Source organism: Aythya ferina (assembly GCF_964211825.1).
Source record: "Aythya ferina genome assembly, chromosome: 3".
Lineage (NCBI taxonomy): Eukaryota > Metazoa > Chordata > Aves > Anseriformes > Anatidae > Aythya > Aythya ferina.
The window spans coordinates 46,663,166-46,951,523 of NC_140298.1; the positions used below are offsets into that span (position 1 = coordinate 46,663,166).

A 288,358-nucleotide genomic window follows, 5' to 3' on the forward strand; every position below is an offset into this window, starting at 1 on the left:
ATGGCAAGGGGTGAACAGGGGGAAGAACCAAAACTCTTGATCCTTGGGAAAGACCTGGATATCAGTATCCCTTGGTTAGATGCATATCAGTATCTGCTAGGCTTGTAGTCTTACATATGGTGTCTTTACCAAGATATTGTGGAGTAATAATGGACCTTCCAGGGCCTCATTGGTGTTGTCTGACTCTACTAAAATGTGAGTTGAGATGCTAAATTTTACTACAAACATGTAAGCAGTGGAATTTGATATACTACAGAATGTTTCATCTGGTTTATCTGGCTACCGAAAGCATTATCTGTTTTTTGCTATATACATCTTTGGTTTTCTACCAAGGGCTTTCTGCATTAGCCAGTTGAGTATTCCATATTGTTTGTCAGAAAATCAAGGTGGGACTCAGCCAGATCTGTGTGGGACGAATATTTGAATTAAGAAGATGAAGAACAAAATCACTGTGGGAATAAAGCTGAAGACAAAAAAAAATGTTCACTGCATTGGATTATATAATGTCTATCCTTCCTGTTTAACATTAGTCTTTCCTGAACTGCTCTCCCCTCCTCCCCCCCCCCCCCCTTACTGAAATCGTATTTCCTTTTATTATTGATACAGTGGTTGGGGTGTATGTTATAGCTTGTCTGGCCTGTGAGGAGGCAGAATAGTCCTGTGTTAAGACTCCTGAACCGTGAATCATAAGAAAGTGTTTCTTTTCCCAGATGTGGTGAAGATGTATGGCATATATAGTTGGCTTGCTCAAAACTGATATAATACTACTAAACAAGAATTCTTTCAAAGTAAATAGCAGCTGTATACTATAGTGCTAATAGGAGGGGGATGACAAGCACAGATTCCTAGTACGGTAGTACTTACAAAATGTTTTCTTAGCTTTTAAGTTATCCTAAACTATTGCACAAGTTTTTCCTGATCGGCATTTATCTTTTTTTTATGTCCTTCATTTATTTATAAGAATTTATTTTATGCTCATCACTGTTAATTAAATAGCAACTATCTGTAGCCAGGAATCAATTTATCCAGTAACAATTTATCCTGACGAAAGCGGGGAAAAAAAAATTAGGGATGGAAGTTGTATTTTTAAGCACCAGATGATTTAGTTTCAGAGGTCTTGATCAAATTAAATGGAGGATCAAATTAAGTGCCAACTGGTGACTAAATTACATTGAAGACACTGTACTTGCAGCAACTAGTTTTCCCAATGCAAATGCTTATGAAGTGAAAATGGGTAGTTATTCACAGCTGTAGCAGCTGTGTCCCATATTTTAACCTCTTTCTTTCATCTTTCTCTCAGTCACTTTAGAGGAAATATTGCTTCTCCAGGAGACGTATTCAAACTGTTTTTCCCAGTGCAACTGTTCAGTCTCCATCGAAGAAATGCCATACAAGTAACGTAGTCTGTGCGATTCCTTACTATGAGGCAGTAACTTAAAGAAAACAAGCACATCAAAACTGCTTGTGATTAGGGGCATAAGCTATACAACTGGCATAACACAAAACATGAATTCATAAATGAGCTCAGCAGAAGGGTTGTATGGTTCTTCCTATGAAATACTGCAAGCATCCCTTGTTCAAGTTCTTAGTACATATGGTTTTAAAGAAATGCAATTTATTTTTTGGTCAAATAGCTCAACATTCTTCATTCCAAAAGTGGAATTGATTTAACTACTGTATGGAGTGCTGTGCTTCTGCAGAGAGAGGGAATAAACAGGAAAAATGCTGTGTGGTTTTGTAATGTGAGAAATACTAAAACTAAAGCTGCAAATAGAGTATAAAACACTTTATTTAGAAACACATTAATGTTCATATTATTATTTTCTGTTCTCATCATATGTGGGGCATCGCAGGCCAAATGCTGGTACACCTCCATTTCATGTAGTCACATGGGGCCAGACATAGCTAGTAATTAACAGTTAGTAGGATGAAGTATGATCAATTAATGCTGACATTCATTTTGAATGAATCACTTCTGTCAACTCTAGTTGATGTTCTGTGAACCCTGTCTATAGAAAATGACCGCGGTCCACTCTGAATTCTCTTCTTTTGGGGGGTTGCAAGTAGTGTCTCTCTGGGGGTCTAATGGTATGTCTTCTATCCATGAGGATACAAGGAGACTTACTCCTTTCTAGTCTCCCATGCCTTCTTACTTGTCTATGCAAACAGCTCTTTCTATTAATCCTCTGCATCAGATTGCTTTTGGAGACAGAAAACATCAGCCATTCTATGCACTTTGATATTGATTACTCAGGGAAGACCACAAGGTTTGTGAAATGGCTTGGTTGTGGAAAGTTCTTTTCAGTGCTGGTGTGCAGCTTCTTTTTACCTGTCTCTTAGAAAGCCAGAGATAATGCATTAGTTTAGAACAGAGCACGTCACTTCTGCACAGAGACTTTGAGTGATCCAGACATGCATGTGACCAGAGCACAACATATGCTAGTCTGAGAGCACCCCTGAAGTTTGCCTACAATATCAGAGTCCAGTGGCAAGTGGATTATCTGGTGACCGTGTGGGAAATGAGATTTGTGTGTGTAATGTGGTCAGAGTCCATGCAAGGAATTCACCCAGTGACCGTGCAATTTTCTATCCTGTTGCCTGCTCTTCCTTGACTGGCCTGACTGGTGTACAGTGCTACTGTAACAAGCAACCAGCACACCAGGTTGTCTGCATTTAATCAGAAGGGTTTTGGATAGGAGCCACTGTGTCCTTATGATACAATCAACGTGCTATTTGGACACTACACGCAGTATTTAACAAGTGCTCTGGAGAAAATGGCTATTAGGGTAAATAGAGAACAAGGCTGTAACAGTGCAGATTTGAAGCTGATGGTGTATTGATTTAAGGAAAAGAATGTTGAATTTATTGCAAGAGATGACAGCATAAACGCGGGATTGAAGATGAATGTTAGCAAAACTAATGGGATGTGTAATGACTTAGGAAAGAAAAAGATGAGAAGAGAGAGGTGATAATCTTTCAGGTACAGGGTAACTTGGTTATGTTCTCCCTCAGCTTACAGTGATAGTTAATCATAGTTTGGGATGTTCTTGGGCTATTTATGACCACTCTTACAGTAAGTGGTCATGAAAATTGTAAAATATAAAAGGGGTGCCATCAAAATACGATAGTATTTCTGCTATTACATCTTCCTGGATTTTAGATTCTTTGCTCCAGGTATTAAGGGAATATGTACTGGACTTATTTAATGGAAAACCTTTTCCTTATTAAGTTGTTCATAAGTATTGTTTTGTCTCCATGGTCTAACCTATAAAGTGTAGTGTATTAACAGAGGCTTAGTTTGTCTGGGGATAGCAACAACAGGTTAACACCTTTCACCTATGCACAGCTGCTGTGTTTTAGCTTTCAGAGGTCTAGGTAATACATGACTGAAAGGTTCTGGTCGTTTTCCTAGAAAGACAGGTCGGATGCTTATGGGTTTTCATCTCCCTCACCCTAGTTGTCTGACTGCAGCCATTAAAGGACAGGGAAAATTTTGCTCTTGTGCTGCACCATTCCTTTGCCAACTGAACAAATGTGGTCACTGTCTCCAGGCACCTGGGATAGCCAGAGGGTTAAATCATAGCAAAGACTCTTTTTCCCTAATTTCTTATATTTTTGGCATTGCTTCTGAATTGCTGGCATTAGATAGCCTATGGTTTTTCAAATTGCCCATTCTCAGCAGACATCCTGATTTAAGATAGCCAGCTGTTCATCATTACTCAGAGCCCTCATTAAAGCTCAAATCTGCTGGACTCATCATTACACTCAAGTTATGGAGTGCTGTGTAAATCACAGTAAAAGAAAAAACTTATACGTTTGCTAAAAACCTTAGATTTTAATCTTTTTTTTTTAATAGTTTAAATAATGTATTATAGGTAGATGTTTTATAATGTGTTACAATTTGTATAAAGTGAATAATTTTGTGGTTTTAGTTAGTGTTAGTATCAACTCTTGGTTTACAGTCAGTGTCTTTGATATAATTATTCAATTACAGTGGCTTGAGAGAGACTAGTAAAATGTCCATGTGTTACATTGCCTAAATTATTGCTGATTATAGGCGACTTCTTTTTTTTTTAACAGTAAACCTTAACTGGATAATATCACCGTGTTTGTGCATACATCAGGGAAGTGCTGCCTATAATGTTGGTCACAATGTCTAGTTTTAGCATCTTTTTTCATGGAGTTACTATGAAGAACAAAACATCTTGCTAAGATTGCAGTAGTGGGACAGATACTTAGCCAAATGTTAGTGTTCCAGTGAGATCAGAGTATTTCAGTAAATGCTGGACTGCACAGAGCAGTGGGTATGAAATAGTATCACTGCTGTAAAACAGCAAAGCAACAAAACAGGATAGTACAAATGGAAAAGGATGCTGTTAGAAGAAATTTGTCCTGTATCTACTGTTTAGGTTTTGCAAAGTGTTACTAAAACTTGTATTGGATAAATTTATTTAAGTAGTATTTTGCATTAAAACAATAATATTTATATTTAATCTTCCCAATCTAAGCTCTACAAGTATAGCATTTTGATGTTCCTAAACGGCATTTTATTAAAGACGCAGGTTAACATTTTTTGTTCCCACTGTGTAAACAGTCAATAGGAAAAGGAATAGCAATAGGAAAAATGTAATATTCTTTTTTTTTCTTTAACTGTGTAATTAAACTAGCAGTTCAGTTATCTTCATTGTTCCCAAATACAACACTTATTTTAGTCTGAATATAACCAGACAAAGCTTCGAGATGCTGTGGATCTCATTATTTCTTTGTCTGCCAAATTGAAATGCCTTCTTTTTATCAAATTTCTATTCTGTGTATATGTTGGTATACACTTGAAACACACTTTAATCTTCTTTCTGACAGCTAAAAAGACTACACTACTTTGATTGTTTATAATAAAGCAAGTTTTCCTGGCCTCTAGTCATTCTTTACACTACTTTTTTAAACCCTCTCCTATTTTTTTCTATTTCTTTTTTGCTAAATTAATACTGGAGCTAGACTCTTCTATTGCACTTATCACACCAGCACATAAGACTTGACTCTTTCCTCTGTTTTTCAGTGTTTGTTGGCTTTACGTGGCTTCTTTCACTACAAGTTTTGTGGGACATTTTCTGGGATACCTAGATCTGTTGAACAGCAGCAAAGGGCACTGGATGACAGATCTGGGAATAGAGGTGATGTGTGGTAATGCCCAATACCTGGCCCAGAAATCTAAATTCTTAGAAAATGCGTAATCTTTGGAGAGAGGAGGAGGAGAGGTGTTTGAAAGCTTTCTGGATGATTCAGGTGGGGCTGAGGGCTGCTGTCCATGCTCTTGTTTTGGGATATACAGTCTGTGAATTTATTGCTGGTATTCTGGGGTACTTCTTTCCTCCCCCGGAACTGTCAGTTATACATCTTTTAGACATAGCTTAGGTCACAGAACACGTCTCCAAAAGCACTGCTGCTCAAGTGGCTCCACTCTTGCTTAAAAAAGCATTTTAATATCCATTGCTTTGGGAAGTGCACGTCTGTATAATGCATGCCATGCTGATTGTGTATAATTATATATATATATATAATTTTAATTAAGGTTAAATCTAATGCTATAAAGAAATCTATTACATTGTAATAGATTTGTAATAGAAGTTTAACATCCTGTCAGCAGAAGTCCATTTGAAAGTAAGGTTTAGTTTTCGTAAGCCCACACTAATTGCCTTTGATTACATTGCATTCCTTTTATGCCAAGCTGTGCCATGAAATAGCCTTTCCATTATTTTGTTGAGATTTGGTTCCAGGTCTACTGATTGCTGATATGAAACCAGTCAGCCCTTTCGCCTTTGAAAGTATTTCCCCATCACTAGTTTATCTTTCTTGTTCTGCTGAACTTTTCCAGGATTCCAGGAGCTACAGAAAATCTATTTTAATGGTTCAGCCAGCTTGCTTTGTGTGATTTCAGCTGTTTTGTTCTTAAGGGGCTTTTTGTTTTTGCTTTCCTCAGGACCTTATTTTTTACATGTTAAATTGGCATTTACAATCTGATAGTAACTCAAGGTGATGTAGAAGTATCATGTTATCTTTAGAGAATGTAAATACATTCCATTTTTCCTTCATGAATTTCAGGAGAGAAATATTTAACACCTCTGCCCCTTTTTTATATTATACGTAATTTGCTAGGAATATGTATGTACTAATACTAGAATCCATTTGTGTTCTTACTGTACTTAGAAACATTTGAGTGCTAGTCAAAATTTACTTCCACGTTTATTGTTTCCTTTATCAAATTTCTGTTCTTTATAGCTTTTGATTCAAATTCACTGTTATAATGCTGTCATCTGTGTGAGTTGGCAGATTTTTTTTCTCTGGAAAAAGAAAAAAAAGACAGAGTCCATAGAACTTTCTTTCTTAACAGATGGATTGTAGCTTCTGGGGATATCTCCTGGTTGTTTTAAATGGTTCTTGACTGTTTTAACTTATCTGTAGTTTGCATATTTCCCTTCTCTAAGATGACTAGACTCTGATGTTTTTCAGCTTTTCAAATGGATACGTTTACAACCATTACATTTAGATAAGCAGTTTGACTTCTATGCTTGTATGCAACAAGATAATGGCATCTGACAGTCTGTATTTAATCCATGGCTATTTTTATTTATTTTTTTTTGTTTGTTTTGGGAGTGCTTCCTCCAACCAAATGATGGCTGGCAACCCTGTGTTGGGTGCAGGATATTTGTGCATCAATTATTTATTTTTTATGCAAAGCAACTAGAAAGTAAAGAATATTTTAGTACTGATGTTCTGAGACCTCCTGTATTCGGGGTTAATCTTAATGATTCAGCTTGCTTTCCTCTTTGCAACAGATAATTAGGCCACAGGAGAAGGTTGTGCTATACTCCAGTGTGCAGTGGTGGTTTTTAGATACCACCTAATATCTTGGACTGTGAATATTAATATGTAGAAATTTAGGAGCTTCTGCTTTACAGGTACAATGGATGTGGAGAGAAGCAGTGTTACCTATTTTCTTCACCCAGTTGACTGGTACTTATTACCTTTGAATAATGACTTCTTAAGTTCAGTGAATTAAAAATTGAATGTTTTTTAATGCTAATTAACTTGGATCTATGTCCAGGAGGAATTCTATTTCCTGCTAATAGGTCCTTCGCTCATAGCTGCTATTTCCTCATTTTCTGGCCATATCATCAGCACAGTATCACACCAGGCAATTTTCATAGCATCTTGTGGCACTTTTCTTCCAAGAAGATCCCTGAAGCATGTACCTGTATTTCTGAAGTGCACGGCAAGAAGCACAGTTTCTTGAAAAGTACAAAGCAACATGGGCTCAGAGAGGAAGCAAACTTAATCCCAAAGGCAAAAGACCCACAGATACAGAGGGGAGAGTGTATTTATCAGCTCTCAGTATACTTTTTATATATGCCTTTGCACATTTCTTCTGCGCAAACGAGAAGAAGAAATCCAGGAGACTTGTATTTGTTCAAGAAAATGCTGACTCAGACAAGGACTTAAGCATGTGCCTCATCCTCAGGATGTAAGTAGGCTCATCTCTATTCAACAAAGCTTTTATGCCGCTACTTAGATAAGCACGTGCTCAAGTGCTTCACAGAAATAGAAACGTAATTATTTTCTCTGTGTTGCCTTAAACACTTTGCTTAGGCTGGCACTTGTGATGCCTTTAGTAATCTGTTCATGGTTCCTAAACATAAACCTCTCTGTCCTTTTCAATAGAGTGTTTAATAGGGAGTTTTACACCACATGTAGTTGTGTTTCTGTGTTTGCAGTGAACTTCCGTGACAGGTGGGGAGCTGGGGTGAAGATACCTACAAGATACTGTTAAAACAAACAAACAAAAACAAACTCAAACCAATAACTTCCCTTGCTTTCCTTCTACCTTCTTAATCAGGTGCATCAGACTGGATGGATCTTTGCTATATAATACCTTGCTACACATATTAAAACATGTTGCATTTGGAATTTTTTTTGATTGTATGATGGGTTTTGTGTTTTTATTTGTGTATTTTTTTATTTTTTACTAATAGCATTTGATTCTGTGTTTGTATGGCTGTTCTCAGTTGCATTATTTTGGGAGGAAGAAGCTGTACTTACAAAGTGAGGAGCCCTTAATTGCTAGGGCTTCTGTGCAACACAGCAAGAAAGAACAGGCTTCTGTTCTTTCCCGTACTGAGGGGAAAAAGTGGTGTTTTCAGAGTCACCTAAGGGATGTGAGTGTGCAAACCTCATTAATCTCTTTTTAGATGGATTTCAAAAACTTTAAGTGTTCTGGGGACATCCAATGTGGGAATTAATGGAAGTGTACTTTTGGAGTGCAAAAAATAGAAATATTTGTAGTTTTTTTTCTGATACACTATTATATGAAGGACAGTGTAATTTAAAAGAAAATGTTCGAACATCACTTGCAGAGTTGGAACAGAGGACAGAAAAAGATAACTTCTTTTGACCAGTGAAGATACACCAGAAGTTCAAATCTCTCAAAGACTAACAGAAACACACAGAAGTAAAACCGCCTTTTCTTGTGGGATGTCTAGCCTCTACCTCAGGTGGTTATTATCTCCATTAATTTGTAATCTCAAATACTGACTGCACTATAACACTTTTTAAATGTCCCAAGCAGTGTGACACAAATCAAGTTAATCAAGAAAATGGCGTCACTCAGTGAAAATGTTTGTCAAGCAGGTATTTGTTCAGGTATTTGATCATATAGAATCATAGAATCATAGAATATCCTGAGTTGGAAGGGACCCTTAAGGATCATCAAGTCCAACTCTTGAAACCGCACAGGTCTACCAAAAACTTCAGACCATGTGACTAAGTGCACAGTCCAATCTCTTCTTAAATTCAGACAGGCTCGGTGCAGTGACCACTTCCCTGGGGAGCCTGTTCCAGTGTGCAACCACCCTCTCTGTGAAGAACCCCCTCCTGATGTCAAGCCTAAATTTCCCCTGCCTCAGCTTAACCCCGTTCCCGCGGGTCCTGTCACTAGTGTTAATGGAGAAAAGGTCTCCTGCCTCTCGACACCCCCTTACGAGGAAGTTGTAGACTGTGATGAGGTCTCCCCTCAGCCTCCTCTTCTCCAGGCTGAACAGGCCCAGTGACCTCAGCCGTTCCTCATACGTCTTCCCCTCCAGGCCTTTCACCATCTTCGTAGCCCTCCTCTGGACACTCTCCAACAGTTTCATGTCCTTTTTATACTGTGGTGCCCAGAACTGCACACAGTACTCGAGGTGAGGCCGCACCAGCGCAGAGTAGAGCGGGACAATCACCTCCCTTGACCTACTAGCGATGCCGTGCTTGATGCACCCCAGGACACGATTGGCCCTCCTGGCTGCCAGGGCACATTGCTGGCTCATATTCAACTTGCTGTCTACCACAATATAAAGTCTGGTCAGGGTAAGTCTGGGACTGGAAGTGGCCAAGCGATTCTATCTGATGAGCAGCTTTTCCCCCCAAAAGGGTGGAATTCATTGGATTCTGGAAACAGCCCTTGTCAGATTTTTGAAGTGTGGGTCTATCAAAAGTCATCCTCTCATCAAAAACTTTCTGGCCTGCATTAGGGCTATTGAGTAGTTGAACAGGTTTGTTGTTTTTTTTTTTTGCATCCAGTAAACAAAGATGGGTAGAGCTGTGATGCTGTTAGAGATGGCAGTGGCATTATTGACCATAGCATAACACTGTTTCCCACACAGAGGTGACTGCAAGAGCTAGGAAGGCCCAACACCTAACCAGGAAAATCAGGCACAGTCCATAAAATATCAATTTGATTAGCAGAAGCAGTAAAATCATACTAATTTTCAAATATTTGGACTGTATTTTGATTTCTACTTCAAGGTGCTTCCTCATCTTTCTGTAAAAGTTCTGTGCCCATTTTTTTCATTGACTCATGTTTTTTGGTGCATGCAAAGGACCGCCCAGGAAGAACCTATTGTCCAGGGACAGAAACCCCTTCCTGCTGTGATGAGAGATGACCAAGTCACTTCTGAAATCCCAATGGCCACTCTTTACCAATGAGAGGAAAAGGGAAGAGAAATACTAGAAGTTCTTCTTTCCCAAAGCTCCCACCACCCCAGGACGCTAAAGATGTTTCCTCACGTAGGGAGCTTGTATTGACCTAATTGTTACCATGGTAGAATGGAGGTCTTAAATTGCTTAAGGGTAGCTGGGAAAATAGAGAAAGTCAGACTGGATTGCAAGCACCTCACTTCATTTTTCTATTCCTGGTCTGCATCTTCTTGGAAATAGGTAGTGATGCTTTATAAGGTGAGGGTGAGAGGGGGTGAAGGAGATGGAGGCAAGTGAGATCTCTAGTTCTTTCAATGGGTAGAAGCTGGGTTGCTGGGAAGACGCATACTTGCTCTTCTGATCATAGTTACTGGGCTGCTTATAGTCTGCATAGGCTCCTTCACCTTTATGCTCACACCTCAGCATCCCACCAACTGCGTCGAACCAGGGTGAATTGAAATACCTATTTACCCATCTCTTTCTAGGCCGTGGTAAGGTAGCTAAAGAAACATGAGAATTAACATCTGAAAGGACATGAGCTTTTTTTGTTGTTGTTGTTGTTTTTGACACAGCTCTAAGAAAAGCTTCCCAGCTTGAATTTGGGTTTCATTGCTTAGGGCCTAAAATACTTTCTTCTTTACACCAGCAGAAGAACACATACAATGTGCAGAGTGCTGAGCCCCTTAGTCAGATGTTCTACTTCGTATAAATAGGTGAGGATTGTACCTCATCATTATAATATTGTATTATTATTATACCTCAGATTATTATTTTTAATGATTATTTTTGGCAGTCAAGCCCTACTTCTGTGTAAGTTAGCAAGAAAAAGAAGATTTTTGTAGGGGAAAAAAATCTTTAGTGTATCTTATCAGGTAATGAGTAACCCACCAATTTTTATACTGAATACAGTTATAGCAAAGTTGTAATTTGTCCATGGACATTAAAAATAATTCCTGGAGCTTAAGCATATAAACAGCATGTTTTACACAGTACCTTCCATTTTACTCCACGTAATAAAATAGCAGTTCTTTCTGTCGTTACAGAACTTCGCTCCTGCGATCTCTGATTTACAGTAAGATTGCAGAGAAGGCACTTGACCGTTTCCTTGTCAAATGTCATCATTGCAGCAGGTTCCAACTCAGATTATTAGACTGGAGAGATAATCAGTATGTGCATCATTATTTCACAGTCATCAGTCTGAGACTTAAGATACTGTGTAGATTATAAATTAGTAGGTAGGGTGTGGGGAGTGTCTACCCCATGCCAAGTCTAGATTGTTTCAGTCCTGTGATAATGCAGCACTTCACAAATTACACTGTGCAGGACACAAGGCTGGATGGACCATAAACTTTAAAAGCCCTTAGTGGGATATGTTTGTTTTAGACTCTTAATTATGGCAAATTTTTTCCTGAAAATACAATGAGTTTAGAAATATAGATAGTTATGTGTGCTTGGTGTTCTGGATGGAAGCACACTATGTAGCTATCTAAAATGAATGCTAATTGGATATTGGAACTGGAAAATAGCAGATACTTGTAGACATCAGAAATGACCCAAATGAGAATTAATGTTTCCCAACAAAGCATAAGCTAACAGGCAGGGTTAGGGCAATAACATCCACAGATATCTGGAGGCCATCCACACCAAGCAGAAACAGAAGTGTGGTTTAGGGTGGTCCAAGAAATATGAAATAAAATTTGGCACAGGAAAATGTAAACTGAATATTGCAGGGAATAAGAGGACAAAGATCCCTGAAACAGCGAAATTCTCTTAGAGAAATTGGCATCAATTTTCACTTTATTTTGATGTATCAGGCTGCTGGGCAATCTAGCTCATGAGAAAGAGTACTTAGGTTTAAATGAAGAAGCCAGAACCTGAGTAAAGCCTCTAAATGTAAGGTAATGTTTTCATTAATGTCACTGAATGTTTCTGAAGAGATATATATTCAGCATGCTGTATTTTCCCCCCTCTCTGGTAGAACCCTTATAGCTGTGGAATATATCCATACCTCCTGTACAAAAGAATGTGGTGTTGAATCTTCTGTTTGTAGAAGTTTTTTAAACTGGGGATTTTGAAACTCTCACTGTCTCTGTTTTTGGTGGGCATGTACTTAATAGATAGGTGCCTAGACACACTCTCTAACAGGTGTCTTTTCTGTATGGGAAGATGTTGCCAGCCCTTTGCTGTTTCTTAAGTGTTCCACACAGTCCAATGTGGCTTAAAGAGTTTTTCTTTATAATATCAAGTCCAGCCTTGCTTCCCTTCTCTGCAGTCCTCAGCCCCTTGCCTGCATCTCCTACAGCAGATCTGAAGTCTGGGCCCAACACCAGTTCCCAGAGAAGATGCTGCTCTATGCTCCCTACATCTTGATAGTCCTGTGTTTCCAAAGGATAGTTGTGTGTAACTGATGTGTAAATATAGTTTTCAAAACTTGGACTGTAGGTTATATGCGTTTCCATGTTCTGCTGAAATCCTGTGGCTCCTCCTTTTTGTCTCTGCTCTTTCAGAATGGGAAAGTCAAAGTTTGAAGAGGTGAAGCTGCTGCTGCTTGTTGTTACTATTCAAGTGAAGAAACTGCTTCTGCCCTCTGTAGTTATGAATGCAGGGATATTTCACTTTTTCTTCTGATGGAATTGGTGCTGGGTTCTCCACTGACAGAAGTCGTGTGCTGCTCTGTGCTGTTCATTTGAGGTCTAGCCTCTTGACAGGCACCAGGTACTGAATGAGGCACTCAAAGAGCTAAGCATGTGAATCTTGGCAGCTGGAGGTCAAGGGTGCCTGGGGCGGGGGGGGGGGGGGGGGGGGAGAGTTACAAAGGATTTTTGTTCTTGCTGTTTGGTTTTCTTCTGTGCATGGAGCAAAACCGAGATATACATGGTAAGCTTTGCTGTATGCCAACTCTTCAGGGAAAAGTAAGGCCATTCTAATGGTTCTTAAAGGTCAAGCATGGTAATGTAGATAAGCATGAAGTATTTAGAATGATGATGGTCTGGGACGAAGTAATGAAGGCACTGAAATGTGGTCCTTTAATGAAGAATTAAATGTTGTAATATGAATTTAGTAAGGTAACATATAGAGTTGACAGTGCATGTGAAGGAAGCTTCTACTGTTTTAGAAGTGGGAGACACAAAGAGGAAGATGGAGAGTTGTTATTGTCAGGCAATGACACACTTATCTAACTTCATAAATTCATTTTGATGGCTTTTGCTAAGGGTGGGAGATACCATAAAGCTTAATATCACATGGGAATTGCATGAGACTGAAGTGCAGCAATAAGTGACTTGTGAACTGGTAAACTGATAGATTTCAAAAATGGGGGTCCATCACTGAGTATGGGCATTGCCAGAGGCTGTGAAAGTGACATTCTCAGTCCAGCTCTACCTGTTTAATGCTTTCCCTGGTGATCTGGAAAGTAAATACAACACTGAAACTCAGTTGGAGAGCTGTCAGAAATGCACACTGGTGGAGAAAGATTAAAGACTATGGTATATCATAATACTGAGTTGTGTTCATTTGCAATGCTGCATATAAAAAGAGATGGGGCGAAATAAGCTCTTAAATGTGCTTACCTAGTAGTGGGGAACACAAAGACAGTACTAATGGTTGAAAATTTCAGACCAGCAAATTTGAAATGGAAAACTGGTGCATGAACAAAAATGTTGATGAGAGACCAAACACAAAAGCAAATTAACATAAGTGAGAGTAGGGATTCTCTGTCTGTTATCATATCAAAACTGTCTGGAGTATTTTAGCCAGTTTATGGGTCTTAGAGATACCTGGGCAGGCTGTGTTGTTAGATATTAAGGTGTCCAGAGTACATGATTTCAAGCTTTCTTCTGGTTTTAACATCCTTTAAACTACAAGCCTGAAGCTGTAAACCACTGTCTGCCTTGGTTTCCTTCTATTCAGTATCATCCTCTGTTACCTTCTTTGTGCTGCTCCACAATAAAGGGAAGCAATTACACTTTAGGGTAAAAACATTATTTAGATAGCTAACACAACAATGTTGTGCAACAAGCAGGAGTAACAAGTAATGCAGAACTTTCTGACCAGTGCTCTGTTTTCTGCTTTAATATATGTAGTTAGAAGATCATTTCATGTTAATGTTTCCCAGTTTCTGGGATCAGAATTTTTGACTCTGAGAACTGCACTGTGTCTTTGGGGGGGCCTGAAGAATAGTTTTTCAGGAAGTTCTTAGCTTTCCAGACTAAAAAGTGGAGCAGTAATGATGTGGCATCATCATGAGAAACTTTTTCTATTCTTTTTACCTTCTGTTATCACTACAGACAAACCAGTCAGCTGTAAGGCAATGTAGCTTTAATCACTATGTAATTATAATAATGCACCAAAAGCTCCTTGAATAGGTCACAGAACGCTTCCTTGGAATGAGGATTAACTGTTCATTTAACAGCAAGGAGGTGCAGTGTCGTTTTCTACAGGAAAGTTTGTCTTTTGCAGAGATGGAGTTGTATAAATAGGATGTATTTGGTCTGAAATAAGACTCCCTTCCTCCATTTGTTCTTCAGGCATGTTTGTATTTGAAAAATAATTCAGTTTACAGCATGGTGTTGCTTGTAAAGTGCAGTAGTTGTTCCTGAATAGCTCTAAGGGAAGACAAACCAGTAAGGCCTCTCTTTACAGAGACGAGACAGTTTTCTGCTTCCACTCTTGTAAAATAGTTCATTTGATGTGCTCAAAATACTTTGCAAAAATGGGATGTCTTTTTATATTCAAAAAACATGAATTCCAGGGTTGATTGGTGATTTCTGGATTTTCCAATTAAAGTGTTCTCACAGCCTTGGGAAAAAAAAAAAATACATAGGAACATATGCACTCACACATCTCTCTTGCTGCCATCATAAAGGCTTTGACAGAATTAAGTGAACCATAGTGAAAGTATACCATGGAAGCATCTGGTCTGTGGTTTCAGCTGAATGCCCTTCATTTCATTGTCTGCTTGCTTGTGTGTGATGAATTTCATGGACTGGCTCAGGTTGTTCGCACTGCCTTGCAGGCAAGGGATGTTACCCACAGCACAGCATTCAATGTCCTTCACAACAGATTGACTTCCCTGCAGAAACAAAAGCGTAATTCAAGCAGAGATGATAAAATGGAAAGCACATTCTCATGGTTTTGTGAATTAAAAGAAATTGCCCCACTTCCAGTACAAATGAATGTTCCAATTAAAAATATGGCATGGAGAGACCCAGAAAACCCAGAGAAGATTATCTTTTGGGATTATGTGCAATTTGTAGGCAAAGGAAAGGAAGCTGGCTGGAAATCTTTGTATAATCCTTGGAAGAATGAAAGTGAAACTAAATGTCTGTTCTCTCTCTAATTAGCACATTATTTTGCATTTGAATGTCAAGAGAACAAAATATAAACATCTTCCTGGAAGGAAGGAAGTAGGGGAGACTGAAGATAAGAGCTGGGACTTGTCCAGTAACTGAACTGTGAATAACAGTAAACTTTCAACCTCTCTCTGTGTGTGGTCAGTTCTTCAATTATAGTGAATGAAAACTTTGTAAAACCCTTGCTGTTTAAACACATTCGTGCTAATCTTCTGTGAAGAAGGGGATCATGAGCAGAACAAACATAAGCCTAAAAGAAATAGAACTACTGGTATGACCCTGTAAGAAATGGACTCAAGGATAGTTCTTTCTGAGGATCTGTCTGGACTTCTATGTCTTTCTATCAATTCATAAGAGGAAATGCATGTGCCTTGGGAATGGAAGTGAGGAGAGAAGGCAAGAGCAGCTAATTGGATACTTGGTGCTTGAGGTGGTTGGAATGTTATGAATTTACATGGATGTTCAAGACAAGTGAAGCCTGTCCTTGACCACAGAAATTCTCTTTGGTAGGGGGGTAGGCTCACAAACATGGCTGTAAAATTGTGCCTACTTCAGATTGGATTTCTCTGTAAGGAGGGGTTGGTTTCAAGAATACATCCCGATACTTCTCTTCAACTTAAAAAATCAAATTCCTTCTTATGGTGTCAAGGTGTGTCTCCCTCATCCATATGAATTCTCCCTTTTGCAAGCTGAGACACATTCTCTGCTTCATATGTGAAATCTTACTCTAAGTTTTGAACTACATTCTTTTTGAAAGATCTTTGAGGCTTAAGTGTTAGGTTATGTTCCCCCAACAAACACAAACACAGATATTATTTCCAGGTGGGGAGAAAGAGACAATGTGAAGCTTCCAAGGCATATTTCCTTTAGCTGGAATTGGGGGGGACTTGGAAGAAAACTGTTCATTTGAGAGTATTGGCCAAGTCTGCATCCTGAGACTTAAATGAGGTTTCAAAATATGTTTATAACAAGAAAGATTCCTAAATTTTCTATTTTTAGTCTTATATTAAAAGTAGTACATGAAAGAAAAAAAGAAAATGCTTGATTTTGTAAAGTATACAAATCAGGAGCTGGTTGTTTAGTAGTCTTCTAAATGAGGTTAGGAGTAGTGAACAACAGATGAAATATCTGTCCTCGGTGTACTTTAAAACTACAGAAAAACAGCACCATATAAACTTTAGTTAGATGTAATCATAAAAACTCATTAACAACAAAGGCGTTCTAAAGTGCAGCTTTACATTCAATGGAATAAAATGCCCATTTTCATAGATTTCATTACTTTTTTCACTATTTGAAGTCTCAGTAAACTTCAATGAAAGTTCTCTGAAATCTTAATTCTGCAGTGAGAAAAAAAGACAACAGTACAAATATTCAGATATTTGCGGTATAAAAGCACATACAGATTTTATTTCTCTACTTTGGAATTAAAGCTATTTCTAATCTACAGACAAGAATATCCGAAAAAAAAAAAAAAAAAACTCCAAAAATAGAGACAGATGAATATTTTTAGTTCAATCTGTAAGATGGTTTAAAAAGAAATTGTTCACATTTAAGTCTGCATTACTGAAAACAGATATTTTTTTCATTGTTATGGATGGAAGGATGCCTTCAGAGTAAGGCTTAGAATGGAACCTGTACTGCAGCCTTTATAACAGAAGAACAGAGATGTTATCAAGCAACTCTACTATAAAGCTGGAAGTATATTTTCATGGTTAAAATGTCTGTTTTCATTATTCTGTTTCAAGTCTTAATATAAGATACTTAACTGTATCTTGAGCAGCACATACCTATTTGAATACACAGAACTTTGTCTTAAACTTTGATTTCAGTGCTTGTAATTAGCTGGACTCTTTCTTTTGGAGTCCTCGTGGCAGATGAAGATGAATACCTACTCCAAGTAAAGGGAATAAGTTAAGGTGGTTCAGGCTTTGGGCACTGTATTGTTTTTCTCCTTTTCCTCCTCCTACTTTTTGGGAGACTCCAATGCTATGTCTCTTTGCTGTCTGAGTGTCAGCCAAGGAACGTTGTACACACTTAAGTGCTAGATGCTGAAGACTTCAATATCTTGTGAGAACAGGCAAAGTGGATTTTGACATTGTAATAAATGGTTAAATCCCAAATAGGATTACAATCAAAGTTTTACAATTTATTAAATGAATAGAGGTAAGCAAACAGCTCTGGGTGCGCCGGGAGTCTCTGCTCCACCAAGATGCACACCAGTTAAATCAGGCAGCTGGTTTTTATGCTCCTAGGCTAATACATGTTCATTATTACTTCTAGAAAAGGCAGGGTTATTATAATTAGTTTCTGGAATCCAAACCCTCCCACTGGAGCATGCGTATCAGTCTCCAGTGGTTCCTCTGGGGGTCTCTCATGCTGAAGGCTTGTAGTGTTCCTCCCAGGCTTTTTTTCTTGTCCTTCTCTTTTGTCTATGTTGGCCGGATGTCAGAGACTTGCTCAGCGTCCCCTGCAAGCTTTGTCTTCTAGTCGTCCTTCAGCTTTCCCCTTCTCCTTTATCTCTTGGCCAGATATCAGAGACTTGCATAGTGTCCCATGCAATAGTCGTCATAGTTAGCAGTTATTCTGAAACCCCGTTGTTCTTATCCCCTATTGACACGAATTGCTGGACCATTCGTTTGCAAGATACAAGAATTATATACATTAACCACTCTGTTTTTCTTAGACTTGTGGTTATACAAGGGTATGCAAGACAGAAGGTCACATTTCATCATACCACGTGGCCCTAGCATTGTTCCATGTTGACATGAATCAGATGAAGACTTTTCACATCATCAAAGTCATTAATCTGCATGCACTTAAGCAGTCACCACTCTTTATAAGTGAAGCTTTACAAATGAAGTTAATTTTTGTATACTGAAATGAACCCAGGTGGCGTGGAAATGACTATCTGTAGCTATAAGATATCAAAATCTATAACGCTTGTATGATCTTAAGTGTGAGTAGCAACTTTGAATACAACCATCTGTAGGGTTGTCTGAAAGTCTTTCTGAATGCCCAGTTCAGAATGTGTACTCATTTGAACAGCCCACATCACAGAATGTTTAATATGTTGATGAGTACTGTATATCTAACCTGTGGCAGTAAAATCTTCTGCCTCTTGATAGGCACAATGCATTTCCTAATGATTGACTTTAAAAAGGGTATAAATACAAGTCCTGCTATTTATCTTTTAAAAGTTTATTGCAAATGGTTGCTATCTTTCATAACTTATACTTTGCATACAGATGTTCTCATTTGAGACAAAGAAATACAAAACTCATTATGGTGCTATCATGGACTAAAACTATAGGTAACCTCAGAAGTAATTGGAAGGTGGAATAATTTTTCTAAACTCAGGGGAAAGAACAAGTAGCAAGCTTCACAGAAGGGAGCAAATGTTTAGCAGAGCCACTTCCTGAAAAAGAAGGTCTGTATATGTTGAGAGTACTTCTTCCAGAAAGGTGTTAGTGGAATCTTGTGATGGCAGAAGATGATATGCCAGCTGATTTTTATCAGCAGCAGCAAATATCAAGGGTTTGGATAGTTGATAAAAATCACTTAGTTATACATGTATATAATATTCACAATTATTTGTTTATGCATACCTGAACATAAACCAATATCAATGATGCTAGTGAAAAGAATACAACTTCTAGCAAAGTCATCTGGAAGCTCTTTTTACCTACTTGTTTCTGTCTAATAATGTTGCCAGGGCACTGAATAAATTTCAAACCACAGCATTTCTAGTGGTTTATATTTCTAGCAATGTTCATATTCCTGTAATTCTTTTACCTTCATCTTTTTGAAAGCTACAAGGGAATAAAAGAAAACATGTAATTGGTGCTGTCTCCATTAGCATATTTACAGAGTTTCAATACGGCATTCCAATATGCTGCCTATACTGTGTTCTGTAAATCAGCACCTCAACTTTAAAATAACTACCCTGGCCTTTTAAACCTTTGGTAAGAGGGAGCTTAATTACTAAAGAACATCTCTGTGATCTTTTCCCTTAGCTGTCTTCAGGAGACAAGTTTAAGCTACTTATATTGCAAGATGAGTGTATTTTTGTTGTAGCAGTCCTCAAATGAAGACTTTGCTGTATCTAATAGCTGTTTAAAATCATCCTTCACCAAATATTCTACTTCACACACACACACACACACACACACACACACACACACACACATAAAAGAGGGGGAGAAAGGCAAGACCTGCCTTGTTCAATCCAGAATTTGTCTTCAAGTCTTGCATTAAACAAAGTTTTCATTTTCTGCCTGTTGCACTGAAAATAGCCTAACACTTTTTTTTTTTTTTTTTTTTTTTTCTTTTCCTATTGCACTGAGAGAGACAAGATTGTAGTCTTGCAACGTTACAAGAAGGGTCTTGTGAAAACTTGCTGATTCATCTGTCCTTGGCAGCTAGTATCCTATGTGCTGGATGGGCAGCACCCAGACTGGGTGGACAGTAAGTGCATGAGCAAACTACAGCCTCAACAGGGCTGTAGTTTGGCATACAGTTTATTTCAGAATTTGTCACAGAATTCTTCCTTGACTTTTATTTTTGATGCAGTAGATGTGCTTTCCAATGCTTGTAGTCCTTTTGCCCCTCCTCTGCAACTCAGTCTGCCTCCACAAATCATAGGCCTTTAATGTGGTAGGGAAGCAGTGAGAGATTTGGCTGCTGTAGTCAGGCTTGTGTTTTTATGTAAGTGTGCATTGCTTTTTCTTCCTTTTTATTTAGGAGTGCAGCAAAGAACACCACTGTATAGATTATTTTAACCTCAAAACTCTTGCAAAATTTAGCTGTGGAGTATCTCTGGAATACTGCCAGAACTCTAGAAGTTGGCCCAGCGGTGTTTTCAGTCATATTTCATGTACACACCGCAGCTAGTGCATTTCATAAGTCCTAAAATGAACATAAAAGAGAATGGTACCTGCTTCAGCTAAACAAATATTTTCCTCAGTAGCATGTGAAGTTCATAGGCCACCATATCTAAATATAGGTGGTGGGAAGAAAAGAAAAAAAAAAAAAAAAAAGATGAAGTATCACTTCAGAGCAGGATTGCTTGGAGAACTCAGAGGAAATAAACTGCTAATTTGAGAAGAGATCAGCTGATCAAAAATAATTTTAATTGCTGAAATTGTCTGTTTTCTCTTAAGTGGGGAGACTTTCAACTGTGCTCTAATACTAGTCATAATCAATGTCTTCATCCTAGCACCAGTCATCTGTGGTACTTTGATAACAGCAGTGTCTGTGATATACAATTCTTATCGGCTCTGTCTTTTCTAACATTAAGCTGTGTTTTCAAAAGTCATTTTTTGCTGTAATGTCATTGCTATCATCATCAGATCTTTATTTGTGAATGGACTGAAATTAGAGCATATCTTATTTTTAGTGGTGTTTTTTTTTTTTTTTTTTTTTTTTTTTTTAACTTGCAGTTCACCTAGCTCATTTTTATTCAGTAAACATGCTCTATTTGGGGAAAACCTCATATCCCAATTCTATTACTCACTTTTTCCAATGCAATCTGGCAACTGAATCTCATGCTGCAGTGGTAGGATATGGTCTTGTAAAAAGTACTGAGCTTCACAGGTTGCAATAGTTACTAGGTGAAGCCAAAAACATATGTCTTCACTGCCCAGGCCTTTAGGATTCTGATAAGCTGTATTTCTAGGACTGATTTCCTACATGGTCTGTCTTGTAAGAAACTCTCTTGCTTGTTGCTTTGTTTTCTGTATAGGTACGATGCACCAGTGTACTTTGTTAACACTTTTTTCAGCAACTAAGCTGCTAGATTAGCATGGTATACTGTGATTTTTTTTTTTTTTTTTTTCCCAAAAATATTCCACCAGTGCTGGTCATTCTTTAAGCGATGCCTCCTAGAAGCACAAGATCAGGCAATTCCTAAATATCGCAAGTCAGGCAGGCGGGGCAGGAGGCCGGCGTGGCTGACCAGGAACATTCTAATGGAGATTAGGCGGAAACAGAGAATGTTTCGCTAGTGGAAGGAGGGCCAGCTGTCATGGAAAGAATACAGGGATGCTGTTCGTGTTTGTAGGGAGAAAATTCGTGTGGCCAAAGCACACCTAGAGTTGAAGCTGGCTGTGTCTGTGAGAGAAAATAAAAAGGGTTTTTTTAGATATGTGAATGGAAAAAGGAGAACTAAAGAATACATAGGGCCACTCCTTGATAGGGAAGGTCTCCTCACAGACAATGACATAGGCAAAGCAGAGACGCTTAATGCCTTCTTTGCCTCTGTCTTCAATGCCGATGATGGGCTTCGGGACCCAGGGTGCCCTGAGCTGGAGGACCGGGACGGTGGGGACGATAAACTCCCAACCGACCCTGAACGTGTGCAGGATTTGCTACTCCACCTGGATCCCTACAAGTCCATGGGTCCAGACGGGATTCATCCCCGGGTGCTGAAAGAGCTGGAGGATGTCATCGCGGAACCTCTCTCAATTATTTTTCAACGATCCTGGGAATTTGGAGAGGTCCCGGTAGACTGGAAGCTGGCAAATGTTGTGCCGATTTTCAAGAAGGGTCAGAAAGAAGACCCTAGCAATTACAGGCCTGTCAGTCTCACGTCAGTGCCTGGTAAAATCATGGAGAAGATGGTTCTCGAACTTATTGAGGCGCACCTGGGGGACAAAGCAGTCATTGGTCCCAGCCAGCATGGGTTTGTGAACGGTAGGTCCTGCCTAACTAACCTGATTTCCTTTTATGATAAGATCACCCGTATGGTGGACCAAGGGAAACCAGCTGATGTGATTTTTTTGGACTTCAGCAAGGCTTTTGACACGGTTTCCCATAGGATCCTACTGGACAAAATGTCCACCATACAGCTAAATAAAAACATCATACGATGGGTGAGCAATTGGCTAACGGGCAGGGCCCAAAGGGTTATGGTAAATGGGGCTGCGTCAGGCTGGCGGGCGGTCACCAGTGGGGTCCCTCAAGGCTCCATTTTAGGGCCGGTACTTTTCAATATTTTTATAAACGATCTGGATGTAGGAATAGAGGGTATTTTGAGCAAGTTTGCTGATGACACCAAACTTGGAGGAGTTGTGGACTCAAATGAGCGTGGAAAGGCCTTGCAGAGGGATCTGGATAGGTTGGAGAGCTGGGCGATCACCAACCGCATGAAGTTCAATAAGAGCAAGTGCCGGGTCCTGCACCTGGGACGGGGAAGCCCTGGCTGCACGTACAGACTGGGCGATGAGACGCTGGAGAGCAGCCTAGAAGAGAGGGATCTGGGGGTTGTGGTAGACAGCAAGTTGAACATGAGCCAGCAGTGTGCCCTGGCAGCCAGGAGGGCCAACCGTGTCCTGGGGTGCATCAAGCACGGCATCGCTAGTAGGTCAAGGGAGGTGATTGTCCCGCTCTACTCTGCGCTGGTGCGGCCTCACCTCGAGTACTGTGTGCAGTTCTGGGCACCACAGTATAAAAAGGACATGAAACTGTTGGAGAGTGTCCAGAGGAGGGCTACGAAGATGGTGAAAGGCCTGGAGGGGAAGACGTACGAAGAACGGCTGAGGTCACTGGGCCTGTTCAGCCTGGAGAAGAGGAGGCTGAGGGGAGACCTCATCACAGTCTACAACTTCCTCGTAAGGGGGTGTCAAGAGGCAGGAGACCTTTTCTCCATTAACACTAGTGACAGGACCCGCGGGAACGGGGTTAAGCTGAGGCAGGGGAAATTTAGGCTGGACATCAGGAGGGGGTTCTTCACAGAGAGGGTGGTTGCACACTGGAACAGGCTCCCCAGGGAAGTGGTCACTGCACCGAGCCTGTCTGAATTTAAGAAGAGATTGGACTGTGCACTTAGTCACATGGTCTGAAGTTTTGGGTAGACCTGTGCGGTTTCAAGAGTTGGACTTGATGATCCTTAAGGGTCCCTTCCAACTCAGGATATTCTATGATTCTATATCATTACCGATTGAGGAAAAAAACATTTCAAGGCAGAGACAGTACAATTGAAACTGGGGGAATCTGGGAGTCCTGGTGAAGAGCAGGCTGACCGTGAGACAGCAATGTGTCCTTGAGGCCAAGAAGGTACCCTGGGGTGCATTTGGAATAGTGTTGCCAGCAGGTCAAGGGAGGTGATCCTCCCCTTCTACTCAGCCCACAGTATGAGAGGGACATAGAACTATGGGAGTGAGTCCGGAGGAGTGTTACAAAGATGACTAGAGGACTGCAGCACCTGCCATACAAGGACAGTCTGAGAGAACTGGGCCTGTTTAGCCTAGAAAAGAGAAGACTGAGGGGAGACCTCAACCATTTGTATAAATATCTGAGGGGAGGGTGTCAAGGGGATGGAGCCAGTCTCTTTTCAGTTGTGCCCAGCAACTGGATGGGAGGCAATGGGTACAACCTGAAGCACAAGAAGGTCCAGCTGAATATGAGAGGGCACTTCTTTACTGTGAGGGTGACAGAGCACTGGGAGAGGTTGCCCTGAGTGGTTGTGGAATCTTCTTCTCTGGAGCTATTCCAAACCCTGTAAAAAACAATATGATAAATACATTATATAACAAACGTAATAAAATCTTAATGTGATATTTTGTGTGGATAATGAGATGAATTTATTACTTGTCATTTCATGAAGTTCCTTATATTTGTGTGTTATTGATACATTTTGTTGTAGTTGCTTGATTCTTTTCCATATTATGGAGCAGGAACTTTTTCGTTTCATGACAGTGTTTGCAGCTACAACCTGAAAGCTTCTAAAATGTTGCTGCTTATCACATCACTTGGCATCACTTCCAGTATGACAGAAGAGTATGGTCCCTGAAGGGCCTTCTCACAGTTCATTAACACACACTAAAAACCTTTAAAAATATTAACGAGAATTGATTTCTTCAATAAGAAGAATGATAAAGATTAAATGTAGACCATCAGATAAATGCCATGAACAACCAGCAGTATCAAGGATGAGTCTGTGCAAAGTATCACCTTTGAACATTAGTGTTAACTAGTAAAGCTTTGAGCTAGCCATGCATTTCATCCCAGATGAAAACCAATGCTTAGTCTGACTCAGTGAAACATGTAGATTAGCAGAGAGCAGGGGTAGCATGTTTCCAGCCTGAAAATCCCCAGCTTTAGGTTCTTTCTGCCTCTTTCCATGTTGTTGTTACTGTTATTATGTGTTAGAATTGAATTGTTCTTTAAAATCTTCAATTTTCTGCAGTAGTATGTAAAGTCTTACACCTAGTTCTTGTGGAGGACAGTCTATTGCCTGGACACTTAGAGGGACTGGGCTCCTGACCTAGTATTTTTGTCTTTTCCATAGTGTATAAGAGAGGAAATGGTTTTAACATAAACTGGACTTGCTGTTACTATTTGAAAATGGTTGTTGGGTAGGATTAAATGTATGTAAGATGACTTTTTTTTTCTTTCTTTTTTTTTTTTTTTTTGCTTTTTTTTTGCTGTTTTTTTTTTGTTTTGCTTTATCTAACTAACCTGAGATAATGCTTCATCAGCAGTAATGGCTCTTGACCCTTAAAAGTCTTCAAGAGAAATGTTCTGTAACTTATTATCATTAAAAGTTTTTCATATTCCAAACTAATGCCTTTTCTTTTACCCCCTTTATGGTGTATCTGGAATATTCCATTATATATATTGTCATTGAGATGCTACTTTCCTGTGAAACTTAAAACAGCTGAGATAAGGCTGATAGCCTTGCTTCTGAGGCACTCTTGTTTTCCTCTATCCTGAATAGCTCCTTGCTTCAGCACTGCTTCCAAATCCACATGTGCTGCTTAAATGACAAAGAAGAAAACACCTAGCAAAGTGCTGGCGCTCCATGATCAATTAATAACCATTACTCTTTTCAGAGTGGCAGAAGACTGTCCACTAGGGATCTGTATTGATGGCAAAGAAATCCTTCAGTGCTACTTAGTGTTTGAAAGCTTGATCTTGTTCATTTGTTAAGCTCCCATCTAGAATGCTTTTTCCTTTGCATTCCTGAGGTTTGTAAGATTGATTCAGAAAAACAAAAGAAAGTGTAGTGTTTATAATGGTATCTGTCCTATGCCTCAGATACCTGTTTACATGTGTAGTGTGCCCAGAGGAGTCTGAGTAATTATTATCTTACTTAAAGAGCTCTATAAGATTAGGAAATGCATGTCTGTGTGACCACAGTGCAAATCATTTCTAATATCTTCCTTTCTTCAATCTTCAACAGCCTTGGCCTAGGCAGTACATGGGCAAGCCCAAGCAAGCTGGGGTCAGCAGCAGGGTCTTTCGCAATGTGGAGTTTGGTCTGGCTCTTGAACAGCTTGCTGCAAACTATTGGTGATGTTGATTTAATACTAGTCTTAGCAAATTAATTGTTGCATCGCATATGTTTCTACACATTCTGTGTCCATGTGTTTGTATTTGGAAAGTGACAACCTTAAAAAGACCTTGAAAAACTGAGTACACGAGTACATGCTTCTGCCCCTGAGGCAGATCAGCTATGCCTGAATATTCTTTCATGATGTTTGTCTGTCAGGCTGCTTTTTTTTTTTTCTCAAAAAAAAAAACAACAAAAAAACCACTCCAGTGGTGGTTCTGCCAGTGTCCCCAAGCAACCTTTTCAAGGTTTTACTCTCCCTACTGCTAGAAAGATTGTCCTGAATTTGGCAGCAAGAGAGACTCAGGTTAATCACAACTACTACTGTTCATTGACAATAGAAATTGGAAAATCATTTATTTTCTTCTTTGCAGCGATCTTTAATTTACCTGAAAGCTATTATCTTCTAGGCCTCTTTTCTTTAGACTAGACAGCTCTAGATCTTGTGGATTTTCCTTAGAGGGCAAGCTGTGCAGCTTGCTTATCCTTTTTTTGCTACTCTCATATGAACTATCTACAGCTGATATATAACCTTGTTGAAATGTGATACCCAAACATAGGAGGGACCATTTTAGTACTGAATGTAGAAAAACTGTGTTGTTTTTTTTGTTTGTTTGTTTTTCAGGTTATATTTCTGATTGCATTCTTTCTTTTCAGCAACAGAATGTGTTGTCCAGTTCAGCTTGTGGCATCCTGTAATCTCCAGATTCTTTTCTACAGAGCTGAAGCAATGAGCCAGTCATTCTCCATTCTATATAATCCTTTTGGCTCATATGTGTTTTGGCTGAATGTTATTCTTTGTTTCCAGATCACTTTATCCACATTGGTTGGATTATCTTGAGCTCTAATGCTGGCTTCTGCAGCTTCTCCTTGCTTGGTGTTATTTGTTGAACTAAGTTCTGGAAGAGATTTAAAGAATATAACATTTTGTTCAGACTGTGCTTCAAAAAAACCAAGGTGATATCATTTCAAATCACTTCAAGTATTTGCAGTAGATCCTAGAAGCCCAAATATAATAATCGAAAATGTTAAGTTTTTAGTGCAGTGCTGAAACAGTAGAACAGTTCACCTCAACACTTCTGAGAGCTCTTATTGATAAATTGAGGGAAGCAATGACGGTCCAATTTCAGCATGACAATTCCTCCATGTACCCTCTGGAAAAATGATGGGATCTTCATGCATGATATGCAAGTTTGCTCCTTCTGACGGGATGTTAAAAGAAAAAAATAAAAGAATCTGTATCCATCCAGAGACTGATTTTCCACTTTCCAGCTTAAACTCTTTCCTGTGCTCAGCAGCACTTCACTTCACTCACTCCCACTTCCATGAGTATAAGCTGAAGAAAGGGATGATGCAATGTTGTCACTGCCCGCCTTAGTCCAGGCGGGCAGTGACAACATTGAAGAGAGAAGCCTGAAGGCTATCAAATGAGACTTTAGGGGGCTGGGTCGGTTAGTGGATGGAGCGGGAGTGCAGGTGGTGTTTTCATCCATCCCTACGGTGGCAGGGAGGGGTACAGAGAGGACACGGAAAGCCCACCTGTTAAACACATGGCTCCGGGGCTGGTGCCAACGCAGAAATCTTGGGTTTTTCGATCATGGGGCACTTTACTCAGCACCTGGCCTGATGGCCGCAGACAGGTCCCTATCTTTTAGGGGAAAAAGGATCCTGGGCCAGGAGCTGGAAGGGCTCATTGAGAGGGCTTTAAACTAGGTAGGAAGGGGGATGGGGCTGAAGCTAGGATTGTTGGGGCTGTGCCAGGGGGAACAATGGCAAGGCCAGGGGATAAGGCAATGGCCCAGCTGAAGTGCATCTACACCAATGCACACAGCATAGGTAACAAACAGGAGGAGCTGGAAGCCATCGTGCAGCAGGCAGGCTACGACTTGGTTGCCATCACGGAGACGAGGTGGGACCAGTCTCATGAATGGAGTGCTGCAATGCCTGGCTATAAGCTCTTCAGAAGGGACAGGCAGCACAGAAGGGGTGGTGGTGTGGCTCTCTATATTAGAGAGTCTTTCGAGGTTGTAGAACTCGAGGCTGGGAACGACAAGGTCGAGTCCCTTTGGGTTAGGATCGGCAGGGACAACAAGGCTAGCGTCCTGGTCGGGGTCTGCTATAGACCGCCGAACCAGGATGAGGAGACGGATGAGGAGTTCTACAGGCAGCTGACAGAAGTTGTGAAATCTTCAGCGCTTGTTCTCGTGGGGGACTTCAACTTCCCTGACATATCCTGGAAGCACAACACAGCCCTGAGAAAGCAGTCTAGGAGGTTTCTGGAGAGCATGGAAGATAGCTTCCTGACGCAGCTGGTTAGTGAACCTACCAGGGGTGGTGCCCCGCTAGACCTTCTCTTCACAAACAGAGAAGGACTGGTGGAGGATGTGATTGTCGGGAGCTGTCTTGGGCAGAGTGACCACGAAATGGTGGAGTTCACTATTCTTGGCGAGGCCAGGAAGGGACCAGTAAAACCGCTGTATTGGACTTTCGGAGGGCTGACTTTGAGCTGCTCAGGACACTAGTTGGTGGAGTCCCTTGGGAGGCGGTTCTGAAGGGCGGAGAGGTCCAGGAAGGCTGGGCACTCGTCAAGAGGGAAATCTTAATGGCGCAGGAATGGTCTGTCCCCACGTGCCCAAAGACGAGCTGGCGGGGAAGAAGACCAGCCTGGCTCAACAGAGAATTGTGGCTTGATCTTAGGAGAAAAAAAGAGGGTTTATAATCTTTGGAAAAGTGGGCAGGCCACTAGGGAGGACTTTAAGGATGTAGCGAGGCTGTGCAGGGACAAAATTAGGAAGGCCAAAGCTCATCTGGAGCTCAATCTGGCTACTGCCGTTAAAGATAACAAAAAACTTTTCTATAAATACATCAACACAAAAAGGAGGACTAAGGAGAATCTCCATCCTTTACTGGATGCGGGGGGAAACTTAGTTACAAGAGATGAGGAAAAGGCAGAGGTGCTCAATGCCTTCTTTGCCTCAGTCTTTAGTGGCAATACCGGTTGTTTTCTGGATACCCAGTACCCTGAGCTGGTGGAAGGGGATGGGGAGCAGGATGTGGCCCTCACTATCCACAAAGAACTGGTTGGTGACCTGCTACGGCACTTGGATGTGCACAAGTCGATGGGGCCAGATGGGATCCACCCAAGGGTACTGAGGGAACTGGCAGAGGAGCTGGCCAAGCCACTGTCCATCATTTATCAGCAGTCCTGGCGATCAGGGGAGGTCCGAGTTGACTGGCGGCTAGCAAATGTGACGCCCATCTACAAGAAGGGCTGGAGGGCAGACCCGGGAAACTACAGGCTTGTCAGTTTGACCTCAGTGCCAGGGAAGCTCATGGAGCAGATCCTCCTAAGAGTCATCACGCAGCACTTGCAGGGCAAGCAGGCGATCAGGCCCAGTCAGCATGGGTTTATGAAAGGCAGGTCCTGCTTGACGAACCTGATCTCCTTCTATGACAAAGTGACGCGCTGGGTGGACGAGGGAAAGGCTGTGGATGTGGTCTACCTTGACTTCAGCAAGGCTTTTGACACCGTCTCCCACAGCATTCTCCTCAAGAAACTGGCTGCTCTTGGCTTGGACTGGCGCACGCTTCGTTGGGTTAGAAACTGGCTGGATAGCCGAGCCCAAAGAGTCGTGGTGAATGGAGTCAAGTCCAGTTGGAGGCCAGTCACTAGTGGTGTTCCCCAGGGCTCGGTGCTGGGGCCGGTCCTCTTTAATATCTTCATCAATGATCTGGATGAGGGCATTGAGTGCATCCTCAGTAAGTTCGCAGATGACACCAAGTTAGGTGCGTGTGTCGATCTGCTTGAAGGTAGGAAGGCTCTGCAGGAGGATCTGGATAGGCTGCACCGATGGGCTGAGGTCAACTGCATGAAGATCAACAAGGCCAAGTGCCAGGTCCTGCACCTGGGGCGCAATAACCCCAAGCAGAGCTACAGGCTGGGAGAGGAATGGTTGGAGAGCTGCCAGGCAGAGAAGGACCTGGGAGTGATGGTGGATAGTCAGCTGAATATGAGCCAGCAGTGTGCTCAGGTGGCCAAGAAGGCCAACGGCATCCTGGCTTGTATCAGAAACATTGTGGCCAGCAGGGCTAGGAAGGTGATCGTCCCCCTGTACTCAGCTCTGGTGAGGCCGCACCTCGAGTACTGTGTTCAGTTTTGGGCCCCTCGCTACCAGAAGGACATCGAGGTGCTTGAGCGGGTGCAGAGAAGGGCGACGAAGCTGGTGAGGGGCCTGGAGAACAAGTCCTACGAGGAGCGGCTGAGGGAGCTGGGCTTGTTCAGCCTGGAGAAGAGGAGGCTCAGGGGCGACCTTATCGCTCTCTATAGGTACCTCAAGGGAGGCTGTAGCGAGGTGGGGGTTGGTCTATTCTCCCACGTGCCTGGTGACAGGATGAGGGGGAATGGGCTAAAGTTGTTCCAGGGGAGTTTTAGGTTAGATGTTTGGAAGAACTTCTTTACTGAAAGGGTTGTGAGGCATTGGAACAGGCTGCCCAGGGAAGTGGTGGAGTCACCATCCCTGGAAGTCTTTAAAAGACGTTTAGATGTAGATCTTAGGGATATGGTTTAGTGGGGACTGTTAGCGTTAGGTCAGAGGTTGGACTCGATGATCTTGAGGTCTCTTCCAACCTAGAAATTCTGTGATTCTGTGAAAGGAAAAAAAAAAAAATCTGCTCCAGTAGTTGGAAGAAGGTATTTCTTTGAAACTAGTAATGCAAAGTGCATATCTAGCGAAATATCAGAAGTGTAAGGATTACCAGTTTAAGAAAAAAAAAAAAAATAGTTTTTTAGTGATCAGAAGAAACACTTCTATACTAATCTTGACTTTTCTGTATTACTTCTTTTCACTGCAGTAAAACAATCAAACAATTCTGGGTTTGTAAACCAGGTGAGACGTCAGAGCCGAGCTGTATACATTTACTATTTGTTTGCTTAATGTCTGTAAAATGTGGCTGACAACTGTTGTTCTAAAGTGCCTATTATGTTGGTAATAATATTGTTCAACAAAAGAATGATAGTATCTGTATGTCAGATGAAGGCTTATTTAGAACAGTATGAACACCCATAGGGAGAATTAGCTTCTGTGAGTCCCCCACCCCATCACAGCCTTTCAGATGCAGCCAAGATGTCATTATTTGGTCAATGTCTCTATTATAAAAAAAAAAAAAAAAAAAAAAAAAAAAAAAAAAAAAAAAAGCTTTTCCAGAGACTAATTCATCTCATCAATCTTAGATGATGATTCTACTTGGGCTAAATGACTTGATATCTAAAGGTACATGGATTTTCCTTTTGGCTGTAATTGACCCTGTGTAATTCACAGGGGAAAAATACTAATGTCAGTGGCTAAAGTGCTACTCAGAATTCCTCAAAAGAATGAGAGAGTAATTACACAATATGTAATGAATTGCATATTATTTTTGTTAACTCTCCAGGTCTTAACTGTCTTAGGGTGGTTTTGTACATCTACTACAGTATTTGGGGCACAAGCCTGATAGGTAATTAGTATTTTATTATTATTTATCTCCTGAAGATTTAGGATGGCAGGGAATGGCAGGTTGAAAGAATGTATTAACAGAGTTCTGTTCCCTGTCTGTGCATCTTAATTTATTTTTTTCTGCTCAGTATTAAAATTATTACTCATTGTGACTTGCTCCTGCCTTTTTACGTGGGCAGCAGATAAGCCAACATAGCCTTGCATAAATCTCTCAAATCATGGTAGGCAAGAGACAAAAGTTCTGGCTTTGAGTAGGCATGTACTTTGACTCATTGTGACTGTCACTGGTGAAAAGAAAAATAGGAGGTATTCCCTTTGCACAGATGACTAAATTTAAGTAATATAAAGGGGTCTGAGAAATAAAGTTTTAAAGCTTTTTCGCTACTCCCCCCCGCCTTTCCTTGCTTCACCACTGTAGTCTGATAAAAGTATCTTCTATTTCTTGGTATTTGAGTTCACCTTAGAGAATTAAAGGAAATAAGGTAAACCTTCATTTTAATAGACCTTTCCTTAATTCTATCACATAATGTAGACTAATAGTACTTTAAAATACTCACTTTGAATGTTAATGAGCTTAATAACCCATTAAATGAAAAAAGTGCTGAACTACTTCCTAAGAAACCTGAATTCTACTGTAGACATAAAAATAAAAAAAAAAAATCATCTGAAGATTTTTGTTTAAGGTCTTGGCTGGGCAGATGCAATTGGAAAAGAAATAATAGTGCATTATGCAGATTTAAAAACAATCCAACCGTCCAATATTAAATAGCCCAGATAGTTCCTTAGAAAGGAAAACAGAGGTCTTGAGAATCTCAAAATGGACAACGTATTCCTTTAACAAACATCCTTCCTTTCAGTGGAGATGCTGTGAAGTCACTCATTGCTGCTATAAACTATCTCCATGCAGTATGCTCTGTCTGTTATGTGAGATATAGCTGGAGCCAAAATTAGCAGGGTTTGACTTAATAGATGAGACTGAATACCAATATGCTTCCTTCTGCTATGGCTGCCCATTGCTGCTGCTTTCTCTCTTCATTCACTTAAGAACTTGGTGGTCCCTATATATATTCTTTAGCTTTGTCTCTTTGAGTCTAGGGGGCTCAAGCTTCTCTTTTGGATCCCATGGAGGTTGCTGGGAGCTTTGCTGCTGGCTTAGTGAGGCTCATGTTTTACCTTGACAGATCTGCTTTGCAGATGGAAGCAGAGTGGTCTGTGTCTGCAGCATTTGATGGGCTGATAACTCACTGAGGCTCTTCCTGGCTTAGGAGTTTAACAGCTGCTGCAGATCAATTGCTGGACTATTTGTTTTAGTAAATTGCCCTTCTGTCTTTCATGTCATCCAATATCACAGAAATGCCACTTTATAATAAGCTGACAGAAGACTGCAAAGCCAAGCATGGAGCTGTGTGTGTATATGTGGTTTCTTTGGTTTTCCACAGTAATTTTAAACTAGTGTGGAGAGAGCACAGAGAGTTTCCAGGCAGAAAGGTAGTAGTGGAGAAAATGGACAATACGTGCTTATGGTATAGCTTTGTTCTGCTGTCTCAGTGCTTAGAGAAAACAACTCTTTTTTGTTGTATTAACAGCATTAGCCATTCCTCAAAGTAAATTTTTATACTTGACATGCCTGGACAATGGGCTAACCAATTTTTATACTTAACCACAAAAAGTGACACACTGCCCAAATAAAAATCCCTCCTGTTATTTTTTTCTTATACTCTTCCTTGAATAAACAGTACTTTTCTAAGATGCCCAAAAAAAAAAAAAGTTTTTCTTTATTCAAAGCAAATGTTAGATTTCAGATTCTTAGTTTTCTGTCCCTTGGTTGTCTGCATTCTTAGCAGTAAAATAGAGAGTAGCGAAGTGGAAAAAAGCTCAAATCCACAAATGCATTTTACAAATTAATTTTTTATATATATAAAACTTTTGAAATCTATAATATTTATCTCTTCCCCCCCCCCCCCCCCTTTTTTTTTTTTTAATTTAATACTTACCTTGGGCAATTAAGCTGTTTTACCCAGCTACACTGGCTGATAGAACAAGGACTAACTTCCTGTATCTGGATAACGTTCCTGCAGTGCTGCCTAAAGATGTTCTTGTTGCCCTGCTCACTTTTGCCTCCATGTCACACCATGCTGATCCACCAGCTATACCGTCAACACTGTTTTGTGGCCTTGTGCTGTAGAAAAAGCAGTGGAGATAGGCTGTAGTTGGATTATCTCTGTGCTCTGCTTCAGGCCAACCCACATGCTGGCAACGTGTTGAAAAGACAAAGCAATGAAGTTGGAAGATAAGATATCACTATCTTTGAAAAAGTGCATGAGGAACAAAAGGTTATGTTAGAGGAGACAGTAGAGGTATAGGGGAGTTACTGTCCCATGTTGCCTAGTTGTGTGAAGAATGCTCAGCTCCTCCCTGTAGCTGTTGTTTGTTGATGAGATTTCTTGCTCACAACACCAGCTGAGTATTCGGAGATAAGGAAGGAATGGCTAGAAACAACTGGCTCTCTCTGTCATTAACTCAGCTCTCCAGTAGTGCTGCTTTGTAAAATTCCTAACCTACTGTAATATTGTCTTGTAATACTTTTTATGGTTTCTTTGCTTTTGAGCTTTTGACTTTCTATGAGCACTTGTCCTATTATAGAGTGACAGAATTGTTTTCTGTGGAGATGGAGCTTCTTCCAGTGTAAAGCTGCATTATTGTTAAAGTTGAACAATTTGCAATTATGTGAAAGAAAGATCAGTGCCTTACTGGATGTGAAGCAGTAGAGTGGGAGAGGGGCAAAAATGCTTTCAAACTCAAGTTTCTCAGGATCATAAACAAATTGATTTACTATACATATATTATTTTCCATATGGCTTTTTAGGTTAAATCTTTGCTTCACTCCAAATACATTTTTCATGGTAAGGGTGGAGAACATGCATTGTTCTTCTAAAGGAAGCCTGGGATTTTCACAAAATTATCAGGTCTAGCACTGAGACTTTAAGTAAAATTCCAGAACTTCAGATGTACTCACTTTTCCCCAAAGGACAAGTAGCGGAAGGGGTGGTACTGGGAGGAAGGTAGCTGTGATAGCTTTAAATGCTGGGAAGGCATTGTGTGAGCTGAGAAGGAGGGAGTCAAAGGACTAATGAAAAAGGTGTTCTGTTTTTTTTTTTTTTTTTTTAAAAAACAAACAAACAAACAAAAAAAAAAAAAAAAAAAAAAAAAAAAAAAAAAAAAAAACAGGAACACCCACACAGTCCATCTCAAGTTAGGTACTGCTTCCCAATCACAGAAGGATTGTAAAGGTGCTAGAAGAAAAGGATGTGAATTTTTGTAAAATGCTTAGAACTGGTGATAGTATCTGATTAGGGACTGCCTCCTAAATCTGTGGATAAAATGTTGGGAGCCCGAGGCGGCATTTGAAAACTGGAAACTGGAGACTTCACTTGAAAACTGGAGACTCTATTACTTGTTTTAGGCTGGACTATTGCTTCAGAAGAAATAATGCTTGAGGATTGGATTGATGAGGGTGGAGAGATACAGGGTAAACTACCACTGGAAATGTGGGTGGTTTGGAGGATTATAATTTTTTTTCTTTTTTTTTGTTGCTTTTTTCCTTTTTACTTGCCCTGTCCCATATGAGTAGGTACATACAGTGTGTACTGTACTATAATTTTGCCTGGCAATCAAGGAAAGTAGAAGTCTGGATGCCCCTCAGTTTAGTTCTGAAAGGAACCTATCAACTTAAATTGCCTTTGGTGGGTTATACAATGCAAAGCAGGTTCAGCTGGAGATGTGTGTGAAAGGAAGCATCGGCCACTATATGATACAGTTGGCGGTTTCCTAATGTTTCTTAATGAACAGGAGAATGAGACTGAGCCTTAAAATAGAATTTGGGGGAGGGAGGAGAGAATAAAGTTCCCTAAAGCATAATTAACTAGAGAGACACTTTTCTATGCTCATTTATATTAATCTTCAAAAGTGAGACTAAAAGTGGAAGAAAAAATATAAAAGGACTAGGGTGAAGTAATTTTCCATACTTCCTTAACACTTACAAATTAAGTCTTGCTTAAAAAATAGGAAAAGAAAAGAAAAGGTTGACTTCAAGTAAGGGCCTTCAGGGCAACAATGTAAAATTATATGGATATTTAACTGTACCTTATCACGGTGCTATAATTAAGACAGAGTACCTTACAATTATTCTACCAACTGGGCTAATACATACAACGTCTTTGCATTCTAAATTAATATATATTAATTTTAAAGAAGATTTTTAAAAGGTTGAAATGCCATATAAGTAGATTAACAATTTAAGTTTGAAAGACGAAGAATATGGAGAACCTGCTGTCTTAAACTAGAAACAGGGTGACTTCTTTGCTTATCTACTTCTGTGAAGGCAGTTAGCAATACTTGTCATCAAGGAGCTTTCAACAAAGCAGCAATATGCTTGCAACACCCCATGATGTCTGTATGTTATGTACAAATTTCTGAAACGAGGGCACTGAGACAAGGAGATATGGTTGTTTACCATTAAATGAGAATTTTATTATAAATAAATATATATTTTATGCACATACACATAAAAACTAAAAGAAACATCAGATTTTGAGGGCTCAGAATTAGGTTTTGTGGTAAACCTTGCACCATCCTCCTGGTGTGATCCTGCGTCAGAGTAGTCACGCTGAATGGTGTGAGCATCTCATTCAGCCAGATGCTTCTTCTGTGGGATCTTTCTGATCCTGTGGATGATTCTGGAGTTCTTTTGAAGGTGGTCTCCCCTCCCCATTACCTGTTCTTTTTGAGGGAGTTTAGGGCCAGAACTTCAGCTACTGTGTGTGCCACTGCTAACAGGGCATGACACCAGTCTGACCACTTCTGACAAAGCTAACTGAGGCCGCTTAGGATGTCACCCTCCCACGAGGTCTTCTGTCCGTTGTTGGATACCTTACAACGGAGTCAACAGAAAGAATGTGTGTGCCTGTTTTGAAATCTTTAGAGCAAAACCTCTTCCCTTAAATCCTTCTCCACTGGTAATAACCTTCTGCACTGGCAAGTTGGCTGTCGTTACTGCCCCACTTCTTTATTGCTTTTGTCACTAACGCATGCCTATGAACCTGGGGGATGCTAGACAAGTTGTGGTGTCGGATTGGTTTATGAATATTTTGGTAAATGATGGTTTAAGAATATTTCAGAGGAGCCCAAGTGGTAGAATTGGTATGACTGCTCTGCTAAATCAAAACTTCAGAACAAATTTCATTAAGTATGGGCTTCATATTTGTAAGTAAGGGATTATGCCCCCATCTTGGCATCTTAAATTTGCAAACTGTCTTTAATAATCTATTGTACACCTAAGTAGACACAAAGTTAAGGGTACAACTGGAGTAACTGTTCTCCCATACCTCAGTACAGCTTGTTACACTGCCAACTGAAAATGCTTAAAATAAAGTTTCTTAATGAATTACTGTGCTAGAATTCTTTCATTTCTGGAGATTCTGCTAATACTATCTTATGTTGAAAATGACAGTTGATGCTCCAACAATACATGGAATGTAGAAAGGAAGATAAGAATACAATGTTTGTTCCGCTGTTGCGTTGGAAAGAAAATAATAATTTGTTTAGGTGTGGACAAGCAGAGAACTTCAGTGAAGTTTGTTGCTACTGTGTTCAGCAAAGAAAGGCAATCAAAAAAAACATGTTCTCTGAACAAACTGAAGGGGATCAGCCCTAACACAACAAGGCTTGTAGAACACAGCTAGAATTATAGCAAATATGGGCTAAATTTTCATTTTGATATGGACAGTTGAGGCCAGCGCTTCATCCATGCAGCTAAAGAAGGTGTGCAAGATGCAAGTGCAACATTTTGCTCTGGTTAGTGACAAAAAATAGGAATTGGGGGTATTCCTTTAGTGAAGTTATCTTGATCTAAGGACTTTTGCTTAAAGAAAACAAATCATCCAAAAACTGTGCCTATGGATATGCTCCATACCTCTATTCTTTTGAAATATCAGTTGCCACAGTTGGTGGAGAATAGAAGCTGCCTTTTCTCTCCCTGTTCTGTAGGTTGCGCTCACAGATGTGAAACTGTTAAATGTTGCCCCAGAGGGAGTGCGATCTTGCTATGTAAATGAATTCAGAAATGTGACATTTTGCTGGCAGGGACAGGTGGTACCTACGAAAACCTGACTGACTGCCATCGGTTTGCCTGATGGATTGACTCCCATCACTGCTGAGCCAAACTTCATTGATTTTGCTCTTTCTCCTCTTCAAGATGACCTTCTCCAGAGGGGGGATGCTGTAAGGTTTTTTTTTTTTTGTTTGTTTGTTTGTTTTTTCCTCTGATCCCTTTTGTTTACTTTCTTAAAAAAAAAAAAAAAAAATCATTTCAATCAGCGTCCTTAATCTCTGCTAATTATAGATTGTAGATAAGGCAGGTAAATTGGTGGGCTGAATAGAAGATCAAAGTGTACAACCAGCAGATCTTCAAAAGAAGTCAGAGGTTACCGCAGATTCTCTTGCTGGGAACCAACATGTTGTCATGCTGCTGTCCCCTTCTTTAAAAAACAAACACACACTTGTTGAGAAGATGGAGGGCAAGACAGAGTAAAGGTAAAAACCTTAAGTCAATTCAAGATCAGGTCAACTCAAACGTGATGTGGTGCTAGATGGCTGTTACTTTCAACAAAAATAATCAAAAATAAAAATATCTAAGGTTGCTTAGTTTAGAAAGAGGGCAGTGCAAGAAAGACAACTTGGAGCCTTTGGCTGTAGAAGGCTTTTTCTCCTCTAGGATTACCAAGGGGGGATGGTACAGGAGGTCTTCACTACTAGATGTTGCAGAGCAACTCGAAGGCAGTTTCAAGTAAAACAGCCAGTTATCTAGAACAGTTTTAGACCGGGGTGCTGAGATAATCTGGCTGGCTTTTACTTAAAGCAAAGTAAGGAGTGCCTCTAAGGGCAAGGAACATCTCATCTGTGGGTGTTGATGTGGCAGCGGGAACTGCAACTCTGTTTTCCTCTGATAATGCATTCACTTCTATGACAGTGTCCACATCTTATCCAGGGACAAACTGGTACTTATAAAAAGGGAATAAAGGGAAACTGGAAGGGGGGGGGGGGGGGGGGGGGGGGGGGGGGAAGAATAAATGTGAACTGGGGATTGAAAAAGAAATTTGGTTTGTATTTTTGATTCTTTTTAAAACCACTCACATTCAGGCAAGTTGTAGCTTAGTTTTGCCACCTGTTTGCAAGTAATTATACTTGCCAAATCAAGGCTTTAGGTCCCATCTTTCATAGAGATCTGAGGGTTAACAATGTACAACTACTATAGGTGTTGTAACTGTTATAAATGAAGTCTCAACTCAATCTGAATTTAGTAATATTCATAGAAGAATACTTATAAAAGGTATAAAAGGCAAGTAAACAGCAGTGGATGTGTGGGGAGTCTAAGCTCCACCAACACGCGCACACGAACATCAACCATTCTAAATATACAGAACGTTTCTTTACATACTAAACACGAGTATGCCTACACATACATACAATCAGTATTATACCCTTCTCCCCACAGCAGTTCTTTTCAAAACTTTTCATTGGTCAAACAACTTTGAATATAACAATATCAAACACCCAGAAACTTCCATGCCTTAATGGCTGGAGAACAAGAAACCAGCTGTTGAACAAGAAACGGGAGACTGCATGGAGTCTCCTGAATCACCCTTCTTTGTTCCCTCTAAACTCTTTCACATTCCTGATGGCATCATCATTAAGAGTCTAATGTTATCTCAACCACGGGGGTTCCTGAACCCCATGGCCACACTCCCAAATCTCCCCCTTCTTTATTAATATCAACCATTTTCTCGACACGAATTACCACTCCATATACTCCATGTGACTATTTTACAAATAATTCTTAACTTTTTGAAGCACCATATAGGAAATGCTGAGTGTAAGTCCCCCTCCTCAACCGGTAAAGTCACTGTTTTGTCACACCAGGATTCTTCTGAGCAACTTCTCAGAGTAGCAGGGGTGAGAAAGGAAGGGATGTGGTCTGGGAAACCCGCAATGTAGGCAGGCTTGGCAGGTAGGTGAAGTACAGCATGAGGCAGAAGGGGGTGGGAGATATAGAAGAGGGGGAAAGGGAATCTCTTTCTCCCTAAATGTCTGACTTCAAGGTCTTGGCTCTGGTTAAAAAGCTTGCATATCCTGTCATTGGGCATGGGGAGCACAGTCTGGCTGTGAAGAGCACTGAAGGAGAGCATTTGTGTTGACATGAGGGAGGAGAGCACAAACCTACCCCTTGCCATGGAGGTGCGATAGAGGATAAGGGGAAAGTGAATGCCTCAGGCAGGAGCCCAAAGGGGAGGGGCAGGGTAGCAGAGAGCATTCCTTCAGTACAGTGACAGAGAAAGGCTTGCAGGTGGGCGTGAGTGGACATGAGGAGTCTTAGGATGTGTGTGACAGAAAGGTTGAGGGGGTGTAACCCCCCAAGGCCCTTCTGTCTGAATTGCTTGAAGGTGGAGGTGCCAAAATCTCCAGGACAAGTCCATCCTTGTGAGGCTGCCAATTTGCTATTGCACAACAAAGAGCTGTAGTATGAGCCATCTGCAGTTAGGAGTGCTTTTCCTCACTGAATGCCTACTGACTGGGCATTTCTTTCACTGCGTGTATACATTCACTTGATTCTTCTCAATCTGAGTACAGAGGATTACCTGGATCCAGGTCTGGGTAAAATGTAGTTCATTTATCTATCCCAAGCACCCTGGTCTGACACTGCTATGGGGTAGGGTTGAGAGACAGCCTGATGTAAGCAACAACCTCATTGCTGCATGCTAAATAAAGAAATAAGGGGCTGAGCCCTTTCATTACGCTCTGTGGAGACAGGATGCTTAGTATGGTACAAAAGCAAATTCTTAATGAGCAGAGTTAGGTTAGCTGCCTCTTTTATCACAGAATCACTAGAATTTCTAGGTTGGAAGAGACCTCAAGATCATCGAGTCCAACCTCTGACCTAACACTAGCAGTCCCCACTAAACCATATCCCTAAGCTCTACATTTAAACGTCTTTTAAAACTTCCAGGGATGGTGATTCCACCACTTCCCTGGGCAGCCTGTTCCAATGTCTAACATTATATCCACAGCCTAGTTCAAGGGGAATCTACTGTACTACTCAGTAAAATGTGTTGGTTGTCTCAGCTTTACTTTCACTGGAAAACTTTAAACACCGTATTGAAAATGGTACCTTCAGTGCAACATGGTCTGAAATGATTGGCAGTACCTGCTTCAGAGAGGCCCAGGACTAAGTTAGCATGAACACTATATTGTCTTGTGCTCAAATAAACTCCACCACGGTATGGTGAAAGTCATCTGAAGGAGCCCGTACTGTGTAGTGGACTTTGCATTGCAGCTGCCTTCATAATGTACTTGCTGTAGGTGAGGGATACAACTTACTCAGTCTTGGGATTTCATCAAATTTCTTGAGCAGCCTGTTTCTTTCCAGCCCAAATATAAAAAGTCATTCTAACAGTAAAGTTGGAAAAAAATAGAGAAAGTGTATTAGTGTTTATTATTTTTTGCATTAGGGATGGTGAAAGACTAGTCAGTTATTTATAATTTATGGTACTTTGGAAAGGGAAAGAGAGAAACCTAACTTTTAATTAGAAACTTTCCAGGGAGAGAAATAGTTGTCTGTTTGCTGAAAGGAAGAAGAAAAATTCTAACATTTTAAAATGGGCAATTGCTAGCAAACTTTTTTCTGGTCTGTGAGGGGAAGCAAAATAAAATCACAACTAACAAGCTCATATGGCATTTCATTATAATGGCATCTGATAGGTGATATGCTTGGGTCATCTGTAACTCATGCTGTTTTCTCCACCTTCTACGAAGACATATGCTTAACAAGTGATTTGTACATGTGTGTGTGTGTGTGGCTGTGGGAAAAGTTCAGAGGAGGCTGCCTTCTTGGGCTCTGGCTTCTGAGGGGGAGGGAAAGGGTGAGAGCCTTGAGTGCCCTGCTTCAGGATAGCTGGGAGGGACACAGGAGCAGTTAGCACCTTCCTCATGGGAGAGGAGAGAAGCCCAGGTGGCCTGTGCTGCCTCAGAGTAGGGATGGGGGAGTGGATGGCTGCATAACCACAGGGGATATTTAAGACAAAGTGTTGTAATATAGATAAAATTGTTTTGTCTTTGAGAAAAATAAAATAAAAAAAGAGGTGAGGGAAATTAAAGTCTCAGACCGAGATAGGTGCCTGCATCCCTGAAAACAGGACCAGAGCAGGAGGAAGTGTGGCTGGTGGAGACCTGCTGTGGAGTACTTGATTTGAAAAGATAATAGTTTAGCAGGTCCAGTGAGTGATTCTGGGCTTTAAAGCAGAGGACCTACCTCATGTTTATCTTGAATGCACAGGTCAGCTGAGAATGAATGACCACAGCAAGCTATCAAGCAGCATGATCAAGCTGGCTGAGTAGCATTTGCTGTATTTCCTAAGCAAGTGGAGTAGAAAGTGTTAGAACTATATGAGAACTGACCTGGAAATACATTAAATCCAGTAGGTGGAGATGAGAAGGAAAACGAGAGAGAAACTTAATACCTCACTGGGGGAAAACAAACAAATATACTCTAATTACCCAAGCTGCTTAAGTGGAAAACATGTTCCTAGAGGAAACAAGAGTGAAGTTTTTCAAACTGTGTACCTGACAATGCTTGGGGGGGGGGGGGGGGGGGGGGAGGGGGAGGGACAGATACAAAACAGCAAAGAAAAACCACCAAACTGCAAACTAAGGGGGATCTTATGAGGGATCTTAAGTCAGGCCTTTGGATGGTCTGGATGAAAGCGGGGGAGGAAATGTTCCAAGTCTGATCCATTGCCTGCTGAACCTACTGAAAGCCTTGATGTTGACAGCCGCATGCTTTGATTCAGTCTTGAAGGCCAATTCTGCTGTTGCAGCATTTCTCCTCCAGTTCACTTTGAGAGATGCATGCAGCACGTGCTTTCAATCAGAACTTGCCCCCTGCTTCCTGTGGTGCTGAGCACTGATTCAGAGAGCTATCAAGTGGCCCTGCTGCCTTTGCTTCTGTGGGAGGGTGGCTAAAATGCCTCTGTTAGGGCACAAGGGAGAGGGAGACCTGTTAGCAGTGCCAGCACAATCCTCATGTGTATGTCTGTGCAAGAAAAGGATGTGGTTATGCCCACACAGAATTTCCCTGGGGTAGAGAAAACTACCATGGAAGCTTCTGTGTAGTTTCTGAAAGCAATGTTTTTCAGCAACCCTGTGAAGACATAATGCCTTCCCTGGTTCTCTGCCGGAAAAATATCTCTAGCCATCGCTACTTGGCTGATGCATCTCCTCCTCCTCTCTTTCCATCACAGAGCACTTTGGCTTTTTAGAGCAGTGATTGCACTTCATGTCAGACTGAAGGAAAGCTGAGCTGTTTATCAGAGGAACTAATTCTCGAGATTTCATTCTGCCCTGTGTGAGTCAGTAAACTTGAGAGTGTAGAAACAAGCTAGGCTTTTGCTTGAGATAGAAAACCATAGATTTAGTTCTGTGTGGTGGTAGGGTGTCTGTATTTTTTCCCCAGTGGTCTTTACTGTGCATAATGAATGCCTTCAAGAAAAATGTGTGGTCTCTGGGTGTGTGGTCTGTTTGTGCTTGGTGCCAGGCTCAAGACAGTCTGTTTAGACCTTTAAGGGTGCTGTGATACTTGGGATTCATTTGAGGTGATCAGAAATGTGTTATTTATCATCTGCACAAATTGTTCTTTGTCCTAGGAAAGTCACCTTGGCAGCCTGCAAGGCCACCGGAGTCAGGATATATCCCAGTTTTTCTCCTTTTTTGCTTTGTTGAAAAATAGGCACTGAGTGACAGATAAATGCTTTTTGAAACTTCAAAGCCTTCACCTGGATAGTTAAACTCACTCTGCTGTTGATTCACAACACAGAAGTAGGTAGGGCAGAAGAACTATATGTTGAGAGTCTGTCCTTTTCAGCTCAAAATGAGACCAGAGTACTCAGAAATTGTAGCTTTCCCCACCCACCTTCTCAGTTCCCCAAATATATGTAGATGCAGTTTCCCTCTCCTTGCCCCCAGCTGTATTTGTCTGGAGATACCAGTTGTAAAGAAGCTATGGGAATCCATTTCCAATTCTGCCAGGCAGCAGGTGGAGAATTAGCATAGTGATTTTCATTACGGGAAGCAGGAGGCACTGAGGATCTGGATCCAAAATCAGACGATTCAGTGAACCTGTACCACAGACGAAAAGCTCCTGAGATTTATTAGTGTTTAGTGATAGATTGCTCTCTCAGTGTTTTTCTCAGCAATTTTAGACTGTAATTCCATCCGATGCAACAAAATAAGAAAGCTGGAGTCAGGTGGATACTTCCAAGCATGGCATTCAGAGATTGGGAAGTGCTGCAGTGGCTGATAGTTTGGCAGCATGTTCTCTGGACCATCCCCAGCCACAGGTGCATGTCCTGGGTTTGTGCTGAGCACAAGAAGACGTAACTGAGATGAGTGAGGTCAGAGAGCACCTCTGCCAGCATGGTGGTGTGGTATGGCAGAGTGAGGGCTGGCTTCGGGAGCCTGTAGAGCTGCAACTCTAAATTTGTCCTTGCTCCTGGATTTTCTCTGTGGTCACAGGCAATTCCCATGGTCTTTGTTCACCTTTCTCCAACTGCAAAGCAAGGAAGGTATTATTTGCTTTTCTTACAAGGTTCAAAGATTAATTCATTAATATTTGTGAAACATCAGATACCATGGCGATGAATGCCACAGAAAAGCCCCCGAGGAAATTAATAATTAGGTATTCAAAGCAGTGTATGGATGTTATGCAGTAAATAAAGTGAGACTACACCTTGAATGATGAGGATAAAAAGAAATATTGAATAGCTAATTCAGTCCCAGAGTACCATCCAGATTGTGCACTGACTGAAGGAAGGGTGGGAACTTCCTATACAACTGTGTTATTAAAGATTGTATTGTGATGTATATACACAAAAGCGATAAATTTGTCATCTGTACAGCATTAAATGGTGATGTTTTCCTAACATTTGATAGTTTACTTTGCATCTAAACTTTATCTTAATCTTTAACCTTAGCTTTTCCGTTTGTAAAATAGTACTTCATTTGTAATACAATTTGGGGTGGAAAAACAGTATGTGAGGGAGAAAAGATGTTGCCTTTTAACAGTGCTGAAAATTGATTCAAATACGTACTGAGGTGAAAATTAATTCATCACATGCCCTTCCAATAGCAGGGGACAAGGCTAATCTGACAAAGCACTGATGTATTTAAATAGATGAAAGGTAAATTACTGGCTGGTAACTGCAACTTTGAACTTAGCACCAGAGAAGTTTAATTATGGTAATATGGGTGTCAAAAGTTGACACTTGTTAGGCAAAGGGCTAGTCATACTAGAACAAAATTACCTTTACCTACATAACAGAATGAAAGAAACAATAGGTTGTATACTGTTTGCTGTGTACAGTAGGTAATTATAGTGCTGCCAGTATCCTGTTCTAATTGCTACTGATAGAATGTATATTAGCTACGCAGAGATAACATGTCCTTGCCACAAATAGCACTCATTACAGTTAACAAATTTAACAACTGCAAAGTCTACTTTTGAAATGGGTGGCATATCTAGAAAACTAGTAGCAGGTTATGTTATTTGACTGATTTCCTCAGTAGTTCTTGGACCATGTTTGCTGGAGTATAATTGGCTGGCAATGGCAGCAAGTAGTATTCGTTGAATAAATTTAACAAATACCAGTGGGATATGTCTAATATTTGATGAATGCGGCTTGGCAGCCTCTTCCTTCTCAGTTGCTTTTAAAAGCCTTTTAATTTTCTTGGCATGACTCCATTTTATTTATTCTTTTTTCCAGTAAGTGCATTTATGGGTTTCCTGATCCGAACGTTGTTTCCCCACCTTTACCATAATTATCTTCTGGACCTGTTCTCTCTTCCTCACACATCCTTGACCCATATCTGTTCTTTTTTCTCTCCTCATGTTGTGTTTGTGCTCTGCCCTCACACATTTTGTATTCTTCCTTTCTGTGCTTCTCTCAAATTCTCCTTTCCTCTGTAAAACCAGTGACTCTTAATGCTCATGTTCGTGTCTTGGAAGAATGCCAGATATTTTCTAGTGTGAACAAATAGGCCATAATGGTGTTGTCACTAGTCAAAGGCTGCAGTTAGAGGAGAAATCACTCCTCTTACTATGAGTTTCTGGGAAGAAGAAGGGCACTGAGGTCCTTCTAACAGTGATGAGCTTCTTGGTGCTACAAATTATGCTCCTGCCTTGTCTGGATGAAATAATTCCCGAACTCCTTATATTGGTTTATATACACAGGGCATTCTCCTGTCTCCATTCTCATCTGTTTCATAGCCATCTGCTGCTGAGAGGAAGGTTGCAAGCAGTTGTCAGCTCATGCCCTGTCAGCAGCTGCTGGTGTGATGGGTCCAGCAGTGGTTTTACCATCTCTCTTGTTTCTTGTGCCCCTGGCTGTTCCTGCATGTGCTCAGTGCTCCTTGCTCCTGCTTAGCCCCTGTGATGGCAGCTTTCTCAAGCAGCAACATGAGTCCTCTTTTAAACCTTGTTGCTTTCCTGCCCTATATCATTCTGGAAGACACAGGTGGCAAGTGGCAAAACCCTGTGTGCTTTCTATTCGGTAGCTTGAAAAACCTCTGGACAGCAGCAGAAATGTAGAGCTGGAGCTTTCCTGCTAGAGATGCCAGAGAACAGGAACACTTTGTTTTCATGCCAGGGTGGTTTTCTTGCCAACGATGAAGGTATAAATATTTTCTGTTGGTGTGTTTGGTTTGTTTTTAATTGGCAAACTTAGACTGCAGAAATCGTGAGCAATTGTCCAGGGAAGATGTGTAATTGTCTAATTTGCTGCGTGGGTCTTCAAGCTGTGTTACTAATAGCTTGCCCTTTCCTTTAAGTCTGCCTTTAAAAGGTAGTTTTCAACTCCTGTGTCTCGTGCTATCTTTCGTAGGTAATTAGCAGTTGCTTTTATTTACCGCAGAGATGAGGAAAGAGGGCAAAGCCGGGGGCATTGAGCTGAGTAAATTCTATCAGTCCATGGCAGAGCTGAAGCCAGGGTGATGGAATTCCCTCTGCTGTGGGATCAGCATTTTGCTATTTTTTTATTATTATTTTATTATTTATTTTATTTTTTCCCTCGGGGATGAGATGTTTCCGCAGGTCAGGTGTGTTTCTAGGATTTGTCCTTGATGCTGGTATCTATGCAGCTCCCTCAGCTGCTGCCAGGGCCAGGTGGCTGTAAGAAGCAAGTGCTTCACTGCTGTCTCCTTCCTGGAAAAAAAACAGCTGTAGAGTTTTGAGAGGGTCCAAAGCCTGTCAGTGCTTCAGCTTAGAAGCTTTGCAAGAGAACGAGGATTTCTTATTTATTTATTTGTGGATTGTTGAAAGCTTCTGGACAGGGAAGACAAATTTATTTTTTGGCTTCCTTAGCTGATCTTGAGCTCAGGACAGTGCTGGGTACATTGGTCATATCAGGGACTTTGTAGTGGACAGGGAATCTTCAGTGGACTTTTCATCACTTGGTTGCTGTAGTGATTCTTCCAAATTGGCTGAACATTAACAAAGAGAATAAGAAGGAAATACTTTCTGTTGTCTCGAGACACATTGCTACCCACTGACTGACTCAAATTTTAACTGCAACCAAAAAAACACCTTACTTTTTCAGTCTGATTTTTGACACAAAAGTCTCTTGTGAGTTTTAGGTACTGATCCTATTGTTATTGCACTGTATCAATAAGGCAAAGGCTTTCCCTCCTCCTCCCCCCCCCCCCCCGATAATTTGATGAATTTCCGCAGAACAGGTGTGAAACTAGAGAAATATTAGTTTGGTTACTTTAATGTTTATTAATGCCCGGATTGATCAAATGCTGATTTTGCACAGTTAGTGATGGACTGATGTAGAAAAGTCACATTATAATAGTGTTTACACAAGGTAAAAAAACTAACACAAAGTTAGAAAATTTCTTTGCATTGATTTAAAACTTAATATCCAGTTGAATCAAGCTACTCATGCATCTGATATCTAATAAGTTATAGGGAGATCAGCAGAAAAAATTATAAGAAATCACCAAAACTATATTTAAGATAAACACTTTTTTTGGCATGTATCTATGGTCTTAAAAAAGGAGGTCATGGTTTTGTTTGTGGGTGAAACTAAAAACTTTATGTAGCTGAACCTGAAAACAATGTGCATGCAGTGGATGGTCTACAAAACCTGCAGTTAGCAAAATTCTGTATACAGTTGTTATAAATGTGTCATCTGTGTGATGAAGGTCCATAACATTTTGCAAAAGTGCTTATTATGCACCTGTTATAGACTTTGTGTTTATTTTGCCAATTCCTCACATACTGCTTAGCTCTTCAATGCTAATAGTGGGCCTATAGCTGGAAACAGTAGTCTGTCTTGAAACATGCCAATAACACCTAATGTGAGTAGCTAGGAACTGTCTTTATACACAAAAGCACTCTCATCATCACTTCTTGGAGCAATGTTGATTTTTTTTTTTTTTTTTTATTAGCATTTTCTTTCAGTTTTGTAATCAATCTGCTGATTAATGGCTATTAATAATTAAGTAGTCCAAATTTTTTCTTGGTTAGGCTTTATCTCTGAAATTTTCATTGCCATATAGCATACAGCACAAAAACTCAGATGATGCACAGAATCAGCTGTTACAGCTCTGAGTGCTGTACCAAAGTTTTTAGGTGTTTGGCAGCTGCACTGGGATCTAGAGCCATAAGAACAGACAGTTACCTTCTGTGTACAACATAAAGCTAGATGCCCCAGAAATAGGGACTGACAAAACCCACTGGTCTCCAGACTGATTTGAGTGTAAGGATCAGCTGCCAAGATGCCACAAACCTGACAGTATGGTTTGGCTAGTGGCTGCCTACTGGAGACAGCATTGTATAACACAGCTCTGGGAAGTGGAATAAAAAGTTGCTATCTCTTGCTTTAAAGGAGCTTCTTTAACCTTTTTGTAATTCACTGTCTACAATTTATCATGACAGTAAGTACCTACACCCTTTAAAAGAAACACGGAAAAATAATAGAAAAGGCACTCCTTTAAAGAAACAAAAACACCAATATTTACCCCCCTCTATGCAGAGACTGAAAGGAAGGTGGGGTCCCTTGCTTCAAGCTTGAAGACAGGATCACTCATCAGTATGGGTATGGGAGGAACGAGTTTAGAGCTGTGCTGTGTCTAGAGAGCTTAAATTTATGTCCTGCTCTCTTTAAGAGTGTCTTAATCCTTAGACAGTAAATTATTCTGGGCCATTGCAATTTGCTGACAATACCGTAAAATTCTGTGGTCCAGAGAAGAGGTCTTCTCTCTCAAGGTGCTCATTCTGTTGAAGAGTTGCAACCTATTCTATGAGAATCACAGCAGGTCACAAAGGTGAGATGCTTCCCAAGACTACAGGTTCCAAAAGCAGCTTCTATATCCCTTGTGACTTGCAGAGCCTCAATAGTGGTCTTTCAAAGGTGCTTTTTATTGGAGATATGGAAATTAGCTCTGGGTACTGGGTTGTAGAAAACTTCCATTATGCTCATTGTCAAGTCTGTTAAGTTTAAGTAGGTGACCAAGCCATGGGATCATCACTGTGGTGGGTGAGTGCTTTTGTAATTGGAAGAAGAAAATGGCAGGTTCCTCTACAAAATCCTGATCTGAAGACCTTCAGCTGTTGATTGAGATAGAAAGGGGGTGCCTCAGTGCTGCGTGCCTCTTTTTCTTCCTCCTTTCTCTAACTTTTTCATTTTGAAGGAAGGTGGCAGTTGGTGCTATAGGTTTGTGAAAATCAACCTGCTTGTACTGCCAAGAGCATGTGCTCTAGACTAAGTCCCTATAAGCATTCCTCCATCTGCCTTCCATGTTGATAGACTCCAACATGGTACAAGCATGAACCAAATGCTGAGTAACTCAGCCTTGTCAATAGTGGAATCCTCCCCTGTATGAACAAATGCAAATCTTAGGTGTCTGGGGAACTCTGAATGAGGAAAAGAGATGTATCCCTGAAGCTAGACAGGTGGTCTGAGGATCTCAATGCTGGACTTTCAAATCTTACTTTAGTCCCACTTCTAAATATAGAATCCTTTTGTGGATTTGGTCTTAAGTGATTTCTAGCAGGAAGGATAGTTAAACACTGAAATGGATTCTATGTAACAAAGTTGTATAATCTCAATTATCAGATGTTACTTAATATGTTAGACAGATGTCTGTCAGGACTGTCAAGGTAGACCACATCCACATCTCTCCCCTCATCTACCCATCATATCATGGGTAGGTATGTCATCTCATCATATTTGCAGTCTGCCTTGACTTCAGCGAGGCTTTTGACACTCTCTCTCCTACATCCTCATAGACAAGCTCAGAAAGCATGGTCTAGATAAGTGGACAGTGAGGTAGATTGATAATTGGCTGGACGGCAGAGCACAGAGTTGTGCTTAGTGGTGTGGTAAAGGCCTGTAGCTAGCTAGCCCAGGGTCCGTGTCTCCCAGGGTCAGTACCGGGTCCAGTGTTCAACTTATTCATCGGCAACCTGGACAGTGGAACAGTGTGCACCCTCAGCAAGTTTGTGGATGATACAAAGCTGGGAGGAGTGGCTGATACCCTAGAGGGCTGTGCTGCCATTCAGAGGGACCTCAACAAGCTGGAGGGTTGGGCCAAGAGGAACCTCATGAAGGTCAACAAGGGTAAGTGCAGGATCCTCCACCTAGTAGGGAGGAACAACCCCCAGACATTTGTACAGGCTGGGGGCTGACCTGCTGGAAAGCAAGTCTGTGGAGACGGATCTGGAGATGGTAGTGGACAGCAGGCTGACCATGAGTCAGCGATGTGTCCTTCTGGCCAAGAAAGCCAATGGTATCTTGGGCTGTATTTGGAAGATTGTTGCCAGCAGGTCAAGGGAGGTGATTCTCCCCCTCTACTCAGCCCTGGTGAGGCCACAGCTGGAGTGTTGTGTCCAGTTCTGGGCTCCCCAGTGCAAGAACGATGTAGAATTACTGGATTGCGTCCAGAGAAGGGTTATGAAGATGATGAGAGGACTGCAGCACCTGTCATGTGAGGACAGTCTGAGAGAACTGGGCCTGTTTAGCCTGGAAAATAGAAGACTGAAGGGAGATCTCATTAATGTGTATAAATATCTGAGGGGAGGGTGTCAGGGGGATGGAGCCAGTCTCTTTTCAGTTGTGCCCAATGACTGGACGAGAGGCAATGGGCACAACCTGAAGCACAAGAAGGTCCAGCTGAATATGAGAGGGCACTTCTTTACTGTGAGGGTGACAGAGCACTGGGAGAGGTTGCCCTGAGAGGTTGTGGAGTCTCCTTCTCTGGAGTTATTCAAACCCCACCTGGATGCCATTCTATGCAACGTGTTCTAGGTGATCCTGCTTGGCAGGGGAGTTGGACTAGGTGATCTTCCAAGGTTCCTGCCAACCTTGGCCATTCTGTGACTGTCTTGGAGCAAGGGGTCGGTTGGACAGTATCTTGAGGTCCCTTCCACTACTTCCTGTGATATACCCTTAGAATAAAGTATTAGTTGTTCTTGGCTGGCCTGCAAGGCAGTGGTGTTTGTTTTGCTTGTGTGGTTTGTAATACAAAATAAAGGTTGAAAATCAAGAAAATCTACTGAGCGTTTTTGTTCACAGTCTCTCAAATTTTAGAGTCAGAAAGCAAACCTGTAAAAGTGTCATAAAATTGATCCAAAGTGTCTTTATCACTGTTTACTGCAGGAGACATGTTCCATCCTGATTTATATACTGCAGAATTGCATTAAGGCATATTCCATGCTCTGGAGCAAAGCCACTGAGACCAATTAAATCCTCTGGATTAATGCTGGTACAACTAAGTGGAATTTGGCTCATTGACTTCTCTGAGGCTGCATGAATATGAATTGGGACAAGATTTGCTCATACAAGTGTGGTTGAATTGGATATTTAAATGCGCATGTAAGTGATTACAAAAATATTGTCAGAGTACTAGATGCAGGTTATTACTGTAGAATGAACTAAAAATTACCCCAACTGTGCCCATTATAGGGAGAAAATTCTCAGTAGGCTTGCTTGCTCTTCTTCCTGCAATATATAGTCTTAACTAAATGTTACTGAGTTCATCTTTGTCATGTCCTGCTCCTTGTGCTCACCTACAATTCTGTGAAAGAAAAACCTATATTTAAAAAAAAAAAAAAAAAAAAAAAAAAAGCCTTGGTCCACAGCTCCTTTAGAGTAACAGTGAAAATGGAAGGGGAGGAGGGGAAGAACAAAACCAAACAAAACACAGAGTAATCCCCAAAGGCAGATTGCTGCTAGTGGTCCAGTCAGAATTAATTAGGTTGGAGCACTGGATATTGTCCTTAAATTGGAATACTGTGGTTTCTGTATTTGTCAACTATCATAAAGGGGAAGGTATTTAGCATGGTCAATGCTGTTTGATACAGAAAGGCACATTTGTGACTTAACGTGTGATGCCCTAAACTAGCAATTCTCCAGCATGGCATTTGGGTCATTAGAGGTCTGCTCTTGGTCTCTAATACAAGAAAAACTTGTTTGTGACCATTGTAGCTGCTAGGAATTCATGCTAGTCTTTCAAGTTTCCTTGTTGTTGAAGATGCTATGTTCAGGGAAGTGATTAAAAATGAACTCATGTACACATGTGAAAATAAGAGCTATGAGACTTTTAGTATGTATGAGTACTAAGTTAAGTGTTTGTGTTGATGCAAGATGTGCTTCTGCTCAGTTCCCTGTCTTCTGTGTCACAAGATCAAGCCTATGAAGAACACTCTAAAACCTTCAGGATCGATTTCTTAGAGATAAATACTTGAGATATGCTGGATATTATTGCCTCCCGTTTTAATTGCCTATAAAAAGTAATGGAATTATGTAAAAGTGGATTCATTTTTCTCCTACAGTGGAATTCAAATAGCTAAAATGCTTCCCATCTCTCTCCATTCAGAATTGCCTTATATCTTTTCACCATATTTTGCTGAGATATTTATTCAGCCTTCTTTTGGTGGTGGTGGTGGTGGTTTTTCTTTTTTTTTTTTTTTTTTTTTTTTTTTCCTGTGTTTGTTTGTTTTAAGCAACCTAATAAATTACAATCTGCCTAAGAGCTTATTTGCTGAATTCCTTCCAGAGTTTGATATAACAAATAGTGATGCTATGATGGCAAATTTATCATGGAGAGAATGGAAATGGGAACTATGCAATCTGCAGTGTTAGCTGATTGCTGCTAGCAGAGATGAAAGAAAGCTGTATTTAGATTTTGAAGCTGCTTTTCTGAAGTTGCAATGAAATTCCTTTGGGTAGTGCAGTCCCTCTTCTCCACGACAATGCAATATTTTGTGAATGGACAAGGTCGTGCTCTAACTAGATGGGTTTCACTTACGGCGTGTCATGCTTGAACAGACACAAGCCAACTGATGAAAATGTAAAATTTTGCATGCCAAACTTAGAGGCATGAGATTGCCTCCTAAATGGTATTTCTGTGATACACAAGTTCATTTTCAGGTAAATCCTTCCTTCCTACTCCCTGCTACTGCCTTAGTTGTTAATATAGCCTAATGCTGATTGCAAATACTGTTGTGCTTCTCTCAGGACAGTTATTGTTCTGCCTTGTACTTTTGGGTAACAGTTGTAATTGGAAGTGAGTGCAATGCTTTCCTTCTCAAGCGAACTGTATCTACTTCCAAAACTGTATTGTCTCTCTTACCTGATTACAAAGATTATGGTGTTGGATAGGAAAGGGGACAGGAGTCTCAGAGGTTGAAGGAGGAGATAGATTTATTTCTTAGATTATCCAGAGAGTCTCATGGCCAATGCAAGGTATTCATTTTCTCATATTGGTCCAACTAATTTTAGCAGCCCCCAAAAGATGGAACATCTGCCATTATTGTTATTATAGCAGGTTAATACATCTCACACTGAAGAAGTTTCTCATGATGTTCAGTGTAAATTATTTCACAGATGAAATATACCTCACTGTCAGGGAGCAGCCTAAATTTTCACTTTCTTAATTTCATCCCATTACTTCTCGTTATATCCCTTGTACCAATCTAAATAATTCATCGCCCTTCTTAATGTTTATACCCTTCAAATATTTATAGGCAGTTATCACATCTCCCTTTAGTCAGAGCTTAGCTGAGCTGTTCATATTTAGACCTTTTAATCTTTCTTCATAAGCAAATCCTTCTGCACAAGATTGAGGGCCTGATCCTCAAAGGTATGTAGGTGCCTGTCATTGACTTCAATGGAATTGTGGCCTAGATATTACTACTTTTAGGCAGTGCTTTCTTTTCTTCTCTCTGAATTACTAATTTACTTAGTATTAGATACTGAGGAGCACAGAACTGAATGCAATATTCCAGGAACATCTTGGCCAATTCTCTCCACTTTACTCTCTTGTGTATCACCTCAGTCTATGCATTCCCCAAATTGTGGTGTATTACTTACTAGCATACAACACGGAAAATTTATTCCTAAGATATCGTTCACTGGTACCCCTACTTTGCCATCTGGACCTCTGTATTCTAGATTTCTTACCAGTGAATATTTGAAACTAGCTTCCAGTTTTTTAAGGTGTACCATCTGCTCCTCAGTCTTTGGATCCTTTTTTAGTATTGCACTGGAGGTTATGAGATCTCTCAGTTCATTACTCCGTCTGTGTGAGAGAGAAAGAGTACCTATATTTCTTGCATGTATATGTGTATATAGGTTTATATATACCTAAATACATATATATAGGTAATTATTGCCCATTCTCTGAACACATGAAAATCAAGGCTCTCTGTTTCACTATATGGTTTTCCAGCTTCATAAAACAACATAAGTCATTACACTTTGTTCACTTTTTTTTTCTCCAATTTATTGTCCATGTAACTCTGCTCATATCTAAGTCAATTTGAATTAAGTTTGTAAGACCAAAGCCCTATATCAAACGCTAGACTAAAATCCAGCTACAGTAAATATACTTCTTTGTTCTGAGTGGTCTGTTAAGCCCTTCAGGTACAAATTTTTGCTTGAATCTTTCATTTTTAGCTTATACAGGTATGTGAAGTATCAATTATGGCTGGTGATTATGGTTTCTAGAGTACTACCACTGGAAAAATTCTCTTGTTGCAGCCAAATGGAAAAAGTCATCCCAAGTTTGGGTTCAGGCTAGACTGAAATTTTGTGAAATGAATTCTGAATTAGTACCTTCTCAAGAAGTTTGGATGCACATGCCCAGGTCAGGAATTGGTCAGATCTGGAAAGATCAGTGGTAATCCCTGTGGGTTTTATGCTACTTAACCTAACAAAATAATTTGTAGCTGTCTAAATAATGAAACAGTTTTGTTTATAAAAGATTATTTAGAGGTTCTATTCTTTCAGTCCCTTTTACCTACAAGAAGGAAATTTTTGAAACAAACATTTTTTGAAATGAAAATCTAATACTGTGTAAATGTGTAGAAGAAATGCTTTTTTTTTTTTTTTTTTTTTTTTTTGAGTGGATATAAAAATAATGACCAAATTTGAATGAATTTTGCAAAGACTACTTGACTACATCAAAGCTCTTTTTGAGTAAATAGCTTTCGCACAGCTCTACTTGTATTTCACACCTGGAAAACATGAAACCAAATCCTGGAACCTGATTTTGCTATTTTAGATGGCACATTCCTGATGCAGAGTGATGCTACATCACAGTCTGTATATCACCCACTAGCCTGCCAAACTAAACTGTCTCTCCTTTGCTTGTTTTTCTTTCTGCGTTTGGGTGCTAGATTGAGATTTTTGCTTGAAAGGTCTTGATGTTTGTCAAGTCTGTAGGAAAACAATACAGACTTAAAATGTCACATGATAGTAGTATCAAATCTGAATCACTTTCCTAAGTGATTAGGAAATGACTTAGCTCATTTGTGTTGTTTTGCCGTGTGACCTTGTTTTATTGTAGGGAGCACATTTCCCTGTCATGTTTTGGCATTCACTATAATGTATTTACCATCTTTCACATTTCATGTTTGCTTATTCAAAATCTCATGATACATACAGATCATATTATCATGATACAGCAAAAGTTTTTCACTGAAGACCCATTTAGGTCTTCTATGCTGCTGAACATTATTTTGAATCTGTTCTGTCATTGCCTTCCAGAGGTGCAGGATTTTAGTTTCAGCCTTGCCAAACTGCATTTGGCAGGGTGGTTTTTTGTTTTAGTGTTGTCTGTTTTATTTATTTTCTGGCATCACATGAATTAATTCTTTGTTCCCTTCATCTACTGCTCAAAAAGCTCTACACCTAAGTGATGCAACTGTGCATATTTATTTATGTTCTACTAAAGATACCCATACTCTGCTTTGTGTTGGCGGACCAGTGCAATGTGAGGAGCTATTTTAAGTCACGTTATCAAAGGAAAGCTTTTGATAGTATAAAATCCAGTCTTCCCTGGCCCATATGGCTCTGCTGGGAAATTCTTTTAAGTGTACACAAACCAATTCTGTGTGACCTTTAGTTGAATCAAGTGATGAACAATAGGGAAGGCAAAACTCAGATGTCTGTAGGAGAGAGTGAACACTTGGCTGGGTTGCATGTTGACTTGAACCAAGCAGGTTCATTCACATCTGGGGAATGAGGATTATTAATAAATAAATAAAAATAAAAGAAAATAAAGAAAATGAACAGAAAAGAAACACCAGCTCCTAAAAATGGTGTACATCTACTTAACATCTTTTTTCTATTGTAATTTTACATCTCTGCAAATGTGCCATGCTGGTGAATCAAGCCCATTCTCTTCCATGACAGACTGTAATGAATTAAAAACAAAACAAAACAAAACAAAACTAGAGAATGCTAGTCCTCACCAACTGAGAAAAAGTGCTCAGGGTTTAGGATATCACACTCCTATAACTGCAAAGAACACTAATATAAATATATTGGGGGAAAAAAGGCTTTTTTCTGTGCTGTAGTTTAAGCTCTTTAAAATGTACCATAACTCTACAATATAACTTTAATCAAACAGTCATTTCTTTTCTATGTAGGAACAGAATGTTTCATCTTTTGATTTCATTGTTGTTCATTTTCTATTGTTTTTTCTTTTGCTGATTTGAGTTTGAAACTTCTAATAAAATAGGAATGTCAGGAAGTTCATATTCTTTCTTTCTCTCTTACTCAAATAATAGTGCTAGTGTCTTTAGTTCTAGAAAATGAATGATGACACCAATTATTGGTCCTGTGACAGGTTAAGAATATCATTATAATAATTCATACTAGTCAGCTTAACCTTTTATTGACTTGACCTTTAGCTTCTCTGAGAAACAAAGTTACTTAAAAAAAAAAAAATTTGTTCTGCTATTGTTGACACTAACATGTTTTGGATCACAGTTTGTATATTATTAAAAAACAGGCTAATGATTTGATAGATTACTGTATTGGTCAAATAGGCAAATAGACGGATCTGAGACAGGCTTTGCTCAATAACCACCAAGATTGTTGCATTTCAGGGAAGGGAATTTTTGTTTCCAGAAAAGAGGACCTGAAAGCAAGAATGAGTAAGCCAGCAAAAAACGTAGGCTGACTTTATGTTGACTGAATTTCAGTTCTGTATTCCACTATGCCTGAACATACGTGTTCTGCTTTCATGTGGAAAAGGCTAGTCTTTCTTTGGAATGGTTGCAGCAAATCCTGCTTAAGGGAAAATTTAATAAAAATATGTTCTAAACAAAGAAATTCGGTCTGTAAATCATAGAGGATTATCTAGTGCAATCTGGAGTATTTTCTCACAAAAGCGTATGTTACCCAGCAGTACTTGGTTTCCCTGCAGGGCTTGAGGTAACACCAAAGTCTTTCTTCATCCTTCTGGTATATAATGAGATGGACATGAGGGGAAAACAGCACAGGGCAAGTGGGGCAAGTAGCACATCTGTCTGTTTAAACAATAAAATGAAGAGGGTTATGCAAACAAGCACCTGTTCTTGTAGTCAATGGTTTCTTGAGATCAGCTGAAGGTGTTTTTTTAGTAAAGGAATACCTGTGAAACTGAAGTATGAAGTTTCTCCAAACAAACCTTTCTAGTGCTTGGGAAAAAAAAATGCTCAAGACTGTTTTCCATGATGTATGTAGAATCTCTACTACAATATTCAGAGCAGTCAGAAAAATAGTGCTAATGTTATTGTTCTCTAAACCAGATCTGTGCTAACAATGACAGACTATTTCTGCTATTGGCCTTTCATCTAAAACAGCAGAGGTTTGTGTGGCTGATATGAAGGTTACTACCCTACTGATGACCAGTCTGATGCCTTGGGATAAATTCTCTTTCTGAGTTTGCCCTCTTAAAAACCATGGCAACCACACATAGACACAACATCAAGCAAATAAGCTATAGCCAAATGAAGAGATAAAGAACAAATGTGTGAGGGGAAGGAAAAAAAAAAAAAAAAACAAAAAACAAACAAACAAAAAAGAAAAACAGTAACAGAATTAATTCCTTTAAATAGAATTTTAAATAAACTTTTTGCATAGTGTACCAGAAAGTTTATCTTCCTGCAGCTGCCTATGGTTTCTTGGGTCATAGCTTTGAATGTCTCCCTGTGAAAGAGGTTTTTCTTCATTCTTGCCATGTGGTATTCTTGCTGGACAAAGGAAGGATTTCAAATCATTCTTTTCACAGCTGGTAAGGAATTTTTCTCCGTTGTTTCCTGTATGCCATTAATGGTGTCTAAGGTTAGAGCTCTTTTAGCTCTAACTGAACCTCTTGGAGCTGTGCTATGAACATGAGAGATGCTATGCTGTACTGGGCACTATGGGGGGAAGAAATCAGTGTCCAATTCTGAAGTGTAAAATCAGAGCAGTGTCAGTCTTAGTATCTTTGTGCTTCTGATGTCCATCTGCAGAACAGAGAAAATGCTTCTGCCCCATTTACAGGCAGTGACTGTTAAGGCACTGTCATGGAAGTGCTACAGAAAAGCCTAGGGGAAAAATAATCGCTCTGTTTCGAGAACAGTTTGAGTCATAAGTCTCAGACTGCATACTGTGAAGATACACCAGAGTAATGAACCACTGCTTAGCCAGTCCCCATGCTGACTAAAATGTGAATCCTGCAGGAATTACAGCCCTCTGTCATTAAGAACTGTATTAGAAAAGTTAAGCAATAAGAAGTTGAATAAGGTTATTTATAAACTTTTTTTTTTTTTTCCCATTTAATGTTTTCATGGTTTTCCTTGCAACCCTTCCACTCCAAATTTTTTTTATAGGTGATGGAGATGTAAACTTGGCAAATATGTTTCATTCATGGCACGTTACCAAAGGAAGAAAGGGCCAGAGATCGGTGATTTTCTAAAGACATGACTTCTCCAGGGCTGCTTATAAGCTCGAAGGGAGGCCAGAATAACTGGAAGTTTTCTGCTTCTGGACAAACAAATGGGATGCAGTGACAGAGTTAGAAAAATGAAGCATTATGGGTTAGCAGAGCCTAGTTTATGGATACTCTGGAGGAATCATTGATGGCCTGTCTCTGTGCTACTTCAGCTAACAGAATAAAAGTTTTTCATGGAAAAGTTCATTTTGGTATTCAGAGATGTTTTGCAGGCTTATCGTGAATAATGGATGGAAATAAAACATTACATTTTTATTTCTCTCTTTTTTTTTTTTTTTTTTTTTTTTTTTTTATTTCTTCTTGCTCACCTGCATAACAACAAATCAATCACTCAAATTATATGACCAACAAATGGCATTTTTGGAGCTGTGTGTGTAGCAGAGTTGAAGACCTCACAGTTTTCCATATGGCTTTGCATGTCTCTGAGCACCCTACAACTTGGTTACGTGAATTTGTCTGAGAGAAAAATTACCATCATCCACCACAGTCAGGAGCATTCAGGATTTAATTAGCTCTTCTCCATGGTGAGAGATTTCAAACAGTCAAATTCCAGCCAGAAACAATTGGAATTCATTTCCTATGCAATGCCATTTTTTCCATACCTGTTCACTATGCTCTAAGATCTTCCAGCTGTGACAGTTTATCAGCAGGAGTATCCAACAACCCCAGCTAATTAAACACTGTATGGGATATTTCAGTTGTGCTCAGCCCTTGGTGTCCTTACTCTCATGGAGCAACCTTTTACTCTGGAAGTGGTGCTACTGAGGTTGGTCAGCACCCTCAGGCTGTGTAAGCTATTTCTGCTTTGGGTCAGCAAAATTGTCAGAGGCTGGCTCTCTCCTGTTAAAGGCAAGAATGCTTACCAATCTTTCCCACTATTTCTATTCTGTGTTTTGTTGGCCTTTGGCATTATTTAAATAACAAAAAGAGGTGAGTAGTGTGTGTTTGCCTCAAACAGTGCTTTGTGATAGGATGTAAACTTGGCAAATGCGTTTCATTCATGGAACCTTACCAAAGGAACAAAGGGCCAGAGATATAATAGCAAACTAATGAGGTTGTGTCTTTTGATGTGGGTTTATCTTCACTGGATATTCAGTGTTCTGGAAAAAGTGGACCTTCGAGAGGTTGGTAATTAGACAAAACAAATAGATTCAGAATTGTGTTTCTCAAATGATTTCAGTTTCTATTAATTGACGTTGGAAAAAGGAAACGGCCAAAGAGGGGGAGTTTATCCAGATCAAGAGCATGATGATGAACTGTCACAGGAGTTCAGGATTTCTTCTGATACCAGTCAGGAGCAGGAGGAATAAGGTCTTGGATATCTTTGAATAGATACCACTGTAGCCAGGGAGTTATGACAGAATTTTCCTGAACTGTTCCTTGCTTTTGGTGTAAGGGGCAAAACAATCTAAAAAGAATGGCAGTCAAGTAATGTAAAACAGGGTCTCCTGTGGAAATATATATGCAAACTTTTCATGTTGGGAAAAAGCAGCGAGTATATACATCGTGAGAGTGATGGAAGACAGATCTAATGCTGAGATTTGGTCAAGACAGCTCAATTTTAACAAAAAGTGGAAGTGCCAAGTGACAAGCAAGAAAACAATGCCATCATATGGGACTATCCTAATTTCTGGAACTTTTTGTATAGGAATTAGGCACAAAAGTAATGGGTTTGATATCTAGTGGGCTAGTGACTTATTTTCTGAAGTAATGAGACCCGTGACTAATCTTTTTGAGCATTCCTGTCTCATGAAACATGATCAGTGATGCTGCTTTGATATGTAAGATTTGAGGGGTTTGATCTCTTTTCTTTCTTCCTCCTTCTTCCTCTCTGCACATCATCAGAAAAGAGTTGCTTTGCTGAACTTAAAGGCATGCTGAACTTTTGATCTGTTATCTAGTGTTGGTCCTCTAATTTCCAAAGAAAGGAATTCAATTTTAACATACTTCTTTTGGTATTTTAGCCAGATAAAGCAATCATCAGCCATGGTGTGAATCTCTTTGGAAGTTTCTCTTGAGTGCATCGGGATATACTTTCACAGGACATGTAAATACATTTCATCCATATGTGTAATATAAATTTAATCTGCAAGCCACTAACTCCCAGGTTTATTTCCTGTGGCTCTCATGGTGGGATGCCTTGTAAACTAATCAGAGATTGCACACGAGCTTCGGTGCTGAAGGACTTTATGTTATTATTTGTGCTATGGTGAATAAGGGAGGATGCTCCTGGACGATAAAATGCACAGAAACAGAAGAAACACTTGGCAAAAGAATAAAGCTTCAGTAATGCTTATACACCCTCTAGTCACATGCCTCTGGTCAACCCACAGCTGAATGGATTTGAGGAGCAACTACCAGGCAAACTTAACATATATATGTATCTGTGACATCTCTAACTGCCTCTGTTGAATTTGCTGGAGTTTTTGAGTGCTCCCAGTACAGCTGTCCACTGGTCCTGAGCCTAAGTACTACAGTACATTGAAAAATGATACCTGTCATGTCTCAGTAATCTAGGTAATAAAATATCAATTGAACCTTTTCCAAAAAAAAAAAAAAAAAAAAAAAAAAAAAAAAAAAAAAACTCCTCAAAACACTAGGTACAGTTACACAGATGTTTGTCATTTGTGTGCCTTTCTCAAAACATATAAGAAAGGATTTAAAAAGTAACTTGTCTCTCGTATGTTGGTTTTTGAAATCTATAATGCCTATTTTTCCACTGGGACCACGTTTTGCCTTTTTCCTTCTTTATATCTTATTGGTATTGCATTTAGTTACATTGCTTTCATTTTGTAAGGTTTGTTTTCCCAGATGCTCCCTAGGCAGTGAAGTCTGGGAAAATACCCATTATTTCAGATAACGGTGCAAGAGGATTAAAGAAAAGGACACTTGTTACTGAGTCTCTCCTCTGCACAGCCACAGAATTCTTTGGTGTGACTTGCCCACTGTCTGTACAAAGATTATTCACAAAACGTGTCTGCCTTTGCAAACTGAGACATAAGCACAGCTACTGCATTTAACATTAGCACTTGACTGCAGTTCCATCTTTCTTATACTCACTGAAAGATTTTCTATTTTGATCAAATCTAAAATCCCTTTGGAAAAGGTGGCAGATAAGCAGCCTGGATAAGAATTTTCTTGTTTAGGTAAGAAATAAAAGTTGTGCAGGAAAAGTCAGAGCCACTCACCACCTGTATAACCTTATAACTTTTATGAAAGAAACACTTAGTGGAAGATGGAAGTTCAGTTCTCAGTTGCTGCTGGACAAAGGGTCTCCAATGTCCAGTGCAAGGAATTGCCTGAAATCCTCTCCTTGTTTGATTGTCAGTAAGTTAAATATAACATTTTGAAGCTGTAAGCATGGGGGACTGGAAACAGACAAGTGACTCAAGTAGAGCAAAAATCATAGAATAGTTCGGGTTGGAAGTGACTTTAAAGAACTTTAAAGACCATATTGTTCCAAGCCCCCTGCCATGGGCAGGGACACATCCCACTAGTTCATGTTGTAGAACATGTTGTTCAAAGCCCCATCCACCGTGGTCTTGAAGGCTTCCAGGGATGGGGCATTCACAGCTTCTCTGAGCAACCTGTTCCAGTGCCTCACCACCATCATAGTGATCAATGTCTTCGTAATAGCTAATCTAAATCTACCCTCTGTAGTTTAAAATCATTGCTGCTTGTCTTATCAAGGATCTGGATCTATTGCCAGATTCCTCAGATATTTGGTCTTCACTCTGTAAATCATTTTATTTGTTTTATCTCTATATCAAGTGGAGTTCTACCCCATTCCACTCCTCCCTGAGATCCACATGGTTGCCATTTTGTATACCTCTGCATTTTGCTGAGGCTTCAATGTCTTTGCAAGCTGGTTGTTAAAAGATTTTTCTTGGAATTCATCAGAGTAATAAAATATCACTTATGAATGGAGGAGGGGAAGTGAGTTCCACAGCACAGAGAGATGTTTTAAAATGCAGAAATTAGAAATAAATTATTCAAAAGCAGTAGTATTTGTATGGCACTATGACCTCTTCTCCTGCTGGGGTTTCTTATAGAAGCCTGAAAATAACAAAAGGTGTGGAATACAAAAATAACAAAGGCCAGATAAAATGTTCACTAATGAGATGAAAAAGTAGGCTTGGAGATTAACTTGCTCTCTGAAACCTCTTTCTTTTTTGTAAAAATAACCAATAGTATGTGCTCAGTGGCCCTCGCTCTTACTGGAACTGAATAAGTTAGAGCACATTGGGGACACATAGCAACATTCCAAGTGTACCCGTGTCAATACAAATTAGCCACTAATTAGTACAAAACACTGCCTTTCTATATCAAAGGATGTGTGGAAGTTTAGTTTACTCGTGCCCCTTGTGTATGTAGTAATGATGTCTCAATTGCTCATGTGTATATGTATCTGAGAGATACATAAACGCTCATTAATGTGCCTATGCACTTGTATTTATGTACAAACAGCATACATTTCTTCCAGTAGTTGTTAGTTGTTCATTTATTAACTGGCCATTTTACCTATTCCAGTGCCAGGATTCAACTAATAGTCCAGCAGGGGCCTACAGGGTGTTGTTCTGTCTTGGTTACAGATGTAAAGTCAATAGCCTGGAGATTTGAAATGCAATAGGACCCTTTGTGGTGCTAAAAGAAACAGGTAAGGACTCTAAGGTAAGGAATGGTACTAACATAGGCTTCATGGCTATTGATTCACCTCTTTTTCTTGAGATTAACAGATGCCTTATATTATTTTCATTAGGAAGGCTTCAAAGCCCAGTGTTAAGGAGAATTTTAAGATCTCCCTCTCTCCTGGCAGGTTCTTTGGGTTGTCCTTGAATGAGGCAGTCACAGAGTACGTCCTCGTCCTATTCACCTACTGTAAAAGCTAGTTACAAGTTAAAAGGTGGCCATCTATTTGATAGGGAAAAGAAGTTATAATGGGAGTCCTCTGCTTCTCTTTCCTGCACTTTCAATTCTGCTCCCAGCACAGGCCTGTGTCCAAAAGCACAGCCACTTTAGTCCAATTCCCACCCCTCTGAAACTGATCTATACCACAGTATGGGTTGGATTGTTTTCCCAGGCCCTATGTCATGTTGTTGCATGTAGTTGAACATCTTCATGTTTCAAGGCTCTAGCTGAAGTGGTTTATAGAGAGGATTTCTTAGTTAAATATAGAATAAGAAGCTGAGCAGACTAGCTGAAAATGGTGAGACTGCTGATGTTGAATATGACCCTATATGCTCTCCTGGGTAAGGTGCTATGGGGTACTGTTTACTTTTTTCACTGAGAACTAAAGACATGTTTTGACTCTTATTGCATATTGAAAGAAAAAAAATGTTGATGTCGTTAATGACAAAGTTACGTAATCTAATATTTTTCTGCAAAGTAAGCATAAAGATGTAGTAGGATGTGGTAGAAGGTCAAAGTCTGTGCTATGCATTAGACAAATACTTTCTAAAATTACTGTGTCTTTCTGGGTTAAGATTTGCTTGGGCTTAATTGCAAAATCTGATGTGGAATCTGGATCACTGAACAGCAACAGTTTTTGAAATTAAAAAAAAAAGTATTGAATGGAAACTAATGGACACATGTCCAATTAGTTTCATTTTCTTCAACTGCTATAGTCCCTGTGAAATTCTTTATTCATATTTCATAATACATATGGGAGCAAAATAATTCTGTGTGCAAAATAATCTTATTGTATTCTCTGAACACACTGTGAGAAATTAATTTTGTTGGTATATTATTATGAAATGTTTGGGTGTAGTAGTAAAATTAAGTATGAGTGGAGGCCTTAGTAAGTGGATAGGGAAGTCTCTGTGTTTTGTTCTTCCTTTACAATGCAGTTTCAAGTGACAATTTGTTACTACTGCAGCGCAAACTAATTTTTGCACCTTAACTTGCTTTGTTACTGTGTAAAGTTTTAAGAAATGATAAAAAGCCTCCATATCCAGGTCCTTTAACATTTTTAAATAGCTTTTAATTAAAAATATATTCAGTTGTTTTCAGATGAATGATTGTACAGTGACAGACAGCTAGGGGGTTCTGCACTTGTTGTACTCCACTAAGACTGTGTGATTTGTAATTAGAAATGAGCTAATGCCAAAGCTGATCTTTTCCAAAGTCTGTGTGTGTTCAGAGAGTAAGACTGTTTTAATTAAGCATAGACTGGCCAGTAGCAAAGTTCAGGTGTTCTACCAAGTGCAGCAGCATACAACTCAGCAAAACATAAAATATAGTTAAGTTGCCCCAGCTTGACCATAATATCTTATATGACCTGTAACAGTTTTTAATTTAGTAGGTCTTAAATTTTAAAAAATTAAAGATTTTGCTGACTTTTGGCATTAGATTTACAACTTTGATTGTACTCATTTACATTTAACATAATTATAAGTGAGGTAACATTGAAACTTTTTACTATTTTTAACCGTCTCTGGAATTCCTAGATGTTTTATTTATCATTATTTAAAAAAAATATATGAATTGCCCAATAGATTTCCAGCAATGAATTTCATGGACTTTGAGCAGTAAATAGGGCATGAATTATCTATCATAAAACTGAATTAGAACTTTTGTGATTTTGAGTGTCTATGTATAGTGAAAATGGAAAGCACCCAAATCATTGTTATATCAAAAATTAGAATGAGAGTAGACACTTTTAATATTGATAAACTTATTATTGTCTCCTGAATGCACACTTATTTCTGTATCTCTTCAGACAAATCCCAATATAATAACCCTTTTTGATTACAATCTCTCTTCCAATCCAGGAAGCATTTGAATGCATTCAGCATACAGTAGAGAAGGACATATTCATCTGTCATTGGAGTCTAGTCACCTCTGAGGTGAGACATAGAAGCAGTTCTTACATTAAAGAACTGCTGATAGTCTGATCACTTTTTTTTTTTTTTTTTTTTTTTTTTTTTTTTTAGCAAGGTGAAGCCTCACCATAAATCAAGAACTACCTTTTCCCTAGAACTACCTTTTCCCTTTTACTTTTCCCTTTCTCTTTCTTCATATGACTTCTTATACTGGAACCAAAGTAGTTCTCTGTCCTTTGTCAGTGCTTGTTTTTGAACGGAGACTTTGAGTTAATGATGAACATGTTGTTCTGAACTTCAGCAAAGGGTCTCAGTCTGCCATTAATTTTGTGCTACCAGGAGACAGAAGGGGAGAGCAAAGATGCCAGACAGTCTAAAGCTTAATATGTTCCTCACGGCTGGAGGTGACATGACAGTCCTCTCGTCATTTGACAACGAATTTAAAAATATTTGTCTGGAGCCAAAAGCCACCACCATAAAGATTGCTCACTTTGCTGTGAGATTTAGGCTACTGAGGCTGTTATTTTATTAAGGTGTCTCTGAAAGAAACACTTTTTTGTAAGCAGTCCTTGTCTTTGGAAAAGACCTTTCCCTACTCCTATATATATATATTTGTGCATTGATGACAGAGCAGGCATTAAATCTGGGCAGAGATAATGCCAGGTAATAAATTCTTTTACTCCTGACCTCATAAATCACTTTGCAGAACAGTATGCTGCTTGCTGTAACAATGTGCCATTTTTAATTTGTTACTACTGCAGCGCAAACTAATTTTTGCACCTTAATGCTTGCTCTCTGCTGCAGTTTGCAAAGCAACTCTAGCTTAAAAACAATACGGTAAGTAGCTATATTTATTGGCCTTATACCAACAACTGACAACAAGAAAATCACAGCTGATACCAGTATTAGCATTGCTGCATCTGGGTACTACTGAAAAACCCAGCTGCATTTTTAGTATGATTTGTATCAATTCATAGAATGTTGTTAATGTCTGGTTTGATTATCAGAAGGTCCTTGCAGATATTTAGGTAAGAGAGGCAGAGAAATCTAGTGTTTCAGTAAATTGCAGTTTGCCCAGGGCAAGGATATCTGTTTATCAGCCAGCATAGTTGTAGATCAGGTTTAGAGGTCTATATGATCAGCAAATCCCCAAATCACTGTCAGACAAGAATATTCAATCAGTTCCCTGGGTCGGGGGAAAACAAACAAACAAACAAGAAAAAACTTACATGCACAAACTTGTGTAAACAGTTATGTAGATACTGTCACCTTTGTAATCGTGCTCTATTACATTACATTAGTGCTCTTACGTTCCTATGGGTTGTGAATGTCTTCCTACAGGTTAATACTAAAATGATTTATCCATGAAGCACATTCAGCTGTGTTAAGAAAATGCTGGAATAATGTCCCAATTCTGGCTTTTGGGATATTTTAGTGATTACAGAAAGAGCAGGTTTTCAATACCACCTGCATGTGTACAGTTTATTATGACTTTCTCAAGGGTTGTATGAAAATAAAAGTAATAATAATAAAGTGGCTTCATTAAGTATCCAAGTATGTAGCATTTGTAGCTGTTGTATAATGAGATCTAATTCTAGGGCAGTTGGTTTAAAGTAAACCTGTGGCTACCCACTAGGGTCACATGTGCAACTCAAGGACTTTTAACAGAAAGGCCACAGCCTCTTCCTTTGATGACTACAGGATGAATCAGTCTTGAGTCCTGCTATTGTTTGCATTTTGTTTTATATCTCTCTCTGTAATATCTATCCATAAAATAGGTTGATATAATATATTTTGTCTATAACATATATATAATTTAATATATCATTACTATAATCTGCATGATCTCTATGGATTATCTATTTATATGGAATATATGTCAAGTGTGATATATATCTATATACCTGGCCATGGTCCTGAGCAACCAGCTCTAGGTGACCCTGCTTGAGCAGCGTTGTTGGACCAGATGACCCTACAGAGTTCTCTTCCAACCTCAACTGTTCTGTGATTGTGGGAGAACTTTGGTTTTTACTTTGTAGTAAAGCAATGCCCTGAAGGAAGAAGCTGAATGTCAGCTAAAGTGAAAAATCACAGGCTTTTAAAATATATATTTTAAGAGACAATTTTCCTCTTGCTTCGGCCCACCCCACTGTTCATTTTTCCCGTTTTGGACATCCCACATCCCTCTGCCAGCTGGCATATTTTTCCGCTCAAGCAATTCTCTTCTCTTCTAACTTCCCAGATGTGGGCTGAAGAAAGAAGAAATAGTAAACTGAGCAGTTAGCTGCAGCATCAGGGTCAGTGGATCTGTTTTATTTCCACGTCCCTTTTTGCAGGCTTCACATAAAGTGTTTTGTTGCACTAGGGCTTGCTTATGAGAATGGACAAACTTCAGTTCAAACATTGGTCGGCAGTATTTCAGGGAAAGTAGAATTGTGATGAGGTCATTGCCGTACTAATCAACTAATTGCTCCATAATCTTCTTTCCCAATTAATCTTTGTTCCTTAGGAACAATAAAGAATGGAGAACCAAGAGCTTGTGTATTCTTCTGCAGATTTTGGAAAAACTATTGCTATGTATTGTTGCTGTTTTAATACAAAGTCAAATATCGGTATTTTGCTAGATTTTGTTCCTGTTAATGTAGGCCAAGTTTTTGTTTTTGACTCAACTGTAAACAGTATCTGATTTGTAAAATAGAGACTTGAGTCTGAAAAGCCACAGCCTGGCTCTGCTAGGTAAGCTCACAAGGCTCTTGAGTATAAGCAGTAGTGGAAATGGCTCTCCAGGAAAGAAAAGATGAGTGAATGGAGATGGAATGAAACAGTGCCATTGTTAGGTGAAGCACATGGTATTTTTTGTGATTTGGTTTAGTTTAGTTGTTTGGTGTTGTGTTTTTTGTTTGTTTGTTTTTGTTTTTTCTTTGCTTGTTTTTGTTTTGTTTTGTTTTGTTTGAAGTAGTTCAGAGGGGGAAATAGAGTGATGAACAAACTGAGGACTTAGCTAGTGGGTCGACTGATGGCAGTGAAGCCACGATAAACTACAAAACTAGACTAGTAAGACTTAAATACTTTTACTACTCTATGGTACAGGTGATGTCAAAGATTCTTTCCAATGGTTATGATCCAATCTAGAAGCTTTCCAAACTTTCCAAATGGTTATGATCCAAACTAGAATCTCATAGACCTCCTTGTTCTTTATCTGTGATGGGTATCTAGTCAGCCTTGATGACTAAGGAAAAGATCTGTCCTTAGCCTCCCTGGCAAGAGGGAACAGGAGTGCCCAGTGACATGAGTGCTAATATTTTATTCCAATACAAACTTGTTTTCATAAGGAATAGAAAAGGCCTTCTGGGATGTTTTAGAGTTTCAATGTGTTGTGTTTTGTCAATTTACTTGTTCATTCTCTGTTATTTTTAGTCTGTAATTTGAACTAAAATTCCAAAAGGTGTTGACACAGGGGAGCAAACAATGATGAGTGATTAATGGTCATTAACATAGGGTGACTGTGATTCTAGTTGTATTCTCAAAGTTATGGCTAAAGTTCAGGAAATGCTTTTGTTTTACACCTTGGACTTCAGATAGGTGGCAACTTGATTGGTTTCCTTGGGAACATTTTCCATCTGACATGGAGAGTTGAATAGGAAATTCAGGAAAGCCAAGATTTGCCTGTGGTCACTTGGCCTGCAGCTGGAACAAGAAAACAGAACCGAGCATGCTGAAGGAAGAATGGGGAAACAAAACCCCAGGAAATGCAGACAAATACAAGAAAGGAAACATCTCATCCAGTACGTTTTGTGCTTTACCTCACAAGTGCTTAAGCTCCAAAAACAAATTTAGGAGATGCTTCCTCAAAATGATACCAATTGTGTTTGTTTGCTAAGGCTGTGGATACAGTCTATTCTACCCCAAAGAGTCTAAGAGCACATGTACAGTTTCCACATGGGGAATTATAGACTATACCAGGACAAAATCACCAGATGATTTTTATGTAGGAATCTCTTTAATGGCAGCAATTTACCATCAGTAGCAAGCAGGAACAAATTTTCAGATACTCTCCTGAAATAGGCTCTTGCAGATGACAGAGCTTCATATGCTAGAGCCATTGCAATTTGTATGAATATCTTCAAAATGTTCCCTAAAGTACCTTAGAATATCAGCATACACTGTAAGGTCTATTGCACACTTTCACAAGGCTCTTATAAAAGCATTTATCCACTCTAGTCTTCTTACTCCTTTGCACAAATGATTCTAACTGTTAGCAGGTGGGTACCTAGGGTTTTATCTCATTATCTCTTAGAGCTGACTTTGGAAAGAAAAAAGAAAAAAAAGAAAAAAGCCTACCCTCATCATTGAGTAGCCATAGGTATGTGCAACATCCTTGTTGCACCTTGTTGGTGCATCAACATTTCTGATTGACAGCTTGTGTTTCTAATGCTAAGTCCCTAAAAGAGGCTAGCGTGGGCCCTGATTCCACTGATTGTATTTCAACAGTGTAATTTAGCTTCAGTTTTTGGTCAAATAACGTGTATGTGTATGGAGTTATATGAGAATAACATGATCTATTTCCTTACTGGAAAGGAATCCCTACTAATCTACTGGGTAGATGACCATTTCTAAAATGGAGTTTAATACTTACTTTTTTATGTATCCTGCTAATAAGTAGTCCTCATCACCAGTTACCTGAAGAACATTTTTTATTGGAAGTTACTCGTTCAAATAATTATTTACTCATTACACTCTCTCAAGCAGAGAAACTTTGGAGCCAAATCTTTAAAAGACCAACAAAACTCCAACAACTTAGAAACCCTTTTTTTGTGCCTGAAAATTCTTTCAGTGCTTTGTTTTTATTTTGATGTGGTGTATATCAATAAATATCCACAGCTTCTTTCTTTTGTAAAATATATAATAAGGCTCTTCTTGCTTTCCAGCCAAAGCTACTGTCACATTTATGGAGTGAGGAGTAGAGCTTCTCCTTACGTTATGAACCAGTTAACTGGGAATCAATTCAGTTTCTGGCTCACTACAAACTCCTCAATAAAGAGTATAGTCCTTCAACTAAGCTGCTTTACTGTTGATTCTTTACCACTGGAGCACATGATTTAAAGAAAAATTACAAGGTAGGAGCTGGGAATCTCTAGAGGTCAGAAGGTGGTTCACAACTTCACTGGTCTTCAAGGGGAATGTGGCCCTAACCACATATTGTTTCAGGTTCTGAAGCTGTGAAGTCCAAAGAAAGCTAACACATACCATCACAATATGCTAGTATGTGGAGCATACTGAGGACACTGGTGGTATAGTGATCAAGAGAATAAAGTAAAGCTGCATCAGTTAGGATTTAAATCCTTTGAAAACATCTTGTTTTCAAGGCCAGGTAACTGATAAATAGTTATATACACAATGAAAGAGAGGTAGCAAATATAATGTGAGAGAGATCAACATTTATTTGGCCTTCTTGTTTTCATCTAGGGTAACTCTAGAAACCATATAGCTAGTCAATGCTAGCTTGAAATCAAAGGACAATGAATAAATAAGCACTGATTAGGCTAACAGTGAGTTCATTTTAATATAGGAAGGGGAAAATTTAAATTTGTTAGAAGTGGGCTGAAAATAGCAAATAGGATAAAATGTTTGTTTCATCTGAGGTCCTGAATCCTGCCAAATCACAGGAAGAATGAACCAGGAAGGAAGTTTATGTCATGTTCCTTTAAAGCAAGAGTAGAAAAGTTTACAAATGGCAGAAATAGAAGCTGCAGCTGTGAACATATTCTAAAGAGTGTTAGATAAGCACTTGAGGGGAAAAACACTACAGGGTACAAATGCTAGACTTAATTGGCTACATGCCTTCCTTCCATCCTGAAATGTCACTATGCAACCAATGTGAGCTTCTCCACTCATCTTCTCTCCAGGGGATAATAAACCCAGCCTTTGTACATGTCAAAATTGTGTTCCTTACCATTACTGTTCAGAATAAATCTGCCCATGCAGTTTCATTTTTCCTTCCCTCTTGTTTTTGTTTGGAAGGCTGGTTACCCCTAAGCCCTTGTGCAGCCATTCTGTTCCAAGGGAAAAAAATAAAATAACCTTAGTGCTGATGTTGCTCTGCTGTGTTTTTAGACAGATCATGTGTAAAATAAGAGTGTGTTTTCAGGTGACATGAACATGCCTTCTGAACTCTGTCACCTGTCTCCTCCTGAAAAACACAAAGCCAAGCTGGAAAACACAAAGGCAAGGGCCTGTAGTTATTTCAAGTCTGTGGCAAACACTTTCTTATTTGTAGTATATGAACACCACAAATCTTTGATGTACCAAAAGAAAACAAAATACAGAAATCAGTGTAGCATGACTAAGCTCTGAGACGAAGCTGTTAACCTATGTGCAGATGAGATTTTTATTTTTAAAATAATATTGGTATCCATAATGGGTATTAATGTTGGAAATAAGCCCATGTTGTCTTAATGTGATTTTTAAATATCTGGAAGTAAGTTGCATGTGCATTCACTATATCATTGGTGATAAATGTTCCAAGGACTGAGGAGCACTAGTTTACAAACCCTCAGTAGTTCTCTTACCAACTTCATATATGATACCACCTGAAACTTGACATATGAGATATATAGTAAACTCTGGTCTTCACTGTTGCAGGAGTGGGAAGAACACAGATGTTTATATAAACTCACACAGCAACAAGTTTCCAGGGAAAATCTTCTTATGTCCATGCAAGGGCTCTTGGAGAGGTTTATTTCTTGACAAGAGTGTGACCACATGGTCAAGAAGTTTGAGTTGATTGCCCAGTGGGCTGGAAGTGCTTTTATCAGCAAGAAATAGCATTCTTGGGGTGACTGTGAGTGCTGCATTTCCTTAGAGAAGCAGCTAAGCTCACGTGTTTTCATGACTGTGAAATCATGTTTAGCACAGTCAGGGTTCACCTGAAAAGAATAATTGTTTTCAATATTACTGCTCCCTTCCTCCTCTCATGGTCTTGCTGGCACTTTGGTCCTCCTGCAAGGAGGGAAAAATGTAGAGTCTGAGAGGCAGGGAGGGAAGGTGGAAAAAGATGAAAAAATGGATCCTGGTGTAAATTTATGATGGTTTCAGAGAGGGGTAGGGAAAAAAAAAAAAAGTGTTTGTTTTTAAGACTGACATTGAGGCACAAGTTTTCTGCTGGTGTATATGGCTGAAAATGAGTGCAGTCACTCACACCTAGACATCTACACACAGCAGTTGGTCCTTAAATTTGGTCTGTAACAGTGTTGCAGGTCTGACCAGTGGATATTTTGTGGGGTTGACTTAATATTGCTCTCATGTGGATACTTTAGATATTTGTGTTAGTCATTTATTGAACATCAAACTCTTATTACCCTCAAATTCTCGTTATCATAAAGATATCACCAACAATATTTCTTAAGTATTTAAGCAGCTGAACATAAGACCTGTGATTGTTGTGGCTACAGCTCCAGGCAGAATTTTAATTCTCCTTGAGGAAAAGGAGAGGATTTGTAAAGGATCCTCTGTACCTGAGCCTTCTCAGATCCAGTTGGCAGACTGGGAACATGGTTATTAACAACCCTACCAGAGATAATAACATCTTTACAAAATCTTGGTTGCCTAATGCCCCAAATGCTAATAATGTGTATTTGAAAAACCCTCATCTATTATCTATTATGCATTGAACTCCATAGTAATGATAAGATGTGACTTCTCATCATCAAAGAGCTGGGTAAATACTGAGGATTTTAAATACTGCCTGTTGCTGGGCCATAGCAGGTATGACTAGGGAGCTGCCCTAAAACCAGGGCTGCTGAGTGGAGAATGGGCATAAAAGCTAGGGTCGCTTCTCCAAATCAGCATGGAGGATTTGGGAGCACAGAGCTTCCTCTGATCCAGTCATCTAATCTAATCTACACTTATGACTTTGAAGACGAATACACAAGCAATGAATTTTCCAAATCGAAGGATGATTGTTGCCCTTATTCTTCTGGAATAAAGGTTCTCTTTAAGACTCTTAGAAATACTGGGTAATTCAAGTCAGATGGAGAACTTGTCATACCATAATAATTCAGAGTTAGGCTAAGCATGCATGCTTGTGATAGTCATAGCAGTATAACTCTGCAGTGATTGCTATGGAGATGGCAATCTAAGATTCTGGCTTCAAGGTTGTATTTTTAATCCTCTTGGACCCTTGTCTACACAGCAGTTATTTAAACATAATTCTCATTACTTATTTGTGTCCTTAATCTATTATTACATTAATTATACAATAATATGGTTTATTTAAAAAAAAAGAGAAAAGTCCTCTGTTAGGCCATCTTAGTACAATACTATTTCATTTACATGCATATTTCTGTATTCACAGCCTTTTGTGGCTCTAACAGATCAAAAACAATAAAAAATTTATAAACTAAAAATACTCCCTTGGCCTTAATTTACACTACTTTTAATTCAATTTTAATTATTAATATTATAGTTGCTCTTTTAGTTTTTGCACTTTAAAGTGTGTGGGGGGCCAGGCTCTTGGCCTTAGTTTTCTATCTTGGATCTAAATGTTTAGTATTTTCAGCCACTGTTTTTTCTGTATTTCACTATTTTTCATTGTGCTTGACTAGGATTGTTGGCATTTCTTACAGATGTTGGTGTATTGTTACTATCTGTGATTGGGAAGTGGTGTTGAGGGCTCAAAAAAAAAAAAAAATGTAATTCAGGAATGAACCAGACAAAATCATAATGCCTGAGGGAGGTATTCTCTGTTGTAAATTCTTAAGGTGCTTTCTGTATTTTTAAGCTGGAATTTCATGTGCAGTACAGGACAGAGACGAGCCAAAGTTTTTTTTTACCGGTCAGTCATTGCCTTACCAGTTCACTTGGATGATGAGCAGGGCATGTGTTTTAGGATGTGATCATCATCTATCACACCTTACTGATGAACGGTCAAGGATCACATATTCATAATGCAAATGCCTCCCAGTGATTACAGAGGGTATTTTCAGTGGCTTAGGTGTCTGGATCTTTATTTGACACCCTCCCATTTTGAAACGAACAGCCTTGCATACAGAAAGAGTAGAAAAAGAGAATAACAGATAACTATGAAAGATACAATACGTGGATTTGTATTTTCTGTAATAGCATGGTTTCTATTTTTGACTCTACTGTCTCCCTATTCATTCATTGCATATCCAAAAAAGTATTGAATTTCATCGAGTACTTCTCTTTGTCACTACATTTAACCCATTCATATGTGTTCTTAGCACATTCTTTTTTCTGCCTCTTGTTTGGGGAGATGTGTATGTACACACAAATGTACTCACTGTGCATTTGCTGAGCCTCCAGTTACACCTTTTATCACATTGCAGGCAGATGCAACAAGATGCCTGAGAAAGAGAAGCAGAAGAAAAAGGAAGGAACGTAGAAGGTTAAAAAAAAAAAAAAAAAAGTAGTGTTTTTTGCTTGGTTGGTTGTTTTGTTTGTTTTTAAGGCTACAAGTTTGTTTCAGCTTCAAAGTGCAAGCCAAATAGTTGCATTCATTTTCATTAGTATTGAGCCAAACAGCTCATGGAGTATGGACCAGAAATGCTAGCCTTCATGCATCTCACCGATTTTCTGTCTATTTCCTGGCAGAAATGGGGTTCTGTAATACCTTTCCCCATAAGTGCTGTCCAGATAGCTTAGGTCTGCATAAGTGGATCCTGCTAAATCTCATGGAGTCTTCTGCTTTTTTTTTTGCCTTCTGTAAGTATTTTTCTGTGTGTAACATGCTTTCCTTCTTTGTTTAGAATCTGGTTATTGCAAAAAGAGCAATCAAAAATAGTGATTTTTACCAAATACATTTGGGTGGGTTCAGGTGGGGAGTTGAGGATCTGACTTGTTTGTTCTGTTCTTGGTCACTGTCTGAAGTGGTACCTCCCATGAAAAGCAGTGTCCTGCAGCAAATATTTAGACAGCTGAGTTTCACTATGGCCCTTTGGTGAGCCAGTGGAATTATACTTTTTTTTTTTTTTTTTTGTATTATGGAATAAGCTCACATGCACATAAATACAAATAAGAAAGAATGCATTATGAAGTACTAATGTACCACAAACGGGAAAAAAAAATTAGACACTAGATGTGTTTCCTACACCATACTCTTGCTGAAATCTATGGCATCCGGGGTTTTTCATGAGAGTTCAATAGCCTGCAGTCTAGCCATTGAAATCTTCTGTGCATTGTAGCCCAACTTTTTCCCTTGGGAAGGGGAGAGGATCCATCCTCTAAATGATTTAAAATGTTATCTTTTGTTATTTTTAAGACCTGCAAATAAACATGAGCAAGTAATAAACACAATAAAAACAACCAGTGATTGCTTTTGGTCCTCTAGTCTCTCCTTGGTTGCTGATGGGCACCATAGTGAGTCCAGAGAATGGAGGAGATGCAAAATATGTGGATACTATTCATTTTTAAGGTATTTTCTATTCATATTGACAACTGCTTCCTATTTGTGTTACCATCTAACTAGAGAAAGCTTCCTTCTGCCATATGTGAAATTTCTCTATTAAAATAATGTCCTACAGAAAGCTGAAATGTTACTATTACTCTAGTTTCTTTTTTATATTAGTAGTAATGAGCATATATGTATCTTCTATAATGAAGCTGTAATTTTCAATTTCACTGTTTTCTTCTGCTGCGTCATTTCTACCCTGACACCTCTCTGTTCTCTGCTTAGAGCAAAAAGATCCTGATTGCTGGCCATCACGTTCCCTTTGTCACCATGAGGATATTCTGCTGAGCCTTCTTGGGGTTCTGTACTTCTCTGAGAACACTAACTACATGAAGCAGCAATTTTTCTAAAGGGAAAGTGATAGGAAAAGAATCACAGAATCACAGAACTGTAGGGGTTGGAAGGGACCTCGAAAGATCATCGGGTCCAACCCCCCTGCCAAAGCAGGTTCCTCAGAGCAGGTTGCCCAGATAGGTGTCCAGACAGGCCTTGAATATCTCCAGAGAAGGAGACTCCACAACCTCCCTAGGCAGCCTGTTCCAATGCTCCGTCACCCTCACCGTGAAGAAGTTCTTTCACAAGAGCTCCTCCGCAAAAGGTCTGTGTTTTTTGTTTTTTCTCATTCTTTTTTTTCCCCAAAAAAAGTTTGATGAATGAGTTAATGAGGGCAAATCCACTCTCTTGGTTGTTACACTATTTGCTGTTCGCTCCCTGATGTGGAAGGGAGGCTTTTTGTTGATTTTAGGTGGTTTGGGTGTGAGCTGATGGCTCCAAGCCCCAGAAGAGTTGCAGGAACCAGAACCTGTTATCAGCACTACTAATGGCAATGTGTCACAAATATCCTTACTTGTGCTTAAATTTTCAGGTCCTTTTCTTTAAAAAAAAAAAAAAAAAAAAAAAAGGTTACAAATGTTACTTGTCCTTGTGTGAGAAATGGTCTAATATACAATTACTAACTCCAACAACCGGTTGTTAAAAAGTTCTTAATTTTTATAGGCTTAAGGTAAATTCACAAATGCAGTTTAAAAAAAAAAAAAATAGAGGGGGAGAGAAATAAAAGCTTTCTGCAATGTTAACAGCCACTAAAAATGTATTAAATATCATGTCCATCTTACCCAAGGCACAGCAGGAGGCATTGACCCATTACCAGTGAGATCATATGTACAGCATTCATGTATCCATGATGGGTAATGTCTTTGTTTCCCTCACCCTGCTTTATTTCCCATTTTCTCCTTAAAAACAACAACCCCCCAAAAACAAACAAAGAAACAAACAAAAACCTTCTTGATTATGTAGCTTTTCTTTCCGTTGTGACTCAATCCTCTGTGGGAAGTAGCTCATTTTATTTATATTACCAGCCCTTTATTTGAATCAGAGCTTGGCGGCACAAGTATCCCAAATGGCAAGTGAGTTGGAGCCACTCTTCCCAGGGCAGGTCAGGAGAGGTTTCTTGCAGGAGGCAGAGCATCACCTGGAGGCTGCAGGCACCGTTGTTTCCCTCTCGCAAACCAGGCTGTTCTGGTGGCTGTTGTGCAGAGATAAGCCTAGTTCCTCCCTGCCTTGTTTGCTGTGTACTGCCAGGGCAATTAGCATTTAACTAATGAAAGTATTTTTAGTCCTCCACTCTGTGGCTCAATCCTGCTGTCATTCAATGCTTGCTGAGGACAGGACTGGATCCCAGCACTTGATTCTGCTAAGTGCAGAGTGTCTTCATTTACTTCCATGAAATGCAGATCCAAAAAAAGAGGCGCCCTGGAGAGCATTCACAGTTTTCTAAGAGGAAGAGTTGTTTATCTGTTGTTTTTACTAGGTCAAAAATGTTAAAATTATATAGCCTCAACACATTTGGGCAAATAATGAAGTTGGGCAGTGCAAGTCCAAGGTGGGAATGGCACCAGACCCTCACTGAAGCTTGTAGAACCAAAAATACTTCTAAGAGTTTTGTGTTCTATGTCCTTCCTTTCTGTCAGCTTAAGACTTCCAAAGGCCACGAATTCACATGTAAAAATGAGAAGGAATAAATAATTAAAAAAAAAAAAAAAAAAAGAAACTTGTTGTTTTGCTGTAATATCTTTGAAGTGATAGCTTAACATATACCCAGTTGTTGTATGTGCCTTGAAGAAAATGTAGTTATTAAGAATCTGAGTTTTGCTGCAATAATTTGCTTTTTATTTAAGCAATGAAGAGTTCAAAATAACTTTGTTGTGGCTGATTTTTTTTTCTGAATTCTTCCATCCTTGTTCCTGCTGTACATAAAATCTTGCTCCTTGAACATTTCTTTCACTTAATTTGAATAGGTCAGTTCATCAAATAAGGTGTGAGGCACTGGCAAAGGGGAGCAGAAACTGGCTGCTGCTTTGAGGGTGCAGATAGACCTCTTCCACCATGCTGCTGTTTCTCCTTTGGCATGGGTCTCCACAGCCCCAGAGTTCTGACTTCAGACCCATTAAATAAAGCAGTGGTTTTCCTTGAGAAGGACATATTGCTAATAACTTGAAAAATTCAGTCAAAATCAAAAGTGGTCTACAAAGTGGCATAAGCAAATCCCTCACACACCACAAATTAGTCAGCCTTTACTCTAGCTATTTCTTGTTGCTTTTATAAGAACTTCTTGAAAATTCAGTCTCATCTGTTTTTTGGTTATGTTTTTTTTGTTGTTTTTTTTTTGTTTGTTTTTGTTTTTTTGCTTGTTTTGGTTTTTGTTTGGTTTGGTTTTGGTTTTATTTTATATATAAAATTGGCTGTCCCTCTGGGGACACATAAAATGCATCTGGGGTATGAATTTTATAATTTTTTTAATTGATTTTCACTTTTTTTAAGTTTTTATCACCAGTGTTTTGTGTGATCACATTATCTCTCTTGGCTGCATTCTCTGGCAGTTTTACAAAATGCTCGCTGCTTGTGTGGCAAGCACCTCCCATGGAAACCGGCCTTTGCATGGCTGGAGCACTGCAGCATGTTCAGTGGCACTTGTAAAGCAGATTGTATTCCTGACTGATTTGTGTGACACCTACAGTGCTTCTTTATCCGTGCTGAGTCAGGGGCAGTGGCATGTCCATTTCCCCCTGGCCACCGATAGCCACTGCTGCTCCTTCCTTTCCACTGCACAGCAGATTTCGCTCTGTGTCTTGAGCTATGTTTGCTGGCACTGATGGTAGCATACTTAACTGCTGTCTGGCTGCATGCACCTGATGAGCCTCGATGGTGGTGAGACAGTGAGGGATGTTTCTAATGCCTGTGTCTGAGCAGTGGGGTGTTGTCTAAGTTCCTTGGGCTCACTAGTGGTATCTGCAGTATGCCTCCTCCTCCTCCTTGTATGCACATTTCAGGACTTGTTGGGGTTTGCCTCATGGTTCCTTACTTAGCTGTGAGACAGATTGCATTGCAATAAAATAAGAAATAGGCCTAAAGAAATGAATTGACCAATTGTTAAGTGGGTAATAAATCAAATGCATATGGAGGCAACTGGCCATCCTTTAGCTGTGGTGAAAGGCTGCCTTTTAATTCCTCAGGTAAGGTACATATCAGAGGCTGGACAGGTGGGGAGGATGAGGGGACAGAAATGACCTTATCTTGAATTCTTTATTTAACACCTGAAGCTTGAATCTCACTTATAAAAGAGTGATGGCTGTAGCAAGATCTTTGCTAAGGTTTGCAATCATAGCATACAAGTGATCTAAGCTACGCACAGAAAACCTCAGCTTCATTGTGGGCTGGACAGAAAATAAAGTAGTAAAGCAGAGTTTTGGAACTACTTGTTGTTGCAGGAATAAAAATAGTTACTGGCCATGTAGTACGTACACTTATGAGAATGGACCTGGCATCATCTCATCTCCAGTCTGTTACCCATTTGGTTAGTCCTTTCACTTCATTACAGATCTAATTTCTTAATTTCCAGTAGACAAATCCAAACCATTTAGTAACTTGGGGACCAAAATGGAGACCTGTAATGAGCTCAAATATAGAACCAAAAATGTGGAGAAGTGATTTTTTTTTTTTCTTGACTCAAAGCAAAGTATTTCTACTCTGTTTGGCTGTAGTCTCCTGGTTTATGCTCAGAAAAAAAAGTCATATGATATATTGGAGGGGTACATAAAAACAGTGACAAATTATAGCCAGATGAGCTAAATGCATGACCAGCTTGTGGCAATATAAACCCTGTTCTTTTGATTTTGGTTCAGAAGTTTTGATTTGCATAAACAATCTCCAAAGGGAAGTTACAAATGTTCATAAGACAGGGATAATCAACCCTGCAATCACCTGATCCCTCATTAAGCATGCTATCCTTTGACTGCTGGCTTCCTGTGGAGACCACTATCATTTAAGGTTGAAAGATGAAGTTGAGCTTTATTGCTAGCTTTCTTTTAACTTTCTCAGAAAATATTCTTTTAAGCATGAAATTTCCCTACCTCTGTTTAAACACACAGAAGACTCATTTATTTATTTATTTATTATTATTTATATTAGTATGTGCTTTGGAAAAGGAAAGTGTTTAGAATTATATATTGTTTGGGGAAGGAAGTATTAAGTGTTTAATTTTCTAATCTAAATGTGAGTTTGGTCTATGTTGCAGTAAGCTGTGTTTGAAGTAGATGTGGATTTAAAGCAAAAGAAAAATTCCTTCTTCACTTTTTCTTTCCTTGAAGCAGGGGAAAGAATCAGTTCTTGAAGTCTGCTCACACAATATCAACAAGCAAAAAGTATTTCTTGGATGAAACTAAGTATATATACTAAGCTTGTGTCTCAGATTTTTTCTGTATTAGCTGATACCTAACACCTTTTTTCTGCTTCAGTTTAGAAAGAGGTTCTCAATTGTTGGCTTTGTTTATCACACTTTTATTCTTCTGTGTGAAGAAGAGAATTTTAAAAGAAGCCTGACCAAATGGCAATGGAAGGTAATACTTTCAAGGATCTCTCACAAGTCTCACAAATGTAATAACAGCTCTGCTACAGAATAGGGTATATGCAAGAAGTTACAGAAAACAGTGCTTAATAAAGTAACCATTGGAAAAAGTAGGTAAAAGCTACTGTCACTGAATGGAAATTGTACATTTCTGTGGCTAGGGAAAACATCTATGGGCTTGCTGTTTAAAAATGTATTTTCACAGCTATTTGCAGAGGAAGCAAGAGTGGCAATGCTACCTTATTTTAAACTTAGGACTCTCTGTTGTATGGGTTAAATACTTTACTAGAGGCATACTCTTGACCATTACTGAGTTGTGATGTGTGATTGCTTTCTTGGTTAGATTTGATCTTTCTTTCATCTCTGTAAGAAACTATTGATACCTTGCTTTTCAATGCCTATTCTCCCAAACCTCTCTGTTTGCTTCTACCCTTATATCTATAAAGGAAGAAATGATAAGAGAAAAAAATAGCTGTAGAAATGTGTCTGAAAAAGAATCTTTTTCCAATGTAGTGAAGATATCTGATGTTTCCTCTTCCTATCCCAGGCACTGCTATAGTAGAACTCATTATTTATCTTCCTGTATGGTCATTGCTGCCATTTCTCTTTTGACATCTTTATTTTTGACATCTCTACTGACATTTCTTCAACTGCAAAGTGGCTGTGATGTCAATAGTTCATTGCATGCAGTTTCTGAACTCTGGAAGTAGAGAATTTTTCTAGAAGATAGGCCACCTGTTGATCCTCATGTTATCCTTTGTTTTTCTTGTTTGTAAACTGTTGTTTACATGATGCGGCCTTACGTATACCTTAATATGACCCAGATTAGAGCTGGGGGGTGGAGGTGAAGAGGAAATGAAGAAAAAAAATAAAGTAAAAGGCATTTTTGACTTATCGGAGATATTTCAGACTCCTGTTTTTAAAAGCTTTCTAGATCTAATTTTCACAGGTGCCTGACATTACTTCTTTCATATGTTCTGCTTGTTTTTTCTTTGTGAGAAACAGTTGCATTTTATTTAATTTGTTTTTGATTATTTGCTCAATCTCTCCCTTATGGTCAACTGTATATTGCACTACTAGAAATAATAATAATTGATGTTACGAGTGTTGGTATTTTTGTCATATAATACTAAATGTCACTGGAATGAAGAACAAGATCTGAAAAATCCTTTTCTTTTCTACTATTGCTAAATCCATGCAGCTTTGAAGGCATTAGTGAAGAGAGGTTTAGAAGATTTTCTTGAAGACTGGTAGATGAGAAGCTAAAGCAGATATCATATCATAAAAACTGCAAAATCTCCTGAATGAATGACTAAAACAATGAAAACATGTCATTCTCTTGAAGTGCACGTTTTTTTCTAAATGATAACACAGGGCATTTTACACCTAGATATGGAATGATCCTGACATTCAATATGTAAAGCAGTAGAGGGAAAAGTGTGAAGTTCAGTGGAAGGAAGGACCACTCAGTTTAAATACTTTTTTGACTTGAAAGCTGGAGCCAAAACCTCCTCTCAGCTCCTTAAGGACTTATCCAATTACAGAAAATGTGACCATGAGAAAAAGCAGTGGAAGAAGGATTTGGCCTACTGTAAAGCATTAAGGCAGACCATGCAGTGAACTGATAGTGTTGCTGTACAGCGTTGCTTGGAAAGCTTTAACACATATTAGATCTTGTTATAGGATAGTTTACATGCATCTTTATGTGGAGGGAAAAAAAGTTTGTTTAGCAGAAGTCACAAAACAGGGAGACCTTTGACTGCAATAACAACAGTACTGGAATAATGCATTTCCTGGTTTTGTTGTGTAAATTTGTGCATTATAGCTGCAGCTGACTTAATTCAGTGTAATTTCCTGAAGTAATTTTGTCTACACCGATTTGCTCTAGTTGACTGTTCATTTGTTTGTGAATCCTTTTCAATCTTTTCCTGTTATTTAGTTACTTGAGCAAAAAGATTTGATGTGAAGGGGCTGGCTGACTTTACCAGGAGACTATCATGTATATAGGTCTGAGAGCATGGAAGCAGAGCTTTGACCTCTTTTTGCCTTGGCCAGGGGAGTGGACTGCTCACCTGGGAGGGCAGAACAGCCTGAATTTCATGCATGGTGTGTTTTATTGCCAACTGGATCTTTTGCAGTCACCTTCCTGCCACAGAATAGCTCCAGGACCAACATTTGAGCATAGACAGTGCTGCGTGGGACTTGAGTAAAAATAGTTCCTTCTTCTAACCCAGGATCAATTCACAGATTTATCTGAAAGTTAGAAGAGGGCACAGCTGTCTTAAGGTCTTGTTTAAGGAAGACATCTGTCGTCCTAAGGTCTCTGCAGTCTGGCACCGTATCATGCAGTTCCCATCAGATGCTGCACGGGTAAATGACCTTGCCAGTTTGGCATGGCTGTCCTCATCTGATGAACCTGGTAAGCTTGTTACTCATTACATCCAGTTTACAGACAAGAAACAGAGTTCGAAACTGCTGTTTTGTGATGAATTAGCATGGGCTAGTGTTGCAGTTGAGTTTGTGGGTAAGAATTTCCTGGGATGAAAAGAGCTAGATATGGATGCCTTTCCTACCTTCTTTTCTAATGCTAGTATAAAGTGTACAATGGAAAATAAATATATTGACTACTTCCTGCTACCTATGCTTTAGTGGCCTGAGTGTTTCCAGGTTGAAGTGAGTGAGCTCCTGACAGAAATGATTGAGCTGTTACGAGAGCCTATCATATTCTTCAAGAAGCAAATCTTTTATTAGATTTTTAAAATATTTTTTTAAGAAACACATCTTTTATAAAGTACAGTGTAGCAGTTGTTTTTGTGGCCAGATGCTTCCTGATAGTCAGTGAAATGGCAGCAAGGAAAAAAGACTTTGTTCAGAGGTCTCAGACTTGGAGCATCCTCTGACTTTGCCTTGGAATGTTTGTAGCCCAAAATTCAGCAACTAAGATGGAAAAACATCTCTGGGGTATTACTGTGAAGTTTTAAGTCAGTAAACAGACCAAGTGTTCAGTTGTAGCATCTGGTTCATAAAGGATATGGTTATTATGGCATAAACAGGAAGGATGCATATACATCTTCAAGGTACTAATTGTCCTGTGTTGGAAGTCCAATCCAAAGACTAAATCTGTAGTATGGTCTGAGCAGTTGAAAGGTACATATTTATGCTGGAAAAAACTGGTTTCCAATGTGCAAGATGAAAGAAAACTAGATAATGACAAGTGTTTCTGTTCTATGGCTGAATGAAGACATGAGGTAGGAAAGTAAACCTTCGCTGTTCCATGAAAAGGACATTGTTTTGATTTGATATCCTTTTAGAGACACAAACCTATGACTGTCTATTTCTTCCTCCACATGCATCTCCTCTAAAATAGAATTTCTTTATGCTCTTTTGTCATTAACTCATGAACAGTATAATTATGGAGTTACATATGCTCAAGCCTGTGGCTTCATTAGAATAAGGCCTTGTTTTAAAAGCAGGAAAAAATCACATTGCATGGTTACCAATAGAAAGCTAAAATGACAAGCCTGCTGAAAAAGTGTACTCAAGCTTATGGAACAAAAATGATGTGCAAGTTAAAAACAGGCATTTTTCTCCTCAAGTTCTGATCTCCTAGTTGAATTTGAAGTATCAATCTAATCTGAAGAGATGTATCATGTTATTTATATCCTTTTGATATACCACCAAAATAACCTTTAAAAATCAGATGGCTTGTGCCTTTAACAGCCTTCTGAGACTTTCCCTAAAAATAGTTTACAAAGCAACAGAGTCAAATTGTTGGGGAATTGCACTCAAATGCATTAGAGAGTCTATTCCTGTGGCACTTAAGCCCGCCAAAGTAATAAATATAAAATGGTAATTTTTCTCCATGAGCTGTGCTTGCTGCTCCCACATGATTTCATTCCCACCCCAGAGTAATATAACACTGCCTGCTCAAACAATCTCCTGGATTCATGGAATAAGGCAGCATGTGGCTGCTACTTTAAGCATGCTCAGAGAAGTTGACAATTACAATTAATCTGTCTTGTGCCTGAGAGCATCGCATCATGATTTCCATACCACAAGTGTAACTGGATTTTTAAATTGTAAGGAAATCTAGATCAAACTGTGGATTAGAAGAATATATTGATATATTAAACAAGTGAAAACATTGGAAAAATAGGATATAGAATCATTTTGGTCCTTACCTGTGTATTTTAGACTGATAGCAAAATAAAGGGGGTTATAATAAACAGTAAATATGGTAGTTAGATATTCAATAGTGCTGAAGTTTATTTCACATCTCTTTTGTCTGCTGAATTAATCAAACACTTCTTCCTAATAATTGTCAGCTCTGGGAATTTCTATTACCTTTCAGATCTGCCACGTACTACTGAAATTCTGTGGACCTCACTCTACTTGCATGAGATAGCCTGCATCGCTCAGGTTTTCCTTTGTCAAAAAGATTTTGGTTTTGACTTGAAGGTTCAGAGGAGAGACAAAAAGATAATTAGAGGGCTGGAGTACCTCTACTATGAAGACAAACTGAGAGAGCTTCTCTTCTAAAGAAGGCTCTAGGGAGACCTTGTAGCAGTTTTTCAGTACATAAAGAGGGCCTACAAACAAGTTGGAGAGGGACTGTTTACTAGGGAGCATAGTGATAGGACAAGAGGTAATGGCTTTAAAATAATGAAAGTCAGATTTACATTAGACATTAGGAAGAAATCCTTTACTAAGGGTAAAGAGAGGGTGTTGAGGCACTGGAACAGGTTGTCCAGAGAAGTTGTGGATGCCCCATCCCTGGAAGTGTTCAAAGCCCATCAAACCTGGCCTTGAGCAATCTGATCTAGTAGGAGGTATCCCTGCCAGTAGCAGGGGGATTGGAGCTGGATGGCCTTTAACGTCCCTTCCAATGCGAACTATTCTATGATTCAATGAAGCTATGGTCCTCCTATCGGGGGTACCAAGTCATCGTTGTGGCAGCTGGTGGATTGTTAGGGCTGTGGGTTTTTTTTGTTTGTTTGTTTTTCTTCCATCTATATCAGAGGGACCTTGAAGTCTTAAAGACTGGAAGGTTGGGCCAAGAAGAACCTCATGAAATTCAACAAGGGCAAGCGCAGGGTCCTGCACCTAGGGAGAAACAACCCCATACACCAGTACAGGCTGGGGGCTGACCTGCTGGAGAGCAGCTCTGTGGAGAGGGACCTGAGGCACTTCTTATATATGAGGGGACACTTCTTTACTGTGAGGGTGACAGAGCGCTGGAACAGGTTACCCAGAGAAATTGTGGAGTCTGGAGCTATTCAAAACCCACCTGAATGTGATCCTGCTCAGCAGGGGGGTTGGACTAGATGATCTTCAGAGGTCCCTTCCAACCCTTCCCATTCTGTGATTTGTTTCTGAGTGCCAGCTTTTATTTTAAGATATAATTCCCAAACTCTTGAGAACAGCTTGTAGCAGTCATCTCACTAGTTAATTATCAGCCTATTTTAAAGTATCTGATGATATTTGCCGGTATATGTAAAGTGCCTATGTTAGCAGGTTAATTTTTCTTTCGGGGTAATCACTCTCCAATCCTTTGAAGTCAGAAAGAACTGGAAATGATTATTATCTTTTTTGTTAAGGGGCTTAACAGAGATCTTCTTGGCAGCTCAGTCATCATGACTCACTCTTTTTGGTTCTTTATTTCTCTCACCCAACCAGACTGTATCTTTTTTGAAGCTCCTTCCATTGCAGTATATCATAGGAGTCTCATACCCGGGACCTCATGTGAAATGTAATCCAGTCGGGAATACAGTAAGCATAAAAAGCAGAAGACGTATATTATTCCATGGAATTAGATTAAGCATACATAGTGCAGTGTTGAAATTGAAGCATTTTTGACCCTAGATGAAAACAAAGGAAGTAACACAGGGAAGTGCTTGGGGACAGTAATTCTGGAATTTGATACCTGTAGTATTTAATCAAATATCTTAGCCTGATGTCTTTTCAGTAAGTGCTTTTTAATTATTGTACTTATTTTGTTTGTTTGGTGTATGCTTTGTCAAAATCTACTTTGCAGGGTTTCTATCTTTGCCCCACTTCTCAAATCGCAGTAGAAAATCCAAAACACAGCGAGCCAGACATTTTTCCTTGCTTATCGTCTCTTTTGTGATTAAGTGCAAGTCTGCCTTGCACAATGGAGTATAGTCCAAAAACCTGTTAATCAGTTGTCTGAATCCTTGAAGTGGTACACCATTTTTGGATTGTGCTGTGGAAAAAATGAGTTGAGTACTTGAATGTTAAGACACCTGCTCTACCCGGTCTCCCTGAGGAGATCCATTCTGTCTCCCTATGTGGACAGATAGTGTTCACACAGTTCCAAGTACAGTTCCAAGACTAGTACAACTGTATTTTTCCTGGTCACCCAAATTAGAGTTATGATTCATGTTTGGTGGTAGCTTTAACCATGACAGATAGTGCAGTTACAGTCAACGGATGGCTGCCCATGCCATGTCTTCAGGAGCAGGAAAGGCTTAACACTATGTATGTTAGCTCATGTGCCACTCTATTTTTCAGCTTGTCATGTGCAGGTAATGGTTGGGAATGGTTTATATTAATACAGCAGGCTGAAAATTTCAGCAGGACTTTTTAACTATCTCTATTCAAGAGTGTTAACCTAAGATTTGGCTAGGCAAAGTCTTACAGAGTATAAACACTTTATCCAAATCATCTACTGATGATATTTATCATCACTTTTTCTTTCACTGCCTGGGCCAAAGATGTATCACTTCCTTCCAAAGACAACTGAGATAATAAGATAAATTGAAATTGTGGTTAGTGGATTTTTTTCTTGGTTTTGGTGTTTGAGGGGAGGTATGTTTGCTTGTTAGTTTGTTTGTCCAACTTCTTTTTTTTCAGTCACTTTGATTCCATTGAAAATTCCAAGGTCTGAATCTTGTAGATCTGTAGTGGGTTTACATGGCAAGGTTTTGGTAGCAGGGGGCTGCAGAGGTGGCTTCTGTGAGAAGAATCCAGAAGCTGCCTCTCGTTAGGTAAGGGCAAGTTTCAGCTGGCTCCAAAGGGACCCATCATTGCCCAGAGCTGAGACAATAAGAGATTTCATTTGAGCCTCTGTGAGAGCATATTTAAGGGAAAAATACTGCTGCACCACAGCAGTTGGGAGAGTGTGAAGTGAGAGTCAGCCCTGCAGCCCCCCAGGTCAGTGCAGCAGGTGCTCCAGGCAGGCAGCAGCAGTTCCCCTGTGGCCTGTGGAGAGGTCCCTGGTGGAGCAGGCTGTCACCCTGCAGCCCGTGGGTCCCACATGGAGCAGATCTCCACGCTGCAGCCCATGGAGAAGCCCCCAGTGGAGCAGGTGGATGTGGCCTGGAGGAGGCTGCGGCCCATGAAGAGCCCCTGCAGGAGCAGGCCCCGGGCTGGTGCTGCAGCCCATGGAGGGGAGCCCACGCAGGAGCAGGGAGCCTGGGAGGAGCTGCCACCCACCTGTGGGGGACCCGTACTGGAGCAGTTTGCTCCTGGGGGACCCCGTGGTACGGAGCCATGTGGGAGCAGTGCTTGAAGAGCTGCTGCCTGTAGGCAGCCCCCACAGGCTCAGTTTGGGAAGGACAGCATCCCGTGGGAGGGACCCCACATGGAGCAGGGGCAGAGAGTGACCGTGAGGGAGCAGCCGCGATGGAGCACTATAGACTGACTGCAGCCCCCACTTCCCCCTTTCCCTGGGAGAAGAGGTGGAAGAGGGTGAATGGGGGAAGGTGTTTTTAGGTTTTCTTTGTTTCTCGCTTCTCTAGCTTGTTAGTAATAGACAATAAATTTCACAAATCTCCCTACTCTGTTTTGCCCATCACAGTAATTGTTGGGTGATCTTTTTTTCTTTTTTGAAGGGGGAGGGGTGGTTGGGAGAGGAATAAGAGATCTATTTTCTCCCCCTTCCCCTTTGAGGAGGGGGAATGAGAGAGCAGTTGTGGTGGTGCTCAGCTTCCCACCTGAGTAAAACCACCATGACAGATCTCCTTATTATGTGTGTATCATCAGGATAAATTAGCAATCTGCTTTAGATAAACCATTTCTGTTTCCTGAGCTAGTTCATTTATCAGTGGCTCAGCTATCTTTGCATTCTGCAATGTACATCTGTCTTCAGTCATACACAATACATGAGTTATTTCACCTAGAGTAGCTGGGAGAGATGAATTCAAAGAGTTACCCATTACGCTGTCATTCTTCATGGTATATATCATAAATGAGCCACCTGTATCTTCTGTGCTGCTTTCTGGACAGAAGGTTTTCCAAAGCACTTATGAAGGAGAACCACTGCGGTTTAGAAGAGCAGCAAACTGAAGCTTTGTCACTGGGGACTTGGCATCACTTGGGGAGTCACTGCCAAATCTTCAAGCATCACCTTTGTTGCTAAAATGCATTTGCTGCTTTACTCTGCAGCGAACTTTCTCTCAGCCTGCCCAGATCAGGGACTGCACCAAACAGCTGTGTTGTTATTTTGATGAAGGTGTCACCTCAAAGGGTCTCTGCATCACCTCAGGGGAACACCTTGAGTCACCCAGCTTACAGGACCCGTGTTAAAGACCTCCTCTGAGGTCTTTATCATTCTAAAGAATGATATTCCAGGTTGTTTTCTGTTCCTGTCACATCTTATTTTCCCACCTTAATCAGTACAGTCGAAGTGCCTGCAGATTTTATATGCCACAACTTGTCAACTTGTTTATCTTTTTTTTTTCTTTATTTTTTTTCAAAAGGTTTTTGCCCTGGGCATCAAGAACTGTTTTTTCCCTTTGACTATCAAATATGTGTGCCTGAGGGTTGCTGAGGTGATAATAGGCCATTCTGAGGAGCTCTGCAAGCTTTTCACCTGCCTTGTCACTTGGAGCTGCCATTTTTCTTTGCTGGCTGGGCAAATAGGGAATAGCCTGAAGTATCTGCTTTGTCTGTTCTGGTTGTGATCCTCCATGATGCTCTGAATTACACTTTTCTATGCATTTCTACATCTGTATGATTTGTATGATAAACATCTAGCAGTAAACTATCTGTTGCATTTCCTTGATGAATGTAGAAAAACAAGCCACTCATTGCAATTTTTTCTAGGGCTTTTCTTCATGTAATCACAGGACAGTTGATTAGAAGGAATAAACAAATGCCTGTTAAACCCTAAAGCATTGTTGTCATCCAAGAGATGTTGTGGCCTTAATTCACTGATGGTTAATTTTTAATTGTGTTCATTGACCTCAAACCCTTGTGGAATTTGCCTTGAGTGACTACGCTTTTTGCACGGTATGTAGCTTGATGACTTTCTTAGTTTCCTGCAGTTGTCTAGTGGCAAAGCTGTTCCCCTTAAGATACTCTTGGAACAAAGGTTAAACTTTGTTTAAAACTTTTTTACAACATAATCTTCCCCAAGAAAGGAGGGCTGTTTGTAAAGCATATGTGGGTTCACTTTCACCTGTTCCTACCTGGACACAAATGAAACAATGGTTCTGGTCATTCTCCAAGTGTGTATTTGTGTGTGTCTGCTTGTGTATTTCTGGGAAAAGTAGCCTTGCTAGGATGGCCTCCGTGTCATTCACCAAACCACAGGGAGAGTTAGTGCAGCCTTCCTAAGAAAGAAATGAGAACTTTACATCTGCTTGGTTATCTGTGTGCTCTGTGAACGTAAGGGCACATACCAGTCCAGCTGAGTATTAACAAAAGCTACTCATTTGTCTTGCATTACAAAAATGGTTTACCTATAGAGGATGCTTGGAAATCCCCTAGGCAACTTTTCAGAAAACAAAATATACATCAAAGAAAGCTTTCAAAAGTGTCTGTTTTTGGGGTTCATGAAGTCCTTAATTTTCAAGGAGCCAAACTGGTAATTACTTTGTGTTTTCTGAAAAATTCTAGAAAGTTATATGGAAAACTTTCCACAAATAGTTTAAGTTCTGTGGATAATTATGAATTATTTTACTGAGTAAGGTATTCTTATTTATTTTTTTTTATGTGATACTTCCTAAAACAGGCACAAATGACCTATGTAGTGGGTTTACGTGGCAAGGTTTTGGTAGCAGGGAGCCATAGGGGTGGTTTCTGTGAGAAAGATCTAGAAGCTGCCCCATGTTTGGGAAGGGCCCCATTGTTTTCCAGATCCAAGCCAATAAGCGATGTTGTTTTGCGCCTCTGTGAGAGCATATTTAAGACAGGGAAAAAACGCTGTGCCACACAGCAGCCGGGAGAGTCAAGGGAGTGAGAGAACAGCCTTGCACCAAGGTCAGTGTAGAAGGAGGGGGAGAGGTGCTCCAGGCGCCGGAGCAGAAGTCCCCTGCGGCCTGTGGTGAGGACCATGGTGAAGCAGGATGTCCCCCTGCAGCCCATGGAGTACCACGGTGGAGCAGGGTTCCACGCTGCAGCCCGTGGAGGAGACCACGGTGGAGCAGGTGGCCCTGCACCGACGGAGGCTGCCACCTGTGGAAGACCCCTGCCGGAGCAGATTCCGGGCCGGACCTGTAGCCCGTGGAGAGGAGCCCACGCAGGAGCAGGTGACCCGGCAGGAGCTGCTGCCCGTAGGGGAGCCAGGTTGGAGCAGTTTTCTCCTGAGGGATGGACCCCATGGTACTGACCCATATCTGGAGCAGTTCTGGAAGAGCTGCTGCCTGTGGGAAGCCCACGCCGGATCAGTTCATCAAGGACTGCATCCCGTGGGTGGGACCCCACAGCACAGGGGACGAGAGTGACCGAGAAGGAGCGGCAGAGAAGAAGTGCTGTAGACTGACCATAACCCCCATTCCCCCGTTCCCCTGTGCCGCTCGGGGGGAGGAGGTGGAAGAGGGTGGATGGGGGGGAAGGTGCTTTTGGTTTGCTTTTTCCTTTGTTTTCTCACTTCTCTCGCTTGTTAGTAATAGGCAATAAATCTTACTATCTCCTTATGCCGAGTCTGTTTTGCCCGTTACAATAATTATTGCATGATTTTCTCGTCCTTATCTCAATCCTTGAGCCCTTTTCACATATTTTCTCCCCATTCCTCTTTGAGGAGGGGGAGTGAGAGAGCGGCTGTGGTGGAGCTCGGCTGCCCACTTGAGCGGAACCACGACAACCTAATAACTGAAAGCAAGCTCTTCAAAAATATGATGCTCCTTCTCAGTCACACAAAAACAATAGTGCTCCAACAGCTAATATACATGTATTCTAATGGCCTGATTTTGCAAGGAGGTTAAGGTCGTTTGCAGTTTGCATTAACTACTGCTGTGGTCAGTAGCTCTGCTGGCCTGATTTTCTCTGTCACTGGAGTACTAAAAATTTTTATGTGGAGGGGAGATATCTCCAGTTCTGGAGTCCCGCTAAAATTTAACTTGTGCATAGGATTATGTGTCATGTGATTAATTAAGTTAACAACAGAGCTTCTTTGGAAAACTGTTGGTTTTGAGACCTCTACATGCTTCCTGTAGAGTATGACAGTATTTCAATAAAAATTCTATGTTCCTAGAAAGATGGTTTAAAAAAAAATCCAACCAATCAGCAAACAAAAACCTTCTTTATGCTTCAACGTTTTTCTCATCCTTCTTTTCTAACTTTGATTTTAAATTCTGTTAGTTGCTCCTAGAGACAGCTGATACCATCTGTAGAGATGGAAGAGATGTCAGCATTCTTGCCCTCAGGATGCCCTCTGCATATTGACAAGTCCATAAAAAGTGTAAAAACTTTTGAGAAATTCACTGACTTTTACCTGATGAGAAGATCTTAAGGAGAAAGGGCTTCTGTAAAACCATTGTCTTCACCATTGTCACCAGAGCTTTCATCAAAGTGCTGATTTACAGTGGTACCATAAGCACAGTGTGTTAGAGGTTAAAAGTACATTGCTCAGGCACAATGCTCAGTTTTCAAATATTCCCAAATCCATTAATATCAATGATAATAACACGCATTATGGCAGTTCTACTCAGACAGGGCAATGCCAAAGTTAAGCACTGTACCAATCTGTGGCTGTGTTTTCCAGTTCATAGCTAGATACAAACTTGGTGCCAAGTTCTCTCTTCAGTTAATATAATTGCTTTACTTCACAGTAATTCACTGCAACTGCTTTGCATCATTATAACCTTTGTGCTGTGCAAATAGTCAGAGTCCATAGGGAAATGAAGCTGTAGGAACATCTGTAAACTAGGAACACCAGACAAACTCTACTACAGAGTTTGTCTTCTGACAACTTCCTATTTTCTTTTATCTCATATTTTATTCCGTCCTTTGCTTAGGGATTACAAATTTATCTTGGAGCCCTGCACTTGGATATGAATGGTTTGAAGATCTGCCTGGCTGGTAATACGCATCATATCAGGCTGCATTTCAAACTAGACTTTTGAAGAAAGAGTCACTTAATAAAAACTGTGTCCTTGATAATGGGTTTGTACATAGAAATTGCCAACATACTTCCTCTGTAGAGGTATGTACTATTGAGAAAAGTCTGAAATGGATTTTTGTAAATTCCAGTATATTCATTTAGCTTAAAACTTCAATTATTTTTTCCTACCCTTCCCAAACTGTGCCCACTGTGCTTGGTTTTTCATCTCAATTTTCTGTGCTGTTTGTGGTCAAGTATCAAAGTCCTCAGATTCAGTTTTGAGGACAAACACTGGAATCTAGTTTCTCATGATCACCTTTGTTCAGACAATGTCCTCTGTACCTTACTTGTATTATACAGTCCCTGGGTTTGTGTGCGCGCCATGAAAGTGTTAAAATATACCTGGGAGATATACCTTCTAAAATGGAAATCAACTGCATAGACACAAAGTTTCTATGCTCAAAAATGAGAAGGTGTGAATAGGTCCATTCTTTCTTCCTCCCGTCTTTATAGAGCTTTCTTCCATAATACTCTTCCCAAGGAAGGTGACTTCCCAAGGAAGGCTAGGTTTTCATCAGCTTTATGCCATGGGAAAAATACATTCAACAGCACACATTAAAAAAAGCAGTGTTTGAGGGAAGAACAGTGGCTCTACACATGTTAGTAGCTTCTTCATTTATGTCTTTTTTTATAATACTCTAAAATCATAATGAAAGGAAAATTTTCAGACGTATGCAAAGATTCAAATGGCTTTCTGTATGCTGTTTGGAACTGTGCTATTGATCTTTTGCACAGTGAGAGAGAAGAAGCCTCTTTGTGCAGGTTATTGCAAGCCTGTCTTCTGCTAATTTTTTTTTTCCCTGAGGAATTTCCCAGAGTGAGTTGTCAGCTGGTACCCAGAGCTAAACTCTGAGGCACGTGCTTTCTAAAATCTCTGCAAAGAAGCTGATACCATTCATATTGTTCTAAATGCAGGCTGATTTTTCTTATTTATTTATTTTTATAAAGAGGACAGCTATTTAAGGTGGGTCATAAAATTGTCATGAGTTATAAATCTCTGAAATTAGTACTGTAGAATACTTAATCTTCACAGAGCTAGCAATATCTGTAATGGGTATAGCTATATTCTATAAGCACCAGCACACACAATTATTTGTGGGGCCAGCAGTCACTTACAGCATGGTTCAGGCAACAATTTACTTTGTAAAGACCACTCAATTTCACCTGAGTTCTTATACAAACAGAATCAATACCTTTATTGGAATTTAAATTAGAATGTAACCAGATGTGGGCCTGCAGGTACCTAAATTTATCAACTCAATCACAGTCAGAAATACCCACCCTGCATTTTTTGGAGTCAAATATGACTGCTTCTGTCAATTCCAGTAATGTTGTTTTAGGGCCCGAGTTGTCATTTCCTCTGTCATCATGCTGTATGGCGTGAATAGCCAGAGGGGGAGAAAAATTGCTGCATTTCTTGAAGCTTACTGTTCATCCTTTCAGTCTAAAACAGGTGTTTGCAGTGCAAAAACCATGATGCCTCACTCACAGTATTTAAGAGCATCTTTTTATTCTGAGTTGAGGGACAGCTGCAGTGATGAGTGGGCTTCAACCATGAATCTACAAAAGTCCTGGGCAAACAAACTGACAGTGATGATCGTGTACAAAAACATAATATAGATTATGAAAGGCCTTGGCTCTGGAAAAGCTCTGTCTGTGAAGTTACTGCTGCACCCTTAGTTTTTTGTGTGTGTGTGTGTGTGTTTTTTTTTTTTTCTTTCTTTTTCCCACTTCCAACACTGTTGTCAATAAGTCTGAAATCAAGCACTTACATGTTGGCAGGATCATGGCTCTATCTTTCTTTCCTTCTTTCTTTCTCAGACAGTTGTCATGTTTCTCTTTAAATTTATCATTGTCACATTATGAATAGACTGACATCATAAAATGACCCTGATATTTCTCTTGCCAATAACCCTGGTAGAAAAGCTGCCTGTTCAGACTGTCCTGGTACTTGAGAACAGAGGTATTTTTTAAAACTCTGTTTGCCCCTATGGGAGAATTATAGACCGAGCTATAACATTAAACAAATCATAAACCCAGAAGAAAGCCATGGAGGATGCAGCAGCAGCAGGGAAGGCAGTGGCATGGTGAATCCATAGACCAGTGCATGTTCCTAGGTTTTGGCACTGTGTGTCTCTGGCCTTCTGGACCACAAGATGGCTGTTACTGGAGGCTGAAGCTTGACAGGCCAGTGGCTTGATCTAGTGTGGGAAATCCTATGTCACTGTGCCACAGCTAATGTGAAAGTGCAGACAGAATCACCTTACCCTAGACTGGCTTCCACTGGGCTGAGTATTTGCTTCCTGCCACTTACTTGCCATCTCCCATAAAGCACCACAAGGTGCCAGTTTCAGACGTTTTCTTCCCTACCCTTCTACTTTGCCCCACTGTAAAGGACTGAAAAGGAATCTTAAAATACTGTCAAGGCAAGGTTTTGAGACAGGAAGAGAGAGAGTGTTTCCGTGTTTCAGATAGATTCTGTAAAGAAAAATCCTTTTGAGGACCCCTGAGTTTTCAGAAGCTAGACGCATCATAAGACTAGGACTGATTCTTGATGATAGAAATCCCTGCTGTTCCAGTTCCTGCAGCTGAAAAAGCTTATTTGAAGAAAATGTACCACCTTAGTATGTATTGGCTGCTAAAATGAGAAAGCTAAACATGTCCCATCTCTTCATTGGGATATTATAATTACAGTATTTTTTCATGTATGAGAGAGAGAAGTGCAGATGTTGCTGCCATTGTGTAAAAGAAAAACAAAACAAAAACTTTGAATCCCAAAAGCAGGGAATTACTCTCAAAGATCAGATGTTTCTTCCAATACTTTTTTTTTTTTTTTTTTTTAATCAAATAGCTGACAACAGAGTGCACGTTCATTAGCCCATACATATAGCTGTCAAGTCAGAACTGGTATGGTCCAGGGGGAATTTGTGATGTCTCCTAAGACAAGTTAATAACACAGTTTTGCTGCTTGTAGGAAAGCTTGTGTTGTTTTCAAAACACAGCTTGATTCTTTTTAATATTAAAACATTTATTCTAAGAAAAGCCAAACAGTATTTTTACTCACAGGGAATTAATTTGTGTCCTGTACTTTGTAGTGTGGAAACACCACTATAATGTTGTGATGTGGAAAACTGCAATTCTTTAAAAGGTTTTTGTTGAGCCAGAAGGGGGTGGGTAACACTAGACAAATTTAACTTTCTGATAGTGAAGTATTTTACAGTAAATGCCTAAGTATCTTAGCTGAATACCCTCCCATGCAAAGTAAAATAAATAAATAAATAAATTGAACTTCACTTTAGTTTCATATGGTGTTGCCTTGCTCTTTTGGTAGATGGATCTTCTCACCTTCTCTCTCTCTCTTTTTTTTTTTTTTTGTTTTGTTTTGTTTTGTTTTTAATTCACAGTTTCAGGTATAAACAGTAGCTAGGAGTTTGTAATAACAGTAAAAAGATCCATAAGAATTATTATTTCTTTCAGTGACATAGCATTTCGTGTCTGATTTGCCCTACCAACATAACCAACACAAGGCAACAATCATACTCCTCTGTGTCTGCTGTAGACTGATATGAAAAACCTCCTATACATTTAGTGTACAATTGCATGCAGCTGAGCCCTGGTCTAGCTTTCTGTGCTTGTAAAAAGCATGTTATTGACTTCAGTTGAATGTCAGATAATATTCTTCTGCCTGGCTGGCCCTGTGTTGCCTTCAGAGTGGCTACATGTGTAAAATTGGAAGAGAATTTAGTATGCATTTTTAAAGAGTGGCAAAGTTCAAGAGAAATTAGAATGAGGATTTCCAGCAGTATCTTCTACTGCGTCAATCATGTATATGAGGTTTGTTCTTGGCCTTGCTATTTTGTACCTTTATGTTCTTGTTTATGTCAGTATTTCAACCAAATGTAATTGTGCATCTTGCTTAAGAACTAGCCTCTCAAGGACAGGCAACAGGAAATGGATAATAGATTATTTTTCCATTAGGATAATGAAAAAGTTTGTGGTGGTGGTATAGTTTTGGTTGTGTTTTTTAATATTCATATATATATTTTAAATATCAAGATGTTCCACTTAGATTTGTAATGTTCCCTATAATTATATAGTCATTAAAAATCTGAACTGAGAGAATAAAATTAAAAACATTAATTTTTTTTTGAATCTGTGGCTAAGAAGGAATGAAAAATAATCAATAATGCTTTTCTCACAAAGGAGGTCGACTTTGTCCTCCCTATTTGGCCTTTTTCTTCCCTGCTTCCTGATTATTTTCTCCCTGTATCTAACTTTTCTCTTTCATCCATTACTACTCCTAGTTCAAAATCATTTCGTTCAAATCTAAACAGTACCAGCAAGGATGAAAAGCTTGCTATAATAACTCCATTTGTCCTGGAGGTGATTACAGACAGCAACAAGGAAAGAAAGAGGAAAGGAGCAGAAAAGGTATACAGTTTGTGTCCACAGTATAAGGAATGATTGTGAAAAAGACTTAAATTAAAATGTTCCTCTAAATGAGAATCTGTATTAATATGATTCCTGGAATCCTCATATCCTCATATCTCTTTTCCCCTTGCTCTTGGTGCATACCTAAAACAAAGCTGTTAACTCCCTTTGGCAGAAAATAGGAGCCTCAGGCACACTTTCAAAATGCATCATAGTGGTAAATGGATACCGCTGCTTACAAACAGAGGAAGAAACTTATCCAAGCAGGTACACCAGTTCCTCTGCCTCCATTCAGATTAATGATCGACGTGAATCTCACCTCTCTAGAGAATGGGATTTAAGCCTCCTACAGAATTACAGAAGAAAGGTCATATACCTTTTTCCCCGAGTTTCTTCTTCATTTTTTTTTCCTGATACACAGCCTTTCTACCTTTTATTTATTTATTTATTTTGTTTCTATCCTCTTGTCTTCCCATGTCATGATCTTCCTAAACTATTTCTGCACAAACGTGGAAGTATTTCACACTTCTAGAAATGGCTTCCAACACCCCTCTAAAGATTACAAGTAGCAATCTTTGCATTTTTACTTTGGTCTACTTTGTGTGAGCTAAAACCTACTACTTTCAGCTTTTCCATCTTTTTGTTTCTCTTTGCCTCATTCAGAATATTGCACTACGTAGTGATTTGGTTGGTGTTCTGCAGTCCAACCAGGCAGGGGAATGTCAACTGTAAAAACAGCTCCCTTGCGGGAAGCCTACATGTACATTTGGGTATTGGAAGGGAAAGCTCTAGCTAGTGGTGTATTGTATGTGTACTGTATTGTATATCAAATGTATGTGTGTATTCAGAAAAAGTCACTTTTTAATCCCCTTCTGAAATATTCTTTTTCACTTTGCTTTTAATTAGCACCTGAATAGCAATTACTGAAACAATAAATCTCAAAGTATATTTAGTTTTCCAGTTAGCAGCATGCACCTCTATTAAGACATATGAAAAGAATAACCTTGAAAATGGCTGCTTTATACAGACAAACATATCACAGGAATTTTTCTTGTACTTCATATGGTATCTAAATTATTAACTTTCTTGATGAGATTCATGGAAATTCTTTTAGTAAGTTGCTATGATATTAACCTTTTGTGTAATACAAAAATTTCATTTAATGATATAATTATGTTTAAATAAAACCATTTTTAATTTATGTGGTTCCAATTTGATGTTGCTGTAATTCAGCTTTGGAATGTGGAAATGGTGAAATGTGTTTGTGAGCCATAGTCACGACTCTTCAAAAAAAAAAAACTGATAAACTCACCTTTTAAGAATTGAACTTGTCTTCCTCTTCCAGACCAGAGTTCCTTGCCCTCCTTTTGATTTGTCTTTCTCAACAATACATAAAAAATATTTCCTTCCAGAAAACTGAGTATGGTAACAGTCATTTGAGTGCATAGGAATTTCATATCCAAATACCTCCTACACAGGTCTCCGTATACATGTGCTTATAGGTTATCACTTATACCCGTGTGAAGAAGTGGTAATTAACGTAGTGCTCTGCCCATCACAATATCCCTGGCTTCTTGACCTTGTGTTTAACTCAGAAAACAGCTGCTCAGACTCCTGGGAGAAAAGTCCACAGAGGAGTGTGGAAGTCCCTGAGACCAAAATTACTGATGGGTGAGAGGCTATTCTGGGGGGAATTAGTATGCGTCTATGGTATTTCCTAGGCTTAAGCTGCTGGCTGCCATTGGAAAGGCTAGTGGCCTAAACTAACCTTTGATATAACCCCATGTGCTCCTTCTATTTAACATAACTTTTAGTACACAAGCCAACTCCTTCAAATAGCATCTTGTGTATTTCTGTGTGGCACTTTGCCAGGTAAACAGGTGTTAAGTGGAGTGTTCAGCTTGCTGAAACAGGTCAAAGGAGGTTACAACAGGAGGCACACGATAGCAAGAGAACTTTGATTGCTTGTAGGTCCACCTTTACTGAGATGTAAAAGAAATGCAATCTGTTTATGAAACTTGATCTTGAAAGAAACAATTTGTGGTCTTTTTCCCATTCTGCTTGGTATCTGACACAATTCTGCTTAAGGAGCAGGTTTAGAAAGTAAAATAAATATTTGAGATTTACTATCATGATTTTTTGTGATTTTGAATTTTTTTTTGTTTCCTTTGTTTTCTTAGGCCAATGATATCCATATTCTTTAGAGATGTGTGTGCACTAGCGTATTAAAAGCTGTGTAACGTTTAGTATCTTTGTCATGTGGGAAACTGAAAACAAGGGAGGATGGATGATTTCCATGTTGCCTGGGGCATCCAGACTCCTTAGAGGCCAGCATGCTGTCCTAGTTCTTCATTTGCAATTTCTACTGACTTCTGCCTCAGAAACCAAGAGAATATACAGCCTAGGAAATGCAACATGAGGGACAGGTGGACTTTTTTGGTAAAATATTACAAATATCAATTTGTACTGAAATGGTGTTTGATTATAGTTGTTAATATCAAGTGGATACCTGCTTTGTAGTACAAGTTATTATGATGGCAATTACATCATAGGTGTCTCTGGAACTTGATTTCTTTAACATAATTTCTTCAGACAAATGCAGTATCTAGATATCAAAAGATTTGTATATATTATATGTGGAATTTGCAGTAACAATTAGAAATTGCATCATAGTTTTTTTTACTAGAACATGTTTGTCCATTGTTCACAAAATTCCCCAGCCTAGTAAACCTGGAATTTCCTTGTCTATTTCCACTGATTTTTATTGAAAGCCTAAAAAATAAAAAAAAAAAAAAAAGAAAAGAGAAAAAAAAAAAAAAAAGGAAGGAATGGCAGAGGTTCAGTAAATTAAAATGAACATTAGTTTTTGTTGTTGTTTTTGTTTTAGAATATAAACTTTAAAAAAAAAAAAAACTTCTATGATGGGAGAAGGGGTGATTGGAAACAGTTTTGCAGTCATCTGAAGAGCTGAAGTAGGTCTGCACATAGTGTCAGAAGTCTTATCTTGCTTGAGACTCAAATGTTTTTCTTATGAAAATCTACCCACATCTGACAATCCAAAACAGGAGAATCATTGCTTCCTTGCAGTTGGTGGAAGACTCTGAAAGTCTGGAATTTTTTCTGCCTGCTGCACTGGAACTCTGTCTTTACCATAATGTTTTCCTTGCATCTGCTCCTTTTGCCTGGTAGGAGGATCTATGATCCTGGAAGTTGGTCTGAGGAGAGTGCTTCTCCAGTAATCTTCTCAGTGCCCAGACAAGCAGTGAGGAAGCAATCTCACTTTAATAAGGAATGAGGAAGTGCAGTTCTTTTGTGGCCAGTAATATTCTGGAGAAAACAAACAAACAAACAAACCAAAAAAAAAAAAAAAAAAAAACAGCCGCAGAAGGTTGTAATCCAGAAGAGACTTCAGGCATAGCCAATCACTTTCAATTTAAAATAGAAATGTGCTGAAGTTCTTTTTGAATATTTACCTTCCTTACATACGGTTATAGGAAGACAAGTTATGAAGTTATGATTAGGATGAGCAAAAAGAGGAATTAAGTTTGTGGTTGAAGTTTTGTTTGGTTCCCATCTCTGTGGCAGGATAAGGAATGAAAGCGGCAAGATTTATCAACATCTTGGAAACTAACCACACTATGAGCCATGATACAATCTGGGAGTTGGGATATGACTGGGAAGAGATGCTAGAAAGACCAAGAATTAATGGACTGAAACGTCAGTATTGATGTCTCACTCTTTTCCCCAAGTTGGATGGTCTGCATAGTGTTATATTATAGTTTATTTGCAAAGAGAACTACTGCTTAGCTCTGTCTTAAATGATTATAACTCCAAAATTTCCATTTGTTTTGATGCTGCTAGTCCCTGAAAACATGTAAAATGAAAAAAAAACCCTCTGCCCCTCCCTAAGAAAGCTGTACTGCATATGCAGAATTAGAATGCCACAGGCACAGCTATCCTGCTAGTATGCACAATTGTTTACAGGTACTTGGGGGAAAAAATGAGCCTGGAAGGTAAGTTAAAATTGCTTATGGAATAAACATCAAATCACTAGCACTGAAGTCTAACAGTGTTAAGTGTATATAACATTAAGTACTAGGATAAGGGGCTGATTATTCTCCACAGGTAGATAATAGTGTAAGACACAGGAGTTAATAAATGCATAGGGAAAATTCAAAGGACTGCTCTGCACTGAAGAAGTCAATGCACCATTCATTGTCCTCGTTTAGCCGTTAACACCCTATGAGAATAAACACAAAACAATTGCTTCCACACATTGCTGAGTTGAAAGTGAAATTGAAATGTACGTACCTTCTGTAGAACAAGGAGTTAAGATACAGTATGTCTGAACAAAAAAAAAAAATAAAATAAAAATGAGAAGTTAAAGTAAAAGAAGAGAAATTGTCTGGAGCCATTCATCCATTAATCTACAGCTGTCATGAGAACCCTGATAAATAATGTGTTTAGTTTCATACATTTCCCTAGGTTTGTTATCTGGTTCTCCTCCTTGTTTCAGGACATGTGGTAAGGTGTCATGAAGGTCATGGAAACAGTGATTATGTGCAATGAAATGGAAAGTCAGAGGTCTTTTGGCGGCCCTTCAAATGTTCATAATTGTTAGCAGGGCACCTGCCAATTTTACTTGGGGTGTAAAAGATTATAGAGAAGAAGCCAGTAGAACTGTCACAGGGAAGTGAAGATGCTGCAACAAGTTCTGCAATCCAGAATAAATGAAGTGAAAAATATTATTACACCTTGTATTAAACTATTGTTACTGTTAGATGTTCAGAAATGAATCGGTACTGTATGAAAAGATTAAGTTACTTCATGCATAAAAGAAGATTAAACTGCTTTATAAGGTTTTATGATACAAAGTTATTGCAATCATCTGAGTTGGGAAAGGGATGCTCTTGATACAATGTATAATTTTGCAGTCGCCAGAATAGTGTAAGGTTAATTCATTGTTCCTGTAACATAAAGCAGCTGACAACAGTCACACGTATAATTCCTTACGTATTAATGGAAGATTAATATCTTCACTGCACAGTTGTTGATACTTAAAGATAACAGAGATCGCGATTTGTCTGCTCAGGAAAGAACAATAGGAATTCTGCTGTTTGAGTCTTGGAGTTGATTATGCACTATAATTTCCAATCCAATTGTTCAGTGCTGCTATTGATTGCAAAACAGTGGTTATTTTGTGTAGGAGTAAATCACTTTGACTGAAAAAGGGAAAAAAAATGTTGCCTGTGACCATTATTGCCTACTAACTTGGAGCAGAAATAATCACTATGCACACTATGTAACCAACCAAAAATACATATTAATGCACTATTGGAACCTTAAAAAAGGGGTCAAGTTTTGAGACTTGTTAATGACTGACTAGCTGGACTTTCTGCTTTGTTAATAAGGATCTGGCAGAAATACAGGTGTTCTATTCTGCTATGATGTTCTTCATCTGTAGTTTATAGCTCTTGAACAATTTACAGCCAATGATTTCTTTTCTGTTATTTTAATCTGAGGAATGTATCAAAAATGTTTAAGCAGAGTTTGCGTATCTGCCCTCAGATGGCATATAGAGAGTAGTAATGGGGTTTCGAAATGAAAGCTGGTGAAGATGAAGATTAATTTGTTGTTATGGTCTAACTACTGCAAAAGACAAGCATGGAGCTTATTTTCTGGAGCTGAATAATGTCCACAGCTCTTTCTTGAAAACTTCAGAAAAAAATCTTTTTGAGATCACAGCATATACATTGGTGTCTGCCTGATTTGGCATCTAGCTTAAAATTTTCTCGTTCCTTTATGTGGGATGTCAATTTTTAAATCAGCTATTTTGGAGACACGCGATTTTGTTCCAGCACTGGGAGGCATAGAGTTGTGAAGAGCTCTTACTCCTATCATTCCAGCCATGCTGTATTAGGATGGTTGTAGTGGGTGGAAAATGTGCTGGCTGCTTTGGGAGTGTTTATGTTGATTCTATTCAGAGCCCTCAGAAAGAAATGATAGTGGTCTTCTTAGAAAGTGGGTCGTACAAGGAGGGGTATTTGCCTGTTTGAATAGTTGCAAGTGTCTCTTCAATAAGTGTAGAGGCATAAATATCCCAATTCCAAAACATCAAGGAGCTGCCATGTGCAGGAAAGGCATTGAGACTGTTTGTCTGGGTTATGAGTTAACCTGACCCTACCTTCTGATCTAACTGTGCATTGTCCATGAGGTGAAAACTACAGATGCTTATAGTTCAACTATGCCTAAGAGCCTGTTTCTGAAATTCTATTTCAATTTGAATCACTGAGTTTTGCATTGAATTAGATTTTTAATCCAGAAGATATTTTTCATACTCCAGTGTATTCACACCTTTTAATCTCCCAGCCTTGGCTAATGCTCTTCCAGTGGTAATCATTATCTGTGGTTGTATTTATCTTCTTTCTGTATTCTAATCCCTTCATGCTTTATTTTCCCTTTCTTTTTGTGACCTTTTCTCTTTGCTAAATTTATTGCATGCTTTCCCCTGGCAGCCTTTGTAAATATGTGCATTACTATTAGTTTCATCTCAGTGTGTATGGGATTTATGCCTATACAGCTTGCCCTCCACTTAATTTAATCACAGGTTAATTAGATCCTCCACTTAATTTGATCAAAACGTTTCTTGAGCCAAATCACTTACATTAAGAAGACTAGCGGTACTTTCTACCCTTTAGTTTGATCAATATTGATCGTTTTAAGTAGGTACTTTGGGGTAATTCAATCACTGGCTATGGATATTTTCCATTTAATTAATAATAAAGGACAACATCCTTAATGAGAGGAGAAAATAAAATAGTAAATATCTGTAGACATGTGAAAGCAACTATATGTATATACACACACACACACACTGTTCTATATATATATAACAGTTTTACTTCAGTTTTTACCTTTGTCCTGAACAAGTGTTTATGGCAGCAAAATAATCAATGCTTCTGCTATGTGTATGTTATGATGGGCAAGCTTCTGGTACTGTTGGCAATGTTCATGAATATGCCCAGAAATAACAGTAAAGAATTAGTGTGTTATTGATAAGCTGAAAGTTGGGCTGATTAAACATCAGTCTTGCTTTAGTTTTGAATAGCAGAGAATGTTTAAAGTTTCATCCTTCAATATCCTAATTTTGAAGAATGGCATATTCATTGCTCAGTTTTTCAACAGTAATTATTTACTGTTTCTAGTATAGCAGGGGATCATTGGAGATCCAAATATATTTTATTGGGTGATGACTAAAAACATTAGTTCTAAAAAAACAGGGAGCAGGAAGTCAGTATATTATATGTGTAAATGGGATAGGGAAATTAGTGTTGAATGAAGGCACTGGTTGTTTTCTGTTTTTAAAAGCAAATTCTATGTTTAATTTCATTTCTTTAGAGTGGTCATTTAAATACCTTAAAATAACCATGGAAACTGAAGGAAGACTAAATGATTAACCTTGCCTTTTGAATGGTTCTGACTGATAGGTGGCAGCCTTCATGTGTCACATTGCAGATGACTTATTTTAGCTAACGTTTGTTCACATTACTACTGCCACTGTTTCCAGGAAGAGTATTCACATGAATTTGTATGAGTTTATGCTGCCCAGTCTGTCTCAGAAAAATGTACTCAGTTATGAGATAGCCATGAAATCTCTCTAGTTGAGCTAGAAGACTTCCAGAGGCTGTTTTTAGCAGGATTAACATGATTGCTGAAGTACAGATTCTAGCTCGCCAAAAGAACAGTACATCCACACTGTCCTCACCAGTGGATTGGACCCTTAATCCCTGGGTTTACTCCTGCAGTTCCATGAAGACTGTAGTACCTAAACCAACATTGCTACTTCCTAAGCTAGTGAAAGTAACACAAGCTTCACAGAAATTGTTCATCTGGCAAGAGAGTGAAGATCCTTACATATTAGTATTTGATATCCAGCTGAGGCAGAAAAATGGAAAAGAATTAATTTTAAATAACTTTATCCATCTGAAAATTAGGTGTCTAGTCATCTAGCCTCATCTGGAGGATGTTTCTTCTCAAATGCACCTTATTCCAATTTATTTATGTGGGATTCTTTGTTGACTTTAAAGGGAATTGTGAGATAGATGAAATCAAGTGATGAGAATCCCACCCTTTGTACTGGTTGTTGATGTCCAGAACTATTATGACCTGCATTCAAAGAAAACAAACAAACAAAAAGACTGGGAAAGAAAAGCCGTTTCTGATAAGATGCTGTGAGATAGTTAAATATATAAGTGACTTAATTTACAGTATCAACCAAACCAGATTTTGCCCTCTTTTTTTATCATGCTTACCACAGGCTAAGTGCTTGCTTTCTCCCCTCCCCCTTAAGAGGCATGCAAATTCTTATGGTGTGATTTTGTTCAGGTGTTTTTGACTTAAACCAAGTGAAATACCATTTCAGATGCTGAAAATCTACTTAATGGTAGATTGCTCTTTCTTATGTATATTTAAAAATACAAATAATGCTTGTGAGTCTTTTATTAGAGATCAGGAAATCAAAGCAAGGTTAAAAAAAAAAAAAGGACTTTAAAGTTTTCATGAATGTTTTTAGATATCTAGACTAAACTGGAGTAAATTGAACTTGCCACTTGTATTTATTTACTTAAAAGTTTAAAAACTGATTTTTTAGGCTGCAAGATATGTTGCTCACCCATTAGCCTCACTTGGCACTCTGAATTCAGCTATTTCTCAACATCAGGTCCAAAGTTCTGTAGATGAAAATTAAATTATTTCCAAGTTCAGAGAATTGGACTGCCTGGTCTAGGTTCCCAAGGCTTTTAATCCACTATGCACACTGGATTATTTATTTATTTAATTTATTTGCTTTCATGTTGAGGTAAGCTTGTACCAGGTCTGACTCTTCTCGCATAAGATTTTTAAGAACAAAAAATCTTGCAGTCTTGCATGGAGTTTTAGATTCATCTCCTCTGTTTTGATGGAGTCTCAGAATTAGGAATGTGTTTGCTCCATACTCCTTTTAGACAGAGATGATCATGACCATCTATTTATTCAATTTAACTGCTGAACCTTGGAGATGCTCAGGTCTCTCTATTTTGGGCATGACTGTGTAGCGATGTTGCATCTCACTGAGATGCCCAGAAGTACAAGGAACTCAGACTAGTGTATGGTTGTATGAGTACAATTTTCTGTACATATTGGCTTCTTGATTGTGATAAGATATTTTTTTTTTTACTTGTACAGATGTAAGCTTCTTTTACCACATCAGTTAAACCAAACAACTTCTTCATAAAGACAGTACTTTTTCTGAAGCAAGAACCCATCACTGATAAATATCTGTTGACCTTATATGAGAGTACTTTAAAAGAGAGAAGGAATAAAAAACAACATGAAAATTGTCTTGTGCTTTTGTTTGGGATGAAGGTGAGGCAGTTTGTAACAAGTAGTTTTACATCTTGAAATGCTTTTGCTGTGATGCCTTGTTAGGTAACAATGTGAGAAATAGAGCACTGAGAGGAAATAATAGATTCAGATTATAAGAGATGTTAGCAGTGTCCTATGATGCTGACTCTTTTGTGTTGCTGTTGGTCAATGGCTAAACAATGGTCCTGCATCTCAAAAGATTTTGTCATCACTTCACTTCAATTTGCTTTAAAATGAAAACAGGTTTTCTCTGACAGCTGTATTTTTTTACATATATATGGAGAAATTGTGTCATTCCTATGTTAACAGCTCTGACACAAGTGTTTTGTGATTTTCTGGTTTCCATGGAAACATTGAAAACATTTGTAAATCTTTCATTTTTAGGTAAACATGTTCCATTTTATGACAAACCAAATGCTTAAACTGTTGCAGCCTCCCCCCCCCCCCCCCTTTTTATTTTGTTAATACAGTTTCAAAGATCATGAAAAGTGATGCTGGTGTATATACTGAAAAGAAAAAAAAAAAAAAGAATTAAATGATGGTATTTTAGGCAGCACATTCAAACAGTTCATTTTGCATTTTTAGTTATGAAGTTATCTGCAAAATCCTAATACTATAAGAATGCCTGTGAATGTTAAGTGTAGGAAAGCACCTTAGGAAAAAATCATATCTCAGTGGATAAAGAACAGGCTTGGTATGTAGGAAACCTGGTATCTATTACCAGTTCTACTACTAGCCTTTTGGTTTTGTTTAACTAACTCTTTCTTTCCTCCTTGTGACATCTGAAACAGGGATCTCACATGATGACTACTGTTTTACCGAAGTACTTAGGCATCTATAGATGAAAGTGTTATATGTAGCAGTCATATGTTTAATCACCATCATCGTGCTGCCTAAGTGACCTTGTGCTGTTTTAGCACACAAGAAGATGCTCTCAGTAAGAGTACAGTCCTATTGCACTTTAGTCAGTGGAAAAATTCTTGCTCACCAGAGGGAATGATTAGGCTGATATTAGGTGTGTGCTCTTTCTTGTACTTGGCTTCTGGCAAGAAGCATATTGAAACCTCTGAAGAGGCAGGAGGGCTGGATAGAGGAAGTCATTATTAGGGATGCTGATGGGTCTCTCAGCAGTTGGTTCCATGGGAGGGTACAGACAATGTGCAACAAAGAAAGTGTAACTCAGTTTGCACAACAGCTGAGATAAAACTTTTATGTTTTGCTTCTCATTGTTTTCTTCACCATGACTGAGACTTTTTTCCCCTTCTACCTTAGCATGAGGAGGATAGCAGAAAAGATGAGGTATCCCAGGAAAATTAGAGCTCTTAAAGTCAAAGTGCTGGCATGTGATGGAGAAATGCACAGTACGTGGTTTCTGTTGTGGCAAGAATGATCAGATGGTAGCTGTTGAGTTGCATTCAATTTCTGTAAGCTCCTGTGCCTATTTTAGCAACAAGGCTGTGTCACACCTGATGTTATTAATAGGTCTAACGACCCTGAACAGCATCACTTGGGTGCTAGTCCATGCACTCTGTCTGCTTTTCCTCAGCCTAGGGCCATCGCTCCTTCGTGAGCTTATGCTGTAGATGTGCCTGCAGCCAGTCCTGCCTCTGGTCCTACCTCCTGGATGGACCTCTCAGACCTTTGTTGTAACTTTGTCTTCTGCTGCTCCTGGCTGAATTCCATGTACCTGGCTTGTTTCCTGGCTGTGCCTGGGGCTGTTGATTCACCCTGATACTGGCCCTGGCTCTGCCACCTGTGTTCAGCCTCTGCAGTCATGAATGGTCATGAATAGGGGTGTGGCTTGTGCTGGAGTCACCTCCCCTCCTGGCTTGCCTGCCCGGTGGGAGCAGATGGCCTTCTCTTCGACAAGACAGTCCCCTTGGTGACTACTGTGAGTCTAAAGCCTATCCATGAAAAGAAGCAAGCCAGAAAGAATAGCAGAGACTCTTGCTGTCACCAGGGCACCTTGCAGCCCAGTGGTGAGCTCGCCCTGCCTTGGATCCCAGTAGCATGTTGGAAACACTCAGAAGATATAAAATACTCTGCATGTGAGCCAGCACCTTCACTTTTGCTGCCCTGGTTCTCCTAGGCTCAGATTTGTGTTGTCTGGATCCTGTCAACAGGAAGCCTTTCTGAGCTGGTAAGGTGAGGAAGTTGGGCCTCCTGTGCCATACAACTTGTGATATCAATGTTGCTTACAGCTGTGGTCCCTAAATGTTTGTTGTTGTTGATTTGTTTTGTTTTTTCTTTCTTATGCATTGAATCTGTCCTAGTACCAACAGAGGAATGAAATTGCTTAAGCAATTGCTTTCGTAGCATCACGTGCTCTGGAGTTGTTGAGTTTTCTTTTACTAGTGAGCTCCTGAACAGGACTCAGGGATGTCCTCCCATAGAGGGGTAGAAAAGGGCTTCTGTGCTCAGTGTCCAGTCTATACTGTTGAGGTGCCTGCTGTTCCTTGGCTAATGATTTTAGTCTTCTGCTTGATGGATGTCTGCAGAATGTCTGGTTTTGGTGAGAGAAAGGCTGTTGCTTTTGCCCTGTATTAGTCTCCAGCCTGGCAGCAGGAGTCCCAGACTGGGATGGGACCTTTGAGCAAGGGCAGGTGACTTGAGTAGGAATTTAACATACTTGTGACACTGAGCCTGAGAAAAAATCACTAATAGGATGAGGAAGCACAGAAAAGAAGGGAAAGGGAAGAAGATGAGTGAATGGAGGGCGAGGTGGAGGAAGATGGTTTTGTCTGTATTTCCTTTCCTATTAGCTGATCAGATGATACTGAAAGTCACTTGATAAATCAGAACATGGGCTGTTCTGTGGTTTGAGGGGTGGAATGAGGGGAAAGGACAGAAAGACAGAAAAAGGAAAACAGAGCAAGGACGCATGTGAGGTTCAATAGGTTGCATTTAAAAGAAAGTTGTTGCATAGAATTGTTTGACAATGTTACTGAAGAATCCAGTGTAATATAAACAAGCTATTGCAGTCCTTTTAAACTGCAGGCCCTGTTTTTGGATGAATGGAGCCAGGGGAGAGATGGAGACACCTTCAGGGATAACAGCTATTGGGCTCAGGCTCGTACTTACTTCTGAGGTAGAGTCTATGTAAGTCTAGCAAGCCTTCTTGGTTCAGTAAGCGTTCCAGTAAAACCACTTAAATACAAATGTGTTTACCTTCCTCTTGCACTCATAGTTTATGTCAATCACAGCTACTTTTTAACGAGGGCTGTCTCCCTCCTAGACCGTCTTTTCCAGCTATTAACATATATCATGTGATGCAGATATGGTGACATTGCAATTTCTTTCATTGTGCAAGTCATTAAGGTGTGCAGATAGCAATTTGAAATTTGTAAATATTCTGACAAGTCAATTACCCCCAGCCGATTTTATACCCATAACCTGCTAAGGTGAGCCTGCCGCTACAGCCAGTGTTATCACTAACCCAGCATGTTCCATCATAGGGTGATGTCTAGCAGTATGTTAATAAAAGACCTGAAGAAAAACAACAAAAAAGCTGCTCAGAATGACAACTATAAACAACCTGCCAGTTGCAATAAAAAATGTTGCCCCTAGAAAATTAAAAATTGTACACCATGGTGATCGCAGCCTATGCCTGAATACACCTATGCATAGCATAAACATAAGTTTTTGACTTCTCTACATATGAGACAGTCTGAGGTGTGACAGTCCTTTTTGTTTTTTCCTCAAACACTAATGCCTGTAGTAAAAGAAATGCAAATATGTTGTATTCTTGACAAGTGTTGTTTTCCTTATGTTGCATTATACATTTTCAAGTTTGCCTTGGAAGACTTCCCCTCTAATGAAATGTGCAGAAAGACTCTCAGATTCCAAAATACAGAGTGATAGTGTGATTATGCATATTCTTGGTGCTTTGGGTAAAGAGAAAACAGAGCAGATGCTGTTTCATGTAATCAAAACAAATTGCAATCTTAAAAGATCATAAACATACACTGTATTTTGGTATTATTCAATGATCTTGTTGGAAAAGTATTTTAAATGAAATTCTGAATAGTTAACCTTTAAAGTACTTTGAATAATACAACCTTTGCTCTAGAATTCAGCCTGAATGTTTACATTGTAATTAATTATTTTAAAAAACTTTTGGCAAGAGATGATGAGATCTTTTGCCCTGGTTTGCTGAGGGACACCTTCTGTGGGCTAAAGCAGAGAAGAAGAGAAAAGGAAGAAGAATGCCCTTCCCTCATCCCAGTGAACTTTCCCTGCTTGGAGGCACCTTTGCTTTCCCAAAAGCTCATTGGTATTTCCTAAACTGGAGACGTGGGCTGGGAACAGTGATCTTCTCTTGGATTACTTAATCTCTACCTTTGCAAAAATTACATATGGAAACTCTAAGAGGGTTTTTTTTGGTTGGTTGGTAATTTTGTTTTGTTTTAAAATCCTGCTTAACTCTCCCATTCTGGTCAATACAATTCAGGCTGTGAAGAGGCCATGAGGAATATCTCCTTCCTGCAGGCCAGAACGGTAGTGATGTTACTTTTGCCTCCCACAGACAGGTTAATATCCTGCCAGCTTATTCACAGGCAAGAGATGGGCTCTCAGCCCTCCCAGTTTTACTTGTTTTGAGGAGCTCGTGTAGACCTTCTGTCCCGTATTTAGGGATGGACAGGGCTTGGCTCCTGAAGCACTGGGGGATTGAAACCAGTCACTGGTTTGGTTGTCGAGATGTGGGCTCCCCTATGCACCTGTAGGATGTGGACTAAATGCAGAAGCCCCAGGCTAAAACAGGCAAGAGGGAAATAATGCTGAAGTGGTACTTGTGCTCTGAAAGTGCCAGTATTTCTAAGCCCTAGTACTTGAGAAATACTTCCTTCTCTTCAGATTTTGAACAGTGCATAATACAATCAACATATACAATGTGAACCTGTCAGGAACTTCAGCCCTGAAGCAGTATGCATGGTAGGTTTTTATCACTGTATGTGCTGGAATGTAGTCTCCTGCTTCACTCCAGCAGGTGGGCACTCCTAAAGCTGCACCCACCGGCTGGGGCTTGTTCTTAAGATAGCGCTGTGAGAGATTTTCTGCTATAATGGAAATTCTGTGTTCCTTTAATATCCATGTCCAGATTGGACAATTAAAACAGACGTCCAGAGGTTGCTTTTCCTTCCAAAGGGATACAGCATGTATTTTGCTAGCAGTAGAAGAGACTGAGGAGTTGGAAACCAAGGCACCTATGATTCTGCTGGGTTACCTTCCAGATCAGTGAGTCCATAGCTTTGCTATACTGTGGAATTAGGTTTAAATACTTGACATCTTCCCTGTAACTCCCTTAAAAAGAAAGATGGTGTCGTGGTTCCGCTCGAGTGGGCAGCCGAGCTCCACCACAGCCGCTCTCTCACTCCCCCTCCTCAAAGAGGAATGGGGAGAAAATATGTGAAAAGGGGCTCAAGGGTTGAGATTAGGACGAGAAAATCATGCAATAATTATTGTAACGGGCAAAACAGACTCAGCATAAGAAGACAGTAAGATTTATTGCTCATTACTAACAAGCTAGAGAAGTGAGAAACAAAGGAAAGAAACCAAAAGCACCTTCCCCCCCCATCCACCCTCTTCCACCTCCTCCCCCTGAGCGGCGCAGGGGAACGGGGGAATGGGGGTTATGGTCAGTCTACAGCACTTCTTCTCTGCCGCTCCTTCTCGGTCACTCTCGTCCCCTGTGCTGTGGGGTCCCACCCACGGGATGCAGTCCTTGTTGAACTGATCCGGCGTGGGCTTCCCACAGGCAGCAGCTCTTCCAGAACTGCTCCAGATATGGGTCCGTACCACGGGGTCCATCCCTCAGGAGAAAACTGCTCCAACCTGGCTCCCCTACGGGCAGCAGCTCCTGCCGGGTCACCTGCTCCTGCGTGGGCTCCTCTCCACGGGCTACAGGTCCGGCCCGGAATCTGCTCTGGCAGGGGTCTTCCACAGGCGGCAGCCTCCGTCGGTGCAGGGCCACCTGCTCCACCGTGGTCTCCTCCACGGGCTGCAGCGTGGAACCCTGCTCCACCGTGGTACTCCATGGGCTGCAGGGGGACATCCTGCTTCACCATGGTCCTCACCACAGGCCGCAGGGGACTTCTGCTCCGGTGCCTGGAGCACCTCTCCCCCTCCTTCTACACTGACCTTGGCACCTGCAAGGCTGTTTCTCATTCCCTTGACTCTCCCGGCTGCTGTGTGGCACAGCATTTTTTTTCCCTGTCGTAAATATGCTCTCACAAAGGTGCAAAACAACATCGCTTATTGGCTCAGATCTGGAAAACAATGGGGCCCTTCCCAAACATGGGGCAGCTTCTAGATCTTTCTCACAGAAACCACCCCTATGGCTCCCTGCTACCAAAACCTTGCCACGTAAACCCACTACGGATAAGGCAGTAGAATACACCTCAGCTGTGCTGGGAAGTTACTGAGAATTTAAGTTATGATGTGAATTAAAATCCCTGTAATTATAATGCAGATGTTGTTCTTTTGTGGGACTGGCTCCCCCCCTCCCCCCCCCCATTTAGCTTACCACTTTAGTTTGACTTAAACCAATTTGAAGAAAAGTGTTCTCTTTCTGGGGTAAATATTCATCCATAGAGCTACATCAATAACATTTCAACTTTTACATTCCAACATATTTCTAGAAAAATTGTATGTGAATACAAGTATTCTAGCTGAGGAGTTCTGAATTAAATTCCCTAATTCCCTATTCAACTCTGTGGGCTGACTTCTGAAAAATAAAAAATAAAAAAAAATTTCTGTAGCTTGTGTAGCTTGTCATCTCACGTAACTGCACTAAAAACTGCAGTTAGGAACCCAGTGAATAATTAAAGGAAAAACAGGGGCTACTTCATCCCCTCTTGCTTTTAGCAGTGATGTAGAGAAAGTGCAGGTTCCTAGCTCCCTAATTTATATAGATTTGTGAAGTGCTTCAGGTTAGGGGGGAATGTTTTGCATCTTAATCCTTGTGCTTTGATTCCCCTTTATTTCTGCTTATCATATGTTCTGCTTTATGTATAGATACTATAGGCACTGTCTCACTCTGTTCAAAGCCTAGCATAGAGGGGCTTTTTTCAATCTCAGTTGTCAAGAAACTGTGGTAATTATGAATACAAAATCAATACCATTTAGTAGTCAAATAATATTTCTTTCTAAACTTTTCATTTTTCTGCCTTGCTTTTGTTCATGCCACTAGAGGATTTCACTCTCCCTGTTTTTCACCTCCAAGCTCAAGGTGATGTGAGCTTTTAATCAGCAGGCTCCCAAACTGTAGTTCTTGAATTCTGTGGCCATCAATCAAGTGTCAGAAACTGTCTTAAAATGGAAAAGTTAAAATTTAAAATCTCTTCTGTTGTTTCCTGATTCTTTCATGAACAGGTAGCAAGACTGTTGAAATGCCCTGTTTGTAAAGGGATAATTTGAAGTTTTCATAGGTGTAAACATGGTGTGTTTGTTGCCAAAACTCATTGGTATGAATATAAATGGCAATTTTATTCAGAGTATTTAATTGCTTTTTTGAGTAGTCTTTTATGACTGTCACACTGCCAGGTATAATGAGTGACCTCTCTGCTATCACTGCAGAGGAAATTACAAGCAGGGAGTGTCTTACTTCAGAAATGGCGAATAATCACCTCGGCTATTTGCCGAAGGACAATGGGGACCCAAGGTGTTGATGAAATCAATGCCTTTGTCAAAGGAAAGCAGTGCTGCTTCGGCAGCTGAAGCCATTAACCTCCCTACTGTTCCTCACAGCAGGAGTGTGTTGGAGCTGGCTGAAACACAAACGAGGACTGGAGACTGGTGTTTTTCTTTTTCCTTCCTTCTCCCATTTACCACCTGAGAAACCTTCGGTAGGATAGTTAATCTAGGTGCTCTGTGTCTCAGCTGACCAGTGCATTTGATGACGTGATGGGATTTACTTCTCATGCTCTTCTCCTATCTTCTTTTAGTTAGTGATTGTGTAATTCTGAGATCTTGGCAAGGAAGGCATTGTGTATATGCCTCATAACATAATTTATCATTTTTTCAGTGTATGAAATAAATTCTTCCATGTTTCTAATGTTCTCCATTTCTGGACTTTATGATATCTTTTATATATATACTAAAAAATATTTTTAAAAGGTATAATATTAAAGACTTGAGGAAAGCATCACCAGAAATTAATTGGAGGTCTCCAAGTCACTGTGTTATCAGCTATTACATACAAAACAAAAATAAGAAAATTCCTCTTCCAATGGACATTGGAAGTTCTGATATTTGTTAATTCCTCTCACAGAGTGGTGGCTGCTGTTTCTAGGCCAAAAATGTACTTAGGTAAAGAGGGGGAAAACAAGCTGCCCCTAGCACCATGATTAATAACTGTCAAGAAAATGCTGTTGATAGAATTATTGCCAGGGAAAAAAAAATAGATTTCTGTGACTTCAAGTTTTGCTGAGGTTTGGTTTATCCCACTAGTTATTTTAAATAATAATAAGAAGAAGAAAGAAAGAAACTTGACCAAATGAACACCAAAGCAAATGTTCTGATGGTGATAGTAGTTTATAATTTCTTCGAACAAAACAGTAAATGCAGCTAAGAAGAGCAGCTGTGGTGGGTCTGAGGTTTATTGTAAAGATAATTAATTATATCTGGGCAAAAACTAGGCCAGTCTGTGTCCAGACAGAAATGATGTATTTATCCCTCCAGCTACAGGTACAGTAGTACAGCATGATCCATCTTTCATCAGTGGTGGGCTGATTTCTCTGAAACTACCTTTCATTTTGGAATATGTAGTTGTGTTTCTTATTCTGCTGATATGTAAAATGTGGAAGTTTGATTCTGTGCCTGTGTATGGCCAGGTATAGGTTCAATTGAATACGTTGCTGAATTGACCAAATTTAGTGTTTCTTTTGTGTGTGGGTGCACACGTGCACATTTATTTATTTATTTATTCTCTGTTCATAGCATTTCCATCTTTGTTGCAAGGTCTTTTTTTATTGTTTAGCATTTTATTTTTTCTGGCATTCACAGAACAACCAGGAGTCCTGGCTACTTCTAATTTCTTAATGACTTATAGAGTCTTCTGTATACACTGATGTAGTCATATATCCATTTATTTGACATTTTTTTGGGGGGGAGGGGGCAGGGGGGGTTATTGTATTTATGTTTATAAAAAACATACAAGAAGCCACTTAAAGCTGTTTTTCTGGGCAAAGAAATGTCCTGGTGGAGTGGTGAGGCTAAAAACATAAGACATTTCATTGCTTATGTTCTCAGGACTGGGAGCCCTGGGAACCTTGATTGCAGTACAGACAACAAAGTGAAATTGTCAAAGAGTTGGAGATTTGGAAGATTTGGGTTTCTTAAGGGAATCATGCAAGCTGGCTTGAAGCCTATCAGGCCTCTAGTGGAAATGTCCCAGAGTTTTAGCAGAACCTTTTAAAAATTGAGATGTGGATACATTTCCATTTCTAATGGAAACCTGTTTTATCCTAAGATTCCTGATCAATTCAAATTGTGTATCCGCTTCCAAATTTCTACTGCAATTAAGATCCACAGAGATTTAACTTGCTTATTTTACAGCCTTATAGCTTCTATCAAGCAGCTTCTGTGTAGATGGTGTATAGAAAGAGGCCTTCACTATCCTGAGTACCAAGTGATCTGAATTGCCAAAAACAGTTCTGATACCAGGTTTTAGATCCCTTGGTCATAAGTCTGTGCATTCTCGTATGGAGAAATCCCAAGGGGCAGGGCTACAGCATGTGTGCAAGGGGCATTGGGAAATGCTACAGAACTACTCATTTGGACAACCATTAGCAAGACAAGTGACTTAGCATGTAACAAGTAACCATTCTATGCTGTTAAATTGTGTTTCCATACCTTGCATGTATGCACTTTTTTTTTTTTTTTTAACAGAATGACCTATAACCCAATTATTTACTGCTGCTACTAGAGAAGTGTCTGCAGAACTTGGAATTGATTTCTGGGAGCCATGGGACAAGTACACTTGCATTGACACCCAGTGTCATGAATAGATTCTCTTAGTTCCATGGCACCTAATTAGCTCACCCAAATTTAGACAGACATGACATTTACAGTGTGAGGTTTGCAGTCTAGCTCGATAGGTGAATCAGCTAGCTGAGCCATGACTAAGATTCTAATACAGTGTTCTTTCTGAAATGATCCTTCTAAATTGCAGGAGGTCTCAGACTAAAGCCTCTCTTTCTCCAGCAGTGTTGTCAGAAGTGAAGTGACAAACACATGTATTATTAAACATACTATACAGCTGTTATCTGTTTAAAAGAAAAAGAAAAACAACAACAACAAAACTCAAAGACAACAAACATCAACAAATGCATATTCTTTAACTACCTTTTACTGTATCCTGTAGTCCCAGATACACATTTGAAATGGGATATTCTGATCACTTGATTAGCATCCTAGATCTCTGTATTGATTGGCAGTGGATTGAAATAGGCTTTTGTGTTTAGTCCTAGCTAAAGGTTAACTATAACCTCTGTAAGATTTTTAGCTCACTCTGTTCTTCACACTTGAACTGATACTTTCTTAGGTTTGGAAAAGTACTATTTCATATCTATTTGAGCAGTACTATTTAACATCTCTGTTGGCGACATGGGCAATGGGATTGAGTACAACCTCAGCAAATTGGCAGTTGATATGCTGGGATGAAAGGGGGGACCATCAAGAGGGAACTTCTCATCCTCAAGAGGTGGGCCATCTAGTGGGAAGTGTCCCTGCCTATGGCGAGGGGGTTGGAACGAGATGGTCTTCAGGTCCCTTCCAAACCAAGCCCTACTATGATTATATGAAAAGCTGCTTGTTTTAGCAGCTAGGAAACAACAGTATGCAGTGGTTTAAGAAAGCTCTCCATTATGGAAGTGCTTGCGTTTGCAATGTATAATTCTTGCATTAAAGAAATAGTAAAGTACCAAGGGTGCTACAGAAATAGTTATAATTTCACTGTCCACATTAAGCCGTCATCATCTATCAGATAAAGACTCTCTAATATCCAACCCAGTTCTCTCAAAATTTTTGTTATTGTGAAGTTTTGCAGACAGTTCTAATGTTTCCTGTATTCCTTCTTAGACTTGTATCTTCCCAAATTTAAAAATCCTTTGTGGTCCTGCCTTCCTACAGTGCCTCCAAAGTATGCAAGGGACAAATACCCATTCAAGATATTTTACTTTGTTTGCCACCTTACAGGCCTATCAATTTGAAGGAACTTTAAGCATTCAGAATTCCGTGATAAATTAAGTAATAATAAGGTAAGAACGAGAACAATGTATTTTATTTCCAGGAGCTGGCACATACAAATGAGGGTAAAATACAGGAGATAGGAGATGGGTAATTTTTTTGCACTGGGTCATTTAGAAGTAGCTATAAATGCATTTGTAATGGGGCAAAATATTTTAAGTTGGTAAAAATGCTTAAGATGTATATTCTGCAGTCCCTTATTTAATGAAGACAAACAGGTGGATCAGAGCTTTGTCTCATTGCCACTAAATAGCAGAAAAATATTTTCCCCTCTAAACCAGTTGTGTGGGAATTGAAGCACTAATGTGATAATTTAAAGCATCTAGCTTTGTTGAAGGAATGAGTCCAGTTGAAGGGAATAGGAAAGCGTAAGGCTGTTCACCGGGAAGCAAATTTTTGTACGGATACCTCAAAAACAAAAATTTGTGTTTGTTCATACTTTTATTGGCAGAACTGCTCAAAGAGGTTGATTTTTCTTTGCTGTTAGTTTCAGGCCAAAGCTGTCATCAACTCAACTGTTCCACTTTCCTTCCTTAGGAGAACCCTTCATGTTTTATGAACTGTTAAACTTCCGTGAATGAGAAATACATTAGCCTTTAAATTAACTGAGTCCATGATTTTCACAAAGATGCTTATCATAATGTGGTGTATCTCCAAGTATCATAATACTTGGAGAGGAAAGGTGATCTTGCAGTTAATGCTCAGGAGAGAAAATCTTGGTTCAATATGCACCACAGGTGAACCAATTTCAGGAAGGTTACTTAAGGCTACAGCTAAATTGGGCTGTGTGGGAACACTTCTTTGGTCCAGATGTGTGCTGTAGCCAGACCTATTTCTCCCTTGATGAAATGGTGTTACACACCCACCATTCCCTCCTTATGTTCTTATTTCAACAGAAGGAAAAGACAGGCATGCAAGCTAGCTGCTACACTCCATTAGGCTCTCATCAAGAGAGCTGAGGAATGAAGATTCAGGCTTGCATGCACCCATGGGTCAGCCTAGAGCTTGTCACCATTCCACAGTGTTCCCCAAGCAAGTAAAAATAAATCTTTTACAATGTTGAGTATTTCACTTCTGTAAGACAACAACTGTGCTGCTAAACCTTCTTTGTAATAGCAGGTTGCAGAAACTTTTTTTCTGTGCAGTGGTTTCATGCAGCGATGTTCTTAGTCTCAGCTTTCTGCTCTGGACACAACTACTCTGAATTAGTATCGCTTGCTCTGACAGTTCTCTTTTTCCCTTGGTGGGTGGGGATCTGCACACCTTGGGGTGTTCAGCAGTTCCCAGGAGATGGCAGAAGACGTACCAGCAGAAGGCCAAGAGCATGTGTACAACTTGTAGGGTCCTCTGGTATCTCTCCCTTTGGCTGCCAATTTATCCTTCTCTGCCTAGTTCGTTCTTACTAGCTCATTCAGAGATGCTTAAATGGAAGTAAAATTAATGAGAACTGGTGTAGCCAGGCCAGATTCAGACTGTGGTGTTGGTCATGTCCAATGGAAAAAAATTGATTGTATATTCTTTTTTCTTCTGGTTATATACAACAGCAGGGTTGGTGCCACCTCTTCCTTTTCTACTTGTTCAGGGGATACAAAGTGGGAATTCATTTCAGAGACTTTTCTCTAGAGCTCAAGCTTTCAGACATCTTGGTGCAATGCTTGGGGCAGAGATCCATAACCCTACATTGCCATCCTTTAAACACAACTTAGTGCAGAAATATGCAAATACAAGACCAGGCCTTCCCAAGCACTTTTGCCTAAAACTGAGAAAATCTGCACAGAGGCGATATGCAGCACTCCATTGCCAGCACCAGTCTCAGTGGAGTCATTGCTAGTCTTAGTATGACAATATGAAGTATATGTTATTTGTGTCTGTGTGTCTTTGCATGCATATGTATAGTATACAGTAGTATATACAGTTCATAAATGTAGAAATTGATATTTTGAAAAGGACTGGGGGAAATTTGTAGTATTTGAACTCTGATCCCTGCCAGGTATGTGTGAGCTTGGCAGTTCTTGCCTTACCTTACTCCTCTCCTTGCCAATGTCAGACTTTCCCAGAGAGAAATTTGTTCCCTTTAGGACTTTTTGCTTTCCATAAATTACTGGATGGCAAGCACAATCTAGCTGCTGGGTGTTTGAAAATCCTGGAGGTTACCATATGTAGCTAATGACAATGACTGTACAGTCATGTACCTCATTCAGGTACATGATCATATCTGCTCCGGGGAGGTGTTGCGCTTCTTGTTTATAAAATAACTGAATGAGGAATGCTTAAGCGGGGGTGGTAGTTTTATAGCATGAGCAATTGTACTGCCAAATTGGTCTACAGCAAATATATACATTGGTCAGCACAGAGTCGGGTATCTAATGACTTTATAACTCTCAGATGATGTGATACAATAAACTTACCGCTACTCTGAGCAAGTTCTGCGCTTGTGCACGCACAACTCATTTGCTTACATGATGCCTTTGCAGATGGTGAAGGATGACCACCCACCAAGGGAGCAATTTCTCTGCCTTCATTTGTAGTATTACACCTATAATCAGAATTTTACTTATGTTTTGGTAAACTCCTATTCTACCTTGCTGCTGACAGTCCCCTAATAGGAAGTCTTCCTATACACTTCTGCTTCCACAACTCAATAAAAAAAAAAAAAAATGTAATTGTCTGGGTCTCCAGTTACATATCCATCTCTTCCTCTTTTGCATCTATGTAAAACGTAGGGTGACAAGAAAGGGAAAGGTGAGGAAGATAGGTATTCTTGCCTCCTTGAATTTCAGTGGATGGTATCCATTGGCTATTGCCAGCTGTAGGGCTCAAAGTTACATTTGCATTGGCTGTAATTAATTACCTATTTCCATGATTTCTGATGCTTGTGGTCTGCTGGCAAACATAGACTGGAAGAGATCGAAGTTTTACCAGTAATACTAATTTTGAGTTTTCGATATATCTTTAATATTTTATATTTGTTTTTTGTTTGTTTGTTTTTGTTGATTTTTTTTTTTCCTCCAGATAATTAAAGAAATAGAAACAAAAACATAAGAAAGATCCACAGGAGCCAAATGAACACGAGGACAAACTTCCAGTTACTAATGTCTGTTTGCATAAGAGGAACTTTCATAAAATAATAAAAACCTGTAGAGTTTCCCATGTAAACATGGTCATTTATAGCACACCTGCACAGCAAAATATTTGTAGCTGCTCTAATGAAGCTACTCAGAGACAGAGGGCAAAATACCCTAAAAGCATGGCATGTTTACAACAGGTTTCAACCCACTCAGGAGGTATCTGGCTCCAGCAGAACTCTGAACTTTGGCCCTGTCCTTTCTGTCCTGCTCCAGTAATTAAGTCAGATGATGACCTAGGTCTGACTTGTTCCCTCTTAGCGGTTGTTCTGCCCTGAGCTCAATGGAAACTGCTTTCTTACTGTGTGTATTACCAGTGATGGAGAAAATAACATTTGTTCTTATCTAGCTGTTTCTGTAGCTAGGTGATGGGAAGGCAAACGGTATTTTGGAAGTTGCTAATCCCAGCTATTACTTTGTTATTGAATGAAGGACATCAAAGGATGATGGCTATTGTCCTTGTTTTCAATCATAAGAGCAGAAAAGTGGAGGAATTCAGATTATGGATATGAACAGAGGCTCCTGACTCATCTGCAGGAGGCATCCTAGGCTGGTATAAATTCTGCTTTTGAGATGTAAAAGAAAAGGAATGCATTTGCCGAGAGCCACATAATGTTCTTGCTTAAACCAAGCTGAAATAAATCCATTACTTAATGGTGCAGAATTGGAATAAAGTGTGACTGGAGTTCTTATTGTATCAAAAAAATTGCCTCAAATTAAAGAATAGTGGGTACAGATATACTTGGATCTGGTCCATCAAATAATTTATTTTTTCTGTATCGACTAAAATGAGGAGGATGTTAATTCTGTTGACTAAAATTGAAGTACATTTTGTGTCTGTGAACACTAAATGATTTTTTTTTTTTTTCTGAGGAGAATTCTATTTAGCGTGGCTGAATTAAGACTCGTTCTGCTTTGTTTATAATGCCTGGTACCCCAATAGTTGATAGACTGAGAATCTCTTTATCTACGCCAATCAATGAGGTTGTTTATTTGGCAAATGTTAGAATTATGTTTCTCAGGGGATTTAACTAACAAGAGAATTTGAGTGTGTGCATGCACACATGACAGTTTGGTGCCAGAAGTATATTGGGTGTAGATACAATACCAAGTGAAGATAATATGATTTGAGAAGAAATATATTTAGTTTAAGATCTGTACAAATAGACAGATGAGGCAAATGTGCATCAATGAGATCCTTCAATAGTATTTGAAAGGTGAAGGTGGAATTGTTTGGCTGGGTGGATTCAGAGAGGCCTTTCCAAGTACGTGTGCTCAATTTATGGCATGGCAGGGGCCCTGAGGAATTTGATAATTAAAGCCAAAGCTGCCTCTGAGTTATCTAGTGTTAAAATATATTTAAACAAGGATAAACTGTCTTTGTCTGAATGGAGGAGGCACAAAAGTGCTCTTGGTTTTGTTGTTGTAGTTGGTTATTTGTTGTTGTTGTTTTGTTTTGTTTGTTTGTTTTTGTATGTTTTTGTGTAATTGTTCTCTCATTTTCTTTCAGTATAATGAGCATAAGGAAAACAGATTAACACCTCATTTTCACCTGCTCAGAGTCAGGAGAGAAAGCAGACAGGCAATAAAATCAAAGGGCAGTAAATCTAGGGCTAATAAACAGAAATACACTTTTTTTTTTTGTCTAGTGTGTAGTCATTGTCTTACAGAGAGCAGAGACTTAGGAGGTCAGCCAGCCAAATCTCGTAGATGCATTTTGTAATGGTAGGATCATGAATAATTTTTGTAGCTATGCAAGCTAAAATAATGACTGAAGCTTCAAGCTTCATTGCATAAGGGAAATACCCACTGAGAGAGCAGGAATTTTCTAATGCATATGCATATATATGCATAGACTGTTTTCAGATACTAGTCAGTTTATTTATGGATCAGTCATCTTCCTTTGAAAATTGTGAAGTGCAAAGGCGAAGTGAAGTAATGATCTCATCAAGTATGGCAACTCTAGTCTACCTATGAAATGTCTAGCTGTTTTTCTCAATCATGTCTTACAAGAATCTGCTAAAAGGAAGGACTCCCTGCTCTGTGTCAGACATTAGTATCTCCAGACAGTTCCACACCAGCAGAAGCACTGGAAATCCACACATTCCATTCCTTCAATTGCTCCCTACAACCTTTCTTGGTTCCCCCACCCACATTTGTAGTAGTGCTAATGTGACCATGAAAAGTGATGGATCAGAGAGCTGATCTAGAGGAAGAAAAAAAAAACAAACAACTAACAGCAACACTTCCCTCCCCACACTCCAGAACAAATCACTGCATTTTATATTACAGCCATATTAATCCTGCAACTAACTGCTGGTAGAAAGGGCTGTACCTCTCCTCTTTCCTTCTTACTTGCAATGTCTCTGGCACTCACCTGTCTGGTGTGACAGTTTTGGTAGCTAAATGAGCAGAGAATGCCATTAAGATAATTTAGCTACGTCATAAAGCTGCACCCTGAATGGGCACCCTGAATGTTTCCTCCTCACATTCCCTCATCTAATTGTCAAACTAACACATGTAAAGTGATGTAAGGAACACATCAGTATATTAGTTTAGGGCCTTTCAGCTTGCTAAGAGACACTTGATAGTTGTGGAAAGCATGGGGGAAAAAAAAAAGGGGGGTGGGGTAAAAAAAGAATAAACAGGTGCAATGAAGAACAAATAATTTGTCTTTTTACCCAGTAATCTACAGTAACAGTCTTCACCTATGTCATCTTAGACAACTGTCTCTCCAATTCCTAATATATAGTATCATTGTCTTAGTTGAATACCTCCAATTTTGTTCTGAATGTGACTTATCAGTTTCAAGGAATGAAGCATTATGACTTCACTACAAGTATTGTTCCTTTTCTCTTGTAAAAAGCCATCTCAACCTGCTTAGCTAAATTGTATTGTGAGTTCATTCTGAAGTGTATATCTGACATCCTTCATGATTCGTTATATTTTTCTGCATTTTAGCTCAGATTCTCCTGTTATTAACCATAATTTTGCTAAGCGTGATCATCTTGCTGCTCACCATTATTGAATTTGAATTATCCATTTTTACTTTTCTTGAAGTAACTATTCAGATAATCTCCACAAAGATCAGAACATCTGGAGTGTAGATTCTTAACCACATTCAAGCAACTTAAAAAAAAAATCAATTTAACAGCTTCCCATGATAGTGTTTGTGCTCACTAGTAAAATATTCCAGTTGCTAATGAGATACAATTAATAAAGATGCTTTTTCATACAAATAATGGAACTGCAATTTATTGTTCTTTTTGTGTAATTATTTATTCTAATGGATTATTCATGATTGACAATCTCAGAGTCTTGTTACAATTGTCATTAAGACTGGAAGTCCCATATACACTGCTGATTACATACTCAGATTAAATTCAGATTACATACTCTCTTCAACTACAGCGTTTCTTTTGGAGGCACCATAAACGTTTGAGATGTTATTTGACATGAAGTAAAGTCTACTGGGAACAGCATTAAACTGTATCTTAAAGCTCATTGTTTCCTAATACCTGTAAGACTTGATTCATATACTTTCCCAGAGCCCTCTGTTAGCTTCATTTCTATGAGGAGGCAAGTTTAAAAAAAGAGTATGAGGAAAAGAATATTTAATCTCATACATGCTTGTCATAATTAAAGCTTGTGCTGCCATCTGTACTGTTTGTAAAACAACAAATACAAGTGCTTTATAGCAGTGTGTGCTGATTGTAATACCGTGAGTTCTTCCTGATGCAGCCTGGATTACTGCGCTTTATTTAATCCCACACTGCACAGCTCGTGTGGCATTTCTTACATGTAGGGGGAATTTGGAAGATGTTACATTGCACTAATCAATTCTGAATCTGTCTGAGCACTGTGATCATGAGAGCTTTAAAATAAGGATCAGGCATATAAATACAGATCAGCAAAACATTTATAGTTATTATCTGCTAATATTGCTTAGAGAAGACAAATTATAAAGATCCTTTTCAGAAGTCTTCAAACCACAGAAAATAGAAAGATGAATAAATGTTTATAATATATTTATTTACTTAAAACATAAAGAAGCTATTCTCTATGCAAAAGAAAGAACTCTATCTGCAATATTTAATACTTATCCTGTTACCCACCACTGTGCCAGCTGGTAATTCCCAGCAGTCCTGAATCAATGCACAGCATCTATTCAATAATATCACACGAGCAGCTCCAAAGAGTGGACAACGTGATGCATTACTCAAGAAATGATGTGTGGAGAAAAAACCTGATGAACACAAAAAACCTGAGAGGTCCTGAAATTCTTATAATGGCAACTACCTTGCTTTTGAAAAGAAAACAAATTCAGAAACTTTCATACCAGTGATGAAAATAGGTGATAAAGGGCTTGTCCTGATCAAGCATGTTATTGGATACTGTCCCCATTTTCTTTCTTTGCATTAGACTTTGTATGGTCTGAACTAACAGCTTGCTTTGTAATGGTGTTTTCATAGTAATCTAGTAACGGTAGTGTTGCTATAGCCATGGTAGAAGAAAGGCTAGTTTGTCCAAAACTTTGGGTTTTCTTTTCCAGTAAGATTGGCCTTGAAAAGACACTTTTTTTTTTTTTTTTTTTTTTTTTTTTTTTTTTTTTTTACTCCATACAAACCTTGTTTTCTGTATTGCTACAGCACTTTCCCTCTAAGCTCTTCCCCAGTGGCTGTGAGTCCAACCACACTGCTCTGTGAGGTGGGTGTCTATGAGCCATATTTCAGAAGTTATTAAAGCAGGCTTGTTGACCTGAATATTGCCCCTTGCAGTGCCTGTGGAAGAACTGAGGATGCATTTTCTAGTAATGTGCATGCTCTTTATTGTATGTTTGTTGTTCTTTTTAAATTAGGCTTAGTAGAATAGTTCTGAGGCACAGAACAGAAAGCAGATACAGATGGATAGGAAAGTAAACAGTCTGATCGGCTGACAGAAAACAACCTCAGCATACATGTATATGTACAGTGAATGTTTCTCTGCTGCTTAATACATTCCTTTACAAATGTGTCATCATTTTCTTTTGTCTTCAGTAGGATTTCTTATGTACAAAAAGGAAAAGAGAGAGTTAAAGGATCTGTACTATAGGGAAAAAATCTCCATTTATTGCTGTTTCCTCTTTCCTGGAGCTCTTTTGAAATCTACAAATTAGAGCCTACAAAATGTGTGTGGGCACACATATCTAGGGACAGTTTGCCTGTGATTGAAACATTAAAAACAGTCATCAATTGTGTACAGTCCTGCTAAACTGAATTCAGCAAAGACAACTTTAATTTGGAGATTTTCTGATTCTGAAATATTTCCACTTAAATTTTATTCTTCTATTAACTGTGTGGTATATATGGCATCTACAATTAATGATACAGATATCAGAACAGAAGATATCTCAGTATTTGCCTGACTCATTGGCAGGAGTGACAATGCTCAAGACCCCTGCTGGCTGATCTAGTCCCATGGGTGCTATGCAGGGACAGCAGATGGTTTCAGAGGGAGAGGACAGGTTTGGAACTCATTGGCTCCCTTCCACACCCTGCAGAGGAGTGTGCTCTAATGGACAGAGATCCTTCTTCAGTCTGCTTCAGTCCCTTAGTACCCAGTTTCACCTGCCCTGTCCAACAGTTGTGTTTCTTTTCCCAGCAGATACCACCTCCCTGCCTGTATCCATCCTTTTGACTGGAAAGTTTACGTACTCCTCAGGTGGTCTTCATCCATTCCTGCATTTCTTTGACGTTCTCCTTTTCATTTTTCCAGGAAATTTTATTTGCCTCTGCCTCTTGAACTTCCTCGTTCTTCCTCAAGACGTGGTTCTTTATACCCTGCTTCTCAGTACCAAACACTTAGCTCATCCAGGCCTGGTCTTCCAAGTAGGTGTCTTATTCAGTATGTCTCCCCTGCAACACTGGATCCTATTTTCTAGTTGCCTCACTCAGATGGTCTCAGTCAGCTCCCAGGCCATGCTTGGTCTGAAATTTATAGAATCTATGTCTATTCCTCTAATTTGCTAGCCTTATTCATCCAGTCCTCAAATCTCTCTGTCATGTTCCAAGTTACTACTTCCATTTCTTCCATTTTCCATCTCTTCCCCACCTTTATGTTTGTAACACTGGGTGTTCTCTCCAGTTGCCTGGAAACTCCTGGACTCCAGCAGTGCTGGAGGGAGAAGTTCAGGTGGTTGCAGTTGCAGGAAAATCTCCACTTGTGGGTAAGGAATTTGAGTTTTGTTCTTATATAGAGGAGAAAGAGTGTTGTTTTTAAATGGTGAGGTTCTACCATGTCAAGTGTAACTTTCAAAACACAGATATACAACTAAGTTTGACTGACTTCCCAAAGGAATGGGAAAAGGCTAAATTTAACCTGACACAAGGAACCCAGCCTCAACTGATTTTCAAGAACATGAACATAGCAACTTGATCAAGAGCTTGAACATAGCAACTTCAGATCCTACTTTATCCAGTTGAAATAATAGTTTCATCATGAGTAAAACAGGCTCACTTTGCAAAAATAATAATGAATAATCATAATTTGGAGGTGATTTTTCATTAAAACAGTTCATTTGTCAGAAAGGACAGGTAAATTTGGCAAACTAGTGAGCAGGCTCCAGCACCAGGCTCCTGTAAAAAGAGATGTTGATTTAAATTGCTGTATTTGTCATGCAGACAGTATTTTATAGCTGGTTAAATGCTCAAAGATGGTCTTCCAACTCCTTTGCTTCCTCTTTGGTCCATTCCAGAAAGACAGTCCTGAGATTGCTTGGAAGTTGGGCTCTGTAGCATGGTCCAGAGGAAGGGGGTTTTGCAATAAACTATGGAGCATGAGAACATTTATCACAGAGCACCTTAGCATCTGTAATACTCAAGGTATCATTGTATACTGGGCTGGTTAAATTTGAAGTGGGGGGAGTGCGTACAGAGTCTGTGCAGGAGTGTTGGTTCCTTTACTCTATCTTAGGGAATTGCCTTTCCCTGAGGATTCTTCATTTATTTCAGAGGTGGAGATTGTTCAAATGAATGCACAAATTAAGGCTGTTAGATACTTTTTTATTTCTGTTTTGTTTCTTAACGTTGATGATTCATCTTGGCTTATTCTATATAACCCTCTGCACCTGAGCCATCGCACATACTAGCTTAACTTTGTCTTGCAGAAGAGGTATATCATCATTACAGTGATAGGCAACAAGCTTCATAAATTTAAGTGCAGACATAGTCACAGAGCTGAGAAGATCAGGAATGTGAACCACCCATTTGCAGCTCAGGTGCACAACTGCTGGTGAAGTTTTTTCACTATGCTTTTGTCCATTGTCTTTCTTATTATGATAGGGCTTATACAGTACTTTGAAGATTCTGTTGACTAGATCAGAATCTTCTGTTTTTCAGGAAAATTTGTTTTCCCATCTGCTTCTGATGGATCTCTCTTCTCTGCACACTGAGGAATAGTCTTGTCATTCTTGACGCATGGGAAGTTACAAGCATAACTTTATGCCCTTTTAATGTTCATGGGTGTTATCTAAATAAATCACTGACATTAAAGTCTGTAACCTGATTTTGTCTGAAAATCGACATTTTCAGATCTTAAGCTTCTCTGTCTGGCTAATGTTGCACTTGTGTCAGATGCCCACAATGTCACTCATTTCAAAATCATTTGCACTGTGCCTTGAATTCTATAACATTTTTAAATGGAAGTAATTGCAGACTTATTCAGAGGCTGTCACTCTCCCTTTGCATGTTTCATCACTGTTACTAGTGGCATAAAAGAGCCAAGAAGATGGTGTTCTCTTTTGTTAGGTTTTGCTACTTTCTTCCAGATCAAAAAGATCGTCCCTTAATCGTGTCCTAAAATGTAGGTGGTCCAGCCAGCATCCTGAGTATCAGTGTGTATCACCTCTGCTTCACTCAACCCTCATGAATTACTACTGTAAAGGCTGACACTATCTAATCAGTTCTTATGACTGTATTTGATTCTTCAATTTTCTCTCATTATTCTTTGAAACCAAAAAAGAGCAATGGGATTACTGGAAGTAGTTTATTCTCTTTATTCTGTCCAATTGCTTAATGTTTTATACTCCACATTTATATCCTAAATTTGTGTCTCCCTCTACTCCTTTTCCCACAAATATGAATGGTACTTGCTATAAGAATTAACCTGCTAAATAAAGCATGTTCATTCAGATTGATAAGTTTAAATGAGCTGAGAGAATTAGCCAAATTAAGTGAACAAAACTCTTTGCTATTGATTCTTGTCAGAGCTGTCTATGAATATGATGAAGCATGATAGGAATCAAGTATCTTTGGAGGAATGGGCTTTGCAAATCTGTGTGAGCTGCACTGATTGTATGCGATCATTAAGGTCTCTATAATTTGTCAGCCAAGCTTACTCATAGGGTGCTTTCTCTTTTCCTATCTGATATTCCTTTTCATTATTATTATTAAAGCTGAAGATTCATCTTAATGTGTGAGGATATGAATCCTAATCTCCAGAACAAAAACCCTGTTGTTATGGAGAAACACCATTTCTAAACATAAAATAAGCAAATGAAATCAAACTGGTATGGGCCACGTAATTATCCTAGTGAGAGCTTAACTTATAGTACAGGTTTTATTTTTCACTTCTTAGAAATATGGTCTATGTTTTCATCATTTTACCTTTTGGCTCAGTGTTTATCATCTATCTTGTTAATCAGATGTCTGTATGCCTTCTCAGGATTTAAAGAATAGAAGAAAAAAAAAAAAAAAGTGATTCATGAGTTAGGATACTAGTTTAGGGTTAGGGGAATCTGGATTTGGTTTCCTTTTATGCCAACCACTCAAAATGATTGTTAGAGTTTAGGATGCAGATAGGTTCCTAGATCTCATTGCAGTCAGTGAGACCTGGCCTCCTGCAGTTTGCTTAAACAGAAACTGATGAAAAGAACACTCTGCTTTTAAGAAAAAAAAATTAGTCTATGAAATATGAACAGCATCTTTTCCAGAGGGATGTGAAGATGAAGATATTAAAGATTTTAAGGCACTGAAGAGTTAAAGTAAAAGGTGACACACCAGTTCTAAAAGAGAGGGCTTATTTTCTCAGAATGAAAGATGGATTTTCATTTTTCTGAGGAAAAAAAAAAAATTCTACACAGTAAGGTTGCCTTGTTCATCAGATACCATAACAGAATATGTACTTTCACTGTTCCGTCTTCTACTGATACGCTTTTTAGCATTTAAATCAATACAATATTTCTCTCTCTTTTTACCACTCTATCTTTCCTGTTGTACTGATACAATATCAAATACTTTCATGAAATCCATATAAATTTCTAACACTCATTTATTTTTATTGTGCAGTCATTCCAGGTTATATATTCCATGTAACCTAAACTTTTAATGGCAACATTTGATGCTCGGATGATGTAAGGAGCTCTGAACTGGGTGCAGTCAGATTTGTTGGCCATAGCACTGTTGAATCTATGATTTTCTAAACCATTCTGTCACTCCTGTTTTCAATTAATGGTTCTAATTTCTGTTGTAGCATATTTCATGACAAAAATTTGGATAAATGTCAAATGTAAATAAAAAAGAAACCTCCAAAATTAATGTTTATAAAAAGGATCACAATTCTTGCTGTTAAACAGCCCTCTGAGTTATTTGTTTATGGATTTACTATTTCTATTTTCTATTTTCTATTTACTATTTCAGAGGAGCGTTTTCTTAAACTGCTTTTTTCTTTCTTTGCTCTTGTTCTGAGTAGGTCATATTTTATAGATGCTGTGCCCATGTTCTGTGCTCATCCAAAACACTCTTAGGCTTCATTTTACTTCAGGAGGAAAGCAACTCTGCAAAACCGAAGGAGAGATCGTAGCAGGCATGATGCATATACTAGCAACCTCAGGGAATACATGACATCTGTGTTGGATCGCTGCTCTACCAGGACAAGACTGTGCTAGCACCCTTTCACAGTTTTTACTGCCTGCACTGTCCCAGGTACCTTGTCACTTGCTTCCATCACACTTTTCTTTTGTGACAGTTTTTTTCATCCTTGGTTGCAATGACAGAGCTAGTAGAAACTGTGGTTGTGGTGGAAAATTCCTGCGATAGTATGTATTTATAACTGAGGGTTTGATTTTATAATAGTTAAAATAAGGCAAAAGGAGATGCATTATTTTAGTATTTTTTTTTTTATTATTATTATTATCATTATATACTAAGGATATATCCTTTGGATATGTCTTGTACCCAGACAGCAAGCTGGTTAAAGTCAATGTGTTTCTAGAAGTCATCTTCCAATGCATCGATGGTCTCTATTTTGGGCTTTTGTCCACTGTGCTATTTGCTGTTGGTCTCAGTGTTGTCCTGAATGAGCTCAAGCTGTGTCATCTTCACCACCCTTTCTAACCAAAATCATCTGTACTGCGGCATGTCCTGGGGTGCATCAAGCACAGCATCGCTAGTAGGTCAAGGGAGGTGATTGTCCCGCTCTGCTCTGCGCTGGTGCGGCCTCACCTCGAGTACTGTGTGCAGTTCTGGGCACCACAGTATAAAAAGGACATGAAACTGTTGGAGAGTGTCCAGAGGAGGGCTACGAAGATGGTGAAAGGCCTGGAGGGGAAGACGTACGAAGAACGGCTGAGGTCACTGGGCCTGTTCAGCCTGGAGAAGAGGAGGCTGAGGGGAGACCTCATCACAGTCTACAACTTCCTCGTAAGGGGGTGTCGAGAGGCAGGAGACCTTTTCTCCATTAACACCAGTGACAGGACCCGCGGGAACGGGGTTAAGCTGAGGCAGGGGAAATTTAGGCTTGACATCAGGAGGGGGTTCTTCACAGAGAGGGTGGTTGCACACTGGAACAGGCTCCCCAGGGAAGTGGTCACTGCACCGAGCCTGTCTGAATTTAAGAAGAGATTGGACTGTGCACTTAGTCACATGGTCTGAACTTTTGGGTAGACCTGTACGGTGTCAAGAGTTGGACTTGATGATCCTTAAGGGTCCCTTCCAACTCAGGATATTCTATGATTCTATGATTCAATGATTAAGGTACCTCCTGAGCTTTGCTGCACAAAACAGTGCAATCACTCTGCAGGTGCCTTTTCTGCTTTCCCAAAGTTGCCTCTGCCTTGGGCTGGCAGAGAGTTCAGAAGTGTCAGAGGGGCCACGCAGACTGGAAGACAAAACAGGGAGTTGTGGGGTTGCTGCTTCCTGATTTCCCATGTTGGATGCCTGCAGGAGGGTAAGAATGCAGTCGACTGGGGGAAGGTTAGAGGTGAAGAAAACCAGGACTGATCTCAGACTTGGGGGCCACTGCAGAGCTTGCGGGTCTGAATTGAGATGGTGTTAGGGATTGAGATGAGAGGGACGCAGGAGACTACAGGCTAGCTGGCAAATGGATACTTCTTTAGGAATGACTGTAACCTGAACCCCTGCTATGACTGTAGGCACCACACTGTGACCAGAAATCTCTTGGGACTGCTTAGACAAGATTTAACAAGACATTGCATATTGTTTTATATTATTATAGTTTTGTTGAAAACTATCATAGCATTTACTGGAGAATGTCTATAGGTCATATTCAGTAATTTTAATCAATAGAATTTTACAGTACAGCTATAGTTCTGTATTAATAACACAGGTTTATTAAAATTCCGTAAGAATCACATTTTCAGAAGCCTATTAAACTCCAAAGGAACCCTGTTTTCCTCCCTTATTATGCCTTACAGGCTTTTTTACAAGAACAGTTTCTGTTTAGCCAGGCTTTGGTGCTGCTGTAGCAGTCTGGCTCTTTATGAGGCCAGGATCTCAGTAAGAGTCTCCATTTATTGTGGACCAGATCCAAAGTCCACTGTGTAGTCAATGAAAGTCTGCACTCGTTTAAATAAATGCTGTCTCAGGCCCTGTAATAGTGGCCAACTTCTTCTTTACCATAGTGGTCATGACAGTGATTTTAAAAAGTCTGTCTTTTTCTTTCTTGGTAAATGTACCATATGCCAGCATCATAATTAGTTTGGGAAACACTGGGTATACGTTCAAAGGGCGTTGAGCAACTCTATGTGTGGAGAGCTACCATACGTAGGAGGATGTTTCTGCTGAGCGATTAGACACATGCTTAAAGTTGGTATTGCTGCTTCTGCTCTCCACTTCCTGCTGTGGTGGTAAGTGCACAGATATATTAGTGTTTTAATGCTGCCTTTTTAAAGTTTTTTCTCCTTTGGAGCTCAAAACTGCACATCTAAGATTATCTGTAGGAGATGCTGTATCTGTATGTAATAATTATTTAAAAAAAATAATTGACTACCATCGTCATTATTTCTCCAGTCTTTCTTCTGAACACAGTTGTTTAGTCACTTCTGATAATTATAGTTTAATTGTCAGAAGGTAAATGTAGCAAAATTGGAATGTTCATAGTCTGGTTAGGTTTGTGAAGGTGAAGGCTTGGAGTTGTTTTTTTTTTTTCTCCCGTGTGATCTTTACTCTTGTATATGAATTCATCTGTTATTTTCTGTGCTTGCTTCTAGAGTCTGTGCAAAACATTCTAAAGTTAGTCCACCTGGTGTTCACAGCCCTAATGTTTATGCAGCTTAGGTAGCTTAATTAGAGGATTTCTTCTGTAATGCCCATCATACTAACTGCTAAAGCCGTAGAAGTATTAGCATGACATATATACCAATCAGAAGAAAATGGCTTCAGTATTTGAACCTTATAAGTCTCCTTAGTCAGAATTTCCCATGTCTGCATTTTCAATACATTTCTCCTAACAACTCAAATGTAAGACTGAGATGATCCCAGGTGTATTTAAATAAATAAGGGTAAGACCATCTCTGTCTTGAAACAGAACACCATCTGGCCTGGCAGTTTAAACATAAAAAGCTTCCTTATTTTTCCTCTGGTCCAGAATTTGGACAGGTTGATAATGCAAAATAACACTTTTTGACTTTAAATAGACTTAGGGTTAAATTAAGGATTTAGGCCAGTTGGTTCACAAAATATGATCAGATGGGTAAGAAAGCGTGTGACTCATATCTACCTGGATCTACCTTCTCAAACAGTTGCACCCATGCCCATAGTTATTTAAATTGCTGTTTGTGTTATTATACCACCCGGGAGCTATGCAAAGCCTGCAATCCTGGTTCCAGGCTCGAAGAACTTTATGACCTGTGTATATCACCCAAGTATATAAAGAGAAGGAGAAAAGTAATAAGTGGAACAAAGGAAACAAGCAGTATTTGGTCAGTATGATGTCAGTGGGGTGACAATTTCTACATTCTTGCAGTCACCAAAATTTTCCTGTAAACATCATGAGAATTTGAAAGGAGGATAAGTGTTTTTCCAAATGCTTAGGTTTCTATGTATCCCATATGATGTAAAAAGCTAGCTGTAACTAGCTAGCCTGAGTCCCCAGAATATTAAACCATGTTGGTGATGAACTAATTCACCTTAACAAACCCTTAATAGGGAGTTTGTCCCAAACATTAAAGACAGTCTGTAAGAAAGCTGAGGAATGTTTGTTTGAAGGTTTAATGAACAGGCAATGGATATGGGCATTGGGTATATTTTAGAAGCGGGTATTTCAGTGGACGGTAAAATAAAAAGGTAGGCTTTGTATAGGTTGTGCGGAAAGTGCACTTCTGATAACAAGCATTCCTGTATCACATTGTCTCACTTGCCATTGGTGAGAACGAAGAGCTCTTGCAGGCAATGTTTCTTTCTCTAACAAGAGTCTGCAGGCCAACGTTGTTGGTGTCTCTAGGGAAAGTAGATACTTGGGTGCGTGGGACTCAAAGGCAGGACTACTGTCTTTTGAGTATGACAAAGAAGAAAGAACAAGGGCAGGCAGTAAAAATAAATAGTTTACAAGTAGAAGTCTCAGTGACACAACTGCAATCCCAGATTAAGCGTTGTTTAATGGTAATGGCAGTCTCAAATACCCATTTGCAGATAGTGCCACCCAGCACGTATTTCCTTTCCAAATACTAGAAGGAGACTGAATTAAAGGCAAATGAAGTTTATTCCCTAGCACTTGGCACGTACCAGTCAAGTCATTGTAAATTTGAGAGCTATAAATTTGACTATCATATATATGAGCAAATACACATATTTAAAACGTCAACCAGTGAAACACATCTGATAGTACATAATGTCTTATCATGGTGATATTATAAACTAAATGAATTAGAAGAATTTAAACACCTTACTTCCAAAGAAAGATTGAAGTAAGAATATATGGTGCAAAGGAAGTCCGCCACCCCTTTTTCTGAGTTAGATGGCAATAAGAATGGATATTGATACAAAATTAACTTCTGATTGATCGTGGTCTCAAACATGCTATTCTGTTGGTCTGTTCCTTTCCTGTGTCTCACCATTTTAACCTCACAATAAAAGCTGGTATCTGCAAAAACAGTTCTGTATGTTCTGTATGTGTATGTATCAAGAAAGCATTTAGATTGGCATTAGGCTGAAATCATAATACTAACTCCCTGCTATTACCAAAGATTTGAAGGAAAAGGTTAGATGAGAATGTGTAAGTATTTACAATGCTCCCAGGCAGTGTTTCATATTAGAGTTTATTACTCAAAATTAATATAATGGTTTTGGTCCAAGTTTTTATTCATAAGTGTTCAGCTTCATTGTTTTACTATAAAAGAAGGAAAAACAGTCATCTGAAATGGAACAGTTTTTGTCCCAGGCCACATTGATAGAGGCAATGTGAAAGTCTATTTGCTCTTCCAAAGGTCTTACTCTCCCTCCATCCATCCTTTCACTTCACTTCCAGCTTTCCCTCAAATATAAATGCATGACAATTCCCTGCCTGATGCATCTAACTTCTTAGAGGTGCAGTCATCACACGTAATGGTAGTAATCATAAGAGAAACTGTGTTGTGAGGCTTCAAGCTAGGTGATAGTTGATGGCTGGGATTTGTGGGACAGCTCAGGAGTGACAAATTCCTCAGTAAGTGTACTGCAGTGGCAGTAAGGACTTCGGTGTAAACTGATTGCTGCAGAGGGGATTCAGCCCATCACTTTCCCCACTTCCACCCCCACCACATATGCTTTGTTGTACCTTCAGATAAATCTTTTTCTAGTGCTGGGAGTTTGCATCTCTTTCAGAAATCTCCAGTAGTGGTCTAGGAAAGCCCTGAGCTCACTGGTTTCAGTGATTTGATCTGATATGACAACTACTGTGTACTCACTCCCTACAGCAGCTGAACGGAGAAAAACGAAACTGCTTGGAAGATGCCCTAAATTAAGTTGCATTCTTACATTAGTAGAAAAAATGTGCCAAGGAAGTGTGCCTTTTGTCAGCACACAGTATGGGTCAATGCTGGCTATCAGCATCGAAGTTCTCTCTAAATTTGGCCCATTAAGCATGAAATACAGGACCACTCTCTAGCATGAATGAATGTTTAGATTAAAGTTTTTTACTGACAGCTTTTACAAAAATAGATTTCTTTCCCCTTAAATTGAGCCAGAACAGCAATGGTGGGTGACACATTTTGCTCTCAACTGAAAGAGATTTTTAATGCATCTTGGAGCACTGGGGTGCAAAAGTTTGATAGTTTCTTTCCACTGAGTGCACAGAGGAGCAAGAAAACCACTTTTTATTTGCTCTGTTTATTTGTTCAAGCTTTGGAGCTGAGGATTTCACTACAGCCTTTTCTCATATAATAGCTTACAGATTGGCCAGGCTCCACTCTGTTTAGTACCATGTCTCACTCAATACGATAAACGTCGTATTGCAATTCCAATACACAGTAAGTTATTCATTAATGATAATAAAGTGGTCCTGGAAAAAGAAACAAACAAAAAAACACCCCCGTCTTCTCCCACCCCAAAAATCTGCTATGTGTTCTAAAAGACTGAGCTATTATGAGGCTATAGGAGCACAATGGATGGTTCATGATGGTTCAGGAAAATTGGGGAATGCAAGGTTTGAGTTCACTCAAGTTTCATCTGGCTTGGATTTTTACCATCAAAATGTACTACGTATTTCAGGCAGGTTTATTAAAGAAATTGTGGTGTGATAAGAGCTCTTCTGCAGAATGGTGAGGAAAGGCTTCTAAACTCTTTCTGAATCTAAGCTTTCCACACTCGTTGTTATCCATACATTCTCTACCTGTGTCCCCACCTTTTTTTTTTTTTTTAATAATTACGTTATGATATAACAGTTTTAATACCTCCTTTCTGTTGAAGCACCCCACATGAAGAAAGGTTTCAAAAATTTAAAGTTATATACCTAGTGTTTGTCCAAATTCTTTCAGATTTGAAATCTTCTCTTCTTCCAGTACTACTACCCAAACCCAGTATATTTCGGTCAGCTTCACATTCAGTTTGTGTTACAAAATGAAGAAAGATTATTCAAGCACATATTTTCAGGAGTGGGGACAGAAGAGATGGTGATACATTTTAGATTTAAATTCAGTTCAGGTTGAAGTACATTGAAATCTTATAGGGTTTTTGTTCCAGTGGTAGCAGTAGTTCCATAAACAGTTCTATGTTGAGATAAAATTTATTTAAAGTATTTGGAAGTTGAATTTCAGTCCTTGCTAGCTTTGGAAAGAACACTTCTGAACCATGATATTCAAAGGATTATGGGATTATACAGTTTTTTCATATTTGTTATTTATTGACCATGCAATACCGAAACTGACATTTGCCTCCAAAAGACTGAATTTATAACTGTCTTAAAAAAAAAAAAAAAAAAAAAAAAAAAAGTGGTCATCTATTTGCAATTACATAATCGTACTGTCTTATCTATCTCATTTCTGACTCCTGTGCTGGTATTAGACTCACCAGCCTACAAAATCTCATGCTTAAAGTGTAAATGTTAACAGAACTTGAGTAGAATTTGGGGGGGGGGGGGGGGGGAGGGGGGCAGCATAAATGTATTTCAATATGTGTACAAATAATTCTCTAAAGGAGATACATGAAAACTCTTTCTAATATTGTGATGTGAGAGTATTGAGGACAAAACCAGATACGACCTGAGAGAAACTGGGAATAACAACATTTTACAGAAATGTTATAACTAATGCGTTAAAAAATAATAATAAAATTTAAAAAATAAATAAAAAATCAAGTTCTATGCTTCATTAAATCTCTCTAGCCCTTAAAGGGTAGGAAGGGACTTTCACTGGAAACATGTTAGCCTACAACTTCTTAATGAGCATTTTTCAGAGGGGTGGTTAAACTAGAAGCAAACAAACATTTTTGACATTCTGAGAAGTAGGCCTGACATATATATATATATGCTTTGAAACTTCAGATAAAATGTTTGTCTAGTTTATATTGTTTTGTGTGTGTGGTAATATATTGACTGTATATTACTTCATATCAAAGTATCAAATTGTTTCCGAGTACATAAGAAAAATTTTGTTGCAGAAAAGAAGATAAAATATTTCCATTTGTACTAAGTAGCTGGAGGTAATGATTTTAACATATTTATTTTGCATCCTCATAATGCGTATTTGGCCCTATTTATGTACCTTATTACATTAATGCTGTAATTTAAAAATACAATATTTTTGAAATTCCAAAGTAAAATAATATCCTCTAAAATTGAGGAAAATTTTAGCAGAAAGTATATCTGAAATAAAATTTTTATTTTGGAAGAATACTAACTGGCCTTATTCAGTGAAAAACTAGTTTTGACAACAACAGATAAATCTATTGGATGCTACCCTGCCCAGACATTATTGCTACCCTTTTTTCCTACTGGAAGAGTACCTACTCAAAAATGTGGGCTACCAGTAGTTTCAGATAAAACTATAAAAACTTCTAAAACAGTGCTGAACATATGGATTCACTCTAACCAGTTCTTAGAAATCTATGACTGAAATTCCATGTGAGCATGAACACATACGCATTAACACACACATCCACAGGCATGCAATTAGCTTCCTGCCATCAGACCAGCAGCGTGAAGCCTGGAAGGCCACGTGTGATGGCTGACTTTATCAGGAGCTGAGTCTTGCAAGTGAAAGCTTCAGGCTGAAGTAATCAGCCTTATTTTTAATAATAATGCAAAAGAGGGAGATAATATCAAGAAGAGGCCAAGACATCTATCCTTACCATGTGAACTCTGAGACTTGCAGCTTCATCACCCAAGATTAAATTTCATGTTTTGTTTTTGGTTGATTTTAGCTATCAGGTCACACATCCCTTTAATGGACTTTTAGCACAAGTGTATAATTGTAATTGATCTGCTTTTTGGCTAGATAGCCATAGGGGAGTATAACCAAGAGTAAAATTAATTGACTTATATTCCAGATGTCATGGCATTCTTATGAAAATACAGCAGCAAGGCTGCTTTTCTGTGGTTATCAATTCAGTAGCCCTTAAAGATAAAATATAGAACCGTCAGTTGCAGGCATCTGCTTCACTATCAACCAGTAAATAAGATTTTTTAATATTGAGATGTCCTTGATCTGTCACAATATAACACTCTCCCTGTTCATTTCAGGTGGAGCTTGTACATGCTATGGCAGGGGCAGGCAGTTGAGGGGGAAAGAGAAATGTAGATAATTTCTCTAATGTTCTAGTTAAGATACTGAATTTGTTTTATCAGGGGAAGTGATGGCAAGTTTCCTAAACAGTAAAAGGCAAACTATCTACTATCTGCATATTTTTTGTAATGTGTCTCATATGAAGAATTTGAATGTGGGTTACTACTTTCATATTTTTATACATGTTGTAGGTTCTTAGGTTCCATTTGCAATCCTAGGTGAAGACATGAGCATGGATGTAGGTGCTGAAGCAGTACACATTTAACCTTGGATTGTGCTTACTTTGTAAGGTTCAGTTTCAGACCTTTTAATACAGTTGGGCTGAGAGAGCAGTAAGGTGTTGAGGATAATGGACAAATAGGTAGAGGCATGCAGAGAGATAAGACTAAACCAATAGGAGAATCAAGCAAGCTCACTGGTGCCTGTGAGGAGCTGAGAGAAAAACTTACGGTAGGAGAGAAAAAATTATTTGACCAAGGTAGAGATGTTTGTGTGAAAAGATGGAAAGATCTTTATGTGATTGTGTGGCACAGAGCCAGCCTGGGGCATTAAAATCTAACAGTTTATGTTTGTAAGTGACATGTGCTATTTTCTCTGGGATTTTTACTTCACTGGTGTGGGCCAGACTGGGGTGGACTTGCACTACTTCCTTAGTTCTTAAGCGTCTTTTGATAGATGTGAGTAATATCTTTTATTGTCCCCAAATCAGTGAGAAAGTGGAAAGACAGGGGAAATATAGGAACATAAATGAAATAGGACTTTTATGGAAGCATCAGCTCAAACCATTTAGAGAGATTTGTGTTACTGCATTTAATTTCCTCCAGATGTTCTTGCAAAGGGGGGATTTGGATTAACCTACGAAGGTCAATGAAAAAACATGGATTCCTGCTTTAAAAAATAGGGAAAGGGACCCTTCCTGTTCTAGCCTGACAGTTTTACAACTACCAGAATACTCATTGATTTTACTTACAGTACTGTGCATGCAGAGCTCTCAGAGGAAGGGGGAAAGTTTTTGGAAGAGACACCACCATGACAGCTATTAAAATTCTAGGAACATGACTGCTATTCAGAGTCCCTGAAAAGCTTGTATGGAAGAGGGCCTCTGTGTTAGTATTGGATTAAGAGTGTTTACATTTAGTCTGGGTTTTATGTGACTAAATGTTGACACTGACTGACTGGAAGAAAGAGAGAAAGGAAGAACAACAAAAATAAAATAAAATAAAAAGCTATCACCAGAAATAGCTTTAAATAGCATCCTGGTTGGCACCATCAGCAAAAGCTGAAGTACCTTATCATTCTTAATTGACTGTCTTGCCAAAAGGTTTGTTTTATGTGGAAAAATAGGTCTTGTTAGAAGATTGAGAAGTAGATGCTCTGGATTTAATATGAAGAATGTAGTAGAAAACCTAGATGGCTTACACGTGAAGTCATGTGACCTAACATAATGTTAAACGTGATTTTGTAGCCTGAGGAACTAGGGACAAATTATATGTGTCAGTTGCTTGTCTGAGTACTGAAGATTGAAAATATGGCTTTTTCCTATCATGTGCTGGTTATGTAGTCCATACGTAGTATTGGCTGATGATTCTTTTGCCCCTGACAAGACCAAAGACCCAAAGGCTAATGACAGTACAGGGGGACAGGAATGTATATAGCTGCTTTCCTGAGCCTCCTACATTGAGACAACCTGAAATGTGAGAACACAGACCGAGCAGAATTCGTATATAACAAAATTACCTTGAATGTCTCCATTATGACCCTTCTGGCCCTCTACCCAGAAAGCCCTTGCATGAAAATGAAAATAAAAACTATGTCAAAATGAAGAGTTGTGCTGCTGGAAAATATAGGTCATCATGAAATCCTCAGAGGCAGGAGATACTGGTGAAAATTTAGATATTTTTTCACTAATATTTTCCTCAGTGCTGGTAAAGGGCTAGGGTACAAACACGGAGGTTACTCACATGCTAGCCAATCATTCCACCACATTCCTCAACTACAGAGAAATAAGGTTGAAGACCCCTTTTTTCTCCAACCTACAGTAGCCAAATTAGCCAGAACAGAGTTTTCCAAATCTCAGTTTGCATATCTGCTATTTTGTGGTCTTGACATGCTTCAGTAAAGGAGTTTACTCAGACAAATATGCACTGATGAAAATAGAAACTTATTTCCTTCTCCTTTAGTCCCCATCTTACACTATGAGAATAAAAAATATCCATCATTGTTAAACCAAATGGGAAACTGTTTTCCCATGATAGTTTAATGAAGGTTTTATTTTCCCATTTATTTGCTCATGCTTTCAGTTCACACAGTTCTGTATTGCAAATAAGTAAACCCTAAGCTTTACTCATTTACTTTCTAGTGCCTGTGGCTTTTCTTTTGCAGATAATATTGTGTTTTCTTGGCCATGTATTGTTTTTGCACCTGTGTCCAGTTGGGACTGGGACCACCCTTCTGAGTTTCATTCAGAGGCAAATAGTGTTGAATTTTTGTTATTCAGTGAAATTCACACTATATTATGTGTGAAAAATCTCAGTGTTCTCAGAAACTTATATGTGTTATCAGAATATGTGTTTTCAGAAATTATTGAGCAAATAAATATGAAACAGCTGTAGACCAAAGACCACTCATGAGTAGGAGAAAAAAGCTAAATAAGACAAAAATTTATGTGCTTCAATAGATACAATTGAAACCTCTCTAATCTCTTTGGATTTCAGGGATGTTAGACTGGAGAAGCCTGGGGGAGAGGGGGCAGAGAGAGTTAGTACTATTTGGCAGGCTTTCTGGCAGGTAAGATAGAGAACTGTCATAATATTTGTCTCTGCAAGCCTAACTGCTATTGCCACAATGTGATGCTGTCAGATTTGTGTTCCAACGTAAGCATCTCCAAATAACTTGTTTCAACATGTTTGATTTGTTTGTTTTAATTGGTTTTGTACATAAAGGTGAACTTGAATGATCTCTTTCTCAATATTATTCCCAGGTCCAGAATTGGTTATCTTGTCACAGTGGGCTAAAATGAGAGGCTGTCTACCACATGAATCCAGCTATGGTGGGAAAAGATATTCGAGATCATCCAACTCCCATCTGTGCACTGCAACCCGTGCTCATTAGCACACCAGAAGATGTTTTATTCCTTCTGAATCATAAGTGCTGTGTACTCCATAGCCTGACTTTTAGAGAGAAGATACTGTAAAAATAAAACAAAACAACAGTAGACATTTTTCCCTCATGGATCGGTCTCTATGTTAGTGCTCAGTGACTCTTCTGGTCCATCACCTCTCTTCCTCCAAGAATCTGCAATACCCTGAGTAAAATGATGTCTTGGCAAGAAATTATATTAATGCCCTCTGACATCATTATCAGCCCTTTACAGCCTTGCAAACTTGGTTTTTGTTGTGGAACTTTCCATTACCAAACCATACTGATGAAAATTTTCCCTATGGAAACCTTTTATGTGCTGTGTGTGGCAACAACTCTGTGGAATGGCTTGAGTGGGTGTCCCTGTGGCAGGCTAGATAGAAAAGAAGTAGATGGGGGACAGGAAAATTGACAAGAACGGAAGCAAAAAATTAAAAGCAAACCAAAACATGAAGCCTGCTGTGTTGTGAAAAAAACGCATCAGGCTGATGTGAAATGGAGACAGCTGAGAGGTGGCAGGAAGCCTCGGGTTCATTGCCATTCTTTCATTCTTAAATTGCAGTTTTCCAGCAGGTGCCTTCCTGTTGCCTGCAACAGCAAATGATTGGTGATACACAGCTAAGTGTAGCATTTGTTTTTCCTCAGAGATGCTATGCCTTTTTGTGTAGTTGTTAAACTCCACAGTCGGCCATCAAGGGAAAAATAATGACACTTTTAGTTACTTGCTTTGGTTCTCAGCATAGAAGAGCATTATAATAACATAACACAACAGCTTTGTCTTTAGCTGATGCTTTCCCATTAATTTACTTTCTATTGTTTTCCTGGTAATGTCTTGGGTAGCAATAAGTAGACCATGGTCTCCCCTTTTCTTAACACTAATGTTCACTGAACCGCATTTAATTAAGAGAATGTATATTGACATGCATAACATAATCAGGTCAGGGATTTGAGCTGAAATTGATTGAGTGCAGCTCTTCTATACTTATTTCAATTTACAAATGTTCAGATGCAGATGGATGGTGAAAAGGTTTAATTTCCATTTGTGTTGTTAGCACAATCCTTATAATGTAAGCATTAATTGAACATGCTCTGTGTCGTTGTGGAGCAATCAAGCATGTCCATTTTTCATAAGTGGAGGTTGGAGGTCAATTTTTAACAAGTTCCAATCAGTATACTTATGGAAATGTATTTACATTTAGTAAACTATAGTATTAAAGATTTTGGTCCTGGAAAGTCAGCATTAGACAAAAAACATAGCAAGTCTTTTGGAATAGCAACTCATATAAAAGTAGGAAGTGCCTTTATTTTTCTGAGTTATGGGGTTGGAGGTGTGAAATGGTTTCCTGCTGCAGATCACTTCAATCCTTTTATTTTGGTTATTTTGATCATGCACTTTGTTGTAAAGCTGGGGCTTCAATTTTAGCATTCATTCATTAATTTTTTTCATAAAAATCTTAATGTACAAAGACATGGCAGTCCCATGACAATGAGTCACATTGCTTTTGCAATGTAGAAGATTCTATACCTGCTGGTAATATTCTCTGCATCTTCAGCCACAGCAGTACAGGGGGTTGTAAAATCTGTATTTTCTTAGTGAAAATATATTTTATCCATGTAATGATCTTTATTACTTTCCATCTCATCAACAATATATTTTTTTTTTCTTGCACTCTGCATCATGGGCATATGACACATTTTCTATTATCCTTTTCATTTTTTTTTTCACATACTGATTTGCAAATGTTTAAAGTTTGAATAGAAAGATGCAAGTAACTTTGCATTTTGTCCACAATGATAGCGTGATTTATTTATTCATTTGCTTACTGGGGGGACAGACCATTAAGATACACGTCTCATTTCCAATTTAGATACCTCATAAATTCTGCTTGGTTGATAAATTAATGGAAAGGCCTAGGGATTTCAGTATGGGAATTTTTGTCACATAAAACATTCTGTTTTCCCTTGAGATTTTATTGACCTAGAAAGGAAAATACATCCTCCTGTTTCTGGATGCCTACCTTAGGAACTAAATGCTATAACTTAAAAGACATTTAGAGTAGTGTAGCAGTGTACTATACACTGTACAATACAGTGAATAGTAGTTGATTTCTTAATTCAGCTGTCAAAGCAATTTTATTTTTTTTTAAAAAAGGAAAGAAAAGAAAAAAGCAATTTGTTATTGTGGTGGTTTTACCGTGCTGGGCAGCTAAACCCCACAACCGCTCTCTCACTCCCCCTCCTTTAGATAAGGAGGGGGAGAAGTAAAGCAAAGAACAACTCACGGGTTGAGATAAGGATAATTTAATTAAAGGGAAATAATTATAATAATTAAATAAAGACTACCATGAACTAAACAATTTAACTAAGGGGAAAATAAAAGGGAAAGGGGAAAAGGGAGGAAAACAAACAAACAAAATAAATGAAAGCTATATGGAAGTGCAGAGGAAAGAAATTACTCTCTACTTCCCACAAATGAGCGATGATTGACCACGTCCTTGAAGCAAGGCCTCAACGCACGCAGCCGGTGTTCGAGAGGAGGACCGACGTCTTCTCAACGAGAGCCCACCCCTCCCCTCTTCTTCCTGTTTCCACCTTTTATTGCTGAGTGTGACACCACATGGTATGGAATATCCCTTTGATTGGTTTAGGTCAGCTGCTCTAGTGATGTTTCTCTCCTCACTTTTTGCCCACCCCCTAGGAGGGTTAGAGAAAGGCCCAATGCTGTGCCACTGCTGCTCAGCAGTAGACACAACACTGGTGTGATAACACTGCTGTTCCAGCTACAAGTACAGAGTACGGCACTGAATGGGCTGCTGCCGGGAAAGTTAACATTCCAGCCAGACCCAGTACAACCTCCACCCCTTATTCCATAACATTTGTGTCACACTCAGATCCCCATACTTTAGCATACAAGCATTCTCATCATTATCCCTTGTACTTTAACAGGACAAGGATTTAACAGGACAGGATAGGCAGGTGTATCTTTTCATTCCATAGGTCTTTCTTGGAAAATGTTCATAAGAACTGTTGATGATTAGGTCTTCATCTGTCTTCATCTGCCAAAGTGGCCACTCAAGGCAGGCGGAGTTGGATGTCTGGACACCAGCACCAGCTTAGCTCAAGTCCTTGTTGCACTGCCCGGCTCCTTGCAAAGTTGACCTGTCGTTGATCCTACAGCATCTTCCTACAACATATAACTTAGATTATAGATTAGTTTTCTCTCAATGTCAAATCTCCTTGAGGCACACACTTGATATCCCCATTCTTTTGCATGACCCACCAGGTATACCCTGGTCCTTGGGCGAAGACAATCCCACGAGTGGGTTTGCCTTTTCCCGAGGCAGGAGCAACCCACACTGCCTTCCCCATCCACCTTCCTATATGCACTACGGGAACCTTAGCTCCTTTCACAGTGTGTAGGGGTTTTGTTTCGGCAGGATCAGCACGGCTGTCAGACCCCCTATTGTTAACTAGCCAAGTGGCTTCTGGTAGATTTGTGTCCCATTGTTTCCACGTCCCAGCACCTAATGCTCGTAACATAGTCTTTAACAGTCCATTGTACCTCTCAACCTTCCCAGAGGCTTGTGGGTGGTAAGGGATGTGGTACACCCACTCAATACCATGCCTCTTTGCCCAGGAGGTAACAAGATTGTTTCGGAAATGACTCCCATTGTCAGACTCAATTCTCTCTGGTGTACCATGACGCCACAATACTTGTCTTTCCAGGCCCAAGATAGTGTTTCGGGCCGTGGCATGGTTTACAGGGTATGTTTCCAGCCACCCAGTAGTTGCTTCTACCATGGTGAGTATGTACCGTTTGCCTTGGCGAGTTTTTGGGAGTGGTCCGATATAGTCAATTTGCCAGGCCTCACCATATTGAAACCCTAGCCATCTCCCCCTGTTCCAGGGAGATTTTACCTTCATGGCTTTCTTGATTGCAGCACAGGTCTCACACTCATGGGTAACCTGTGTGATGGCCTCAATGGTCAAGTCCACCCCTCGATCACGAGCCCATCTGTAAGTGGCATCTCTCCCCAGATGTCCTGATGTTTCATGGGCCCATCGAGCTACAAACAGCTCACCCTTACGTTCCCAGTCTAGGTCCACCTGAGCCACTTCAATTTTCGAAGCTCGATCCACTTCTTTGTTGTTCTGATGTTCTTCAGTAGTGCGACTCTTGGGCATGTGGGCATCTACATGACGTACTTTAACATCCAGGTTTTCTACCCGGGCAGCAATATCTTGCCACAGGGTAGCAGCCCAGATAGGCTTACCTCTGCGCTGCCAGTTGCTCTCTTTCCATTGCTGCAGCCACCCCCACAGAGCATTTGCCACCATCCATGAGTCAGTATAAAGATACAATACTGGCCAATTTTCTCTTTCGGCGATATCTAGGGCTAGTTGTATGGCTTTTACTTCTGCATACTGACTCGACTCACCTTCCCCTTCCATGGCTTCCACAACTCGTCGTATGGGATTCCACACAGCAGCTTTCCATTTCCGATGGCTCCCTATCACACGGCAGGATCCGTCAGTAAACAATGCATACTGCTTTCTGTCTTCTGGCAACTCATTGTATGGTGGTGCCTCTTCAGCACGGGTTACCTCTTCTGTTGGCACTCCGAAATCTCTGCCTTCCGGCCAGTCCATAATCTCTTCCAGGATTCCTGGGCGATTGGGTTTTCCCATTCGAGCCCGCTGTGTAATTAACGCTATCCACTTACTCCATGTAGCATCAGTTGCATGGTGTGTAGTGGGAATTTTCTCTTTGAACATCCAATGTAACACAGGTAGCCGCGGTGCCAAGAGGAGCTGTGCCTCTGTACCCACAACTTCTGAAGCAGCTCGAACACCCTCATATGCTGTGAGTATTTCCTTTTCAGTTGGGGTGTAATTGGCTTCTGATCCTCGATAGCCCCGACTCCAGAAGCCCAGAGGTCGACCTCGAGTTTCTTCTGGGGTTTTCTGCCAAAGGCTCCAGGTGAGCCCATGCTCCCCAGCTGCAGTGTACAGTATATTTTGCACAGCTGGTCCAGTACGGACAGGCCCAAGGGCTACTGCACGAGCTATTTCTTGTTTGATTTGTTCAAATGCCTGTTGTTGCTCAGGGCCCCACTCAAAATAGTTTCTCTTTCGAGTCACTCGATATAGAGGACTCACAAGCTGACTATAGCCTGGCACATGCATTCTCCAGAATCCCACGAGGCCTAGGAAAGCTTGCGTTTCCTTTTTGCTAGTTGGCGGAGACATTGCTGTTATTTTATTGATCACATCCATTGGAATATGGCGACGTCCATCCTGCCATTTTACCCCCAAGAACTGGATTTCCTGTGTAGGCCCCTTGACCTTGCTCTTTTTAATGGCAAAACCAGCTTTCAGGAGAATTTGGATTATTTTCTTCCCTTTCTCAAAAACTTCTTCTGCTGTGTTGCCCCACACGAGGATGTCGTCAATGTACTGAAGATGCTCAGGAGCTCCCCCTTGCTCCAGTGCAGACTGGATCAGTCCATGGCAAATGGTAGGGCTGTGTTTCCACCCCTGGGGCAGCCGATTCCAGGTGTATTGGATGCCCCTCCAAGTGAAAGCAAACTGCGGCCTGCATGCTGCTGCTAAAGGGATGGAGAAAAATGCATTAGCAATATCAATTGTGGCATACCACTTGGCTGCCTTTGACTCTAGTTCGTACTGAAGTTCTAGCATGTCTGGCACTGCAGCACTCAGTGGTGGCGTGACTTCATTCAGGCCTCGATAGTCCACTGTTAGCCTCCACTCGCCATTAGACTTTCGTACTGGCCATATAGGACTATTAAAGGGTGAGCGAGTCTTGCTGATTACTCCCTGACTCGCCAGTCGGTGAACTAACTCATGGATGGGAATCAGGGAGTCTCGGTTGGTGCGATATTGCCGTCGGTGCACCGTTGTGGTAGCAATTGGTACCTGTTGTTCTTCAACCTTCAGCAATCCTACAACAGAAGGGTCTTCTGAAAGGCCAGGCAGGGTAGACAGCTGCCTAATCTTCTCTGTGCTCAAAGCAGCTATGCCAAAAGCCCACCGGTATCCTTTTGGATCCTTGAAGTACCCTCTCTTGAGATAGTCTATGCCAAGGATGCACGGAGCCTCTGGGCCAGTCACAATGGGATGCTTTTGCCACTCATTCCCAGTTAGACTCACTTCAGCTTCCAGTACAGATAGTTGTTGGGATCCCCCTGTCACTCCAGAGATACAGGTGAGTTCTGTCCCTTGGTAGCCTGATGGCATTATGGTACATTGTGCGCCAGTGTCCACTAAAGCTTTGTATTCCTGTGGTTCTGATGTTCCAGGCCATCGGATCCACACAGTCCAATAAATCCGGTTATCCCTCTCCTCTACCTGGCCAGAGGCAGGGCCCCTCTAGTCCTGGCTGGAGCGTCTGCCACTTAATTCTTGCAAATGCACAAATTCTGGCAAATGAGAGGTAGAGGTCCCTTCATCGTGGTCAAGAATAACATCAGCTCTTCTACTGCCTCTGGGGTACTGCCCAGTAGAAACTGGAGCAGCATTTCTCTTAGGAGCCCCTCTTCTTGCTGCTGTATTTCCTTTCAGTTCACGTACCCGAGCAGCTAGGGTTGAAGTAGGTACACCATCCCATTTCCTCATATCTTCCCCATGGTCACGCAGATAAAACCACAAGGTGCCACGTGGTGTACGTCTTGGGTACTCTCTCTCTTGAGCAGGCGAATGCTGATTCTTAGTGGCTGAAGTATCACTCTGTCTAGATGAGGGGGAATATACTTTCTCCACAAGCTTGTCAAGTCCTTTAGACAATTTCTCCACAGCTGAGACACAGGACTGTAGCGGACCAGAGAGATTGTCTTCATAATTTTGAAGTTGGCAGGAGACATCATACATTGTTGGTCCCGTCCCCTCATCCCAGTGAATTGCTGCCAGGGTACTGGCATGTGCTGCTGGTGCACTCCGCACAAATTTACGCCACATGGATGTTGTGCACTGGACTTCATCGGGGTCTTGAGGTGTCTGGGCATTGTCCAAATCACTATAAATCATCTCCCGCACAGCTAATTCCCGCAGATGTTGGAGACCTTTATCCACAGTGGTCCACTTGCCTATGTGATATACAATATCTTCCTTATGGGGATATCTTTCTTTGATAGCTGCCAGGAGTCGTCTCCAGAGGCTGAGGGCCTGTGCTCCTCTCCCGATTACTTTGTCGATTACCCTTTCTCTAGAGAGGGATCCCAGCTGCTTGGCTTCATTGCCTTCTAATTGTAGGCTACTGGCCCCAGCATCCCAGCATCGGAGCAGCCAAGTGAGGATGTGTTCACCTGGGCGTCGACCATAATCCTTTCGTATTTCTCGCATCTCACTCAGGGATAAGGATCGAGTGATTTCTGATTCCTTTATGATTTCCGTCTCGTCTTCCTGCTGTTTTTGTGACGGCTCTGCTTTAGAGGTACCTGCCAATTCCCCTTCTCCCTCCTTCTTAGGAGAGCCTTCTTCCCTTACTAAACGAGCTGACCTCCGTTTCCATTGTTTTGACTTGACTATGGGGGCGACTGATACCATAGTTGGTTGGTCCTCTGGGTCAGCCACAGCATGTGTTACTTGGTCATCAGATTCAGAGACTTCCTCCCTCTCTTCAAGTTGCTGGATGATGTTAAACAGTGTTTGATAGGAATAAACCAGGACCCAGCACAATGCTGCAAGCTGTTGTTCTCCGGCATTATCAGGATCAGGACATACAACTCTCAAACATTCTACCAAGTTTTTAGGATTTAGCACTTGCTCAGGGGTGAAGTTCAAAACTATTGGAGGAGACACTCGTGACAGGTATCTGCTAACATCATCCCACACACCGTGCCACTCACCACGAGACTGTTTCGGGACAGATTCCCAAATAAGTTTTCTAAACAATCGACTAATCTTAGAGAGAAAATGAAACCTGTTATTCAGAATTAGAAATAGCAATACATGGGTTACAGATGGATCTTCAAAATACTCCCAAACTGTTGTAATTAGCCCACTGTGAAAGAAGGGAAAGGTACCATTCCTGATATTATTAATAAACTGGTGTCCAGATGAGAAAAGGAAGGCAGTGTAGTTCTGAATATTCTCTGAAAGATAGTTTCCATGGGACCCAAATGATAACAGCGCAGAGCCTGAATTCCAGAGTAAAACCAAGGTCAGTGCTTGGCAGCACAACGAATTAAAAAAAGTGAACACAGATTGTAGCACTTGGTCGGATCGGATATATAGGAGAAAGGAGAATATGACACGAATTGCATGACATATGAACAAAGCCATTATTATTAACAGGGCAAGGAACATGGTTACTAGCAAGCAAGTGTGTTATTTGTATGCGTTTAATCAATTCTATTGTTATCTCAACCCTTCGAGCCCCACGTTGGGCGCCAAAAAGGACTGTGGTGGTTTTACCGTGCTGGGCAGCTAAACCCCACAACCGCTCTCTCACTCCCCCTCCTTTAGATAAGGAGGGGGAGAAGTAAAGCAAAGAACAACTCACGGGTTGAGATAAGGATAATTTAATTAAAGGGAAATAATTATAATAATTAAATAAAGACTACCATGAACTAAACAATTTAACTAAGGGGAAAATAAAAGGGAAAGGGGAAAAGGGAGGAAAACAAACAAACAAAATAAATGAAAGCTATATGGAAGTGCAGAGGAAAGAAATTACTCTCTACTTCCCACAAATGAGCGATGATTGACCACGTCCTTGAAGCAAGGCCTCAACGCACGCAGCCGGTGTTCGAGAGGAGGACCGACGTCTTCTCAACGAGAGCCCACCCCTCCCCTCTTCTTCCTGTTTCCACCTTTTATTGCTGAGTGTGACACCACATGGTATGGAATATCCCTTTGATTGGTTTAGGTCAGCTGCTCTAGTGATGTTTCTCTCCTCACTTTTTGCCCACCCCCTAGGAGGGTTAGAGAAAGGCCCAATGCTGTGCCACTGCTGCTCAGCAGTAGACACAACACTGGTGTGATAACACTGCTGTTCCAGCTACAAGTACAGAGTACGGCACTGAATGGGCTGCTGCCGGGAAAGTTAACATTCCAGCCAGACCCAGTACAGTTATGCTTAAATCAAATAGGAAAAGTTTTCATTTTATTCTTACAAGGACAAAATGCTACAAACTATCCTTTTCTGTCAAAGTCCTCCATTTCCCATGAATCAAAATGTTTATTACATATTCTTGTAAGCAGCAAAGGGCTTGAATTCAGTAGTTGTCATTGCCCTTTTACACTAAGAAATTGCTCATAATTGTAGCAAGACTTCTTGGTTCACCGTTCCCTTTTTCCTGCAGGCTTTGAGCTAGTGTTCCTGAGAGAGGCTGTGGGGCATTCAATGGACATGACCCCTCTCTCATTCTGCCCTGATGAGGCTCATCCTTCCTCCACTCAACAAAGAGAAACACCCCCAAATCAATTTTCTTACCTATGCAGTGAGCATACTAACCAAACTGAGAGAGAAAATCATTCTTTCTCATATTGTCCTTTCTCATACTGACATATACATTTGATGTCTATCAGATAGGAGACTGAAAAATAATTCCATATCCACAGGTTATCTATCAGACAACATACTCTCTTGGAAGGCGAAGCTCAAACAGCTTCAATACACCGTGAAAGTTGAATCCAGATTTTCCATTAGGTGGGTGATCACCAAAGTGTTTTTCTGGGAGAGTTCAGTCACCCAGTTTTTTATTACATTCCTGAAAAAATAATCAAGAGAAAAATATTTTGCCCAGTTTCTAATTTTTATGCTTTTAAGCGTGAAAAGAAGCAGGTAGGGGAATTTTTTAATTCTCTGACTGCCAGTTCATTTTGATTCTGAAGATGTTTAGGCATGAAGGTGTTTTTGAAGATGTAACAAATGCATTTGCCATCTGCATAAATATATGTAGTTGTAAACCTTAAATATTACCCTGTAGTATTTTCTTCAAAATGGATTTTTGTGAGGGAGTGGAATGGAATGGATATGAAATAATAACCAGGATATGAAATAATAACAGTTTCTCCTTGCTGGGGACACATTAAGGTAGAGACCAGGTGAGATTTAAACAGAAACCAAATCAGATTTGCATTCGGAATACTTTTCTGTGTCGACCATGAATTTTGGTATGTCTTGGTGATACCTTGTTCCTACCTGCGTTCCATTCTTGCATTTTGTTGGTATGTGATATATGTGGAAGTAAAGAGTGCCCACTCTTCCTTTCACATGGCTTATAGAAATGGAAATGAAGAATTCTTAAGCAAGTGGAGGACAACAAAAGTGAGGAGTCACCCAGCTCATTCCATTTCCATCTGCCACTCCGTGTAGTTGCCTGGCTGACGTGGAAGGATTTGTTTAACCCTGAAAATATGACGCCTTTCCTCTGCACAGTGGGAAGTCATGGCCCCTCATATGCAAAGTATCTTGTGCAGTTTATACATAACCGGCAATTACTAATACTCAGTGGATTTCCTTTGTATGTTCTTTGGTATGAAAGGTGCTATGCAAAATATTAGAGAGCATGCCTGGTTCTTCCACAGAATCCCTTGAGATAACACTGGTTTCTGGTGTTAAATTATTTGAAAGAGAAACAAAAGTTTATCCTATGGTTTAAAAGAAAACAAACATTTGAATGGAAGTGGCATGAAACTATACTTCCATTGTATAATTGTTTGTGATTGCATCAGAGAGATTATAAATTGCCTTCTGGAGGGATGGTGCTCAGTGCACCAGGTTGATACTTATTTCTGATGCTTATTGACAAGTGAATTAAGTACCTTGCAGACCTTGTATTTGAAGCTGCTTTCAACCAGAGTCAGACTGACTGCTCAGACTTTCTGGGAAGTGTCTCTATAAAGGGAATGGTCCCTGCAAGAATTACTGAAATATTGTACGCTGCCCAGCTAGTGGTAGTTCCATCCAAGGCAGGTCAGGTAGACATCTGGATAATCTATCAGATAAATATTCATAAATAAAATGTATTTTTCCTTATTGTTATTTATTTAAATTAAACATATTGCAATTAAACATATTAAGATTATCTCTAAAGGGGTGTTAAGCTTGCCAGATTGATGCTCTATTTACAAATACTTATATTTTCTGAGGTGTTTCTTACCCAGAACCATTGCATGGAATAATAGGAAGCAGTCCTTCACTGTAAAGTTTTTCCTAACGCAGTCAGTCTCAGCAGGCTCAGCACGGTTTCATGAGCTAGGCTCTCCTGGGCAAGCAACCTGATAGAACTTCGTGTTTCTACAGACTGAGAGCTGCCACAGCTTTTCTGTAGGTGAACTCTGAAGGGTTATCTACAGCTGCTACATTGAAAAGGACTAACATGTTCAAGAGGAATTAATATTCTCCCTAAAATTGCTCCCACCATGTTGAAGGAGAGCACATGAGGGCCTTGGCTCATGGAATTTTTTATTTTTTTTTTGGGGGGTGGGAGGGAGGGAGGGGTGGAGGTGTCAGGGGGCATTCAGGTACATCTTGACCGTAAAATGTGTCAGGGTCAGGAAAGCTGGCAAGTCTGCATGCATTACCCTGGGTGCTGTGCTGAGCTGAAGTTATCCTAAAAAACATAAGCCATAACATTTTGCTGTAAAGCTTATGAAAAAGCATATCCTTGAATCAGGTACTTATACGGAACAACAGATGCTTCATTTCTCCGTGGACTCATCAATACTCCCTTTCATATGAATACTAGGAAAACTGTGATGGCCAAAAGATATACAGACATTTGTGTAACTCAGAAGTTGAAGAAAGCTTTTAGTAAATAATTACAATGCAGATCTTTTTGTATGAGCTGGCAAGATCGACTGATTGCCTAAGAAAACATTCAAAGCCTGTCACTGAGACAGGAAATTTATTGGAAATTTTTAAATGTAAGGACCATTTACCGTCACAAAATGTGTCTATATCCTTCCTAACTATTTGTAGGGAAAACATAATCATAAACTGCAACTGTGCTGGCTTAACAGTCTAAAAACAGGCCTCTCTACTGCTATTTAATTTCTAAACTGTGATAATGATGTTTTACAGTATTTTATTGGACTGAATATCACTAAAAGCTGGTTTAAATAATTTTATAATTAAAATATTTGAATTAGTGCAGTGGGCAGATGGGACAGTGCTGTTTATCTTAGAAGTAATAGCCCAAATAGGAAGCCCTACCTAAGGTAAAGAATACATACCCTAGATAACAGGCCTGCTGCTCTCAAGAGAAGCTATAACTCCACAGGCAGACAGATGATCACTGAATTGATGCCAGACAAAACTGTTCACTTAGGCTGGAAAAATAAAAATGTTTCAATTTTAGAAAGATCATAAATTTTGTTTCAATTTTCCTTTGTGAAAACTGAAGAAAAATGTTTTAGTCTCTTTGGCTTACCCTAAATCCCAGTGGGACTGAAATTTTCAAAAGGCTGTGATTTCTATTCTTGTGTGTGAGATGGAAAGTCTTGACAGAAAAAAAAAAAAAAAAAAAAAATCCCAGCCTGCTTACAGGCTTTTTTTTTTTTTTTCAGGAAGAAGTTAAATAAATGTAATATGTTTTGTTAAATAAGTCTGTGATGGGAAAGGTTGTTAGTCAGGCAGAAGCAATGAGGATAAAGGCTGCAGCAGGAGATCTGTATGCATCCACTGTTCCAGTGCAGGGCAGGTAAAGGGGGAAATGCTGCCAGACTGCTTAGAAACAGTCTTATGAAGGCTTAAAGTTCAACAAGGCCCACTGACTTTCAGGAAAAGCTGGGAAGGAAATAAAAACAAAGCATGGTAATCTGGAAGAAATGGAAAAATTCTGCCAGCTAGCTGGGTGGGTTTTTCTTTTGCTCATTAAAGTAAGAAATGGCAGAAGAGGACCATCTTGCAACCTGGGTTTTCTATCCGTGTACAAACATGAAAGTCCTCATCTACTTTGGCTTCTAGCAGCTTTTAAAACATAGACAATTTAAACCAGGGTCTGAAGGAAAAAGTTATTTATAAAGAATACTGCAATGTTCTTAAGTGAAATCCCCAAACCCTGAAGTGTGCTTTCTGTAAGGATATATATGAAGCAATACAGGAAGTCTGACTTGCAGAATACAAATTCCCAGGAATCCAGAGATTTTTTCTAGGTTTGTACTGTTTCTGCTCATGTGGGGTATGGGCAGCTGGCACCTGAGTCCTACACAGCAGGAGAGGAGGGCTACATAATTAGAAGCTTAAACATGCTTTTCCTACAAATGGATTATCAACTTAAAGCTTTCATAGAACTAAAAGCTCCATCCTTGCTGCTTTGTATTGATCTCCATTGCAAGGTCTTGCTACAAACATTTCAAAGACTTTTTGAGACATGCACACACATATTATTTCTCTTCATATTGCATAGCCTATTGAAAAGCTCAAGCAATATTTTTTTTTTTTTTTAGATCTCTCTATCATTAATCTTAATTATTTTACAACACTATATTTGATATATATTAGTTGGAGTAATCTTTGTGTATACATACCTGTGCCTCAAACTAAGACTCAGTTAAAGTTAGTTAAGAAATCCACATTGATAGGAATGAATTGGGGGATGTAGCAGGGCAGGGAAAACATGGGCAGTCAATATATAGAGCTTGCTGAAGGTAGGGAAGGACAATACTGGAAAATAATATTTCTACACTCTTCATGTAATTAATAAATATGACATCTATGAGAACTGGAAGGGATCTTGAATAATGCGTCATAAAAATCCAGGCAGTTTACTGGGCAAAAGTAAAAGCCCTTGCTTCAGGAAGATGAACTGTGACAGTTTTATCAAATTTTTAATTTGTGTTTTTAGGAGGTCTAGGTCATTTCAATCAGAAGGTTAAAAACTTATATGCTTTATTGTATCTAAGCTAATGCATTTGAACTTGTCCAAAATTATTTAGATTGGAAACTGAGATGGAATTTCATACAAATATAATGGGAGAAGCTTCCATTAGCTCATGCCTTGTCTATGTTAGAAAAAATCAACAGAACTTCTAGTTCTAGGAAGCTCTAGGTGACCTCTTCAAGAATAGTAAAATTCAAATAAAATACATACAAATAATCAACTTGTATAAAATTTCTGAGAAGATGAAAAAAAAAAATAAAGCTTTATTTTAATGTAGTCAGTTGATTTCCCCTATGGTGTTGATGTAGAGATTGATATAATTGCAGAGGTCAGCTACCCTTTGGTCCATTTTCCAATCTGTTCATCTGAGAGATAAAAGCTTTGCTCTTAGTGGGCAAGAATTTGTGTCCTCTCTAACTCTAGTGGAAGCTGTTGTATAAAAGCCAAGACAAAACACATAAGCTAAATCTTTAATCACAGACTACAATACAATGATGAGAGTGTCTAAATTTAGTATAAAAATCCGATCTCACACTGGCATCTTCTGTTTCAGGAAGCAGAACTGCTAAAAACATAGTTTAATGTGGTGTTTTGGTACCAGCTGATTTGCTGTGATGTATCAAAACTAACTAGAAGCTGATTAAAATACAGACCTTCAGTTAGATTTAGCAACTCAAGGACAGTGAACATGCAATCTATGTACAGAATTGCTCAAGACTGGTGAGGGTATTCTCACCAGATACATATGGTTTGTGCACTGCATTTCTGTTAACATTGTAATTGCTCTAAATGTACACAGAAATGGTAAAATGTAATAACATTTAAAAATTGTCCAGTTGAATTCTTACTGATGTTGTTCTCTCAGAATCTCTGTAGGGAGAAGAGGAGTACATGGATAACATGTTCTGAAATTGCTTTGTCTTTAATTTTAGATTTACACAATGGTTGGACATACTACCAGGATAAAAGATAAAATGCCTTTATGTCTAACAGTACAGTAATGATGTCATTACTGAAGTTATTTTATAAAGGGAAATTAAAACTTCATGAGAAATAATTTTCAACGTGGTATTTATAAGACTCCTTTTAAAAATCTATATACTGTTCTTTAAGATGCAAAAGCTTGATACAAAGAATGTAGTTTATCCTTCAGTTACACAAGAAAGATTAAGAAGTGAACAAACTCAATCTTTTGAAGATGCTGGAAAATTGTTTTCAGTATTTTTCTGTCTTCTAGAAGGAAATAAAGGGGCAAAAAGTCAGTCCTTAGATCTTATGGCTAAGATTAGAAACTTTTTACTGGTTTGATTTTCTCATTACACTTATAGACTTGAGAGTGGAATTCTCCCAGCACTATTTCTGTGCCTTTAAAACCATTTGCTATGAGCAGCAGAATTTGATGAAACCTCTCTTCCTGTAATTTCAGTGATGAAACTCGAAGAGGTGACAAAAGGAATGAGTTGTGCAGGTCATGGTTCAACCTGAGTGTTTCTGGTTACTAACTTTTTCTGGGAAGTTTAAGCTGTCTCTTAAATTTAGAACATTTTTCTGAAGTCTGAAATTCTTAAAAATCATCAGCTTTCCATACCTTCCTGCTATTTAGCAACCTCATAAACTGCAGAAGCCCTGAAATGGCCAGCCAGTCAAAATGCAATGGGACAAACAAGGTCAGAAGCTGAAAGCACCAGCCAGTGCCTACTGCTGTTCCATACCAAGTCAGTACTGCCTGTGGCCTCATTCGTTATCACGTACAAAAATCCTAAGTCCATTGCTTTTGGTAAGGTTTTTAGATTTGATTGGGATCCCTGTAAATGATATCCAAATCTGCCTAATGTGAGTAATATGTGATTAAATCTGGTAATTTGATCTTAATTGGGCAGATGAAAAAGATGGCATTAAGACAAGGCAAAGTTCCTCACAAAAGGTTATTAAGAAAATTGAGGATTAGAGAGTGAGAAATGGATGATAACAACTTAGCAGGGAGGCAGAAAACTCATATCAGGAATAAATGATTACTCTTTTAAAATGGTACAAGATCAGAGGAATGATACCTTTCTTAAGATTCTTTCTTAGGACTAGTCCCTACTCCTGGGGAGTGCATCTAATAAGATGCATGAGATTTAGATCTTTTTCATCCAAGTTTTGTTATAGAGGTATGGCACATTAGGATTCCCTTGATCAGACAGCTGTTTCAAAGTAAACAGGTAGTTTTCTGTGTAAATGGTCCTAATCCAGCAAAGCAAATGAGTATGGGTAAAATTGCAAACGTGAAAAGTTTCAGACGAATGTATTAAAATTGTTTCCAGAGCCAGGGGCACACATCAGTGTCTTCTTGGATCTGTACCAAGAAAAGTGATGTTTTATAGAATCATGTAAAAATATTGCATAGGTAAAATGCAGCTACAGCTAATCCTACTACTTTTCTTGTGCTGGCCACCTTTTTCAATAATGACAAACAAATGCTAAAGGGAACATTGTATTTATCTGTCTTTACTAGCCAGACCACTTATCCTCAGGGTACTCAACCTCCCAACCTGGAAGTCTGGGACAGGGAGCAGAAGAAACCCCCCATGATTCAGGTGGAAACAGCTGGAGACTTGTTGCTCCACCTGGGCTGTCACAAGTCCATGGGGCCGAGGGAGCTGGTAGATGTGATTGCTGGGCTGCTCTCCATCATCTATCAGTGGTCATGTTCATCCAGAGAGGTCCCAGATGACTGGAGACTTGCTAACGTGATGCCCATCTATAAGAAGGATTGTAAGGAGAATCTTTGGAACTATGTGCCTGTCAGCCTGACCTCGGTGCCAGGGAAGGTGATAGAACAGGTCGTCTTTAATGCAATCACACAGCATGTGCAGGACAACGGGGGATCAGGCCTGGTCGTCATGGGTTCATGAAAAGCAAGTCCTGACTAACCAAATTCATCTCCTTCTATGACCCACCTGGAGGATGAGGTAAAGGCTGTTGATGTAGTCTACCTAGACTTCAGCAGAGACTTTGACACAGTCTCCCGCAGTATTCTCCTGGAGAAGCTGGCAGCCCATGGCTCGGACAGATATGCTGTTTGCTGGGTTCAAAACTGTCTGGATGGCCGGGCCCAGAGAGTAGTGGTAAACGGAATGAAATCCAGCTGGCTACCAGTCATGAGTGGCGTTCCCCAGGGGTTGGTGTTGAGGCCTCTTCTCTCAGATAACTATCAAGAGGACTAGAGGGAATGGCCTCAAGTTGCTCCAGGGGAGTTTTAGGTTGGAAATTAATAGACATTTCTTCTCAGAAAGATTAGTGAGGCATTGGAACAGGTTGCCCAAGGAAGTGGTGGCAACACCATCCCTGGGGTGTTTAAGGAAAGGTTGGACCTGGTGCTTAGGGACATAGTTTGGTGGGTAATATTGATGGTAGGGGGATGGTTGGACCAGATGATCATGGAGGTCTTTTCCAGCCTTGATTCTGTGATTCTATATTTATATAGTTGATTGCAGTAACTCTAACATGAAATAATATCTCAGATGCCCTTCCCTTCCTTGTTTCCAGTGTTACATTCAGCCTAATTATTGTTACAAAAAAGTTGGAAGTCCAGATATATCATGTAATTGCACTTGGCATTGCTTTCCATCACAATCTCATGTTGCGTTGAAGAAGCATAATTGACACATTCTGTGATGCCACAATACTTCGCAATATATTTACAGTGTACACATTCAAGATTTTTTTTTCAGATAATAAAGTTACTCAGCTCTGTTAAATATATGTTTACGTTTGATTAGAGTTTTTAATTAATGCAGTAAACTTAGACTTTGCAAAGATCTCTCCTTTCATGTTCCTTTAATTTTCACTATAATCTGTTCTAAGCATTTAATTGCATATTTTCAGCTTCAGTTATTAGTAATGTTTTTTTTTGTCCATTTTTGTTTTTAAGCTGGCAAAGGCATGGAAAATATTGGAAAATATCTTTGCCTTTCTCTACTCCAGGTCTTCTTTTAGACCATATCCTATATTCTCTATGTCTAATAGTAGGTACTGCAGCATGGCAGCCAACTGTTTGGTATTACTAGAAACAAAAATTTGGAGACAACAAAGATTGTCTCCTTTTGTCCTGGTTTCAGTTAGCACAGAATTAATTTTCTTCCTAGTAGCTGGTGGAATGCTGTGTTTTGGCTTAGAATGAAAAGAGTGCTGATAACACCCCGATGCTTTAATTGTTGCAGAGCAGTGCTTATACTAAGCCAAGGACATCTCAGCCTTTGCTCTGTCCTGCCAACGGGCAGGCTGGGGGGTGCAGTAAGAGCTGGGAGGGGACAGACCCAGGACAGGTGACCCAAACTAGCCAAAGGGGTATTCCATACCATCTGACGTCATGCTAAACAATATATAGGGGTGGCTAGCCGGGGGGAGGGGGCCGGACTGCTCGGGGTTAGGCTGGGCATCGGTCAGCGGGTGGTGAGCAATTGCATTGTGCATCACTTGTTTGTACATACTATTATTACTTTCGTATTATCACCATTGTATCATCATTATTATTATTGTTATTATTATTTTGTTATTTTTTTTTTCCTGTCTTATTAAACTGTCTTTATCTCAACTCACGGGCTTCACTTTCCATTTCTCTCCCCCGTCCCAGAGAGGGAGGGGGGAGGGTGAGCGAACGGCTGCGTGGTGTTTAGCTGCCGGCCGGGTTAAACCACGACAGTCTTTTTGGCGCCCAACGTGGGGCCCGAAAGGTTGAGATAACGGCAGATCTGATCAGAGTGTGTTAAACTAAAATTGGTGTAAGGATTAGACCTGCTTAATAGTCACTTGTCATGATGCTGATTGCTTTAATCACAACTCTGCTGCGCCTGTTTTCCAAATTGAGTATTGTAGTACATTATTTTCCGTATTTGCTCTCTGTAGTGTTGTTTCTCCTCTCCGGGCCCTGGTTTCAGACCATTATGGTACTAAGTGTAATAGCAATGGCTTATGAGACGATAAGATATCTGGTCATGACTCTAACTTGGTATTTATACTCAGTAACATCGTGGACTCTGTACTTTGGAAACAGCATCTTGGGAACTATTAGCAATTATACCTATTGTTTTTCTCCATTAGAGAGTCAATCTGTGGAGGGGAAAGGGGAGGATATTTTTCCTTACTTGCTTACTCTCCCTTTCTCCTTCACCACCCCTGTATCCTCCTGGGTCACTCTGCCTTCCTCCTTCACCACCCTCTTATCCCCTGAGCTTGTCACAATAGCTCTCCAAGATATTGAATATTTCTGGAATACTCAGAATACCATAGTCTTGTTGTTCTGCCTCATGAATGCACTTCAGATTCTGCTTAAAGTTAAACAACTACTTATGAAGCTCATCCGGAGATCTGCCCGGAGGCAGTATAGTTGTGGGTGGCAGGGAGTATGGGTGGATATGGGCAGGCATCTAGAGCAGTTGGCACCCCCAGTGTGTTGGAAATTCACCCCTGAACAATGGCAAAATCCTCAAAAACTGGCAGAATGCTTGAAAAAAAGGTGTAATGATTCTGGCAGTTCCAAAGTAACACAAATCATTGTAACGTGCTGGGGCCTGGCTCATGCCTATCGAGCTGCCATTGATACTGCTGTCAACTTAGTGACAGACCCTGCGGCCACTCCAAACCCTGTGACAGATCCAACGGCCACTGTGACCCCTACGGTGGATTCTGCAGCCGCTCCAGTCCCAGCTCCTGCAGCCGCTCCAGTCCCAGCTCCTGCAGCCGCTCCAGTCCCAGCTCCTGCAGCCGCTCCAGCTCCAGCTCCTGCAACTGCTCCAGTCCCAGTTCCTGCAGTCGCTCCAGCTCCAGCTCCTGCAGCTGCTCCAGTCCCAGTTCCTGCAGTCGCTCCAGTTCCAGCTCCGGCCGCTACTCCAGTCCCAGTTCCTGCAACTGCTTCAGTCCCAGCTCCTGAAGCCGCTCCAGCTCCAGCTCCTGAAGCCGCTCCAGCTCCAGCTCCTACTGCTGCTCCAGTCCCAGCTCCTGCAACTGCTCCAGCTCCAACTCCAGCTCCTGTAGCCGCTCCAGCTCCTGTGGCCGTGTCAGAGAAACGAGCTGTAGCAGTGCAAGTTGACCCTGCAGAGGGCATTCCAACCCCTGTGGCAGACCCTGTAACAAAGTCAGAGAAACGAGCAGTAGCAGTGCAAGCTGCCCCTGTAGAGAAGGTGAAAATATGGTATAGAAATTCAAGTCGTTTAGAACGCAGAGAGTCTTCTGCCAATCCAGGTAAGGCTTCTGCCAAAACTAAGTATAGAGATGACGAAGATGATGACGACGCTGGGCCGTCAAGGATTCAGGAGGAGGAAGATGAGGATGCCGAAAGAGCAACAGTAACTACCCGAAGCCTAAACGAGCGCGAGCTACGAGATGTGCGAAAAGATTTTGGTCGCTGTATAGGTGAGCAGCTTGTCACCTGGCTGCTCCGGTGCTGGGACTCTGGAGCCAATTGTGTGGAATTAGACGGCAGGGAAGCCAAGCGGCTGGGATCCCTTGCTCGAGACGCCGGCATTGACAAAGCAATTGCAGATGGAGCACGACCCACCAGCCTCTGGAGGCGTCTCCTCTCAGCTGTGAGGGAAAGGTATCCCTTCAAGGAAGATATTTTATGTCTACCAGGCAAGTGGACCACTATGGAGAAGGGAATCCAGTACCTGAGGGAATTAGCCGTACGGGAAGTGATTTATGAGGATCCAGACCTCAAACAAACATCCACAGATCCAGATGAAGTCAAGTGTACACGACCCATGTGGCGGAAGTTTGTACGGAGTGCACCATCATCATATGCCAGCTCATTGGCAATAATGGCCTGGAAAGAGGATGAGGAACCCACAGTGGGTGAAGCGGCTAAACAACTCCGGCAGTACGAAGAAAGTCTCTCCTCTTCCTTACAGGCCTGCGTCTCAGCTGTGGAGAAACTTTCTGAAAAGGTTCACCAACTTGAAGAGAATCTATTGTCCTCCCCACCTGAACCAACCAGTGCCCACCGACCAAAGGAGAACACTTGGGAGAAACTTTCTGAAAAGGTTCACCAACTTGAAGAGAGATTATTCTCCTTCGCACCTGTACAAAGCAGTGTCTCAGCTGTCAGGGGTAGGCGTTCACCCACACAAGGAAGACGATATGGTGGGTACTCACCCCGTGCCACCCTGTGGTTTTACTTACGAGACCATGGAGAGGACATGAGAAAGTGGGATGGAAAATCTACCGCGACCCTAGAGGCACGGGTACGTGAGTTGCAAAAGAAAACAATCAGGAAAAAGGGATTCTCCGAAAAGTTTGCTGCTCCAACTTCCAGCAGACAGTCCTTCAAACACAGAAACGAGGAAGATTCTGACCAGGATTAGGGGGGCCCTGCCTCCAGCCAGGGGGAGGAAAGGGACAATCGAGTTTATTGGACTGTGTGGATTCGATGGCCTGGCACATCACGCGCACAGAAGTATAAGGCTTTAGTAGACACCGGTGCACAATGTACTATAATGCCATCGAGCTATAAAGGACCAGAGCCCATCTATATTTGTGGAGTGACAGGGGGATCTCAGCAGTTGACTGTATTGGAGGCTGAAGTGAGTCTGACTGGGAATGAGTGGGAAAAGCACCGCATTGTGACTGGTCCGGATGCTCCATGTATCCTTGGCATAGACTATCTTAGAAGAGGATACTGCAAGGACCCAAAAGGGTTCCGGTGGGCTTTTGGTATTGCTGCCTTAGAGACAGAGGGCATTAAACAATTATCTACCTTGCCTGGTCTCTCAGAGGACCCCTCTGTTGTGGGGTTGCTGAGGGTCGAAGAACAGCAAGTGCCAATTGCTACCACAACTGTGCACCGGCGGCAATATCGCACCAACCGAGACTCCCTGATTCCCATCCATAAGCTAATTCGTCAATTGGAGAGCCAAGGAGTGATCAGCAAGACTCATTCACCTTTCAATAGTCCCATATGGCCAGTACGAAAGTCTAATGGCGAGTGGAGACTAACAGTGGACTATCGCGGCCTGAACGAAGTCACGCCACCACTGAGTGCTGCAGTGCCGGACATGCTGGAACTTCAGTATGAACTTGAATCGAAGGCAGCCAAGTGGTACGCCACAATTGATATCGCTAATGCATTTTTCTCCATCCCTCTAGCAGCAGAGTGCAGGCCACAATTTGCCTTCACTTGGAGGGGAGTCCAATATACTTGGAATAGGCTGCCCCAGGGGTGGAAACACAGCCCTACCATTTGCCATGGGCTGATCCAGTCTGCACTAGAGCAGGGGGAAGCTCCTGAACACCTGCAGTACATCGATGACATTATTGTGTGGGGTGACACAGCAGAGGAAGTTTTCGAGAAAGGGAAGAAAATAGTCCAAATCCTTCTGAAAGCCGGTTTTGCCATAAAACAAAATAAAGTCAAAGGACCTGCACGGGAGATCCAGTTTTTAGGAATAAAATGGCAAGATGGACGTCGTCAAATCCCAATGGATGTGATCAACAAAATAACAGCTATGTCTCCACCAACTAACAAAAAAGAAACACAGACTTTCCTAGGTGTTGTGGGGTTTTGGAGAATGCACATCCCAAATTACAGTCTGATTGTAAACCCACTCTACCAAGTAACTCGTAAGAAGAATGAGTTTGAATGGGGCCCTGAACAACGACAAGCCTTTGAACAAATCAAGCAGGAAATAGTCCATGCAGTAGCCCTTGGGCCAGTTCGAACAGGACCAGATGTAAAGAATGTGCTCTACACTGCAGCCGGGGAGAACGGCCCCACCTGGAGCCTCTGGCAGAAAGAACCTGGGGAAACTCGAGGTCGGCCTCTGGGGTTTTGGAGTCGGGGATACAGAGGATCTGAGGCCCGCTATACTCCAACTGAAAAGGAGATATTGGCAGCATATGAAGGAGTTCGATCTGCTTCGGAGGTGGTCGGTACTGAAGCGCAGCTCCTCCTAGCACCCCGATTACCGGTACTAGGCTGGATGTTCAAGGGAAGGGTCCCCTCTACGCATCATGCAACCGATGCTACATGGAGCAAGTGGGTTGCACTGATTACTCAGCGGGCTCGAATAGGAAACCCCAGTCGCCCAGGAATATTGGAAGTGATCATGGACTGGCCAGAAGGCAAATACTTTGGGATATCATCAGAGGAGGAGGTGGGTCGTGCTGAAGAAGCCCCACTGTACAACCAGTTGCCAGAGAATGAAAAGAAATATGCCCTGTTCACTGATGGGTCCTGTCGTATTGTGGGGAAGCATCGGAGATGGAAGGCTGCTGTATGGAGTCCTACGCGACGAGTTGCAGAAGCTGCTGAGGGAGAAGGTGAATCGAGTCAGTTTGCAGAAGTGAAAGCCATTCAGCTGGCTTTAGACATTGCTGAACGAGAAAAATGGCCAGTTCTCTATCTCTACACCGATTCATGGATGGTAGCAAATGCCCTGTGGGGATGGTTACAGCAATGGAAGCAAAACAACTGGCAGCGTAGGGGCAAACCTATCTGGGCTGCTGCATTGTGGCAAGATATTGCTGCTCGGGTAGAGAACCTGGCTGTGAAAGTACGCCACGTAGATGCTCATGTGCCCAAGAATCGGGCTACTGAAGAACATCAAAACAACCAGCAGGTGGATCAGGCTGCTAAGATTGAAGTAGCTCAGGTGGACCTGGATTGGCAGCATAAAGGTGAATTATTTATAGCCCGATGGGCCCATGACACCTCAGGCCATCAAGGTAGAGATGCAACATACAGATGGGCTCGTGATCGAGGGGTGGACTTGACCATGGACGCTATAGCACAGGTTATTCATGACTGTGAAACATGTGCTGCAATCAAACAAGCCAAACGGTCAAAGCCTCTTTGGTATGGAGGACGATGGCTGAAATATAAATATGGAGAGGCCTGGCAGATTGATTACATCACACTCCCTCAAACTCGCAATGGCAAGCGCCACGTACTTACAATGGTGGAAGCAACCACCGGATGGCTGGAAACATATCCTGTGCCTCATGCTACCGCCCGGAACACCATCCTGGGCCTTGAAAAGCAAGTCCTATGGCGACATGGCACCCCAGAAAGAATAGAATCAGACAATGGGACTCACTTCCGAAACAACCTTATAGACACTTGGGCCAAAGAACATGGTATTGAATGGGTGTATCACATCCCCTATCATGCACCAGCCTCCGGGAAAGTTGAACGATACAATGGCCTGTTAAAGACTACCTTGAAAGCAATGGGCGCTGGGACGTTCAAAAACTGGGATACGCATTTGGCAAAGGCCACCTGGTTAGTCAATACTAGGGGATCTACCAACCGAGCTGGACCTGCCCAATCAAACCTGTTACGTACTGTAGATGGGGATAAAGTTCCTGTAGTGCATGTAAAAAATATGCTGGGTAAAACAGTCTGGGCTACTCCTGCCTCAGGAAAAGGCAAACCTATTCGTGGAATTGTTTTCGCTCAGGGACCTGGATATACTTGGTGGGTGATGCAAAAGAACGGAGAGGTCCGGTGTGTACCTCAAGGAGATTTAATACTGGGTGAGAATAGCCCATGAACTGAATTGCACCATGTTAAATAGTATATTATACTGTATGTTATCACTACCATGATTACTATAGGTGACTAATTAGAATGTATGGAAAAGAGTGTAACCTGAGCATGACATAAATGGTATGGAATAAGGGGTGGATAGATGTCCTGGTTTCAGTTAGCACAGAATTAATTTTCTTCCTAGTAGCTGGTGGAATGCTGTGTTTTGGCTTAGAATGAGAAGAGTGCTGATAACACCCCGATGCTTTAATTGTTGCAGAGCAGTGCTTATACTAAGCCAAGGACATCTCAGCCTTTGCTCTGTCCTGCCAACGGGCAGGCTGGGGGGTGCAGTAAGAGCTGGGAGGGGACAGACCCAGGACAGGTGACCCAAACTAGCCAAAGGGGTATTCCATACCATCTGACGTCATGCTAAACAATATATAGGGGTGGCTAGCCGGGGGGAGGGGGCCGGACTGCTCGGGGTTAGGCTGGGCATCGGTCAGCGGGTGGTGAGCAATTGCATTGTGCATCACTTGTTTGTACATACTATTATTACTTTCGTATTATCACCATTGTATCATCATTATTATTATTGTTATTATTATTTTGTTATTTTTTTTTTCCTGTCTTATTAAACTGTCTTTATCTCAACTCACGGGCTTCACTTTCCATTTCTCTCCCCCGTCCCAGAGAGGGAGGGGGGAGGGTGAGCGAACGGCTGCGTGGTGTTTAGCTGCCGGTCGGGTTAAACCACGACACCTTTACACACAAATTGCCTCATGTGGCATCAGAACAGAATTAAGTCTTTGTATTGCACATTTGTAATCAGATGGATGAAAGACAAAAATGACTCCAAAAGCATTTAGTACTTTTATGATTGAGATTTTTTTCCACTATGTATATTCCTGAGTATTAAAAAATGAAGAACAGATAACATTCTGCTGATTGTTATTGCTGGTTTTTCTTAGGGAGGTGCTGTTTATATCATTATGAAGCTATTGTTACTTATTAACTTTGATGGAATTATGTTGCACCTCTGCTACTCTAATGAGCAGAAGTTGGTCCCTGGTGTCTGTGTGAATTAATAAATATTTCTACTGTGAAACACACTGAGGATGCACCAGTAGCAAATACAGAGAGAATATGGTTGCTTCTGATTCAGGGAAGGATTTATTTTTATATAAATTGTTCCATAATCCGCCATTACTTTGAATGAAGTCCTTGTGACCTTTGGAGCTCACAGAAACTTAATTCCTAACAGCCTGCTACTTTATATGACATCCTGGAAAATCTGCTCTAGAAGAGAAGGCACAATTCAGCCTTTTCCCAAGGAATCTCCTTTGATCCAAATACAAACAAATAAGGATCTCAACAATCTATCTGAGAGGAAAGAGCAGTTGGTACTATAGCTAACGTAATGTTTTCTTCACTTACAGCAGGTAAAAATATGTTGACAGGTGTAATTTATTAGTATTCTTGCCATATGTGTTTTTCAGCCTTGAGAAATAATTCAACTGTCCAAAATTGTAATTCAATATTGCTGATATCAGACTGTTTAGTCTGATATTTCTTCTGACACTGTATTTCTTCTGACTCAAGAATAGTGCGTTATAACTGTTTCTCTGTCCAAACTCTTCCCTTTTCCTCTGTGTTCTGCAGAATGCCACAATGCCCCTGTTGCTTGTGATGAGGCTTTTCATATGTAATATATAAACATATCTATATAATATATAGATATTTATGTATATATATATATTACATATGTATAGATAATATGTGGTATATCATGTACATGTATACACATAATTATGTTTTTCAAGGACAAATGTGCCAAGTATGTACACAATTAACATTCAGCATAAACTGTGTTGTGATGTCCAAAGAACAGCAGAAGTGCATCCCTACCCCAAAATCCTAATCTCTTCCTAGAGAACCTATTAACTGCCATATCTATTTTGGGTCTGGAGAGAGTAAAAAGAAAGAGAGACTTTTTGGAGGTCTGGAGTTTGAACTGCAATTTCCACATATTGCTATCATATATGAACAAAGGCAATTAAACATCTAAGACTTTTCTTTCCACTGAAAATTTTGCATATAGCATATATATAGTATAGGAAGTTTTTTTTTTTTTTCTAATTGTTTTTATAATTATACTTAAATATGAAATCTGTTGCCTTCATATAGATTTTTCTTCCTTTAAATAGGCTCTACTTTTAGCCTGTTAGTGTAAAGTTGCACAAATGCTCTTTGCTGCCAGCTTTCATTAGTGGTTTAGTTTAAAGGCAGAATTGTGAGTGTGTATCATTTTATGATTTTCAAAGGAAAAAGATCAGTGGAGGTCTTTTGAGAGTTTAGGTCCTTTTTGCTTTTTAATGAAAATCTGTACATTGTTTTTCCTACATAACTGACACCTTTACACACACTTGCATCTAAACTGGTGTTCCATGTGTTGTATTTGAAGTAGATCACAGGACTTTTGGTGCCAGAGACCTTGACTTCTACTGTATTTTGCAAAGCATCATTTATGCTTACAGCATTCCCTAAATAATAAATAAAACAGATAAAAAGCTTTGCAAATCCTTCAAACAAATATAAAGCATATGAGATTTCAGTCCTATCAATATGACAGCACCTCCTGCAGAGGTGTGACTGCAATAAATTATTATAGTGAATAAATAGGGATCTTAGTGTGTCAAAACAGGCCTTCAAAAAACACTTAGAGTGGTATTTTGACAAACTATGGCCTCTAAACCTTTGGCTGTCATCACTGCAGAAGATGAATGCTGTAAAACTAATGAAATTACAAAAGCCTCGTTAAGCAAGGCAGCACAACAATGTCTATCTTTTGAATGGGGTGGGCCATGCATTGAAAGACAGATGATCACAGAATCACAGAATCACAGAATTTTCTAGGTTGGAAGAGACCTCAAGATCATCGAGTCCAATGATGGTTCCTGCTCTGTTTTTTTAAGAGCTACTGAGCGCATAAAGAGTCTGAGATGCTCCTCACTTGTTCTCTTGGACTGGACCTGTGGTTGGCAGCCCCAGGTTGTGTGGAGACAGTGTGGCGTGGTGAGGGACTGGTTAAGTTGCCTTGAGCTCCAGCTTAGCACCATTTCTCCAAAGCAAGATTGATGTAGCTTACACCAGGGCCCAAGAAGCAGCTATTACTTTGTTGTGAACAGCAGCACTTCGAGGTGCTGACCAAGATAAAGGGTCTGTTGTGTTCCACATTGCACAGCAAGAGGTGGCTGCTCAGCTCACGTGAACCTGGGCAAGCAAAAAGCAGCAAGTGGGAGGAAAACCAGAGTCACGGAGAAGTGAAGTGCTGTCTAAAGATCTCACAGCAAGTCATTGATAGATGTAGATGCTCATTTCACACCAGCAGAAGCTGTTTTCCTGCTCTACTGTACCTGTGAATAATTGACCAGCTGAGTAAGATGTCTTTAAACAATTGCCAGCTTAGTCAGATCTTCAGCACACAAGTGGTCAAATGAACTCCAGCTGTGTGAGATGAATATTGCATCTTACGTTGTGCAGAATTTCTGTATCTGTAGTGTATAATAGGTGCTTGTTGTGTGTTTGTTTGTTTTTTTTTTTTCTTTAGACTAACAGGATGAGAGAAGATAACTGTAGCAGCTGGTTATACAAAAATAATCAATGCCTAAACCTATTATTGCTTTAATTTCCACTAGGAAGCAGACCAATACTGTATTTTTTAATTATTATTGAACAGTAAAAAAAAAAAAAAAAAAAAAAAAAAAGTGTATTTTAAATTAGTTAGATTTGCCAAAAAGAAATCACTGTTACTTCTGCTGGCTTTGCTGGGGGAAAAATAATTCCAAGAGAGGATGGCTTTCCCCTTCAAACAGATCTTATTCCCAGCCTGCATATGCCTCTTGCCTCAAGATCTCCTGGGTGTAGGCAGGTGATCAGCACAACATGACTCACAACAGCAGAAGACTTGGAGTCAGCAGCATCCTTCAAGAAGATTGGTGGGGGAAAAAATGAAAGGTAACAGGAGTGATATGTGTGGAGAGATTTCCATGTGGTTCTTCTACTTCCTCACATCTACTGCTGCTCTGCTGATGACACAACTCGCAAGTTATTAAAAATTTAATGTTATTCAGAACCATCTTTCCCTACACAATCCAAGCACTTTTCATTTCTCACACCTGTCCTCAAAAGCACTTTCATTCCTCAAGAACAGCAGGGAAATAAAATATATCTACAATGTATATTATGTTTAATATATGTCGACTGATCTTTACTATGTGTACATAAATGTCACAACAGATCAATTGCTGAGTATTTTTTGTCTCTCTAAGGTACTTAGAGATTTTTTTCTATTTCCAAAAAAAATTGTGTATGCTGTATGAACACAGAGGCTATGGGAATCTGCCATTTGAAAAATGGAATGTGCACTGAGAATGTGAAAAATGCCTGCAGTCGCATACTATGCTGTCAGGACTACAACAGCAGCTTCTTTCTTCTTCTCTGTTTACCCTGGGGAACAGTCTGGGAGCAGAGATGTTTGTGCAAGCATTTTGCACCATAGTTTGTGACTTGGCCATGTCTCTGGGTGAAGAATACCTTGCTGTGCAGGAGCCCTGAGATCACTCACAACTCAAGCAAGGTGAAAGGAAAAATTGTGCAGATCCAATGTAAACAACACAGTTCTAGAAGAAAGGGAAGAGGAACAGTGTAAGTTGCCTCATCCATTCAGTCAGAAGGGCCTGTCCCCCACATCCAGCCAACCCGCTGAGGCTTTTCCTGGTGTACACTCATTAGGGATTCTGGACTTGTTTGCATTTAACCCCTTGGGTCGCATGCTGTAGAGGGAACCCCTTGGAGTATGTTAGTTTTTATAGTCCATCTTCTTTCTAAAGTCTTCCAGGAGGTACATATAGATTTAATCTTCCTCTCCACAATTTCTCCCTTGGCTGAACTAAACATCATTTCATTTCCTGAGAGGTGCCAGTTCTCTCTGTTAGAGTAAATGCCAGTACTTGCCTGTGAATTAACAACTCTCTGCTTTAAAAAGATAAAGGTCTCTGTTTCACACACATGCACAACCTTGTGAGCCTGAGACCTGCTTAGTGGTCACTGAGGTTGATCTAATTGAAACTGTCATCACTCCTTGCTCTCCCTGGCCCTGTGGTCCTGCTGACTTCCTTGTGAATGGGTAGTTGCAGTTCAGGGAAAGGATTAGCTTGAAAAATTATCTTCTCTTTGTTTTGCAGGTCTGTTTTTTGGCTGGCTTGGCTAACAGTGCTATTGAAGCAAGAAGATGAAGCAGCGTCCTGTGAAACAGCAGAGATGGGAGCAGGTCTGTGATGACTTACCTTGCTGTGGAGCCTTTTGAGTTGTCATTTTTTACTAGCAAGCGTATCCTCCACTGAATCTTGGATTTTATGTCAGCGTGTACGTGAACAAATATTTTTCATCTAAGCTGCCAAGTGGGATAGATCCATGTAGTGCATTATTAGCTCTTAACTTTTGCCACATACAACAGTAACCAGCCACTTTGAGTTTACAGTAGGATTGCAGTATTGACTCCCAGTATTTTTCTCCATAGCACTCTGTGGGAGTTATCAAATTTGGAGTTGCCTTTTTTCTAGAGCAAAGATGACTGTGAATCACAAGACAAAGAGTCTTCAGTTACACTTTGTTAATCAAATGCTTATGGGTAGTTTTGTATCGATATATTTTTTTCTCATTTTCCTTTAGAAAGTTCAGTTTCTGCAAGCTAAAGAGAAAGAATCAGGTCTCTCAAAAATTTGTTGGCTTTTTGTTCGTTTCATTGGTTGGGTTTGATTTTTTATTTTCTATCAGGAAAAATGAAATAATTTAGTTTTGGTCATTTTGTATGATCAATGACAGTATTTGGGTTTCTCAAATCAAAGGAAAATAATGAACCAAACCAAAATCTTCAATCTCGAGTCACAGAAAATTTGCCAAGCTCTTGAAATTGCGCTGTGGCTATTTTATCACTTATGCTCTTCATCTGCATTTCAGCTGTGCCACATGCTGGCAGGACATGTGACACCAAAGTAAACGACAGGCTGGCAAAGGGAGGTAACAATGGGGAATAATTTACCCCCAGGATAATTATGGGTAAAGGAAGCACATGAAATTCAATGCTGAGTAGCTCTGAAAATAAACATTTCAGTTAGATTCAACAAGCTAAAAGGCTTCTGTACAAAAACAGTGGAATGATTACTTTGATTGTGAATTGCATAGTGAAATATTTTGTCATGTTACCTTAGACTGGAACTTCAAAATTCCTAGAACTTCAAAATCATGGAATAGGTAAGCTTAAATGGAACCCTTGGAGGGACCCTCTGGTCTGAAGCAGGTTTCAAGCTAGAGCTAAGCAGGTAGTTCAGGTTCATATCCAGTTAGGTTTTTAGTATATTTCTCATAAGGATGGGATTCCTCAATCTCTCTGGGTAACCTGTGCCAGTGTTTAACCACTCTCACAGTATTTTTTTTCCTTTTGTTTATGTTTAAGTAGTGTTTCTTGTATGTAAATTTGTGCAGTTGTCTCTTGTTCTCTCACTGGACACCATTGAGAAGATTCTGTCTCCCCCTCCTTTACTTCCCTCCTGTTCCCTGACCAGGTATTTATACACAAATATTGAGATACTGAAACATCCTATGGGAATAATAATCTAGTTTTCATTCAGTTTTCTGTAAAATATAAGACTAAGGATAGGAAGGAGGATGGAGGAGGCAAAGGATGAAAGCAGAATTTTCTAGAGGCGAAGCAGTTTGCATAAAAGATCTGTCCTGAACTTTTTCTTAGGTTGTGTGACACATATAGCACTACATCACATCAAAACTCTTTATATTTAGTATCATTTCTATTTCTTCTCTACTAAGACAGACAGATCACTGCAAAAGCCATTAATGTTTTTATTAGGCCCATCTAAATAGCTTTGTAAAGGACAGTTGGGGCTGTCTTTTAATTTATGACCCAGACAGAGCAGTAAGTTTATGTGGACAAAATTGTCTCTTTCCTTTACTCTAAGAATTAAATATGAGCAGCATAGACATGCAGAGATCGTGAACTACTCTTTCCTTGAATTCAGATGCAAATTGTGGAGCGGTCTTTCGTTTGCTTGGCTTTGAAGTGCAGTTGCATATGGCCTAGAGGGCAAGATTATTTAAATGTTAATAATTTGTCCCAAATGATTAAAACAGTTAATATCCAGAGTGTAATTTTCTCCTCTTTGCTCTAGTGAATTATATTTGAGTCCTTGTTGGAGAGGAACTGCCTTTCACAATGTATGAGATATGCCTGTACCTAGAACATGTATGGATGTAATTGAGGGAGAGTTTAAGTATGGATTGTCTACAGAAGGCACGGAAGGAGAGAATACTCATGACTGATGCTCTGATTTTCCCTCAGTGATGTCTACTTGCTGCTCTTTAACATGTGGTTGGTGTGACCTCCTAACTGTTTGCTGGGAGCAATGCGAAAAATACTGAGGCACTTTGATATTGTATTCTCAAATGTTTTCCCCCAAATTAAAGCCTTGTCTTTTACTGTCTTCTATTGAGAAATGTCAAAATGCAAGTGTATCTCTAAGGCTGGCTAGCTATGGGAGAAATGAAATATGCCCATGGAGCAGTAACAAGTTTGTCCTGCAGCACCCCTCTGAGTGTAGTGCCACTGAAGGCTGTGAGGCCCCTGTTTTGGACAGAGAAGTAAGAGCAGCACATCTCTCCTGCTTCTGGCCCTGTGCTCCCTGCAGCTACCCGTGCCGTGCCAGGGAAATGCGAGGGCAAATGGGCAGGCAGTGAGTGGATCTGTGCATATTGTACATGTACCTTCTTCATTTGACATCCTCCTCTCCTTGCGCAGCAGAACTGTAGTCATTAACATGCTAATGGGTTTTATTTTAACCATGTGAACCATGCTGAATTTGCTCCTTTTATATATTGTGTTTGCTGTTATGTGCCTTTTGTATGAACACTCCCCGCCTTACTGTATTTAATTGTATTTAATTCTGCCCTTCAGTGTCCTGAGGAAGGAAGCTGAAATGTGAATAGGCATCTCATCCCATATAAACTGTCTCTTGGCAGGGCTGTGAAGGTAAGTTTGTGTTTCTGTTAACCCTGTTCTTCTTCGATGGATTTATATGAGGCTACAGTCTTTAGGGATGTCACTTCAGCCTTTAAATGACAAGACTGGTTGTCTTTCATTTCTGAAGACCAAGGGGAAATAGAGGAAAAGGTGCTGAAGAGGTTCCCACACAGAGGTGACTTGAGGATACCTGAGATTAAAAAATGTCTTCCCAAAAGTGCTATGCAAATTACTATAATTTGTTTCATTAAAATTCCTCTATTTTATGAATGCATGCTAAGAAACTTGAATGATGGGCAAAACAATTCAGTGGCTCAACTGAAATTGGCAGCTTTCCATATGCTGTGGTATTTGTAAGCATCCGTATTGGTGAAAGAAATGTGAATAATATTACCGGATATTATGCTAACGTTACAAAGTGCACTCAATGGTAATTAAGGAATTACGTACATGTAAATGATCTTAAAGCTGGCTTAAAATTAAGCTAAGAAGTCTACAGCAGAATGATGTCATGTTGGATTGGTGCCACTCCTAGGAGATGTTTCCCCACTAACTTCCAGTCTGAAGAATTTCTCCAACACAGTAAAAGGGTTCTTTGTGCCTAAGAAATTACCACATAGAAAAATGATCACAAAAAAGTGATTTTCTTTTCCTATGTGATATATTCTGCCACAGAAAAACAATTGCAGCTGTATTTCTAATAAAAAGTTGACCAGAGTAGATTGTTTGCTATTACCTTTTTAAATCATCACTTAAATCAACAAAGAGGAAACATTTTTATGATATCAGTTTTAATCTTGTTTTGCATTTTAACTTATTAGTTACACTCCTGAAGGAATGCTGGACCTCTCTGATTAGTAACCACAGGAACATGTTGATTTTCTACATACAACCTTTATGCTAAATTTGGTACTTCTTTTTGTTCATCAGGTGAATATGTTCTATCTGTATGTGCATCCATTTAGTCATTATGTAGTCTGATATAACTTTAGTCAGCTTATGACTAAAAAGTAATTTAGAAATTTGATGAACGATACATTCACTGTTTACCCTGTTATGATTATCCTCTTGTTTGTGTCTCTTGTCAAGATGCAGTTGAGTGGAATTTGCAACTCAATTAAAAGCACAAACCCAACATTATAAAATTGTTTGTTTTAGTTAAATTAAACCACATTAAGTAGCTTGTTACTTACAGAAAGCTTCCTTTTTTCAATTGATTTTGCAAATAATCATTCATTAAATAAAATAAGTATTGTCCATCACTAACAAATTGTATTAATAGTTTCTGATCATCATGTCTGTCATGATTTTAGAACTAGCAGATCTCATCCTGTTACACCTCATTTATATTTATGGATTGTGAGGGGATAATAAGCTATCCAGTTTTTCAGCAGCCAAAAATTTCCCCGTTATGAATAAATTAGTCACTGAATTTAAGTAACTAAACAAACAGAAATGCAGAAAATATCATTCCTGAAGTTGCAGAAGAGGCTGTAGCTTTTTAACTATTTCAGTACATTCACAGATTTAGATTTAGGACTTGTCATTTCTGAATTTCCTGGCTCAGTGATTTGCCTTCAGCAGTTCATACATATTATGGGGTTATTAATTTTATGTAATACAAATAATTTCTTGAATTACAGTGAGGGCATGGATATGAGTTGTCGGTATTTAAGTTTTAATTTTATGTAGGTTTACTAGCAAAAGTATATTAAATTTAAATTAGGAATCTTGTTTGAACGTAGGCTTCCACTCCAGGATCTATTTTACAGAGGTATGCAAAAGGTCAGAAACAGTTACCCACCAGACACTAGCTGTTGATCCAGATGTTAATCATCCAGTTGTTGATCCAGATTATTACAAACATCTAGGATGCAGGTAGACTATGAGACCTACGTTAAGAACATAATGATTGCCTCATGCTTCTAAGGTATGTTAGAATTGCCACTGGGTTAATACAGAAAAAAAAACAAAAAACTATTAAATGATGCTACATGCATGAGAGAGTGTCGGTTAGGCAGAACTAGCCTGCTGATTCATCCTGACAGTCAGGTCAGGCAGGCTGGCTCATTAACTCAGAAGTATAAATACTGAGCTTTTCTTTGAGGCAAGAGGGAGAAAAAAAGGGACAGGAGAGATCCTGCAGGCAGAAGCCATAAGAGCAGTCAGTTCAGGAGGGAGCTTGGAGACTAAAGCTTATGTTTATGAATGTATTTCTGCCTGCAGTCTTTTCCTTTACTGGAAATAGGAAGAAAGTTTATAGACGAGCTCCGTGGGAGGGACAGGTATGTAGATGGGACTAAGCAGTCATCACAGCTGGAGAGATCAGCTGCCCCTGGGCCAAAGCACATTTTGGTCAGTGTCAGCTTGGCATTCCTGCTGTCCTCTACTGCTCTGGGCTGGAACTGGCAACCTCCTGGGGCTCAAAAATGCTTGCAAGTCTTCCAAAAATACAGGGGAGCTGAGGGCTGCAGACCCGCACCCCTTTAGCAATATAACTAGTGGTGATGCTGCCTTCCTGCAGTTGTGTCTTCAGTTGCTTGTGGCAAAGCATCGCTTTATGGGTTATAGTTGCTGATGCTGGTAACTAGCCACACAGCATTTACAGGCTGCATTCTGGCTTTCTAGAGATGGAATTTTTCAAGCATGTCAGATATAGTTGTGGAATGGCAACTCGAAGTATTCCTCCTCTCTCCCTCCAAAAAAGCAGTCTGGTTTCCTGTATGAAATAAGGAGTCATTTCTGAGAAAAGCCCATGAAAAACAGTGTACAGGATTTCCATCTTGAACCACACACATTGGTTTCTGAACGCAACATGGTGTTTTTCAGCAGCATGTTCCATAGGTAAGGGGCCACTATAGAGGGGTGTCTCTCCTCCAGGATGGGAAAAGATAAATCCATTCTGATGAAACGCAGCTCTCAGAAAAGCAGAGGCATCTAATGCTGTCTGTGGTGCTTTTATTCAAAAGTACTTTTACAACTCTTTGAAGGAGTTTTTAAGGCCCTAAACTAGACTGCCCCTCAGTTAGGAAATATTTAGCCACTTTTAACTGCAAGCTATGTGTCTGAGACAGTAACAGAGAGAGACAGTGAATACATCTTGAGAGGATGAAACTCTTTCCTGATTTTAAGCCCTGGACAGTCATTGCTGTGGTATTAAGGAGAACTGGACTTCAAAAATTGCAGCTCAGGGTGCTGCTTCGTTAGGCAACTCCATGTATCTAGGGGGTGAAAGGAAGAATGTTCTATCACAAACAAGAAGCTGCACCCCAGAGGTGTAGCACAGCAAAGAAGCTGGGGCCACACTCCTTGGGCTCCTTTGGTTTTTGCAGTCAGGTTTCAATATCGATTGGGGACAGAACAAATGGATAGAAAGAATAAAGCTGTGTATGTCTGACTCATAGATCACACACTTCTCACAGAAATGTACCTTGTTGCTCTAACTCATTTAGGGAGAGTATCAACTCCAGAATTGTTTTTAGGAACTTTTTTGTTGCTTCCAGGAAACAAAAAAAAAGGATAAGAGAGATTTTGAAGTTTGTGCTGAGACTTAAGAGCATTTCAGACCACAGAAGGCTGTTCTCCACTGTAGACTTGCATTGATATCCATAGAGGCAGTACAAAAAAGGGATGAAACTATTGACTGCTTTGTTTCCGGACTTCAGCTCTCAGCTCAGTCCTACAGCTTTGGAGCTGTCTGGCAGGATTAACAAGGCCCAAGGTATTGATGGATTGCATCTGACACACTGCAAAAGAGATTACTTGTAGTCCTTTCTCACAGTAGTGATCCTACAAGATACTGCCTGGTCCATGGAATTAACAGGACACCTGATTTTCACGAAAGATAAATCTTCTTTTAATTCACTGGATCACAAAAAACTCAGAACCAATCAGTGTATCAATGTGGTGGTAATCAGTGTTACAATGTTGGTGAGCTAGCGTGTGGGAACTAGTATTGAGTTGTAAAACCATTCTGGTACTTTATTCAGTACGTGATCCAGGGAAGAAAAAAATAATAATAATAAAGCCCAACAGGAAAATAAGAGAGGCAAGAGAGACCTGAAGAAAAACCGATAATAATAAAACAACAACAATCGAACAAACAAGCAAACAAAAAACCCACAACTTTAAGGATCTGGGTTAGAACTCCAGGATATTGGCTTTTCAGGTAAGTCTTGGTCAACAGAACTTAACCGTGTCCTTTTATCTAATGATTCAGTGAGACTAGCTGAATTCATCCAGGGAATTTACAAGCTGGTACATTTTGTTGGACAAGCCCCGTATTCTTCTGTGATTTAAAAAAACAACATGATTTTCATTCAAATTGACACACAGCCACATATTGCATACTATATTATTCATTCTATTTTGCATGGAAAACGATTGTTTCAAAATTCTGAAGTAACTGTTAAATCATCCAGATATTTTTGTTAAATTTACTGGACCTTCTTCATTATTTTGTCTGAGCCAGAGAAATTATTTTCAAATGTTGTTCTTTTACATCTCTTGTTTTGATTTTAATGTGCTATAAAATGTCAAATTTAGTATAACCCAGAGATTATTCATTACACATTTATGAGATAAAATAAATGCACAATAGCAAATGATGATTTATGAAAAACTATTAAATTAATTTTGGCATAGGTCAAATGAATACTAGTATTACAAACTGTTCTCAATCCTGGTCATGCAAATTCAGCTTTTTATTTAATAAATGCATCTCAGAAGCCTCACAGGGACTCTGGAGACCTTTCCAATAGGGCATTGAATAGACTAAGCATGTGTTAGATCAAATATATATACAAAACTGAAGAAGAATAAATGATGCTGGATATACTGCTGCCCATGTGGATAGAAAAACAAATAAAAGGCTTTACAGGGGAAGAGCCTACTCAGGAGGAGCTTTTCTGACCTTGCTTGACTGAAGGGAGTATTTTGGGTGTAGGTACTGCAAAAACTATAAGCAGAATGAACAAAATGCAGGGTAAAGTAATTAAATAAATAATGAGAGACATGAAAATGATTGAAAAAATGGGATGAATTGAAAAAGAGCACATATTTCAGTGTAACAACTGGTCTCCAGAGCAGTTCTCATCCCTATATTGGCAAAGTTACTCTTTTCTTCCCCATAGAGACACTGCAAGTAGAAGTGAAGCAAAAGGAGGTCTTGTTTCTCCTGACATCACTTCCCTGAATTACATCTTTTGTCTAGTGGGAGTTTTGCCAACATAGCAGAACTTCTGGGGAACATAACTGGTTTCATATTCATCCCTGGAAGCAAACTTTTGTTGTGTGGATTTGGCCTGGGACATTGTTTTTTTTTTTTTTTTTTCTCATCTGGACAAGCTGGGCAAAAATAAGGCACTCATCCCAAATGCCTTACTTGGGCTTGAAGGCAGCTGGTGTCTTAAAATCTAAGCCTTTGTAATTCCCATAGACTTTCTTCCAAGAAAATTGACTGTAATTTTTGAACTAGAACCAGCATCAGAAACTATAGTGATTTACATTTCTGTCAGGCCTCTCATTGAGAAGGACTGTTTATTATAGACTGTTGTATTAGCTGATTTACCACTTACAGGTGAAACACTGAGGTTTTAGAACAAGGCTTCCATTGGTTAACAGGTAGCTTTTTGCTGATACCAACACTGTGAGCTGAGCCCTTCAGTGCTCATTCTAAACGCTACAGAAGAATACAGCCATGTGATTCAACATGCAAGTTATTTGTCCGCCACCTCTTGCATATCGTCTATATAAGAACAACGCTGTCCACAGTATCTGCCAAGGGGAAAACAGTACAGGATATATGTGAAAGTGCAAAATTAGTATTGGTACATATTATGTAGTTGCCTGCACTAAACTGAATTGGAACACCAGACCTGCCCATCTCTTCTTGTGGACAGTGCCACCTTCTCTGCTTTAGGAATAGCACACAGAAGTACAGGGCCCCTGTAAACTATAAAATCAATGCAAAATGGACCAAGTGAAATGACTATATAATCCATACAGAGAGCTCTAGATGTTTTTTTTTAAGTATCTTATTGCTGACCTTTATAAAAGCATGTAGTGGAATAAACAGATCAGTTGAGTTGGAGTGAATCTGGGCTTGGAAGCTGGGAACAGCTGCAGTTTCCAGGAGAGCAGTGCTGTGCCCCTGGTGGTCACCGATGCTGGCTCTCCAGCATTCATTAAAGGAAAGGAAAATGTCACCATTAGTACGTATTCAAGTCTTCAAATGCATAAGGTGGCACCATTGACAAAGAAGCAGACATTTTTCTGCTAGAGAAAATAACAATTAAAGGGGATGTTTATCCTGTCGGACTATATTCCCCAAAGGGACTGTTGTAAAAAAAAATGGTAGAAAAAGTTCAAATCTGTGTACTTACTGAATACTTTCTTGCATTCATATTTTTCCTCCTCAGGTCTATGGTAGGTGGAAAGGTTACAGTGAGTTCTATACAGTGCTCAGGTGTAAATATCGATCATGTTGCCCACTGTAGTGGTCAGAGTAAACAAGTAAGTTAGATCAACATTTACTTGGTATGCAGTGTGGGACACAGTTAAACAGGGTGTAATTTAGACACAGGCTTAAAACAGCGAAAAAAATCTTCTGTCACTCTTCTCCCTATTAAGATCTGATGCTTTTTGTGATTTATAATGTCTCCCTGATCCCCAGTTCCACATCCATCAAAAAGGGGAGTCCTCTGCAGAGAGCAGCAGCTGCCTACTGCTGTTTTGAAAGGAATGACTAACAGAAAAGTAGTTAATTACTCTGAAAAGGAGAGGGACACTATTTAAGAAACTGGCTTATGTAAAGGGTGTTTCTTACAGGCGTCTTTGCTGTCATCATTAATATCACTGGACTGAGGGGTGGTGACTTGACTGTTTCCATGGGCAACCTGTTCAATGCCTGCCTTCTTTCTGAGAAGAAATGTCTCCTAATTGTTTTAATTGTTGAAGAGTAGTGCTCTTTGTTCAATTCTTTGTTTTAATTGTTGAAGAGTAGGAGCATGATATTTCCCTTTTTCCACTCACCAGGGACATCACCTGACTGCCAGTTTTCAACTATGATGGAGAGGGGCTTGGCAACTACATCAGCTAGTTGCCTCAGGACCCTGGGATTCATGTAATCAAGTCCCATAGACTTGTACCTGTTTAGATGCGTCAGGTGGTCTCAAACCTGCTCTTCACTTACGGTGGGTAGCACTTTGCTCCCCCAGCCTCCATGTATGGGTTCAGGGAAATGAAAGACTAGGGAAGCCCGTCTATCAGTGCAGATGGAGGCAAAGAAGTTGTTGAGTACCTCAGCCTTCTCCATGTCTGTTGTTACCAATTACTCAGATATAGAAACTCACTTCTAATATAAGAAATTAGTCACCTATAATTGCTTACGCACTACTGTTTTCACCCCTAAGTCCATTTTCAAAAATGTTAAAGGTGCATGGTGGCCCTCGGGACTCCTCCTGTCACCCCAGCACAGCAGCCTGGGTCCTCTCTTGTGCTCTTCCTTGAGGCTCTGTACAGAAGGGATGCCACCTCTCACACAAAGGCTGGGAGATGGGAAAGAAGCACTCACACAACCCCTGAGAGGTGGCAACAGAGTTCTTTATTGCCAGGACACCTTGAAGGTGAGTCTGTGGGCTGTCCATGGTGTTTGGTGGCTCCAAGCTAATGCTTGGGGCGGAGCCTGCAAGATGAGTACGGAGCTCACCGGGCACTCCTGAGACGCTGTTGGTGCACTCGGATGGCAGAGAGTGAAGACATGCCAGAGTAGTTGCAGGCCTGATCTGGCTGAGGTGGATCCACTTCCATGGGTTCCTCCGCATCTTCTGGAGGATCCACTCCATGGGCTCCACAGTGTTTGGCAGAAGGACAAGCCAGTCCTTGCCCGGGACTGCCCAAATGGGATGCCTTCCATCAGGAGTGTTTTCAGGCCAGGGTGCTGAACCAGGAGGTTGTCCAGTTCCACCCCTAGGCCCCATGCCACTGTCAGGTTTATTTCTATGCATGGGTCTGATGCTGCCGTCTGCTTTACAGCCATAGCTGGGTCCCACGCTGCGTGCTGGACTATGGGCATGCCTCTGCTCCACCTAGCTGTATGCCTGACACTCCTGCCTTCACCCCTCACAACCATTGTGCCACTGGGAAGGCCCAGGCCCCCTGTCACTGTATGGCTGAGGGGGCGGCCTGTTCCCTGTGTCATTGCGGTGCCAGTGGTACCACCTGTAAGTGTCTGTGAGCTGCGCGACAGAGGTTCCCTGAGCACTGGTGTCAGTTGTGCTGCAGGCGCCATCCCTCTGCCCATGACACATCTCCTTCTTGTTAGGTGCCTTCATGATTATGTCCCTGGGGAGCCTGTTCCAGTGTGCGACAACCCTCTCAGTGAAGAACCCCTTCCTGATATCCAGCCTGAATCTCCCCTGTCGCAGCTTGACACCATTCCTACGGGTCTATTACTGGTCACTAAAGAGAACAGATCAGCCCCTGCCCCTCCACTCCCCCTCGTGAGGAAGCTGTAGACCGCGATGAGGTCTCCCCCTCAGCCTCCTCTTTTCCAGGCTGAACAGGCCAACTGACCTCAGCTGCTCTTCATATGTCTTCCCCTCTGGGCCCTCTGCCATTTAGTAGCCAAGGAAAGGTTGAACCTGGTGTGTAGGGACATGGTTTAGTGGGTGACATTGGTAGTAGGGTGATGGTTGGACCAGATGATCTCGAAGGTCTTTTTCAAATTTAATGTTTCTATGTTTCTGTGACTGAACTGACAGCTGCTTAAGGCAAGTGTAGGTGGGAGACAAACAATGTATGTGCCTCAAAGCACATTAGTTAATAAAGCTTTTGTTACACCTTGATTCATTGTCTAGTTTGGAGTCAAGACTAGTTATTAAACATTTCAGAGAGAGAAAGGATTGCTATGACAACAAAGTATGAATAATTCATCTGGAGGGGAAAGGGGACATGTAATAACAGAACAATTGCCAAAATTTGTCTTAAAGGATTTGTGTGCATCAAAAAAAGATAATAAAAAAGAAGAGTTTCAATCTATGCTATCTTTCTAACTGCAGCTTAAAAAGCATTTGTCATCATTGGTGGCTTGCAGTATACAAGTTAGAGTACAAAATCTGAAGTGTCTTAAGACTTATAAATAGAGAGCAGGGGCACATAAGGACAGTCAGGAAGCATCTCTGGACATGGAAGTTTTGGGTATCTGAACCTGGTTAAAATTTTAGATTTTTTTTCATCACAGATGTTGAGCCACAGAAGTCACTGACATGACCCAGGATGATGTAAAATACTGTGAAACAATGTTCTTTTGATTATAAGATCTGTTTCTCTGAGCAGTTTCTAGTCTGTCACAGAATAATTTAAAGAAAGTGGGGAAAAAAAGTAGTTTTAATGCAAGAATGAAAGTGGGTTCCTCATCTTCATTACTTCATAGTTTGTGTCCTTGAAATCCCTTACCAAAAAGGCTTTCGCCTTGCATTCATTTGGATTTTCTTTAACATTCAGCCTGTGCATTTTTTAACAAAAAATGACAAATCTTACTAATTAACTTTTTAAAAAAGCTGTTTTACTTTTTCTTTAAAGTAAATATAGCACTCCAAAAAGGAATTAAATACTAACCATCAAAAATGCTACCCTAGGGTAATGTGCAAAAACAATCCATGTAGACAGCAGCAATGGAAGTTTTTCTGGCCTGTTTCTCTTCCTCCAGATCTGAATGTGCAGCTATTTTAGAGACTGATCACAATGTTACTTCAAGCCTTTGCATCTCTTCTGGGACCAGAGAGAGGTGTATACCAGTTGTGTTCACACACAGGGCAACATGAATATGATCAGGATGATGTAAGAAACAGTCTATAAGCTTGTAAAAGGACTGTAGAAGGAATGGAAATTCATCCGCTGTTTTGAAGACAGCAGTATATGAAGGGGGTGGGATAGGGTGATTTTTTTTTCAGTAGAAACTAGCTCTAAAATATTAAACTATAAGCCTCCTCCATGTCTCTGATTAAATAAATAATTATAATAGAACATTATGGATTAGAGACTTTAAAATTGCATTTGTATAGCTTGAAGTGGATTTGAGTGATAACACAAATGGGTGATTAGTTTAATAAATTTTGATATCTGGTAATGTTTTGAGAAAATTAATTAAGGTAGCCATTCTCCTACAGTATAAAAGCTGGTTACTGTGGGTGCATTGCTGTGTTATTATACTCATAAAAATGTCCTTAGGATTTTTAGCATGTGAATTAACTACACACTTCTAGCAGCAAAACTGATGAGAAAGAAGGTCAGAACTCCTTTATCTGCTAAATGATCCAGGCACTGAAATAGATCTACACAATGGGCCTGAAAAATCAACTTTGTAGAAAGCCTTTAAGCTTATATTCATGACTTCTAATAGATCAATGTTTCTCTCTCTCTCTCTCTTTTTTTTTTTTTTCCAATGTGAACTCATAGAAGCTAATGTGACTCATTCCTGAGAAGCTCAAAATACTCATATTTAAAAGTCAGATGCAGACTTACTACAGCGGTGCATTCCAGAAGTAAGTTAAGCTTTGCCTGCCTCGATGTGGCGTTTTATGTACATTGTGTTAACCACATTTTTCCTTCACTTTTTTTTCCCTCATGTTTTGAAATTTGTTCAAAAAGAAAAACAAAGCGTAGACTTTTTCCCCTTCTCCTTTAACATTTCCACACATTACCTTTCCTTTCTCCCTTGTACACTAGCTTCTATATGCTCTTGAATTCTCTAATGATGAATTCATCAGGCAAAGTTAGGTTTCATTAAAGAATAAAAGAAAAAAAAATCTGAGAAGTCTTTTCCACTTGCAAGATGAGTCTGCCTGAGATCAGGAGTAAGCTGATGCCAGAGTGTCTGCCTGAGCCTGTAGTCACCGCAGGGGTGTGAAGCAAAGTATTTCAGATTGTGATGAGGCAGTCTAACAGGGTTATCTGGCCAGTGAATTGAGCTCCAGTTGGCTATGGAGTTCACAAAACTTCATTTATGATATGGGAGACTCAAGAATTTTTCACATAACAAGATCAGTGTCTGAGCTGCAATTTCTTCGCTCTTTTGTGGAGGCTCAGAGAAAGGTAAAATGATATTACAGAAAGTAAGTGCATTTTTGCAGCACCTGATGTAAGACAGAAGTCCCATCTAGACACAGACTGAAGGAGGGTCACTGTATGGTTAGGTTCCTCTAGGATGGAGTTGTAAACTACAATTACACCATCTGTGTGCTTTAATAGCTACATTTGGCTATGTAGATATTACAGATAGTAGCAGAAATTTGAAACAGGATCTTTTTTTTTTTTTTTTTTTTTTTTTTTTCTCTCCTCTCTGTTTTGCCTCTGTGCTTTTAATGAGGAATTTGCTTGCTGGTGGAGTTACAATCACCTAATCACCTTCCTGATTCCAGCCTTCCTGAATCTCCAAAATGACTATTACCTCTCTGGGAACCTTTGTTACTACAGATCTACAATTCCTAGTTTCTGTTGGGAGCAGAAATGCAAGTGTCAAAATGTAAGAGAAAGCTCACTCTAGGGCTGTTTCTAAGCTCAAGGAAGGTGTAAAACTCACACATTTCAATAAGCTGTGAAGGAAAACAACCTATTTGCAAAATGACCAGAAACAGGGAAATGTAAAATTGAACAAGATGTGCTGACTTAATGATATTTCCAGCCCTTTCCTGCTGTCAAAATATTTTGATAGTTCAGTGCAGCATTAGAACATCATCAGGGAATTTGAAGCCAATATCAAACATCTTTGGTTTATTCACTGGTTCTTTGGAAGTACTGTTGATCTATAGGATTGCTTTATGGGAAGAAATCAGGAAAAAAAAAAAAGTGTCAATTCCCTTTTTGATGTGTTAACTCTAAATAATGTCTGTCAACATTGCAAGTAATGCCATGTAATTTTGTAGAAGCCTGATAAAAATGTCCTCTGAAACTTCAACCTTGAGTAATGAAATAAGTGTCCTGTTCTCTCTTTTTTCTTCGTATCCTCTTAAATTCAGGGGAATCTTCCTGTCTGTTGTGAAGTAGCTGCTGCTTTTTTTTTTTTTCTTCAAATATGGATTACAGTCACCTACGGTATATTTTCAGTTCACTTTTTTTCTCTCTAATTGGAGACTTCAATAAAGTTGATCATAGATACCTATTAGGCTCCTAAATAAAAGGCTTAACTCTGCATCAATGTGAACATTTAGCAATTTCTATTAATGTCCATTAAACTAAGAGTATTCATCGCTTAATCCATCATTTATTAATTTGGTTCAGTCTTACTTAGGAATACAGATCTACTCATGTATCCATTTCTTTATCTGAAGCACTGTTTAGAATTCTTGTTTCTGGTCACTGGAGTCGGGTTTTTGTTTGTTTGTTTGTTTGTTTGTTTTTTGGTGTGTGTTATTTTTTCTTCAGAAGTAAATAAGCTGCAAACTGAAGGAAAAATAAAAAAGCTTTTTCTAGCTATAAAGGAGAAAACAACAAAATGATGACTACAATGAACTTGATTAAAGGAATGGTAGAAAACCAGAAAGGTTGCAAGGTTTGTGAGTATAAAAGAAGGCAAAGATTAACATAAGGAATGAGAGCTCATGACCTCAGAACTTGTGGTGCCCTTATCAGTGTTCAGTCCTCTGGGGAGCAGAGATGCATTGGACCATTGGACTAAAATGTGGTAAACAGCCTATAAAGAGAGGTGGGAACAATTCAGAGTTGAATTTACATGGGAATTAAAAAAATATATATATAAATATTTGGTTGGAAGAAACTGATAATTCCATATAAATACATAAATATTACTAATGCTAGGAAATGAATTAGTTGGCTTCTGTTACAAAACAACAACATAGAAAGCAATGAGCATATAAAAGGGGAAAAACAGATTTAAATTTTAGAAAGGTGCTAGTGATGGGAAAGGACAAATGGACCAGGAGGCATTTTGCCCAAAGTAGTATGAGGCATCATTTCTGGACCCCTGGGTTCTGCCTAAGACAGCCATGAGTAGCGAGGGGCTAGAGATCTGGGTCAGCTACCAGGACACGTGATCCATGTGTCAGCACAGGCTTTGCCACCTCATTCTTTGAAAGAAACTAACATCTATGTTGCATATCTGGAATAGAGAGGATTTCTCAAGATACGTGCCTTAGTTCCTCAAAATAACAGAGAATTTGTTTAGTGACATTCAAAAATCTTCCAACCTTCTTCTGTTGGGAAGTCAAACAATTGCAGAGCTAAGTCCTCTGAGGGGGAGATGGGGCAGGAGCAACTCTGGGCAAACTGCAGCAGCTGTTGACATCCTATGCAGTGTCAGTAGGAAACTCATTTGCCATGAATTACAAGAAGCACAACTGGAAGAAGAGCAAGGTGTTTTTCAAAATCATGCACTGACCAGAGAGAAACATAAGCAAACACGCTTCCCAACCATTGATTAGTAAGTGCTCTGTGAATGGATCAGTTTTTCTGTGAATATATTTTCACATTTAAGAGTAAATTCAGATTTAATGGCTTCGTTTGCAAACCATTTGTGTCTAAATTTCACAATCATTTGAGTGCTTGAGGTCTTCTGTTACTGTGTAAGGCAAATGTCAGGCTGAAATGCACAAATATTTACGGAGATAATACTTCATGTAGTGTAAAATTTCCTATTTAGATTTTGTGCTGGTTTGAAGAATTACATAAATCATCCAGAAACAAAGAGGTTGACCTATGTAGCAAAGCAACAGAGTGTGAACTGCGGATGGGTAATCAGTAAGGCAAACAGTTTGCAAGTGCTGTGTGGACCAAGAACAAATTTGCTGATGGTATTCCTGTGTAATCTCAAACTATTTAATCTGAGATTTTCCTAGTCTGGGTGAGGACAGATTTCCAGTGAAGGGAATGAGTGCATGTTTGGAAATACTTCTAGTGATTTATCTGTTAGCTCATGTCTGCAAGTATACAGGGTGACATTCTACTGATATATACTACTGGATTGCAATAGTTGTCTACATCTTTGGAGATATTCAAAACTTCACTGAGAAAGGTCCTGGAAAACCTGCTCTGACTGATCTGTTTGATCTGTAGTGGACTAGATGACCTTCAACATCAGCACCGTTATCTGTTCTTCAGTTCCTCCCTTTGTTGCCGTGTTTAACTTAATTGCATCAGATCCTTTGCTGATGAAAATCTGTACATCTTTGCTTCTGTGCAACAAAGGCAGATCAGATCATGGACTGTATCTGCTGGTCCATTGCTAGCGGTCAGACATTTGGTCATCCCACTTTACTCAGTGCTTGTCAGGCTGTACCTGGAGTACTGTGTCCAGTTCTGATCACCACAATTCAAAAAAGAAGTGCACAGACTGGATTTGGCCACAAATACAATTGAATTGGGGAAAGTCTGAAGGAGTTATAGCCTTTCAGCCTGGGGAAGAAAAGGGGGTATCTCATCACAGTTTTCCAGTACTTATAGGATGGCTACAAAGAGGATGTGGGCTCTCTCTTCACAAGTAGCTACACAGACAAGACAAGGGGCAGCAGGTACCAGTTCCACTGGGAAAGGTTTCAGTATGATATGTGAAAGATATATTCTCATTTTTTGCAGAGAGAACAATCAATCAATGGAACAACCTCAGTATGGATGTGGTAGAATCCCCATCACTGGAAGTTTTCAATATACTTGTGGATAGGGTGCTAGATAATCTAGATAATCATCTAGGCACTCTTTTGCATGAAAGGTTCAACCAGGTGATCTTTTGAAGAACCTTCCAACCTTCACTGTTCTATGTTTCTATGATCTCTAATCAAATCTGGTAGAGCTACTCCAAAGTTAAACCAGAGAAGAATTGTTGGCCTGAATGGAAAACCCCTGAAAATAAAGTCTGTGGAGTCTGATCCAGCATTGACCATGATTTTTCACAGTCCCCGCTGTGGACCTAGCACTGTATCTGCTGCCGTTTTAAACTGATGATGCTCCCATATTGCACAGGTGCAATGCTAATTACCAAGCACGGATGATAATGGTGGACCCCCCACTACAATGTCACATTCTCCTGCTGGGCAGAGGAGGTCAATGGAAGATTTAGCTGACTTTTTAGTGTAACTCCAGCTAGTGCCCAAACAAGACTGGATTGTATCTATCGCACACATTCAGTTGAAATACGCTTTACTTCAGGACATACAAACCTAGCCATCAATCTGGTCTTTCTAGTCATTTTTTACAGGCACAAGCTGAGTTCTTGTTATTTTAATTGTTGTTATTGCAGAAATCTCCTAAGTCATTTTTCCATTTGCCCACTTAAAAAAAGCCATAACCAGAGAGGGGAAATCAAACAAAATGACACATTAATCATGGCCACTCTTGTACATTTTTAAATTGTGCTGCTATGTCATGCTTAACAAAGCTTGCTGCAAACTAATAAAGGGATACAAAAGAGCTACTCAAGTTAGTTGAACCTTAAAAAAAAAAAAAAAAAAAAAAAAAAAGATTTTTAAAGAGGAGAAAGAAAAAGAATTAGCTTTTTAATATCCTGCTTGCATTATGGTACGTGCATCTATCAAAAGAAGAGAGAGGCAACTTAAATCTCGGCAAGTAGAAACAAAGTCATAGATGTCCTACTGTGATTTTAATTCAGTGTATAAATATCTAAGAGGGAGAAAAGAGAGCTTAGAGGTAATTTAGAGGTACCAAGATATTGGTACTGTATTCAATGGTTAGCATTGTAGGAAATGATTAGAAGGTAAACCAAAGGAAAGTCAATAAAGAGGAGCAAAAATACTTTGTTTTACCAAATGATGATATCTACATTCATGGTCTAAGTGCTATTCCAGATCTGTTTACAAAAATACAGTTGTTAGGACTGGAATACCAGACATATTTAAATGCTGTGCCGTATCACAATTTAATCCACTGTTTCATACTCACCAGACAAAAGGTTTAATGAACTGAATATGTAGAAGTGTGGGAATGGTGGCCTAAATAGTTAGGTAAGTAAGGTCAGGTAAGTAAGGTCAGGTAAGTAAGGTACTACTTTTCTTTTCCTTCCCAAACAGAATTTCTGTGATCTTATTTTCTGTACCAGCATTCAGATTCGGTGTTTGAAACTGCTATTAACAACAGAACAGAACAAAATAAAACAACAACAACAACAACAAAAGTCATATTGCATCTCTGGCTAAAAGTTGCATCATCTCAGTGTGCCATTAAATAGACTACATTCCTGACTTTCTGTTTCAAGCAACTCAGTTTAAAATCTTGTGAAAATAATATTACTGGAAAAGCACCATTATAGTCCATATCTCTTCTAGTATAAAGCCTAGATCCAAGCTCAAGGGATCTCAGACAGTTGCTCCTATCAGACATCTCTTGGAGACTGAATTCTAACTCATCTGCTGCCGTGGATTCTGGGTCATCACTATTCAACTTCTGCTTGCAAAGCGTCTTTAAGATACCATGAGTGAGATATGTTGTATAAAACCAAAGCCTGCTTTTCTCTACTAAGATATCATGGGATTTGTAAGGTGAAAAGAGGTATATAATTTTGCTCTGCTGCCAGTGTAGACAGCCTGGTGAAAAATCAGGACTGTGAATATAGTCAGGTTATACTAAGATTCCCCTATATTTCCCTAGAGCAGGACATGTGTATCAGAAAGATCTTTAGAGAAGAAAAAAAAAAAAAAAAAAAAAAAAAAAAAAAGAAAAAGCTTGTAAGGTGAAAGCTTTGATCTCAGGTGGGGGTGTGTGTGTTGTTAATGACTTTTACATTGTTCACAATAATAACTAGGAGCACCCTACAGAAGGGAGCACTTTTCTGTAGTTATTTAAAGGATTGTTCTCTTCTACCATTTGTTTTAATTGCAGTCTACAAAATCACAAGCCATTTTGGATATATTAATGGACATTTATCTGAGCAAGGACCTTAGACGGTGAGATTATCTGAAAACCAGTAAGAGAAAAGAAGCAATAGAGACTTTGGCTTTTTTATTTTATTTTAATTTTTAACTTTGAAAGAAGGCAAAAATATTTCAACATGTTTGAAGGGGGTACCCACACTAGAGAAGCCACAACACAGGAGAAAAATAGATAAAGTGATAAGAACTAGTTGTGTTTCAATGGCTGGAACAAAAGAGAGCCACAATGATGAAAAATTATACTGCCAGCTTTTTCAGAGCATTCTCCAATTTCTAAACCAGGAAATTATGGGAAGATTAATAGTACCTTCCAAGCTGATCTTCAGGAAAACTCACAGCAGTTCAGCAGTGAGGGGAACTATTCTTAGCTCACAGCTTGGTTATACGTGATTGTTAAGGAGGGCACAATGTGGCAATAGTCTCCCTCTAGTTCCCAGTGATGGGCTTCAGTCTGGTCAAATGCATGTTATGTCAGTTTAGAGAGATCCTCCAAGAGGTGGAAATTCTGAGTGAGCACAGAAACCAAGGTGCTTGACACAGCCTCAATATACATTGCTGTGCTCCATCTCAAGGGTCTTCTATCAGAAGGTACAGGAAACAGTTGCTTCATACTCCTGTTTCATTGATCCTGCCAAAATTTTGTAACAATGGTCAAGACTTGCCTGTTTCTTACCTGTAGAGTGTTGTCAGTATGATTTCAAAATCCTGAAATGGAATGACCTGTTTAAGTTCTAAGTAGTCTTTTTGGTTGTATGTAACTATTTATAATCATATCCAGTTTGTTCTGTACATGCACATATGCCCATTAAGAAATCATTATCTCCCCATCCTTGCCACACAGTGGTGATAGAAATAACACAGCAATTCCCTGCACTATGAGCAATAGGTAGTTGAAGGTTACTGTATAAATATTGACTTTTTTAAAAGGATCTCTGTGTGCGTTTGCACATGCATACATGTCATAATAACCACACAGCTTCCCCTACAAGTCAGACAAAAAAATAAATAAAAGTGCAAGAAGGTCATGCTTCTGTTCCAGTTCCAATGACCTGAGATGACTATGTTTATGGCATACAAATTGCTTCTCTGAGAGAAAAGAGAGTGACAATTAGCAAGGCCCTACATCTACATTTTTGAAAATTTCTGGGGATGAGTCAGATTCATTCTAGTGAACAGTGTCATTTGGTCACTGCCTACAAACAGATCCACAGTATGCATCCAGTAATTAGAGTCTCTTCCTAAGCATCAGTTGCAGTTACAGTACTAGAACTGTTTGCATGGCTGTAGGGATGGAGCACCTTGCAATTCAAAACACAAAACTTGTTTAGAGACAGTCATGTGTAAAAGGAGCCTTAAGTCTTAACTAACTGACTTGGAAAGTTTCAAGCAGATTATGGCAATGAAAATGCAGTGAATGACAAATGCTTAGGGCCTATCTCTCTGCTGTTATTTTAAGGAGAACTCTCCAAAGAGTTCATTCAAGAACCTACTGCAAAATTTATGGCACAATTGAAAAAAAATGCCCCTAAAACAGCTACAAAAAGCAGACTCCCAAATAGCTTTGGGAAGGCTCAGAACCAGAAAAGGAAGTAAAAAATCTTTTTAACAAGTGGTTTGTTGTGGAACATCTGCACTATACCTTTTTGAGTGACTTTTTGTGAGACTGATTGGAAAGAGGCAGTTTGAGATAAATGGGAAATATTTGTTCAGGGGAATGAAGGGAGAGGAAAAGCAAATGCTGATGGATTTGTCTCTTAAAAAAAAAAATAAAGAAGAAGATTTCAAGGTGACTTAGAGAAACAGTTCAAAATGATAAAGGACTTGGTTAAAGCTGAAGAAGATAAACAATGTACACCAATGAGGAGTTCAAAACATGGCTTTACAATGGTGTCTGAATGAATTTTGTGTTATTTGGGCTTCAGCTAGGGAAGTGCACTTCTTGACAGCAGGAGTGCTTATCAGTAATTAATTTGTAGGTTTAAGGGTGTGACCTGCCTAGACAGTCTTTGCTGTTTTTTAATTAAAAAGTTGTAGTTTGGAACGCAGATGAAGGAACAAAGGTTTTTTATTTATTTGTTTAAATGATAGCCTTGAACAGAGAAATTAAACACAGTATGTAGAAAGATTCTGCACACATGTGAATGGATCTTGAATGTGTCTGTGCTGATTAAGGAATGGGCAAACTGACTTGGATTAAATAGAAAAAAAAATCTCTCTTTATAATGTTCATGGGAAAACTAAAAAGGTATTTAATAGCCTGGAATATATTTCACTTCTGTGCTTTTGTCTTCTAGTTATCACAATTCCTTCAGTAGTGAAAACTCTTGTTACCTTGTAATAGTCTTGAAGAAATTTTGGACAGAACAAGGAAGACCCAAAACCTAGTAAGCTAATTTTTTTCGTTGTGAAACTTCAATTGTTTCCAAATTGGTAAACTTAAACATTGTTATAGTAGCCTCTGGCAACATTACAGGGACTTGGAAGATTGATGTCTTCAGTACATTCTACAGTCCTCTTTAAACTTATCCTCCAGATACGCCTTTGGGCTGAGTGGGGAGAGTATAAGATTACCTGTATTACCAAGTATAGCAACGTAACAGAAGCAAGTTCAGAAAGACAAATGGTTGGTACTGTGACCTCTGAACAGCACACATTTTCAGAGGTGGGAAGTGGGGGAAGAATTATTTTGCAGTAGCTCTAGTCTGATCTTATGAACAGAATGCTGATCAGCAGCCTTTGATGGCCTCCTGGAGCACGTCTTCTGATTTCATTTCCTCTGCAGGTGATTCAGTTTGTGCACACCAGGACAATTATGTGACGTGAAGCAAAACAACCTAAGTGGGGGTGGCCTGAAAATTCAATTCAGAAGTGCACCTTGCTCGAAACTAAAATGTTACAATAGACACCCCAGAAGTCACTCAGGACTGCAGCTGAGAAGAGGGTCCGGTATATATTTCTAGGATCAGTAACTGGAACTTCTGCTTAGAGATGAGGAGCATGAGGATGTAGGAGGGAATGGATCCATGTGTGTAACATCTTAGTGGAGCAGGACAAAGCATAGTTTAACCTGAACCCCCACTCCCTTAATTAATTCAGTCTATAGTGATTATAAAAGTACAAAGTACAGCATAGTATAGAGGAAGCAGGAAATTATCTGTTGTGCAGAGTTCTGCACATTGAAACATTAACCATTAAAACAAAATAACTAAATCTATCACTTTTATCTGGAAAGTAATTATAGCTAGGTTTTACACTGTTTTTCTGTGCTATTGAATTTGTCAGAAGTTATTGAAGTGTTCCACAGAGCACTTGCTATGTCTAGCATTACAACAGTGGATTGAGGCTGGAGGACTGCTAACTGCATTGAGATGAACTCTAAGAAGCAGCTCAACAAACCCTAACACATCAGTGCAGTATTAATCTCTATTCCAGGTAGAAAAGATGGATGGAGTAAAATGGTATTATGGATTTTAAGCTGTTATTCTTGAGCTTAAAATAAGAAAATTGAATCAAAATCTCACCATTTATTTGGCTGTGGATGCACATGATTTTGCACAAGGAAATGTGGTTGTTATCTACAGCTTGACTCCTCTTCCCACAGCAAAACTCTTGATCTTCTTAAGCCTCATAGAGAGTTGGATTAAGTGACTAGTCCATAACTGAAACTCCTTGTTTCTAGCTCTCAGCATATAATGGGGACTGACTCCCCCAAGATTTTCTGTTTTAATCTTACTTCCCAAGGCTTCCTGTTCAGTGGTGACTTTGATCATCTGAGTCGTGGATGCTGACAGAACTCTTTTCCAATTAGAAGTCCTCAAAATTCAACATTTTTGTAGTTGCTTATTTGTAATATAAATAAACTTTGTTGTTGTTCAGATTCTCCCTGTAAGACACTTAGAAATGTATGCTTTTCATTGAAGATGGAATCATTCTTTCTCTCCCATATAAAAATTCCCTATGGACAGACCAGATGGTCAAGCTTCTATGGCTCTTCCTGACTTTGAAGACAGTCACCATCCTTGACTGCTGACCTTTTGAGGTGAGTAGTAAGGCAGGATTATATCTCAGCTGTGATTGTTTGTTTTTCTCATACCAACAACACACTAATAATTAATGACTGCTCCACAGTTAGAAAGGACATACGTGCTGTAGTCAATGAATTTGATCCCACTGAACTCTCCTTTCATCTATTTATTCCTTATCATAGATTCTGTGGAGTCAGATGGACCTCTTTCTGGTCAATTGCCAGGGGTTCCCCATTTGTTTTCTATTGATGACTCATCATCAGATTTCCTCAGTCTATGAGTAAAGAGATTATTTTTCTAAATGGGAATTCAGCTTGGGCTCTGAAAGTCAAGCTGTGTTCCCTTCTGCTTCTCAAATTATCACCACTAATAAAGAATCTGCAGCAGGGGACTCAGCTGACGACTTTGTCAATGATGCATGAAGCAGGCTAGAATCTAGTTGCTCTTCCACATCTGCAGGAGAGCTACAGTATGAACTAAAGGATGATTTTTTTTGTCACTAAAACAAGCAGATGGGACAGGGTGACTCAATAGAAACTGAGATATTGAAGCTATTTAAAATACCTTTATGGTGAGGTTTGGTTTCTAAATGCTCACCACCTCATCTTGAGTGTTCTCTTGTTCTACATAGCAAGGGGCATCTCCAACAGTTTTTCACTCCTATTTTTCCCCCACTTTGTAGTTGCTGTGAATGTAATTTAGGACTTCTAAATTCTTCTCATTCCGCAGTCTGCATACCAATGATTGCTCTTCCCTCAAGGTTTCCAGAACTTCAACAAAGATGTCTCCTTAAATCTAAAAATATGGCCACTACCACTGGTCCCTGAGACTTATTTGGAGAGATTTTTAATTTTACCAAACTAAAAAAAAAAATAAAAAAAATAAAGAGAGAGAAAGATACATTGTCCAATTGATTAATTTCTTACTTAAATTTGATATCTTTTTTTGCTTGGTGAAGTGGAAGATAAAGTATTTGTTACACGAAAAAAGGTCAAAACCTTAGCTGTCAGAAATAATCGATTCTGCAGTTACTGTGACTAACACCATCTTGAGGAACAGTGGTAAAATATTTTGGGAACCCAGAAGTTCTTGTGAACGGACATAAGATTTTTAGGTTTTGGGTTCTAAATTACCACTCAGATGGGAGGAGAATGGGAAGCTAGCTGATGATTAATGTCAAAGTACTTGCTGGTTTTCATCTTACTCTTAATAAAAAAGCATATATCACCAAAACGAAAACTGCAAAACAACCAACCCTGCATCACAAATGGTAGTGACTGCCACACAAGGAGATGGCATATAGGAGAGGAAACAAACAAACAAATTAGACAGTAAAATATCATCTTTGTTTTATTAATATTGACAGTGAAATGTGTGAATATTTTAGTGATTTTTTTGTCTGTCTGTTTGCTTCTCTGTTTGTTTCATTTTTTGGTCATGCATTTTGGAAAGGTTTGACTAGTCTTTTAATCCCATGATCCATGCAACTTCTGTAGAGAAAGCAAATAAAAATTATTGAGATAAGGAAAATTATTGAGATCAAGGGTACATTTACAATTTCTGCATTCTAGAATATGTGGGAAAATACAGTCCTAGAGATTGGCTTTTTTCTGACTTGGCCTTATCTAGAATGACATACTATTCTCAGAGGAGTCATCTCTGTTCTCCTGTTGCTTTCCATCTTTCCATTTTATGAAGAGATCTCTCACTGCCTTTTCCTTTATAGTCTTTAACTCTGCACATCCAGAGACAATCAAAATTGTTATTCTCTATTTGTTTTAAACTTAATACCATCTGATGAAAATCTAGAGAAGTTAATTGGCTATTCATAGAGGCTCCATATGGGCACTGGAGAAGAGTATGTTCTCTGAGAGCTGTATACCTCCATGGTCAAAAGGGAGCAAGTTTTGATCATTGGCATTACACAAATTCAAAGGGAAAAAAAAAATGAATACAGGAAAATGCAGAGTAACAAATTGAAGAGTTGAGAAGAATAACGTGAAAATAATTCAGAATGGTTCTTTGTTCCTATTGTCAGAGGGATGGATCTGAACTCTTCTGAAAGTCCAATGAGGGCAAATATTCAAGTCATGAAATGGCACAAGGTGGCTCTGGCTACTTTCAAGAGAAAGAGCTTTTTCTGTAGTGGGAGTTGGTTTAAAGAAGGCATGTAGGGTTTATATGTGCAAAAGGATAGGTAAGATTATCTCTTTCCTTTAAACACGGAACATTCTAGGAGCATTAGGAAGAAGTTGAGTTCCGCTGGGATCAGTAGGGCAGAAAGAAAAATTACCATGTTTATTTCTGGGCGCACCCTCCAAGGCTTTGCAGGTGACAGATCCAGTGAAAGCATCCATCTCCGCTCTGTGCTCAGTAAGCAGAAAATGAAACAGAAGAGTCAGTGTGACATTGAGTGATTTCAAGCCACTTGTAAAGGCACACATTCAACCTGAGGCCTTCAGCTCAGGAGCCCTCACAACAATAGGGGCAGTTTTTAATAAAATGCAGCCACCAGAATCCAAAGGGATCTTGAACAAGACAAACAACAAACCCAAAGCTTTCTAAAATGCATGCTGCTCATCAAGGTACAAAAGTTCCCCCAAAGCACTTTGTCAGGATTTAGTTACTATAGGTATTCTTGACTGCTCTTACCCACCTTCAAACCACCTCAGCTCAAGAAATGCCTTCCAAAAATCAGACTGCAGCAACAGATTACAAATATTTCTCTTCTTTTTTTTTGTCTTTGGATATCTGGATTAACTGGACAATCCTTTCCCTATGTCTGTGCTCCCTCAAACACTTTGCTTAAGACTGGACAAGGGAGAGTGACTTAAATGAGCTTTACATAGCTTTGTATGATCCTGTTTCTTGGTGAAGGAGCAGTTAATTTTGTGTACAAAGTGAAAGAGCTGTAAAGGGAGACACTGACAGTGGCTGAGTGAGGGAGTCAGAGCCTCCAGTTGGCATAAAAATGGCAGACTCAGAAAGGACTGTAAGCAGTCCATCCAGTGGCTGGGTCTTGTGCTTCTCAGGTGAAGGTTGTAAACTTCAGCTGGTGAGATGATTTCTCTACTCTTTTACTCAGAAGAGAATAAGTTTGAAAGGCAAAAATTTCAGTCTGTTTTGAAAAAGGGAATTCTTGTTTTCCAGCCTGCTCTAATTTTCAACTTTTCTTTGAGTGTGTGTGTGAGGATATGCATTCTCCTGCAAAAGAGATTAATAGCAAGTGATATCTCTGAAGAGGGGAATTTGATGGATTTTGCATGAAATCAGAGAAAACAAGACAGAAAACAAGCTTATACAAGTGATGGCGTCCTTAAGAGGGTGACCTCATGTATTTGGTCTTTCTAAGTAGTAGCTAAGTATGTATATCACAAACTAGTGCAGTATAAAGTAAATAGAGAGCATAACTTAGTTGATGTTGCACTACCAATGTATTCTGTAGTTTCTCTCTCTGAATTCCTTCGAAAAATGTGTTTAAAGGGAACCAGGAATGCAACGTAATTTGATATTACGGTCTATCTAATAAGCAGTCAAAGCCTTCAATAAATCTAATTTTAAGGTATGCAAATGTACTGAGAGACTTTGTCCTTTGTGCATCCATTCCTCAAGAAACAATGCCAATGGGCTCTTCTGAGGGACAAACCCTCATGGCTGGGATACTGAAAAGTGACATTGTCCAAAAAATCTTGTCATCTTTTGGATGTTATTTCTCAAGCAAAGACAGGGTGAGAAGGTAGAGCAGGACAGTACCAACTGTGTGCAGCTTCTTGTAGTATATATATTGACTTTTTTAAGAAACTCGTTTTGCTCGTCTAAACCATGAGCCTTTTAGTAAATCTTTTAAGGAGGGGTTCTTCCCTTACAAAATTAGGAAAAGCTGACTGTCCAGTCTAAGCATATCATCACAGTTTCCTCTGTGACCAGTAGAGAGAGACAAGCACCTTTAAAAATCAGTTGATCCTTTCTCTCTGGTACAAATTTCTAGAGTAGGTGGGGTGGATTTTCCACACTGTTGCGTCTCTGTCCCAATTGCCAGTAGGGGGAACATAGAAGGAGAATTTGGTGGAGCAGGATATTAGGCAGTCTTGTAAAACAAAAAGAATGGAAAATTCTCTTTCAATATGCAAACCTTGTTGTATTTCATTTAGAAATTAAGGGGTTTTACTTGGTCTCTGGTCTCTATTGACTCTTTCTAACTGTGTGCATTTTGTTTTTTTTTTTTTTTCTTTTGTTTGTTTGTTAAATGTTGTAGGAAATGGAACTAATTAACCTTTGAAAGAGTTAAGTTAATCAGGGAGGTAATATAATCAGAAAAGGCAGGCCTTGTATCCTACACAACAGTCATATAATGACATCCTTAGTACAGAACTGTAAACAGTAGGTCTGTGCTTTAATTTGCTGACAGGTGCATGTAAGAGTGTATACATGTATGTAGAGGGAGGGATATGCAAGTAATGGAAAGGTTTAGACTAGATTATAGGACAGTGACTTACTTGAAATAAAGACTCCTATAAATTTTCTCATTATGCTCTAATCTAGAGTGTACCTCAAGGTTATCAGTGCCTTTAGCTTCCCCTTGGGTTGTGCAGAAAGTGTTCTGCGCCCTGAAGAGTTGTGGGGTCTTGTGTTAGTTTACTTCAAAATTGGTCCATCTTTCAGGGAGTTCATGTGCTAGCAAGATTTGAGGAAGACAGCTCAAATAGATATAATGTATAGTCTTTTTGTTTAAAAAAGTGTTTTTGTTTGTTTGTTTGTTTGTTTTTTGTTTGTTTGTTTTTCCAGCAAGTTGTGATTTCTAGTGTGACTATCAAGCTAAAGTTACTATGAGACTGTAGGTGTGTTGTTTTGTTTTGTTTTCCTTTTTTTTACTCTCCTCACTATTACATTATACCAATTAATTCTTTTGTATACCTAAGCCCAGTGGGTCAAATTTTCAGCCTGAAGCTGTTTAGTGTAGCTCCCTTAGACACTAGCAGTGCGGTGTTATTTTACATTACAGAGGATGTCACCTGCTATGAAAATTTGAGGACTGCCATCTCAAAGCATTTAATAATGCCTAGCAACATGCCATAACAGTATATACATGTAGGCTGAAATGAAGAAAACAGCAGACCTAAATACCTAAATTGGAATTTGGGCTGGCCTATGGCAATAATATATCTTTTACCATGTGGCTATCTTGTCTTAGTATGATCATTAACAAATGATTAAGTGATCAATAGTTCCTTATGTAAGTAAAGATGACTGGTGTAATTTGTGGCTTTTGATTTCAAGTATTAGTGTATATTGCATTAACATCTATGCACTATCTGTTCCTTTCAGCACAGCTCCAATTTCAAGTTCCAAGTATAAGAGAATGCAATTTAATATAATTGTGGTCATTTTAATTTCTTCAATAAAAGCAATCAGTGCCTATAGCTGGTTTCAGACTGTTGTGAGCAACTTGCAACTGTTACTGAATATCTGTTGAAAGGAGTCTCTCAAAACTTGCAAATGTCTTTGGAGAGCTTCTCCCCTCCCCTCTCCTTCCCTCCCCTCCCCTCCTCTCCTCATTTAGTTTTAAGGTAGAAAAGCACAGACTGTACAGAACACCTGGCAGTAAAATGAGAGGGATTGTTTAGCAGAAATCTCAGGTGAGTGCAAAAAATAGTCTTTTACTGAATCAACTAAAATTGATTGTGTGCTTTAAGAGCTTGATCTTTATCATTTTGAATTTAATGGCAAAATTCTCACTCACTTCAGTAGAAGCAGCAAAATCCAAGATGAAATTGCTCTCTGGATTGATCTGGAAGAGCTGTTTCCTTCTAGTTTTAACTAAGTTATTCTTAATGACAAGAATAATGCTTTGAGCAAAAGACTGGTAATCAGGAGTCCTGTATTCTGTTCCAGTGAACAGAAAGGCACATGGTCAAGTTTAAGGGCATATCTAATTGCCTTGCTGAACAGAGCAGCATTCTGTAGTTAAAATTTGTATTCTGGGCACTGTCTCTGGGCCTTTGGTATGATCAGCTAGGACACTGCCCTGGCATGTCACATACACTGTTTCCATTGGAGTCAGTTGTGTGTCATCTTGGCAACTAGTTACAGGGCCAGAGTCTTCGCAAATATCTTAATCCTTAAAACATGGATAATAACGCCGAGATGATCTGGTGCAGATGGTGTGAAATTACATCATTTTGTATGGTCTGGGATGTCTGGAGATGAAGTGATACATAGATGCAGGGCTTCGTTGTAACATTGACATGTCATTTCCATATGTGAAGGTCTTCTAGCTTGCTAGGACTCCAGTATTCATCTTGGATGTTGTTATTGAATTTCCATTATCTGTTTGATCAAGTGCTAAGAACTTTCTAAATAAGTCCCAAGTCCCTTCTTGTCAAGGTGGAGGACAGCTGGAGATTGTTCCAGTGTGATGTTTTACCAGCAGCAATTTCACAAAGTGTGTAGCAGTCTCCGTCTAAAACTGAGGAATAATGATACAAGGAGAGGATGACGGAAATAGGAATATTTATGCACCTTAAAGTAAGATGAAAAGCTGGAGCAATCTGTAGACCTCTTGAATTTGCCAAAGTGTTGTAGCCTTGTTCACATTGCTTTTGCTTCCTCAGTTTGAAATCTGGTTTCAGTCAACTAGTTTCTTCCAAAGAGAAGTAATAGTTCCCACTTTGAAGGAATGCCTTAATTCTGCACACTTTGCTGTTGAACTATAGCACAACTTATAAGCTTCCTCAAAACAGCAGAAGTCCTGATTTATACCATCCTGATTCTGATCTCAACCTTTTTGGAAGTTTGTAGGCATGTAATTCGAGGTAAACAGAGCTCTAGACTCCTTTATTTTTAGCTTGGATTTCTTGCATAAGGTGCTGGACTGTGCTTGAAGTGCTCTGTCCGTTCCTTCTACCTAAACACAGTGCTCCTCTTGCATGTTTTCTCCTTTGTCCATCATGGTTCTCATATGGTCCTTGAGTGAGAGCTGGTGGTAGAGGGGAATCCTTGGGTAGTTGCTGTACTGACTTCCCACTAAGATGTCCAGACAGTTTTCACTGGCTCTGATTCTGACCTTACATTGTAATAATGAAGCAGAGGCCCAAATCATAAAGGAAAGTTATAGCATGAGTCTACAGCTGGAGCCTGAGGTATCTCTTCTGTTACGATCCTTTAGCTTCAGCAAGGCTCATATGTCACCCCAAGGGTTTAACTTGGGGCACCAGAATTTGAAAAAAAAATGCCCGGAATCAATTTATGAAAAATGAGTCTAGAATGTGGAACAGTACCTTAGTTTTTGATTCAGCAATGAGCTTGGAGAACAGCCACAGGTCTGGAATGATCCTGATTTTGAAAGCAAGCAGATTCAGATCTACATCCAAACTCTAAGGCCTGGATGCATCATGACATTACACCTGACTGGTTGACCAGTGGAACAGGAACTGAACCAAGTTAATAAACTCCCTTATTTATTTTTCGGTACTATCGCCACATTTAATTTCGATTCACTGTTTGCATTTACAACACATTTGAAAGTCTGGCATTTTACAAGAGTATAATAAGAGTTGTAATTAGAACATGATGGAAGCATCCAAGCCAAAGTAAACAGTTACTTTTTTATTATTATTTTTTGAAAGCGGAAGCTTGTCAAGTTCAACAGAGAAATTTTCTTCATCATTGTTTATTACAACAGTTATGAAAAGGAGCTATATATATATTCTGTATCTAGCTCTTATCTTCTCGTGGATTTCAAACTTTCAAGGCTAAGGGGCTCACAAAGCTGCTAATTTCTAAAATCACTGTAAGCACAGTTAGGTGGTAATGAAATTTCAGCAGGGACCATTCCTGGAGACTGGTGTATAAGCAGGAATAAGTCATGGACCTCTGTTTCCTTATCTGTGAAGTGGAGCTAATATTTACTTAGGGAAATGCCTGTTGTGATGCAAATCTGTATGTCAGGAAACCCTTGTAGGAGGTAAAGGCACTGTGCAGGTAATTACTGTTGTCAGATCTCCAGGATTCAAGCTGTGACACCAGGTGGATGCATGTACCAGGTGGAGCACATAGCAATGCTGGTCTAGGCTAGTCCCTTCTGAACCCAGATAACAGAAGCTCAGTTGCATTGTTAAGATTCGTGCATATCTATTCCTGCAGGTGTGTTGGTTTCTCATTCGCAGCCTTGGCTGCTGCAGGATTTTACTGAAATTTCCTTCTGTTGCAGAGTCTAACTTGAGTCTATTAAGACAAAGTTTGTATTCTGCTTTCTAGATCATTTAAAACCTGTGGTAAAATTAATGATATTGTTTTGGTTAATTGTCCTCATCCAGGAAACATTGGCAGCTCCCCTGGGTCACTGCAGCAATTTCTTTTATGCTGTAAAACACTTTCTTCCCTAAAGTGAAAACGCGTAGGCTGTCATTATATGACTCTCCGGTTCCATACTGATAGAGCCTACCTGTGCATTAAAAAAAAAAAAAAAAAAAGTAAGAAACTGTAATACCTATGGAAACACTTTCAGAAACTTATTCCTGTACTTATTCCTATATTTTTTTCACCATTGTTTTTGATGTGATGTTACAAGATTGATAACAACATTTTTTTCTTCGTGAATCATGCCCCCAGACTGTGCTGGTTAGCCTCCCCTTTTCCACTGAAGAAGTCAGCCAAGCTAAGTCTTTATTTTTGATTCATGCAGGTTCTAAGGTCAGTTCTGGTGGGTATGATTTGCTAATGAATTCATGCTCCATTTCTCATCTGGCTGGTTCTGCAAGTAGGCCTGAACAAAAACACTGACATTTGAATTTAAAGGGACATTCAGGGCCTTATTCAAGAAATATTTGAGACTAGATTTAGAAGTCTGTACAGTGCAAATGAAATATGAAGTAGAATAAATAAATATACAAATAGTAAGAACATTTATACATACATGCGTATGTATGTATACATGCACATAAATATTTTTTATATATTACAAATTTTGTAAAATTTCATATGTCACAATCACTCTGAACACACCAATGTCCTCCAAAGAAACAAGAAAACTGAAGCACAAGGAAGACAATGGAGAAGCATCATGTGGCCAGTGGCATTTCCAGTGCCTTCATTACCAATGCCATGGCAAATGCTGCCACAGAGGAAAGAGAGATACACGGAGCCAGTATTTCATGCTATTCCCTAGGTGTACAGAGAGGATGGGATGGAGCATGAGCAGAACTAAGTATGCTGCCCCCCCTGAAGGCACCAGCCACACAGGCTGGGTTACAGCCAAGTGACATCTAGTCTGGCTAGACTTTTCTACTCTTGAGATAGGGAAAGACCAGAGTTTAAATCCTTGGTTGCAGCATCCTTTATTTCAGCACAATTATGCGTGAAAATTAGAAGGGTCTGGAGGGGGCTCTGCCAGCCCTCTGTTTTTTACATATTTTGTCTGAGCATCAGAAAAATCAGAGAAAGGTTTTATTTTGTTTAGAAAAGGTCAGTTCAATAGACGGGGCGAGGGCTAGGGGCTAAGGCACCACCAGGGACTTGAACATTGGCTTCTTTTTCCAGTTTTGTTTTATAATTCCTGTGTGAATTTACTCAAGTTATTTCATCTACCTATGTACCTATGTCACCATCCACCCGCCTGTGAAAAGCAAGGGGCAATACCATTTTTTTTAATTTTTTTTTACCCCTACTCATGAAAAAAAGCTCTCATTATTTATTTTGGCAATTGGGTTGCCATCCTTAGATAAATTTTGGTCTTCCACAGGGATAATTAAAAATTATTCGTGAACTAGTAACTTTTCATGTTATTAAATTATAAAATTATTCATGAACTACTAGCAGCATTGTGTGATCCTCAGTGTGGAAAAGGCTCTGAGAGGTGGAAGGAAAATAGGGATCTCTATGTGGAAACTCCAAACTTCCCCTCAGCATCCTGAGTGGTTCTAACCGGTAGATGATTTCATAATTCATCTAGCTTTACCAACATTATAGGCTCCCCCAAAATGCAAAATATAATTTCATTTTATTGGTGACAAGGTAGTGTCTCACTGGAGAGTTGGCTTCGGTTCACTCCTTGATCAGAGGACATTCAAAACTACATTTGCCACCACCCAGGAAGGCATCCCAAATACCATGTATGAGTGAGAGGTACTCTCCATCTCTCGTGTTTACTGGGACTGAAAGAGTGATAGGGTGAAAGGCAGAGAAAAAGGAATGTAATACTATATTTGAGAAACGGGACATGAGTAGAAGAGGATAAAAACTTCAGGTCTCAGTGTTTACCCTATAGGATACTTGTGTATTTTACATTAAATGCAAAGTGAATATATGCTGCTGTCACCACCTCCACTGTCACATAATTCACCCTTTTCTTTTTACTAGGCCTTCAAAGAAAAGAAAGATAGAGCCCCAAATGGTTTTTGAGGAAGAAAACTACTCGCTTGAGGAACATGCTCCAACTAGCCAGTCCCTCTTTGCTACTGGTGGGTAGTGCCATGACAAGGAAGGATCCCGTTTTATTTAGACTAAAGCTTCTAGTGCCCCAAGCAGAGATAGGCTGTAAAAATCTGGCACCTAAAATGTAGATATTGTTGTCTCTAAATTCTAGCCACCAAGGTCAACTACAAACTCTTAATCCATACCATTGGAATAGACATAAAAATCTGTGTTGTCTAGAAAATCTCTGATATAAAACTACCTTGGTTGTTTACCGCATCCCACTTTAGTTATTTATCTTATATATGAACACCTGACCAAACTGAATTTCCTGGAACAACTGGTAATTCATTTCCTTTGCAATAATCTGCATATAAATACTATATATATACTATATAGTATATAATACTATATATTATAGTATATAAGTAGTATATAATAGTATATATAGTAGTATATATATAGTATATATATAGTACATATATAGTATTTAATATATATATAGTATATATATAGTATTAAATACTATATATATACTATATAGTATAGTGTATATATAGTATAGTATAGTATAGTATACTATACTATACTATATATATAGTATATAGTATATATACTATAAAGACATGCAAAATCTTAATTTCAGTTTCTCTAAAATCACAGTTCTCAGTATAGATACATTAATGAGTTCCAGCAGAGCATGTGATAAACTCAAGAAATGAGAAGTCCTTTACAGTGCTACGTTTCTGCTATCACTCGACAGCTAATTCTATTTTTAATGATCTTGCCAAGATGTTCAAACTACATTAATTGTGTCAGATGCGTTGATCAGTATTTAAACTGTTTTCTCTCTGTCAAAAAGGTTGCCATTTTAGCTGCCCCAGTGTAAAATTGCAGAGGAGTTTGTGTGTGGTAGTAAGACACTAACCTTATCTGGTCATTCTATATAGATTCAGATATCTGTGCCTGAGGTTAGTATAATGACACACTTGGATTATGAAGGACTACTTCATAATGTTGCTTGGATTTTAAAGGACTACTGTGCCAAAGGAAAAAACAAACAAACAAACAAACTGTATATGGGGAGAGATTAATGTCAAAACTTCTTTTCATTTAGTGGATAATGTCTTGAGGAGAGGGGTCTTAGGTTCAGATTAAGGATAATTGCAATTAATTGAACGTGATTTAGAGAGCAAAGTATTTTAGGAATGACGGTCAGTTAATGAGTAATCCAATACATCTGGCAGAGAGGCTGTTCACTGCAGAACAATTAATTTGATATTTCAGTGTCATTTATCTCTGCTTTCTCAAAGCAAAGTGAATGCAGAACCTCAATGACACCCAATGTCAGGAAACAAGAAAGTGCAGGGTTTTTTTGATGATTTTACCATGCTCTGATTGGCTTCTTGAGGCAATTACTCTCAAGGTTTTATTTGCATACCTGCTGGCATTTAACCACAAGACCAAACCTCTTACAAATAGTGTTCAAACAAGCTTGTTGCCAAACTGAAAAGGTACTTTTAAGCATAGAAATTGTGTATGCATTAATTATTCTGTTTAGCAAGTGCTCATTAACAATAGCCTGGGTGAAATTTTCCCCGATGCAGCTGCATTCAAGGTAAAGAGAGAAAACCTACTGAAGTTAAAACTGATTTTCTTCTCTTTATGTGGGATCAGTTTTTACTCAGATTCTCTCACTGATCCAGCTTTCTCTGTGGCAGCTTAAGCAGTCTTGCCAACACATGGGAAATGCTGGAAGTGAGGAAAAAAGGCAAGGCATGGTGTCACTCCTTTCTGTAGTATTGCCATCCTTGTGTTTGCCATCCTTCTCTGTATACAAAATGAAGGTGGTCCAGCCCAGCATAGTTTAGGCTTGATGACAAGGACTGTATTATTTTTTATGAGAACAAAAGGTTGAACCTGGGCTTCCTACAGCACACTGGACTAGAGAGCAAGAGAATTAAGTGAAACTGCAGAGAGTATGAGGTGACATAGACCTGGTCACTGTGAAGCTGTATCTTTCTTTACAGACAATGTTATAAGCTATCAATAGCAGTTGACTGGGATAAACACTTGAAATAGCCACTAAATAGAAGGCTGGCAGCAATCAGCCGGCTTTGTTAAAAAATAATAGCTTTCTGACTTGCAAGTAGAAGGTGGGTTACTTATTAAAGTATCAAATTTAAGAAAAATTACGGGAAATAAAAAGTGAGATAGAATTACAAAGCCATAAAAATAGCAGCTTAAGCAGTCATTTCCCTAGGGTTCCAACTCTACTGCAAAGAGTACATATCCAAGGAAATCTAGACTGTCTCTCTAAAGGAGGTAGTTATCCAAAGCTCACCCATAACAGAGCCTCTTAGCAATCTGACAAAACATAATCAGAGAGGAAACAGAATAACCCATCAGAAATCAGCTGGTTTCCTGCCTCTTTTTCCTTCCCTGTCATGCTGACCCTCAGGACACATTAAAGACTGATGAACAAGATTTCTGGGAGAGTTGAGAGCATGCAGCCTTGGCAAGACAACCAAGCATACAAACTTTTGTTTTAGCTCAAGAGCAACAAGATGCTGAGATGTACTAATAACATCTGACTTTCACGCTGCATGTCACTCTTCTCCAAGTGGACTATTCTTCCATTTGGTATGCAGGAATCAGGACATAGCATATTTTGCACATCCCAAAAGCATTTCTTTTCCTAGTATGGCATCCCTCAAAGGTATCGTGACTATTCCCAGTCAGAAGGTCATTTACAGCCCTTTGATAAGAGCCTATAATTGTCTTCGGAGAGCTTACAGAGCTTACAGCACCACTCAAATGATTGCAGCTCTTTACACATTTACAGATATCCTTTTTTTTTTTTTTTTTTTTTTTTTTAATGTTTGCTTTCCAGAAAGTACATTTAAGAAACTTTTGTTTGATAATTATTTTACTAACAAACCCAATTAAAAAGAAAAAAAAAAAAAAAAAAAAAAAAAAAAAGTGCCATTTCCTCTTATACTAGTCAAAACACCATATTATTAAAATTTTGTTTTGTTTTTGTTAAGAAAGAAGAAAAACGTGTTTTGTGCTGGGGGCTAGTGTTAATTAGTATTCAACAAACTCCACTTATTGGACTTTGTCACTAAGCTGAAATATAGATGATCTGCTGTAATACATGTATAAACTAGTATTAATGTCAATTCTGTACAGACAGTAAAGCTAGACAAGAAATACTGCAAAGATAAATTAATTAATGTTGATGATCTATTTCAGTGTCACAGTACTGTGAGATGTCTTTCTGCATACTGCCAGAAAGTTCTGCCCTGGGCTAGAAATTCAGTTTGAAATGATGGGTCAAGGATCATTTACCACCTGTACAGACCTGTCTGGATGCACTCCTCTCTTTCTACTCAAATCTCCTTTCAGACACTAGCCAAGGCCCAAGAATCATGAACATTTTATATTCATTTATATTAGATTTTGGGGCACCTTACATTCTCAGTGGGTTCTGAAGTGTATGACCTACTTCAATGGAAAGTTTCTGTATCCTGCTGAACTGTTTTTATAGGATAGTCTTGCACACAGGCTGATTGGAAAGTAAATTTGTGTAGGTTGGGCATGTTCCTGTTGTATTCTGGTAGAAGGTTGCATTACAATTTCAAAGTAGGTTTCACCAAGTTTACAGACCCTCATCTCATTGTGAAAGCCTCACAAATTATGGCCTGTTTTGCCCCAGCACAGAAGAAGATGGGGTACAATCAGGACTGCAGCAACATGAGAGCTATGAGAATTCTACAGGGCATAATCCACTGGAGATTTAAGAGTATAAACCATGGAGGCAGGAGGAAAAGGAGCAATGTGAGAGGGGAGAATTGGGATCCGGTCTCCTGTTTAGTAAGTACAGGTGTCAGGTACCTTTGAGGTCCCAGCCTGGGGAAATGTCCTGGTTTTAGGTGGCCAGTGTGGGGGAGTGTCACCAGAAGAGGAGACATGAGCTCTGTTGGCCCCCACAAACATAAACTTTTCTAAATTCAAGTTAGTATATACCAGATGCTTTTTTTAGCAAAGAGATAAAATAATGGGGGAAAAGTCACAGGAAAACCTACCTGAAGATGAAAGTGTTTTGTTTGGTCTTCTTTCCTTTTCTTTTAGACTGGAGACCTGCAGGAATCCAGAGACAACATTAAACTTCCTTTTAGAAAAGGTAATTGAAAAGAAAAAGACAATCAAGGGATGAACAGGCAAAGCCTTTTTTTTTTGTTTGTTTGTTTGTTTGTTTTTTACTTCTATATGAATAAAAATGCTGTTAATAAGCTCTTTCATTTCAGGCTTCTACTCCACAGTCACATTGTGAATGTATAACCACACAGTTGAAGGTTGTTACCTCGTAAGTCCTTCACTGCTCTACAGATGTTTTTGAAAATAGAGAAAGAAACCACAGAAGGCTGGACACAGTGATAGGGGACAGTGGAGATATAGATAATCAAAAACCCTTAAAAGTGTCTCTTTTCCTTCTGAATTTTCAGTGTTTATATTCCATAACCAATTCTTAAGTAAGAATAGCTAGTGTCATTCTGCTGTTTTTATTGAATGCATGTAGAGAAACCCACACAAACAAACACAGATTCACCATGGGCCGGCAAAAACAAACCATCCAATTAGAAACCTTCTGAGATTCTGCAAAAAGGAGAATAAGTAACACCTACTGCTTGCAGGCCTTCAGATTCCCCAGGACAGGGCAGTTTACAGGGGGCAATTACAATACCAGTCCCTTTTGGGGAAATATGAGTCTTAGAGAGGTACTCCATCAGTAGTTCTCCTTCCATCTCTTGTTGATGGGAGATGGACTCAATTAGAGGTGCATACTCACCTGCAAGAAGTTATCTAGAAGCAAAGGACATGATCCAGGGGGCTGTGAATGCCTAAGAGCTGATGGAAAGGCAAATTAGTTCAACCGTGGTGCTGAAGTCAGTAGGACATTGGAAACTGAAGGACCGAAGGACCTATTACCAATCATTTGCTGTTTGAGATTCTCCATTGAGATGTCTGGTGTGACCCTGAAGGACTGGACAACCTAATGAGTATGGAAGAAGCAGAAACATAAAAGGGAGGTATGAAAGGGAGCATGGGACCCAATATTACATATACTGTTTGTCTGTGATCAGGAAAAAAACACTACACCAGGTCCTGACTATACATAGGTAGGTGATTAAAAGGAAAATCTAAATTTTCATTGTTAAATATGCAACTGTAATATGAAATGAATTTTGTATAGTTGTAGCACTATTTAAAGATGTGTGTGTGGTGGCAGGGGGGTTCAAACATGATTTGTGTAATGTTCATTTAAGGAAATATTGAACTAATCTGATTTCCCCTCTTCAGTACCCTCGGTGCAGTTAAAAGGAGGTGTTTGAGTGCGTGGCATTGGCTGATGTTAGAATTAAGTAAGGTTTAAGAGGGCGGCAGGGTTTCTTCAGACCCCTGCTGGTCATAGTGAGGAAAAGCAAGTTCTGCAAATCCAATTGATTTAACACTACAGAGGGTTTATCGCTATTGTTAATTGTATTAACCTACAAAAGGATTGAAGGATTAATTAGAAGTAAGGACCAGGAGATGAACTGAAGATTCTCAGGGGAGACACCATTATGTATTATCCTTGAACTGTATAATTATTTGATTTCTTACTATTTTAGAGAGTAGCACACTTACCTGAATGTAACCTTAATTGCCTCTTTTATTCTAAGCTTCGTTTTTTTGAACAGCTTGCTAATCATAGTCCAAACCTGAGCCACCTACTGCAGACCTGCAGAAACAAAAGTGGAAGAATTCTGAGTGTCCTAATTTGAGAGCAGGTTATAGCACAATATTATTAAGATCAAACTGCTTCTTGCCTCAAATCAGGAAGAAAAACACTCTTCTTTGACTTCAGTCAGGTAGGATTCGTTTCCCAGTTGTACTCATGTTTTCCCTTTCGTTAAGCTTTAGTCAAAAGAGAAGTAGTGCCTGATTAAAAGGTGAGATAAATGAACTCAAGTGCTGTCTGAAGGGAAAAGTAGAACTCAGGGTGATCATTTTGATGTGTGACAGTAATACTGTACCATGTTGGGCTTGTCTTCCACACTGGTAATAGAGACCTGTCCTAGTCCAGAGCACTGCCTGGCTCCCATGAAAGACTACAATATGTGCCAGCTGGTTATAACCTGCAAGGTGCCAGGGAAAGGTTTGCCATGGAAAGATCAGCTTTCCATCCCTGTCATTTGCTGTGGGCTTTTGAAAGCTTTCCTCCCAGTCTGTGGCTGCCTTTTTGTACCACTGTACCTCTAAGTAACATCCTTAGAAACTGATCATACTCCCTTTTAAAAAAGATGTATTAAACATAAAAGTAAAAAAATCTGAAATACATATTGATAAGCTAAAAAAAGAGAAGTCAGAAAAGTACCTTGCAGGCAGTGTTAAAAAAGCAGTAGAAGAAACATTTAGATCTGTTTCTTTCATCCAAGCTCCATTGAAATGACTGAGAAACCTTTCTCATTCATGTCAATGCAAATATGTGACTGTCGTGTTTGAATATCGAACAGCTGGTATTTTTTTTCATGCCAACAAGAATCTGATGTATTTTACTACTTCTGAGAAGTACTATTTGTACTGTATAGCTACAGAACAACAGGAAAATTAAATTCTGACACTAAACCTACGGGCCAGATTCCTCTATCTAGTTTATATAGGTATCTCTTGACTCTGGTTAATAGGAGAGGAAGACACTAGCTATCAAGAGCCATCTGGCCTGACAACATCGAACACCCAGTACTCTGTAAGAATCGTCCAGCCATCACTGGCAAGACGCATTTGTCAAGTCTGGTCTACTTCATGTTTCCTAAACATATAGGGGATGAAAAGAAGTAATGTCCTTAAGCTATGAGGTTCTGTACCCTCCTTGTATTCAAGTATAACTGCACACTGGAAATTTGGATATTTGAGACCCTGAGCTAATGCTTATTTCTCCTTCCCTGATGCTGAGGTAGCATTTATGGCTCATAGGTGGTGACTATTAAGAAATATGTGGTGGAGCTCCTCTGTGAGGAGAGGCTTTTATTGCAATGCCAGATAAGCAAACAAAATTACAGGAGGTGAGAGGACAATCATGCTTCCCTTGAGGCTATTGTAGCAGAAATACTTCAGAGGTTGGGGGTTTGTGGGGTAGTAGGGGGCAGGGTGGGGGTGGATTCCAGACCAGCCTTTTACAAGGAACAAGCAAAGCTCTTCCCTTCCCAAGTACTGTGAGTGATCTGTGCGTCTTTTGGACCCCTGGCTTTGGCAATTTCGAAAACACTGGGTACTGAGTTAGGCTATGTGCTAGTCAGACTGCTCTTTGGATGATCAGCTGGCAAGAGGCATGACCTTTTTTTTTTTTTTTTTAATGAAAGCATATATCCAGGTAGCGTTTCTGAGTTTTTTCCTACTTTGGCTTTTTACTTTCATAGAGTGATTTGGGGCAGATGAAATGCCACAGTGCACATGACTGAAATGTGTGAAAACTTAATTAACAGAATAATTACACAGTAGAAATGTGATCTTCTCTCAGTGAAAATCTGGCAGGAAGCTTGAGCCCTATGGAGTATGAGTCCAAATATTTAGTCAGTGGAAAAGCCATTAGTCACAAAGAAGCTGCATCTGCGGGAAAGAGTTAATCAGGTTCCTAATTTCAAAGAACACAATATGCCTTAAAATACTCTTCTTCTGGCTTCTCGGGCATGCTATAAATGAATATGTGATTTTCTCACAGCTACCTAGGTAAATCTGCATAGCTCAATTAACTTCAGTTGATTTACATCAGTTACACCAACTGGACCTGGACAGAACCTAACAGCATCTTTACACCTAATATCCCAGCACGGTGTATGAAAATTGGGCATTATTCTGGCTCAGACATCCCTTTGCAGCCAGAATGCATAGCAGGAGGATTTGTTATTTATTAAATGAATTCCTTTTCTACAGAGTTGAATCTACACTGTCTCCCATGAATTTCTATACTGGCAGATCTTATGTTTTTTCTACACACCAATATATTTTCTGTGAAAAATACTAAGATAATCAGACAGTCGGTGGAATTTTCTTGATATCTGGTTAGAGACACATTGCTTAATCATTTTACTTTTATCAATAAAAATTTGCATCTTGCTAGAAATTGATCACTTTGCTTTTTTCTTTCTAGCTTCTTAAATTATTTTTTAAATTATTCTAGATTCTTAAATTATTTTTGTGTCTGTTCAACAAATTTAAATGCTAGATAGTAATTTAAAAATAAACAAGTTTAGATACTAGCTGCAGTTCATTTTTAAGTAGACTGTGGGATATAAATCTCTTTTTTTATATATTCCTCTTTCATTTTCCTTTTCATACAGGGCAATATTTAGGCCACCGTGTTGAAGAAAATCCTGCAGTGTGATTATCTCCTCATTGAAATGCTCTCTATTGTGCTTATTTGTTTGATGTGTTTTTCTTGTACATTGTATTTCTGATGGCATCTGGGTAAAATAATCATTATATGTCACCCATACTATCTCTTTTAATCTCCAGAAGATTAAGCATGTTTATTTAAAAAACCCTTTGATAGTGTCTTCACTAACTCAGCTATTTTATAAAATTGGAAATAATGAATCAGGGAGATGCAATTTTGATAATGCCATTTACACAACTCCTACGAGGCCAGCTAGCAAAAGAACTGGAAATATATAAGTATTTGACATACATAGAGTGAGAATGGGGAAAATATTGTAATTTCATCTAGGTTATGAAGTGTTTGGAAAAATACAGTCAGCAAAATTGCAGTTCAGTTAATGAGTCACATTCTTCAGGGAACGGTGGACTCAAGAGATGAGTAACGAGATCAGGAATGGCTCTTTTCTTCTCTAGGTCACCGGTTCAAATCTAATATGGGTAGGTAGCAATTAAAAGTCACTACTATTCGAGGGCTCTTGATCTTCTGAAATGGAGCTAGTGAACTCATGGACAGGGAAAAAAAAAAAAAAAAAAAAAAAGACACAAAAATAGAATTATCAGGACTATCTGGGAAAATCACATGCTTCAGAGCCAGTACGGTGCTCACCAGCACAGAGCAAAACTTCAAAGACTTTCTGGAGCTCAATGTGAGCTAGCTGTAAATGCTGTCATGAGACTGATTGAGGCTCTGTGGTCTGAGGGCTAATGCAGCCCATTTCATCAGTCCAGAGTTGTAGGCTGCAAGAGGGAGCTGAGAGGCCCCAGTGCCCCTGTGGGTTGGGGTGTTGAAGTTATGCTGTTGGAGGGGTGCAGATGAGGCCAAATGAGTGGAAAAACACATGCAGGACATCATGGGCTGGCCAGCACCACAGCAGGCTACCAATGAATACAGTCTAGAAAGACAGTCTAAATAATGTACTCTGTGAGGCTGAAGTGTACTCAGACTGTATAGATGAACTGCTTATACCTGGCACTCAGGAATTTTCACTTCCTTTTTTTCTTCTCTGCCAGTGCAATACCAAAGAGGGATACTCCTGAGAAAGAGACGTAGGGCATATGGTCTGACTCTGCTTTCTTACAACTTTATGCTGTGAATCCAAATTCTTGAGAATTTGTATCAGACTATGGAAGGCGCTTTCACAAAGCACAGAGTTCTGTAGCAGACAAATCGAAGTGTGAAGAAATGAATCTATTTCAGCCATCTGAAACTGTGATTTGGCATATAGTGAGAACAGCTGAGACAGTCGGGGAAATTTTACACAGATCTTATCCTGATAGCTGTTAAAGCTATCCATTTGCACTGTGCACTTTATTGTTTTCCTGGAAAATAATCTCATCAAGCTACCCAGATCAGCTGGTCTCAGAAAACTTAGGTTAAGACAGTAGATATTCATATGAAAAATAAGAAAAAGAAAAAATGACACACAAAAGAGCAGACAAACAGGAATTAGATAAACTATTTTTTAAATATCCCAGTCCTTGCCTTGATCCAAAAGCAAATCATCTCTCCGCATAACAAGAAAAAAAAATTGGCTTGTATTCAGATATGTGAAAAAATGAAAATTCCAATAAGCAAGACATACATCGCTGGGCTTTGGGAAGGCTTCTCACAAATGACCTGCATAATTAAAATCTTCATTGCCTTCTTCGCCCAAGAGAAGTTAATGGCAAAACAGCTACTAGCATCCAATAACTTTATTTAAATGTTGTTTATAGGGAAAGACTTAGGTGCCTTGTGGGCACTGAAAATTAAGATATAAATACATGTTAGCCATTATCAACTTGCATACTTTTAACAAACCGCCTTCAGGGATTGAAAGCTGCAGTCACATATATCAGGTGTCACTGATAAGCATATGTTTTAAAAGAACAGCCTATCACAGGAAAATTATTAGAGGGAATGCTTCTGCATTTATATAGGAAATAAGGAATGACCAAAATCTTGGGCATATCAATTTTGTTGCTTAAAACTTTAAAAATATATATATATTAAATTTTATTCACTTCAAGGCATTCAAATGAACCTTTGAATTAGTTTTTTTTTCACAATCTCATTTTTGTTTTGGAAACTAAGGATTTTAATTCTCCTTTTTTTTTTTTTTTTTTTTTTCTTCTAGAAATTTTACCTTTTTCCTAACCTAAAAAGGGGGGGGTGGGGAGGGGAGGTTCCATAAGTCAAAGTTTATTTTTTTCTAAGTCTGCTTTCAAAAACATTTTATTTTATTTTATTTTATTTGTTTATTAAGTTAGTAAACATCAGTTGCAGATCTTCTTGCACATTTTTTCCATCTGGAAACTTGTTCCTGACTGGGGTGAGTTTTGAAAAACTAAGAGCAGAGAAAGAAAGGAAGCTGGAGAAAATAGAACGTCACGTGTCTTTCATTTTTTGTAATACAGTTAGGGATAGAAAGCAAAAGAAGTATGATGAAAAAGAGAAAAGCAGTTCTGTAAGATGTAGATTTAGTGTGGTTGTTTTCCTATGGATTTGAATATGCGGTTGTTTAGAACTGTGAAGGAAAATCTCTAAATGCTGGAATATTTGTAATATCTGTTTCTCCTGTGAATGCTTTGAAGTCTAATGGGGGAACTCACACTGCTGCCTCTTCTTCCCAGAAGCATTGACAGGGTCTCACTCTCTGCACAGCCACCCAGGGCTCTTCTGAAGATAGTCAAGAAATCTGTGCAAGCTTTGTTATTTCTGAGGACTCTGTATCTTTGTCAAATTTGGTTGAGCTCAAGCAAGAGATTCAAAACTTGAGGAAAGATGTAAGCAGACACAAAATGATACGGATGCAGTATGATGCTATAAATCTTATTTTCTTAAGAAAAAAAAAGCTATAAGCATTTTTCAAAGGCAAGTTTTCTATAGTAAAAACTAAAAAAAAAAAAATAAAATCCATTTAAAATGACAGGTTAGTTTTCTTGTAAAAATTTAGCCAAAATATGTTTGAAGGCCAAGCAATTTGTTTGTTGGACAGGAACATTTTCCACTCTCATCAAGTTCAGCCTGTGCTCCTTGTGAGACAAAGAAATGTTCCTCTCTTCTCCAGACCTAGTGCAGACCTCTTGTTTAGTCTTGACTGAGGTGACTTGGCATAGGTTAGTGGGGGATGTTGGGTCAGTGCTCTCATTGGTACCAGTAAGAAGTCCTTCATGTTGTTCACTGCAGAGATGAGCATGGCTCCCTGGACCTGGTGCTAGTCTGTAAGTACAGATCGGGGTGAACGGCTTACTGCAAGGTAGCATCTAACATTTGTATATACTGAGTATCATTTGCCTGTCACTCAAAAAAACTTCGTTCACCATTAATTCAATTGTATCTTGTAGCTCTCCTTTTTAGCGTGCTGCTTCTCCATGGAATAGAAAAAATAAATACTTTCTCTGAGATGAATCCCTATTCCTGCCCTTTTACAAGTAAATGCTCTTTTTGCTCCTATCCTCTTGACAGCATCAAAAGTTGCTCTGCCAAGAGTGCAGAAAGTAGCAGACTTCACATGACAATCATCCCACAGAGAAAGACAAAGCAAAGAGCTTTTTGACTTATTGGTGCTATCACCTCTTATGAAGCAGTAAATTGTTGCAGAGACAAGATGATAAGGAAGTGCATCTAAGACATAGGAAGGTGCCAAGTATAAAGGTCTTCTTTCTTGTCAAAGATCCAAGAAGGCCTGGCATCTGCTTCAGCATCTAAAGCAGAGGACTTCCTATGGACACAGATGTCAAGCAGTGGATCTTTGATAGTGTCTTGGTAGCTGGAGGCAATACACCTGTCTGTTGCCTTTAAGTTTCTGCTCTTGCTAATTTTTCCTGTTAGCTGCAGCTCTGAAGTAAAGTATCCTGGCTTGCTTGACAGTCTTGGTACAAAATCTTCTCCAGCTGAGGCACCTGCCAAGAGGAGGAGTCAGGAAGACAACTTGCACTAGAAGGAGGTTGCACATGGACTGGTGAGAAGGAGAAAAGTGATGCCTCTCTTGGATTGGCATGGGCTCCTTTGGGGTGGCTTCTTTAAACAGCAGAGATGTTGCTGGCTGGGCTGGCATGTGCTCTTTGCTCTGGAAGACTGTGGTTATCCTCCTTATTGTTTTGACAGAAGCTGCCAATTTTTGTTTCCTAAGTATACCAAGGAATAACATCAATAATAAAAATAACATTAGCTAGGAAAGCAAAAAGGGTTGGGGTTTCACTAAAACACCTTTTCCCTCCATATAAAGTATGGTTGAAAATGTCTAAATACAATGAGGATTTTATATCAATATGCCCATACAAATTAAAAAAATACGTATGCATGTACATATATAGAAAAATTAGTTCAGGGTAAGTCTCTTCCACTTTGACCACGAGTTCTTAGCATACAAAAGTAACAAGTAGGTATTAGGTGGGCTGCAAAACACAAATTAACCTATTAGCACAAGCATTTCCTTGAAAAAAGGAGGTCTCGGGCTGCAAGGCGGTGCCAATCAGCCAGTTCAGTGCCCCAGTGCAGGAAGGTCACTGCCAGCCCACTGGGACGGTCACATCTGTGCTTCTGCCTGACAGAAAGTGATCAGAAAGGAGGCATAGGCTCTGACATCCAGCATGGCCAGACACCAGCCAAATCAAGCCAGAAGATAACAAGGAAAGGAGAGAAACTCTAGATCTATAGAGTAAGTAGCCTTTGCTTATCTAGGTATGCATGCTTATCCTGTCAGTGTTAAGGAAGATGATGTTTAAAAAAAAAAAAAAAAAAAAAAAAGTTCATTCTCATATGCCAAATATATATCATGGTATTGCCTGTAGCTGTTGGTGAAAAACAACTCTCCATTAAAAATGTGGCTTCATTTAAATCAAAGTATTTTTCAGAAGTTTGATTCTTGACTTTTTATGGCAAAAATTCAAAAGAGTGTTTCCATAAAGATGGAGCATTTCATTTGATATGTCAGTTGAAGTAGTGTAAATTAATACTATACATTATCTGTGTACTATTAGACATATCAAAGATGTACTATTGCAACACAGATTGTCATATAAAGCCAAAGTGAAATGATTCCGAGCAAAATATTTTTAAATGGTCCTTTACTGATTTATATTTTTAAGAGTTTGCAATTGCAGGAAGTACTTATTCCACAAGTAGCTTTTATTCTAACTGGAAACTAGAGTTACTGAAATGAGGAATAGCCTGCAAACAAAAATTTCAGTTCCCAGCTGGCTCTGTACACTGGTTTATCGACTTATTTTTGGACTCCAATGAAACAATCCATGGCAAAGACAGTAGATAGCCCTAGGAATTTGTGCAGGCTATAGAGTCTTTCAGTTGTGGGCTGCTGGTTCAAATCCAGGGGGCCTGCATGGGAACAAGGAAAAGTTGATAGCATGACTTCAGCTGTGTGGTATGAGCTTACCTCCCTGGGTGTAGGTGACAGCAACAGAATTAGCATTAATTAGTCTACTTTGGCATCTTGGCCAAAGTTTGACACAGCGAAGTGGGGAAACCTACTGTGCTGCAGACTGAGCTGTGTTTGCTCTGTGGGTAAAAATATAGCTTTCATTTTCCAGGCCCAATCCAGGCACTTTTCATTAGCACTGTCGCTGTGATGCCAAAGGGAAAGCTAAGAAAGCTGCCTAATAACTAGCAAGAACAACAAGAAAGCATCAGACTTGGTAATTGGTTAGAGATAGTACCCTGGGAAGATGGGGACAAAAGGCAGTGAACTGTAACCAGCTACACACTCCAAGGTAACAGGCAGTCAGCACTGGATTAGCAACCAAGGCAACTTTAATAATTTAACTATAGCATTCACAGTAATTTAACCACACTATCCAGAACACAAACATAATGGTGATGTAGTTAATGATGCCAGAATAAAAGTAATATACAAAAAGTTTGTTGAATGCCAGAACAAAAAAGAGTCTCCATGGAGGGGGCTAATATTCAGATTTGTTTTTTGTTTCTTTTCTTTTTTCTTTTTTTTTTTTTTCTCAGCTAACTTGAAAAGCAAGCATTTCGTTTTTAGTAGTTATTTACTATCCAGTAAGTGAAGATGGTCTGTTTCAGAAGTTCTTATTGACAGCTGACTTACAGTGTGTAACAGACTGACACATTTTGCTGTCTGTGAAAACTGAATAACAAATGGTTTTGCTATTTACAAGTCAGAAATGAATCGGTGGATCTGAGTTACAGAGCACACTCCCAAAACATACAAACCCCTCTCTGCATGCACTGCTTGCAAATTCTGCCTTCAAGTTCATATTAGCCAGTAACTCATCCTAATTTGTGGAGGTTGAAAAAAAGAAGTATAAAGTGAGAATGCAGGGATGCCATAGTTCAAAACAGGCTCCCAAAATTTATTTTATAGCTTGCCTACACACAGAGTCATACCACTCTATTGCTGCGATTAAAATGGTAGAACCTCTCTCTAAGGATTACACCCACCACTTTATTGCTGAAGATGCTATCCTGAATAAAATCCATGATCATCCTCTGTTGCATTCTCTAACTCTGGGAAGTCAAATTCTTTTCCAGAAGTGACAAGGTAAAATGGCTGCTTCTTTTACAATGGGTGCTTTGTGTACATATTCATAGGCAGAGCTTTTACTTTAATGACAAAAAAATGGATTTTTACAATCCTTTACTCCCACTAGCATTGAGGAGTCCATACAGTTAGGAAAAAATGAATTAGATTTGACTGTGGCTCACATCTCCTGATTGAACCACTACTGCAAACTCCTGTTGCAGTAACAAATCCTGCTAATTGTGTTTTGCAAACTAGCTACACAGCCTGAGCTGAAGGAAAATTTAAACTCCCAAAGAATACACTTATTTTTGAATGCATACTGGGTGCTGCTCTCAACTTCAGATTGTAGTGGCCCACGATATCAATTCTGGCACAGATTTAGAGAGCTCTGAGCTGGAAACCAGACTGATCCCAAGTATCACCATTTGCTGGGAATACTTTTTTTTTTTTTTTGAGCATTCCTCAATGCTAATGGGACTAAAGGATTGTAAAAATCTATTTAGTAGTTGGCTAACTGTAGTTCTGAGCACATTCTAAAGAAACTGGTTTTCATTCCCATTGAGTGGTTGTCTATGAAAAAACTCTGAAGCCCATTGGAAACATTAGTGTGGTGGTGGTGGGTGGAGATAAGGGGGTATTCAACTATAATGCTTAGTTTTTGCTCAGTTTATATGAAAAAAAAAAAATGTGGGAGTAGGTTCCTCTCTGTGGCAGTTGGTTCCTCTCTGTGGGAAACACAGAAGAAAGGATGCAGAGAAAAAGAACATCTCTATGATAGTCCTCCTTCCAGGGACTTCTCTGTCTCAGAAGAGCCCACTGGAGGCAGAGGTACACTGTCCTTGCACATCTTTGAGGACCTTTGCAGCTTTCGTAATTCTTTGAGCACATAGCCATCAACTTGCCTCTGTTTGCTGATGTTTGCCACTGCACCTGTGTATTAGCTCTCTGACTCCTGGTGGCCACTTCAGGGAACTTGCACCTTGCACTGTGCTGCACAAGCACACCACAGCTGAGCTTCACAGCTGGATCTTAATGTTTTCCCTAGATCACTAAGTACACTGTGACAGCAGATACAAGGTTAACCCCAAGTATCCTAGATCTAAATGACAAAAAAAGTCAGCCCTGTAATGGGGCTTAAAGGAAGGCTAGTTATATCCTTGTTCCACAAAACATAGCATAAACTCCACCACTCATCTTTTTTGGCCTGAAGCTTTATCTACATGGCAATGTGGTCCTATCATTAGTAATAGCACTCCAGAGCATCTTTTCTGAGTTAACAAAATCGTTAGGCATGCTATTAATACCACTCATTGCACAGATTGACACGAGAAATGATTGTCAGTATAATTTACTTTCTGTGTTATTTTCACAGAATCACAGAATGGCCAAGGTGGGAAGGGACCTCTGAAGATCACCTAGTCCAACCACCCTGCTGAGCAGGATCACCTAGAGCACATTGGGCAGGATAGCATCCAGGTGGGTTTTGGATATCTCTAGAGAAGGAGACCCCACAGCTTCTCTGGGCAGCCTGTCCCAGTGCTCTGTCACCCTCACAGTAAAGAAGTGCCACCTCATATTTAGCTGGTACTTCTTGTGCTTCAGTTTGTGCCCATTGCTGCTCATCCTCTCACTGGGCACAACTGAAAAGAGACCGGCTCTATTAAAGTGCTTCTAAAGTAGAGCTATGGGCTCTACTAAAAGAGACCTCCTCCTCACTACTTTGGTCTGTGGCAAATTTCTGTCCTGAGTTTTGTGCTTGGCACTACATGGGTGCCCAGGAAGGAGTCCTGGGTGTCCTTAACCTGTCAGTTATCTTTACCTGACCACAGCATCTGCTAGAGAGCCAGGTTGGAATACAGTGAGTTAATTTGAAATTTAAGAAATTAAGAAATTTAAGTTTCTGTAACTGAAAGGAGAAGAAATCTACAGGGGGAAAAAAAAAAAAAAAAAAAAAAAAAGCTGTGATTGCTCTATATCCATTCTGTCTACTTAAACTCTTAGGTACTTATACTGGGCCTACTGCAGTGATACTCTAAGTCAGGCTGCTCAGTCAGACTGTGCTCTTCACATCTTTCTTTGCTTCACATTTTCTCGTCATTATCTATGACCTTCCCATGGATGTGCTTGGATGATTTTTCCTTCTCATTCCAGTTTGTCTTATCCTTTCCTCTCACTACTTATCTTTGAGGAGCAGAAACCAGCCTTGGCTTGCTACTGAGAAAAACAGATACAAAGAAATGCCTTCGACATCTCCCTCTGAGGCCCTCATGTCACAGCCAGCAGAGGAGTTTGTGCTAAATTGCCATAACAGAATATCTTCAGCCACGAGCTCCATCCAGCCTCAGTAGGCATTGATAGGCAAAGACATGCAATAGAAGAAGCCACTGAGGAAATCTCTGCAGAAGTGATGTTGGCAGGTGACTAGGAAGCCCTAATCCCTTTGGATCAGGACAAAACCACGTGCTAAAAGACTCAATCTTTGGATTATGGAGAAAATTAAGATTCTTGCCAAGATCCCTTGATTGTTTCAGACAAACTGGGTTAGTTAGAAATGCTTCTTGTTACAGGTCACTTTTAGTCTTGAAGATTATCTTCTGAAAACAAGAGCAGCCTTTGCTATCAGTTTGATGTGTGCAATTTTGTTGTGTGCATCCTTTCCCAACCAACCGAGTAGCTATGCTCAGTAATGTCAAACCCCCACTGGATTTCAAACACACTATAGTACATCTACCTCCAGGTATCTCAGTGATAGAAATGATGGTGCCTGCAATTATTGCATTGTGATTAATTTAAAATGCATTTACTGATTTTGCAGGACCTTCAGGGTTTGCATGAAGTTTTTAAAATGATTTAGGATCCTTCAAAGAAACCTACTACAAAAAGAAAATGTTACTTATACAAAACACTTCATGATGCCGTGGAAAGAAGAGCCCTATTCAGACCATTTATAATTGTGCACAAGTGGATTTATGATTCAACAGTGAGCAAGTTAAACTGCCTGTTAGTCAGATGTAATAGCCAGTGCCAGCTGCACCAGAAGCTCTCTTCCTATATGTTTAACAGGCAGGGGAAAGGGCTATATTTAGATTCACCAGAAGCATCCAGCATTGCAATATGTAGTGGTATCTTCATGGAGTAGTAAAGCTACTTTCTCTAATATGGGAGGGGTGGAGAGGAGGACATTCCCTAAACAAAATAAAAGCAATCTTTACCAATTTAAAACATCTGTTTTGGAGGGGGTACTCCTGTGGGTCTCCTTTCATTATTATTTTTTCTTAGCTTTTAATTAGTCTGTTCTTAACTGCTCCTCATGACAAACATCACTCTTTCCAACCCAGGGGGAAAAGACTGAGGTTCCTGTTTGACTATCCTAGTGCTTTTCTGACAGCTGAATGTACTGCTAACTTTGAATTTTTTTTATTATCATTTTTTTTTCCTCCTTGGAGCTCTTCTGCTGTGAAGCCCTTCAATGATATGCCAGGGACATTATTTTTCTTGGGCAACGGAGATATTGCTTGCAACAGGTGAGGATGAGTTGGTGGTGTTGCAGCCAATAACAACCTGTGTGTAGTAGTAATACCACCAACTTCGGGGATCTTTCTGTCAGAGGATCTCACTCATTGATACTTACAAAAAGATGACATGAAGCTGATCTCTGGACAAGAAGTAAGGAAGAAGACTTCTGAGCTGGTGTTAAACCCCAAGGAAATTAAAGTGAGTGCCTAAGTGTCTCATTGTCCTTTCCCATCAGTTCTCAGTGCACAATGGGACAGCAGTCCTTCTGAGAGCCTCTAGGGGCTACTCCAGTTCAATAAATAACAGTAAATAAAATGCAAAACCATTTTTGAGTCTGATAAGGGCTGTGTTAATTTCTGGTGTAATATCTTTGACTTCAGAGTAGTTACGTGGAATGGACTGTATCCCACTGAGCCTTGGTGTCTGCTCTCACATTGCCATGGAGGCTAATGGATGACAGTGAGTACAGCGTATCCTCTTAGGACACAGTGTTTTGTATTGTTTTCATGGGGGAGAAATTAGTCTTTTGGTGCTCTTTATTGCTTTGTTCCCTGCTTTCTGCTAATATTATAAAAGTTGCATCTTTAGCTCATGCTGAGATCTGCATAGAACACACAAACTTGTGTAAATAGTTATTTCACTCTTTGCTAACGCTCTTTTGAAATCTGCTTTTAGTCATGTTAATAAGAATCAATGTTTTACTAATTTGTTCTTTAAAGATACCATACACCCTTGATAATTCTCTTCCACCATATGGGGTTTGGTTCACTGTGAAGTGTCATACGCTATGTATGAAGCACGGAGAGAGAGCTCATATACCAGAGAATGGGCGAGCACATGCTTCTGAGTGCAGTGTATTTAAGAACCTCAGACTTTAGGAGAAAATCTCTACAGGATATCAAAGCAAATTTCAATCCAAGAAGGTTTCGCTGTGTCAATAGATGTAGCACAAGGGCTGCCTGTTGTTTCACAAACAATGAATCTTCTCCAGCCTATAAATAATGTAAAGACAAGTCTCAGGATTTTTAAAAAATTCTGCTAGCTTGAGGCTACCTACCCAGCATGCCTCCTTGTTTACAACTTCCAGTACAAACATATATTCTGTTTGTTTTCAGATAAAACATCAGCTTTCCTGACTTCTGGAATTAACCTCTAATACATATTAGCAGCAGCCTTTCAAGTAGTTTTTGCATACACAGGCTTTCGGTAACGTGACCACACAGGGGTGTGCTCTGACACCGTCTAGAGGTGAGCTCCTTGGTGTTAGGTGTGCAGTGCTAACGAGATGTCACAAGCAGCTGCTCATCACTTGGCAAACATCTGCTGCTCAGGTAAGCACTCTAAAAGCCATTTACAAATATCAAATGAAACAGCACTCTAAGTAGATCTGGGAATGCAAAGGGGGGCTACACAAAGGGCTGGTTTTGTGAAATTCAATTGTTTGTTCACAGGTAGCAGGTCTGTTGTCATCCTAGGCATGTGAGGGCTTGAATCCCCAGCATCTACAGGAGTGCAGGTGAGTGCCCTGACTACCTGAGTTCTCCTCCCATGACATTTGTCTCTCAACCAGTAGTTTTGATATTCTTTTTTTTGGTATAGATGCAGTAAGCCCAGCGGAGAGAGCCTCTGCTTAGTGTAGCTTGTCTTGCCAAGGTTAGGGCCCCCTTCCATAGTACAGACACATCAGCCTGAACCCTGTCAGGCCATAGAGGGCATAACTCCCATGCCTGCCGCTTCCTAAAGGGCTGGCTCTCATACAAAATACATTTGCCTGTCTCTGTTGTGTAGTGTCTGAACCTGTACCTCTGTCTGGGGTATAGTCTAAGACAAGTATTCATTTGTGTAGGTTTTAGACTGATTAGGATGGAGATGCTCATGAAGACAGTGGTAAAGCATTGGAACAGGCTGTCCAGGGAAGTGGTAGACTCCCTGTCCCTGGTGGTATTTAAGAGATGTGTACATGTGGCACTAAAGGATGTGTTTCAGTGATGGGATTCTGTAGGTCAGGTTGATGGTTTGATTTGATGATCTTGAAGTTCTTTTCCAACCTAAATAATTCTGTGATTATATGATTCTATGCTCAAACTAAAGGTGCTTTTATTTAATCAGAGAAACAGAACCTTGGGTATCTCTAGAGCTTAAGGAAAGGAAAACAAAATGCAAGGCACTGATAGAGTGTAGTCAGGAAGGGAGATTTTGATAGCAATTTTGGACTTTATCACTTAAAAACGCTTAAATCCATTTTCTTTCAATTTCAGGCACTTTCACTGTTTATTAGAAGTCTTCTGAAACACATCATTTCAAAACAGAAGGACATATGACAAAACAGAATTTGGATCGAGGACAATTTAATCTATGGCTCTGTCTACTACAGTTTACATGACAAAACTGTAATGAGGAAAAGCTTCTGTCTAGGACTGAAGTCTTGCCTACCTCTTAATGTCTTCAGAGCTCTATGGTATTAACCTCTCTGTTTTCCTGGGGATGTTTTTTTGTTTGTTTGTTTATTTTGTTGTTGTTTCTGTTTGTTTGTTTGTTTTTTAATGTGTCTGAGGTTTTCAAAAGTGAATGCAAATTGCTTATAAGTACATTTTTGGGTTCAAGGAGGAACAAATGGATCCCTCCAATACAACCTGAGAGACCAAGAGGATGGCAGATTATAATCAACAGCAAAGAGCTGGATTGAGTTGGGGCCAGCTGAGGAACAACTGTAAGTCATAAACATCTGATAGCTTTCTGATGCTCTATGGGAAGGAGTGTCCACCTAGCTCTTACCAAGATTGAATCTTGGCTGACAGACACCCATTTTTTGAAAGCAGCACAGCAAACTGCTCAGCCAAATTCAGTGACCAGGCACAGAGGGTAAATTCCCTGCTTCCCTGCTTCTTGCTGATTCACTCAGGAGATAACAGCAGCAGTTTCTTGAATTAACTATGGTTGTAGCTGTTGTGCCAGTTAAACCCATTTAGGAGCTTTCAGTCTGGCACTTGTATAATCAGGAAGTATTCTCGCGTGTAAGTGGAAAAAAGCTTGGAGTTGTATGAATTTAAAAAAGCAGCAAAGGGGAGGGAAGGATCACAAAGTCAGCTGCTATTGCTACTGGTCCCCCGGAAGGTGATCTGTTCTTGGGCTTTCATTAACTCTTGAAGGTTTTCCAGGTGCTTATCTAATCTCAAGGTTGTACATATCCAGCTGAAGTATTACTTCCTTACTGCCCAAGTCAGGTTTTGTGTTCTACAAATGCTCTACAGGAATATCATTATAAATCCATAGCTGAAAGAGCCTGTGCATCTTAAGTGCTCTTTGGTTTGCCATCTCTGAATATTCTGCCAGCAGAGATTTAGAACATTGGCTCTGTAAATGCTTTCATGTCAAGACTAAAGGCAACACTTGTTTAATTCATTCTTTGACCCAACAGTAGCTTTATCTTAGGTTATCACTTGTTAAGCTCTCCAGAATGTTTTAAACATGAAGGGGGCTGCTGCGTATATACATCCACTGTACTGTATTTTACTTGTACAAATTTGACAGTAGTGATTCATATACATCAAAACCATTTCCTTTCCATGCTGCAAATAATGCTTTACTTTAGCTCTGTTCACAGATTCACATAGAGGACATGTAACTTGTTCTAGGAAAAAAAAAAAAAAAAGAGAGAGAGAGCGAAAATTGCATTTATCCTCTGTCTGATATCCTCTATCCAATTTGTAAATCTTTATTTTAGGTCACAAGAGCTCAAAGGTGTTTATACTGTTATATACTCGTGTGTATGAGAGAGATTCTTTGTGTGTATATATAAACATATATGTATATATGTTTGAGTACACACATTTATAAATAAAAATATGCATAGACATGAGGCTAGTTGCACTAATGATATATGCTGTGGTATAAATGGAGGACTGGATTTATACATCAAATATACTGCAACCTGATTAGAATAACAAGCAAAGGGGCAGAGTGGTTTGCTCTACATCATCCATTGGCGGTGCAAAACCGAAATAATTACACTATTCTTTGTAAACCCATCTGTTCTGCCAGCATGGGATTTATCCCTAAGTTGTCAAACAACTGCAGTTGTATTTAGAATCAGCAGCTGATCGTGACCCCCAGAAGTGAGGTCAACAGAATCATTCTGGATTTGCATCATAGAACAAGAGTCAGAAACTCAACAGTTTTGTGTTAGAAAGAGTTACAGGACCAATTTGTTAACAGTTTGTGTTCACTCACAACAATGATGGTTTCTACACCATAGGACATATCGTCCAAACATTGTTTCATCCAAACACCACACTCTTGTATTGTAGCCTGATGCCTCACTCCCTCAAAGTCATGACAAGATCTGAGTATCTGTTGCCTCATATTTTTGTTCTGAAAAAAAAAAAAAAAAATATTTTGAGTAGAGATAGAGAGGGAGCCACAACATCCTGTAATAAATTCCCCAATCCAGACAGACATGGGAGCATGGACTGCAATGCAGACAGACAGAGCACCTCAGCCCTGCGCAGAGAGGTGGGTGCTATTTCAGATAGTTTGATCTCAACATCCGTCTAGTCTTCCTGTTACCTGCTGTGACATCCAGACCAAAATATTTATCAAGCATGCAATATACCAGAATGAAACTACAAGCCTCAGTGTCAGCTCAGGGAATATAACACCATCAAGAGAGTTGATAATACTTTAAAGAAAAAATACCTGCATCAGTCCCTAGCATACCTGTGACTAACAAGTCAGGGATCAGGGAGCCCTTGTCTGCCAGCGCTATTGGTGGCTGTGCTGTGTTGCAGAAGCTCACACAACTCTTAAAATCCAGTGCCAGTCAGTCAGGGCTCGGGCACTGACAGCAGCAGACCTCTCTCGGATGTCTTGGCCCAGCGATTTCTCAAAGACATATGTTAACAGGAGTAACATGAAGAAAATACCCTGAATAAAAGCATGGAAAAGCTAAAGCTCTGTCAGGGAGGACTTGTGGAAGACAGTTAGACAAGGTTTAAAAGATCTTTGTTACAGCACGTAACAGTTGCCAGCAGCAAGGGGGACATGTAGAAGATAGCATTCTTTTTGACACTTGCTTGTTTTAAAGCACTTGATATTTGTAATATTTTTCAGTTAGTGCATGCAGCAATGGCTAACTATGAAAATGCAATACAGAACTTCAGAGAGCACATGTAACACACAGAATTAACTCTGACAACATATTTATTTATTTATTTTAATGAAGAGTCATAGATGAGGTTTTCTAGGGGTGAGGACATGGCTTTGGAGTTCTGGGGGCTGAGTTTCTTGCAAGAGAGTTTGCTGTGATTAGGGTCTGAGACAAAAAAAAGAGGTTGAGCAAGAACTGTATGCTGGAATGGCTTGGAAGTGTCCCCAACTAACAACAACAACCAAACGGAGACTGGTACTTAAAGTGGGATTCATCTCCTCTAGTCGCAGCTGTCAAAAAGTTGGATGTCTGGTCTGCCGTAATCTCTCAGGCACCAGCAAAAAAGGCAGCTGCAGAGGTTAATGAATCCCAGCTACTTGGAAAACAGCTTAAAACACAAAGATCTGCCCTCCTAAGGGAGGAAAACCAAATAGCATGGATGAGACATCCTTACTTTTTCCACAGCTCTAGTAACATGAAATGAATCTCACTTACTATACAGGCTGATGCTCGTGGGAAAAAAAAAAAAAAAAAAAAAAGATAGTGCTCTAACACAATGGGCATGCTGGAACAGCCAAAATGCTGTTATTTGTGTGTGCTTGGGGTAAAAGGGACAGTCAAAAAGAAAACACTTTTTTTTTTTTTTTTTTTTTGTAAAATATCACAACACCAGTTGTTGTGGAAGGTGGACAGACAGTGCTAAGTGTTTCTGTTAAAGCTCGAGTTCTGTGCCATTAAATCTAAGGGTGTTTAACCACTATATTAAGTGGGAAAGTTACTGAGCCTTGGACAAGTTGAACTGAGGTCACTGAAGCACCTGAAACCAGAAAAACTTTCAGTTGCTATCATTTATTTTCCTTTTGAGTTCAGAAGTGCTTCTATTTAAATTTGCTACCATAACCCATAACAAAGGAAATCCATAGCTCACACTGAACAACAAAACCTCTCTTAAGAAACTGCACATATTTTTAGGAAGAGTAAACAGTTAGAAAGCCCTAAGGCCAGCTGATGCTAATGCTTTCCTGTTCAATGCATGGAATTGTCTCAAATAAATAAATAAATGATCTGTCAGTCCTGTGCTTAAGGTTGTATTAATGTCAAACCCATGAAAAGGGTAAGTATGTAACATACCATGCTCCAAGAGCACTGAGGCAATGACATATTTTTTAGAGTGTGAGTAGAAGAAATTATTTCAGCCATATATTTTGAATATCTGTTTGAAGCTATCACTTTGGAGTGAATAAAATGTGTTTTATCCTTGCTAAGTCTGCAATCAAGTCTAGCACTGTGCCTTAGCAGGCTAATGTTCTCGTCGCTTCAACTTTCCTGCTTGGCAGGGGATCAGCCTCTCTTTGCTGCTCATATTGAGCAGACAAACTTGCAGATTTCAATCCTGCTGGCATGTGTTTCTGAAATAGATGGGCTATAATGTACCTTTTGGCCTGACAAGAAGACTGTGATTCTGGGAGCATTCCCCTCAGCCAGTGTAGGACCTTAGAGAGGGGCTGATGTTCTGTCACCATCAATGTCATTACAAACAATGTGGTGCCTTAGCAAAATGCTTAAAACACATGCAGAGAACTAAATTAGCCATGGCAAGAACAACAACAAAACCCAGCCTACAACCCCTTACAAAAAAATATTCAGATGAAAGCTGTCAGACTAAATAACTTGAACATGAATGGAATTATTATTTTTTCTTTCTTTCTTTATATTTCTTTACAGGTCATCTAAGAAGAGAAAACAGCAGTGCTGCACATTTAATGTAGTTTTAATACATATTCAATGTACCTTCAATTACTGCCTGAGTAATCAGTGTGGAGGCAAATCAAATGTGGAACAACAGAATGATTTTCTGGGCTTCCTCAGGGGACTGGACTTTGGAAGTAGTAGCACTGTGTTGTGTTTCATGCAACTTCGTAAAGAGAGGGAAGGAGAGAGCTGAGAATAGTAGGCAGTGGAAGCCTTCCAAACATGCTATATTGCTAGCTGTGCACGTAGGAGAATCTACATTAGCACTGCAACCTTCAACTGCTGTGATTTGCCAATCACAGTTTTGGAAGTGATACTTCCTTGCTCTTTGTGCCCTGAGGGAAGTCTCTGTGCATTACCCTGCTGCCTGCTTGAGTGAATCCTTTATAGCAGAATAAACCTGACCATGAGAAACAACGAATATTTTCAAGCCAAACACCCATAAAGAGACTTGTGTTTGTAGCAAGAGTTTCACTCCAGAGATCCCACATTATTCTTCTTGTACTTTTATCCAGAAGCTACACTGTTGTGACCACTCTTTTTCAGAGTACCCCAGAGACCTTCTTGTGATTGCCACTCCTCCTTCATGTTTGAAAAGTTCTGGAGCCAGGTGAAGTTCCTGGTGACTGGAAAAAGGGAAACCACTCCCATTTTTAAAAAGATAGAAAGGAGACCTGGGGAACCACAGACCAGTGAACCTCACTTCTGTGCCTGGCAAGGTCATGGAACAGATCCTCCTGGAAGCAATGTCAAGGCACATGCAAGACAAGGAGGTGATCTGAGACAGCCAGCATGGTTTCACCAAGACAAATAGTACCTGACCGATCTGGTGGCCTTCTGTGTTGTAGTGACTGCATCAGTCAACAAGGGAGGCCCTACCAATATCATCTACCTGTACTTCTGTAAAGCCTTGGAGAGAGTCCCACGTGACATCCTTATCTCTAAATTGGATAGAGATGTATCTGTAGGGTGGACTGTTCGTTGCATAAGGAATTGACAGCATGGTTGCAGCCAGAGATTTGCAGTCAAAGATTCTATGTCCAGGTGGAAGCCAGTGATATGTGGTGTTCCTCAGGGATCCATTCTGATACCAGTGCCCATGTGGGCCCATGTGAGCCTAATGAGGTTCAAGAAGTCTAAGTGTAAGGTGCTGCACACGAGTCAAGGCAACCCCATGAGTACAGACTGGGAGAAGAGCTCATTGAGAGCAGCCCTGCAGAGAAGGACTTGGGGATTCTGGTGGACAAAAAAAGCTCTACATGAGCCAGCAGTGTGCAACTGCAGCCCTGAAGGCCAACTGCACCCTAGGCTTCATCAACAGCAGGTTGAGGCAGGTGATTGTCCCTCTCTGCTCTGCCCTTGTGAGGCCTCACCTGAAGTGCTGCATCTAGGTCTGGGGTCCACAGCACAAGAAGGATGTTGATCTGTTAGAATGGGTCCAGAGGAGGGCCACGAAGATGATCAAGGGTCTGGAGCACCTCTCCTACAAAGAAAGGCAGAGAGAGAGCTGGGGCTGTTCAGCCTGGAAAAGAGAAGTGTCTGGGGAGACCTCATTGCAACCTTTCAGTACTTAAAGGGAACTTATAGAAAAGATGGATAGTGACTTTTTACACAGGCAGATAGTGATTGGATGAGGGGGAATGGTTTTAAACTAAAAGAGGGAAAATTTAGGCTAGAAATTGGAAGGAATTTCTTTCTCAAAGGGTGGTGAGGTACTGGAACAGGTTGCCCAGAGGTTGTGGATGCCCCATCCATGGAAGTGTTCAAGACCAGATTGGATGAAGCCCTGGGCAACCTGATCTACTAGGTGGCATTCCTGCCCATGGCAGGGAGGTTGGAACTAGATGGTCTTTAAGGTCCCTTCCAACCCAAGCCATTCTTCGATTCTATGATAACATGCAGTGTAGAGCTCGCTGTCAGCCTCAGAGAATCAAGCAGCAATGACTCCAGCACCCTTCTGATATACAGTCAACTCCTGTGATGCCACCATTACTCAGAGAATCTGAAATGTGCTAGTAGAGTTTTTATGAAACTTAAAAATTAGGAAAATGGTTAGAGTATTACTTGGCTCAGTCAAACCAGGTGAAAGACTGAGGATTGCTGGATGAGGGATGATTTCTGTGGAAATCAGAACATGGATGTCAAAGGTTCAGTTGTCTTTCTGTGTTTCAGATTCCTGAACCCTGTGCTTCCCCTGCTCCTATTAACATAAGTGAGGGCAGTCTCAGCTAATGCTTCTTGGTATTCACATTTTCTGTTTGGAGGATACAGCCCACGTCAGTCAAAGCTTGTGAGTGATAGGGAAATTTGCATAGGAAACATTAGCCTTCTGTTCAGCTATGTCTGGTTAAAAAAGGCTCTCCTTCTGATTGTCATTCCAGAGGTCCACAGCTTTCTGGATAGATAAGGGACTATATTTATTATCATTTGCCTTCTCCTGTGACTCAGCAGCAAGCAGGCTGAGGTTCACAAACAAAAGTAAAATGACATCAGCAGTTGTCAAATAGAAAAAGGCAAAGCTGACAAAGGCATTTTGCTTTAATGCTTCTAAGCATATATTGCAAATCACAAGAGTGTACACACACAGACACCACACACACAGTGGAATAGTCATAACGAAATTCTAAAACACTTGCCAGCATCTACATCTTTGAGAAGGAAATGTCAGTGCCTGGCTCAATAGTAACTTGTATTTTAAGATCAGGTGATCAAAGATAAGCACAGCTGCTGCAGCAGCAGCAGCTGAGCTAGTGAGCCCTCACTCTAGGATGGAGCCACAGGTGGCAGCCAGGCAGGCAGCACTGACTTGTGGCCTCTGTGTTGTAAAAGATCTCAAAAGCCCACGGAGATGCTGTAGGCAATGTCAGTCATGCCAGGCACTTCTCTGCTAGTTTCTGCATAGCTAGTACTGAGGGAACAGGAATGGATAAAAGCAGGGTAGCCATGGATTTCTTACTGCACTACTCTGCTGATGATCACTTAGCTCCTACCAATGACTGAGCCACCTACATTCCCACATTATCTGCACACATGTCCACTGATGTTAAACTTGGATTGGGGACCATATGCCAAGCTTTTTTGGAACAGCACTAGAAGCACTGTTGAGCATACTGCCCTGCAGTATACTGCTACCACAGGGTACAGTCAAAAAAAATCAGCAATTTCCTCACCAGTGACTGATAAGTTTCTCTGTCTCTCTCTTCTTTTCTGTGTGACTTAGAGAATCAAGAGTCTAATCCTACCCATAGATCAGCTTTTTGCTATAATCTGGTACCTTGTTTGGCATTTCCTTATTTAATCAGCTCACCAATTATTTTCCTTTTTACAGAATGATGAGTAAATGAGGGCCACTCAAAGGAGAATTGATCAGAGTTTGTTCCTCAAACAGAGCCTAATCAAACCTTTTCCTCAGGCTTAGTGGATGTCACTCAGCTGTAAAAGACAGGTGCTCAGAAACCTCTGTCCTTTTCTCTCCTCTTTCCTCCAAGCTCTAACCAGAAAGAATATAGGCCTGAAATACAGCAAGAGAGACTTTCACTATGGGCTTATATTCCTTGACCTCTTCTTCCTTTTCTGTTGTTCCTAGATTCCCTTGATCAGCAGTCTCTTGATCTTTTGGTTCTGAAAGTCATCTCACCAAGTTTCAAAAATATCCAGTCATTCATAACTTCTCCCTTTGAGAAATGTGTCAAGTTCCTTTTGCATGTTTATTTGTAGATATGTTTGCAGATACGTTTAAGAGCTTCCCTACATTAACATTCCTACCCTTCACCTTGCTTCAGAAGATTCCATTTTCTTTTCAAAAATAAATGCCAGATTTGTTTTTGATCTCAGGAGTAAAAGTGTCTTTTTACCTCTGTTTTTGCATAGCTGGGAGTAAGCATTGTCAGTTTTGAAGCCTCCAGCTCACAGTATTTTCTGCTTGAACAGAAGTTGAAGCAAAGCCCAAGCATGTATTTTTCACCTTAGATAATATGCCAGTTCTCTAAGGGCAAGAGGCTCAACAGGTAAATTGACATGGATTTTACAGAAATCAGCTATCTAAGTTACACCAGCTGAGACTCTAGCTGGAGAAATCAAAAGCAATCCTCTCTGGAAAGTAAGTACAGTCATCAGTTGTCTTTAAGTTGCTGCTCCTGTCAGTGCACACTTTCAGCTTGAGGATGTCAAAGACTGTTTTCCTGCATCTTCTCCATATTTTATGTGGTCTTCTTTGCACTTCTTGTGTGTAAACTCTCATCCAGCACTTTCATTTCTCTTGCACCCTGACTCTCAGACTGGGTGCTGAGGTAATCTCTATATGAAAACTGGCTGACACATCCTATGGCTGTCACTGAGCAAGACCGAGTGGCCTCTTTTTCCGCTCAATTGGTTTTTCATACTTCAGTGGCTGTCCTGTTCATTTTTGGAGGGCCCTCTATCACTGCTTCATTGCCTACACAAAATAGCTTCTGCAGTTGACTAGGCTAAAAGGATCCATGCCCATTTCTCTTCCAGGTTGCCTGATACTCATGCTTTTTTCTTCCCTGTTCGTTCATCAGTGACTGAATTAGGTGGTAGGAGATTGAAAGTCCCAACAAATAAACATAAAGTGCTGTCTCCTTGATTTCATTACGTCATCCATAATGAACAACATTTTCCTCTTGTGCAGGTGGAAGGGTGTGCATCAGCGCTGCTGCCTGGCCAGAGCTTTGTTGGGAAATGCAGTTTGGCTGAGGGGCCAGGTCCCTGATCAAGAACAAAAACAGAAGAGACTTGAGACCTTTGGAGTGCTGTGATCGTCCTTCAGAATTGAAGTATTTTGCCTACTTTCTTGGTTTGCCAGCTCAGTTTTTTTGACAAAAATTTGAAAAGTTATGTGGAAAGCAGAAAGCTTGAATGAAAAATTCACTGCCACTGAAAGCTCCACTCTGTTGCAAAACAGTTTGATGTAAAAATTTTTCCATTGTGTCCAATTAGGAGAAATGTAGAGCTCCTTCTCTACTATGCCAGGGCTCAGAAGGCAAGCTAGCAGTTGTTCTGTATCTTCAGTAACAATTAATGTCTGATTGGCCTATGTGTTCAAGATATAGGTTTGAGAGGAGAGAAAACAAGGCCTAACTTGCTGAAAGTCCCCTTGAATTCTCCTCAGAAATTTTAAAACTTACCATTCTTTAGGCCAAGGATGAAGCTTTTTCTTCTTTTTTGTTTCTTCCTTAGCTGTTTATGTTGTGTAAAGCCCTATGTTGTGTTCACCCAATTTTTTGGAAAGTTTTCAGACGTATTTCCAATTCTGATGTTGCACGAGGCATGTCACTTGTTTATGTGATATTTTTCACTGAGATGTATTGAAGTATGCAAATGCCTTTAAGCTTATATGTCTTTAAATAACAACAACAAAAAAGTAATAATGAGCAGATATGCCATAAAATAATAATAATCACCAGTCCTGTAACAGGACTTTCTCTCTGTAAGAGAGAAAACTGAGACTGCCAGTTGGTGCATGGGCAGCCTCCATGAAACTTTTGTTTCATCTGACCCTCAGTGTTCATTTTAAGCCTGATTTGGCTATCTGGTTTGGGAAGTTTTAATTGCACATGCATTAATCCTTCCTTTAGCAGAGTATGTGCCTTTTAATCTCCGGGACTTCCAGACTCAGTGGGCATTTTATCCCTGCATATCTCCTCTGTTTTGTGCCTGATTACTGGAATATGGGCAACATTTGGTGGAGGTGGCACATAAACCCTGTGGCTGCTTTCATCATTCTGTCAAAGGGAGGGAAATAATCAAAGAGCTGCAGCAAGAAAACAAATGGCCAAATAGCTGTTGAAGCAGGAGGTTCCAGCTCGTTGGAGCTCAGCTTATTACAGGCCATATGCCTGAGTGGCTCCTCTCACTGAGTGCTGCACCCAGCTATGGAAACAAGCGTGCAAGCGCCTGTGGTTCATGAGGTCTGATTTGCTATAGCTGTGCATAACTGCTGAGAACACAGACAGGAAGAACCCGAAGAGGCTGTGGGGCTAATTGAAGAGAGAATCCTTTATGAAATAAAAAATTAAAATACAAATTCCCAAAATATTTATGTAAAGATGCTAATGGGCGATAATAATTTGTTTTCCAAGCTCACAGCAGATGCTGTTCTTTTAGTACACAGACTATATTCATAAATGATGCAGCTTAACATAAGTGGGGAAAAAAAATGATATGCTCTTCTATGTTAAGTATCATGGGGTTGAATTAATAGTTACTCTTGACAGTTACCACTATCTCACACCCTTTCAGCTATGCCCAATGTTTTTAGGGCTGGCTCTGCCAGGATTCAGCTCCTGAATGATGGGTGTGTTAAAAAAGCTGAATGACAAAGCTGGAAGGAAACAGGAAGGGTGGAAGAAGTCTGTTTTCAACCTAGTGTTTCATTTCTCTTTGCTCAGCAGAGCTCCTCCCAAGAGCACTGAAGGTGCAGGCCCCAGCCAACTATTCATTTGGCTGTTAGGAAATTGGAATAATCTAGCAAAGGCAAGTGACCGTCAGCAACCAAGGGACTGCCTTACTGTCCATCTTCTCTGCAAAGTCCTTTGTTTCTCACAGGGCTTAACTGCTTAAGGACTCATTCTAGAAGACATATTCCTGCTAAAGCAGCTTCAATAATTCAGAAGAAATATTCCTAGTACAAAAAACGAGACATGCACATTTAGTTATTCAGGAGGAGGTACTCCACTGTAACTTCATACTCTGCCCTTAATTCAAATGTATTTCCCTCAAGAAGCTGGTAGTTCTTCTCTCACCATTTCTTCTATGTTTGTAGCCAAGCTCTACAGATTCATGGCCTTTTTCTCCACCAGCCTGGGGTTATGTCATCTGTATAGTAATACTTTAGTAATACTTCTTTGCACGCATAATTCACAACACTATCCATAATTCAGTACAGCTGTGTCAGTATGCCCACATTTCTTTAAAAGGATGATGACAAGTTCTGTTTCATTTTAGTTATGCTCCCCCTCTATGTGAGAGCCTCCTCTCCTACCTTTGAAACCTTTCACCTTTATTTTCCAATTTGGTTGCCTTTTGCGTCCCCTTTTATATTGCCCACTTGAAAGCTTTTTTACTTTGGTTGTGTGTCTTGCTTAACTTTCCTAGCAGCACATCAAGTAAGGATGTACTTTATAACTAAAATGAGCTGTGATGACAGCTCTGGTCTGTCTCTGTTTTGCTTTGAAATGCTGTTACATGAAATGGTAGGAAGGTGTCTAGACATAGTGCAGGGTAGGCACTGAATACACAGTTATCAGACACTACTAATGCCTCAATGTGAATCTCTGTTGTTTGTCCCAGCCCCACCCCCCTCCCCCATGTTAGTTCAGAGGAAAAAAGTATTGTGTGACAGTGTTTTAACCTGCACAGAATAGCTTTAACAACCTTTCTCTTCTTGTAAGAATAAGCAAAACTAGACATGGAAAATCTGTTTCTTAAAATTTAAAAAACTCATCTTACCAATTTTATTAAAATTTGCCATTCTTTGCCTCTGTATCACATCAGGGTTCATTAATTATCCTGCTGTCTCTGAACATGGCTCCAAAGAACAGGGTGACCACTTTTTTTAATAAAATTGCAGATTTACAATTTTCCAGCTCACTGAATTGCTAGTGTTTAAATATATTGAGAGGCCAGTGCCAGGCTGCTTCGCCTCCCTGTGCGGCATTTTACTGAGAAGGAGATGGTAGAATGGTGTGTGAGGACAGGAAGAAAAGTTGTAGAGAAGAAAAAACAGGGCAGACAGACATAATGCCAGAACAATACTTCAAAAACAGAAGGTCTTAGGTTGCCTGAAGAGTCCTGCAGTTGAGGGGTGGCCCAGATCACTTCCTCAGCCCTCCTCTTGCTCCCGGGAGGGAGGAACAAACAATACTTAGAGGGGACGAAGCATGTCTCTCCTGTAAGGTGCAGCCCTTTACTCCAACAATGAGGTGAGGATCAAATTGATCTGTCATCCTTCAGCCTCTACCTTGCTGGGGGAACAGGAAAACAAGACACAAACTCTGCACTCTGTGTCTCAAATGCAGCTAGGTTTCACATTGGTATGCACAGGTCCAGGATCTGCTTGGTTGGGAAGGGAAAAGATGAGCCCACACAGGATTTTCCTGCTGTTGTCTGAAAAATATATATTTTTTCCCATTCGCATAATTTTAAGTTCCTCTGGCAATGGGGAAAACAGGAAGAAAAGGAGTGAGAGACAAGGTAATGTGACTATATATATATATATAGATGATCTAAATAAAAATATCAGAAGAAAGAAAGATGATGGGAGCTAGTAACAAAGGCAGAGCCAAGGGTTTACGTCTATGTACCTATAGCTTCTGATCCGGACATATAACTAAGCAACCTCTTGTGGTGGTCTTGCTTGAGCATGACAAACAGCCTTTCTTACAGACACAAAATAAAAAAATATCCAGTTCCTAAAATTCAGCATTTCTTCTCAGTGTTTGCAGTAACGTTCAGGATCCCTAGGGCATGTGGGGACTGCTGGCATCGGACACTATCTACTGACAGAGGGAGCAGCACTGCAATCTCCCACTAGCTGCTTCAGCAGAGACCAGGGAGACCAAGCTATAGGTGAGAAAAGACTTCAGGTACATGCATCGTCTGCTGAGAACAGTGCAAGCTTAAACACAGTTTTACACATGGGTGGACTGGTCCGGGCACATCCTACTTGCCTGGCCAGGATGCTAGGGGTAGCAGGGCTACACCCAGCGCAAGCCCGCTGCTGCGAACTCTCTCCTCCATTTTGTTAAAAGTCTTGCAGAGGCAGAAGAGGCCCAAAGGCCTTTAAATATTAGCTTCCTGATTTCCCTCAGCTCTCTCTTTTTGAAACAACTGCAGTTGTTGCAAGAGCAGCCAGGAGCCTTTCAAGGGACCCACAGAGTCCCATTTATGCCTTTGCTAAGCAGTATGAGGACTGGTTTTGGTGGCAGCTTTTGTCTGGGACTCAGGAGACCAGGATACACGTCTCTCTTGGGATACAAATTTTCTGTAAGAGTTCAGCGTGTAAGGCAGAAATTGTGTCCTCTCACCATAAATGACTACAGTGTGCATCCAAGTTGGTCACTTCTGTCTTCCTTCAGAAGCTAGAAATGAAGAGAAATGGACACTTCAAGAGTGCAGTGCATCAGACCTACTTTACTTCTAACTTAGGATGAGATAAATGTCTGCCAGAGGGCACTACTTCTTTCTGTTGTCTGGAAAGAGAGCCCCAGGGTGGCCACATTTGTACTGGGTATCCATGGCACAGATGGATACTTCTATCTAAATAAATTGTGCTTGCAGCTTGCCCTCTGTTTTAGTTTGCTCTGTATAAAACAAAGGTGGCACATCCTTTTGCAGAGATGCTGTGAAACTTAAATCCTGTAATGCCTGTGTGGCATCTACATGCAGAGGTGACCAAGGCATGGGAGTGCCTATCATACTGTGAACACAATCAGACTGTCCCAAAGGCTGCCAGGGAGGATTTCCTCTGTCTGTGACACCTGTATTCAATACCGCGTTTGTGAGAAACACAGGGTCTCACCTCCATGGTCTCAACTACTTCCTGACTTGCTGGTAACACACACATGTCATGAAGGAGACGGTTTGCTGCATCAGGACAAAGGCAGAAGTGAAGTCTCAGCATGTCCAGATGCTGAAGTCCCAGCCATACACTGGCAGAAAGTAAAGGTGCTGGGAAGTCATTGGCAAGGGAGACAGTGGAAAGTGAACCTAATGAAAAATGTTTATTATTATTATTATTATTATTATTATTATTATTATTGTTGTTGTTGTTGTTGTTGTTGTTGTTGTTGTTGTTGTTGTTATTATTATTATTTCATTCCTTTTTATTGGAACTACCTCACTTTTGATTACATTCATCTCTATTTCTATCACACACACACACACACACACAAAAACACTAGGCAATATTACACGTATTTTCAGTTTATGTTTTAAGTAAGCAATGTGCTTACTGAAAAGCAATTTTAAAATCATTTCTTGTCCTTATACAAGGAAACTGTGTTGAAATCTTTTATTCTTTAACATGTTAGTAAGAAATGAATTTTGCTACTTGCTTTGGTGGAATCAAAGGTTCACCTATATAACTGATGGTGTCTCTTTATTTTTTTATATTTTATATTTTATATTTTTATTATTGTTATTTTATTATATTTTATTTATACACATATTGTTTATTATTTTATATATATATAGATAGATATTTTGCTTTATAACCCTGTTCATGAAAGACATTCCAGTGGCCATATTCTTCATTTTTAAGATTCCAACCTTATTTTTGCAATATTAGTCACAGTTCCCTGTTCTTACATTCTTATTTTAGACATGGCACTAAATTGTTGTTTACAAGGCACAATAATGTGTCATAAAAATTAATGCAAGGCTGGGGCCACGGTGATGTTGGCTTATATTACTCTGAAAGAATCTGCATGTTTATTATAAAAACTTACCTTCAGGAAAAGGTAGCTATTTGATACTTGCAAATATAACCCCAAATTTATTTTGTCAGTTTAATTTAATATATTTGCCAAATGCACAAACAAGTGTGTTCTCCTGAATTGGTCAGTTGGATTTGAAAGAATGTTTTCCCTCTGTCCTCCTCACACAAGCACATGTGCATTCTCAAATGCACACATACACATACATAGATGGACACATGCACACACATCTGAGCAAATCCATGGAAATTCCATGAAATATTTTAATATTGGTACCAGCATTTAGAGTTCAGTTTTTGTTTGTTTATTTTTGCTTTGTTTTGTATTTGTTTTGTGTGTATGTGTAAGGAGATTAGGACTGTGACAAACTTCCTAGGGCATATGGAGAATGCAAGTGCAATCAATTATGCTGAAGACTAGATACCAGACAAAAGTGTATGAGTAGCTAATTGCTATGTGTGCCATACAGTTGCAAATGAAACACAGCAAGAGATGTCAACAGGGTCCACTACATGGGGTTATAGTGATGTCTGAAAACAAAACTGGAAATTGTGACCTCCAAAAATACAACAACAAGAACATTTGAAAGTCATATGGAGTTTTAAAAATTTCACAGCTGGAAGACTTCCTATAATTCTTTCCCATGGCAGAGCTGCATCTCTAATTCTCCCTCAGGCTGTATACAAAGACTCCTACCTGATTTCCCTACTCGCAACAGCACTGTTTACTTCCTTCAGGGGGCCTCCACATTTTTTCCTAGCCCCCATGTGTCAGGAAAGTTCAAGGTAGAAGGAAGCAGGAGCTGGCCACTGGCATAGAGCAGGGTACATGGCACAAAGAGGATCTTCACACTTTGTCCTCACAGCAGTCAAAATATGAGCTTCATCATGTTTCCCTGTACATACAAGATACTCTCATCCACACCCCACCACGCAGTAGGGGAGGCAATGGAGCTGGAGCCCTTGGAGCTACCCACTGGCCTGTTCTGCAAGGCACTCACCATCTTCTTTCAGAGATGACTGCAGCTGGCCCTAAATCTCCTTCCCACCTCCCTGCAATCTTTAGGAGCCACTTCTCAAACCTCTGTGTATTTGGGTGCCATCCAAACAGTGGCTCCATCTTGCTCCACTAAATGAGGTTTCTCATTTTATTTACAATATGTGTAAGGTCCTGCTGTAATGTGATTTCTTGTGGAAATGAGATGTATGTGTCCTTTGGTAAAGTGAAGAATATCACTCAACAATAATATTAGTACACAAAGAAATTAAAGTAACACATATTGATTTAATAGAATAATAGAATGGCTCAGGTTGGAAGGGACCTTAAAGACCATCTAGTTCCAACCCCCCTGCCACATGCAGGGATGCTGCCCACTATATCAGGTTTCCCAGGGCCTCATCCAACCTGGTCTTGTGAACACTTCCAAGGATGGAGCATCCACAACCACTCTGGGCAGCCTGTTCCAGTGCCCCACTACCCAAATTCTCACAGAGCGCATGCAAAATCCCACAGATCTGCATTGTACTTGTATAGCAGAGTGGGCCAAGTCTTCTCATGTGGGAGGACAGTAGAGAAGCTCTTCAAAGGATTTTTCAAATAAATCACTCTTGTGTGACTTTCTGAGGATGATTAATGTTGAAGATGGATGGTTGTCAAAGACAGAGACACAATTGTTTTTTCATTTTTACAAGATATACAATAGTGCTAGTTTTTAGTTTTTATCACTGGAACAGGCTGCCCAGGGAAGTGGTGGAGTCATCATCCCTGGAAGTCTTCAAAAGACGTTTAGATGTAGAGCTTAGGGATATGGTTTAGTGGAGGGCTGTTAGCGTTAGGTTGGAGGTTGGACTCGATGACCTTGAGGTCTCTTCCAACCTAGAAAATTCTGTAATTCTGTGATTCTGTGATTAGTGGTGTTTATTTATTTTTTTCCCCATGGTTGATAAAAGTTATTTGTCAAAAATGTATCTACTTAATCTGTTTCCAGTCCCTTGCAAATACAGTAAGACATACTGAGTTTCCAAACAGGAGAAATACCAAGCATCCTAAAAATAAGCTTTAAGTTATTCTGAAAAATCCAGGGACCTGTATGTCTGCAGTTTTATGAAGATATGTATACTGTTTCTGGTATGCTGTACAGTATACAGTGTCTTGTTTAGAATTAAAAACACCTTATAGGTAAAGAATATCAGAGGAATAAGTAACTCTTCTGTTTGGAAGATTAGTCTTACATTGAAAATATCTTCAACCCCCACTAGAAATAAGAACTGAAGCTAATTGAACAACAACAAAAAAAAACTTTTAAAACACACTCAAAAGTTAGCAGCATAAAACATAAACCGTTTTTGTTTTGCCTCCTGTTGATGTTGGCACACTGCACAGCCCTTTCACAGTGCAGCCTCATGTGGCCACAGCCCACAGACTTCTCTGGTTCAGAGTCTGCAATCAGATTTTGAGCAAAAGGTACAGTCCTCTGCCTGTGCTGGTTAGCACCCATAGTGGCTGGGTGCTCAGGTCCAAAACCCACATTAGGATGAAACAATGCTGAATTTCTGCAAACACTGCTCCAGATCTTACAGGTGGTTGCTTTGCTGCAGGAAGGCTATTCACAGAGATGCAATTCAAGGTAACTACGGGTGGCAGAACTGCCTGTAAGTACCAGCCAGTGAGCCACAAATTGATGTACACATAGTATAGAGCAGAAGGGACCAACAGGTGCTGTGAATTACTCATATGGCTTTGGAATAGTTGATACTACCTTGGATACTACCTGTTTGGGGCAACTGGGATTTGAATCTGCATCCAATTTGGCAAGGAAGCAGCTGCTGGTTTCAGTCACAGTGGATGGAACTGGAGGGGTTTCTAACGGAATCAGACAAAATTACCACTCATTTGTAGCTAAAGGATTATATATATACATATGTATACATGTACACACATACATTAAGTAATAAGGAGTTATAAATGTCATTTCCTAGCTCCTGTGGATATAATGTCAAAAGAATTTAAATGATGTGAACCAAAAACGTGAGCCTATTTTTTTGTGTGTGTGGTTTTGTTGTGTTTTGTTTTCCCAGTATGAATGTGACTCACTGTTTCTGGCCTCTCTGCAGGCTGCTTTTTGATGGCTACAAGTTAAATTTTGTGTCTCTCTGGAGTAAGAAGGCAATTTCATTGCAGTTGTATCTTGTGCAGACAGGGTGGCTGTAAAATTCGTCACTCATTCATGTTAGTCACAGAAGTTATAACTGCATTACTGGAAGACTGAACAGAAGCAGATTGCTGATGCTTTGGGTAATGTTATCTCCTCTTCATATTTATTGCTAATATCAGACAAGGTTTTATCAGTGTCACATAGAGATTTTCTAATAACATGCAAAAGGATTTTCTTTCTGGGAGATTCTGAGTTTAGATTATTTGAATTTCTCTTTTAGATTTCCTTTTTGTTGGAACTTATTAAATGTTTCCCTGTAATTGTTAGCACATCTCATTCTAGGATATTGATTATTATCTCTACTGCTTTTACCACACTGAACTTTTCAATATTTTTGAACTTCTTTGTAGAGTTTAATATTTCTCCTCTTCCACTAGGTAGGTTACAGCTATGTTTGCATTTTCTCTTTTTATTTTTATTCTTTTTTTTTTTTTTTAATTCTTTTTTTTTTTCATTCTGATAAGCAAAGCCAGGAATTTGGATGATCTCCCACTCCATTTGCAGGAAGAGCTGAATGAGGGACCAACATGACTGGTTTGTGAAGCTGAAAAGGGTCTCTTCCACAGGGATTCTCACACATTCATGCATACCCACACTCATTAAATGGAGAAGTGGTCAAAATGGAGATGAGGATGATGATAACCTTTGAAGGCAGTTCAGACATTTCATGGCAGTCCCTGGACAAAGATAGCAAGGCAAAGCCATGCCACGTCAAGACACCTAACATTTCTTACAAGCAGTTCAATCTTAATATAGAAGTACTTATGTGCTTCTGTTTTGACCTGCTGGTGTATGTATAATCGATGTAGGGGTTGGAAAAGTCACCTGACATCAGCATAAGGAAAATGTTAAGCTGTCTCAGCTTCCAGCACATGATTTTTAAGACATTTTAATCCCCTCCTTTTCAAGTATGGATTTACTGGGTTGGTCAAGGGAGCATTAACACTTCCCCTACTCCACTGCCATTAACACCAGCCAGTCCAGCAAGGTGCTGTGATTTCTTTTATGCACATGCACATATATATACATATATGTTATATACATATATACATTTGTACATATATGTATATGTATATATATGTTCCCTTTCAGACAAGTTTTCATCATCCCATTTCTTTAACAGTATTTGAAGTTAATTTATAAAATTAAATATCATCTAAATACAGTCAGCCAAAACGCCAGTAAAAGACCTCACTGTTTCCAGCCTGTATGATGGCTGTAGGGGAAAGAAAGAAAGTCACCTTGGTTCCTATGGCAAGAACCAAAGCCACAATGGAGAAGGTGTTTCACCCTTCTGTGGCAATTACTGCACATTACTCCATGGGCACTAGAGAGGGGGGCAAGATGAAATTAAATGGGAGAACTGGCACCATCTCAAACGTAAAACAAGGATGTTTCCTCTGCCTGTTGTACAGGCAGGGTAATACTCTGACTGCATAGCCCTCTTGGAAAGTCACTCAGGGCTGCACAGCTTTATAAAGCCAAATGCCCCTGTGTGTGTAAATAACCTCATTTTCCCTGTGTCATTTTATGGCTATATGTAGGAAGATATGCTATGTTTTGCATGGGGCAAAAAAAACAAAGATACAAAAGAGCCTACGTCTCCCTTTTGGGTGTTCTTGTCTGCCTTCTTAAGGATGAGCTTTTTGGCCTTATAGATAGGCTAAATGTGGTTCCAAGGCCTCCTGGGCATATTGGATCTCTTGTTCTCTAGAAAGGAAAAAAAAAAAAAAATACACAACCCATATACACAGAATATATCAAGTCAGAAAGGAAGTGTCTCCTGTTAAGTACTTTAATGCAATAGAAGCTGAAATGATGGCCATCTGATGTGTAGTGAGTGCAGTGATACAGGAGAAAATAGCACATCACCGCAACATTAATTACTTAATGACACAAAGCTGCTGATATAAAAATTGCTATAGGTGGTCAAAGGTTAGTATAGTCAGGATGGTGTAGCACTCTGAACTCCAAATATCTATTTGACATTCTGCTTCAAGTTAAATTTTTTTTTTTTTTCTCCCTTTCTGAGACTATTCAGTTTCTTTTTTATTCTTATTTTTTGCTTCCTTCACAGTGTCTTGTTTTTCCCCGTCTAGCTCTCCTGGGACAGACTAAGCTGGAAAAACTTCAGTTTGCTGCTATTTTACTCTGCTTTACTTAGCCTCATAAAGTTGCTTCAGAGACAGTCACTTTCTGGTGTATGAGGACGAGATGTCATGAGGCACATAGAAGAATAGCAAACCCTTTGATTAATTGCCAGAAATTGGGATGGGGAAAGAGAAAAAGGGGGAATTTTAAAAATATATGTATACAAGGGTAAACAGAAGTGAAAGGTACCACAGCTCACAGAAAATACAATGATTATGGTCAGATGAAACCTCCTAGAGCCTCCTCTAGAGAATGAGAGTCCCCCTCCCACCTTGACTCAGCTATGGAAAATAGCTACCAGCCCTGTTTAGTGACACAGAGGCTAAACCTTTCTCTGTGATCATTATGTTCACCCACAGCCAGGGTTAACTGACCTTCCATGTTGCCGCAGGCCACTGCCATATGGTCTCATCTCCATGATGAACTTGGTGAGAGCTGGGCTCTTCTGCTCCCCAAAAGCCCAGACCTTAGCAGTCGGTTTGGAGAAAAAGCTGCAGTAGCAGTGCAGGTCCCTGGCCATTTGTTGGGCTGTACTGGTTGCAGCTGGGGGGGCCCAGCACTGCTCCTCACTCATTTCTCACAAGAGGACAACCAAAGTCCCTTCTTCTTGTAAAGGCAGTTGCCGGCAAGAACACGCATGCTTTTCCTTTCTTTCTGTCTTTTAAGTGTGACCTCTTGTCTGCTGCTCAGGCTTATTTATACACAGTGGCACATCAGAAAAGTGAGTGGTTACATTAAGTACCGTGCTTTGGTTTTAGTGGTTTGCGTAGTGTCCAAAAAACATGAATAAAGGGCATTAAAAATACGCTGGGAATTGACTTTACATTTATGTTGATGCACATTGCAGTTGCCAAGAAAAGAGCAGTTTGGCTAAAGGATCCAACAAAATCTGCTTAGTGGGTCTTCCTTGGCGAGAGCCCACACAGCAGACTGCTTTCATACAGTGCTCCCTTAATCACTGCAAAGAGGTTTCAGAGAGATTAATAACAAGCAGAGCAGCATTACACCCACGCAGAGTGACTCAGATGCACCGGCGAGGCCCAGGCAGAGTCTTTACCTGTGTGGGCCACACAGACACATGCCAATATTTAGTCCAATAAAGTTGTCTTTCCAGCAGCATGAATGATAATCTTGGAGGCTGATGATGACAGTGCCTGTCATGCAGGCCCCTACACCAAGACGCAGCCCAATTGATAACAGTATGTCTCTACAGCCATGTTAAAACCTTGCTCTCTCCTCTTCTCTCAAATACCATCGCTGTTGACTGAAACTGAGTAATGCATAGCCCCAGTGTCATGCTGTGCTGCCTCTAGAGAGCATCCTGAGAGTCATGAGCATCCATTTGGTGTAAATGGATTTTTGGGCGGCCTTTTCCGAGCATGCTGCTGAGGCAGTGGGCTGCTAACTAGATGCAATGAGGGCAGGAGGTGACAGGGTAGTGCTGGAAGAGTTGTGAGCCATCGCTGCCACCTCTGCTCATGATAAACTCAGGCCTGTGGACAGTGCTGGTGCTGCTGACACTCTGGTAGCAAGGTAGGTACCCAGCATCAGCCATCCATGGCATTTACTTAGTTAATATTTTATGTTTTTGTTTGTTTGTTTGTTGTTTTGTTTTTTATGCCATTCTATCCCCTCTTTCTGATGTAAAAGAGCAGCAATTGTCATTCCGTTAACCTCTCTGGAAAGGGGGGAGTGCACAGGAATACACTAGCCAAGAGTGTTTAGGCAGATACAGATTAGCAGAGAATAATAATGCTGTAGCTGTTACAGAGCAAGTTGCATCCAGCAATCAGAGCTGACTAATTATGGATTGCCTCCTGCTTCTAGCGCATTTGATGGCAAAACTCCTATTGACTTCAATGGCACAGGATCAAGCTCGATGTGCCCAGTGGACTGCGGAAGCCTTGGACTAGCATGCAGTGCAGAATTGAGCCAACTGTAACATTAGCTATGGAAATAAAAGCCTTCCAACAAGACAGCTAGAGCTAAATTGGGGACAATTAAGGAAGCATTTGAGCTCTTCTTCCTACCTGCTATACAGCAGAAGGCCAGCCTCTGAACAAATTAATTTTGTAGCCAAAACCAAGTAAGGCAAGAACATATTTTGGAGAGGAAGAGAAAAGCACAAGGAACTTCTCCTTTTCTGGCCTTCTGGCCTTCAAGGGCTCTTCCTGTGCAGAAAGGGCATGGAATTGACTGAAATGAGGCAGCACCTATGTTGGCTGGCTTACTGAAAGTTTTCTTTGCAGGTTATTTCTCTACTCACTGTGTGGCTTCACACAATGGGAATTCGACTAAAGCATGCTGTGTAATGTTTTTGTCCATTTTTTTTTCACCTTCAAAAAAACACAAATACTTTCAGTAGTCACAATAATTTTCAGAATGGAAGGTGAAAGATCATACTCGAGATAACAAAGGAAACCACACCATTAAACTTGTGCTACCCATCCCAAGGTTGTATCGCTTGTGAGAGCAGTAGTCATTTTATAAGGCGGTGTACTGGGTCTGGCTGGAATGTTTACTTTCCCTGCAGCAGCCCATACAGTGCCGTACTCTGTACTTGTAGCTGGAACAGCAGTGTTATCACACCAGTGTTGTGTCTACTGCTGAGCAGCAGTGGCACAGCATTGGGCCTTTCTCTAACCCTCCTAGGGGGTGGGCAAAAAGTGAGGAGAGAAACATCACTAGGGCAGCTGACCTAAACCAATCAAAGGGATATTCCATACCATGTGGTGTCACACTCAGCAATAAAAGGTGGAAACAGGAAGAAGAGGGGAGGGGTGGGCTCTCGTTGGGAAAATGTTGGTCCTCCTGTTGAACACCGGCTGCATGAGTTGAGGCCCTGCTTCAAGGACGTGGTCAATCATTGCTCATTTGTGGGAAGTAGAGAGTAATTTCTTTCCTCTGCACTTCCCTATAGCCTTCATTTATTTTGTTTGTTTGTTTTCCTCCCTTCTTTTTATTTTGCCTTTTCCCCTCCCTTTTCCCCTTTCCCTTTTTATTTCCCCTTAGTTAAATTGTTTAGTTCATGGTAGTCTTTATTTAATTATTACAATTATTTCCCTTTAATTAAATTATCCTTATCTCAACCCATGAGTTGTTCTTTGCTTTACTTCTCCCCCTCCTCATCTAAAGGAGGGGGAATGAGAGAGCGGTTGTGGGGTTTAGCTGCCCAGCACGGTAAAACCACCACAGGCGGAGATAATAACAGAAATATTCATTAGCTGAATAAGGTCAGAGAAAACCTCCTAAAATGTTTATATGTTATTGCATGTATCACGGATATGGCAATGGAAATAGGAAAACCATCTGCAAGGCAAATACTAGAAGGGTAATCAAAGAACATGTTGGAACAACCAATAGGATTGGGGCATGAATAGCAGCGAGTGTGCACTGTTCAAGGAAGCTATGAATGAATGTAAAGACGGCATAGTATAACAGTAATATGGGCATCGCATAATAGTAATATGGCAGTTTAATGGTAGCACAACAGAACAGGTTTAGCTTACAAGTCTGTTAAAAAAAATGAAAAAGAAACTTCACTAAAATGTCTGAAGGAAGGCAATTTTTATTTTTCCAGTACTGGCTGCTTTCATTTGTACCATTACTATTTTTTAGTGAAAACTTCTGGTAAACACTAGGAAGAATAATTTTGAAACATCTGTATTATGGAGATGTGAGTATTACACAGATGTATCATTGCCAGTACAGTTGAATTACTAAGTTTCCAGAAAATAATAATAATAATAATAATAATAATAATAATAATAATAATAATAATAAAATCAAGTCCATTATTTCCTGTCTATGAATTTTCTTGAACAGTGTATGAGGTTACCTACCTTATTCTTTTTTTTCAGCTTACTCTGACAATAATTTCCAAAAACAATTTTGTGACCATCAGTTCTTTGTGAGCAGCTTGTTGTAGGTTTTCAACAACAAATATAAAAATCAAAAAGTGTTTTGTATGTGATGTGTTAGTCACATGGTATTTCTTGCCTCAACTGGATAATTATATCTCTGAGAATGAACTGTTTGGTGCAAATTTTACAGATTCCAAATCTGCTGTCAGTAAATACTTACAATATTGTCTGTTTTGAAGCATGTTCTTACCAGGAAATTTTTCTACCCCGATAGTTATAGGAAGAAAATATGAAATGGATACCTAAAGCATATTCAAACCCAAAAGAAGAAAAGAAATCTTACTCGTTCTTTTCTGATAATTGCAATAGTTCATGATCCTCTTCAGCTAATTGGAGCAATATAATTATTCTAGATGGTTGTTGTTGTTTTTTCTTTGTTTTTGGTGGTGGGTAGGTTTTTTAGTTTTGTTTGTTTGTTTTTGATGATATGAACTAAAGCTACATACTAATTATCATTGTAAATCACTGTAGGACTTACTTTTCTGTTTGAAATTTATCTATCTCTGGACACAGGAAGGTATAGAGGGCAATTTCCACATAGCCACCTCACTTCCAAACCTGGCAGGGATTCACTGAAGATTTCAGTAGCCAAGCCTTTACATGGTCCCCTACCCTTCCTGCCTTCACCAGAGGGATATAGCCAGCTACTCCAGTTCCCTCTGCCCCCCCCCAGCCTCCAGCCTCCCCATATGTCATGCATTCATCAGCATTCGGGATTACCTTATAATGAAGGGGAAAACAGAGGTAAAATGGTGTTTTCAACACCTGTTGTGCCAGCTGAAAAGGCTGCTTCTCTTGATGGTCTCTTGATACTACAGTCCATGTACTGTAGGTAAAGTGAGCCAAGTCTGCTACATGGCAAGCCTGGCTGATACTGACTCAGAAGGGTAACTGAGTAACTGGTATTCCCACTACCAGTGCAGGTAATGCACTGAGGAAGCTACCAGGACAACATCGTGTATGGTCTGTGAGAAGACACTGTCAGAATTTGTCATAGCAGCTAGCACTGTGCTAGCAAGAGGCAAGGCACCAAACTGGCTGATGGTTCACATCAGCTAGCCTGGCTGAGTGTTTAGGCCAGTGAATGAATGGGGCATCCGAGCTGAGGGAGCATAGACACCTGTAAACCTTCAAAAGACAGCACATGGTGCAAACTTCAGGCTTGTCAGTCCGCACCAGTGCCACAATGAATAAATCATGATGTTAGAAATTAAGCTCAGGTCTCAGTTTGTCCAAGACAATGCCAGTCTGTGTCTGAAGCACGCCTGAGGGGACAGCAAGCCACAAGATGGTGAACTGAACAATCGGTGACAATCGGCATGCTGCTTCCATGCTCAGTTATGCTAAGGTAGGCCAACAATTCAGTATACGCTCAGGGACAAGACAAAAAATAGCCCAGGATACTTTTCTTGATGAGATTTTTATTTATTTATTTATTTATTAATCTTTTTTTGTGTGTGAGTTTTGTTAGAATCATAAAATTATAGTATGCTTTTAATTGGAAGGGACCTTTAAAGATCTTCTAATCCAAGTCCCCCTGCCATAGAGGGCTGAGACTTTCTTCCCACAGGCTCCTGAAGTTTTTGGAAATGTGATTTGGAACACTGGTAGCAGGGAACATGTCATCGGCCAGGCCACATTCTTCAACATGTTTATCCATGTTTGTTCATTTGCCCCTTCTCTACTTCTTTTGATCTATGAGGCTCTTCTCCTGGCATCAGCTTCTTTGACTCAGATGTTTTCTTTTTTTATAACCTGCACAGCTTTCTTTCTTTTATTTTTATTTATTTATTTATTTTTAAGAATAGGGCAGGCCTATTACTTCACTGGCTAGCTTTTGAAGAGCTACTTGCAAAAGAAGGCAGTGCTGAACTTGCACACAGCAGAACTGAGATCCTAGTGCATGTGAGGACATAACCTGGGCTTTTTAACTGTGAAAGCCCAGAGGAACAGTAGAGAAATCTTAAGTTTGTAGTCAGCTAAATAAAGAAGCCAAGCCTATTAGTGGCAACCTGCTTGAGAGAGTATGCAAGCCAGTAAAAGTGCCACCTAAAAGGTCATTGTTCTAAAGCTCTAGAGGTTAACCAGTTGCCAAACATCACTGAGGCCAAACATCCCTATTATTTGAAGCACAGCATCTAAAGAGACCAGCAAGCCCACTAAGCATATATCATGCAAAACCGTATTGTTCCAGATGGGCTGTGTTCACAAGCTCAGTCAATTGGGTACTACTCTTTCTGTCACATAAAGCACACTTTCTGTAATACGCTCATTGGTATTATAGTTAAAAGTAAAATAAATAAATAAATAAATTACTATAGCTTTATCTGTCGAGATCTTTGGGCAAATTTGTCCATCTATTCTGCTAGTGTCACTGTTTGGAGTCACATGAGTTATTAAAACACCAAAGCTGACTGCAAATTTCAGCACCAAGGAAGCAACGTGCCCTTGCTATTGTCACAGGCACAACTTCTGCCCCTCTTTCTGATACACGCACTGCTATTCAAAAAAACACCTCAGCAGGCTCAGGAAATAGTCTGACCCCAAACTTTCTTCTTGTGACAGAATGGTAATTTGCTTGTAAGCAACATGGTGTTGACATACAACCTTTGCAACTTGTAAAAAGATGTTAAAGAAACAAGCAAGCCACCTTCTCCTTACAGAAACGTGAATGTATTGAAATTTTGTTGTACTTTTAAGCGTAGATCATAAAGAAAAAATAAACTGATAAGGAACGCATTTGCTAGGCACTTTCAGGCTTTTGTTCTTCCTAGTCTACTAGTCTGATAAACAGTAACTGGGACTTTTAGAGGACCCTTAATTTTAGGGACAGAATTTGCTATTTTGGTCTATTCCCCTAGTTGAAAGATATTTCTGTAGCAGCTATTCTTAGAAGCATTTATGGGAGAGAGGGAGTGTGCAAAACACCATTAGAAGAGTGACTCACCACAGTACTACTAATTGCCAGCAAAAAGTCTTTTGCTTTGCAGATGAGGGAATAAGCTGCAGAACAAAATCCTATATATTTGAGAACAAGACACTGCACATGATCTTCTGATATTAAAACCATACAGGATGGGTGTGCAACTGATAACCAGTGACAGACAGAAGTCTGAACTACTCCTTTCTAGGTCTGTGTCTCTGCATCATATGTTTGCCAACCCAATTTTCCATTGCTGTTGCCTCTTTCTTTATCATCCCTGCAACATCTGCTTGCCTTTAATTTTTTCTTTCCCTCTGCTGTTGTTCCATAGCTTGAAATGTGTTAAGTAAAAGGTAACTAAGGGGACTGGTAACAGCCTGCAAAACTCTGAATTTCCAGGTCTCTGGCTAGGATCCAGGCAGATTAGTGGCAACTGAAAGTTGTTACTACCTCATGTCTGCTCAGTGACCTTGCTGACATTAATTGCTGGACTGGCCACAGCAGCAATCTCAGCAAACCTCACGCTTTCTGTGCTGAAATCAGGCCATCCTCTCCCCTGCAGAGTGAAGGCTGTGGCAGTTTGCAATGCTGGGGCAGAAATCTTCATCTTCCTCACCCCGTTAACTATGTTAAACTGCCAAATTATTCTTATTTTCCAACCAACACACAGGTAGCCTGAAAGGTGAGGTTGTGTGTTATGTGTTTAAGTACTCTGCAAGTGACTTAGCAATAAGTATTGCTGCAATCGTATGCATATAAAGCACCATGCACTTCCAGTAATATAGCCCAGGGTTTATTGGGGTGACAAATGTTATCTTACTGCCTAGGTGAGCCGTTAGTTTGATACATTCAGGCAAAAAGAAAGTGAGGAAAAACTCTCTGTGGCTCATGCTGCAGTTTACCTGAAGACTGATCATAGCTGCTTCCAGGAATTACCTCCTTCTTCATAGCTATTTTCACTTTTCTTGCTGTATTCTCTTATTTGTGACCTGCCCAGACCAGGAATTAGTTCATCCTCAAATCATGTTTTTTCTCAATTCCTAAGATAGAAACAGCATAGTTTGCCTTTTTTGCTTATTTGTTTGTTTGTTTGGCTGTTCTTTCTTACTCTTCTTTTTCAGGGATGCTTGCAGCCTACCTCGACATTTTGCACTGCTTGGGAATGGCAATATAAGGTTATATCAGATTAACCAGGATTTAAAGGTCTTTCTGTTTAAACCCACAAATCACAGTTTAGCTGAATTTTATTCCCAGAATAATGTCATCTAAGTCATCTTATTTAAATCTTTCATATTCCTTGTCTTAGGATGTTAAATTCTTATTAAAATTAAATTAATTTACTTAAGAATGGTTCATGTAAAAGACTGAGTCACCAATACTCAAATTTAGGTAACTAAATCTGAACTTTCAGTGCTGGAAACCCATGCCTCATTGATGTCTAGACTTCATGAAGGTAGCCCAGATTTTTATTTAAAATTCCAACAGTTCACATCACTGGTGGAACATGCTTCTGAACTGGGTGTGTGAGCTGACACACTGGCTAGAGACAAGAAACATTTAAGTCTCCATTCTGAGTGATGATCTGTTGAATGGCACTTCTGCAGCTTTGAGTCACAGGAAGAGACACAGGGCTCAGTCCCCATCTCATACTCCCCACTAGTAGGTCTAAAGTGGAGAAGATAAGTACCTTACAAAGTGAAGGAACATCTTGTGCTCCTGATTAAAATCTAGGATAAATCTTTTCCTCAGACTTTCACCAGGTTGTCAAGCCAAACTGAGCAGATCCATTCCTTTACCATGACAACTCTGCGTTCCCCAGTGCTCCCACAGTAGAGGCACACTTTTGAACTTTAGTCATCAAATACAGGTGCCCAGATCCTCTTTGTATTTGCCAAGGGACAATTCAGAGTGCATGAATAAGGAACCTTTGTCTTTCCATTGGATAAACAAAGCTCTTTAACTTGAACACAGATGTACCGGCATAGACCAAAGATTCAGCTAAGCTACCACTGTCTCTTTTATGTAGCCAACAGCAGATATTTGGGGAAAAACAGAAGAGTACAGAATTTATAACTAAATATTCTTCCTTAGTCACTTTTTCAGCTATCACTGGTATGCATCCCAGGGTCTTCCTGATGTGTCTGTAGTTTGTAGAAATTCAGAGAGCCCACTAATTCACCAGTCTTTGAACCCAGGTAAGCATTCTGTGTCCACAATAACTTAGACCAAGATTAATAAAGTTAAACTATATGTTGCATGAAATATCACTTCATTTTGCCTCCTCTGAACTTGCCAGTTCTTCTGTTAGAATAGTCGGTGACTAACTAAATAACTAATATATAACTATTTCAATTAAATAGAAACAATTTGAATGTAGATATATAGAACTTTTCTTAAGGTCATTGAAGATTGATATCTCCAGAACTACATAACAGGTCTGAGCAGTTATTATCCAGCCATGAAACCAGTTTTAGCTACGGCCAAGTTCCTTTCTCCATTCAGTATCTGTGCTTTGAGAACATGTTATGAGGTCATGCAGGCAGATCTGGGTTGGTCAGAGCATGATATCTATTAAATTCTGCTTCTAGGAGGAAGATTTCCCCATGTCCCTATATAGTCCCTGATTTCAACATCTAAAGAGTACCCATGTTCAATGTCTTTCTGTGCTTGAAGGAATTAGTTTTTTTCTGAGATGAATGCTCTAGGCACAAGACTGTGGAGTGCTCAGAAGCCAGGTGCCACCTACCACTTCTTCTGAAACTGTGCCAGTGAACAGAAAAGGAATTGAGTGTAATTGGGGCCATGCAGAATGTGTGTGAAAGAAGTTTCCAAGTGATTCAGCTACTCAGTTAAGGAAAGGAACTCCTCCCTCATTGTTCTTGTGCTTGGGTCTGGCCTGGTACGTCACAGCTGGAAATCATTCAGGAGAGATGCAGAAAAGAGAACCCATGATGCTAAGTACTGGGGTATATTCCTGTTTTCTTTATTTTTTGCCATCCCTTCTCCCTCAGCTTCTTTTCTTCTTGCTCAGTAATTTCTGAATCTTTCTGTAATACTACTGAACCTTGAATAACAGGAATGGAAAACCTGCATCACAAACACTTGTGTATATGCACACAGTGCACTGCATTGCTGCACCCCAAAACAAAGTCATAACAGGTTTTACCATGGTAGCTGGGGTACTTTCCTGGGAGGCAGAGGTGTGGGCTTAAACACGTCCCCATCCAAGCTGGGACATGTTCCTGTTTCATGATTTTTATTCTTTTTTCACTGGGAGCTTGCTGTGTAGCTGGGATAGCAGGTTGATATTCCTGTAGCAGGATATTCCGTGTAGCAGGTTGATATTCCTGACTGGTCTTCAGAGTTCTTTTGTGTGGTATGGGATTCCACTGTGAAACTGCCTGTACCCATGGGAACAAACTTGTAAACAGAGCTCAATGTAAGCAAGATTTGTTTAGACTTTTTCCTAGTACTGAGATGCACTACCATCATTTTGCTGCATGTGAGGCATGCTGAGAGCAATGTGGAAGCATCCCTGAAATAGATGCCCATGACGAAGGTCCCAAGCTAATTAAAAGCATAGATCAGATGTCACCTAAAGCCCATGAAGACTTTGGATGGAATCAGCTTAAGGACTTTCTCATTATGGTCTTCATCAACAGACAGGACTAATCACCAGGAATCTAGTCTAAGCAGGACTGGCTTCAGAGCTGCAGAGGGCCTAAGTGATGAAGAGGCTGGGCTAGAAATGTCATTCAATCACTAACAACATCCTGGGCAATTTGGTAGCACTCCATAAATTACACTCCTTTTTTTTTTTTTCTCCTTAGAATTGTAAATTGTAAGTACGCATGAGAAAAAAACTTCTCAAATATGAACATTAATAAGCTCAATTTGAGGGCACATCTGTCCAATGATCACTTTTTATCAATTCTTTGCATTGCACAACAAATCTGAACTCAGCTTGCCACAGACTGTCAGCAACAAATTCAGTTTATTGCAGCACCTTCTGCTGTGACTGGGGTCACTGTATTATGCATGGACTCAGCATGAAAGGGTCTTATGTTATCTACTGCAAAATCATTTTTCACAGATACAGTATAATGAGTTTGTGGAAAATATGATACCCAATTACAGGTTATAGAAAAGCTTGAGTAACCCTTTGAACCTTGCCAGGCTAAGCATTCACTCTAGTTACTCCAGTTTTTAAATAGTGCCACTCCTTATAATAATGTGTTTATATTTATTCTTCTGTTAAAAAAATGTTATCCAGTAATGAATTTTGAAGATCTTCTAAGGCTGTAAACTCTGAAACTAGTCAAAAATTTGCAATGGGATGAGGGCTTCTGTGAGCTATGAAAAAACATGCAGTAAGGAAGAAACAGTATTGGATGCGTAAGAATGTAGTCTGAATAATCCAGTAAACTGGCTCGGACCATGGGCAGGGGAGGCAGCTGCTTAGGGTGGCAAACTGGTGGGATTTTGCCTGTGCCAACAAATCTTGTCTCCGCCAATACTGCCTGTACCAGAGCTGTTGAAAGCTAGGCTGGCTGCTCCTGATGAGGAAGAAATTGGACAATGGGCTGTGGCTGCTGCATGGTGACCCTGAACAGATTCACCCTGCCAAGGTGAGGCATTTTATGTCCCAGCTCCAAGGTAGCAGCAGCTGAAGCAGCCTCAGCTTTCCAGAAGGTTGCGAGGCACTGGAACAGGTTGCCTAGAGAGGCTGTGGATGCCCCATCCCTGGAGGTGTTCAAGGCCAGGTTGGATGAGGCCCTGAGCAACCTGGTCTAATGGGTGGCATCCCTGCCTATGGCAGTTGGAACTAGATGATCTTCGAGGTTTCTTCCAACCTAATCCATTCTATGATTCTATGATTCCCCAGGCTATTTCCTTGAGTTATTGCCCCTCTTCTTTTCCAGAATTTGTCCAGGTTTGGTCTGGTTTTGGCCATTCAGTTGTGAGGAGGATACTTCAAGTTTGCCCATGTGGTCCTGAGCTAACTCAGTAGCCTGTAGGCAGAAGCCAGCTGCAGTCTTTTAATTACTTCAAGGCTGTGATCTCAAACTGCATAATGAAAATTAAATACAGTGCGTAAAGATTCAGGTGAACCTGAACATATCCAGACAAACATCATTGTCTTCTTTCTTCATCTAGCTATCTTGTTTCTGAGAAAACTCCTCCAGAATATAAAGGGCAAGCAAAAGCCATTTGAGTTATATTCAGTTTACAAATTAAGTTGTTTTTATCCTATTTTTCAGGCCCTCGTTTCTATCTGATTAGCTAATGTCACCCAAGAGCCATGCCATTTGTTTAACACTAACTGCTTCCGAAATGTTTCTGTTGGCATCCTCTAGAAAAACTGTCAGCTCTATAATGAAACAAAGGGTTATTATCATTCACAACATTGTGTAACTACATTTAGTTTCATACTTTCTTATGGAAATGAAGCATCTTTCTTTCTAAATCAACAACTTAAGAAAAACTCAGTTCTAACTATATTCAAATAAGTTAGTCAATTTGTCTAGACTTGAGCTTTGTCCCATAAACTCCAAGAAGCATCAATAAACAAATAATTCACAATAATTAACTGAAATTTTTTAATAGTAATATATATAATATATTATATGTGCTGGGAAAGCATGATTTGCTATTTAAACCTGTCTGTAGGAAGTGCTACACATTCCTCCAGATAAAAAATAATTCAGAAAGCTGTTAGTTAAAAACAGAAAAATAGCTTACTTTTTTTTTTTTTTTTTTTTTTTTTGTCAGACTCCCTGAGCAGTGGTCCTAGTAGCGTTTCATTTTCTACTGTATCTTCATTTGCTCTTGATTTTCTTGAGACTTCATAATGGAGTAAACCCTGGTTTAATCTGGACAGGCCTACATAGAAGAGACTACATAAATATACTGCTACAGAAGAAGACCAACAATAGCATCTTGGCTTGCTATCCTGGTCTCCTGTTAGCACCAGCACCACCCCACCCTGGATGCAAGGCAGCACAAACCTCTGTAGGGTACAGACCCTTTTCTCCTTGCACGGCTATGTGGGGAGGTCGGGTCAACACTCGGACTGTGCTGTCTTCCCACCTTGACCTGCAAAATTGAGAACAGAAACAGTTCATTTGGGTAGGTCTCCCTGCCTGTGAGGATATATCCTACACAAAAATACAAGTTCATAACAGTGCCACCCATCAAGAAAGCCCAGGGCACTTAAGATACACAATTGTATTTAAAGGGAGCTTTCAAGCATTAGCTCATTGATTTATGGAAGACTACTGGCTATTTTCTGCCTTTAAATTTAGATTATAAGCTCAAACTCCCAAATTCATTTTAGCAGATAATATAGGCAAGTTTGATGGGATATCAGCTAATTAATCTAGATTTAATGTTTTCTTTTTAAAACTGGGGTGAACATTCAACCTTATTCCCCCCAATTAAACTAGCTGTAGTGCACGAAGGCGTAATAACCTTAGAGAATTAATTGGATTTTGCAGCAGGCTATGACAAGCTGTCCAACACATATTCATATAGTCCACTCTGCTTTTACAAGCTAAAGCCACATTCTGCAATTTATTGCTGCTTCTTGAGATTGAAATTAGAAAGAGCATTAACATTTGGAAGGAAAATATATTAGTAAAAATACTTGCTGGAGCTGAGAGATCTGCCTTTTGGCTGAGATCAATAACCAGAAAGCCCAAGGCTGATCTTTATCAGAATATGGAACGAATGCCTAGGAGAACGGATAATAAGTGCTGTCTAGAGATTTCATTCCCTTCCTACAACCATGTGAAAAATGTCACCACTGGGTCCCTACAAAATTATAGGCTTCATTTAGATGAAAACTTCAGTTTCCTTTTGTTTAACTAGCAATAAAATTTTGCAGCACTAAAAGCTGGAAACTACTGCTGTTGCTTTCAGTTGCAGATATAACATGACTTGACATCAACGAATGAGATCCTCACAGGGACTGTTTCCTAGGGTGCTTCTACAGCACCCTAACACCTTGCACTCAAAGGAGGTTCCCACACTCAGCTGAGGACATGAGCTGCTTGCCCAGTGCACCAGTTAAGTAACCATAATTCACAATATCTGTAACATTAAGACTTCTGTTATCTCATTGGAGCAACAAGCAAAGGTTGTGCATCCATGACCATGTGGTTTCTCCAGTACTAGACTTGGATAAGCAGGTACGTATTCACTCCTCTGCAAATGCACTCAGTGACAGCAAAGTACCACTTACTGGGTTTATCGTTGTGACAGACTAGAGGATGTAATTGAGGAAATGCTCCTTTTCCTTGTGCATTGTGTCCTACTGAGCCCAAGATTATCAAATCCTCATACGCTGAGGGAAATGGGTTGTACTGCAACGGTGAGCAAGACAAAATGTGCTAGCCCTTTTATTCCCAGTATATCAGGTATATCTTCTGTGTCTTCTGTCACCAACATCTGTGCTAGCTAAAAGGCATTCACAGATAGAATATGGCAATATCTTGATCTTACACAATGCTTTTAACCTGTAGGTTTAAAGGTGATTTACAAAGGAAGTCAGTCCAGTTAGCTCCCTTTCCCACCTGAAGAAACTGAGGCATGAGGAGATATTAAGACTTGCCTTAAGTGACCCATTGGCTGAACCTGGAGTAGAAAAGTGTCCTCAACCTTTCTGATGTCCTGTCCACTAAACCACACTGCCAAGTTCAATATTTTATTCTGTAATGACTAGGGCAGCTCAGATTCAGACAACAGGAGGTCATCTGAGGGACTTGCACTAGTAATGACCCTTAAAATTGAGGGAACTTGCTAGACATGCATATTCAATAACAGGCCATCGACACTAATACTTTCTTTTTCAGTCATCCAAAAGTCTGAGTACATCTCAGACTACACAGACTTTGCCACAGTTTCTAGCATGTAAAGAAAAAGCAACTGTAAAAGCATTCAGTAAACAAAGTGAGGAGGCAGTCTTGACACAGTGAGAAAACCTTGCAGAGGGCATTCAGATACCATAATTGATTTATGTATGACTTGTTTATATTTTGGCTTGGAATGTACACAGTGAGAAGTAATAGATAATGTTTTAGCAGGTCAAATAAATAATATGTATTCTGCCTGTCTACCTGTGCTCCTGGAGTGTTTAGATACAGTGAGTCAAAATTAGCAAGTGACAACATGAATAATCTGGGGTGGCTCAGATGATTAGGTAACATCCTAAGAGGAGCAGGCCACTCAGGATTCCATGTACAAGTTCTCAGCATTGTTCTCACAGGCTATGAACAAGGATGTTGGTGGGCATGCTGAGTTCCACCCCACCCCCCCAGAGTGAGGAAAAAAGGCTTGATATAGGCATGCAGACAGATCTGTTAGTTGAGCTTGCAGAAAACAGGCCCAATGATCCTGTAACCCCATACACCAAGTTCTCTTCTCAGAGACAGGTTAGCCATTGACATTTACATAGCCTCCAAAGTACAGTGGTATAAATGGGATCACACCAGAATTCCCAAGGAATTGGTTTTGTGAGAATAATAGATGGCATGGCTGCTTCCTGGTGAGCATCTGATGAGCCACCACAGCTGAGACCCAGGAGCTAAGCATGCCTTTACAGTCTGTAAACCAAGGCCATCACACATCATCTCCCAGCTCAGCACTGAGGCTCACTTAGGAGACAGTAAGGGGGAAGCTACATTTTCTGTAACTTATTAGGGGTCAAAACCTTCAAGCTGAACAGCTCTAGCAAGCACCCAGTTTAATTAAATGGATATATTGGATGAAATAAAAAATTGTGAAGAAAATCCGATTCCAAACCCAGCTTGAGATTTAATGTGCTGAGAGTAGGAGATGATTTTGACCCTCTCTCTTCAATCACATTTGGTTTTGCAGTCCACAAAACAGGCCTATAAAAATTAGTGTTTAATTCAATCCAAAACAGTTGTTTAAATGAATAATTAATTTATATACCAACTGGTGGATTGTGAGCTGCCTAGTGCCTGAAGGAGCTGAGCCCTTGCAAAGTACTGCCAGTTGTAAATACTCCCAGCTTTTCAGGATTCAATTTAATCCTATCACCCTCTCATATACATGTATATAGGTACTGGAAACCACTGTTGTTTTTTTCATCTTCTCAATAAGAAGTTGTAATGATGTATGAAAGAAAAATATCACTGCCTACAGAATGACTAGAGTTAGAGGCAGTGATCCACAGACAGTGATAGGTTGTGCTATTTCAGTATTATTTCCCTGAAACATTGTAAGCAGAGCCCAGAAAATCCAAACCTTAACAAACATGACAAAAACAGCAAGAAATTAAGGTACTTCTGGAAGGAATGCAGATACAAGAGAAACTAATAATTGCATTTATTATGAAATAAAAATGAAGTCACTTCAACAGAAATAAAAGGGACACAAAAATGCATTATTAAGCTTCAAGTTGTATTTCTTGTACATATAAGTGCTGGATTTTAGATCAAAGCTAATTGTATCTGTGTTTTGTTTTATACTTCAGTGCTTTTTAGTGGAAGTGCACTAGCATTGATATCTTCTATAGTAGAGCTGAGTAGCACTGTTAAGTGGATAACAAATCCTTTTCTCTGTATTAGAACCCAAAGTAGCTGTTAATTTATAGGTTCTCAGGAAAAAAAGAAAAAAAAAAAGTAGGGCAAAAATAAAAGGAATGAAGTTAATTCATTTTATTTATTTTTTTTCCCACAATGCAATTTTAATTTTCAGCCCATCTGGGATTTTGCACTGTTTTGAACCAGAGCTCTACAAATTGATGTGAACTGTTTTATAACTTGTTAATTGTTCCTTCTACCAATATACATGCATAACAGAGGAACAGAAATTGAATGATCAGTGGTTAATTATATCATAATTAACACGCTATATGATTTAATCTTTTACAGCTATACTGATACTTATCAGGAAATACATGTGCAGTTAGATAATTTTTCATGAGAAATTGATTAACTGGATTATATTCTATAATTTTCCTACTCTACGAATAACTTTAGTTATTTCACAGAATTTATTAATAAGCCCTGAAGTTTTTTGGGAAATACTAATTTGCAGTCATATTTAGCTGGAGAACACACTGCATTGGTTTTACCTTTCAGAACATTATAAGATGATCATTAAAATTTCGTGGAAAATATAATTTCCTTTAACTAATACAATGTCAGCCATTGATAAGCACTTTTGATGTTGAAAGATCTTGCTATAAGACTTAATTTATATGCATACCGAAGATGTCTTGAAAACAATGGATACAAATGCCTGTTGAGATTGGAAGGTATCCATGTTTGTTGATAGGTATTGAAGAATAGCCTATGGCTATCAACACCTAGAGGTAGGTTTCAAAACTGAGATTGAAAGTGCCTACCATTAGCTGATACCTATAGATATCAATGTCTATCAATAGGCATCCAAAATGATAGGCAACAAAGCCTATTGACACTGAAAGGTCTCACTATTATTAGGTTGTGATGTCTACAGATATCAAAAAATGAGACAGTTGGATATAAATGCCTACTGAGATCAAAAGGTATTAGGTATTAACACCTACCAGTAGGTATCTATATTGATACCTACAGATAAGTGTTGAAATGAATAGGCATCAGTGCCTATTGTTATCAAAACATCTCAGTTGCTATCAATTTATGTCTACTCATATCAAGATTGGTCTTGAAATGTACAGGTATAGCTACCTACTGAAATCAAAAGGTATCTATGCCTATTAATCTCCATCAATATTTGCATCAAAATGGGTTATAATAAAATTAAATTGACAACAAGTATGACTTAGTAACATCTTTTTTGAAATAGTTTTAGTCAGTGATGATTTGAAGATTACTTAAAAGGGAAAATTCAGATATTTTACATGTCTCTCTATAGTTCATGTAGGTAATACAGACTGTAATGGTCCAACAAAAAGGGATTTGCCATCTGACTTGAGAAAGACCAACTAGACTTGTGAATGGATGAAAATCTTAATAAATACAAGAGCATTTTGAAGTGCCAAAACCCACCTGTACATTAGAAAATTGTTTGATTTTATACATACTGCAGTCACATGTGAAATAGTTCATTCTAGTCTGCCTGTTTATTCCTACTTAGAAATTTACAGGTAATTGTGCAGCCCATTTCCCTCAGAGGATTCAGAAATTCTGTCTCCTGCGTCCAGCTGTGCTGTTTTAAGAGGTCTTCACAGTTTCTGACAATACAATGGCAAAATTTCGTATCATTAGCTGCAATGATTCTGGTATCCTAGGACTACATTTGTTCACTATTTCATACTGCATTCTGTAGTAGAGGTGTACCTTCAAAGTCAGAATGGCCAGTCAAAGAAATTCTTAATTAATTCCCTTATTTCTTTTACTCTTCCACAACTCATTTCTCATCACATACAAAACTGAAAACCTTAAAATACTTGCTAGTTAAATTAGAACGCAAAACATTGTAGTCACTCTTGTTTTAGATATTTTCTTCTTCCTTTGGCTTACCCTAAAATTAATAAATACCTTATGTTTTGTTTGGCACCAATTCAACTAAGTTAGTGCAAAATCATACCATAAAGGCTCTAGACAAATAAGCAGCAAAAAAAATCACTTGAAGATCAACTGCATTAGGGATCAAGTTTACTTTGTTTATCCCACGTCACAGTTAGAAGAACCACTTATATGAGTGGTTTTCTTCTGGCCAGTGCTGTCAAACCAGCAAGCTTTAAAGCAAACTGGTTGACTTTACATTGGAGTGGTTGAGGAGTGCTCACACAAACCATGCAGTAAACGCCACCCTGGGAGCAGAAATATCTAGCAGAGACTTGGTTAACAGTCAGGTGACAGGAGGGCCAGTGGTAACACAAAGAAATGGCACAACCATTTCTAAAGCAGACCTCTAACCTCAGTCTCTGTTGCACAGTGCTTTTTTTCAGAGGCATTGAGCATGGAGGTGAACAGTTGCTGGAGCTCTGCTGATAAGCAGTTATTCCCTCCTCAATGGTAATTTATCATGAGGTTGGGTTCTTGGCAACAAGCTGGTAAAAATACTTACTGAAGACCAATCCTTTCATGCGGATCACACTGAGGAAGGAATTTAATTGCTAAGAGGCATTTGAGACAGTACAGAGGAAAAAAAAGTAAAAATATTCTTTCCACAGGCTTTCCACTTCTTGACCTTTCTAGGCACTCTGGTTGCTTCTGACATCCTTCCCCACCACCCTTTGCTTCCTTCCTTGGCAAAACCTCTGAAATAAGATATTTCTCTGACAATGTGCGGTGAACATATTTACATACAATGTACATAATCCCAATGATATCACTGATCTTTGGCCAGGGCCTTAACACCTGCACTTGGTGCTCATACTTCAGACTCTGGGAATTGCAGGGGAATATGGAAGGGTGACAATCTTTAAGAAACACATACATAAGAGGTCATGGATTGGCAAGCAGCAAGATATAGAGCAGCCAAATCATCAGTTGTAAGAAGAAAAATTAATATTCAAGGACAATTTTAACAGATTTCTTTTAAAGATTTCTAATTAGACATCATTTTCATGGGTTTGTCAAGAAAACTCTTTTAGAAGAGAACTCTTTGCCTCTCTGCAGTCAAAACATTAAGATAGACAAAAGAATGAGAGTAGGAAGGATCAGAGGGCTTTCCAAAGTGGCATCTGCATAGCACCTGAAATTGGAAGAAAAAGCCATGCAATACAATATGTTTGGAAAAAAAACACTTTGATTCAAGGCAAAAAGTACTATAAAACAAAAGCTATAGAAATATAGAGTTATTTTATATCTTTTATGCATGTCTGCTGTATGGTGTCAGCTTTTTCAGAAATAATGTACCAAAAATCCAGCAAAAATTATTGATGTTAAAGCAAGTTTTGTTATAAGATTTAAAGAAAACTGTGGAGTTTTCCAAATATACCCTAAGTAGACAGGGTTCTCTTTTTCCATTTCCTTTTTTTTAATATTATTATTTTTTTCTGGTCAAAATTATTAATGGATGAATACAGGTTTTTTGTTTTGTTTGTTGCCCTTTTTTTTTTTTTTTTTTTTTTTAAATCTTGGAGAAACAGGCTTCAGCTGTTCATAAACCACTTGCTTTTGGTTAAGGCCCCAGAGTGGTAAGAATATTTTCTGAATCACAGATGACTAAAAAATTTAAATCAGGGGATTAATGCATTATTCTGAATTCACAATGTGCCAGGGGAAAAAAATGACTCAATTGAATGTTGATGGCAAAACTCCACTGACCTCAATAGGCCAAGATTTCAGTCCTCGTTCTTTGCCAATTTGCTGATATGAAAATCAAATATACGTATCTTTTGATACAAAACCAGCCTCCAGACATCATGCATTTATGAACATCAAATATGAAAGGGGAACAATTATGTTTGTTAACTCAACATGTATTTAGAAATTTAATCAATGTTTGCGAACACTTTTCATAGCACTTGGCCAGTGCTGCCTTTCATTATTAGCTAAAAGAAGTTTTCTTCTATTGCTCTCACTGTTTTTCTCTCCTGCTTCACCAGGACTGAAAACCCATGCTGATCTGTTCATCTGAAGGTTGTTGTCTCAGATCTGGTCAAGCTCAGCAGTGACTGAATATTGTCACCACGTGACAGCTGTTTGGGATCTGTGTGAAATGCTTGATGGGTTCAGTGAAGTCCCAGGGAGCTGCTGTCTATATTATGAAAAGTACAATCAGAAATGACATTAATTAACAACTCTGGGAGTTTCCAGGCAGCCAAGGACTGAGTAAGCAGCAAATGATTGAATTACTCTGGCACTTCTGGGGTAGTCCCTTCCAGTCAGAAACATGGCTCACTGGTGAATCTGGTGTGAAATCTTACACTGCACTGACACAAACCTGTGAAGGATTTTATTCTCCAAGGATGCAAGCCCAGCACCTTTCATCTCCACTAGAAATGTAGCCAGTTAAAAAAAAAAAAAAAAAAAAAAACACAGAAAATAATAATTTTTGTCCTAGAAGTTTGGCTGGGCATTGTTTTACTTTACAATGTGGCAGCGGGTGTGAGCTCTGAACTCTCAGCCCTGGGAGTAAATTAAGTGAAAACTCATTTTAGAAAGTAGCACATTAAACTATGAGAATGCATTTGTAAATCTGTCTCCTGTGCTCTGATGCAGTCTTCCTGGGGCCAGCACAGCCTCAGCAAAATGGATGGATGCACAGCTGCCTGACAGAAAAATAAAGTAAAAAAAAAAAATCACAAGCTCACCCACAAGCACACTTGCAAAAGAGAAGAGGAGCCATGGACTGACCCCAAAAGCTGCTGACACCATCTCTATAAATATGCAACTGAGTTTTCTCAGTTTTCTTTGTCAACTCAAACTGTTGAATAATCTTTCAAGTAAATTTCACACCATTCTTCAAACAACTCATTCAGCTCATTTGACTTAATTTATTCATTCCTTGCTAACAAAAGTGGCAGAGATGAACAACTTAATATGTATAGAGAAACAAACATATACAATGAACTCCTAAAGGAAAGAGAAAAAAATAATAAAAGAAAGCTGTAATTGCATTTCTTTGATTCCATTGACAAATCCAGAGGAAGGTGGTCAGCCCTCCCTTTGGATGAGAGTTAACAGAGGGATTCTCATGACATAGCAGGTTCTTCTTTTCTGAAGCATGCTATTCACCTGCCTGTGCACACAGCTGATGCCAACAAGCACTTAAACACAGTGAAACTCACCTACAGCTTTTATTTCATTCCCCATCAGAATCATCATTTCACTACCTGTAAAGTTCATACAACATTCAACTTTCCTGATTCAACTAAATTTCATATTCTAATAACCCTCCCTAGACATGCTAGTATCACTAGATTAAAATATTTTACATATATATTTATCTCAGATAGAGAATTAGTATTTTCTAGTCAACGTAATTTAGATGAATCAGAGATAACTTCCACTGTGCAGTATTTACACTGCATATATCTGAAGCTAATAAAAAAGTAAAGTTTATAGCTATTATATCCTAGAAGTAGATTACACTATCTATTAACAAGAGTAAATAAAGATACACAGTCCTGGGGTTAGGCTTCAACATAAGGCAAAGGTATTTGCAAAACGTTACCCAGTTATCCACTGCAAGCAGGTAGCTCAGCACTGATGCTGTGTATTGCAGTATGTCAGATCTCTGCTCCAAGTGCTTCATCCCTGGGAATTGATGACTGCTGGGAATCCTTCATTTATCCACTTCAAGGAAAAGGAGCCTTTTGCTTAACTTAACAAAACCTGCCGTGGTTGTAACTAACACTTTCCATGTCCAGTGCACACGAAGACCCCAGTCTGTATCATGATGTCTTGTCTTGTGAGGCCAGGGACATCTTGGGTAGCCAAGGTCTCTGTGCCCTAAATACAAGCTGTATAACACTGCTCAAGGACTGAGAGATTTCTAGGGATAACATCACTTTCTGTTTTGCTGGAAGGACTCATATAGCAATACACATACATTAAAACAAACAAAAACAACAACCCACTAACCAAGGAAACAAAAACCAGCAATGCTATTAGAAAAAAAAAAAAAAAAAAGGCTGGATAAGACTCAGAATAGTTTCAATAAGGAATCCAGAATCCATCATCTTCCTTTTAGTTTCTCCTACTTCTCCCACAGCCTTCCTGCTGCTTTTGTTGTTCCTAAACTTCCCTTCTGGTTGTCTATTTGAATCTTCCTTTTACCCATGAAGGTAGTGCTTTTCAGTCACTTGAATGCCATACTCACTTGCTCTTGCCCCTCAAAGCTGACACCCACTCCTCTATGCCTAGACGTGGAGTGTTGCTTCTACATTTCATACTTAATACAAGCAACAGGACATCAACTCAATCAACTTAAATCTTTTCTGAGTCATTTTAAAGCAAATGCTCCACTGGGTACACTTTAGACGTGAAAATGATTCTATCACTCCCATATGGCCCAGTTATTACAACCAAACTGTTGGGCCTTATCTCATAGAAGTCAGCGGCCTTGGTCTGATTCCCCAGGGACCTTTCATTAATTGCCATGGATCAAAGGAAACTCCTGGAGATTCTAATGCAGAATAGAGACCCCCAGAATCTCACTAAGACTGTAAAACTGTTCAACAGTGAACATAAATCCAGTGCATCTACAGCATATTTTTGTTTTATTTTTACACCTCTGACTATAGAACAGGGTGGGGAGGAACAAGGGGAGGTCATGAGCTACTTTGAAGAGATTGGTCTGTGAAACCTAATTAAACAAATCTCAGTCTGTAACTTACCTATGGGAAAATTCTTAAAGCACTTACAGATTTACAAAAGTTGCAAAAGCAACAGTAGTGTTGGATTGTGTCTATCTGGAATATAAAAGCTTCATCTTATTTATTTGTAACTGTCAGCAAGTAACTGATTCTGTGAACAAAAAAGTCATAAGGAATAAATAATAAAAGATTAGGTGGTCAAAGCATACCAGTTTGGGGTGTGAGGTTTGTGTAGAGCCCCTGCGTATATGACCACTTCTTGCTTTGCTTTGAAAGCCTCACTAGTATCTTTCCTTCTTATTTTTAGCTGTTTTATTACTATCTTTCCAAGGAGAAGGAAAAAAAAAAAAAAAAAAAAAAAAAGAAAAAAAAAAAAAGAAACAACACACCACAAATTATCTAAGCACTTAGACATCTTTAGATGTTACAGTTCAATAGCAGTTTACTGCCATTTTGGTAAATTGTGCTCAGCAGTGAGCCACAATTAAATGAAATCTTCATTCTAAATGTCTCCAAGATAAGGGTGTAGATTTACTTCCCTCAGAATACTCTATATCTTTATTAAATGCACATGTCATTACAACATAAAAAGATTGGTTCCTAAAGCAGACTCTGAAAGATGGCTACATTTATTTTGCTTGCTTCCTTAGATGACTACCAGAAATGCCTAGAGCAAGATTCTGTTCCTAGAAAATACTGGGCTATCTGGGAACTTTCTCCCTTTGTAGTTCTACCTCATTCATGGGCACTCAGATTGTAGGTTTAGTTATAAGGGGAAAAAACAGTAAATAAAACTTCACCAGAACTCTCCCCACCACAACACTCTCAAGAAATACTCTTGCTTCAAGCTGTATCCGTAAAAGCAGTAAGCACTCCATGCTTAAGTGTCCAGGTTATTTCCAATGTGTCAGACGCAGCACCATCATTTCAAAGAGATACGGACACTTGAGAGGAAAGAGCCAATCCTCCATCTCATGATAGTGTGACCGTTTTAACTGTGGTGGAGAAGACAGGAGAAAGAGACTGTAGAGCAGGTGGTCATCATTTTGCCTGCACTGTCTTATGCAAGCAGGGAGTGTTGTAGAGTAAATCTATCCCAGCTTCTACTCCCATCTTTTTTTTTTTTTTTTATGTTCATGTGTGTGTGTCTTCTGGGCAATAATTCTAGCATCAGCACACACAACATGTCCTAGAGACTACCAGCTGAAGCCAGAAGTTGTCCAGGAACTTGTCTTTAACACCCACATGAGGAGAGCCCTGTGAAGTACAGGGCTGACCAGCAATACCTTTATATTGTAGCTGTCTGTTCCTGAGGCATGTATGAGGAGATAAAACAACAAGCACAGGCCTGAGGTCTAACTCTCTAACAAGCTTCCTAGCCCACAGTAGCTCAAAAAATTGTGGCTTCTTTTCCCTTGAGGCTCTCCTGAAAGATCTGACGAGCTGTCTGTGCTCAGGGCATGGCAAAAAGGTTCCATATGCGTTGCCTAGTATTCTTTCATCAGTGATATACATTGCAGTATTAAATAATAATAATAAGTGAAATGAATTTGTTCCTCTGAAAATAACAGATTGGCTATGTAGTCTTACCAAATCCTGAATGCCCTCTTCAATGTGCAGAATACCTCCAACAACAAAGGGCAGGTTGGGAATGAAAGGGGCAGTGTTTTTAACACCTCCCAGGGTAGAGCCCACCCTCACCTGCCACACATCACTGTTGTCATCCTCATCACTGAGGCCAGCTCAGTGCTTTGGAAGAGCTCAGGAATTACAGCTGAGCAAGGCAAAGCAGGCACCAGTGTTTCAACACTGCTGGTTTGATATAATCTAATTACAGCTGTGACGAGCAACTGCTGGGCTGTGTGGTGTTCTACTAAGTAAAGAGCTCCCAAAAAATAAGACATAATTTTCACACAAACCAGAAAAATGAGGAGTTGTCTTCCAGATAGCTCTAGCTGACTATAGGGAACACCAAAGTGAACAGCCTATTTATTATATTACATCTGACATTATGAGAGCTTGTGTAATGTAATTATCCATAAAAATCCCAACAGTCTGCCAATTGTTCCTCACAGGTGTACTTGTTTTTAAGACAGCTTTCCTAGACATCCATTACTTACAGCCTCCTGCTTGCCTTTATCTGTTCTTTAAGTAGTATTAGGAGGAGTTCTTTTGCCACAAATAACTGAATAAAAAAAATTGAAACACACGGGCTCTCAGTTAAAAAATATAGATATATTTTTATTGTGGGTTTTTATTGAAATCTCTATTTAAGCAGGATATTTGATGAATATATATATATATCTTGCTCATCATCATGCTAGAATGGAAAAGTTATTTTGCAGGCTGTGGGCCTTACAGTCACCTCAATAACTTTGCTGAAGAGTACAAAGAGCTCTAGCTTTGCAAAGAAGAGGAATCTTGCCCCATGAGATTTAGTGTTATGCCTGTTTACACTCGAAACTCTGCTTTGCAGAACAGGAACACTGATGAGGAAAAAAGTAGTACCAGGACAGGGGATTATGATTAGCAACAGAGGCTTAGAATGCAAGAATGCACACCCTTCCCCACCCCACCCAACCCCAAATCAATGTCCTGCCAAGGAAGTATATCAAAAACTCACTGAAGAACAGATGATCTGTGTTTATGGACAGCAGTAATTAGCCTCTAAGCTTTAGGATATCAGATGGATGGTGAGGGGGAGAGAGGGCTGCTACTTTCATACATACAGTGAAATTAGTTACATATCTAGTGAAGTACATTTGCTTGTCTGGGTCCCTTTAGAAAGATAAAGTACAGCAAGACCATATTTCCCTGTTTGAATTACGCTGTAGGATTTGGAGTGTCCTACACCATCTCATAACACTGGTGGTAACTGAAAAGAATTTTGCACAGACTAATTTCCAGACTTAATTCAGTTCTCCTATTCAATAAATTAGTAGAGAAATATTGATTTGTAATCCCAACTTCTTTATGATTGACAGATGGCTTCCTCGAAATGGACATTCTGTCAGGCCGGTTTAGTTCAGGTAGCTTTATCCCGTGCCTGGTAACACCACCTGAAACGTTTCACCCTCACTGCTGCCATGGATCAGTCCTCTTGAGAGTAGTTAGCTTTGTGTTGTAGATCATGGAAAGTGTTTGGTCTGCATTCATAAAGAGATTTGGATAAGACTTAGGAGCCTAACACACAGTTGTGTGTGGTTCAGTCTAAATGTGAAATCCTTAAAATCTCAGCTAAGCTGACTAGAGGTGCCTTGGGAGGTTTCTCCAATCTTTACAACAAAGTTGTTGTAGCCCTGGATATACAGTTATGAGCTCATTTGCCTTATTTTTTTCTGTTTGTGCAGTTTCACGTACATGTTCACAGGCAGGTAAGTATGCTCCATTGCTCTTCAGTGTGTGGCCCAAGTCAGTACTCAGCCTTGCAGAGCCCCTAGCAGAGCTCTTGCTGCATGCTGCCTTTCTCCACACTGGATTACAACTCAGCCTTCTCCTAGAAGTCTGTGACTAAACACTGTTTCAGAAACCAAGAAACCATACCTTTTTGCCAGAGATATGATGCAAAGACTGCTGGGTAGTGATGCCTGATGGTTAACGTATTCTTCCAGGTTGTAGGAGACATGAGCTTCATTCCCTCCTCTGAGAAGATATGAATTTCTATGTGGTAGTGGTTTGGGAGTACACCTGTGACCTGTGGTCTCATGGATGCTCACTGTGACATTGCAGTTTTCACAGGTGCAAAGGCTGGAAGTTAGATCATACCTGTGAAGAAGGAATAGCTAGCAGTTTTTCTCTGGCCCAGTGAATATTAAGTTATTCCATGTGAAGCAGCAGAGCTAGAACAGGAAAGAAAGAAATTACACCTAGTTCACTATATGCTGGTGGTTTGAGCTTTTCATGAGGAGAAAGACACCACCATTGCCTCCTTTTTTTTTCTATTACCTGTCACAAGTTTTACTCCCCACTTGGTGTACTGCCTTTTCTGGATCTAATTCTTAGAGAATAGTTTCTTTATACTTCATAAGAAACCTACACATTTAACTCAGAAGCTATGAATATTTTCAGGCCTCTAGTAAAAATTAAATTAAAATAAAATAAAATAATTTAAAAAAAAAAAAAAGGTATTAGTAAAATTCCATTGCATTACAACAGTAAAGATTCCATACTAACAGGGGTAAAAATTCTATCAGATGTCTAGAGTAATAGATGGAAAATCCTCATTGGAAACCACAACTTTTGTGATGGGTGGAAAGAATTTTTAAGCGACGGTATTTTTAACTAGGTACATTTTTGAGAGGTATTATGAGAGTATGATAATTTTCCTATTTCAAAAGACTGATGTAAGCATGGAAAGTGTGATGTTCATGTGAAATGAGCCTCAGTCTCTCCCTTGTTTGTACTACAACATACCCAGTGAAAGTTTTAGTGTCTCACCTAGCATTCTTTATAACACTGTTCATCCAGTCCTAGAGAAACACTTGGAAACAAGAAAGGATTCATTTTTCAAAGGAAGACTGTAGTCCTTGGAAAATTCACCAGGCTATTTGCTTAGCAGTAGAACAGGGAAGAAAGGGAATGTATGCAGCAGTATAAGACCTACACAAACTTAATCAGTTGGGTCCTCTACTCTCCACAACCAGGTTGCTGTATCACGATGGTGTGACATAATCAAGTTCAGTTAATGATGAGCACCCTGGTTTAACATAATTAAAATATTACTTTTGCCCTGAAAACTCTCAATGTTTTTACATCATTATATGAGTGAATCATCCCTCTGCCTAAGTGTAAGGTCATTGGACAGTAGCAATTCAAATGCATTTGGCTGTGGCAGAGGGAGATTTGACCAAGGTCACTGGCACTTACAATGGTCCTTGTCAAACCCACTGGGACAGATGTGCTATGCATCCATTCAACTGTGCTGCATCTTAAACTGGATAGACTTTTCAGTTGTATGGTCCTTGGCACACACTGATTTAAACAGAGGGCAGTAATTGATCTCCTTTGGATCCATGCTTTGCTTTCCAATTATGTTTCTTCTTATTAAAGATGTTTCCTCTTATTAAAGATATATAAAAGGAAGAAGCAAGCGCTTTTTGCTCCACATAGTGTCATGCCTGTGTATATGTGCAGGTTTTCAGCCTGTATATGTGCAGGCTTTAAAAACCTGCAGGCAGGTTTTTATATGCAGGCTTTCAGCCTGTAGGAGGACACAGGATAAGAAAACAGTATTGGCACCAGCAAAGGCCCTCTTTCTGCTGAAAGAAAACATAGAGAAACAAAAAGATATCAAGGGAGGAAATCTCTCAGCAGCAGCTGTGGGACCTAAAACATACTGCTATCTCACAACATACACACTTCTTCTGAGCTGTTAATCCTCACATGTATTCTATAAATGGAATTATAGTCAAACATGAGCAAATCCTAAGAATAACTCAACTGGTTCAGAATCTTACTATATTTATTAGCTAGATTTCAATCATATTCAAACTCCATGCCAGAAACCACCCAATCTAAAGTTTCAGACAGTTTTGAAAAACACTTAAGAACACAAGAACATGGAAGATAAAAAGCAAAAATTGATCTGAAAAGCAACATTTCATCCATCTATTTTATCCCCAGTTGTATGAGAAGCAGTTCTGTCTAATCATAGGAAACAACAGACTATGACTTGAGAGCAGGCCTTGAATCAGCCACATTGCAGCTGCATAGTCCAAAGGAAATGACTCCATGTTTTTTCCTGTCCCACCCTTTTCCAGCCTCACCAACAAAGGATGGCAACATTTTGGAGCTGAAACTCCCTTTTCCCTCTGTCCATATGCTCATTCTTAGACAAGTCTCAGCCCTTAGTTCCTGTAAGTCTTCTTGTCTTTCACAGCTTGAAAAAAAAAAAAAAGGAAATGTAAGACCAGGGGAAAAATTAGGTGTTCAGTAGAATTACAATAAGGGTAGGAACTAAGGCCAGGAACCCACAAGTTTATTGGATTTTTTTTTTTTTTTTTCCTTTTTTCCTTTTTTAAGCTCTGTGTGGTATAGTATGCATAAAACAAAACCATAGGAGTTAGGATTTCTGGGAGGAAAATGGGAATGATCCTGCATCACCCATTGGTGATGGCTAGAAAATGAAGCGAAGAGATGGGTGACAGAGAAAGAAACAAAAAGAGACAGAAACAAAAAGGAGAAGAGAAATTTATTTGCAGATCAGCCACCCAGTTTGGGAAATTAGGAAACTGACTGCTTTTAAAGATCTACTGTTTTGAGCAACCCATATATTTTATTTCACTATGCTTTGTGATATCCAGGGTCTTTCAGGGGATGTCTGTTTGTTCACTTGCTTTGTATTCTGAGAAATTCCCCATGCTAGAAGCCCCCAGAGTTTATAATTGACCACATACTTGAAGATGGATGAAGCTGAAAGAAATGACATTGCCATAGAGAGAAAAATACTGAACTGAAGCCTATTAACAGGGAAATATGCTGCCACTCCAAATATTTACTTGTATAACAGCAATTTTCAGCAAGGGATCCATACCTGGTGTCCCCATAGGTTTTACAGGTAAGCAGTCTGGAAAGCTAACCCAAAGGAGCAACTCTATCTTCTCCTGCCAAGGCCAGGAGATGCTGTTATAATATCTAGTATTCTTACTGGGATATTTATGAGGGGGTTGGGAAGATTGATTTGGCCACCGAGGATAGATTTGTGAGCATCTGCTGTAATAGCACTAAAAAGAATTAGACTCATCAGGAATAGTGATTCATAATGATAGTAGCAATGTTTGCTCTTCGCATATTAAAGAAATCTACTAGGCCCTTAAATCTAAGAAAAAGTTACACTTCTATATGCAAGAAAAGCCTCCATTTTTACACAGCTGGAGTCACAGTCAGGAAAAGCCCCAAATGTGTTTGTGTGCCTGCACCCAGGAGTGAGTAGATTAATTGAGGGATTTCCTTTGCTGACCTCCTATTACAGACAAGAGGAGACACTACCATATTTTAAAGCCACATTAGAAAAAGTTGGTGTCTGAAAGAGCACAGATGAAGAAATCTAATGTGCAGATCAGGAAAATAAAACGACTTTGCACCAATCTGACAATATAATTTGCTAGACCCAAGCTAGACTTTGGGATCTCATGGAATGAGAAGAGATGAAGTAGGCAATTGTCATGGTTTAACCCGGCCGGCAGCTAAATACCACGGAGCCGTTCACTCCCTCTCCCCCTCCCTCTCTGAGACGGGGGAGAGAAATGGAAAGTGAAGCCCGTGAGTTGAGATAAAGACAGTTTAATAAGACAGGAAAATAATAATAACAAAAGTAATAATAACAACAATTATAATAATAATACAATGGTGATAATAGGAAAATAATAATAATATGTACAAACAAGTGATGCACAATGCAATTGCTCACCACCCGCTGACCGATGCCCAGCCTAACCGAGCAGTCTGGCCCCCTCCCCCCGGCTAGCCACCCCTATATATTGTTTAGCATGAGGTCAGATGGTATGGAATACCCCTTTGGCTAGTTTGGGTCACCTGTCCTGGGTCTGTCCCCTCCCAGCTCTTACTGCACCCCCAGCCTGCCTGTTGGCAGGACAGAGCAAAAGGCTGAGATGTCCTTGGCTTGGTATAAGCACTGCTCTGCAACAATTAAAACATCGGGGTGTTATCAGCACTCTTCTCATCCCAAGCCAAAACACAGCATTCCACCAGCTACTAGGAAGAAAATTAATTCTGTTCTAACTGAAACCAGGACAGCAATGCATTCTCAACTCCATCTGGGACCCAGGAAGATGATACATGAACTTGTTTTCTTTTCACGTATCACATTAAGGACAAAGAAATGATGTTCATTAGCTGCCTTCCATCCTTTCTGAAGTATGGCCAGAAAGTCCTTCTAACATCCTGAGGTCACTCATAGTTGTGAAGGTCACTCATAGTTGTGAAGAAGTCACTCAGACTGGGTGAACTCCTGCCCCCTCCACTTCTGCCCCTTAGGTGAACCAGCAACACAAGAATTTTTTAACTTAGATTCCCCATTCCTTTAGTTAATAGACCTCCACATTTTCCAGAGGTAAAGAATCCTAAGGAAAAGTCCCATAGATCTTAAGAGAGCTAACATAAACATTGTATTTTTAAAATTAGAACTCAAATTGATATTCAAAATGATGATCTGTATATCTAATTCTCCATAAAATTCTACAGAAGAGCTTAAAAAAATAAAAATAAAAATAAAAATAAAAATAAAAATAAAAATAAAAATAAAAATAAAAATAAAAATAAAAATAAAAATAAAAATAAAAATAAAAAATAAAATGTGGAAAAGATTTCTTGTTTAATTACAGAGAAACTTGCCATAAATGGGTGCAATGTACATTAGGTTGTTGAGATACTAATCAAGCTCCCCCTCCCCTCCATTTATTCTCTCCTTGAGCCCACATATGTAGCTGAAAGAACATCTTTAGTACTGTCCTGCTCTAAAAATGAGTCTCTGCAAAGTCATGTGCTCTACTTGTAGCCATGTTTGCGACAAGTGTTTCATACAGAGTGTTTAAGAATATGGCTACATAAGATTAGCATGTAACAGCTGCTTGCTTAAAATGAGACGGACATTGGAAAAAAATGAAAATTCAAGTCTTCAAAGACCATCAAAAAACCTCCTCCTTTTAAGGAAGCTCTGCCCACATTAGTAGTTCAAAGAAGTAAAACATCCTTATTTTGGTCAGCACTGACAACCTTCCTCCATTGTGTTTTCTTCTCAAGGTACTGCTTGCAGAACACAGTCATATTCATTGGGAGCAAAGCTGACAAAATCTGCCTCTCAGCTTGGCACTTTCAGCAGATCACAGTGTTTATACGGTATATTTGGTGAGTCAAACCTCCATACTGCCAAGCCTCCATGTGTAAATGCAGGCCTACCTACATTGGCACAGTGTTGCTGAAGAGGTTCCCAGTCTTATTTATTGGGAATGTATGTTTATTAAACAACTGTGCTTCAATATACAACTGCCTTTTTCTTTCCTTTCCTCTTCTTTTTCCCCATGGCTTCCTATGATCTCTCTGGCACAAAAAATTCCATTGCAATTATAGCCAATGACATGAATTCAGTCTGAAGTCCAGATATAGACTTCACACCCCTCTGGAGCAATCATTCATAATTTCAGGGGTTTAAGGAATTTCAGGAATGTCTGCTAAGAGCTAAATCTTATAGAAGAATAGCTTGTTCACCACCTGAGACATAGGGACTGTACTTTCTATTTTAGCTCTCATAAAACATGTACAAGGGCTCAGGCATTTTTGACACATAAATCTCAGATGCTGAAAGTTCACTCTTGTTCTGCTGCCCCTTAGAGTTATTTCAGGCAATATGCCACTCCCCACATTTCTGGAACTGTAATGTCACCCTTTTCTCCCAAGTCCATAAGACTGTTATTATGCAAACTTTGGAAGTTAAACTCGTTTTGTTGTTTCTTGATTCTTTTCTGAAAAATCATGTGCTGTCTTGCTTGCCAGTCAGTCAGACATCATACAAAAAACATCTCAGAGATGGGGGCACAATATATCCCAGGCACATAGATGGTGTCCATTTATTTTGTGTTTCTGCAAATGCTTATTTTAGAACAAGAGACAATGTGCATTCCTAGTGTGTATTCAGTATGAGCTAAATTGTCACAGGCACTTAAAAGGGTGAGTTGTGTGGCCAGGTGCCCCATCTGTAGACCATGAAACCAAACAGCCTGGTTTCTGGCTCCCAGCTACTCCTGGGAGAGAAACAGCCAAGGTGAGTCACTCTGTCCGAGGGAGGTCATCAGCAGTCCTGCAACATTCCTGTTCTGAGATTCCAGGAAGAGTTTTTTCCAAACTCTGATGTTTCTCTGCTCATAGGAAGCTGTATGAAAATGTGAAAAAGGAATGTTCTTTCACTCAACCTACAACAAGGTGGTTAACTTAAAACAATGAAGAAATATGGATCTAGCTTTTTATTTACCAGCAGCTTTGGAACATGACTTAGAAACAATCCTTGATATTACTCTATTGGCTTTGGTAGATTTTCAACAGAGGTCACGCTCTGCCATTAAGAGTTGAAAAAAGACAAGATATGCTTATGCCTGCATTTAAAGAACATGCTTTTTCTACTTCACCAATTCTTCAGAGGAAAAAAAAAAAAAAAAAAAAAAAAAAGGAAAAAAAGAAAAAGAAAAAAAAGATAGAACTCAATATTCTTGATAGATTTTGCGTAAAATGACAACAGAAAAGAAAACGTATCAGACTGGTTTTATAGGCTGGAAAGAAATGTGACTGGGGGCTTAATCTATAACAGAAAAATAGTACTCCCCAGATGATTTCCACATGTTTTAATTCAGTAGGTGCTAACCTAAGAAAACCCAACATGTGTTCAGACTCTTTAATAAAAAAAAAATCCTTTTACATTTTCTTAGATTTAATTGTCAAGATAAAATTTATTCAAGTACTTGTGGCATATTGAGCACTGCCATACCTGAACTCCTCCCAGAAGCACATTGAACAGCATTATTAACATTTCAATACTTTGCACTTGGTAAATGAGTGGAGTGTCAGATGTGGTAGTGTAAATGAGCACAGTCTGGAGCCATTCCGTCTGTACTCACTGAGAAGGGCCTGTCTGCTGGATGCTTCTGACTGCTTGAATAGATGTCCTGAGAAAGGAAAGGTATTGCAGTCTCCTCTATTCTTCTTCCAAACTAACATGAGTCAACAAAGATGTTTTACACTCCAACATATCAAATCCACAGACATACTGACCACGATAGTGTGACAATGCTATGGGTGATGTTTTCTGGTCCCTTTAAGCATGGAGTAAGAAGTCATTTAGAAATACTTTTCCAAAAGAAATCTTATAGAAGTTATAAATTATTAAGGTTTTGTGTTGTTTCAGTCCCATTTGCTTCTCCCACCTACTGCCAATGTACCATCAGGAGTATTTTCTGGTCAGGTAGAGCCCTGTGTCTTTCCCAAGTGCAGAGAGACAACCTTTGTCACAGAGTTTGCTGTGAATATCAATCCAGTAATACAACACAGTATACGTAATGGTTACCTGGCTCATGTGTGCCATGTAAACTATTTCCTTGCTGAAGCAAATAACCAAATAACAAATGACAAAACACTGTGACTCCACTGATGATCATGCTGAAATCTGAGTTAGGTGGCATTGTGTGTGTCTACTGACATCTACATCAAGGTGGTAATAGGGAAGGAGGAAAAACTGTCTGTGGTTTAAACCCCTGAGGCAACAGGGAGTATTTCACAAGTTATACATCTGTGCTGAATTTGCTTCCCAATGTCCTGTTTCCTGGATTTCATTGGGGCAGGTGGTGGAAGTGAGCTCCCTTGGAAGCAGCATGCTCTCCACTCAGGAGGGAGGCCCTTATGTTTCACAGCCATGAACTGTCTGTTTGATTAATAAGCAATTTTTTTGGATTTGAGAGAGAGCTCAGGTTTTCCTCCCTTGCCTGCAGAGCAAGGCTTTCCTAGGGCAGGGGTGATAAACAGGGACTGCCAGAGGCATTAGGAGCAGATGGTGGAAGGGAATGGAGGGGTTGAGAAAAAAAAAAAAAAGAAAAAAAAAAAAAAAAAGAAAAAAAAAAAAAAGAGGATGTTACATCCTGCTAAGTCACGGATGCTACGTGGCCTCTCCATATAACAGCCCATGATGCCTAGCGGAGAACCTGGCACAAAGTCTTGTTCTCTGAAAAGACTTCTTTCTTCCCCTGGATAAGGAAAATCTTTCTGCTCCTACAAGAGACAAAAGCAGCCATTCAGTTTAGAGCTGGGGCTCTTTTCATGACTTCTAGAAAACACACTGAACTCCAGTATCACTGATAAATGGATTAAATGGGAGCACATTGCTTTCAGAGGACGAGTGGCTACTTTACCTAAATGTTGAATACCTGAATGTTAATCAGGAAAGATGTTCCAAACCAATTCCACTACAATAACAGTTTTCGTTCCCCAGCCAAACGTTTATTTGCACAGGGTGCATGGAAGACAGTGTTATGATCTCAGTTACACTACTAACTGCTTTTATCACTGCCCTTTCACTTTAACTACATATAAATGCCAGAGTCTGGGATATTTGCAGTTACAGATTTGCAACAGAAAACTTGGGATTCACTGACTGAATGTTACCTGACTCTAGAATAGTGAAGAACCACAGAAACACCCCAAAATAATACTTCTACCTCAGAGGGAGGTTTCAAAGTGTGATAACTCAGGTAGCTCTGCAGCAGGATCCATTTCTGCTTTTCCTATGGAGAAGAGGGAAGTAAATAAGGAAGCTCTGGGGTGAGGCCAAGCAGTCCTTCCCACCCCATGGTGCCAGGTGGGGACAGGGATGACAGTCATATATAATAAAATGTCAGCTGGCACAAGAGTTAGGGCATTAAAAGGCCTCTAGGATAAAACCTAGGAGGTCCTTGTAAGTCAAATGTAGAACTGGGCTTTCGGGGTTTATGTGCTAATGACAGAAAGCTAAAAAATTTGATTTTTTATGGAATTAAATTTATTTTTAAATGGATATTTTACTGAAGCCTGTGGATGAAGATGCAACCCCCTGTGAAATGAGCCCAGTGGGACCACTCCAGAAAACCTATGTGAAACCAACACAAGGTTTCTTAAGCCTGTAACTGGAAACCCTCCTTCCACAAAGTCTTAACTCAGCCCTGTCAGTATTTACAGGGTTATTTCTAATAAAATGTCTGCAGAATTCAAAGTATGCTTTGAGTGTTACAAAATGAGAAAGTATGCTTTGAAATGCTACAAAATGAGAAAAAAATAAGTTCTTGGTTCTTTTGCAAGATGCTGGAAAGGTATTTTAAAAATAATAATAATAATAATAATAATAGTCATTTTAATTTGATATGCTTCAGAACATGCATGCAAAAGAGTTCTATTTCAAATAGATTCATAATATTTATAATAACCCTTATGCTATGCTGCTTCTTGCCACCCACATGAAGGAGATGCCATATAATGTTTTCTGATATTATTTGCTTAGCTGCAGAAATTCTGGCATAGGATTGTGTAGAAAATGAGAGGAATCAGCTGTGTGCTCTTGATATATTACCTCCTCCTGTAGCTTTAAATGGTTACAGCTCTCCCATTGTACCCCAGAAGTGATTGCATTACAGTAGGCAAATGCTTTCCTGTATATTTGGATAGTGTGTAACAGATTCTTTGGATTTAAAGATATTTGATGGATTTCTAATAGGATTTTTACTAGAGCTGGCTGGCACGTTCAAGACAACTTTATTTAATGTATACCATTTCTTTGGGTAACTCTTCTGCCAATCCCTGACTGTTAGCAGTGAGGACCAGGTTCTGCATTCAGATGTCTTCTTTTAACATCATCTTGAGACATCATCCAAAACTAGGGAGAAACCAAATAAGACTGTCAGAACAGCCAGTGACCAATATATACCCAACTCACAAGCAGTGAATCAAACAGGCTTGTTGAAATGGCTTATTATTTGGGAAAGAACAAAAAGAAAGAAGAGAAACAAGACAACATAAAGAAACAATCTCTTTCTTTCCTCTCTGATAGACTCACTTTTAACCAAAATAGACAAGTAATCATTCAGATTGTTCTTCTCTTAGCATGTTGATGCTTATTAACTTTCCCAACCAAACCCATCATTTGCTGACCCCTAATGATGTTGAACTGTCTGAATTTGGCTGCTGGATAAGATCTTTTGAGGAAAATCACAGCTGACAGTAAAGGTGCCAACTCATCCACCCATGTCTTTCTCTGCTGTGATTTCTACTTCTCACTAGTAATAGAAAATGGAGCCCATAACACCCCACTTAAATAAAGGAGCTTCCTTAAAAGTAGGGGCCTTCATTGCCTCGCAAGTTTTTTTAGACCAATTCTTTGATCTGCAGCATTAGATCTGGGTGGCCACTCACACTCTGTAGCACTGGATAGGTGAAAATGTCGTAGGAAATGTCTTATGGCTCATGGTCAACAATCTCTCTCAAAAATGTACTAAGCAGTATGGTATCAAGACCCAAAACTGGTTCTAATCTTCATTAATTGTCATCGCTCTCTGGAAAACTTTGCTTTTTTTTTTTTTATTATTATTCTGTAAGTTCTTTTTTTTTTTTTTTTTTTTTTTTTTCTATCTGAATCTTCTCATTATCCAGTTGTCAGTGTTCACTGTTGAGGGAACAATCTCACTGTTATGCACAGAATTTCCAGAATCACAATCCTCTCTTAATCTTATTCATTGATTCCAGTCCACACACTGATTTTTATTTTTTTTTTTTTTTTTCAGAATATGCTCTTTTGATCAGTAATAACCGGAGTTCTGTGGGTTTCTGTTTGTTTATCTTATAGGCAAGAATGTGGTAGAAATGTTAATTGGATTGTCTACCTAATTTGTAATATTAAATCTGTAATTTTATCATCACTTTCCTGTAATATGCTGTCTCCTTATATTCTGTCATATATTTAACAGAATGGTTTGTTTACAGTCTGTAGGGCTAGGCTAAAAAACATGTATATATATTGTGCCTATATATTCTTTGAATATAAAACTAACATTAAAATGCATAGTGAAGATTGAGATGGATTATATATAAAAGACAGGGATGGAAGCCATATCATGCCGAAAACAAAGTAAGCTTCACCACTAATTTAATTTGAGGCAGGATATCACTCAAGTTGGGTACATGCCTTAGGCCTTCCTCACAGGAACACGTATTTACGTGTGCATCCTCTCACCCTACTGCTACTTTACTTTCTTATCTTGTTTTTCCCATCAGCAAAATATGGCATTTGGGGTACTGATGAGAGACTTAAGTATCCATCAGTTCCAAAAAGCAAGCTCTAGGTCAAGGACAGTCTGTTAGCTGATAGATATGTACTTTTACTTTATACTTTGTCAGAAGTCAGTTTCCAGCAGAAAACACATGGACTTGGAAGACAGATCCCCAGTAGGATCAGAATAACTTTATTAAAGGTGAATATCTCTACACTTATACTAGCAGTTGATCTGACTTGTAGAGTCCCACCTTGCAAGATTGCAAATGTGGGTGTCAAAAAAGAGAGATTTTTCAGCACTTAAGAAAGTATAGAAAATTTCAGTATTATAGAGATCATAGATGCTAAAGTTTTCTCTTGTCTTCACATGAAGGTTACAGAACTTGTAACAATCTTTGCTGACAAACCAGAGCAGTGGTAGGTTTCAAAGTCCATTAATTTTTACTGTGATGTAGACCTGGATGAAAACATTTTGCCAACCACAGATCTCAAAACTGGAGAACTAACGTACTTTGAATGAGAACATCATAAAATCAGCTGGGCTACAATGGAACTGGGCAAGATGAAACTTAAAAGAGGAACAAACTCTTTCCCAAAGAGATCACCTATTACAATAACGATTCTGGGACGGATAGGGATGGTTTTTCAGTACTTATGTACCCATTCCCTGAATGAGTACTTCCTGAATAAAATTCCTTTCTTTGAGAAATTCCCAGACCTCTGTACTTAGACCTGCAGGTACCAAATACAGTAGCAGACACTGAATCCTCTAAGATTCACTGGCTTCAACTGTTCTGACGGCACTTAGTGTTATGTGGGAGAGAGCTGATAGCTGTAAGATTTACACTGGGAAAGAAATTAATACCACAAAAAAAAAAAAAAAAAAAAAAAAAAAAAACAAGAAGACCTTGCTCTTGAAATGCTTCTTTCTTTTTAAATCAGAAGAAAACTCACCTATGTACCAGGACATTTAGAGGCTGTAGAATTTATTAGGCATAAGGAAATAACCTTGGCAAAACTTGCTTTTCTGTGTCAATACCTTGAGCAAGAGCAGATTCAGACAGATGTAAAAGGAAGTCCTGAAGGAGGGAAAAAGATTTAAGAAGGCTGGGATGCCGCTGTCTTGTAATGCTGAGCTAATTCAATAGCCCATCAAACATCCTGGCACAAGCATACAGCTCTCTGTCACATCATCCAGACTGCAACCAGAAGCAAAACAAAATATTTCAATTAATGTACCAGTGCTGGTAACATGAAGTCCTTGTCTTGTCTGGATTTACCCTTTAGCAAATTATATGCATAAATAAATAATGGCTGACATTCATAATCTTAATGAAACTGTTGTGCTCACTATGGGCAGACCTTTCCTTTCACAATATTTTCTTCCTCCACCTTTTATCAACTTACAAACACCATCAGGTTTTCTCCATCACCCCAAATTTAGTTCTATATTAGCTTTATGCTGGTGTAGATGATGAATCTCACCCCATACCAGCTCCAGCACCTCAGCTCAGTTCTCACATATTTAGGGCTGTTTTTAGGTATCACAGCCACAGATGGCATGTCACATCTTTAGTCCTCTTGAGGCTATTCATATCCTAATTCCCTTCCTTTCACAATCCCCCAAGATTTCTGTCAGTCTTCAGTCTGGGATACAAGTTTTGTTTCTCCCAGCTTTTCTGTCTCCATCAGAGTGCTGTAACCAGTCCCTTTCACTCTCCTTCCAAACCTTAATCCATTACCACTCGGATCCTGGTTGCTCTATATGATTAATTTGCACCCAGGCTCCCTTACAAATCTCACTCCTTTGCATGTGTCTAGTAGAATTTGCATTTTCTTTAAGAAAATTCCTGTGCTTTTATCTAGCTCTGTGCACTACAGAAAGCAGGGCAAGTTGTGAGCTAAAATAGGATGCTCTTTGGGGATGAGTGTTTTTCCCATCCATGTTCCTGAGTCAGAGCAGTTCTGGTAGCCACCTGGAAGGTCACACAGAAGCAGAAACTGAATGGATAATAGTCAGTGAAATCCCCTGCATGCAGTATCAGTTGGAGCTCTTATCTTATCAGTTGGATTATGAAAGCAATCTCAGGAGTCTATTTTACTTTGACTATTGTTTCTTTTGACAGGTTGATGCCTTGATGAAACAGTTTATCCTGAAAATAAAGAAGTACATTTTCTATAATAGCCTGCCAGATTTAGGAAGGACCAGCCATGGTTTCTGGTACTAGGGACAGTTCTTTGTCAGCTAGAATCTCCATTCATGCTGTTCCCAGGTCATATACTTCTTTCTTCCTCCTGTAAGGCTTGTTGTAGATCCAGTCTTTTAAAGGGAGTGATGTGTTCTCCAGAGAACTGTGCACTTCATTGCACCCTGCATGCTTCAGGAAGTGTCCGAAATGCTAACATCAGCAATATGCACAGCCAAGTGCTCCCTGTACTGTCTACCTATTTTATCCATCAGATAAGAGGCATAACTGTCATATTCTAAGGATGTGTCCCAAAAGTTATAACCCTAAATTCAAAGCACTCTCATGAGATCCATGTAAGCAGAATTTGCTGATGTTCTTTTGTTATATCTAAAGCTA

At 39.6% G+C, this 288,358-nt stretch overlaps 3 long non-coding RNA genes across 16 annotated transcripts; 2 read left to right on the forward strand and 1 right to left on the reverse strand.

Annotated features, from left to right (window-relative positions):
* The first annotated feature begins 90,860 nt into the window (after nt 1-90,860).
* LOC311433985 lies at nt 90,861-241,369 on the forward strand. 12 transcript variants are annotated; one of them, XR_014691174.1, is made up of 9 exons: nt 90,861-91,235; nt 223,024-225,175; nt 225,259-225,365; nt 225,548-225,626; nt 226,283-226,498; nt 226,619-226,683; nt 227,426-227,625; nt 227,772-227,877; nt 232,039-241,369. It is a non-coding gene; the product is annotated as an uncharacterized lncRNA (long non-coding RNA). The 12 variants fall into 12 exon arrangements; XR_014691171.1 differs by having other exon boundaries at nt 223,024-225,365; XR_014691172.1 differs by having other exon boundaries at nt 223,024-225,365; nt 226,367-226,498.
* Nucleotides 108,736-213,316, forward strand: LOC311433988. Of its 3 annotated transcripts, XR_014691181.1 has the most exons (11): nt 108,737-109,066; nt 172,501-172,586; nt 175,284-175,358; nt 178,853-179,517; nt 185,808-185,893; nt 191,262-191,334; nt 194,539-194,628; nt 196,210-196,283; nt 206,626-206,726; nt 210,814-210,865; nt 210,990-213,316. It is a non-coding gene; the product is annotated as an uncharacterized lncRNA (long non-coding RNA). The 3 variants fall into 3 exon arrangements; XR_014691182.1 differs by lacking the exon at nt 178,853-179,517 and having other exon boundaries at nt 108,738-109,066; nt 191,262-191,320; XR_014691180.1 differs by lacking the exons at nt 191,262-191,334; nt 194,539-194,628; nt 196,210-196,283; ... (1 more) ...; nt 210,814-210,865; nt 210,990-213,316 and adding an exon at nt 187,367-187,505 and having other exon boundaries at nt 108,736-109,066.
* A 16,331-nt stretch (nt 241,370-257,700) lies between the features above and the next one.
* LOC311433664 lies at nt 257,701-272,738 on the reverse strand. Its single transcript, XR_014690884.1, has 4 exons — nt 272,570-272,738; nt 260,742-260,829; nt 260,476-260,616; nt 257,701-259,800 (listed from the first exon to the last, which is right to left on the reverse strand). It is a non-coding gene; the product is annotated as an uncharacterized lncRNA (long non-coding RNA).
* Nucleotides 272,739-288,358: the final 15,620 nt, after the last annotated feature.